Source organism: Euprymna scolopes, chromosome 45 (assembly GCF_053919585.1).
Source record: "Euprymna scolopes isolate OS-2025 chromosome 45, ASM5391958v1, whole genome shotgun sequence".
NCBI classification, from domain to species: domain Eukaryota; kingdom Metazoa; phylum Mollusca; class Cephalopoda; order Sepiida; family Sepiolidae; genus Euprymna; species Euprymna scolopes.
Genome location: NC_136526.1, coordinates 21,120,945 through 21,409,302, shown reverse-complemented (window position 1 = coordinate 21,409,302; position 288,358 = coordinate 21,120,945). Strand labels below are relative to the sequence as shown.

The following is a 288,358-nucleotide window of genomic DNA, read 5'->3' as shown; positions in this document are numbered from 1 at the left end:
CATCATCATCATCAATATTATAATCATCATCATCATCAATATTATAATCATCATCATCCTCAACATTATAATCATCATCATCAATATTATAATAATCATCATCATCAATATTATAATCATCATCATCATCAATATTATAATCATCATCATCAATATTATAATCATAATCATCAATATTATAATCATCATCATCAACATTATAATCATCATCATCAATATTATAATCATCATCATCAATATTATAATCATCATCATCAATATTATAATCATCTCCATCAATATTGTAATCATCATCATCATCAATATTATAATCATTATTATCAATATTATAATCATCATCATCATCAATATTATAATCATCATCACCAATATTATAATAATCATCATCAATATTATAATCATCATCATCATAAATATTATAATCATCATCATCATCATCAATATTATAATCATCATCACCAATATTATAATAATCATCATCAATATTATAATCATCATCATCAATATTATAATCATCATTATCATCAATATTATAATTATCATCATCATCAATATTATAATCATCATCATCATCATCAATATTATAATCATCATCATCAATATTATAATCATCATCATCATCAATATTATAATCATCATCATCAATATTATAATCATCATCATCAATATTATAATCATCATCATCATCATCAATATTATAATCATCATCACCAATATTATAATCATCATCATCATCAATATTATAATCATAATCATCAATATTATAATCATAATCATCAATATTATAATCATCATCATCAATATTATAATCATCATCATCAATATTATAATCATCATCATCATCATCATCATCAATATTATAATCAACATCATCAATATTATAAGCATCATCATCATCAATATTATAATCATCATCATCAATATTATAATCATCATCATCATCAATATTATAATTATCATCATCATCATCATCATCAATATTATAATCAACATCATCAATACTATAAGCATCATCATCATCAATATTATAATCATCATCATCAATATTATAATCATCATCAATATTATAATCATCATCATCATCATCATCATCATCATCAATATTATAATCATCATCATTTATACTATAATCATCATCACCATCAATATTATAATCATCATCATCAATATTATAATCATCATTATCATCAATATTATAATCATCATCATCATCATCATCAATAGTATAATCATTATCATCAATAATGTAATCATCATCATCATCAATATCATAATCATCATCATCAATATTATAATCATCATCATCAATATTATAATCATCATCATCATCATCATCAATATTATAATCATCATCATCAATATTATAATCATCATCATCATCAATATCATAATCATCATCATACAATATTATAATCATCATCATCAATATTATAATCATCATCATACAATATTATAATCATCATCATCAATATTATAATCATCACCATCAATATTATAATCATCATCATCAATATTATAATCATCATCATCAATATTATAATCATCATCATCATCATCATCAATATTATAATCATCATCATCAATATTATAATCATCATCATCATCAATATTATAATCATCATCATTAATATTATAATCATCATCATCATCATCATCAATATTATAATCATCATCATCAATATTATAATCATCATCATCATCAATATTATAATCATCATCATTAATATTATAATCATCATCATCATCATCATCAATATTATAATCATCATCATCAATATTATAATCATCATCATCAATATTATAATCATCATCATCATCATCATCATCAATATTATAATCATCATCATCAATATTATAATCATCATCATCATCATCAATATTATAATCATCATCATCATCATCATCAATATTATAATCATCATCATCAATATTATAATCATCATCATCATCATCAATATTATAATCATCATCATCATCATCATCAATATTATAATCATCATCATCAATATTATAATCATCATCATCATCATCAATATTATAATCATCATCATCATCATCATCAATATTATAATCATCATCATCAATATTATAATCATCATCATCATCATCAATATTATAATCATCATTATCATCAATATTATAATCATCATCATCAATATTATAATCATCATCATCATCATCAATATTATAATCATCATTATCATCAATATTATAATCATCATCATCAATATTATAATCATCATCATCAATATTATAATCATCATCATCATCAATATCATAATCATCATCATCAATATTATAATCATCATCAGCAATATTATAATCATCATTATCATCAATATTATAATCACCATCATCATCATCAATATTATAATCATCATCATCATCAATATTATAATCATCATCACCAATATTATAACCATCATCATCATCATCAATATTATAATCATTATCATCATCAATATTATAATCATCATCATCATCAATATTATAATCATCATCATCAATATTATAATCATCATCAACAATATTATAATCATCATCATCATCAATATTATAATCATCATCATCAATATTATAATCATCATCATCATCAATATTATAATCATCATCATCATCATCATCAATATTATAATCATCATCATCATCAATATACTAATCATCATCATCATCAATATTATAATCATCATCATCAATATTATAATCATCATCATCAGTATTATAATCATCATTATCATCAATATTATAATCACTATCATCATCATCAATATTATAATCATCATCATCATCAATATTATAATCATCATCATCATCAATATTATAATCATCATCACCAATATTATAAGCATCATCATCATCAATATTATAATCATCATCAATATTATAATCATCATCATCATCAATATTATAATCATCATCATCATGAATATTATAATCATCATCATCAATATTATAATCATCATCATCATCAATATTATAATCATAATCATCAATATTATAATCATCATCATCATCAATATTATAATCATCATCACCAATATTATAAGCATCATCATCAATATTATAATCATTATTATCAATATTATAATCATTATTATAAATATTATAATCATCATTATCAATATTATAATCATCATTATAAGTATTATAATTATAATGGTAAACGGATAACATCAAAATGCACTGTAAGGCCTCTTTCGCCTATAGTCCACACATCACACCCAATCTTATTGCTTTATAAGAATAAACCTCGTACAAATCATCGCACCTTACTTCATTGCTATTATTCTTCTGGAAGTTGAAGGTTCAATTCTCACTGCAGGAGAGACTCAAAATGCAATTGCAAATTCCTTAGAACTTCTACCCAGTTATGGTTGATGGAATGAGAGTATGTTAACCCCATGAATTAAATAAAAAGTTACGTTAAAATTTCAGTGCAAATTCCAGAGTTTGACAGAAAGATTTCAAAGTTCGACTAGAGACACGTGAAGGAGGTTGGAGATTACATTGACTGAAACGTAATTCAAATAATATGAATGCATTGATTTTATATTTTTTAGTTGTTTGATCTTGGTATAGAGTTTTATTTTCTACAGAGATAAAACAAATTATAATATAAACTAACAAGGACACAAGGTGTTGCTTGATAATGAATAAGAAAGTCTTGATGTAATAGATAAAGTAATTGGTAAAATTCAGTTGTAAAATTACACTCTTCTGGAGGTTGAAGGTTCAATCCTCAGTGCAGGCAACACTCCAAATACAAATAAGAATTGCTTAGGACATGAATGACAGAACAAGACCATGGTATCCCCGTGGATAAAATTAAGAGTTCCATTCGAAATTCTGTGCAGATTCCTGAGTTTGACACAAAGATTTCAGAAGCAACTAGATACAGTGATACCTCGGTTGTCGAACGTTTTGGTGTTTGAACCAAAAGTTGATTTTCTTGCTTTGGTTGTTGAACGAAATTTCAGAGGTTGAACGCCAGCTTCACTTCAAATGTAACCAAGCTGCAGTACTCCTCAATGGAACGTTGTAATTCATACTGATCATGATACTTTTAAAGTATAGTGTGACGACCCAACCCCACTCTGACGACGTTGTCATGTGAGTCTAACCTTTGCAACAAATTTTATATTGCAACCCCAGAGATAGTCTATGGTGTCTGAATGACTGCTTCAAATCTCTTAAGAACACGGTGTAAGGACCACAGAGTTATCTCCCTTGTAGATACATTATTATAAACATAATGTTATTTTTGAAAAGGGTTAAGGCCCCCTTTTGAAATAAATGGAATCCCCAAATCTTAGCTTGTGTGAAAACTATCAGGACTGGCGAAAATCACTATAAAGCAACATCTTTCCAATTCATATATTTTTTTAGAAATTAAAGAGTAGAAATAGATCTATGTCTGCAGGAAGTTGCGTCACAGGAATAATTATTTGGCAGAGAAGCGAGATTTATTCTCTCTTTCTTGGGTGTTTAATGTCAATGTGAACAGAATTTTCTTTTTCTTTTTCTTTTTTTTTTTTTTTAGACATTTCCATTCCTCTTAAGTAAAACGACCATCATCTACAATAACTTCGCAGACTCGGGACTTATTTCTTCAGCACAAAAATCAGCAGAGTCTAGGCCATTTCTAAAACGTTGATTGCAGTATAATGCTGGTCTTGTGCAGTTCTCGGAGGTCCACCCTCCTGGGCTTTGCTTTCTCTCTTTAAGAAGGTATTTATTGCGAATCATCTGAGGCGCCCCTATCAGAGAATGCCGACGGGCTGTCCAAGCATTTTTTGCAAGTCAGAGTGCTCCTCCTTAGAGGCGCTGACAATATGATTTCACTTTACGACCCTTGAGTCACATTTCTTACTATGAGAGATAAATATCTTGTAAAGAAAAGAAAATAAATCATCAGGAAAATAATGAACCAAAGGAAACTATTTTTTGCTACAAGGAAAAACGATTGTTAATTATTGAGCGAGTATAATTTTGTTGGTTGAGAATAACCAGAAATGGGGTTTCGGCGAGAAATCAGCTTAGTGAACTTTGATGTCAGCTCGATTTCCTGTGTGATAGAAAAGAAAGAGAGAGGGGGAGCGTTGGCTTGATCAGAAGCCTTGAAGTGTCTATCTGTCTCCTCCCTTTAGTCAGTGATTGCAAACAGACGATCTCAGACGAATAAACCTCTTCTTGTCTTCATTTTTGAGGCATAAACCAATTTGTTTGCAGGCAACAAAATCATAACACGGGACGAACGGTCAGCAAGTCAAGTTATGAATATTGATGTGTGCTACCTGTGAGACATTAGGCCCTCATTAAGTGGTGAGAAATATATACAACCGTTTCAGTGTTTCAAAAGTTTTCTCTAGTATGTAGAAGCTGAAGCCATTAAATTTCGTATTACCATGTTTACATATGAAACCATAGAAGATAAAACAATGTTGATGCCTTCGGGCCGGGATCAAAGTGTAGTATCTGTTCCGACAGATACTGCAAGCAAAGACTAGCTATGACTAGCAAACACCAGATGTGGGGGCAACCCCACATGCCTGACCATTAACCAGCTCCCATTTCCCACCTCTCGGGAGCTGGTCCCCTTTTTCCCTTCCCCCTCCCTTCACTCCTCACATTAAAAATCGGCCTTGTGCCTAATTTGCTCGGTGGGGGAGCAAATAAATACCATCTGTTCTGCAGATGCTGCACTTAAGATAATTTGTACCAGTCAATGGAGGGGAAACCCTCTATATTGGGACAATTATTATTTTTGGTAACCAGAGTGCCCCCTTTTTGCCTACTTTTAGGGAGCTGGTTTTTACCCCACATTAAAAACGGCCTTGTGCCTAATTTGCTTTGGTGGGGAAGCAAATAGATACAATAAAAAAATGTCGATCACTGTTAACATCAAAGGATATCTTTACTATAATGATGACTTGACAAAAAATAGAAAAAAGAATGGAAGAAAAAGATGCTAGTACTCATTGAGCCAACTACTTACAACATATCAATCATCATCATCATCATTGCTCTAACGTCTATTTCACATGGTTACATATGTAAAACAGCTTTTAGAAATTGATTTCCAACTAACCTATCTATTGTCAGGTTTTTATTTATTCCTCTTTCTGTCAAGTCTTTATCACTTCTTCCAATGTTTTATTGGCTTTTCATTATTAACTGACCCTGCTAGGTCAACAATTTTTACATTTACTAACCCAAGAAATCCAATCCATTTATTCAATGTGACCAAAATAACAAAGTCTCCTGTTATGCTTTATACTGTCCAGATTTTGTTCTCTTAGTTTATTCTATCTAATTACCCTCAGCATATCATTCTCATAGCGTTTTCTCCATAATACATATATTGTATTATTACAGGTCTGAATATTCTCTCTGTTTCAGTTTGTAATTCTCCTCACTCCACAACTCTTTTTTGCAACTTTCTCTTTGTCATACATGTCTGAATAATAAGAAAATCTGAATTTTTCTAACAAAAACTTTAAAATAACTTTTTTTGATTAATTTTTTGAAAACTTCTTTCAGAATAGAAAATCTTTACAATTTAATAAGGAACATATTTCATATAGGTTTCATCAAAAATATTCAGTAGATAACGAGAAAAATAGAGATGAAAATTTCAAAAGGAGTGTATAACTAGTTACGCTCAATAGTAGTCCTCGCTAGCGAAAGACTTTGTTATTATTGTTATTCTATTATTATTATTATTTAAAACATCTTGTGTCCTGCGCTTTCGCGCGAGGACTAATTATCAACTCTTACCATATTTCACTTCCATACAACATCACACTGTGAACACATACACGAGAGACTCTTTCATTGGTCGACAATGGTAACATTCTTGGTTAGTAATGGTAAAAATTTCCATCACTTACTCCATCCATCCTTACTCTTGCAATCGCACCAACACCAGCTCCTCCCCGTGTTTTAATGGTATCACCAAAGTAAAATAACTTGTGGACAGCTTCAGTGTTCTTGTCATTCACGTATACTTCTTATAGTCTTCACTCGTCAACATTGATTAGAACTTGGTCATCTTTACATCCAATGTCAACAACGTCACCATTGATGCATGCATGGAGTAGTGTTGCCACATCCAGGCTGATGCATCTGCTGCTAGTCTTTCGCTCTTAGACAAATAGTCTTAAATCTAACCCGATCCAACAATATCAGCCAAACTGCAACCTCTGTTGCATTACTATGCCTGTTTTACAAGTACTTTAATGGAATGTGCCCTGATGAACTCATAGCACTTGTGCTCCCACAACATTCCTGATTAACCCAACAAGCAGCAAAATCCTACCCCTTCACTAGAAGTCTCTAGATGCCAGAATGCCTTCTACTCTAATAGCTTATTCCCTTGGACTGCTAGACTTAGGAATTCCCTTCCTGTTTTCTGCATCGCTGACTGTACTAATAAGCAGTTTAGTTTAAATATAATGTGAAGAATCATAAGTTTAAATATAATGGGAAGAGTCATACCGCTACTCCCTACAATCCCCTGTACGAAATAATCCCAAAAAGTAGCCCTTTATGTTCACGTGACAATGTGCCTTGTTTGCGATGAAAAAAAAAAGAAAAGTAATAACAAATTCTTGTGCAAAACTTTCTTATACCTAATCAAATGCAGTTCATACCATTGATCAATATTAGTAAGTCCATAGTGTTCCTCATCTTTCGTCTGATAATCATTGTCTCATTAAACCTTATTTTCGAGTGGCTCTTGGCCTGATTGGTGGTGAACCAATTATAAAACGAGAAAACACTTTTCGCACACAAACTGGTCGTCGTCTTTCCATCTAATTCCACTGCATTTCTCGTGCACACGATGCCTTCAATAAGTCTCAACACTTTTCTTGTACAGGCATTTCAAATTGTCGTAGACTCTTGAAAATTCAGTATGTTATTGCTATACGTCTTATGAAATGACTGACCAGTTTTTATGATTTCAGATTCAAAGGAACAGTTACATCAGGAATTGGAATATATTCTACTAAAGCCTAGTTTTCACAGATGGTGAATTTCCAAAATGCAATTTGAACGTGAGGACACTTTAGAAGAACGATATGCAATAAAATTCTGTTTTAAACTTGTAAAAATGCCACAGAAACGTATGGAATGCTTCAAACTGCTTTTGGGCCATCTTGCATGAACTGAGCATCAGCTTTTGAGTGGCATAAGAGATTCAAGAGAGGCAGGGAGTCTGTGAGGAATAATGAGAGATGTGATAGGAGTAAGGAAGTCAGAACACTAGAGTTGATTGGCCAAATACAGAATTTCATGGATAAGACCGTCATATGTCTATAGACATTGCATCCAAAACCAAACTCCTATCCTTACATCATCAACGCTCTGATCCCCATCTGGCATCAATTGTGATGGATGGCTCTCGTCTGGGTGAGGCCCTGTGTTTTGACAAGCTTCTGGGTTTGACCTTTACTCCTGATCTGAAATGGAACACATACATCAAGTCTGTTGCCAAGGTCGCTGGAAAGATGGTGGGATCCTTCTACCGCTCCAGAAGATATCTCACTACTGATGCAATTCTCTATCTATATAAAAGCCAAGTACGGCCAAGGATGGAATACTGTTGCCATATCTGGGCAGGAGCTGCCAAAAACAGCCTATCATGCCTTGACAGAGTACAAAATAGACTTCGTGGTTTAGTGGGGGATGCCCTTTTCTCTACCCTGCAACTCCTCTCCCACAGAAGAGACGTTGCGAGCCTATCCTTGTTTTATCGTTACTCCCATGGCAGGTGCTCCTCTGAACTCCAGTCTCTGGTCCCCCCTCGCCAATCTTTCACAAAAAACACCCGTCTAGCTGAATCCACTGTGAAAAATTTCCCCACTCTATATCTGTGCCTAAATCAAAACGCGGATTCCATGAACAAAGCTTCTTTCTTAGAACTGCACGCCTGTGGAACTCTGTTCCGTCTGCCTGCTTCCCACCGGACTACAACTTGGATGTGTTCAAGTCCAATGTTAACAAATTCCTAATGAACCGCCCCCTTAAGTAAACACTTCATCAAATCTCCACACTAACGTAATGTACTTGCAATAACCCTTATCCCTGAGTGGCTTCCGGGCCTTGATAAGTGGTGATCACTGTGTAAAAAAAAAAAAAAAAAAAACACAATAAGTGCACAGTTTGATGTCAGTGTGGGAACTGCACCCACAATTATTCATGAGGAACTAAAAATACGGAAGATTTGCACAAAGTTTGTTCCAAGGTTGCTCCACCCTTGTCACAGACTATTTGACCAAGATGGGCATCATGAAACTTCCTCCTCCTCCCTATAGTCCAGACCTTGCTCCCTGTGACTTTTGGTTATTCCCTAAGCTCAAGGAAAACCTTAGAAGTCGTCATTATGAAACAATTGAGGACATGACAGAGGTTGTGATGAGGGTCAATGACACGCTTACACATGAAGACTTCTATGGGGCCTTCTTGAAGCCGGAGATTACTTCGAAGGGGATTAGAATTTCATGTGTGCATTATCCATAAAAGTACCCACAGAAAAAAATTCTGGAAACTTATTGAAGGCACCTTGTACAACAAAGAATTAAGTTGCATGCAATTGCTCTCTTTCCAAAACTAAACTGTTAATATTCTTAAATAAACCAATTCCTTCATACTTTTCACATTTGTGGAATGGGGGCATGATCTCATCATATTAAATCAGTACTTATTAAATCAAGCAAAGTTAGTGGGACGTTTATAAATCACCCCGTGGATCAAATTGTTTTAATATGCCGAATGTGTGTGTGTCTTGAAACTCTTTGTAATTCATTATCCTGTCACAATTTTAATATTCTCTGTTGAAATTGGGATTGCAACCGGAATGGAGAAAGGCGAAAATAAAGCAAGTAAATTTAAAACGGAAAAAAAGGGGGTGGGGGCATTTTTCTCAAACGAGAAATGCCAGATTTGCCAAAGGTCAACATCCACCCACGATTCAAGAATACAATAACAATGAAAGTAATGAACAATCTTGTTATTAACCGATCACAAACAATTTGTTGGGCATATTGCTGTTGCATAGTTTAATTAATTTAATTAATTAACCTGAAACAAAGCTTCTTTCTTAGAACTGCACGCCTGTGGAACTCTGTTCTGTCTGCCTGCTTCCCACCTGACTACAACTTGGATGTCTTCAAGTCCAACGTTAACAAATTCCTAATGAACCACCCCCTTAAGTAAACACTTCATCAAATCTCCACACTAACGTACTGTACTTGCAATAACCCTTATCCCTGAGTGGCTTCCGGGCCTTGATAAGTGGTGACCACCGTGTAAAAAAAAAAAGAAACAGAAAATACTTCAAAAACATAAATTACCTATAATAACTAAATGAAACCCAAGTACAAATATAACATTTATTAACACATTGACGAATGCAATACGAATGTTGTAAACGTTAGGGAGTTTCATAGTCGGTTGAATCACTGAAACTAGAAATGCTTACAAACATAAATACTTAACAAACGTAAATAGTTCGCAAGTACATAAATACACATTTTATTATAAATTGACAAACATAAAAGTCATGTAACATCACAAATACAATAATTTGGTTCTCACTTAAAAGTGGTTGAAGTCCTACTTTGTCTCATAGTGGGACAATGTTCTCATCCGGGTAAAACCTTACATTTCTTGTTAAGGTCAGAACATCTCTGTCTTTTTTTGTCCAAGGGGAAGTCACTTCCCCCGGTGTCTATACAAACTGGTGTTCTTTGCCTAAATTCCCCTACACGAACACGTAACCCAACATAACAGAACAATACAAATGTTCATAACTCACCCACTAGGTGGAGACTTCTATCATTGATAGGATGGATATGTTCCGCCGATCTAACATGAAGGATAATTGTGTTCTACCCTGCAACGTTGCATGCTTTCTCTCACATGGGTTCTGACCCACTGTATGGGAAAACATGCTTTCTCGAAACCCTCGTCAGCTATCTGCGTACTAACCCAGGGGAAAACAATCACTGGTGTATCTACAACCGGTGTTGTTTCCCTAATTCCCCTACAAACTGAAGAAAAAAAAGGTTAGGAATTTTTATGATTTCAGATTCAAATGAACAGTCACAGCAGCAGTTGAAATACACCCTACTAAAGCGTGATTATCACATTTCAAAAATGCAATTTGAACGTACGGATACTTTAGAAGAACGATATGCAATAAAATTCTGTTTTAAGCTTGAAAGAATTCTACAGAAACATGGAATGTTCAAACTGCTTTTGGACCACCGAGCATCAGTTTTTGAGTGGCATAAGAGATTCAAGAGAGGCAGGGAGTCTGTGAGGGATAATGAGATGTGTGGTAGGAGTAAGGAAGTCAGAACATTAGAGTTGATTGGACAAATAAAGAATTGCATGGATAAAACCGTCATATGTCGGTGTTGTTTCCCTAATTCCCCTACAAATTGAAGAAAAGATTTTCTTAGATGTTGCTTGATCGTTTTAATTATTCTTTTCTGGCTTGGTGCTTTCACAAAATTTCTACCAGTGTAACTTCTAACCTTTTTCTGGTTCATCTTTTTTAATTCGGATATCTTTATCATTAACCATGTCAAACCAGTTGAGCCAAGTGTCATCTCCTAAACAGACTGTTACTACTAAATACTTCCTGTTACTAACAATGTAGCACAGATAAAAAAAATTCTGAAGAAGGCGTATAACGTCGAAATTATAAATAATCTTAAACAAATAAATCCTTGTTGATTCTAGAAAATCTGTGCGTTGTAATTTGGCTTCAATCGCATAACAGATGTATTCATTTTAAGCTTTAGACAACTATTATATCACGGAGAACACAACCTTAACTATACTTAATTATTAGAGAAAAAACATTTATCCAGGGGCACTGTTGATAAAATCTTTGGTAAAATGTGATCTGAACTTCTTTAAAATACATATCTATAATAAATAAACCTGATAAAGATATCATCTTTATGCAAAGCAAAGTAAACGTATAAAAATAGTAAAAGCTTTGCTCGATTTAGAGGAGTAATTCATATAATAAATAAAAAGGTGAGAAGTAAAAGTTATATTTTCTTATTTATTAAACATATATGTAAAGAGAAATATATATATATATACATATATATATATATATATAAGACGACATGATTCCATTTCCGTTTGATAAAAACCGGTTTTGTTTTTTGTTGGCCAGTTGTGTATAAATCGCAAGAGCTATAGGAGCCTTCTATCATGACACAATGTTCCACGAGTGAGATCAGAGATGCACCGCTGTACAATTCATGCTTTCAACTGCTCCAAGTTATGACAACAGGACCATTGCCAGCACCCCCGAAATGCATTGCTGGATTGCCACTAATAACAGGTACTTGCCCAGAGTGATGAAAACAAAGTTTCCGGCTATGGTTATGGTTTTGGTATGATTTCAAGTGAGGGTACCTGGATGTGCTGAAAAGTGTTGTGATTTCCTGGTGCAATCAGGTGGCCGCTGGCAGACCCTGGTTGTTGCAGCAGGACTTGGCACAGGCTCACAAGTCCAAAGAGACCCAGGCTTGGCGTCAGAAGGAGTCCTACGACTTTGTACACTTCTCTCACTGGCCCCCTCTTCCCCAGACCTGAACCTGCTGAACTACTCTGTTTGGTCATATGTCGGGAACATCACCAACATGACCTCGCACAAAACCAAAGCCAGTCTGATTGCCACCCATGCACCAAGTATTTGCCGAGCTCCTGCTTGCTCTTGTGGAAAAGGCTTGCTACTAGTTCTGGACCTATATCGAGGCAGTGATTGAGGTTTAAGGAGACTACATGGAATAGATATCAGCTCTACTACATAATCAAGTTACTTGAATTGATTTTTCGATAAAAGTTGTAAAATAAAGCTGTAGTGTTGCTTTCTTTAGGGCGACAATTTTGTTGTTTCACCTTTATACACACACACACACACACACACACACATATATATATATATATATATATATATATATATATATATATATATATATATATATATACATACATACTAGCAAAGTACCCATAGTTGACTGGGTTCAAAAACAGCCTACAGAAAATGGGCTCTGATTTATGAAAGTATGATAGGTTATGAAAAGGAAGGGTTGTAAAGAGATAGCTTCGAATTTGGGGGTATCAAAACCAAAGCAAAATATGATGAAAGTAAAAATAAAATAGATAAACCCCATAATTTATTATACCATACTTGTTCACACTGAAACACTTATCACAATATTCTGTGGATCTATATTAAAAAAACCTTGTTAAACTTTGTGACATATTTCCATTCTATGGCGGTCAGATGCGAACGAACACCCCATAATTTTATTATACCATATTTCTTCAAACTGAAACATAATCATCAAAGTATACTTACGCAGATAGATATGAAAAGTCTTTATTAAAGTGTGTGCCTATTTCCATTCTATGTAGGCCAGGCGTGAACGCAGACCCCACAATTTTATTATACCATCCCTATTTAAGTTGAAACATACTTATCAAAGTATTATTATGTACATCTATATCAAAAACCCTTGTAAACGTTTTTTTTTTTTAATTTTTTAAATTTTTTATTTCCATACTTTGTGGACCAGGCGCGTACACAGACCCCACAATTTTAATGAATCATCATTATGCCAGATCAAACATACCCATTCCTGTGTCTCGATACATTTTCTATCATTATATGTGATCAGTTTCCTATAATCAACCATATAGGAGCCTATTCGTGACCAGATACACACACAGACGTTCAGCTTTATATTATAGATATATAATTTGAGGTTGCTATTTTTCAAAGGTAAGGTAACCAGTGAAATATAACGGGGTTGATATAAGAGTGCTCAATACGGAAGAAGAGCAAGTTACATTTTCAATTTGTCTTTATATAAGCAGTAATTTGTTGCTACACAGTCATGAGCATGTTTCGGTCTTCTAGTATTTACTAACTAGAGAAGCGTTGTTACCTGAAGTTACTAAATACTAGAAGACTGAAACATGCTCATGACTGTGTAGCAACAAATTACTGCTTATGTAAAGACAAATTTATATATATATATATATATATATATATATATATATATATATATATATATATATATATATATATATATACGTTTTATTTTTTATTGCCGTATCTTTCTGTTAAGTTACATTATTGTTTCAGCTACTTGGTCGTTTTTTTTTGCCGTCTGTAGCTTCCTCAAACTTTTACAGAAATGTTCGCTATTTTGGGATGAAAGAGTGAAAGAGTGAATGAGGTCAGGGGGTGCGAGGGGGACGGAAGAAAGAGAGGGAGGGAACAAGGGGGGAAGGTGGGAGGGGGCGTTTGGTATGTCGATAATGTTTTAGTTTTAGGGTTTAAAGAACTTGTGGGGGAGGGTCTGGGAAGTTCATTTCTGGTGTGGCTGAGGGCATAGGGATACATGGAGGAGAAGGGAAATATGTGGAGGTAGGAGGAGGGGGTTTACTTTAAAATTCGTGTCTTAATGTTAAAGTTTTTATGCGTCTCGTTGGTGAGATGATTTCTTGGTAAGTATGTCTTGACCTGTTGGGTGTTCGCTTATGTTTGGAGGCGGGGGGGGAGGTTTATTTATTTTTAGTTTTTTTTTGTTGTTAATTATTTTGAGAGGGTTAGCTAGGGTTTAATAAACCGAATCATAGCCCCCCTCCCGCCTCCAAACATAAGCAACACCCAACAGGTCAAGGCATACTTACCAAGAAATCATACAAACGAGACGCATAAAAACTTTAACATTAAGACTCGAATTTTAAAGTAACCCCCCTCCTCCCACCCCCACATATTTCCCTTCTCCTCCATGTACCCCTATGCCCGCAGCCACACCAGAAATTAACTTCCCAGACACTCCCCCACAGTTCCTTAAACCCCAAAACTAAAACATTATCGACATACCAAGCGCCCCCTCCCACCTTCCCCCTTGTTCCTTTCCTCTCTTTCTTCCGCCCTCCTCTCACCCCCTGGCCTCATTCACTCTTTCGCTCTTTCATCCCAAAATAGCGAACATTTCTGTAAAAGTCTGAGGAAGCTACAGACGGCCAAAAAAACGGCCGAGTAGCTGAAACAATAATGTAACTTAACAGAAAGATACGGTAATAAAAAATAAAACGCATATTTGCTCTACAACAGTATTGAGCACTTTCTTCAGTTTTTATAAATTACCATTTCCACTATATATATATATATATATATATATATATATATATATATATATATATATATATATATATATATATATATATATATATATTATAGAGGGAACTAGACCTGGAGCCTAAAATGCAGAGTTTATTTTAATGTATTAGTAAATGTATGAATACTTTTAAAAGAAAACAGTGCCCATTGTACTGTAGATATATAATAAGCTCAATAGGTATAGGTATCTTAGAGTTATATTAATATTGAGTAAAACGATTCAGAATTGTGAATGGAAAATTATTTTCAAAATAAAAAACAAACAAAATGAAATCGAGTGTACGATCGTTTTGGAAACGATGTTCATAAACTTTTAACATTATTTTGTTTTTGTTTTCTTTATTTTGTTTTTAAATATTTCCAGGTATATCTGCCTTACTCACGACTAAAATCCTAGTTTTATTTTGTTGTCTTTAACTTCTTCCCCACCCTATTTTTGCTGATGAGGAGAGTATGTTTAAAGGACAAAACCTTTGTCAAATTATTGTCAATACTTATTGTCAATTTCAATAAAATGACCATCGTTTCCGAAACGATCGTACACTCGAGTTGATTTTGTTTGTGTTTCTATTTGAAACTGATTTTTTAATTCACAATTATGAATCGTTTTACTCAATATATATATATATATATATATATATATATATATATATATATATATATATATATATATATGAGCAAACAGTTAATAAAATATGTTAAAAACACTTTGAAATGAGTTAAAATCATATTTAATCTGAAAAGGAAACACTAGATAAATGGATAGTCCTTAATCTGTGGAGTTTCGAAGAAATACTTTTCTTCTCATCAGAGGGTAGGAATTAGCAAAATGCGGGTTCGGGTTTTGCATGCAGAAGTGTTTGATGAAACGACAAAAAAGATCTTACTTAAAAAACAAAAAAGTGAAGCAGAGGGAATATGGTAAAGAAAAAGGTGATTACACATGAATGTATAGTCTGGTGGAAGATAAAAAATCCAATGACGGTAAAATCCAAATGTAAAACTTCAAGAAAGTTAAAAGAATTTCCATTTGTACGAGTAAAATCCAAGGAGATCCCGTAATTGGAAGAAGATAGTCCATAATAATCCATGGAATAATTCACAAAAATGTGTACAAGGAAAAAAGAAAATATTCCAATAATATTAATAAAAGAAAAATAAGATATGCTTTTCACTCTACTTCCGAGACATAAATATAAATAAGAAAGATCAGAGAAGAAAAAAAGTAGAGAAAAAAAAATGATGATAAAGTTAAATATAAAATATAAAATAAAGGGAAACAAAAATCAAAATGACCCAGACAGGAAATGTTAAAGGCGCGAAAAAATATACAGGGCAAAATAATATAGGTCAACTGAAATGCACAGGTCATCACTTAAAAAAATGTCAGCAAGAGTTGTTAGACGACACTAAATGGAAAATAAATAAATAAATAAATTAATAAATAAATAGAAAATAAAGAATAAATAAAGAATAAATAAATAAATAAAATAATAAAAAATAAAAAATAAAATATAAAATATAAAATATAAAATAAAATAAAATAAAAATAAAAAAAAATTTAAAAAAATAAAAATTATTTAAGGAGATATATATATATATATATATATATATATATATATATATATATATATATATATATATATATATATATGTCTGTGTGTGTGTGTGTGTGTGTGTGTCTGTGTGTGTACATTTCCCTACGCAATAACTCTGTCAATCTTTAGTCTACAGACTCGAAATTTGATATACAGGGAACTGAGATTTGGGAAAATCGATGTGATCGGTTTTCGCCAGAAATTTGGCGATTAAGGTGTCAGAGTTCAACGATTTGACCTTTAAGAACTCTATCAAACTCCTCCGATAATTACTGGTCTACAAACTTGAAATTTTAGATATAAGTTCGTTGGACATGGATCTAACTTAATAACTTGATTTGAGCCCAAAACAATAAATTTTAAGGGGTCATAAAAGGAGTCAAAGTTTTAAAAAATTGACGATATTTATTTATTTTTTTTTTTTGCTCAATATACATCTCCAAATACCCGGGCAACGCTGGGCACCCATGCTAGTATATATATATATATATATATATATATATATATATATATATATATATATATATAAGTGAACGTGTCTGTGTGTGTCTGTGTACATTTCCCTACGCAATAACTCTGTCAAATTTTAGTCTACAGACTCGAAATTAGATATACAGGGTACTGAGATTTGAGAAAATCTATGTGATCGGTTTTCGGCCAGAAATTTAGCTGTTAAGGTGTCAGAGTTCAACGATTGGACCTTTAAGAACTCTACCAAACTCCTCCGACAATTTGGGGTGTAAACACTTGAAATTTTAGATATAGGTGGCTTGGATATGGATCTAACTTAATAACTTGATTTGAGCCCAAAACAATAAATGTTAAGGGGTCATAATAGGTGTCAAAATTTAAAAAAATTGATCGTTTTGTTTTGTTTTGTTTTTTGATTTTTGCTCAGCATACACCTCCAAACACCCAGGCAACGCCGGGCACTCATGCTAGTATATATATATATATATATATATATATATATATATATATATATATATATATATATATAGTAGAAATGGTAGTTAATAAAAACCTGAAGAAAGTGCTCAATACTGTTGTGGAGCAAATATGCGTTTTATTTTTTATTACTGTTTTTTTTTTTCTGTTTAGTTACATTTTTGTTTAAGCTACGCGACCGTTTTTTGGCCGTTAGGAAGCTATATAATGGTCAAAAAACGGTCGGGTAGCTGAAACAAAAATGTAACTGAACAGAAAAAAAACGGTAATAAAAAATAAAACGTATATATTTTTTTTTTTTTTTTTTTTTTTTATTACATTTTCACCCCAAACAAGGCACATTGCCACTTTGGTGTAGGGGGCTACTATCAGGGGAAACATCTACTGGGGTACTATGTAGGGATTAGGGCAGCGAGATGTTGGTTCACGTTGCACTTGAACTTATGCATGTCAGTACAGTTGGGGAAGCAGTGACCCGGAATGGAATTCCAAAGTCTAGCAGTTCTGGGGAAGAAACTACTGGAGTAGAAGGATCTTTTACATCTAGGGATCTCTACAGTGTGGGGGTGGGATTTTGCAGCTTGTCGGGTCTGTCGAGGGTGTTCACGTCGTGGGGGCACAAGTGCTTGCAGTTCTTCAGAGCATTCACCATTATAATACTTGTAGAACAGGCAGAGGGATGCAACGTTTCGATGATGGGACAGAGGCTGAAGTTTTGATGCCAGTTTAGGGCCTATCAGATTTGCGACTCTCTTTTGAACCCTGTCAAGGAGCGAGAGACTAGTAGCCGATGCACCGGCCCAAATATGACAGCAATACTCCATACATGGGCGAATAGTGGCCTTATAGAGGTACAGGATACTTTCGGGTGTTAAAAGTTTTCTAGCATGGTAGAGAGAGCCCACCTTCCTTGCAGCGGCCCCGGCAATGCCCTCGATGTAACTGTTCCAACTCATGTTTCCAGTGAACGTTAGGCCAAGGAGCTTGAGAGACGTACTCTCAGATAAAGAGTCGTTGGCCATTGCTATAGGTGGTAGAGAAGGTTTCTTGTAATTATTGAATGAAACCAGTTTTGTCTTGGTGGCATTGAACGTGACCATCCATTTTTGTCCCCATTCCACTACTGATTGGAGGTCATCCTCTAGTGTTTCTGCCATTACTTTAGATATATGTTCGTTTGTTTTCCTGTCGTGCCTGCTATAGAGTGTGGTGTCATCAGCATATATCCCCATCTCAGAGGCAATCTTGTCGGGGAGGTCATTTATGAATATCAGGAACAGCAGAGGTCCCAGGATAGATCCTTGGGGCACTCCCGCATTTATATCATATTGTTTAGATGTACGACCGTCGAGGACAACCTGGATTTTTCTCTTATCTAAGAAGGATTTAATTACGTTAAGTATTCTACCAGTGATACCGTAAGATCTAATCTTCCTGAGGAGACCCTCATGCCATACCCTGTCAAAAGCCTTAGATATATCTAGAGCTACCGCTCTTCCCTCTCCCGCTTTGTCCAGTGAATGGTATATGCGTTCAGAGATTACAGTGAGGATGTCTGCCGTGGAACGGGCTTGTCTAAATCCATATTGACGGTCGGTCAGAAGTTTAGCATCTGTAAGGTGCTGGACTAGAGCATGGTTAATTAAGGTCTCAAATATTTTGGCAAAAAGTGGGAGGAGGCTAATAGGGCGATAATTTAATGGGTCAGTTCTTTCGCCAGAATTCTTGAATACTGGTACTACAGAAGCAGTTTTCCAACAGCTCGGAAAGCAAGATTCATTAAGGCATTTGTTGTAGAGTTTGGAGAGAACTGGAGCTACTTCGGCTGAGCACTTTTTTAATAGCACAGCTGGGATGTGGTCGGGTCCACATGCTTTGGAAGTGTCAAGGTTTTTTATGATGGCATGCACCTGAGCAGGGGTGATTTTCAGGTCGTCTAGCGTGGCGTCTGTCCGCATAGGAAATTGAGGTAGGGGGTGGTTTAGAGGGTCCAGTGTGGAGTTTGAGGCAAACCGACTGGCAAGCATGTTAGCCTTCTCGGTTGCTGAGCAAAGAACCTCGTGATTGTTGGTTAGTGGGGGAATTGTTGATTGCCCATTATTTACTACACTGTTGTAGATTTTCCAGAAGTCACGAGTTCCTAGTTTTTGTGCTTCGATGCGTTTTTTCGTGGTTTCCGTAAATTCCCTCTTAGCTGTCGCTATTTCTTTCTTAACGTTACTGCTAGCTTCTATGTACTTCTGTCTGTTTGAACTGGACTTATGTCGATTAAACCTGCGGAATGCATGCTGCCTTTGAGCAATGGCAGTTGCGCAAGTCGAAGTAAACCATTGGGGAGAGTGGGGCTTGCTATAGAATTTCCGCATGGGAACATGCGCTTCGATTGCAGTTTTGAACCATTCAGTGGTCTCGGTTGCACACTGTTCAGCAGGAAGAGAAAAAATATTTCCCCATGGGGCGTCTCTGATAAGATCTCTGATAGCTTCCCAGTCAGCCTTTTTATAATATCTCGTTGTTTTGAGCACTGGCTCTTCAGTTTTGGGTCTAGAGTTTAGGGCAATTTCAACCATTATCACCGCATGATCAGCGTTCCCAAGTGGGCTGTCGGCTTTCGTTACACAATCATCAGGAACTGTGGTCAAAAACAGATCTAATAGTGATGCATGTTGTTCTTCCTGATCAGGGAAGCGGGTTGGAAAAGTAACAATTTGCGCTAGGGAGTGAGATACAGAGAAGCTATGAGTTGTGCTGCCTGCTGCATCTGTGTAAGTAGAGAATCCAAGCCAGTTTTTGTGATGGACATTAAAGTCGCCAAATACATGTACTTGGGCGCTAGTGTCGAAGGAGAGTGCTGTGTCTATGCTGTCAGATACTTTGTTTATTATGGTGCAGTCCTGGGTCGAGGGAGAGCGGTAGAGAAAGTAAAAGTAGCTAATGTTGTGTTGCATGATTAGTCTAAAGCACATAAAGGCTTGATCATCCGTTTCTAGGTTTGTTTCTCTAGTCAAGGGAAGGGTATTACGAATGTAAACTCCAAGTCCGTGCATATGTCTGTCAGAGTCCTTACGGCAGAGTGGGAGATATCCAGGCATGTTAAAGTAGTTAGAGGGGATGGAGGAGTGTAGGTTAGTCTCACTTAGTGCTAAGATATCCGGGGTATTTGTTAGGAGAAATGCTTCAACATCAGCTAAATTAGTTCTAAGCCCACGGATATTTGTGAATGCAAGCCTCAAGGGAGGAGGCAAGTTGGATTTGTTTGACCCTAAGCCTGGTTTAAGCTTATTTTTAGATTGTACTGTCATCATGTTTTATTTAACGAGTTTCAGTTGGGTTAGGGGAAGCCGAACAGGAGGTTATGCAGAATATCACACATGCATCACAAGTAGACCATCAGCTGACCCTCCATCAACTAGGAATGTGGCCTCAGGAAAGCCCACCGGGGATGAGTGCAGGGTCCCTTTCCATGCGCGCCATGGCACTGCAAACATCCCGATATTATTCAACTGTTGATGGAGCAGCCGCTCTAAGCGCTACCAAAGAGTTAGGGCTCCTGTACTACCAGTCGGAAACAGCAGCCAGTAACTGTCAATCCGGTACCCTCAACCCATCGGAGGAAGGTCAACCCAATCTAATTGCTCAGGCATATGTGGTACTCAAGCATTCTCAAGTGCCCAGCTTTAGGGGTGGGGTGTGTCGGGAGTGGGGAAACGGCGTTCATTGCCCTAGACAAGAAACAAGATCTACCACTGGGTGTTTCTGTCGAATCACTGTGATAGTATCTCTGCGCCTGACTAATAGGCAAAGAAGGAGTATGGAAGCCGGGCGATAGGCAGGACCTATCTACTCCTTAAGCATTTTAGGTTTGCAAACCGGTAATTTGATTGAGTCACCAGCTCTAGGAAGGTTGTCATCCAAGACTGAAGAGGCCTCCCTCCTCTTTGGTTTGGTTTCAGAGTTTTCCTTCTCCTAGACGGATGATCTGGAAAGATCTACTGGGTCCGTCACCACTGAGAGGGTTTGCTCCGCGCCTGGGTTCTAATCCAGGTATTTCTGCGACCCCGCGTGGTTAGTTAATGTTATTGGGTTAGTTTGAAGAGGTTATATCTGCTAAAATAGTTACACTCCTCAAAGTGGATTAGGGACATTGTTATTTCATTGTTACTGGATAAAGAGGTTGAGTAGAGCTCATGCAGTGTAAGCAACTATGATTGTAAGGAGGCTTGTTAGGAGATAATGTGGTTTGAGGCTTTCTCTTTTGTATATATATATATTTTATTTTTTCCTTTTATTTTTATTTATTTATTTATTTATTTTTTATTCATGTGAGCTTGGGTCTAGTATAATATTAGAGTGTGAGTAGGTGTTAAGAATTGAACTACGAGTTGTGCCCAAGCTATATTTTAGATGATAGCAGGGCATGAGATGCGAGTGCAAATATAGTATGGGTAAAAACGGTAAGTTTTGAGTCATGTGTAATTTGGTAAATAGATATATGGGCTGGTTTTAGTAGGTAACCTGGTTAAAAAAGGCATTACTATGCTTCCATTTCCATTGTTACTGGGAGAGGGTATAGGTCAAAATTCGTGCTGTGAAAGCAGCTAAATTTGCTACAGTATTGGATTTGGGAGAGACGAGTTAATGTATGGTTAGATATAGTTTTGTAAGTTTAGGAATGGATGATTAGATATGGTTTAGTAGGTTTAGGATAAGGATAAAGTGTTAAGGTATGATTTACTTATTATTAGAAATTCTGATTTGGTGCCCAAACCGAATATTTAGTAAGACTGAAAGATAAGATATGCTCAGTATAGATACAAGAGAACATTTGATATGGAGTACAGTTATACCTGATAGATATAGGTTATTGCATATGTTGTAAATATAGTTAAATATAGATGGATGGATAAGTAGTAATGTATACGAATGCATGGAATTTTGGACACTTTGAGTAAGTTGCCTTTAGACTACAACGAAGGAGAATGACTTCGCCTTTCTCTTAATATCCAGAAGTTTTTATTTCAATGAGTACCGGTTTAGTTTGTGTAATGATTATTGCAATACTATCTCTTAATAAAGAGATATTAATGGTTGCTGTTCATTATAGATTACTTTAAGTCAATGTATAGGACTATGGCTAGTAAGTATTTACTTAGAAGCTTGGTTATGGGTTAGGAGTTTTAATCAGGGGCATACCTAGGAAATTTTGGTTGTTAATGGGTATCGATTTTCGAGTCTGTTAGGGTCAAAGGCGGAGAGCAAGGACCTCTCTAAGTTACGTGAAATGGATTAGGTTTAGTGGCAACTTGAGAAATAGAGCAGTTTGATTTGTTAGTGATCAGGAGAAAGAGAATTTAAGTAAAAATAAAAAGGTTTGTCATGCAAAACAGACGATGCAGTCATCTTGGAGGTAAAGTATCTATAGGGGGTACTTATATATATATATATATATATATATATATATATATATATTTATTTATGTATATATATATATGTATGTATATATATATGTATATATATATGTATATATGTATATATATGTATATATACACGTATATATATGTATATATATATGTATATATATACATATATGTATATATATATGTATATATATGTATATATATATATATATATATATAGAGAGAGAGAGAGAGAGAGAGAGAGAGAGAGAGAGAAAGAGAGAGAGATTGCGGACACAAATATATTATTTTTTTTCAATTTGATTGAACGTTTCTAATCATTGGCTATCATTGCTAATTGAACATTCTCGGACTAAAGAAAAACATAGACATATGTGTCATGGTGTCATCGTGTCATTGTGTCATGGTGTCATCGTGTCATTGTGTCATGGTGTCATGGTGTCAGCCTCGGCTCGCACCACATCAAATAGTTATGATGGATCAAGGAGGATAGAAAAACCGAAGACGGTTTCCACCAACTGGACCTCCACTGGAAAGGTGCTGAAATTGCACAATTTGCACAAAAAAACATCCAATTATTCCATATGAAGGCATGATCGCGTTAACACACTGATTCTCGTCAGATCATCGAAGTTAAGCAATGTTGAGCCTGGTTAGTATCAGATGGATGACCATTTGGGTATTCTAGGCTCTGTATGTGCTCTCCGCTTATCTCAGTATTTGTTTCCAGTCGCCCTGTACTTCACTTGCCACTGGTATTTAACAATGTCGTCTCAGGAGAGGTGTCGTTCGAGATTGCACACCTCCTGCCACAAAAATTCCACGCGCAAGCAACCCCTCATGGGCATCCACAGTCTGTCCAAGACTGAAGGAGCCTGCTATTCCATATGAAGGCAACCAAGTTGCATTGCTTGCATTATTTCCTTGTGGGCCTGTCAAAGATAGATGGCAGACCAGATTGCGGTATGTGTAATCACCAGATCTAACTTTCCAACCAAATTACATTATGTCTGAGGAGAAAATTGATTTACTATTTAAACAAATGCATAATTGAATGGCTTCCCTGAATAAATCAAATTTAAATATGGCTGTCTCACTGCAGTTGAGTTTACAGCGTATTATCATGAAAATGCTGAAGCAGGAAGAAAGTAACATGCTTGTAGTTTCGAAATTCAGATAAAAGCAAATTTGATTTGCTTGTTTTGCGTGATATATATATATATATATATATATATATATATATATATATATATATATATATATATATATATATATATATATATATATAAACATGTATATATATTACATTATTTAATGTTGAATCCAGTCGTTTTGGTAAAAAGGTTTATGTTTCACGTTGACACATTGGATGTCAATGAGTAAAAGTAATATTAAAAACGGTATTTTTCACAAAAAGTTAATGTAAGCAAAGTGGAAGGTTTTATAGAACTGAGCAATGTGTGTTGGGATGTAACGTCACGGATGGAAAGTGCAAAGTGATGTGTACAAATGAAGGCAGATTTACAAATTCTGCAATGGATTGAGTTAATGAGTATCTTCAATATTTTAATTGTCATTTTTTTTTTCTTCATAAGTAAAAGTTTTCTGTTTTGTAAAAGTTTACAAGGTGCCTTCAGTAAGTTTCCGAACTTTTTTCGTATGGACACTTTTATTGATAGTATAAGCATTAAACTCTAGTCTCCTTCGAAGTAATCTCCTCTGGCTGCAATGCACTTGTTGTTTTGTTCAAACAACTTCTGAAAATCCTCTTGTGTGAGCATGTCAATGACCTTCGTCACAGTATCTTTCATCTCTTCATAACGACAGCTGTGAAGAATAGTTACAGGGAGCAAGGTCTGGACAATAGGGAGGGTGAGCAACTGTCTTGATGTTTATCTTGGTCATGACTAGGGCTAGGACAACAGCATATTCTTTTCATTGTTTTGAACTCTCGAGTGTGTATCCATTGATATCTTATATGCTTTTATATAGAGTGATGTGGTTCCTGGTTGATTAACTGTGTCCAACTGTGTCGGATATATACTCGAGAGTCAAAACAATGAAAAGAATATGCTGTTGTCATAGTCATAGTCATGACAACGTCTTTCTTTCTGAACTTCTGTGAGCACCCTTATGACAAACTTGAGCAAATCGCCCGCATCTTCAATTCCTCGCAAATAACTGTGTGTAGTTCCCACACTGACATCAAACTGTGCACTTATTGTCTCTATAGACATATGACGGTCAAACAACTCTGGTGTTCTGACTTCTTTACTCCGCCTAAATCTCTCACCATCCCTCAAAGACTCCCTGCCATCTTTGAATCTCTTAAAAACTGATGCTCGGTTCATATAAGATGGTCCAAAGGCAGTCTGAAGCATTCCATACGTTGTTGTAGCATGTTTACAAGTCTAAAACAGAATTTTATTGCATATCGTTCTTCTAAAGTGTCCGCATGTTCAGATTGTACTTTTTAAATTCACCAGCTGTGACAATCAGGCTTTAGTAGGGTGTATTTCAATTGCTGCTATAGCTGTTCATTGGAACCTGAAATTTTACAAATTGGTCAGTTAATTGGTCATAAGATGGATAGCCATAACATACTGAATTTTCAAGAGTCTGTGTGTGTGTGTGTGTGTGTGTGTGTGTGTGTGTGTGTGTGTGTGTGTGTGTGTGTGTGTGTGTGTGTCTGTCTGTCTGTCTGTCTGTCTGTCTGTGTCTGTGTGTGTGTCTGTGTGAGTGTGTGTGTGTGTGTCTGTGTGTGTGTGTCCGTGTGTGTGGGTGTGGGTGTGGGTGTGGGTGTGTGTGTGTGGGTGTGTGTGTGTGTGCGTATATATATTTATGTATATGCAGAAGAAGAAGGAAGGAAGGAAGGAAGGAAGGAAGGAAGGAATGACTGGGAGAAGGAGGACAATCACAAGAACAAGAAGAGGAATAAATTATAACAAATAGAAGAAACGCAACAACAATAACAACAACAAGAAAAATAAACCAAAAAAAGTAGAAGTAGAGGAAGAACAACAACCGCAAGATGAAAAAGAAGAAGAAAACCAAAGTAAAAGAAAGCAAGAAGAAAGAAAAGATTAAAAAAAAGCATATCAAGAAGAAAAACAACAACGATAAGTCGAAGATGATCACGTGATCAAATGATTTACGAAAGATGTTAAAATGAATTCTGATTAGTTTTCCCACTTTCTAATAATAATGAACAATTCATTGAAGCAAATCGTTTTCATATGAAATCAGTTGAGCAAATAAATCAGTTTATTTTTTTAATTCTATGCAAACATTTGTGGAGGAGAATATTTCAGGTGGATAGATCTCTAGTCAACCATTTGTAGTTCATCAAACACAGAATCGGCATCGCTTTCAGTGGCAACTGAAGATGAAGTTATTTTAAAACATTATTACAAATAACAGTTTGTTAGATTGTTCTGTTAATTAAAACAAACAAAACTTATTTTTGCCAAGAAAACCAAACTTTGCTATTACAGTTTAACACTAGAATTGACAAACAGATACAACTTATACTTTTTGCCCCACCCCCACCCCTCGATAAATGGGGGGGTGTAAATTTACTCTTGTCTGTTCGTTCGTTCCTCTGTCCACACTTTTCTCAATAACTACGCCTTGGAATTTTTTGGAAATTTTGCACAAACATTAAACATGATATGAGTAAAAAAGTAACAAAACGGATTTTTCAAAAAAAAAAAACAAAAGAACCCTCCAGTTTACCCCCTAGGGGTGCCTTTTGGGGCTAAAATTGACACTTTTGCATTTATTAAAAAAAAATGATGCGTTGGATTTTTATAAAAAGTTTCTGAAAAGTTGTAACTAACTGATTTCTATATAATTTGTTTGTCTATACTTCGCGATAATTCCAGGGGCTCTTTTAGGGCTAATAAAAACACTCCATTTTTGGGAGTATTTTACCATATTTGTCCAAAATTTTATGTGTATGTCTATTTAGCAGTTTTGCATGGTGCTGAACTCAAATTTAAATATGTTAAGGCCTTGGAAACTTTTGAAGCTAAATGCGGGGAGGGGGGCAAATGATGGACTTAGTCATTTCTTTTCTTTTCTTTTTTTTTTGCATGGTGAAGACCTAAAATTACACCGTTTGTTCATTTTCACCAGGATTTGACTTCCCTGGGGACTGAGTCATTTTTTTATGGCTTGTTCACTGTGCACTCACAGAGGACCATGCTTGTTAACTGAAATCAAGGAATCGCTAGCGTTCCAAGGTATAAAATATAAGTTAGCTATTGAATAGAAATTAGTAAAATCCTTTGAAAGCATTATTTCATAAGGTTAAACTTGAAAATTTTAGAAAATCGAGTAATGCTGAATAATTATTTTATGTTAGAAATTTATCTAACTGTTTTTTTTCTCCTTGAACAGTGGCAAAATAAGACAAATCATAACAAAGACCTATCTTTAAATTCAATACAAATTTTATTGATCCTCGGTTGCAAAAAAAAAAAAACGAATGCTCACTGTTGCCTCTAAAACCAGAGCTGTGATAGTTCTTCAACTTCAACAGTAGCTGGTTCATTCTGTCTTTGAAGATAAGAGTTTGTACCCATTGAAGGAGTCGATACGATGCCTTGTGATGTAAAGAATCTAATATTGGCACTGAGCGTATAGTGCAGAAGTCCATGTTAAAAGATAATGTTAGTTCGGTAATTTATACCAAAATGAAATTCTCTAACGAACATAAATGAAGATGTGCCTATATTTAAGCATGAGATAAAATGTCTCAGAGGGATGAAAGTTGGATGCTCCATGCCTCCTGCTTGGGGTGAGTTTCAAAGGTCCCTCTTGTGGTTTGGCTCATCCACCCAGCACGAGTCCTTGATTGAAACTGAAAAGCAAGCACGCAAAATACAAAAAGTGCACGAAAGCGAAACGCTTTGCAGTGAGCACAATCGGCCAATCTGATTGGTCCAAAACAAATACAATCGAAGGCCAAGGAAAGGAGGAAAAAGTAATGGATATTCATTACTTTTTTATTAAAATATGCGGAAATTAAAAAAATACCATTAAGATAAGTAACAAAGGTTTTTAACTTAACTTTAATATAGTTATTTTTTTTATTGTTGAATTGAAATGAATGTATTTAAAAAAAATTGTCAATAAGAGACAGGTAACAAAGGTTTTCCCAAGGGACTTAACTTAAATAGCTCATTTCTTATTATTATTGAATTCAAATATTAAATATTTGTATCTGCTGCTGAATGATTTTATAGAAAAAAAAATAGATTATCTAGATCAGTTATTAACCACAAGAAAGAAAGTGATTACATCTTAAATCAATTCACTACAATTACTGATTCAATGAGATACTTTACTCGAACAATGATACCCTTACTATTATCAGTGAAAGAAAAGAGAAGATTTGAATTAGACCCAATCGCCATTGTGTAACTTAGCTACTTCACTTAGAAAGAAAAGAAATAAAGGAATGAAATATTGATACCCAAAGAGAAACCCAAATTGATTCTCCCACTAATTAGCAAGAAACTTTTGGTTGTGTAAAAGGGCAATTATTGCACAAAAAAATTGCAGTGAATAGTTTGAATGATAGACTTGTGAAAATGTTGCCAGGAACTGAGCATAATTATAAATCCATAGACTCTACCATAAAAGATTCTGAAATAGTCAGTCATCCAGTTATCAAGAATAGAGAGTAAGAACTACCTTTTCATGTTCACTCATAATGGCAAAACTAGAAATATTATCTATAAGGAAGTTTGTTTTCCGAGAAATTAACAAACTAATAAGTGAACACTGTTTGCAAGTCGTTTATGACCCAGCCCTTGAATCAAGGAAAAACGATTTTACAAATGGGATTCTCAAAAGTGTAACAGAATTTTGAAACTATCTTCTGTATCTTTGTAGAAAACTTCCCAAAATGATTTAATGAGCAAAGGTAACTTTTTTTTTTCTTTTTTTATTTTATTTAATTTTTTTTTTTTTTTACAATTTTTGAACAATACAAAAGCTGGGTGTGTTTCCCCCCTTTTTCTCGTCGTAACATAATAAATAAATATGTAAGTCCTATATATGTGAGTCATTGTTTATATTTCTGATGTATCTTATACATCCTTTTTGTTTTGCCGATTGCTTGACAATCTTTTATGGAATTTTATAGTTTATAGCTTGATAATTTCTAATTTAAAGCATTTACTTTTGAATTCTTAATTTTTCTTATTGAAATATGTCGCTAAAATTGGAGTTGCGCTAGGAATTCCTCATAAGTGGGAGCAATTCCCCACAGTGAAAAATACTCCCGTTTCACATAATTTCAATGCTTTTAAATTACTTCTGACATGTTTAACACTATATTGTTTTGCATGGTTTTACATTCTCTTTGCAATTGAGATATTGAATTCTGCACCTCATGTAATGATAGGACGATGGGGGAGCCAACAATATTTTCCAAAGTCTTCTCGGGATATATGTTCTGGTTCAATAATGTCCATTTTTTTTCATACTTCTGGATACATTTATATAGTCTTCATAAATTCCCTTCTCCTCTACAGAGTCCACAACGCTCTCCATAATTTTTAAGGAAGGGACATAGTTCAGTCCCACCTGAGATATCTTACTCTCATTTCAAGGAAGATCAACAAGGTACTTCCCTCATCTATATATATAAATATATATTCCCTCATCTATATATGTAAATATATAGTCCCTCATCTATATATATAAATATATAGTCCCTCATCTATATATGTAAATATATATTCCCACATCTATATATATAAATATGTATTCCCTCATCAATATCTATATAAATATATATTCCCTCATCTATATATATAAATATATAGTCCCTCATCTATATATGTAAATATATAGTCCCTCATCTATATCTATATAAATATATATTCCCTTATCTATATCTATAAAAATATATATTCCCTCATCTATATCTATATAAATATATATTCCCGCATCTATATCTATATAAATATATATTCCCTCATCTATATCTATATAAATATATATTCCCTCATCTATATCTATATAAATATATATTCCCTCATCTATATATATAACAGGCAAAACAGACGCACAAGTTTTTTGTATGTCCAACAAAGGCTTTTTTCGCCAGGCTTCTCGGGGAGGGGGGAGGCATAATAATAATAATAGAATTACGGTTTTTATTTTTGTTTTTTTTCTGTTTTTCTAAAAACATGATTTTGTTGGTCACTCTTAGCAACGAAGGCCAAAAAAAATGATATCGAAAAAATTGATATAAAAAAAGACTGAAAATTGACAGATTTGTTGCGTAGGGAAATGTACACAAACATGCAGACAGACACACACACACACACACAGAAACACGTTCACTTTAATTATATATATATATATTATATATATATAAAGGTATTCCTTTAATGTATATAACATTTTAAAGAGGTTTTTTCACTTTTCACTGTCTAATCAGATTACTATCGTTTTAAAACAATTGTCTTATTTTCAGAACGTTTAATACAAGATGGAAAAAAAGCAAATTCGCACATTTTTTTATTTCAATTCAAGCTAGGCCGAAAAGCTGCTGAAACAGCTCGTGATATCAATGAAACGTTTGGCCCAGAAACCACTACTGAACGCCCAGCACAATGGTGGTTTAAGAACTGCCGTGGTAGCGAGGAGAATCTTTGAGATGATGAGCATAGTTGTTAGCCATCGGATCCTGACAACGATCAATTAAGAGCTTTAGTCGAAGCCAATTCACGCACAACTCTTTGAGAACTTGTTTCTAAATTAGACGTACGATGATTTCCAACCACTTGAGAGAGATTGGAAAGACAAAACACTTGATAAATGGGTGCCTTATGAATGGAACGACAACCAAAAGATGAAGTCTATGCAACAAGAATGGTCTATGCAACAAGAACGGTCCATTTCTCGACCGGGTTGTGACTTGCGATGAAAAGTCGGTTCTTTACAACAACTGGCAATGCTCAGCTCAGTGGTTAGATGCCAAAACACTTCCCGAAGCCAGAGTTGCACCAAAAGGTCATGCTGACTCTTTGGTCATCTGCGACTGATCTCATCCATAAAATATTTTGAATACAAGCAAAACTATTACGGTGAAGAAGTATTGGATGAAATGCATCAGAAACTTCAACAACACTAAGCATTAGTCATCAGAAAAGGCCCAATTCTCCTCCACAACAACGCCCAACTACACATTGCTAAACCAACCCTGCAGAAGTTGAACAAATTGGGCTATGGAATTTTACCGCATCCACCATAATCTCTGACATCTCACCTACCAATTACCACTTTTTCAAGCATCTCGACAACTTTCTGCTTGAGAAATACTTCCAAAAGCTAATCAATATCAAAAACGCCTTCACTAACTCTATCGCCACCAGAATGCAAGATTTTACGTTACTGGCATAAATACACTTGTTTTTTATTGGCAAAAGTGTGTTGATTCTGATGGTGCTTATTCCGATCAATAATTTTTGTTTCAGCCGAGATATGTTCATTTGAATTTAAAAGTTAAAAACTGTAAGACTTTCTTGTCAACGTGATATATATAGTCTTGGAAGTTTTTAGCCACCTTCAGCCTCAATCACCGCCTAGATACATGTCTGGAACCAGGAGCACGCCTTTTCCACAGGCGCCGGCAGGAGTTCGGTGAATACTTGGCAGCCATCAGGCTGGCTTTGGTGTTGTAGGAGGTCATGTCAACATATGACCAAACAAAGTGGTCCAACAGGTTCAGGTTGGTGGAGGAGGAGGGGTCAGTGAAAGAAGGGTGCAAAGTCATAATACTCCTTCTGAAGCCAAGCCTGGATCTCTTTGGACTTGTGGGCTGGTGCCAAATGTTGTTGCTACACTCAGGGCCTGCTAGCAGCCATCTAATTGCACTAGGGGATCACCACCCTCTTCAGCATATCCAAGTACAATTTGGTGTTGATTTTCAAGATGTGGGGTGGCATGATGCATTTTGAGGGTGCTGGCTATGGTCTAGTTGTCATAACTTTGATCGATAGAGAGCAAGAATTGTACTGCCGCACATCTCAGTCAGTGAACATTATGTCACTTTAAAACATGATAGAAGGCTCCTGGAGTTTGTACACACCTTGCCAACTAGCAGATGGCCTGCAACAAGAAAATAAAATTGGTTTTCATCAAACGAAAATGAAAACATGTCGTCTTTTCTAGGGCGACAATTTTATCATTCCACCCCGTGGAGATTTTATTTATATATATATATATATATATATATATATATATATATATATATATATATATATATATATATATATATATAAAATGAAAATTACAATTGAATTTACCAAAATGATCCAAGATGGTAAAATTAAAGTAAATTATAAATATTAAAGAATTAATAGTTATAAAATTATCTCAGCCAGATATAAAAGCTCAATAATACCAAATAGGAAATAGAGCTTATAATATTTAATTAATATAATAGTTTAATATTATGTTTTCCTTGTACACACTTTTTTGTGAATTATTCCATGGATTTCTGCGTTTGGATTATTATGGACCATCTTCTTCCAATTACGGGATTTCTTTGGATTTTACTTGTACAAATGGAAATTCTTTTAACTTTCTTGAAGTTTTACATTTGGATTTTACCGTCACTGGATTTTTTATCTTCCACCAGACTATCTATTAATGTGTAATCACCTTTTTCTTTACCATATTCCCTCTGCTTAACTTATTTTGTTTTCAAGTAAGATCTTTGACTTATTTGTCGTTTCATCAAATACTTCTGCATGCAAAATCTTATCCTGCATTTTGCTAATTCCTACCCTCTGATGAGAAGGAGAGTATTTCTTCGAAACTCCGCGGATTAAGGACTATCCATTTATCTAGTGTTTCCTTTTCAGATTAAATATGTTTTTAACTCATTTCAAAGTGTTTTTTAACATATTTCATATGTTTGCTCATATATATATATATATATATATATATATATATATATATATATATATATATATATAATAAAGATTTTTTTTCTCCGTGATAAAAACGTTGTTTAAATATAAATTGGAAATTTAAGTTTACGAAGCCAATTCAACGCAAATATTGAAAAACTAAACAAACATTTTTTTCATAAATCAAACTTTTCAACTTCATAGTACCCTCATCAGTATAGAAATAGTTTATGCTGTTTTTGTTTTGTTTTTTTCGTTTCTTCCCTCATGGTATTGTGCCGGTAAGAAAATTAAGATTCATGTGGCCTTCTTTAACGCTGATTGAAATATCCAAGTCAAGAGATATGTTTGGCTGCGCGTGAATTGTGAGCACAGAAACTATATTTCTTAGTGCCAACGAGGGAAGAAAAAGAAAAACAAAGCACAAACAGCTTTTTATTTTTAAAAAATAAAAGCATGTTCACCTTCTTTTCAAGATTTTATACTTTGCACCCCTTTTCCCCAAATTGTGCAAAGGAGCATCATATATTTTTAGGATAGTAACTTACTAATCTGAAGCCAAATTATCAGATGCTCGTTATATAATGTTATATAACCTTAGCCTGGATCTGTTTTGTTTTTTTTTGTCAATGATAATATTTTATATTCTTTAGGGAGAACTCGCATTTTTGAGCATTTTTGCACTCATATTTTTCAATTTCAAATATATATTCTGTTCTGATTGGCGTTTTGTGTTAGTTTTATTTACACTTTTAATCAAAACATTATCTAAATATGCGATTGCATACCCCATACTAGCCAACATTTTGTTTATTGTTTGTTTCAATTCAAAAAAAATATATATAAAAATCCATTTATGTGTGTTTATTGTCAGGTACTTCGAACATTCCTCACTTATTTTAATCTGAAAGTAAGCCTCCGGCAAATCAAGCTTTGAAAACCCTCTACCTCTGTTTAATTTAATGAATATATTTTCCGAATGTGGTAAAGGATATGCATGGTCTTTCAAACAGTCATTCAATCACGTCGAAGAACCAGCACATACTTTTTTTGTATATACGATTAGAGATGATCTAAAACTATATCCGATGCAGGCATTGGGGAGTGTGGAGCCACCCTTTAATTGCCATTGCTCCCTTGAAGGATTAAATTAGCGTATTTGTTTCTGTTTCCAATCTGGTAACAACGGAGTGATCTTTCTTTCTCTCACCGTTGTTCGCATGTTTTCGTAAATATTGTTTCAACCCTAAAAACATGAGCTGGAAATGTTGAACCATTGGTAAGGTCGTATTTAAATTCCACTAGTAAATTTGAAATTCCTTCAGTAGAAAAAATCCTCAAAGTTGGTAATCTTGTGAACTTAGATAATACGCCCTGCGAAATTGATTTGTTTTTTGATTGTTGATCGAATGACTTTTAAAACCTGTTGTTGTTGTTGTTGTTGTTGTTGTTGTTGTTGTTGTTGTTGTTGATGATGATGATGATGATCGAATGACTTTTAAAACCTTTGTTTTTTTTTTGTACAAATTGTTGTAAAGTGACTTGAAATAATTTAGCTATATCCGAATTCTGTACCATTTTTTTTTTTTTACACAGTGATCACCACTTATCAAGGCCCGGAAGCCACTCAGGGATAAGGGTTATTGCAAGTACATTACGTTAGTGTGGAGATTTGATGAAGTGTTTACTTAAGGGGGCGGTTAATTAGGAATTTGTTAACGTTGAACTTGAAGACATCCAAGTTGTAGTCAGGTGTTTTGAACGCTACTAACTGAAGTTCTTTCAACACAGTTTGCAATTTGGAGACGGAATTGTTTTTGTTGAGATAAGTGATTTCAATCATGCTTTTTATTTTAGATTTAAAATATTAACAACTCCATTTTATTTCAGTATTTAATTTGTGTATTTCTGTTTAATTAAATGCTAGCTTTTTTTCTAGTCCAATACCGGCTTCCATCTTATCTCGAAATTACTTATAACGGCACCAACTTACTTTCGGAAGAACCCCCCCCCCATCAGCCTTTTCTTTTATATCGTAAGCTTCTTAAAACGTTACTAGCTTAAGTTCAGAATAAAATCACGATTTTCTATTAACGGCTAATTTCAAAAAAAAAATGTTTTGAACGCTACTAACTGAAGTTCTTTCAACACAGTTTGCAATTTGGAGACGGAATTGTTTTTGTTGAGATAAGTGATTTCAATCATGCTTTTTATTTTAGATTTAAAATATTAACAACTCCATTTTATTTCAGTATTTAATTTGTGTATTTCTGTTTTATTAAATGCTAGCTTTTTTTTCTAGTCCAATACCGGCTTCCATCTTATCTCGAAATTACTTATAACGGCACCAACTTACTTTCGGAAGAACCCCCCCCCCATCAGCCTTTTCTTTTATATCGTAAGCTTCTTAAAACGTTACTAGCTTAAGTTCAGAATAAAATCACGATTTTCTATTAACGGCTAATTTAAAAAAAAAAATGTTTTGAACGCTACTAACTGAAGTTCTTTCAACACAGTTTGCAATTTGGAGACGGAATTGTTTTTGTTGAGATAAGTGATTTCAATCATGCTTTTTATTTTAGATTTAAAATATTAACAACTCCATTTTATTTCAGTATTTAATTTGTGTATTTCTGTTTTATTAAATGCTAGCTTTTTTTTTCTAGTCCAATACCGGCTTCCATCTTATCTCGAAATTACTTATAACGGCACCAACTTACTTTCGGAAGAACCCCCCCCCCATCAGCCTTTTCTTTTATATCGTAAGCTTCTTAAAACGTTACTAGCTTAAGTTCAGAATAAAATCACGATTTTCTATTAACGGCTAATTTCAAAAAAAAAATGTTTTGAACGCTACTAACTGAAGTTCTTTCAACACAGTTTGCAATTTGGAGACGGAATTGTTTTTGTTGAGATAAGTGATTTCAATCATGCTTTTTATTTTAGATTTAAAATATTAACAACTCCATTTTATTTCAGTATTTAATTTGTGTATTTCTGTTTTATTAAATGCTAGCTTTTTTTCTAGTCCAATACCGGCTTCCATCTTATCTCGAAATTACTTATAACGGCACCAACTTACTTTCGGAAGAACCCCCCCCCTCCATCAGCCTTTTCTTTTATATCGTAAGCTTCTTAAAACGTTACTAGCTTAAGTTCAGAATAAAATCACGATTTTCTATTAACGGCTAATTTCAAAAAAAAAATGTTTTGAACGCTACTAACTGAAGTTCTTTCAACACAGTTTGCAATTTGGAGACGGAATTGTTTTTGTTGAGATAAGTGATTTCAATCATGCTTTTTATTTTAGATTTAAAATATTAACAACTCCATTTTATTTCAGTATTTAATTTGTGTATTTCTGTTTTATTAAATGCTAGCTTTTTTTTTCTAGTCCAATACCGGCTTCCATCTTATCTCGAAATTACTTATAACGGCACCAACTTACTTTCGGAAGAACCCCCCCCCCATCAGCCTTTTCTTTTATATCGTAAGCTTCTTAAAACGTTACTAGCTTAAGTTCAGAATAAAATCACGATTTTCTATTAACGGCTAATTTAAAAAAAAAAATGTTTTGAACGCTACTAACTGAAGTTCTTTCAACACAGTTTGCAATTTGGAGACGGAATTGTTTTTGTTGAGATAAGTGATTTCAATCATGCTTTTTATTTTAGATTTAAAATATTAACAACTCCATTTTATTTCAGTATTTAATTTGTGTATTTCTGTTTTATTAAATGCTAGCTTTTTTTCTAGTCCAATACCGGCTTCCATCTTATCTCGAAATTACTTATAACGGCACCAACTTACTTTCGGAAGAACCCCCCCCCCCCCATCAACCTTTTCTTTTATATCGTAAGCTTCTTAAAACGTTACTAGCTTAAGTTCAGAATAAAATCACGATTTTCTATTAACGGCTAATTTAAAAAAAAAAATGTTTTGAACGCTACTAACTGAAGTTCTTTCAACACAGTTTGCAATTTGGAGACGGAATTGTTTTTGTTGAGATAAGTGATTTCAATCATGCTTTTTATTTTAGATTTAAAATATTAACAACTCCATTTTATTTCAGTATTTAATTTGTGTATTTCTGTTTTATTAAATGCTAGCTTTTTTTTCTAGTCCAATACCGGCTTCCATCTTATCTCGAAATTACTTATAACGGCACCAACTTACTTTCGGAAGAACCCCCCCCCCCCCATCAGCCTTTTCTTTTATATCGTAAGCTTCTTAAAACGTTACTAGCTTAAGTTCAGAATAAAATCACGATTTTCTATTAACGGCTAATTTAAAAAAAAAAATGTTTTGAACGCTACTAACTGAAGTTCTTTCAACACAGTTTGCAATTTGGAGACGGAATTGGATTTGTTGAGATAAGTGATTTCAATCATGCTTTTTATTTTAGATTTAAAATATTAACAACTACATTTTATTTCAGTATTTAATTTGTGTATTTCAGTTTTATTAAATGCTAGCTTTTTTTCTAGTCCAATACCGGCTTCCATCTTATCTCGAAATTACTTATAACGGCACCAACTTACTTTCGGAAGAACCCCCACCCCCCACCCCATCAGCCTTTTCTTTTATATCGTAAGCTTCTTAAAACGTTACTAGCTTAAGTTCAGAATAAAATCACGATTTTCTATTAACGGCTAATTTTAAAAAAAAAATGTTTTGAACGCTACTAACTGAAGTTCTTTCAACACAGTTTGCAATTTGGAGACGGAATTGTTTTTGTTGAGATAAGTGATTTCAATCATGCTTTTTATTTTAGATTTAAAATATTAACAACTCCATTTTATTTCAGTATTTAATTTGTGTATTTCCGTTTTATTAAATGCTAGCTTTTTTTTCTAGTCCAATACCGGCTTCCATCTTATCTCGAAATTACTTATAACGGCACCAACTTACTTTCGGAAGAACCCCCCCCCCCCATCAACCTTTTCTTTTATATCGTAAGCTTCTTAAAACGTTACTAGCTTAAGTTCAGAATAAAATCACGATTTTCTATTAACGGCTAATTTCAAAAAAAAAATGTTTTGAACGCTACTAACTGAAGTTCTTTCAACACAGTTTGCAATTTGGAGACGGAATTGTTTTTGTTGAGATAAGTGATTTCAATCATGCTTTTTATTTTAGATTTAAAATATTAACAACTCCATTTTATTTCAGTATTTAATTTGTGTATTTCTGTTTTATTAAATGCTAGCTTTTTTTTCTAGTCCAATACCGGCTTCCATCTTATCTCGAAATTACTTATAACGGCACCAACTTACTTTCGGAAGAACCCCCCCCCCCATCAGCCTTTTCTTTTATATCGTAAGCTTCTTAAAACGTTACTAGCTTAAGTTCAGAATAAAATCACGATTTTCTATTAACGGCTAATTTAAAAAAAAAAATGTTTTGAACGCTACTAACTGAAGTTCTTTCAACACAGTTTGCAATTTGGAGACGGAATTGGATTTGTTGAGATAAGTGATTTCAATCATGCTTTTTATTTTAGATTTAAAATATTAACAACTACATTTTATTTCAGTATTTAATTTGTGTATTTCAGTTTTATTAAATGCTAGCTTTTTTTCTAGTCCAATACCGGCTTCCATCTTATCTCGAAATTACTTATAACGGCACCAACTTACTTTCGGAAGAACCCCCCCCCCCCATCAGCCTTTTCTTTTATATCGTAAGCTTCTTAAAACGTTACTAGCTTAAGTTCAGAATAAAATCACGATTTTCTATTAACGGCTAATTTCAAAAAAAAAATGTTTTGAACGCTACTAACTGAAGTTCTTTCAACACAGTTTGCAATTTGGAGACGGAATTGTTTTTGTTGAGATAAGTGATTTCAATCATGCTTTTTATTTTAGATTTAAAATATTAACAACTCCATTTTATTTCAGTATTTAATTTGTGTATTTCTGTTTTATTAAATGCTAGCTTTTTTTTTCTAGTCCAATACCGGCTTCCATCTTATCTCGAAATTACTTATAACGGCACCAACTTACTTTCGGAAGAACCCCATCCCCCCATCAGCCTTTTCTTTTATATCGTAAGCTTCTTAAAACGTTACTAGCTTAAGTTCAGAATAAAATCACGATTTTCTATTAACGGCTAATTTAAAAAAAAAAATGTTTTGAACGCTACTAACTGAAGTTCTTTCAACACAGTTTGCAATTTGGAGACGGAATTGTTTTTGTTGAGATAAGTGATTTCAATCATGCTTTTTATTTTAGATTTAAAATATTAACAACTCCATTTTATTTCAGTATTTAATTTGTGTATTTCTGTTTTATTAAATGCTAGCTTTTTTTCTAGTCCAATACCGGCTTCCATCTTATCTCGAAATTACTTATAACGGCACCAACTTACTTTCGGAAGAACCCCCCCACCCCATCAGCCTTTTCTTTTATATCGTAAGCTTCTTAAAACGTTACTAGCTTAAGTTCAGAATAAAATCACGATTTTCTATTAACGGCTAATTTAAAAAAAAAAATGTTTTGAACGCTACTAACTGAAGTTCTTTCAACACAGTTTGCAATTTGGAGACGGAATTGTTTTTGTTGAGATAAGTGATTTCAATCATGCTTTTTATTTTAGATTTAAAATATTAACAACTCCATTTTATTTCAGTATTTAATTTGTGTATTTCCGTTTTATTAAATGCTAGCTTTTTTTTCTAGTCCAATACCGGCTTCCATCTTATCTCGAAATTACTTATAACGGCACCAACTTACTTTCGGAAGAACCCCCCCCCATCAACCTTTTCTTTTATATCGTAAGCTTCTTAAAACGTTACTAGCTTAAGTTCAGAATAAAATCACGATTTTCTATTAACGGCTAATTTCAAAAAAAAAATGTTTTGAACGCTACTAACTGAAGTTCTTTCAACACAGTTTGCAATTTGGAGACGGAATTGTTTTTGTTGAGATAAGTGATTTCAATCATGCTTTTTATTTTAGATTTAAAATATTAACAACTCCATTTTATTTCAGTATTTAATTTGTGTATTTCTGTTTTATTAAATGCTAGCTTTTTTTTTCTAGTCCAATACCGGCTTCCATCTTATCTCGAAATTACTTATAACGGCACCAACTTACTTTCGGAAGAACCCCCCCCCCCATCAGCCTTTTCTTTTATATCGTAAGCTTCTTAAAACGTTACTAGCTTAAGTTCAGAATAAAATCACGATTTTCTATTAACGGCTAATTTCAAAAAAAAAATGTTTTGAACGCTACTAACTGAAGTTCTTTCAACACAGTTTGCAATTTGGAGACGGAATTGTTTTTGTTGAGATAAGTGATTTCAATCATGCTTTTTATTTTAGATTTAAAATATTAACAACTCCATTTTATTTCAGTATTTAATTTGTGTATTTCTGTTTTATTAAATGCTAGCTTTTTTTTCTAGTCCAATACCGGCTTCCATCTTATCTCGAAATTACTTATAACGGCACCAACTTACTTTCGGAAGAACCCCCCCCCCCATCAGCCTTTTCTTTTATATCGTAAGCTTCTTAAAACGTTACTAGCTTAAGTTCAGAATAAAATCACGATTTTCTATTAACGGCTAATTTAAAAAAAAAATGTTTTGAACGCTACTAACTGAAGTTCTTTCAACACAGTTTGCAATTTGGAGACGGAATTGTTTTTGTTGAGATAAGTGATTTCAATCATGCTTTTTATTTTAGATTTAAAATATTAACAACTCCATTTTATTTCAGTATTTAATTTGTGTATTTCTGTTTTATTAAATGCTAGCTTTTTTTTCTAGTCCAATACCGGCTTCCATCTTATCTCGAAATTACTTATAACGGCACCAACTTACTTTCGGAAGAACCCCCCCCCCATCAGCCTTTTCTTTTATATCGTAAGCTTCTTAAAACGTTACTAGCTTAAGTTCAGAATAAAATCACGATTTTCTATTAACGGCTAATTTCAAAAAAAAAAATGTTTTGAACGCTACTAACTGAAGTTCTTTCAACACAGTTTGCAATTTGGAGACGGAATTGTTTTTGTTGAGATAAGTGATTTCAATCATGCTTTTTATTTTAGATTTAAAATATTAACAACTCCATTTTATTTCAGTATTTAATTTGTGTATTTCTGTTTTATTAAATGCTAGCTTTTTTTTCTAGTCCAATACCGGCTTCCATCTTATCTCGAAATTACTTATAACGGCACCAACTTACTTTCGGAAGAACCCCCCCCCATCAGCCTTTTCTTTTATATCGTAAGCTTCTTAAAACGTTACTAGCTTAAGTTCAGAATAAAATCACGATTTTCTATTAACGGCTAATTTAAAAAAAAAATGTTTTGAACGCTACTAACTGAAGTTCTTTCAACACAGTTTGCAATTTGGAGACGGAATTGTTTTTGTTGAGATAAGTGATTTCAATCATGCTTTTTATTTTAGATTTAAAATATTAACAACTCCATTTTATTTCAGTATTTAATTTGTGTATTTCTGTTTTATTAAATGCTAGCTTTTTTTTCTAGTCCAATACCGGCTTCCATCTTATCTCGAAATTACTTATAACGGCACCAACTTACTTTCGGAAGAACCCCCCCCCCATCAGCCTTTTCTTTTATATCGTAAGCTTCTTAAAACGTTACTAGCTTAAGTTCAGAATAAAATCACGATTTTCTATTAACGGCTAATTTCAAAAAAAAAATGTTTTGAACGCTACTAACTGAAGTTCTTTCAACACAGTTTGCAATTTGGAGACGGAATTGTTTTTGTTGAGATAAGTGATTTCAATCATGCTTTTTATTTTAGATTTAAAATATTAACAACTCCATTTTATTTCAGTATTTAATTTGTGTATTTCTGTTTTATTAAATGCTAGCTTTTTTTCTAGTCCAATACCGGCTTCCATCTTATCTCGAAATTACTTATAACGGCACCAACTTACTTTCGGAAGAACCCCATCCCCCCATCAGCCTTTTCTTTTATATCGTAAGCTTCTTAAAACGTTACTAGCTTAAGTTCAGAATAAAATCACGATTTTCTATTAACGGCTAATTTCAAAAAAAAAATGTTTTGAACGCTACTAACTGAAGTTCTTTCAACACAGTTTGCAATTTGGAGACGGAATTGTTTTTGTTGAGATAAGTGATTTCAATCATGCTTTTTATTTTAGATTTAAAATATTAACAACTCCATTTTATTTCAGTATTTAATTTGTGTATTTCTGTTTTATTAAATGCTAGCTTTTTTTCTAGTCCAATACCGGCTTCCATCTTATCTCGAAATTACTTATAACGGCACCAACTTACTTTCGGAAGAACCCCCCCCCCCCATCAGCCTTTTCTTTTATATCGTAAGCTTCTTAAAACGTTACTAGCTTAAGTTCAGAATAAAATCACGATTTTCTATTAACGGCTAATTTAAAAAAAAAAAATGTTTTGAACGCTACTAACTGAAGTTCTTTCAACACAGTTTGCAATTTGGAGACGGAATTGTTTTTGTTGAGATAAGTGATTTCAATCATGCTTTTTATTTTAGATTTAAAATATTAACAACTCCATTTTATTTCAGTATTTAATTTGTGTATTTCTGTTTTATTAAATGCTAGCTTTTTTTTCTAGTCCAATACCGGCTTCCATCTTATCTCGAAATTACTTATAACGGCACCAACTTACTTTCGGAAGAACCCCCCCCCCCCCATCAGCCTTTTCTTTTATATCGTAAGCTTCTTAAAACGTTACTAGCTTAAGTTCAGAATAAAATCACGATTTTCTATTAACGGCTAATTTTAAAAAAAAAAATGTTTTGAACGCTACTAACTGAAGTTCTTTCAACACAGTTTGCAATTTGGAGACGGAATTGTTTTTGTTGAGATAAGTGATTTCAATCATGCTTTTTATTTTAGATTTAAAATATTAACAACTCCATTTTATTTCAGTATTTAATTTGTGTATTTCTGTTTTAATAAATGCTAGCTTTTTTTCTAGTTTAATACCGGCTTCCATCTTATCTCGAAATTACTTATAACGGCACCAACTTACTTTCGGAAGAACCCCCCCCATCAGCCTTTTCTTTTATATCGTAAGCTTCTTAAAACGTTACTAGCTTAAGTTCAGAATAAAATCACGATTTTCTATTAACGGCTAATTTCAAAAAAAAAATGTTTTGAACGCTACTAACTGAAGTTCTTTCAACACAGTTTGCAATTTGGAGACGGAATTGTTTTTGTTGAGATAAGTGATTTCAATCATGCTTTTTATTTTAGATTTAAAATATTAACAACTCCATTTTATTTCAGTATTTAATTTGTGTATTTCTGTTTTATTAAATGCTAGCTTTTTTTTTCTAGTCCAATACCGGCTTCCATCTTATCTCGAAATTACTTATAACGACACCAACTTACTTTCGGAAGAACCCCCCCCCCATCAGCCTTTTCTTTTATATCGTAAGCTTCTTAAAACGTTACTAGCTTAAGTTCAGAATAAAATCACGATTTTCTATTAACGGCTAATTTCAAAAAAAAAATGTTTTGAACGCTACTAACTGAAGTTCTTTCAACACAGTTTGCAATTTGGAGACGGCATTGTTTTTGTTGAGATAAGTGATTTCAATCATGCTTTTTATTTTAGATTTAAAATATTAACAACTCCATTTTATTTCAGTATTTAATTTGTGTATTTCTGTTTTATTAAATGCTAGCTTTTTTTTCTAGTCCAATACCGGCTTCCATCTTATCTCGAAATTACTTATAACGGCACCAACTTACTTTCGGAAGAACCCCCCCCCCATCAGCCTTTTCTTTTATATCGTAAGCTTCTTAAAACGTTACTAGCTTAAGTTCAGAATAAAATCACGATTTTCTATTAACGGCTAATTTAAAAAAAAAAATGTTTTGAACGCTACTAACTGAAGTTCTTTCAACACAGTTTGCAATTTGGAGACGGAATTGTTTTTGTTGAGATAAGTGATTTCAATCATGCTTTTTATTTTAGATTTAAAATATTAACAACTCCATTTTATTTCAGTATTTAATTTGTGTATTTCTGTTTTATTAAATGCTAGCTTTTTTTTCTAGTCCAATACCGGCTTCCATCTTATCTCGAAATTACTTATAACGGCACCAACTTACTTTCGGAAGAACCCCCCCCCATCAGCCTTTTCTTTTATATCGTAAGCTTCTTAAAACGTTACTAGCTTAAGTTCAGAATAAAATCACGATTTTCTATTAACGGCTAATTTCAAAAAAAAAAATGTTTTGAACGCTACTAACTGAAGTTCTTTCACTACAGTTTGCAATTTGGAGACGGAATTGTTTTTGTTGAGATAAGTGATTTCAATCATGCTTTTTATTTTAGATTTAAAATATTAACAACTCCATTTTATTTCAGTATTTAATTTGTGTATTTCTGTTTTATTAAATGCTAGCTTTTTTTTCTAGTCCAATACCGGCTTCCATCTTATCTCGAAATTACTTATAACGGCACCAACTTACTTTCGGAAGAACCCCCCCCCCCCATCAGCCTTTTCTTTTATATCGTAAGCTTCTTAAAACGTTACTAGCTTAAGTTCAGAATAAAATCACGATTTTCTATTAACGGCTAATTTCAAAAAAAAAATGTTTTGAACGCTACTAACTGAAGTTCTTTCAACACAGTTTGCAATTTGGAGACGGAATTGTTTTTGTTGAGATAAGTGATTTCAATCATGCTTTTTATTTTAGATTTAAAATATTAACAACTCCATTTTATTTCAGTATTTAATTTGTGTATTTCTGTTTTATTAAATGCTAGCTTTTTTTCTAGTCCAATACCGGCTTCCATCTTATCTCGAAATTACTTATAACGGCACCAACTTACTTTCGGAAGAACCCCCCCCCCATCAGCCTTTTCTTTTATATCGTAAGCTTCTTAAAACGTTACTAGCTTAAGTTCAGAATAAAATCACGATTTTCTATTAACGGCTAATTTAAAAAAAAATGTTTTGAACGCTACTAACTGAAGTTCTTTCAACACAGTTTGCAATTTGGAGACGGAATTGTTTTTGTTGAGATAAGTGATTTCAATCATGCTTTTTATTTTAGATTTAAAATATTAACAACTCCATTTTATTTCAGTATTTAATTTGTGTATTTCTGTTTTATTAAATGCTAGCTTTTTTTTTCTAGTCCAATACCGGCTTCCATCTTATCTCGAAATTACTTATAACGGCACCAACTTACTTTCGGAAGAACCCCCCCCCCCCATCAGCCTTTTCTTTTATATCGTAAGCTTCTTAAAACGTTACTAGCTTAAGTTCAGAATAAAATCACGATTTTCTATTAACGGCTAATTTAAAAAAAAAAAATGTTTTGAACGCTACTAACTGAAGTTCTTTCAACACAGTTTGCAATTTGGAGACGGAATTGTTTTTGTTGAGATAAGTGATTTCAATCATGCTTTTTATTTTAGATTTAAAATATTAACAACTCCATTTTATTTCAGTATTTAATTTGTGTATTTCTGTTTTATTACATGCTAGCTTTTTTTTTCTAGTCCAATACCGGCTTCCATCTTATCTCGAAATTACTTATAACGGCACCAACTTACTTTCGGAAGAACCCCCCCCCCATCAGCCTTTTCTTTTATATCGTAAGCTTCTTAAAACGTTACTAGCTTAAGTTCAGAATAAAATCACGATTTTCTATTAACGGCTAATTTAAAAAAAAAAAATGTTTTGAACGCTACTAACTGAAGTTCTTTCAACACAGTTTGCAATTTGGAGACGGAATTGTTTTTGTTGAGATAAGTGATTTCAATCATGCTTTTTATTTTAGATTTAAAATATTAACAACTCCATTTTATTTCAGTATTTAATTTGTGTATTTCTGTTTTATTAAATGCTAGCTTTTTTTTTCTAGTCCAATACCGGCTTCCATCTTATCTCGAAATTACTTATAACGGCACCAACTTACTTTCGGAAGAACCCCCCCCCCCCATCAGCCTTTTCTTGTATATCGTAAGCTTCTTAAAACGTTACTAGCTTAAGTTCAGAATAAAATCACGATTTTCTATTAACGGCTAATTTAAAAAAAAAATGTTTTGAACGCTACTAACTGAAGTTCTTTCAACACAGTTTGCAATTTGGAGACGGCATTGTTTTTGTTGAGATAAGTGATTTCAATCATGCTTTTTATTTTAGATTTAAAATATTAACAACTCCATTTTATTTCAGTATTTAATTTGTGTATTTCTGTTTTATTAAATGCTAGCCCTTTTTTTTTTTTTTTTTTTTTTTTTTTTTCCTCGTACATATGTTTATTTATCCACCGAGTTGATAGCAAAAATTACGAATTATACTCATTTTTAGTTCGTGTGAGGGGAATCTATCACCATACTTTCCCTTAAACACGTCCGTTGGACTTTTATTAAGTACAATACTTAATAGTTTTTTTTTTTTTTTTTTTTTAATGGAGAGTAGAAAACGCATTGTGGATGCGTTATCGGCAGCTCCTGTTACTCTCGCTTCTTCTTATTTGTCCCTCAGTCCTCATTTTTTTTAAATGAGTGATTTTTCGGACAAAGGGAGAAGAAAAAGCTGTTTTCTAGGTTGGCAGTATTTTTGCGAACAGTTGGCTGAGATGGCGGAAATTTTCTGTTTCTATGTCTATCCTTGTAGCCATGTCACTAGTAAGGGTGCTGGAGGTAAACGTTTTGTCTGGGCTGACGTTATCCGCCTGATAGTCAGGGACCCGAACCTTGGATTAACCACTAAGGAGGCTGTCCTATCAGCAGGTGCAAAGTACTGGGGCTGCTGTATTGCCATTTGGTGAATGGATTCTGGACCATGCAGTAGCTTCTGGTGGGGCCTCTCGATGCCATACTAGTGGGTAATTGTTACGGCTTTACCTTATCATTAACTACAAATAAAAAATAAAAAAAATTCTTCGTTTCTTTTTCTCTCTTAATTTCCCCTCTCTGTCCTGCTCTAAGTAAATCTGTCGACCTAGTCCACAAATTCCAAAATTTCATCATGACAAGTTTCAAGAAAAAATACACGATTAAACCCGGTTCCCCAACTTCCAACGTAGACCCCTACTACCATGTCTCCTTCTCCAACATCAGGGGTCTTCGTTCTAACCTTCCAGAGGTTGAAACCCAATTACAGGAGACTAAACCAGACCTTTTATTTTTAAGTGAAACTGGCATTGGACAGGCTATTTCCCTAGATGAGTTTGCAATTTCAGGATACTCTAACTTAACTTCTAAATCTGACCCCCAAGATCGCCATGGGCATGGAATATGTGCCTATATTAAGGATAGCTTTCCATGTGGGAGGGACATCTCCAGGGAAGATCCTAACTTACCCTATATGTGCTTCCGGGTTGCTTTAGCTCACACTACTGCATTTATATTTACTCTCTATCGCCCCCACAACAGTGGAGTTACTATCTTTCAAAGCATATCTGAGAAAATTGACCAAGTCCTTTCTACTTATCCTTCAGCTAACATTCACGTATGTGGAGACTTCAATGTTCACAACGTTGAATGGTTGACCCACTCAAACAAGACCGATGATGAGGGGAGGTTCTGTCATGATTTCTCCATTGCCTATGACCTCACTCAGATTGTTCAGGAACCTACCCGTGTGCCCGATAATGATGGCCAGTATGCGAGCCTACTAGACCTTTTTCTCACAACTTGCCCTGAACTATGTTCAGTTTCTGTTCTGTCGCCTCTTGGATCTTCCGACCACTCTGTTGTATCAATTAAGATAAAAATGAAATGTAATAAGTCCCCAGATGTACCTCTTCATCGTACAGTATATCGATACACTAAGGCTGACTGGGATAGCTTCCGTACATTTATATCTGATCTACCTCTGCATTCCATGTTTAAAAAGGATGTGTCCTCTATAGTATTAGACCTAACTGAATGGTTAATTGTAGGTATTGACCATTTCATACCCTCTAAAAAGTTTCAGAAAAAACCTAACAGCCAGCCATGGTTCTCTCCAGAATGTGCTGCTGCCATTGCGCACAGAAATCACTTTTTCCACTGCTTCAAACGTAATAGATGTATGGAAACTAAAGCCGTTTTCAGGACTGCCAGCAACCATTGTAAGAAAGTAATAAGGAACGCAAGAGAGTTGTATGCTCAATCTGTTAAGTCCAAAGTAGCTGAGCAGCGGCTTGGTTCCCACCAGTTTTGGCAAATAGCAAACAGAATCCTGAACAGAAGCGTGTGCTCCATCCCAACTATTATCAATGGACCTGAGGTAATCTCGTCAGCATCAGACAAAGCCAAACTCTTTGTCAAGAACTTTGCAGCAAATTCTACCCTTTGCGACCAAGACCGCCAACCCCCAATATTTCCTCCTGTATCAGAAAACACGCTATGTGATATACGTATATCTGTACGTGATGTTGCGAAGCTAAACAAAAACCTTGATTCGAATAAAGCAACTGGCCCTGATGGTATTCCAATTATAGTACTCAAAAAACTTCAACCTGAATTAGCGCCCATACTTACAAAACTGTTTAAACGTTGTCTTAAGGAGAATAGTTTCCCATCTCCCTGGAAAACCTCATCAGTATGCCCTGTATTTAAGAATTCAGGTGATCGCTCATCCCCCTCTCAGTACAGGCCAATAAGTCTCCTGTGCGTCATGAGTAAGTTGCTAGAATCTGTGTTAAATACAGAAGTAATCAAACATCTCAACAAAAATAACCTTCTTAGTGACACTCAATATGGTTTCCGTTCTGCTAGATCTACAGCAGATGTCATTACAGTTATATCGCATAGGATTAGCAAATCTCTCGACGGTGGCAATCTTTCTAGAGCAATTGCTCTTGACATATCTAAAGCCTTTGATAGGGTATGGCATAAAGGTTTACTTCATAAGATCGCTAGCTATGGTATAGCTGGAAAAGTCTTCTCAATTATTAAATCATTTCTTTCTGATAGGTTCATAAGAGTAGTAGTTGAGGGGCAAAAATCAGAAGCTCACAGTATTAATGCCGGTGTCCCTCAGGGATCCATCCTGGGCCCAACTCTTTTCCTGATCTACATTAATGATCTTCCAAATCATATCCTTACATCATTTGTAGACATTTATGCTGACGACACTACCATTTATGGTACCACATCTAAGACAGTAAACGAGCAAGTTCTCTCCAATTCTCTCTCCTCTGATCTTGAGCACGTAGTACAATGGGGAAAGGAGTGGCTGGTTACTTTTAATGCATCTAAAACCAAGCTTCTCTCTTTACATCATCAACATTCTAATCCACATTTGTCATCAATTGAAATGAATGGCTCTCGTCTTCAGGAGGCCTCAAGTTTTGACAAACTTCTGGGCTTGACCATTACTCCTGATCTTAAATGGAACACGTATATCAAATCTGTTGCCAAGGCCGCTGGAAAAATGGTGGGATCTTTCTATCGATCCAGTAGATATCTCACTGCTGATGCTATTCTCTACCTATATAAGAGCCAGGTACGTCCAAGGATGGAATACTGTTGCCACATCTGGGCAGGAGCTGCTAGAAAGGACTTGTCCTGCCTTGATAGAGTTCAAAATAGACTTCGTAGCCTCGTAGGAGATGTCCTTTTCTCCTCCTTGCAACCTCTATCTCACAGAAGAGATGTTGCGAGTTTGTCTCTGATGTATCGTTATTTTCATGGAAAGTGTTCAACTGAGCTTCAATCTTTGGTCCCCCCTCGCCAAACTTTCACAAGAAACACTCGTCTAGCTGTAAACACTATCAATAATTTCCCCCACTCTTTATCTGTGGCTAAACCTAAACGTAGATTCCATGAACAAAGCTTCTTTCTTAGAACTGCACGCCTGTGGAATTGTCTTCCGTTTTCCTGCTTTCCGGCTGACTACAATATGGTTGTGTTCAAGTCTAAAGTAAATAAGTTCTTGATGTGCCGTTCAATATAAGTTATTAAATTTACCAAATTTTCATTACTAATGATTACTATATTGACCAATTTCTACTGTACACTCTTTAACCCTTATCCTTGAGTGGCCTCTGGGCCTTGATAATGTGGTGATGCCTTTGTAAAAAAAAAAAAAAAAAAAAAAAAAAAAAAAAAAAAGGTGGGAAGCAGGCAGACGGAACAGAGTTCCACAGGCGTGCAGTTCTAAGAAAGAAGCTTTGTTCATGGAATCCGCGTTTTGATTTAGGCACAGATATCGAGTGGGGGAAATTTTTCACAGTGGATTCAGCTAGATGGGTGTTTTTCGTGAAAGATTGGCGAGGGGGGACCAGAGATTGGAGTTCAGACGAGCACCTGCCATGGAAATAACGATAAAACAAGGATAGGCTCGCAACGTCTCTTCTGTGGGAGAGAGGTTGCAGGGTAGAGAAAAGGGCATCCCCCACCAAGCCACAAAGTCTATTTTATACTCTGTCAAGGCAGAATAGGCTGTTTTTAGCAGCTCCTGCCCAGATATGGCAACAGTATTCCATCCTTGGACGTACTTGGCTTTTATATAGATAGAGAATTGCATCAGTAGTGAGATATCTTCTGAAGCGGTAGAAGGATCCCACCATCTTTCCAGCGACCTTGGCAACAGACGTGATGTACGTGTTCCATTTCAGATCAGGAGTAAAGGTCAAACCCAGAAGCTTGTCAAAACACGGGGCCTCACCCAGACGAGAGCCATCCATCACAATTGATGCCAGATGGGGATCAGAGCGTTGATGATGTAAGGATAGGAGTTTAGTTTTGGATGCATTAAAGGTAACCAACCACATCTTCCCCCACTGAACCACGCGCTCGAGATCAGAGGAGAGAGAATCAGAGAGAACTTTGTCATTTACCGTATCCGCACACGATTTTTTTTTCAATTTGTATGGACAATAAACTTTTCTAAATACAAACAACAGAGTACGACAATTCCTTATTTTCTATAAGCGTTGCAAAAAAAAAATTATATACGTTTCTTGTTAATAAACATTAAAAATAGAAAAATATACTCACTTTCTGTAAATGATGACAAATGTTTCTTAACTTCTTCGTTAGTTTTTTTTTTTTTTTTTTCTAACTTGTAAGGTTATTTTGAATCATCGTTGCCACTGATATTTTCAAGAAAATGAATATATTTATTCGAAGTTGCTGAGGAGGTTTGGTTACAATATTTTAGTGAGACAATCTGGTAAGTCGCCTTAATGAACGGGTGTTCATGGTCGTAGCTAGTAATATGCTTATGTGTGTAGGCTTTCAGTGTATCTTTCGAAGTCTCTTCTAGGCAGCTTTTCCCGTCCGTATTTATGGTTTACACCAGCCAATCATCTTCTTGTGAGGAGGAACCCGGATGTATTTATATTCATTATGTCACTATCAAAATGTAGTCAGCAAAAATTGTAGACAAAGGGGATGTAGAATATCTAGCATAAAATTACAAATTGCTAGAAAAAAAATGTCTTCCATGTGTATGTGGGTTGAAGTGATACTAAATTTGAAAACTCTGTGGATCTAAAAAGAAAATATCGATCAGGATAAATATAAAAATCGATTCATTCATACGAAACTAAATGTATAGTTTCTAAACATGCATCCCAATACGTAGCCTAAATAGCTGCTGGAGCAAGTGCTTATACTTGTATGTAGCTTTGATTTTGTGTAACAAATCGAGCTTAGGTAGTTTGGACGATGTCAAAACATCGTTAAACTCATGACTCATATAGCGGGGCCGATAGCGTAGTGGTTAGGAGCCTTGACTGTCGTACAGACGGTCGGGTTTCAATCCTCGCTGGAGCTAGTTGCCTGTCTAGCCGCACTGATGAGCTGTGAAACAATACTGTATGTGGATGACTATATATAAATGTATCATTTTGCTAATATATATATATATATATATATATATATATCGTCCCAACATTAATTGATATATATATATATATATATATATATATATATATATATATATATATATATATATATATTTATCAATTAACGTTGGGACGATTAATCAGAAGCGGGAATCAGAAAAATTGACAAATTTGGGGACATCGGAATCGGAAAAATTGATGCCTGTTTTCCGATGCCAAATCGATTCTTTTGATTGTCTTTTTTTTTATTTGATTTTTTTTTAAACCAAAATCTTCCATTGCTTGTAATAATGATGAAATAATAAATATTTATTGATTTTGAATTACCAGTAAAGCTAAAATCGATAGATCATCCTCCACAAGTGTAATTGTACGTTTATGAAAATATCTGCATATTTAACATGTGTTTTTTTACGAAGATCAGAGGAAATAACAATCTTATAGTAAAATATGTAGAGACTTATAAAGAATTGGAATTGAAATCAATAATTGTAGAAATTTAGTATGGAATCGGTAATTGTATCGGAATCGGGAAAAATATTGGAATCGTCGCATCACTAATACACACACACACACACACACACACACACACACACATATATATATAATATAAAGCTGAATGTGTGTGTATGTGTGTGTGTGGTCACGAATAGGCTCCTATATGGTTGACTATTTCAAAAAACTGATTACATATAATGATAGAAGATGTATCGAGACACAGGAATGGATATGTTTGATCTGGCAGAATGGTGGTTCATTAAAATTGTGGGGTCTGCGTTCGCGCCTGGTCCACAAAGTATGGAAATAAAAAATTAAAAAAAAAAAAACGTTTACAAGTGTTTTTGATATAGATGTACATAAGAATAATTTGATAAGTATGTTTTAACTTAAATAGGAGGGGTATAATAAAATTGTGGGGTCTCCGTTCGCGCCCGGCCTCCATAGAATGGAAATAGGCACAAACTTTAATAAATACTTTTCATATCTAAATGCGTAAGTATACTTTGATAATTATGTTTCAGTTTGAAGAAATATAGTATAATAAAATTATGGGGTGTTCGTTCGCACCTGATCTCCATAGAATGGAAATATGTCACAAAGTTTAACAAGGTTTTTTTAATATAGATCCACAGAATATTGTGATAAGTGTTTCAGTGTGAACAGGTATGGTATAATAAATTATGGGGTTTATCTATTTTATTTTTACTTTCATCATATTTTGCTTTGGTTTTGATACCCCCAAATTCAACACAAATTTACAACCCTTCCTTTTCATAACCTATCATACTTTCATAAATCAGTCCATTTTCCGTAGGCTGTTTTTGAACCCAGTCAACTAAGGGTACTTTGCTAGTATATATATAAATATATAAACATATATATAAAAACATATATATATAAACATATGTAGAAGAGCAAATAGTTAATGAAACATGTTAAACATATAATATATATAAACATGAGTTATTTTTCTTTTCCTTCATTCAAATATTGATTTGAACATAAGCTGCTACTGCTGCCAGAGAGGTTGAATAGTAAACCCCACAAAAAAAAAAAAAATAAATAAAATAATAATAAAATAAGACATTAATCTCAGTGACTTTCTCCTTTTTTCCAGCAACCCTTTTGAATTCAGACATATCCGTTGAAGAAACGGGGGTGCCTATAAAACACATCTATATAAATAAACATAACAATATATATATATATATATATATATATATATATATATATATATATATATATATATATATATATAAAACATAAGATAAAAAGAAGATTCAATCACAGCTTATAACAGGGAAGAGAACCTTAGCATTATAGCTTTCAAATGAAAAAATTAATTCTACCAAACAGAATGCTCACCATTTAAGGACACTAATAATCATAATTTAGTAATTAGATATTTATATCACCAGACAAACATTTTTTAAAGATTCGTCAATGTGGCTTTATACAATTAACAACAGAATTCTTAACCCTTTTAATGGAGATAAGAATCATTCTTTAATAATTAGATATTTATATTCACAGACAAACAGTTGTTCCATCTTATAAAGACTCATCAGTGTGGCTATATTGTAACGTGATCAGCCTGAGGGAGCAAATTGCCCTTCATTTGGGGAGCTTTAGAGCCCCCCAGGGGCCTGAGGAGGGCCGAATAACTAGGCTAAGATTACTTTAATAGATCCCGGGTAACGGCAGATATCCCGAAGTAAGATTATATATATATATATATATATATATATATATATATATATATGTGTGTGTGTGTGTGTGTGTGTGTGTGTGTGTGTGTGTGTGTGTGTATTCTAATTCATTGTCAAATTAGATATATTTGCTTATTGGTTAGAAAACCTAGATATTTTGTTATTTGAAAAAACTCAACAACAAGAAATGTAAGAATATTAGAATAATATATTGTACTGGTCGTCCTGGTGGATTGTTCAACCTTTGGCTGTCTGAATGATGGGTAGTGACCTTGAGGTCATGGGAATAGGTTTCATTTTTTTTGGGGGGCCCCAGATTTCAGAGCTAGTGAGATGGCTGAATCGCACATCCGCAGTCTGGTGTTTTTCCGGAAGTATGTAGCAGGATTTGATTGGCTGGGGATACTTTCCACCCCAACCACATTGGGTTGATATGCTCGAAAATTAGTCAGATTACTTTTTGATTCCAAGGGGTACAGTTTGTGTGTGAAAGCCCGCCATTCCTTGAAGACGTGACTCTCCTCCTCCAACCCATCTGACGCTGTCTGTGAAGAGAGATTTGAGACGTTGAAAACTTACTAAGAACTTAACGATATTTGTAAAAACATTTGTAAATAAGTACGAGAATTAATTCTCGTAGAATAGAATTTCACATGTCTGTTTTTCCTTCTGCCTGTGGCTTTGATATTCGCCTTCAGCATACAGGATTCAATGTAACGACCCTCTGAGAAGAATCAGGCGATCCGAGCTGAAGTTTCCAGACAACAGGGGTCCTAGCGAACTTCATAAGAAAGGTGTTACAGATTTGGTGCCGTGACCAGGATTCGAACCTGTGTTACCACGGCCACAAAAACAAAGACAAAAAGAAAAAAAACCTTCCGCAGTGAAGAAGAGAAAGACTTTAATAATATGAAGAGACAGACAGGCGGAGACATTTGAAAAAGAAAAGAAGGAAAGACAGAACTGAAAAATATAAAAACACGCATGTTTGAAAAAAAAAACTAAAAAGAAACACATGGTTAAAGAAAAAAAAGAAAGAAAAGCCAAAATCAAAGGCGAAAAACGAACGGAAAAGAAAAGAAAACTTTTAAAAAATAGCCCCAAGAGAGATAAAAGAACACTGTAGAACATAGAAAACGCACGTTTGAAAAAGACTCTAAGTCAGAAAAATAAATCGCACGCGTGAAAAACACATTTCGAAAAAAAAAAGACTTTGGAAAAGGGAAACAGAAAAGAAAGAGAAGAAGACAGAAGGAAGGAGGAAGACAAAGAAGACAATAGAATCGAGGTAAGCGAGCTTTCTTTCTTTCTATTGTTGTCTATGCAGTTTAGCCTTGCTAGAGAGAGAGAGAGAGAGAGAGAGAGAGAGAGAGAGAGTAAGAACGATTATATGTGTGTTCTAAAAAGTGGAGATGAATCGTCTTTTTTTTCGCTGTGAATTTAACGTAATATTAGTACGAATATTAATATCAGCGATCTAAGATAGAGAGGGGGAGAGAGGTGCGTGCTTCCAGGCCATAGTAGTAATATTAGCGAGTTAAAGGAGAGAGTTGGAGTGGTTTAAAAAAGAACTGAAGTAAACTGACCAATCGCTGTTGCTTGAACGTTTTGAGATTGAGTTATCTTATATATTTTTTAATTGAATTAAAAGGCTTGAGAGAGAAGAAAGAGAAAGGTTTTTATTATTTTTTTGTTAAAATACTGAAACGAAATCGCTTATAATCCAGCTGACGCTTAAATGAATCTTATATTTTTGTTTATATTGAGTTAAATTCTGAGGAGGAAGTTTTATTTTTTTGTTTAAACGAAATCGCTTATAAATTCTGAGGAAGAGGAAGAAAGGAAGGAGAAGAAGTGAACGTAACTTTCTTTCTGTGTACACATTATTACATGTTGCTTTTTATTGTTTTTTTTTTTGTTGATGTGATTTTTTTTTCTTTCTTCCCTTGTTGGAGTTGATTGATATTGTGTATATTTCACTGTTGAGTATCATTTGGGCGTGGAGAGATAATCGATGATATTGATGAAATAGATAACTGAATTGTGAGAATGTCGACTGGTGCCGTCAAGAGCGAATTGCTCGTGTGGCGAGGAGAAGTTGACACCAATCAGAATTTAGATAGCAAACGAAAGATTTCTACCGACATACGGAAGACAGAGGCCATAGTTGAGTTAGTCATAGGGCGTGTGGTCAATCAGAAGATGTTACTAGGGAATGGCCGGGGTCGGCAGAAGTTTCTCAAGCTCTGTTGGAAAGGTTGGAATTGCCCGAGTTTAGATGGTATCCGGGTGAACTGGATAATTGGATACAATCTCTTTTGAAGAAAAAAACAGTTTATGATCTTACAGACAGGGAGGTGATCTCGCTGGCATGTGAACACACGTCAGGGTCAGCCTCAAGGTTTATTTGCCAACAGATAACTGCTAACCCTCAGTTGAAATAGGAGCAATTACGAGCAACTTTAGAAGGGGAGTACTCCGGGGAGTGGAGTCCCCTTGATGCAATGAGGAAGATGATTCAAATCCGATAATAATCTGGAGAAAGCATAGCTGACCTCGGCGACCGGATATCTGGTTTGGCTGAAAGGGCTTTCCCGGATGAGAAGCTAAGAGAAAGTGGAGCAGTGTCAGTGTTATTGGCTGCTATATTGGAAGAGGCTTTAAGGGATAGAGATGTCCGAGCTGATGTCATTAAGGATGGTCCGGCCAGACTGCAGGGAGCAGTTGAATTGGCCCGGAGTAGGGAGCAGGTATGGGCACGAATTTGTTGCCCCCGGGACTGGTCAAGGACGTTGTAGAATGGATAAATAGATGCGTAACATGTAAGACTCACAGTAGATACCACCCGCTTGCTCCACTGGTGGAAACAGATGTCCTGCAGTATCCCTTCCAGAAAGTGAGTTTGGACATCTCTGGACTCTACCCCTTGACAGAGCGTGGTAATTAATATATCATGAGCATAGTGGCCAGTGTAATCCTGGGTGAGATTTATCCAAGGTATGGGCCCCCAGAGCAATTAGTTACCGACAATGGTGCAGAGAATGTGAATAGGATTATGAAGAAGGTACTCAATGAGCTTTGTTTCCAGCAAGTGTCGACCTCCCCTTATTACCCCCCTGGCGTAACTCCAAGGTTGAGTTATTCCACAAGATGCTGGTGGATATCCTGGGTAAGCTTGTGACTGATAATCCGGCGGAATCGGATCGGTTCCTCGCACAAGCTTTAGCAGCAGTGAGGTTCACAATGAATGAAACATCGCAATTCTCACCATTTGAATTAGTGTTTGGAAGGGATGTAGTTCTTCCGACAGATAATCTTTTAAGGTCTCATAGGAAGCATTTGGGGGAGGAGCATTACCAAATATTGTTGGAACAGCAACATCAGAAATTTGTACATAATTTCGTGAATTAATTCTCGAACTTATTTACAAATGGTTTTACAAATATCGTTCAGTTCTTAGTAAGTTTTCAACGTCTCAAATCTCTCTTCACAGACAGCGTCAGATGGGTTGGATGAAGGGGGGTCATATCTTCAGGGAATGACGGGCTTCCACGCACAAACTGTACTCGTTTGGAATCAAAAAGTAATCTGACTAATTTTCGAGCATATCGACCCGATGTGGTTGGGGTGGAAAGTTTGCTCAGTCAATCAAATCACACTACGTACTTATGGAAAAACCCCAGACTGCGAGTGTGCGATTCAGTCATCTCACTAGCTCTGAAATCTGGGGCCCCCAAAAAAATGAAACCTATTCCCATGACCTCAAGGTCACTACCCATCATCCAGACAGCCAAAGGTTAAAGGATCCACCAGGACGATCACTACAATATATTATTATAACATTCTCACATTTCCTGTTGTTGAGTTTTTTCAAATGACAAAATATCTCAGGTTTTCCAACCAATAAGCAAATATATCTATTTTGACAATGAATTAGAATACATATATATATATATATCTTACTTTTAGTCTTCGGGATATCTGCCGTTACCCGGGATCTATTAAAGTAATCTTAGCCTAGTTATTCGGCCCTCCTCAGGCCCCTGTGAGGGGGGGGACTGAAGCTCCCCAATGAGGGGCAATTTGCTCCCTCAGGTTGATCACGTTACAATATACAACTGACTTGGTGATCATATGATTTGAACATTAGACCTCAGTTTTGATAATCTGACATTTATATTCATTCGTTAATCGATTCAGTTGTTTAAATATGACGATATCGATCATTACAAAATCTCTTCAGAGCCTTTAGAACAAAAAATGAGCTAATGTTAAATATAAAACAAAACGAGGTGAGAATTTATTCTCATCTTTACTGAATAATTGATCTGCTGTGTTTGTGTGTGAATAAACAGGTGGTTTGTTGCACGTCACCTGAATCTGATTAAGAAAGAAAGCAAAGACTCTTAAATGCACTGTCTGTCTATTTGATGATAAGAAACAATTTATTCAAACGAAAAGTTTAACTAAAACCACCAGTTTAAATCAACCATTTTTTTAAATCAAAACATATTGGGGGGGGGGGTAGTTTAGATGGATTTTGAATAGACACAAATTGTGATTTGAACGTTTTCTCTTTATTTAGAACTCTTCATTAATGTTACTCCAGAAACAAAAACAAGACTTAATCCTCATTTTTCATTTTCTTTTTACTTGGGAGTCACCACTTATCAAGGCCTAAAGGCCACTCGAGGATAAGGGTTAATGAACGTAAGATGGTAGCTTAGTAGTCATTAATGGTGTAAATTGGGTAGAATTTGATTATTTATGAGAATATTGTTTACATTGGATTTGAAGGTTACCATGTTGTATTCAACTGGAAAGCAGGACAGCGGAACAGTGTTCCACAGGCAGTTCTGGGAAAGAAGCTTTGTTCATGGAATTTGCGTTTAGATTTAGACACAGATAGCACGTAGGGGGAACTGCTTATAGTTGTTCTAGGTAGTGGAGTATTTTTGGTGAAAGTTTTGCAAGGGGGACCATAGATTGGAACTCAGTCGAGCACTTGCTATGAAAATAAAGATAAAGCAGAGACATGGATAGCATTCAATTCACACATGTGAAAAGATAATAAAAGCAGGAAGTGAACACCACATGTTGGCTCTTAATTCCTGATTTTAGTTGTTTATACAATGGGATGTTCTTGGATGCCATTGTGCATTTTAATTCCAGATCCTTTTTAGATGTTCAGAAGGGCATGTCAACCACCCCAAACTGGCATGCGAGATGTGAACAATGCATCATTTCAACATCTTCAGACTGAATTAACCCTTTATCACCTGATGCTAAAATTTTGAATCATTAATCATTAACTCGAAAATGTTAACTTCTTTCTGACCAAGAGTATTAACACAATCCCACTCTATTGCATATTTAATATAACGGTCATTTCTGAATGTATATACCATATTCTAAATAAGGCAGGAGAAGCTAGGGAGCAACGTTTGATATATCCAAAATCATTGACAACGGCTAGCTTGAAAATTTTCTATTTAATACAATTAATTTCTTAGCTAAAAGAAAGATTCATGTCATTCTCGATTCATATATTCTCATATATTCAAGCAACATAATTATGCAGATGTGCTCTAGAGGGTCGATACTTAGATCTTTATTATTCCTGATCTTCATAACTCTTTCCTTGGTGCATCCATGACTAAGACGGCTATCTTTGCTGATAACATCATACTCTATTCTCAACATATGGGCAATACAAACATACGTAATGGTTAAATAGAAAATGATCTCCAGTTTCCAATGGAATGGACCAAAAATTGGATGGTTGCATTAAATGCTACCAAGACAAAACTTCTTTTCTTGAACATTTAGAAGGAAAGTTTTCCAAACACTGAATGTCATGGCTGACAACACCCTTCCTGCAAGTCAGACATTTAATCTCCTCAGTCTAACGCACAACATGAATTGGAACAAATACACAGAATATATTGCCAAGTCTTATGCAAAGAAAATAGGCTCCCTCTACCGAGCTAGAAAAATTCTCACACCTATATCTCTGCAAAGCCACCATTCCCTTCCGTGGGCACCAACCACTAGTCTTTCACTCTTAAACGACAGTTCAAAAAAGGGTGCAAAAAATTAATAGATCTTGCACTGTCTAACAAGCCCCAGCCCCTGTCCCATCACAGCAATGTGGCATCCCTGTGTTTGTTTTACAGGTACTTTCACTTAATGTACTCCAACAAATCTAATCTACTTGCACAGCAGAACGTAAATACCCTAACCAAAATCCCACATCTTCACAGTAGAGGTTCCAAGATGGCTCAAACTTTCTATTCAGATAGCTTTTTGGTTTTTTAATCGCTTGACTTTGAAATTCCCCCCCCTTGCTCTCCATTTACCCAACTGTATCAACAATCAGAAATTTAAATGTAATATGAACAAATATTTGGCTTCACAACTCCTAACTTAAGATGCTCACTATAAGTTTCTCCTCTGATCAATGTAGCCCCTTACAACTCAGAGGCAATGTGGCTTGTTTGCATTGGAAATAAAGTTTAAAAAATAATAACAACTGTCTGTCTTGCATGACAATGGCATTCTGCATCTAGTCTGGTGCACCGCAGCATCTCGTGTGGCTGTACGGTTCGAAGCTGAATTTGGTTCTCTGGATGCTGTCCTGGCCAGATGATACGGAAACCTAGGTTAGTCCTGTTACCAGGGTCCCTTTCTCGACATTGCATACAGAGTTTGACGGAAAAGCAAATAAATACGGTTGGAGACAGCATACCTGTAGGAGTTGCTGGAAAGACATTGCAGTGCTTCAATGTCCACTTATCAGGACTCCAAACCAAAAAATAAAATATTTAGAAAAATACTTAGAAATATAAAATTCTAAGTTGATTTCAAAACGCTGCTTCTTGAGTTGCCTTAAGTTAATCAAACAAAGAACAATCCAAAAAAATTATATTTATTTAATAATATAATCCCAAACTCTTGTTTCATATTGAAATGATGTGTATCATTAACTGATACAAACTAGAGGAAGACCTCCAATCTGTAGTGGAATGGGGACAAAAGTGGATGGTCACATTCAATGCTGCCAAGACTAAGATTGTTTCCTTTAATAATTACAAGAAACCTTCTCTACCACCAATAGCAATGGCCAAAACACATCACCTGAAAGTATTTTGTTTAAATTCCTCAGCCTAACGTCCACAGGGAATATGAGTTGGAACAGATACATTGAGAGCATTGCTAAGGCTGCTGCAAGGAAGGTGGGATCTCTCTACCATGCTAGAAAGTTACTTATGCCTGAAAGTATCCTGTACCTCTACAAGGCCACCATTTACCCATGTATGGAGTATTGTTGTCACATTTGGCCTGGTGCATCTGCTACTAGTCCTTCACTTCTGGACAGAGTTCAAAAGAGAGTCGCCAACATAATAAGTCCTGAATTGTCATATAAGCTTCAGCTTCTGTCCCATCATGGAGATGCTGCATCCCTCTGCCTGTTCTACAAGTATTTTAATTGTGAATGCTCTGACAAACTACAAGCACTTGTACCCCCTCAACGTAAATACCCTCAACAAACCTGACAAGCAGCTAAATCTCACCCCTTCACAGTAGAAATCCCTAGGGGTAAGAAAGCCTTCCACTCCAATAGTTTCTTCCTCAGAACTACTATACTTTGGAACTCCTGTCTGGGATTCTGCTTTCCCAATTGTACTGACATGCAGAAGTTCAAGTATAATGTCAATTGACATCTTGCTGCCCATCTCCCTTCATAATATCCCTGCAACTTATGTCCCCGATAGTAGACCCCCTACTTCAAAGTGATTCTGTACTTTGTTTGGGCTGAAAATTGAATTTAAAAACAAAATAGAATTTTAACAAATCTGCACATCTTCAATTGGTTACTTGATATTTAGTTGAATTTTTGAATTACCAAAATTTGCTTTTTTATTGTCCACAATGCTCTATAACATGCACAAGGGAAGAGTGGATGTACACAACTCTAAGACAATCGCAAAATCCTTAGAATATGACCTCCAGAACATAGTAGAATAGGGCCGTAAATGGATGGTCACATTTAATGCTAGTAAAACTAAGCTGCTCTCCTTTAACAATTACAAGAAGCTTCTCCAACCACCGATATCCATGACAAATAACACCCTATCCGAGAATTCTTTCTTCAAACTCCTTGGCTTAACATTCACAGGAAATATGAACTGCAACAAATACATTGAGGATATTGCAAAGGCTGCTGCAAAAAAGGTGAGCTCCTTCTGTTGTGCTACTCACACCTGAGGGTATTCTGTACCTCTACAAGGCCACCATTGGCTCATGCATGGAGTACTGTTGCCACATCTGGGCTGGTATCTTTACCATTAGTCTCTCCCTTTTGGATAGAGTCTAATCTAATAGGTTCAATTTGGTCAACTAAGCTCCAACTCCTGTCCCATCACCGAAATGTTATATCCCTGTGCCTGTTTTACAAGTATTTTAATGGAATGTGCTCTGATGAACCTATTACGCTTGTGTCCCCTCAATGTTCCGTCTGCCTGCTTCCCACCGGACTACAACTTGGATGTCTTCAAGTCCAACGTTAACAAATGAACCGCCCTCTTAAGTAAACACTTCATCAAATCTCCACACTAACATAATATACTTGCAATAACCCTTATCCCTGAGTGGCTTCCGGGCCTTGATAAGTGGTGATCACTGTGTAAAAACAAAAAAAAAAAAAAAATGTACATATCCCCCGACAAACTCACTTGGCAACAAAATCACACCCTTCACTGTTGAGGTCCCTCTACCAGTAAGCTATTTCTTCCCTTGAACAGGTAGACTTTCGAATTCCCTTCCTACTACCCGCTTCCCTGACTGTACTGAAATGCAGAAGTTTAAATGTAACATAAACCAACATCTTGTTAATTTTTCTGAGGCATGGTCCCAAATAGAAGCTCCTTATGCGATATGCCTTGTTTGAGGTAAACGTGAGTAAAACACAAGAAAAAGAAAAGAATAAAATTGCTACCCGAAGAGTAGCAGGAACTCACCATGAAACAAGTGGACAACAGAAGAGATTATGTTTTAAAAGAAACTGCTTACTTTTTTTTTTAATTTTTTTTTTTTACACAGTGATCACCACTTATCAAGACCCGGAAGCCACTCAGGGATAAGGATTATTGCAAGTACATTACGTTAGTGTGGAGATTTGATGAAGTGTTTACTTAAGGGGGCAGTTCATTAGGAATTTGTTAACATTGGACTTGAACACATCCAAGTTGTAATCTGGTGGGAAGCAGGCAGACGGAACAGAGTTCCACAGGCGTGCAGTTCTAAGAAAGAAGCTTTGTTCATGGAATCCGCATTTTGATTTAGGCACAGATATAGAGTGGGGGAAATTTTTCACAGTGGATTCAGCTAGATGGGTGTTTTTCGTGAAAGATTGGCGAGGGGGGACCAGAGATTGGAGTTCAGACGAGCACCTGCCATGGAAATAACGATAAAACAAGGATAGGCTCGCAACGTCTCTTCTGTGGGACAGAGGTTGCAGGGTAGAGAAAAGGGCATCCCCCACTAAGCCACGATAGGCTGTTTTTAGCAGCTCCTGCCCAGATATGGCAACAGTATTCCATCCTTGGACGTACTTGGCTTTTATATAGATAGAGAATTGTAGGATTGTATATAATCATATTTTTCCGCTGTTTTTACTTATGAAGTATTCCACTTCAGCTTCCAGTAAATGTCGAGTCATAAGGCGAGAATACAAGCAGTTTCAGGGTCTTCCTCTTCTTAGTTAATTCACATGTAAACTTCTATATAATCATGTTTATCATTTTTTTCACTCGTTGGGTATTTCGTTTCATCCTCCAGTTAATGTCGGGTCATCAGAGGAGAATACACATCGCACTGTTTTTTATTAATTTTTTTTATTAAATAGTGCATCTTCTCTTGCAGAATATGTTTTCTTATAACATAAAACCTGTTCTATACAAAACACATTTAAAGGTTTTGTGATAAATTATCAAATACTTAACATCCAACAAATATTTATGTTTTGAGCAATTATGGTATGCATCAATGTTGTATTATTCACCAAGTTAAGGAGTAATAGTATTTATTTATTTGAACATTTTGAACAGCTTTAAGACATGCACCATCAGAAATGTGTGTTCATTTTCCAAATCCATTCTGAGATGAATATCAATAGTTTAAAAATTAATGTAATTAAATGTGTAAATGTATATTTGCGCATACGTAGAAGATACATGTTTAGTCGACTTACACATACCAAATCCCTTTTTGTTTTCAATTTTGCACTTGTAAAGCTGAACGAATGGCCATATTCAGCATTGTAGAAAAAAGTACGTTTAAAGAGTTGCCGTTCTTTACGTCTCTTCTATGTTCACTGAGTGTCATTTCCGATTTACATTGTGTTTCTCCTATATACGTCTGGTTAAAGTCATTACAGGGGACAGAGTACATGCCGGCGTTGAATGTGGGTTTTCTGGAAGAGTGCCTAGTGGTTTTTAACGTTTGGTTTACAGTTTATGACGTTGTGTGTATGGTGTGTATACTAAATCTGTTGTAAAAATCGTCAAATTCATTCCAGGCAGAGCTAAATGAAGACTTTTAGAATCAGCACTCATTTCAAATACTAGCACCATCACGCAGAGAAAAGGATACTGCAATTTGGCCCCCATTATAGGAAATATAATCAAAGAGTAAAATATGAATTAAGATATATACATATTCTTAACCGTTTTTCATTGTATGATTTTGATAAAATTAATAAGATATTAACTAACAAATAAATATAAATAAAAATACATTAAACAAATATAAAAATAACATTTTAAAAAAATCATTTAACAGTTCAATAATTATATCTATATATATATATATATATATATATATATATATATATATATATATATATATATATATGTATGTATGTATGTGTGTATGTGTGTATATGGGTAACGTCTAAATGTATATATACATAGAATAATCCAATCCCCTTACACGCACATTTTGTAAATTCTTTTCCAGAGTAAGAAAGAATATAAAGTTCATTCCCTCTTTATTCGCATGTGGTTTATAACCTGTTTCCTTAGCATTTTTAAACTCAATTCTGATGATGTCCTCTGAAATTGGGACGAGACGTCGATAACCATTTATCTATTTTAGTCTTTTCATTCTCATAACGTGAACCAGCGTTTGTATTTTTTTTTTTTTATTCTTATTGATATATAGATTTTGGGCGCTTCTACACTATTAAGACTAAACTTTGTAATCGATAAATGGAGTTTCCAGATTAAAAAAAAAACAATGCTTTCTACTGATTTTTTTTTTTTTGTCAATTCTAATGAGTTACAATAATAGTTTCCAAATTATGCAGTCGAAATTACCTGAATATTACTGAACTATAAAAAAAAAACTTTAAACGTGTTAGCAAGTGAAAAATTGCGGCTATCTTGTTTAAATCGAAACCGAAAATTACCTCCCTTTTGGACTTTCCTGTGTCTTACGATCGTTTACATCAAATTTTATTTCTTATTTTCTTTAATAAATAATTTTCTACCTTATCGATTTTCGTTATTTTTTTTTTTTTTATAATCATCTTAAAAGTACAAGGAATGCATATATATCATTATTTTCATGTATGTTTTACGATTTCTGAAATTTCGTCCTAATAGTGTAGAAGCGCCAGATTTTGTTTTCGTATGGATTGCGACAAAAAAAATTGTGTTATAGTAAGCGACGTAACTCTTCCACACAAAGTTTTTTCTTTTTTCTTTTTTCTTTTTCCCTTTACATTGTAACAAGGGAAACGGGCGCTCAATCGTCGTTGTGCTGAGGAAGATACCTCGTGCGTTTTTTTTTTTTTTTTTTTTTCATACGAATTTCGGTACTTGTACAGTTTTATCAAGACATTAAAAAATGAAAATATCGAAAAAAGGTTATATGGAATGAAGTTCCCCGTTATGGAATGAAGTTCCCCGAAAAAAAATTCACTTAATTTCATCAAGTAGTTTTTGTTTTACAGCGAAAAAACAATTTGTTATAATACCGAGCAAAAGGTTCGATTTTTAGGAAAAAAAGCTAGTAATAAAGATGGGGAAGGAGTGTCGGCGCTTTAACTGCAGTTATCTCCCGTGTCGTTTCTAAAATTCAAACAAAAATTTACAACAAATCCAAGATGTCTGCCTTCAACGTGCTCTCATAAAAATGTGTTTTTCCTCTGTAAAAAAAAAAAAAAAAAAAAAAAAAAAACCTACTCGATCAAATTAAGTGAATTTTTTTTCGGAGATCTTCAGTTCAAAACGGATACGTACAATATAACCTTTTTTCGATATTTTCATTTTTTAATGTCTTGATTAAACTGTACAAGTACCCGAATTTCAACTACTTTATTCAATGTAACAAAGTTTTGGTGTTTATTTACAATAGTCTTCAGGGTTGTCAGAACATAAAAAAAAAAAAAAATTTGAAGCCAAATATTTGTGAAAAAAAATGGGTCAAATTGATAATTGTAGCCTAATTTTTACAAAAAACAAACAAACAAACAAATTGAACATTTAAATTCTAAATATATATACATTTATATTGTGCTTTGCTTGTGTAGATTGGTAATGTTTAAACCGATGCATTTGAGAGGGGCATTTTCTCTCTTAAAATATTTTGGTTTTCTAAATAATTTCTGTCATAATCTATATATCTATAAAAGTGAGAATGTGTGTGTGTGAGGACACTTCTCAACCTATATATTCAACGAATTTTTAATCTGCAGACTTGAAATTTGGTATATAGGGTATTCAGACATGTGGAAACCTTTTTAATCCATTTCCATCTGGGGGAAAAAAAAACGGCTGCTAAGGGGTCCAAATTGTAAAAATTGTACGTGGGGCTTATTGGCTTTTTATCTGTTTGTCAACTTTTTCACACATGTGCATGCGTGAATGGTTCACATAATCAACATATTCCTTATGGTAAGAATAAGTATGTTTGAAAACACTTTTTAAAGATCGTATCAAGCTGGCCTAATGGTTAGCATACTTGACTCAGGTGTTGAGGTTTTGGTTTCAATCTTAGCTCGAGTATTATTATTTTTTTACTTACAAGAAGTAAACTGTTTAGAAAAAACATAATACTCGCATGCACATGTTGCAGTTCCTTCCGTTTTTTTTTGTTTTTGTTTTTTTTACTTCATTTTTTTAAGGAATTTAACATTATACTTAATACCAGGCGGCGCCGGGTACATCTTCTAATTTTTAATAAATGGTAATTTATATTTGTATTTATTTGTAAATTATATAGTTTTCTGTGCAGGATTGACTTTTAACCAAGCTAACTGATCAATGTGCATTTTGGAATGCAGCTGCTAGGCCTAAGAGGTCCAAATGCAAGCTATATTTAGTTTAGTTTTATGAAAAGTGGATGAAAGGGGATAGAAAAAATACAATTGTTGCAGAAGCTTGAAAGGGAGAAGGTGCCAATCGACTATACAACTAAGAAAGTAGACACATAGCAAAGAGGTAACAAACACAGATAATCAGTCAAAGACGACAGATATTTTGTTTTATTTACCAATAGAAAATGGTAAACCGTATAACAATGAAGATTGTGAATCGGGATTGTTTGAGCGAGAATAAGTGTCTTGCAGAGTTGAAATTCATGCGTTCCTGAGGTAGTATGACATACCTCAAGTCGGTCTGGGTTATGTAGATGAGATCTGATCTAGAAAGAGTAGCAGATGTCTATGGAGTACTGGACGTCAACGGGCAATAGAACTGGTAGCCAGACATCAGTGTGCATTGAAGCAGGTAGCTGGATGTCAGTGGCCGCTGGAACGGGTAAATGGTCATTGTCAGGCACTAGAATTGGAGGCTGGACATCAAGGACTGCTAGAAGCACTGGAAGCTGCAGAAGTGAGCTGGAGGCTGTTAGTGGTGCTGGAGTTGCAGGAGTGAGTTGGGGCTGCAAGAAGCTACAGGAGTGAGCTGGAACTACTGGATACTGCAGGAGTCGCTGGCTGTAAGAATCATAGAGAGTTTTGCATGGCAGGGAGTATCGGCTTGGTTTAGTATTGTTTGTTGCAGAACCATCTAGGAAGAGGCAATTGCTATGTAATGAAGATCGCTTTGCATCCGAGTGCATACTTTGGCTAGTAAGTACCTAAATGGATAGGAATGAACTCTAATGTCTGTCAGGGGTAGAAATGTATAGATGTTTAGTGAAGACCGTCAGGCGGTTAGTATGTGAAAGTTAGGAACTTGAGGGTAAGGATTCCACTACTAAGGCGTATGTATAATGTAGGGTTTTAGTGGCAGCTAGAGGGAGGGGGCAGATTGTTAGCTTTCAAGGGTCAGGGTTATTTACGTACAGAATACAGTAAAGTTTCATTTGGATTTAGAGTTTACAGTATTGTTTTAGTTTGGGATAAAAGAATAAAATCTACCTTTCTTTTCCCCTATTTTGCATGCAGGTTAGACATACGCAGTGGTCTTGGAGGTAAAGAGAAACAATTATTTCGTCATGATTCGGAATTCATATTTTTAGGCAGTCATTAAGGTTGGGTTGGGGATAAGACAACGTATCTATTCAGAAATAAGTCCTAGTGCCGCAGCTAATATCACTGTAAATTTCAGTTACAATTATAGTAACAGTTAATTAAACGCTATATCCAGTGGTTTAGTAGAGATATCAACGAGGCCTCTTTATTAATACCAGCGAGCATAGGGTAATTGTAGATATTAAGTATATTACTTAAATAAAGTTCTCCTCACTTCTACGGTAGAAAAATAAATCCACGTTTATGCTAAATTCGGAACATTTATTCAGACTAATGCTATTTATTCTCTAGCCTTAGTAAAGAGCGTGGAAATTATTTTAGCTGGAAGTGAACATGATTGAGTTTTGCTGGGGGGGGGGGGGGTAATTTAAAAAGCTAACCAGAGTAAAGACAAATACATATATAAATTAAAATAAAATATAAACAGCTAACCAGAGAAAAGACAAAATGCATATATAAATTAAAATACACATAATTACAAAAACAAATAAGAAATTTTAAAGAGAAGAAATGTCCGAGTTAGTATTTTTTTAGGGCTAGGTTCATTTGGAAATAATATTTATCTTAAGCGCCGCGCCAACAGCACTTACAGTATCTTGGCTGACCAAATTTGAAAATAACGATACATCAGAGACAAGCTCGCAACATCTCTTCTGTGAGATAGAGGTGGCAGGGAAGAGAAAAGGACATCTCCTACGAGGCTACGAAGTCTATTTTGAACTCTATCAAGGCAGGACAAGTTCTTTCTAGCAGCTCCTGCCCAGATGTGGCAACAGTATTCCATCCTTGGACGTACCAATAGAACCGATCAATAGAAAGATTCCACCATTTCTCCAGCGGCCTTGGCAACAGATTTGATGTACGTGTTCCATTTAAGATCAGGAGTAATTGTCAAGCCCAGAAGCTTGTCAAAACTTGAGGCCTCCTGAAGACGAGAGCCATTTATTCCAACTGATGCCAGATATGGATCAGAATGTTGATGATGTAAAGAGAGAAGCTTGGTTTTAGATGCATTAAAAGTAACTAGCCACTCCTTTCCCCATTGTGCCACATGCTCAAGATCAGAGGAGAGAGAATCAGAGAGAACTTGGTCGTTTACTGTTTTAGATGTGCTACCATAAATAATTACGACAAAAAGTCTATATTCCAGACCTTTTGTCATATATATATATATATATATATATATATATATATATATATATATATATATATATATATATACTAGCTGGCCACCCAGCATTGCCCGGTCGTACAATATGCTTTAACATGATATTTTAATTTATGCAAATTGCATATGTATTACTATGGAAGCAGTCCTCTATGGATTTTTATATATCACAAGGAATAATTTGCCTGGCGGACTAATTCGTAAAAATAATAATAATAATAATAATAATAATAATAATAATGCTATTCATCAAATTACATCTGTGTTTGTTTACAATAACACATCAGCTGATATTTAGGCTTGATGATAAATGCCCTGGAAAAGTCACTTCTGATTAATGTTTAGTTTTAAAATATGCAAACAAAGAAATGATTTGTGGTGATTTTAAATGGTACCTCTTCTTTTATCGTAAATTGAACTCCTTAATAAGAAAAAAATTAAAATAAAATAGTGAAATACACTCGGGCTTGAACATGGGATCATTCGATCTGTAGTCGAATGCTATACCACTAAGCTGTATCACCAGATTATAATAAATCTGTTTTTTTAAGAAGAAATAATTTGCTAAAGATTTTATTCTCTCCCTCAGTTGGTGTAATGTAAAATATTCCCCTGTAAAAATTATTTTTTATCTAGAAGAAAGAAAGTCTGTTTTTAAGATCAGATTTTTCCGATTATCAGATGAATTTCTGCACAAAACATATCTAAGAACACTGCCAGACATATAAATTACCTTTGTGTGAAATTTGCAAAAGGTAAGCTTAATCGTTTCGGAACCCATGAAGAAAGAACTCACACACACACACAAAGTGACTTTATATATATATGTATATATAAAAGTGAACGTGTCTGTGTGTGTACATTTTCCTACGCAATAACTCCATCAATTTTAAGTCTACAGACTCGAAATTTGATATACAGGATACTGAGATTTGGGAAAATCTTTGTAATCCGTTTTCGGCCAGAAATTTGGCTGTTAACGGGTCAAAGTTCAACGATTTGACCTTTGAGAAGTCTACCAAACTGCTCTGACAATTTTGAGTCTAAACACTTGAAATTTTAGATATAGGTTCCTTGGACATGGATCTAACTTAATAACTTGATTTGAGCCCAAAACAATAAATGTTAAGGGTTCATAATAGGGGTCAAAGTTAAAAGATTTGACCTCTGCAGTCTCTACCAAATTACTCAGACAATTTCTGGTCTAAACATTTGAAATTTTACATAAAGAGTATTCAGAGATAGGGCAAGCTTTTTAATCGGTTTGGGTCGAAAATTTTTAGTTACCAATATATAAATGTATGTATGTATGTATGTATGTATGTATGTATGTTTGCATGTCTGCCTAAAACTTTCGACAGAGGCGACGGATTTTACCAAGATCAGTATCGTTTTGAAGTTTGATATTTCAGACGACAAATGTCGAAAAATTGGCTAAAAATATTAATATCTTCACCTTCAACTGGGCACTTTTCTACGGGGGGGGGCGCTTTTTTGACCGATATTTTTGAAAATTATCCTCTTCTTTCGATTGTCTTGCCTTAATATAAACCTACGTCACTTCTGGTTTGGCCGTGGTCGTTTTTTCCACGTTATTTTCCTCCTTCGCGGTACAGGTTCGAGCCTGCCTTCCTCCTACGGCTTTTTCTTTTTGTTTTTGCTCAACATATACATGCAAACACCCGGGAAACGCCGGGCTGAAATGCTAGTATCTACATATACACATGGAGAGTAAGAGAATTAAAAAAATAGAGGAGAAGTAGAAAAAGAAAGTAAAAGTTACAATCCTGCTGGTGGTCGGTGAAATCTGTAGATTAATTTGTTTCGTCGCATATTTTTGTAAAGGTCAAAAAACAATCAAAATGAGCCGAACAGAGTGGACGTGGGGTTAACAACAACTAAGATGTCATTCCTCCCTCCTCCGCTGCCACTGGATGTAATTTGAGATCACACATGCAAGACTGCTTATCAAAAAAGAAAACAGACGTTCATTACTTACCTTGACTTGAAAGGTGGAATGTAAATCTCCAAGCGTCCGCCAGAATTCAATATCATCGGTATTTTGCTTGACGACAAAAATTTCTGCTTTATTTTTGCGTTCATTCTTATTAATCTTTTCCGCGATCAATCTTGTCTTCGTCTTAGATGTATTTGTTTGTTGTTGATAAAACCATTGCTGTTTTTAGCACACATGGTTGTGACGTGTCTGTTACTGTCTACCAGTATATTCATGCTTCTGTTCTTAAAAAAAAAAGAGAGAGACCAAGAGAATCATGTAAGTCTAAAGACAGAGAGACATTAGGAAATATAGTTGCATGAAATAACATGAGTGTCGGTTGTCATCCCACTGGAAATCTTGCAGCTTACAGACATCAGTCAAGACCAACTGATGGAACAAGGTATGTTCCCTCTTTTTTAGCCTGAATAACTCCCCAGAAAATGCTACCTGTCCCCTTTGTTAAAAGAACTATCCCTTTGTTAAAAAGAACTGTCCTGTTTTGTGAAATGTTTATTATATGCATGTTAACATGCATACGTACAGCAAACATTATATAGACGATTGACGAATATTTACCGAACAATCTAGAATACATATGTACAGTGATACAAATATACATGAATGTAAATATACACAAATAAACACATTAAATTAACTTGTTATATACCCCCAGAATATATAAATTATATATGTTTTCGTGCGCATGGCCACAGAATCCTCAGAAAGGGGCGTAACTAACTTAGGGCTGAAATACAAAAAGAAAGAAAAACACACACAATCTAGATCAGGGTAAAAAAATATATAGAAGCACTACTTTATATGGTAAAAAAAAGAAAGAAACACATACGACAGAAAAGAAAGATGGATAATGGTGCATACAATGAGACCCTAAGTTTCAAAGATGGCGGTAAGGTCTGTCAATTGAGGTATGGAAGCACAAAATGGATACAATACTTTTGCTATTCTTCAAAACTGCTTACTTAGATATTTGGACAAAATATTAAGATTTTTTTTTGTCAATATATTTTTTCTAACATATTTACGTTTCCTTTTTTAAATGTGCTATATTAAAATATACTTTATTTACATATACTTTATTTGCATATACTTTATTTAAATATACTTTATTTAAATATACTTTATTTAAATATACTTTATTAAAATATACTTTATTTAAATATTGTTGTTTCGTATGTGGTTTGTGAGGTTCATTACAATAGAAGACATCTTATCTAATTACTAAGGAAAATAGGCGACGGAATTGCAGTGAAACATTGTACAAACATTTTAGTAAAATGTCATATATATTTGAAAATAAAGCAGTGAAGGAGTCTTATATTATGGACTGCTGGGGCATCACCAAATAACCTAGATTATTATTATTATTATTATCATTATTATTATTATTATTATTATTATTATTACTGTTGTTATTTGAAATTTAAATATTTGAAGTTTTATATATACGCATAGGAGTCAGAATAGACAAGTTACTCAGTTCGAGATAATTATTAGAGTTAAAAAGCAGGCGCATAGCAAGATGTTGAGACAAAGAGAATCGTGAAACTCCAGACAAACAGAACATCAAGAAATAAAGTTGCATAAAATAACACAAGAGTCAATCGTCGTTCCTTAGAAAATCTTCCTGAAGCTTACAGACTGTGAGTCAAAACCAACTGACAGAAGAAGGTATGTTCTCCCTCTTTTGATCTGCATAACCCCTGAGAAAGATGTTATCAGTTCTTTTCTTAAAAAGAACTGTCCTTGTGCATTATTGCCTGGTTTGGTGAACTGTTTATTATGTGTTAACATTAGACATACATCTGCAACGAACATTATACAGACAATCACACATATTGACAAGTATACACTCAACAATCTAGAATAGATATACATACATGTTGTAAATATACACAAGTAAACATTAAATTGACTCGTTAAATACTCTAAGTAGATGAGTAGACACACCTTCCTATGAGCAGACAGGGGAAAGGAACTAGTAGGCGAGTGAAGGTGCAGGCCTCTACTGAGCAGTAGGTCTAATAGTCTTGAGAGGAGGGACTCGACGATCTTCAGGTTACCAATTCCTTCCGGCTCCTAAGAATGCGCTGCTTTCTTTTCCACAACATGAGTAGCGACGACCAAATTTCTGATGTTAACTGATGACTAGATTCCACTTAAGCTTTAACAAAATGGTATGTCCCATTCCAATATATGTATTATTATGTAGAATATTTACAAGATGACCACAGCTTCATTTGGTCCAGCAGATATCCCGCTCCCCCCAAGTTCATATGAAATTTGTGAAAATGACGTGGAAAAGAATGCGCTGCTGGTTACACTCTGGAACAATAGAAAGGGGTGTGAGTAATTAATATGAGGGGTACAAGTACAATACTATCTATCTCCCTCACCCACGGCGAGTTTTTTGCGGGCATGACAAAAAATTCTGAAGGTGTCTGTCTTGTGCATAAGCTGGACCCTTGAGTGTAACCAGCAGCGCATAGATGAGTAGACACACCTTCCTATGAGCAGACAGGGGAAAGGAACTAGTAGGCGAGTGAAGGTGCAGGCCTCTACTGAGCAGTAGGTCTAATAGTCTTGAGAGGAGGGACTCGACGATCTTTGGGTTACCAATTCCTTCCGGCTCCTAAGAATGCGCTGCTGGTTACACTCTGGAACAATAGAAAGGGGTGTGAGTAATTAATATGAGGGATACAAGTACAATACTATCTACTAAGAACATATAAATCTCCATAATCTGTTGTTTTTTTAATTTAGTTAAGAAAGTTTAAGTTAGTTTAAATTTTGTAACCTTGAGAAAATCACAAAAAAACACACACAATCATTACAAATGCATATCATGTATACAACATTATACATTATAAACAAAGAAGAAACTATTTTACAGTTCTTTTGAGCAAAAAAAAAAAGATTTCCAACAATAAATTTACACATCCCAGCTGTTGTACATTTTCCTGCTTTCTTTCTTTCTTTCCTTCCTCAAAAAGCAAAAAAGTTCAACATACTCCAGATATATCTTCTGGCCAAAAACAAATACTCAAAAAAAGCATTTCGTTTTATGACAACAATCCTAATGCTTTCACAAAAGTAGCCTTGTCAACTTTGGAATGAGTTGTGTGACTTAACAGTTTCACAAAACGACTTTAAAGTAAATCTATTCAACACAATTTTTGATTGCAACATACATAAATCGTGAGTGTAAACCGGTTTTTTTTTTTTCTAAATTATCATTTAACAGTTTCATCTTTTCTCAATTGTCTCTACTTTAGACAATTTTCTTTTTTATATGCATACTATATTTTGGGGCCCTTTATTTTCTTTTTTAAATGCACACTATATTTTGGGGCCTTTATTTTCTTTTTTTATATTCATACTATATTTTTGGGCCCTTTATTTTCTTTTTTTATATGCATACTATATTTTTGGGCCTTTATTTTCTTTTTTTATATGCATACTATATTTTTGAGCCCTTTATTTTCTTTTTTATATGCATACTATATTTTGGGGCCTTTATTTTCTTTTTTATATGCATACTATATTTTTGGGCCCTTTATTTTCTTTTTTTATATGCATACTATATTTTTGGGCCCTTTATTTTCTTTTTTATATGCATACTATATTGTTGGGCCTTTATTTTCTTTTTTTATATGCATACTATATTTTTGGGCCTTTATTTTCTTTTTTTATATGTATACTATATTTTTATGCCCTTATTTTCTTTTTTTATATGTATACTATATTTTTGGTCCTTTATTTTCTTTTTTTATATGTATACTATATTTTTGGCCACTTTATTTTCTTTTTTTTAATGCATACTATATTTTTGGCCTATATTTCCTTTTTTTATATGCATACTATATTTTTGGTCGTTTATTTTCTTTTTTTAATATGTATACTATATTTTTGGGCCCTTTATTTTCTTTGTTATATGCATACTATATTTTTGGCCATTTATTTTCTTTTTTTATATGCATACTATGTTTTTGGGCCTTTATTTTCTTTTTTTATATGTACATTATATTTTTGGCCACTTTATTTTCTTTTTTTTAATGCATACTATATTTTTGGCCTATATTTCCATTTTTATATGCATACTATATTTTTGGTCGTTTATTTTCTTTTTTTAATATGTATACTATATTTTTGGGCCCTTTATTTTATTTGTTATATGCATACTATATTTTTGAGCCCTTTATTTTCTTTTATATATGCATACTATATTTTTGGGCCCTTATTTTCTTTTTTTATACGTATACTATATTTTTGGGCCTTTTATTTTCTTTTTTATATGCATACTATATTTTTTGGCCCTTTATTTTCTTTTTTTATATGCATACAAAATTTTTGGCCCTTTATTTTCTTTTTTTATATGCGTGCTATATTTTTGGCCCTTTATTTTCCTTTTTTATATGCATACTATATTTTTGGGCCTTTTATTTTCTTTTTTTATATGTATACTATATTTTTGGGACCTTTATTTTCTTTTTTTATATGTATACTATATTTTTGGACCCTTTATTTTATTTTTCTATGCATACAATATTTTTGGGCCCTTTATTTTCTTTTTTTATATGCATACTATATTTTGGGTCCTTTATTTTCTTTCTTTATATGCATACTATATTTTTGGCCTTTTATTTTCTTCTTTTATATGCATACTATATTTTTGGACCTTTATTTTCTTTTTTTATATGCATACTATATTTTGGGGCCCTTTATTTTCTTTTTTTATATGTATACTATATTTTTGGGCCTTTTATTTTCTTTTTTTATATGCATACAATATTTTTGGGCCCTTTATTTCTTTTTTTATATGGATACTATATTTTTGGGCCTTTTATTTTCTTTTTTATATGCATATTATATTTTTGGTCATTTATTTTCTTTTATTATATGCATACAAAATTTTTGGCCCTTTATTTTCTTTTTTTATATGCATACTATATTTTTGGCCCTTTATTTTCTTTTTTTATATGCATACTATATTTTTGGGCCTTTTATTTTCTTTTTTTATATGTATACTATATTTTTGGGACCTTTATTTTCTTTTTTTATATGTATACTATATTTTTGGGCCCTTTATTTAATTTTTTATATGCATACAATATTTTTGGGCCCTTTATTTTCTTTTTTTATATGCATACTATATTTTTGGGCCCTTTATTTTCTTTTTTTATATGCATACTATATTTTTGGCCTTTTATTTTCTTTTTTTATATGCATACTATATTTTTGGCCATTTATTTTCTTTTTTTTATGTATACTATATTTTTGGGACCTTTATTTTATTTTTTATATGCATACAATATTTTTGGGCCCTTTATTTTCTTTTTTTATATGCATACTATATTTTTGGGTCCTTTATTTTCTTTTTTTTTTGCATACTATATTTTTGGGCCCTTTATTTTCTTTTTTTATATGTATACCATATTTTTGGCCCTTTATTTTCTTTTTTATATGTATACTATATTTTTGGCACTTTATTTTCTTTTTTTATATGCATACTATAATTCTGGGCCCTTTATTTTCTTTTTTATATGTATACTATATTTTTGGGCACTTTATTTTCTTTTTTTATATGCATACTATATTTTTGGGCCCTTTATTTTATTTTTTATATGCATACAATATTTTTGGGCCCTTTATTTTATTTTTTTATATGTATACTATATTTTTGGGCCCTTTATTTTCTTTTTTTAGATGTATACTATATTTTTGGGCCCTTTATTTTCTTTTTTTATACGTATACTATATTTTTGGGTCCTTTATTTTCTTTTTTTAGATGTATACTATATTTTTGGGCCCTTTATTTTCTTTTTTTATACGTATACTATATTTTTGGGTCCTTTATTTTATTTTTTAATGCATACAATATTTTTGGGTCCTTTATTTTATTTTTTATATGCATACTATATTTTTGGCCCTTTATTTTCTTTTTTTATATGCATACTATATTTTTGGGCCCTTTATTTTCTTTTTTTATATGCATACTATATTTTTGGCCTTTTATTTTCTTTTTTTATATGTATACTATATTTTGGGGACCTTTATTTTCTTTTTTTATATGCATACTATATTTTTGGGCCCTTTATTTTCTTTTTTTATATGCATACTATATTTTTGGCCATTTATTTTATTTTTTTATATGCATACTATATTCTTGGACCCTTTTATTTTCTTTTTTTATATGTATAGTATCTTTTTGGGCCCTTTATTTTCTTTTTTTATATGTATACTATATTTTTGGGCCATTTATTTTATTTCTTATATGCATACAATATTTTTGGGCCCTTTATTTTATTTTCTTATATGCATACTATATTTTTGGCCCTTTATTTTCTTTTTTTATATGTATACTATATTTTTGGCCCTTTATTTTCTTTTTTATATGTATTCTATATTTTGGGGCCCTTTATTTTCTTTTTTTTATATGTATACTATATTTTTGGCCCTTTATTTTCTTTTTTTATATGCATACTATATTTTTGGCCATTTATTTTCTTTTTTTATATGCATACTATATTTTTGGCCATTTATTTTCTTTTTTTATATGTATACTATATTTTTGGACCTTTATTTTCTTTTGTTATATGCATACTATATTTTTGGGCCTTTATTTTCTTTTTTTATATGCATACTATATTTTTGGGCCCTTTATTTTCTTTTTTATATGCATACTATATTTTTGGCACTTTATTTTCTTTTTTTATATGCATACTATATTTTTGGCACTTTATTTTCTTTTTTTATATGTATACTATATTTTTGGCCCTTTATTTTCTTTTTTTATATGCATACTATATTTTTGGGTCCTTTATTTCCTTTTTTTATGCATACTATATTTTTGGGCACTTTATTTCCTTTTTTTTATATGTATACTATATTTTTCGGCCCTTTATTTTCTTTTTTATATGTATACTTTATTTTGGGCCCTTTATTTTCTTTTTTTATATGCATACTATATTTTTGGCCTTTTATTTTCTTTTTTATATGTATACTATATTTTAGGGCCCTTTATTTTCTTTTTTTATATGCATACTATATTTTTGGGCCCTTTATTTTATTTTTTATATGCATACAATATTTTTGGGCCCTTTATTTTCTTTTTTTATATGTATACTATATTTTTCGGCCCTTTATTTTCTTTTTTTAGATGTATACTATATTTTTGTGTCCTTTAATTTATTTTTTATATGCATACTATATTTTTGGGCCCTTTATTTTCTTTTTTTATATGCATACTATATTTTTGGCCTTTTATTTTCTTTTTTTATATGCATACTATATTTTTGGCCATTTATTTTCTTTTTTTTATGTATACTATATTTTTGGGCCCTTTATTTTATTTTTTATATGCATACTATATTTTTGGACCTTTATTTTCTTTTTTTATATGCATACTATATTTTTGGGTCCTTTATTTTCTTTTTTTTATGCATACTATATTTTTGGGCCCTTTATTTTCTTTTTTTATATGTATACTATATTTTTGGGCCCTTTATTTTCTTTTTTATATGCATACTATAATTCTGGGCCCTTTATTTTCTTTTTTATATGTATACTATATTTTTGGGCACTTTATTTTCTTTTTTTATATGCATATTATATTTTGGGTCCCTTTATTTTATTTTTTATATGCATACTATATTTTTGGGCCCTTTATTTTATTTTTTATATGCATACAATATTTTTGGGCCCTTTATTTTATTTTTTTATATGTATACTATATTTTTGGGCCCTTTATTTTCTTTTTTTAGATGTATACTATATTTTTGGGCCCTTTATTTTCTTTTTTTATACGTATACTATATTTTTGGGTCCTTTATTTTATTTTTTAATGCATACAATATTTTTGGGTCCTTTATTTTATTTTTTATATGCATACTATATTTTTGGGCCCTTTATTTTCTTTTTTTATATGCATACTATATTTTTGGGCCCTTTATTTTCTTTTTTTATATGCATACTATATTTTTGGCCTTTTATTTTCTTTTTTTATATGTATACTATATTTTTGGGACCTTTATTTTCTTTTTTTATATGCATACTATATTTTTGGGCCCTTTATTTTCTTTTTTTATATGCATACTATATTTTTGGCCATTTATTTTATTTTTTTATATGCATACTATATTTTTGGACCCTTTATTTTCTTTTTTTATATGTATAGTATCTTTTTGGGCCCTTTATTTTCTTTTTTTATATGTATACTATATTTTTGGGCCATTTATTTTATTTCTTATATGCATACAATATTTTTGGGCCCTTTATTTTATTTTCTTATATGCATACTATATTTTTGGTCCTTTATTTTCTTTTTTTATATGTATACTATATTTTTGGGCCCTTTATTTTCTTTTTTTTATATGTATACTATATTTTTGGCCCTTTATTTTCTTTTTTTATATGCATACTATATTTTTGGGCCCTTTATATTCTTTTTTTATATGCATACTATATTTTTGGGCCCTTTATTTTCTTTTTTTATATGCATATTATATTTTTGGGCCCTTTATTTTCTTTTTTTATATGTATACTATATTTTTGGGCCCTTTATTTTCTTTTTTTATATGCATACTATATTTTTGGCCATTTATTTTATTTTTTTATATGCATACTATATTTTTGGACCCTTTATTTTCTTTTTTTATATGTATAGTATCTTTTTGGGCCCTTTATTTTCTTTTTTTATATGTATACTATATTTTTGGGCCATTTATTTTATTTCTTATATGCATACAATATTTTTGGGCCCTTTATTTTATTTTCTTATATGCATACTATATTTTTGGGCCCTTTATTTTCTTTTTTTATATGCATACTATATTTTTGGGCCCTTTATTTTCTTTTTTTATATATATACTATATTTTTCGGCCCTTTATTTTCTTTTTCATATGTATACTATATTTTTGCCCTTTATTTTCTTTTTTTATATGCATACTATATTTTTGGCCTTTTATTTTCTTTTTTATATGTATACTAAATTTTAGGGCCCTTTATTTTCTTTTTTTATATGTATACTATATTTTTGGGCCCTTTATTTTATTTTTTATATGCATACAATATTTTTGGGCCCTTTATTTTCTTTGTTTATATGTATACTATATTTTTCGGCCCTTTATTTCCTTTTTTTAGATGTATACTATATTTTTGGGCCCTTTATTTTATTTTTTATATGCATACTATATTTTTGGGCCCTTTATTTTCTTTTTTTATATGCATACTATATTTTTAGGCCCTGTATTTTCTTTTTTTATATGTATACTATATTTTTGGGCCCTTTATTTTCTTTTTTTATACGTATACTATATTTTTGGGTCCTTTATTTTATTTTTTATATGCATACTATATTTTTGGCCTTTTATTGTCTTTTTTTATATGCATACTATATTTTGGGGCCCTTTATTTTCTTGTTTTATATGTATACTATATTTTTGGGCCCTTCATTTTATTTTTTTATATGTATACTATATTTTTGGGCCCTTCATTTTATTTTTTATATGCATACAATATTTTTGGGCCGTTTATTTTCTTTTCTTATATGCATACTATATTTTTGGTCCTTTACTTTCTTTTTTTATATGTATACTATATTTTTGGCCCTTTATTATCTTTTTTTATATGTATACTATATTTTGGGGCCCTTTATTTTCTTTTTTTATATGCATACAATATTTTTGGCCCTTTATTTTCTTTTTTTATATCTATACTATATTTTGGGCCCTTTATTTTCTTTTTTTATATGTATAATATATTTTTGGCCCTTTATTTTCTTTTTTTATATGCATACTATATTTTTGGCCTTTTATTTTCTTTTTTTATATGCATACTATATTTTTGGGCCCTTTATTTTATTTTTTTATATGTATACTATATTTTTGGGCCCTTTATTTTCTTTTTTATATGTATACTATATTTTTGGCCCTTTATTTTCTTTTTTTATATGCATAATATATTTATGGGCCCTTTATTTTCTTTTTTTATATGCATACAAAATTTTTGGGCCCTTTATTTGCTTTTTTATACGCATACAATGTTTTTAGGCCTTTTATTTACTTTTTTATATGCATACTATATTTTTGGGCCCTTTATTTTCTTTTTTATATGCATACTATTGTTTTGGGCCCTTTATTTTTTTTTTTTTATATGTATACTATATTTTTGACCCTTTATTTTCTTTTTTTATATGCATACTATATTTTTGGGCCCTTTATTTTCTTTTTTTAATGTATACTATATTTTTGGGCCCTTTATTTTCTTTTTTATATGCATACTATATTTTTAGGCCCTTTATTTTCTTTTTTTATATGCATACAATATTTTTGGGACCTTTATTTTCTTTTTTTATATGCATACTATATTTATGGGCCCTTTATTTTCTTTTTTTATATGCATACTATAGTTTTGGGCCCTTAGTTTTCTTTTTTATATGCATACTATATTTTTGGGCACTTTATTTTCTTTTTCATATGCATACTATATTTTTGGGCCCTTTATTTACTTTTTTTATATGCATACTATATTTTTGGGCACTTTATTTTCTTTTTCATATGCATACTATATTTTTGGGCACTTTATTTTCTTTTTTTATATGCATACTATATTTTTGGGCCCTTTTTATCGCTGTGTGTGTGTTTTATTCTTTCTTTTTTCTAAGGTACAGTAGAACCCTGGGATAGGTTGTCCCTAAGATATGTTTTTTAGGTTACAATGTGGAATACGTTTTTCCGGCCCCTGGTTATGGTATTTGCCCCTCCTTACAGTGTTATTTTATTATATACATGTGTATTATATGCTGTACTGTATTCTGTTACTAATTTTTAATGCCATATCCTGGGAGTTCTACTGCATAGTAAATAATTTTTAAAAATAATTTCCTTTTTCTTCTTTTATTTATCTTTTTTTTTTTCAAAATAACTTGTAGCTTTATTTTATTTTTTATTGATGTTGTGTGTGCAGTAGTCCAGGTTCGAACCTGCATCGTTGACACAAACTTATCAACAAACACCAAGAAACATGGTTCTCATTTTGCATAATTTTTGTTTTGGATAAGTGAACACATACATTATATGTTATATATAATTTTAAAAATCTTTTTTGGACTTCTATTTCATTTTTTTTGTTTTATTTCTCTTTACATTTATGTACTCTTTTTTCATTTTCTTTATTAAACTTTACTGGCAAGGGGGAGGGCAAAAATATGATATTTTAATTTGTCCATAATCGTGGTTACAAACGTAAAACAAAAAGTATATAGGTGCCATCAGCTAGAATCAAAACCAAAACTGTAGCATCCAAAGCTGATGTTGCCACTGTACCAACATAACACGCATATGAACTGATATAAAATTAAAAAATAAACTAAGATGAATGTACAAAATGTTTAATGATATTTTTCTATTTTTACCCATGTTTGACCCCTTAAAAACTATTTTAACTGGCTAAAGACTTATAAAAGAACAGCCCGTTAAAAATCCCACCATTTGAGGCCCCTAGCACCACTCTGCCATTTTTAATTTCAGAGGAGATAAAATTTGAAAATATAGAGACAGAGAGGCATATATAACTGTTTGTTAATTTAGTTGTTTCACGACATTTCAGCCAACTATTCTTCTGGCCTTCATCGTGAAACAACTAAGAAAAGATGAGGATAATAGTCCACAATAAAATAAAATTAATAATACTCATCTCAATGAATTCTAATTAAATAATATGTAACCGTTTATATATTAGATTAACATATCTCCAAAATATTTTTGTGTGAAAATAAAAGCAGCATGAAAATAAAAAACGTTTTTTCCCTCAGTTTCAACTGATTAAGTAGAAACAGGTGGAGGGGGGACAAAAGGTCTTGTTGAAGTTTTTGCCTTCAGAGCGAAATTGACAATTTTCAGAGAAACTGTTATAGAGAAAATTTATTTTTTCTTATTAAATAAAAAAGCAGGTTCCGGCCAAAAAGCTGACAGCTCATATGAGTCTCTAGAAATTTCAGCAGAAATCTACTTTTTATGGATTAAAATAAAAGTGGAGAAGTATAATCCTTAATGTTTGGTATTTGTATATGTAACACCGTGAAGATGCGTTTATGTTCAGTTAAACCGGCTTTTCTCTAAAGGAAGAAGTATTAAGGGAATATTAAATTTAGAATTGGTCCCTAATTGCATGTATATTCCCATCAAAAGAGATGACAATATTAGGTGTTTTCAATTCTTGCAGAGAAGTGTTAAAGTCCTCCTACTTACAGAACTTGGTATTCCTAAATAGTCACCAGTCTGGGTATTGGCTGAGCTCAACATTAATTTCAGTGATCTAACGAGAACCAGTGTGTCAATGTGATTATATCATCTATATATATATATAAAAGGCAAAATGTGTATGTCCGCAAAAGGCTTTTCGCCAAGATTCTTGGGGGGGGGGTACTATCGCTTAGAACATTTTATAAAACCCCTAGATCATATGTATGATTTGTGAACACGCATCGCGGCTAGGTTTATTTACAGTGACTTTTACAAAATTATTGCTATTTTGGCCTCTCACGTGTTCATTCAGCTTTTTCGTATAAAAGCGAAACTGATGTGAAACTAACGAGCTGTTCTTGCCTAACCCGGGAACATTCAGTAAGCAATGGAAACGTTTGGTCAATGTCAGTTTTTCACTGTCATATCAGACAATTGCTTTCATTTGAACGCTCCCCAAAGTTGGGTAAACAAAAAAAACAACTATCCCGCAGTAAAAGGATTTGACCTCATTAAACGCATACTTAAAAACTGCGGAATAGCGTGTGGTCTGATCTCAATTCACTTTTTATTCAGTCTTACATTGCTACTATTGCCATAGCACAGGTGTTCAGGCTCAGCTTATTGGCCTGAAGGCTCCAGGTTCAAGCCTATCTGCTAGCAACGTCCCCCCTTTTTTTCTTTTACACCTACAGATTTTTTTAATTTTTAAAAATCGCTGTTTAATATCGTTTTTTTTATTTAAACAAAGTTAAGTTTCCTTTTTGTTCTGCTTTACCCCTCCCAAACACACACACCTACAAACACCCGGGCAACGCCGGGTAACCCCGTTAGTCTAGAATATAAATCTCACCTGTCTGTTTAAATGTATGTATAAATGTCTGTATGTACTATAAATGGAAAATAACAACAGATAACAAAGAAAGTATTATCATATCAGAGTATCCAAACATAATTCTGTATAGTTCAAGTTAGCATTTCTTAATGCAAAAACTTTCGACAGAGGCAACAGATTATCAGTATTATTTTGAAACTTGACCCTTCAGATGACAAAAATTGAAAAATTAGCGAAAAACATTTATTCCTTCAACCTCTACTGGGTATTTTTCTACAGGGAGGGGTTGCTTTTTTGCCCATATTTTCAAAAGTTATTACCTCATTTCGATTGTCTAGCCTTAATTTAAACCTACGTCACTTCCAGTTTGGCGATGGGCACAACAGCTAATGCATCACTTTTTTTTCACTTTCTTTTCCTCCTTTGCGGTACAGGCTCCAGCCTGCCTGCCTGCCTATTACCACTCTTCTTTTTTTTTTTACTTAACCAACACCTTTACACACACCTCCACTTTCTTTTCTGCCTTCGTATCACAGGTTCGAGCCTGTCTGCCTACTACAACTTGTTTTCTTGCTCAAAACACACATATAAACACCCGGGCAACACCGGGTACCCAGGCTAGGATATTAGAATTCTTAAAATATAACAAAAAAGACAATATGAAAGTAATATTAGCAGCGACTATTAGAACTAAATCCCAACTTATAACAATGGATGTAGTGGAAAGTCATCAACACTTGGTATTATTACTCCCATTGATGACTCCCCCAAGTTTCTGATGAGTTGTATAGCATGTAACGAAGTAAGGGTGTGGGGAGGTTGATGCCCCCCTCCCGTTAAGAAGAAAGACAAAACCACTTGCTGTCAAGTTGTTTATTTAAGAATCACGAGAACTCTGTGTGTTAAAGGTTAAAAGAGAAACCGAACTTACTGTTTATTTGAGTTCGATCAGATCTTTGAAGCGAGCGATTGTTTTATTTTTAGAAATGATGATTCAGATTATGGACTGAGAACGGAATTTCTAAACAAAGAGAAATAATATCCGCGTGATGTTCAGAGGGCGAACATGAATGCTTATATATATATATCAACAAGTTAGAGAGATACGGTGGAATGTGCAGAAGACAGACTCTCAGATGGACAGATAGAGAGAACATAGAAAGTCAGAGCAGAGCGGACTTTTGACTTAAAACACATTTCTTCAGATACCCAGAGACCGACACTCCACATGGTTACAAGCTGACGCCTTCGACCATATTCTTAGAATAATAACACATCGCTTCCTTCAGGACTCTGAAAGAATTACAAGAACTGTACTTTTTTTTTAATATATATTTGTGTGCTTTTACTACACTAAAAATCCACGCCTCTCTTTCGACGACATTCATCGTTAAGAGAGTACACAACAAATTGTTCCAGGATATATATCTAGACGATCAACCAATAATTCAGTCACTTCCCCATACCAGTAACTTTAGACGGCCAAGAATTATCACCAGCAGTGGAAGGGTTCGGAGGTCGACGGTCGTCCTCAACCGACTGGTGAAGGAGTGGGCGTGACATAGCATATCAGGACACTATTTTGACCATTATATCAGGCAGAAAAATAATTTCAGTTAAAAGATTTATCCTTGTCTTTAGACAATGTCTCAGTAAATAAATAGAAATCCATAACAATCAGAGAGATAATAGTAATATATCAAAGATTAGCAACAGAAGAAATACATTCTTAGAATTTTAAGAAAAAAAAAACAAATCAAAATTAATTTATTTTTTCGATTTTTATTTGAAATGTTTATGAAACAAAACAGAATTGAAAAAAAATATATATTCTGGAAAAAAAAGTTGTAATAGTTTGCCTTGCAAGCATTTAGAAATAGAATTAAATGAAAAAAACTGTTATTGCTAAAGAATTGTTTAAAATTTGAGTTACATTTCTCATTAAACAAGGCAAATAAGGTGGTGTACAGTTTGACTGCGGATATAAATTTAATCACAATCCATTTACATTAAGGCAATACTGTGAGAAGAATAAGTGAAAATGCTGAATTATTTAAATCAGAAAACTTTTTCTGTACGACTTCCTAAAATTTGAGTAAATCACTGGGCTTAATTTTGATTGTACACTTGGTTTTGCTGGGTCCCAGAATCTGTTTAGTATCCAACTAAATTTTGTTATTTGTGATAACATAAGAGAATTCCATTGTTACTTTCCTCTTATAATTCAGTGTTTCATAGATGGAACCTTTTTATTCAGGGCAACATCCAGCTGGTTTTTATTAATTGGAAGCATTATCCTATAAATTATCTGAACATTAAATTTTAGTTATGAATTATAAAATATGAAATATGCAGTATCCAATTACGTGCTGTGACTTGTGATAGCATCACAACAAAACATTGTTATTTTCCTTTTATAATTTGGTTTTTCCTGATGGCATCTTCGTATATTCTGTTAGTTTTTATTAATAGTTTTGTCAGAATTTATTTCCTGAAAGTATTATCATATCAGAGTATCCAAACATAATTCTGTATAGTTCAAGTTAGCATTTCTTAATGCAAACTGTTGTAAACAAATATTTAATTTATTTTAGTTCATTTGCTCCTTAGAGATCAAAGGATCTTTAGATAGGGGCTAACATTTGATTGTTTTTTATGAGTTACATTTATACCCAAAGGATTTTTTAATGATTGAGGTTGTCCTTTTTACAGTTGTTTTCTAGACTTTGTAATAACTTGGTTTACTAGGGAGTGCTATTGATGAAAATCATATTACAGACATGCAGAGGTGGTGTCTAGTAATCTCTCAAACTACGTTATTGTTTTATTTTTATTTTAGTTTAGTTATGTCTTTGAAATCAAACATCTTTTTCTTTATCCCCAGTCTAACACTTGATCTTTTTCTTCGATACCTTAATATTGGAAGGCTGATTTTTATGTACTTTCATGTGAGCTTTCAAACGTGACTTCTTAGCAAATGAAGATCCACATATATCACAGGAAAACACATTCTCCTTCGTGTGTACACGCATGTGACTTCTCAAATGTGTTTGCCGAGAAAACGCAGACCCACAAATGTCACAGGAAAACGGTCTCTCCCCACTGTGTATACGCGCATGCCCATTCAAAGTCGATTGTTGCGTAAATGAAGATCCACATATTTCGCACGAATATGGTTTCTCGCCAGTGTGTACACGCATATGCTTTTGCAGTGTCGACTTCAAAGAAAATGAAGACTCACATATTTCACAGGAAAACGGTTTCTCTCCACTGTGTATGCGCATGTGAACTTTCAGTGTAAATTTCGCAGAAAACGAAGATCCACATACTTCACAAGAATATGGCTTTTCCCCACTATGAATACGCATGTGTATTTTTAGATTGGATTCGTTAGATAGCGAAGAGCCACATATGTCACAGCAAAATGGTTTTTGTCCTGTGTGTACAGCCATATGAACTTTCAGGGAAGATTTTGTAGGAAAAGAAGATTCACATGTTTCACAAGAATAAGGTTTTTCGTTGGTGTGCATACGCATGTGCCTTTTTAGATGTGATTCGTCAGAAAACAAAACGGCACAAATTTTACATTGATATGGTTTCTCACCAGTGTGTATACGAATGTGCCTTTTTAGACTTGACTGCAGAGAAAACGAATTGCCACAAAATTCACAGTAAAATGGTTTCTCTCCAGTGTGTATACGAATATGCCGTCGCAGATTCGACTCGTCAGCAAACGAATTGCCACAAAATTCACATGAAAAAGGTTTCTCTCCACTGTGTAGGCGCACATGTCCTTTCAAAGTTGATTTCAAAGGAAAAGAACTTCCACATATTTCACAAGAAAATGGTTTCTCTCCAGTGTGTGTTCGCATGTGACTGATGAGTTTGGATTCGCAAGAAAATTCATAGTTGCAAAGCGTACATGGATACGGTTGCTTTGCTTGCACCCCTGTATGCTTACACGTATGGGCCATCAATTTTGATTTCATTGAAAATGTAGATTTACAAAATGTACAGGAAAATCGTTTCCGTTTTGTAGGTAGACGGCTTACATCTGAAATAAGAAAAAAATATTAACATAAATGCAAGGAATATTATTCTTAAAACATTTATAAATGTAAGGAATATTATTCTCATAAAAATTGTTCAGTCAACTTAAATATATCGAACATTTATATTGTATGGAAAATATTTTTGTACTAATTTTCAACGATTCTTAATTAATCCTTAAATTATATTTTTAGGCTAAATTCCGAAGCTGTATATGTTTACTTGTCATGATATCATTTTCCCAGGTATTACCTCCTCTTAATTAGGGAGGGAGTAATATAGTATCTGTTTGTTCACCATATTATTCTCCCAGGCATTACCTTTTTCATTTGCGGGTGGAAGGGTTAATGTTGTATCTGTTTTGATGTCACAAAACAATTTTCCCATGCATTACCATCTTTTTTGTGAGTAATGTAGCACATGTTCATTATAGTACCATTCTTTTTGGCTGCAAGTGTAGCATCTGTTCTGTTGTCATAGATTATTATTCCAGGCATTACCTGTTGTTTACCAGGCATTACATGTTGTTTACCAGGCATTACCTGTTGTTTGATGACTGTGTCCTGATTCGTCATGATAAAATCCTTCCAAGTACAAAAAATATGCAAAAAAGAATATATTTGCTAGTTCTAATAAAAATCATGCATTTTTGTCCTTTTAATCAGAAATTTTTATTAGTAGAATATAACTTAAAATAAATTAAATATAACAAATAATTAGTAGAATAACTTAAAATAAATTGAATATAACTAATAATTAGTAGAATATAACTTAAAATAAATTAAATATAACTAATAATTAGTAGAATAACTAAAAATAAATTAAATATAACTAATAATTAGTAGAATATAACTTAAAATGGATTAAATATAACTAATAATTAGTAGAATAACTTTAAATAAATTAAATATAACTAATAATTAGTAGAATAACTAAAAATAAATTAAATATAACTAATAATTAGTAGAATATACCTTAAAATAAATTAAATATAACTAATAATTAGTAGAATAACTTTAAATAAATTAAATATAACTAATACTTAGTAGAATATAACTTTAAATAAATTAAATATAACTAATAATTAGTAGAATATAACTCTCATTTACTCTCAACTTAAACAAATTTATATGACTAAAATGGGGATTAATTCACAGAGAAAACTATGAACAATCTTTCAAGCTATCTCGCCAGTTATTATGGCAAAGATACGAATCAGCAGTAACATGGTGAAACCATTTACCGGTGAAGGAAATGTGGTTGTGTGGTTGAAGAAACTGAGATTAGTAGCGAGACTTCAGAAAGTTTATAATGTGGTGAACCTGCTCCTATGGTATCTAGAGGGGAGGGTGCACTGGCGCTTTACTTGGAGATGGACAAAAGTGACCAACTGGATGTCAAAAAAATAAAATCTAGGTTAAAGAAAACATTCATGGATGGTATTTTCACAGCATATAGGAAGTTAGCTATAAGAACGTGTGAAGACTGTCACTTAATAGATCCAGTGACAGTCTACAGGGAGAAAGGAAAATTAGAGGTGAATAGCGATTGGCAAAGGTTGGGAATGGACATTACACACTATGGTACTTACCATTTCCTAACTACTAGCAGTGGTACCCGGTGTTGCCCGAGTGTTTGGAGGTGGTGGGGGAAAGGATTGGGGGTAAATCAAAACAAAATGCAAAATAAAGAATAAGCAAACGATGTTAAAACTTCTTTAAAACATCGGAAAAAGAAAAAAAGCGAATGTGATGGAAAAATTTTTTAAAAACGTAAAAATAGCATAAATAACTCTGTTTCAATATCAAAACTTTAAAAATCGAAAAAAGTATACCTGACATTTTGGCTCAAACGTGCAATCTTAAGATAAGGACGCTGCTACTATATCAACTGGTCTATGACAGCATCAGCAAAATTGGGTCGTTTTTTTTATATTTAAACTAATTCAAGAAAGAACGTGTTTTGCACATGTATGGCTAAATTGTCATGAAGGAACGATTTTTCCTGTAGAAAAGTGCCCAGCTGAGGGTGAAGGAATAAATATTTTTAACCAACTTTTTGATATTTGCCGTCTGAAAGGACGAGCTTCAAAATGATACAAATCTCGTGAAAATCCGTCACCTCTGTCGAAGGTTTTTGCAAGACATACAAACATATATGCATACATTTAAACAGATTTTTGCTCTTCATCTTATAGATTAGTGGGGGGTACCCAGCGTTGCCCGGGTGTTTGGAGGTGTGTGTGTGTAAAAAAAAAAAAATGTTAAAAGAAAAAAAAAATTTTAGTAGGAAGGTAGGATTGAACCCCGAAGCCTTGATGCGAAGGTGGAAACGAAAGGGAAAAAAGCCAGTCTCCTAACCATCTTGGCCATGAGGGAGAGGAACTGATAAGGGTGTTATATGAAGGTTTATGAAGCGAAATAAACAGGTGCGAGGAAGTGGCGTGATGCCTGACTTAGTTTTGCGCTGCAAGCCAGATCATTCGCTTTCGCTTTTCGAACGAGCTGATAAAATTCACGCAAACCTCGTTGTTAAGTCGTAGTTATTATGATTTAGACACGATATAAAAAGTTTTAAGGATCAGTGAGCCTACCCAAAAGGCCTGGGAAAAAAGCATTTCGCGGACACAAAAAGCGAACATACACATCATTCTTCTTTCTTCTTGCTCGTCCGTCGAAGTCGACGATGACCAAGGTATCAATTAGTTCGGCGTCGGGGGTCGGTGGGTCCTGAGATGGCTGATGAGGCCAATCCGAGCTCATACATACACCATACATACATACACACACACATTTTTGCTTTTATATACATAGATTACAGATTATGGCCTGTCACTATTTTCAGTAAAGAGGCGGTTAGCATGGAAGGGTTGAACAAGCATTGTTTGTGAACTGGAAGTGATATTTTGGCCCACTGCAGGAACTACTAAAGGATAATGATACAGTTTTACGCAGCCAGGAATTCAAGACATTCGCAGACACATGGGCTGTGAAACTGAGATTTTGTTGAGCATATGTCCTAGCCAGGAATGGCATAGCTGAGCGATGCCACCATACTATGAAACAAATTGCAGCTAGGATGTGCTGTTCCATACTAGAGGCTATCTACAATGTGACCCCAAAAGACAGCAACTTCTAGTTGACCACACCAGCCAATGCCATCTTTTTACAGTTACGCAGTCAGAGTCAAAGGAGTTGATGTTATACTACTATAAGCTGGTCCTGAGCACAGTCCTAGCAAGTTGGAAACTGCGTTTGGGTGAAGGCACTGGAGAGTCACTGTACGGCAAAATTTGGTCAGGGTCAAGTAACCGAGATAATGTCCACAGTCTGTCCTGAAGGATGGGTTATCCAGACACATCTTGCACCTCCAGTTACAGTGTCTTCTCGTAAGAAGATTCTGACAGCATATCATCTTCGGAGCGGGTCAGAGGTTTTAGTATACAACGATGATGAAACAAAGTAAGACAATTTTTATGAGGCAGAAGTGGAAGCCCCACTTTTGCAAAGAAGTACTCAATAACATCAGCGGAAGGTCACCTATGTGATCATGAGATCAGGAAAGGGTGCAATAATGGTGTGAAGAACCACAGCAAATAAGCGCCACTGGTTGGCATGTGCCTTCCATAGAGAAACACTGGCATTCAAACCGAAACCCGTCCAATACAAAAAATAAGAAGATAAATGCAAATTTTGGCTCTATCATGGTTTGAGGTGGCAGTATAAAAAGATTTCTTTTTTTTTTTTCCATGCCAGTGACATCTTCATCTCATGCACGTATGGTTGCCGTCAGTTCGGAAGAGGATGAAAAAATTACAACTGCGGTAGTAAGGGAGAAGAAATAGAATGCTTAGTGTTAAGAATTCAGAATCCAACCCTTTTTTCTGCTTTCATTGATTTGAGAATAAGCCAACATTTTGTCGTGAAAGAAACACAAACACAATTTCAAAGTCATTTGCTCACAACACAAATGAATTTACGTGGCTAAAATAGGAATTCTCAGAGAAAAACTATAGACAATCTTTCAGTTTTTTCTTTTGAATAATTCAAAAAGTTATGCTGAAGTTAATATTAAAGTTACATTGTGTTGCATATGGAGGGGGTTCTTTAGAAAATACAGAAAAGTCTGCATGATGTACATACCAGTCACAGAATAAAGATGAGATATTCCAAAAATCACCTAACTTGATCAAGTAGTATTTTTCTTATATTCAATAAAATCAAAGTTTACTGTGTTGATGAGGGTAAAAAACAGTGGTGATTAAGGATTAAGTAGACAAGGGCAGACAACCGATTTCATTTCAATTTTTTTTTTTTTTTGATAATGGCGGAAAGATAACTGAAACATATGATTTAAAATCGAAGAATAATTTAACATAAAGGGTATTTTTTTTTTTCAGAAAATAAAATTTTCAAATTATGAAAGCATTTTTAAAAGGGTCACTGGGCATGTTTTACAATCCACAGCGATTTAAAAAACTGTTTTAAAAAAATACATATCAATATAACAAATAAATGTTACCAAAGGCAAGAAAAGTTACTCTTATACTTAGCTGGATAAGGTTTTAGTGTTTTTACTTAATGTAAAATGTTTATTCACCTCGAAAAAACAAGTAATGTTGAGTGGTAAATGAGCACAAGGAAAAATGGCTGCAATGTATTCGTTACGCAGTCATTTTTCCTTGTACCTGTGTACCGTTCAACATTAATTACTTACTGTTTTTCAAGCTGAATAAACATTTTACATTAAGTAAAAACACTAAAAACGGCTAATTTGATTTCCGGTATTTGTGCCACTGTGCTGAAATAATAACATTATTTTGAAAGCCATTCTGAACATGCGAGGGGAGGGTGTTTTGTAACTATTCTGTACTTCCACCTAATTTAATAAAAAAAGATACTGTGAAGCTTGAATTTAATCTGAAAAAAACTATTTGAAAATAGCGTGGTGGCAAAAGTGCACAAGCACCTGATTTTCTTAAATAAAAAAAGGTATTTATGCACTTATGTTACCGTGCTGAAATAATAATTTTATTATTTAGAAAGCCTTTCTTAACATGGGGAGGGTAGAGTGTTTCGTAACTATTCTGTACTTTCACCTAACAATTGAATAAAAAGGATATGGTAAGACTTGGATTTAACTTGAAAATATTATTTTTTTTTTAAAATAGCTTTTCTAAATTTTATCACCACAAGTGCCAAACTGAACAAGTACTTCTACACGATTGGGATGAGATTTTGTAGTTGATAAATGGAGTTTTCAGATTAAAAAGCAATTATTTCAACTGATTTTTTTTTTTATCAATTTTAAGTTACAATGGTAGCTTCCAAATTTTGCAGTCGGAATTACCTGAATATTATTGATTAAAAAAAAAAAAAAAAAACTTTAATCATGTTAGCAAGTGAAAAAAAATGCCGCCATCTTGTTTAAATCGAAACTGAAATATATTTTGATACATTTTTTTATACAATAAATGTTTCGATTTTATATATTTTTGTGTTATTTATTTTGTTATTATTTTTTTTTTTTTTTGCGTTATCGTAAACACTTATTTATATTTTAGGTACACATAATGGCCGCTAGATGTCAGTTTTCTTTCGAAGAGCAGGGGTCGATAACTCGTCTCTGCTGCTAATATGTCACTGACATCCAGAAGTGCCTTATTTTCGTAATTTTGGGATATAATCATCTTAAAAATATAAGATGCAGATACCATTGTTTTCATGTGAAATTCAGTTTTACGATTTCCGAAATTTCGTCCCAATCTTGTAGAAGGGCCCCCAAAAATCGGTGCTATTATTTTGAATATTGCTGACAATGTAGTGACCGGCGAATTTTTCTGACTTTTTTTTTTTTTTTCGGTTAAAACTATTTAATTATTTCAAGTTAAGTTTTAGTTTCACTTGAAAGATATTAGCAAAAATATCAGAAAAAAAATCAGCAAAATTAAAACTAAATTTTAAATGTTTTAACGTAAATTAATTTGTAATATAAAAAAAAAGTTTTGTGACAAAAAAAGCGAACTTAAGTTTCGTAAACAAACACAAAATAAAATGTTAAAAAAAGACAACTTTAATTTAAATTTTTTAAACCTTCGAGAATTTTGGGGGTTAAAAAAAGAAACTAGTAGTATTAACCGGGAATATACCTGAAAATATTTTGGATAAAGGGTGAAATATATCAGTGAAAATACCTTTTTGCTTTCCAGACGTTTCAAGGTTAGTTCGAACAGGAGCCGCCATCTTGGTACATTACATCCGGATGTAAATAGTTACGTGTTCATTTTTTCAACTACGGATGTACAGAAATGTAAAAAAATAACTAATTACTTTTTTAGTATAAAATGTCTACTTAGCTTTATTGGCTTTTGTCAAGAATCCCCTCAATATTAAAAAAAAAAAAAAAGGAAAAAACTAAAATATCATATTCCAAAAAGCATATAATCTGATTAGTTTGAATTTTAAAAAAGAAAATCTATTTTCATGAGTATCGGAGACAGACTGTCTTACGATCCATTATATATATATATATATATATATATATATATATATGTGTGTGTGTGTGTGTGTGTGTGTGTGTGTGTGTGTGTGTGTGTGTTATCACGATCTTCTTATTATTATTATTATTATTATTATTCTTTTATATACTTTTATATATTTTTTTTTATTTAATATATATTGTTTATATTGTTTATATTTATAAACAATATATATTTTGTATTCTTTATTATTTTATTAATTTTTTTTAATTTATTTTTTGGATCTTTAATTTTCATTACTGGAAATTTTAATTTGAAATTTGAAATTTCATTTTGGTAAATATGACTTATGATTAAGCTTAGAAATCACAGCCTAATTATACCTGCATAAGGTCTTCTCGGGTTTTATTAATTAAATTAGATACATTCTCATTTTTACGCGTGTGTGTGTGTGTGTGTGTGTGTGTGTGTGTGTGTGTGTGTGTGTGTGTGTGTGTGTGTTCGACTGGGTTGTTAATACGCATATAAGTGTGTGTATTTGCCTGACTGGAGACCCTAGTCCTTGCCAACCAATTGTCCGAAACATTAGCATGTTTAGTGTAGTAACTATGTAATATTTGTCTGTATAAATAAGAATAATATATTTTGCCCTTTTTTATTGAGCACTCTTAATGACCTCGTTTTAATTTGTGAGTGTTCCCTCTTGAATACTTTAACTTGGTTTGAAATTGTCCGAATGGTCGTGAAACAATTGTAACAAACAATGAAAATACACTACCGGTTGCTATCAATCCAATCTTTGTTGTCTTGATTTTGTGAAAACAATATATATATATATATATATATGTATATATATATATATATATATATATATATATATATATATATTTCCACACACACACACACACACATATATATATATATATATATATATATATATATATATATATATATATATATGTGAAAAAAAATTTTTTTCAATTATATTTCACCTTTTATTTATACCAATCCTTAATTTATGAAGCTCAAAGTAATTACAGAGCATATAATAAATAAATGACAAAAGTCTATATTCCAAGTTTCATGATGTTGACCATCTTACAATTTATTCCTTTAAGTACATTGACATTCACAATTCTTGCAGCACCTGTTTCATAGCACAAAATCATTCATTTAATTATTATATCAATCAATGAATCTATTTTGTTCTTTGTTATGTTAGTATCAGAATGAAGACGACACAGAACTAAGTGTAATCGCAGTTTTATTGGGCGGCCATCTTACAATGAGAAGTCCTCCTCTTTTTTTATAGGCAAGTTATGTAGAAAGGGAAGAGAGCTATGGAGGGCAGTGGTGGGGTTTGTTATACATAGCATCTCTCCCCATCAGGGAGGATGTTTGTTTATTTTGTTTTTTTCTTAGATGGAAGGGGTAGCGACAGGGTTTTGAATGGCAACATGGAGGAGGATGAATTGTGTCTTTGTGTTACATGATAAGGGCTGTCCCCTGTTCATGTAAGTATAAAAATAGAGAGATTAGTTAAAATGAAAATAAGAGAAAGCAGAAATCGAACCCTGGACATAAGTTTTAAAGAACAATAGGTTTAAATGGAATGTCCAGTAAATTGTTAATTCGGATGAAATAAATAATAAATAAACTATTCAATTGTTAAAAGAATGTGGATAATAAAATATGGGTTAAATAAATTAGATATGTAGGTTGAATTCCTTTGTGGAAACAACACAAGAAAAATAGGTTATTGGGAAATCAATGTCGGAAACGTGCAAAGTCGCGCATGTTGAAACACGTGAATTTTGCTCACGTGGCCGGGATGCATGGATTTCTCAATATAGGGAGTGAGAGTTAGTTGGTTGGAGAGACAGTCAGAGAGACAGTCAGGGGAGACAGTCAGGGGAGACGGTCAGTGAGAAAACTCAGAGACAGGCGGACGTCTGAAGCGAGACGTCACTTCAGAAACTAAAATGTGAAACTTTGAATTCTTAATAAGGAAATCACGACCGGTCGTAAGGAAATAAATTCATCATGTGTTTTGGATAAAGCTCATCTTTGTGTTTGTGATTTCTACAAAAAGGTAAATTGCATTGTTATTATATGTCTGTGTTATAAAATGTCATTACATACACATCTCTCTCTCTAAGATACAACATCATATGTAATAAGACAAGAACTCTCACTAAGACTCATATCTTTACTAATTAGAACTCACGTAACATACGTGCACAAGTGGTATCGTCTAATACTAATAATAATAACCATATCACCCAGTATATAACATTTGTTGTAGCGTGCACGTTTTCAAATAATGTGTCCTTAACATGTAATCAGTTGTTGGCTGTCATTACTTTGATAAATGCTTTCTTCAGCCGACTCATTTTCCCGTGCAATCATTTCTCTTTGTAGTATGAGTTTGTCAGGCTTTATATGGGACTGAGGGTCAGCATTAGCTCTGCGTGTCTGATGGCATCCTGGGAAAGAATGTTTTGACTCGGGCGTTTTGCGCAGGAATCACCTATCCCGATGGTATAGTTGTCCATCTCTTGCTTCTACTTCACAGGACCTACCACTCATTCATTTTCGGACTGTTGCTTTTCTCCACTCTCTTGTGTAGGAATTGGATGGCTAGACTCAAACATCATCACCAACATTGAAGTTTTTCAGTTCTTTCCCCGTGTCATGGTGCCTAAGCCTCCTCTCCTGTTTTCTCGTCCTTCTACCAAAGAGTGTTTGTGCTGGGCTGGTGCTGAGTCCTTCAGTTGGCACGTTACATAGGTTCAACAACTCTGAGAATGGATTTTCCCCTGATACTTTACATTTGCGGAAGCAGCTTTTGGTGATTTTTACTGCTGCTTTGGCAGCACCATTTGCTTGGCTGTTGCATGGTGATATTGTTTCGTGTATGAACAACCATTCCCTTGCAAATTTTCTGAACGAGTATGACAAAAATTGAAGACCATTGTCAGATGTCAGTACCTCATAAAATGCAAAATGCGCTATCATACATTCAATCATAGCTTTTAGCTTTGATAGGAGATCCGCTGCTACTTGTTGCCAAGGTCTTTACAACACTGGTGCTATGATTTGTGCTTCTGCTGGCTAGCAGTCTGCATAGGTCGTGCAGGTGCCACAGGCTTTAATGTATTGTCTAATCTCTTTAGACATTCCTGGCCATAATATGAGATCCCTCGCTTTTCGCGAACATGTATTTATGCCTAGGTGACCGGTATGTGCTTTTCGTTTCATTTCAGTCCACATAGCATACAGTATGATTATTCTCTGTTCTTGCAGTATTAGTCCATCTTGCACTGTGAATTCATCTCTGTAATCAAAGAATAGTTCGATCGAGTTTCCTTATCATCTGGCCACCCTTTAGCGATTACTTATGCCAGTGCTCTCGTGTTGGAGTCCTTAACTATCTTTTGGCAAATCTCTGCGAGCCTGTGCTTGTGTATCAGTTGCATTATCAGATTATTTACTGACGTTATTTCTTCCAACTCTGGCTTGCTTGTTGGTGCTCGTGACAGTGTATCTACTAATGGGATATCTTTCTTTGGCTTATATTGGAGTGTGTAGTTGTATGGCTGGGCCTGTAGAAGGAGGTAACTGTTTTAGTGCCTTTGATAAGGGCTTTTTGCTGATTGAGACAAAGGGCTTGTGGTCAGTCAAAACTACCACTTCTCTTCCGTGTGTATAGTGGTGAAATTTTTCTAGGCCATATACAACTGCCAGCATCTTTGTCTCAATTTGTGCATATCTTTGTTGATCTACCTGCAAATGCAACTGGTTTGTCAACCTGTGTAAGCACTGCTCCTTACCCATATTCACATGTATCATTTTCGAGAACCAGTTCCTTGTGGGGGTTGTAGTGCATAAGGATGGGTGAGTTTGTGATTGCTTTTTTACAGTGTTGAAAGCTGCTTGTTGGGAATCTGACCACGCCTACAGAACATCATTTTTGGTCAGGTTCTGAAGCGGTTTTGTCATTGTTGAAAAATTTGGAATAAATTTCCTTATGTAGTTTGTCATGCATAGGAATCTGCAGAGAGCTTCAATATTTCCTGGTGCTGGCATATCAGTGATAGCCCTCACTTCTTCTGGATCGATTCCAATGCCATCTTTGGTGATGCAATGCCACATGAAAGTAATCGTGTTTAGTCCAGTTTCTATTTTTTCTTGGTTAAGTTTTACTCCTATTGTTTGGCATTTCTGAAGTAGTTTGTGGAACTGCTTGTCATGTTCTTCTGGGTCTTTCCCATAAATGACCAGATCATTTACAATAATGACAACTTCCTGAATGTCTTGAAATTGTTCATTCAGTTTTCTTTGGAATATCTCTGCCGAGGAGTTCATCCCAAATGGTAACCAATGCCAACAGTATTGTCCAAAGCATGCCTGAAAGATGGTCTGGTTACTGGATGCCTCATTGAGCTCAACATGCCAATATCCTGATGAGAGGTCCACTTTTGTGAATATTTTTGCATCCCTCATGTCATAAAGAATATCCTCAAGAATTGGTATGGTGTAGTACTCTCGCATGAGTGCTTTGTTGAGTCCGTGAGGATCCAGTCATATTCTCGTTGTCCCATTTTTCTTTCTTGTGACAACAAGAGAAGTCGATTGTTTTTGCATCATTCTGTCTTTGTTGAGACACGGACTCAAAGTGTCCTTTCTCATTGCATGCATAGCACAGTGTGTTATGGGCTGGGCATCCACTGCATTTTGGCACATGTGTGTAGCCACAAAATAGGCATTCTCTTTTGGAGACTGGTTCATTCACTTGACTGGTTTGACATAACCTCATCACCTAGGCTGTATCTAGTCCAATTCTTTGTCTGTGGATTGAGGCCATTTTAGCTGCTCTGCAAATGTCTACACTCTTCTGTAGAGTAAGGTTCTGCATTTTTAACAGATCTTGCTTAGTTAACTGGTCACAGACACCTTCTACAATCTGGTCTCACAGAAGTGAGTTACTGCATCAAGCCTAGAAATTGCACATCTTCAACAGTACTCTTAGATCATTGTAGAACTTGTCAAAACTCCGCAGAAGAAATAGCACCTACCAACCCATTAAAATAAAATAAAATGCATATGGGCATATGGACGACAAAATCCGAAAATTGGAAGAGAAGTTGCAATTACATTTTATTTTTCCCTTTTATTATGCCATTCTTTTCATTGGTTGATATAATTATTAAATGAATGATTTTATGCTACTGTCAAGAATTGTGAATGTCAACATACTCAAAGGAATAAATTGTAAGATGGTCAACACCATGAAACTTCGAATATAGACTTTTTTCATTTATGTATGTATATATATATATATATATATATATATATATATATACCGTGAAAGCAAAATCAAGACATTCAAAAAAGGTGTTGATGGTAACAAAAAGTGTATTTTATTTTACGTTACAATTGTTTCCATGTCCAGTCAACAATTTCAAACATTATATCGTTTGAAAATTTTCAAAAACCAGCATTTCTTCAGACTTTATGAATAAAAACACTTTTGACAATAGAGCATTTTGAAGAGAAAGAAAAAGAAAGAAAAAAGGAAAAATTCCCTTAATCGAAAAAGCATGTGAGAAACATTTACCTTTGCGGCAACTACGGATAAGCTTTTGTGTTTTAGTTTTTGTGTTTAATAATTAAAATGGAAATAAGTGGTTAAAATGCTTTATGAATGCACAATAAAAATATTATCACGAATTGTAGTTATTCAGTTTTATTATTTTAATGCACCTCTATTATTCCTGATATTTATAAATGACCTCCCTGACAAAATTGCCTGTGAGATGGGTACATATGCTGATGACACCATGCTCTATAACAGACATGACAGGAAAATAAAAGAACACATATCTAAAGAAATGGCAGAAACACTACAGGATGACCTCCGATCTATAGTGGAATGGGGTCAAAAATGGATGGTCACATTCAATGCTGCCAAGACTAAGCTTGTTTCCTTCAATAATTACAAAAACTCCTTGGCCACAGGAAACATGAGTTGGAACAATTACATTAAGAGCATTGCCAGGACCGCTGCAAAGAAGGTAGGTTCTCTCTACTGTGCTAGAAAGCTACTAACGCCCGAAAGTATCCTGTACCTCTATAAAGCCACCATTCGCTCATGTATGGAGTATTATTGTCATATTTGGGTTGGTGCATCTGCTACTAGTCTCTCGCTCCTGGATAAGGTTCCAAAGAGAGTCGCCAACCTGATAGGTCCTGAACTGGCATCTAAGCTTCAGCCTCTGTCCCATCGACGAAATGTTGCAGCCCTCTGCCTGTTCTACAAGTACTTTAATGGTGAATGCTCTGACGAACTGCAAGCACTAGTACCCCCTCGATATAAATACCCCCGACAGTCCTGACAAGCAGCTAAATCCCACCCCTTCATAGTAGAGATCCCTGGATGTAAGAGAGCCTTCTACTCCAGTAGTTTCTTCCCCAGTACCGCTAGACTTTGGAATTCCCTTCCAGGACCCTGCTTCCCCAACTGTACTGGCATGCAGAAGTTCAAGTGTAATGTGAACCGACATCTTGCTGCCCAACTCCCTACATAGTACCCCCGTAGCTTATGTCGCTGATAGTAGCCCCCTACATCAAAGTGGCGATGTGCCTTGTTTGGGGTGAAAATGTTATAAAAAAAAAAAATTAAATAGGCAATTATATGTTGTAAAAACTTTTTAAAATATGTTGCTTCTTTGGTTTAGTTATGTCCGTAATGCTCCTATTTATTTGCCTCCCCACCAGGGCAGAGTTAAACACAAGGCCCGTTTGTAATGTGGGGAAAATCCAGCTCTCCAAAAAGGGGCACTCTGGATAAGAACAAAAATAAAAATTGTCTCAGTCATGAAGGATTTCTCCTCCACTGACCGAAGACAGAAAAAGTGAAGTGTAGAATCAGAACAGATACTACACTGTGATCTTGGTCTGAGAAGCAATAAAAGGGAGATAACTTCTTGTGTTACAAAAGTTACAGCCGCTGAAGACATCTGCAGTTTTGCTATCTCTGAAAATCTATAAAGAGAAATGTGTGTTCGTTTTTCTACCCCGTTTTAATCAAGACCTATCCTACTATCTCACCGTGATATTAATTGATGTTTAGGACATATTGATTACTTCATATTCCAAATATGACAATCTCCAACTGTTAGCAGCACCAATACCCATAATATTTTTTTTCAAGTAACAAAAACTGTCGCATGCAAAGAAATCAAAACGTATTTTATAACAAAAATGAAAGAGTTTATTCAATTACTTATGCCGTTTGGTAAAGTGAGGAAAGAAAAAGGTTGAAAATTCTTTTAGCTGTCAAAAGTCTATGAGCAGTTATCTTCAGGAGAAAATAGTGGGTGCTTAGGCATCCAGTCAATATGTCAATTTAGTTTACAGAATTTTTTATTTTGTGTTTTTGTTCTTTACAACTGCCACATTTACCAAAAGACTACTGTTTTCTCTGTTAGCTTTCAGTCTAACAGGGGTTGATCTAGCAGTCATAAACAATGATTTCTTTTCTCTCTTGGAGAACTCTCCGTTAACGCATTTATTTCATCAATTCAAGAAGAATTACAATAGCTCTTTGGGAATCATAGTCAGTTAAGACAAGAGACATCAGAAAGCAACAAGGAAAGATGCCCTCTTCCTCCTACCTGTCTCTGTCTAAATATGTAAAGATTTGATAATAACATTTTTTTATTTTTAAGTCATTATCAAACCTTTATATATTTAGGTGTCAGTTCGCTGCCATTTTTCTTGTTCGCACCTATCACTCGACACTATATATTTTTTGGACCGATTAAATGTTTTAAAGTGAGTAATGACACCAAAAACTTTTCCAGATAGATAAAAGAGTAACTTATCTTGCCTTTGCTAACATTTATTTGTTGTACATTTGAACTTTTTGACCACTTTGCATATCTCTGTGGATTATAAAACAAACCCAGATGAAATAATCTAAAAATCACGTAATTTGATCAAGTAGTGTTTTTTTTTGGGGGGGGGGGGTCAAGAAAATCAAATTTTACGCATTCTCAATGAGGGAGAAAAAAATCATTATACAATGAAAGTAAGGTCGACAAGGGTAGACAACCAATAAGGGGGACAACTCATTTCTTTCATTTTTTTTTTTTTTTTTTCAATAATATCGGAAAGACAACATAAACGTACGATTTAAAATAAAATAATAATTTTTTAAATAATTTTTTTTCAGAAAATAAAATATACAAATTAAGACAACATTTTTAGAAGAGTCGGTTTATATAAACTGAAACAAAATTTGAAGAAAATTAAAAAGGATATATTTCTGCAATGTGGCAAAAAAGTCAAATTAATCAATGATTATCTCCCCTATTAACCACTCCCGAAACAAATGGTTGTGACAATAAGTTTTTTTCTAAAATGACTGGATTCAGCATTAAATAACCCAAAAAGTGTTGATATATCTTCATAAAACAAAACAACCAATAACCAAACCAAATTATACGTTTTAGAGTCTAATCTTCTTAAATTTATGAGAAGCAGCACCAGTGAATGTTATCTTTACATCTCGACTTTTAATTGGACAAAATCTCCAATTGGCATTTTTTTTTATGCCAACTAGAGACACAAGGATCTTCTCTGCCAAAAAGCTGTGCATACTTTAAGGAGCAAAACATGCAGCTTTATATATCTTTTCTGGTAGTTTTTTTTTTTTTTTCAGAGACCACACATGACATGCTAATATATACACACACATGACATGCTAATATATACACACACATGACATGCTAATATATACACACACATGACATGCTAATATATACACACACACATGACATGCTAATATATACACACACATGACATGCTAATATATACACACACACATGACATGCTAATATATACACACACATGACATGCTAATATATACACATGCATCGACATGCCTATCCTAGTCACACACACTGAAGCATGCAGACTCGCATGGTGCCAACCAAAATGAACATCTACAGTCAATTTATTAACTAATTATTAGGATTTTTATCAAGTATATATTTGGTAGGAAATATATTGTTACGCTAGTGCATATATTTATACGGCACAATCATGTCGACACACCGGTTCTCACCAGATTACTGAAGTTAAGCAACATCAAGCCTGGCCAGTATCAGATGGGTGACCATTTGGGAAGGTAAGGCACTGTGTGTACTGCAAGGTAAAATACCAGGTTGGGAAACTGGCGCGGTCTGTTCTTCTGTCGAGGGTAGATGTCTAGTGATGACGTCATGATAAAAAATACCCTTGATAACCTTAGGGGAACATCAAGTATTCAAATACGGACAAGATTTAAATTGCACTATAAATTTGTGTAGTAAGTTCAATCTCAGCTGCGGCTACATGTTACGTTTGTTTGTTTTTTATGCCAGTGCGAAGAGAAGAACACAAAACAAATGAAAGTGAAATGAAAGCATGTATTTCAAAAAAAAAAAAAGAGAGAAAAAGAAAGAGCAGAAAATGTATTGCAAATAACTGGTATTTGTGGGAATTTATCTTTTTACAGCCTATAGTTTACTGTATGACACAATCGTTTTTGGGAGAGTTAATTGATTGAGAAACATCCTGGGAACGCAACCAGCTCCCCGGGGGAATAAACGATATCCAACGATATTCAAACGATAGACACATGTTGGACACATCAGCAAAAACGCGTCAAGATATCGTCGGCTATAACCAGCTGGCATCTTGTCTTCATTGCGTTATCACAGGCATCTTTCAATCATCGGCATTAATGGCATGCTGAAATTTAACGCTTATACAAAAATAGCGAACAAATGCATTTTTATAAAAATATAATTTATTTAAGATTTAACAATGAGGAGCATATTTTTATAAAGACCAGTTGAAACCAGACGCATGCTATGTCACGTCTGCCGACTCCAGAATGCAAGCGCCAACTGTTTAAAACCATGAAATTATATTTAATTCTCTCTTTCTTCATTAAAAGAGAGAAAAAGAGAGTGAAAGAGAGAAATAGAGAGATAAAGAGAGAGAGAGAGGAGGGGGACATTCATACATAACGTTTAAACATTGTTTTGTTTTTGTATCAATGAGTTCTTTTGGGTTTGACCTTTCAAATTCTAAGTTCTTATATCGTGTTGCCTTGGTTCAATATTATAAACAAACTGTCATTCTTGGCTTGAGTCATGGCAGAAGATTTTCAAAACCACAAGCACCTGCTTAACACATCTGCACCTTACAAGTGGAACTAACTCAGTTTCTCAATTTGGTGTCCCCCTTTTTATGAACCTGATTTTTGGCAGATGCGCTTTCTGGTTAGTTATCCAATCAGGACTGTCGACAAATGGTTTAAGGCCATGACCATGGAGGAGGGTAAGAAAAAACGCCCTCCTTCACACTCGTTGGTCATGCTAGAGCAGCCAATGGTTAGTGCCATAATTAATGATCTGGGCTTCAATTTCTTTGACCGCTTCCAAGGTCTTGTGTCAAACTTTGCACTCCATCTCCTGATCAGGTTGACCCCGCGCACTTGTCAATGTTCAACACTTTTGTGTTGTTTTCATTTTATTTTGTTTTGTTTCTGACAACCCCATGCACCTTCTTACAATTGTTTTGTTCTTGGCAAAAGGTTGACTGCATTTGGTGAGTTTTATCTTTTTTTTTTTTTTTTACTGATTTTAACAATCTGTTACTTACTCAAATTCAAATGATTCAGTAATTTGAAAATTAATTATTTTCACAATTAATTAACTTATCATTTTAACCTGTTTAATTAATTAAAGATATTTAGGGTTTTAAAAGCTTTTAGGGCACAACCTAATAAAATAAATAATTCCATACAAGCTTCTGAAATGACGAACGCAACAACTTCATAAAATGTAACACAGAAAAGGTTTATTAAGAAGAATGTGATATGTTCCTTGTCAAAAGCTGAACTCCGGCTACCTGGTGCTATCGCGGTAGTTATTCCCCGTGGAATCGTCAATACCGTTAGAAATCGCCGAGGTGAAGAGAGAGAAGAAAAGGGAGGTCCGTTCTGTTTGGTGGCTCTCTCAGTAAGGACGAGTTCATATTCCTCAAACCGGATGCTGGCCGAATTCCTTAGGGGATAGGAAGGATCAATGCGCCGTACCCCTGATTGGTCAGTATGTGGCCAAATAACACAGGGGAGGAGAAGCATTAATTCGAGGAAGAAAAAGGTTCCATTTGTTTCTGCTACGGATATTAATTTCACCAGTCAGCTCATTACACTGGAAATGGTAGTGTCATACCTGCTGTAGAAAAGCACTAGTGCATGAACCTGAAACATTTCCAATACAAGAATAATACAAGAATGCACATTTAGGCATTGTTGGGAGTCCGAGATGGCAGCATAAAAAGACAGATTTTTTTGTTTGAAATAAGTCTTATGTTTTTGGATGTTGCCTCATACGATTGTGATTTTACTGTCAGTTGGGAGAAAAAAAAGAAGAAAAAAGGGCTGCTGCTGATGCTTAGGTGAATACATGAATGTTTCATCATGCGAGAAAGAAAGACAAAAGAATCTGACTCAAATGTGTGTTTTGTTCTCCAATTGAAAGAATTTATGTGACTAAAATAGGAATTAATTCGCTAAAAATATTTTTCAGTCATGAAAAACTATAGACAATCTTTCAAGCTATTTCAGCCGTTATTATAGCGAAGATATGAATAAGTAATGATATGGTGAAGCCATTTACGGGCAATGAAGAAATGGAGGTTGGTAACAAAACATCAGAAGGTGGATGGTGTGGCGAGTCTACTCCAATTGTATCTGGAGAGGGATGCATTAGCTCTCTACTTGGAGATGAATGAGACCAACTGGATGTAGAAAAGATAGAGGCTGTCTATTGGTACAACATGACCACAAAAGACTATGACTTCTATTTGACCGCACCAACCAATGCAATTTATTTTTTATAAAGTCTGGGTGAAAGTGGATGAAGGGGGTGTCACCATCAGCACAGTTCCAACCAGGTTGGAGACTGCATGTGGATGAATTTTTAAAAAACATCTTCGAACGTTGAAGTGTACTTAGAGCTAGAACTATCTTTAATAGTTTGCATTGAAGACGGAAGCTTTTAGCAGATAAGTTGTTGCGATATTTATTATTTTTTTTTTATTAGATGCAAATGTTAATATTAACTATGATTATTTCAGTTTTTAATTTGTATTTTTTATTTGATTGTTTTATTTAATGATAGATTTTCTCGTCCATGAATGCACGCATTATATCTACCAATTGATTTTAAATGTAGCATAAATAGATTCTACCAATTGATTTTAAATGTAGAATAAATAGATTCTACCAACTGATTTTAAATGTAGCATAAATAGATTCTACCAATTGATTTTAAATGTAGCATAAATAGATTCTACCAATTGATTTTAAATGTAGCATAAATAGATTCTACCAATTGATTTTAAATGTAGCATAAATAGATTCTACCAATTGATTTTAAATGTAGCATAAATAGATACTACCAATTGATTTTAAATGTAGCATAAATATATATCTACCAATTGATTTTAAATGTAGCATAAATATATATCTACCAATTGATTTTAAATGTAGCATAAATAGATTCTACCAATTGATTTAAAATGTAGCATAAATATATATCTACCAATTGATTTTAAATGTAGCATAAATAGATTCTACCAATTGATTTTAAATGTAGCATAAATAGATTCTACCAATTGATTTTAAATGTAGCATAAATATATATCTACCAATTGATTTTAAATGTAGCATAAATATATATCTACCAATTGATTTTAAATGTAGCATAAATATATATCTACCAATTGATTTTAAATGTAGCATAAATAGATTCTACCAATTGATTTTAAATGTAGCATAAATATATATCTACCAATTGATTTTAAATGTAGCATAAATAGATTCTACCAATTGATTTTAAATGTAGCATAAATAGATTCTACCAATTGATTTTAAATGTAGCATAAATAGATTCTACCAATTGATTTTAAATGTAGCATAAATATATATCTACCAATTGATTTTAAATGTAGCATAAATAGATTCGACAGTTCTATTCTGTTTAGTCCCCCCCCCCATCTCTGGCACCAGAGAATCGTTTTTCCACAAAATTTAGCCAGGACTGGACAAGAGATAATCAGTCCACGGACCGGTCTGGTGGATAGAATGTCACAACATGTGAATGACCTGCTGCTTAGGGAAATAAACAAATGTTTCACTATGGGAGAAAGAAAAACAAAATAATCTGACTCGAGTGTATGCTTTGTTCTCAACTCGAAAGAATTTACATAACTAAAATAGGAATTAATTTCCTAAAAATATTGTTCAGTCACAAAAAACTATGGACAATTTTTCACTTAATTTTCTTCCTTCATTAAAGATTAATTTTTCTGGGTTGGGGAAGTGAGGAGATTTGTCTTACTCTGCAACAGATTCTGATAAATAAACATGTCTCACTGTGCTATCAGCAGAATAAACTAGCAGCTATGTTGATGTATAAAGGGTTTTACCACAAAATAATGTTTGATAAACCCGATCAAATAAAAAATCAAATCTATAAATATAAAAGCGAAAATGTAGAGAAGCGGTCGCTTGCCTAACAACTTTTAAAAACTTTTATATCACATATAAATCGTAATATCTCAGAGTTAACAATGAAGCTCGCCTGTCTATTTAATTTGCTCGATTTTGGGAAGATAAATATTCAACATTTGTCGCTCGCCGCATGTGGGTTAGTCTTTTCCTATAACATCTTGGGAAGCGTTCCCACCCCGCAGTCAAACTTGACCTCATTAACTCATTAAAACGGGCACCTGCCAAATCCAAGTAATTAAATAAATTCAAACGTGTTTCCGTTAGCATCTCGCCGTGGGGCAATGGTTAACGTCGCACATTTTTTTTTTCACACTTTAATTTACAACTTTGCCTCAAGTGTTCGGTTTCAATCCTCATACTTACTTTTTTTTTTAACCCCCACCCCACCCCCGGAGTTTCCACACACACCTCCAAACACCCGGGCAACGCCGGGTACCCCTCGCTAGTTTTAAATAAATCAATCATTTTTTATTTTTTAACAGCCACATAAAAATATAGGAACGTAAACTACAAGTTAGCTTGACAGGTATATATTAGAGTAAGAATGTCTTTAATTATCCAGGTCTTTTAATTTGATCCAAAGTTATGACAAGTGGCGAGTCACATCTGTTCCATTGTATTTGGTGCAAATCAAGCTTTAGGCAGAAATTAGGAAATTAGGAAAGACCGAGAGAGTGTATAACTATGTGTGTTTGGGTGTGAATGTCTTCACCAACCAAATCGAAACTTATTTCTATGTAAGAGATTGAATGTACTTACAAAAGAAAATAGATCTTTTGTCATGTAACTGTTACAATTCTATCAGAATTTTCAATCTTAATTGGTTGCTGACACTGAATTTCAACTAACTGCTGGGAGCCGAGCACCAATTAACATTGGTTATATAAGTGAAAACACAGAGTCATACCAACTTGTTACACTCTTGTCAGTCACAATACGATGTTATTAACTTCTACTCAAACTTATTACAGGAAAACTAAATCTAACTGTACCTGCTTAGCTACTGGCATCTTAGTAAAAAACATTAAAGCTCAACCTATTGCATTTTCTCATTTATTTTAAACCCTATATAAAAAAACAGCTGCAAAAGTGGTATCCTACATACTATTCTTGTACATATAAATTCTCACTATACCCATGTGCGTCTAACCTTAGGTGTTGAAACAGCACTGTGCAAGATATATAGGTGTTAGCTACATATACCACAAAAGTTCTATCGATAAAGGCAAGAGGATACTGGTGTAATGGTTAACAAACTATTTTATATATGCGGATCAATGCCCTTTGCCAACGTGATTCGGCAAGACTGACCAATCGGTTGGCAGAGCACATTGATTGTAGCTGTCCCCTAAAGGACTATTTTTAGCCCTTTGGAAACGCAGCTGATTTGGGCAGAGAGACACCAGCCAGCAACCAGGACAGATCTCTCTCACAACACTCCTAACACCGCTACTCACTGGCTACTGCCATCCATTGCTCACCTACCAAACCATCAGCAGACGACACCCAGCGAGGCAGATTCCTTTGGCCTTTCTTTCTTTTCAGTTCAAGAAACAATCTCGTCTTTCTTCTGCAATTAACCTTTTTGTTGTTATTTGTTTCAAGGTGTTTTGTTGTTTTTGTGATTATTAATTAAATAATTATTAGGAAAGTAACGCACCTACATTTCTTCTCCTAAACTGGTACCTGGGCTAGAAGAAACTGACACAGCCAGTGGTATTTTTTTGTTTACTCTAATTCACCCTAAACAAGGCATATTGCCATTTGAACATAAGGGCTTACTATTTGGGACCATATGTACGGGGACATGGAGCAGAGAGTGTAGGGAGTTGAACAGCGAGATGTCTGTTTATATTACATTTAAATTTCTGCATGTCAGTACAGTTAGGAGAATGAAAGGGAATTCCAAAGTCTAGCAATTTCAAGCAAGAAACTATTAGAGTAGAAGGCTTCCAAGTATCTAGGAACCTCTGCAGTGAAGCGGTGGGATTTTGCTGTTTGTTGGTTTAATCAGGGTTATTTACGCCAAGGTGCTAGGAGTTTGTCAGAATACATTCCATGAAAATACTTATAAAACAGGCACAAGGATCCAACATTGTGGTGATGGAACAGACGTTGGAGCTTGGTTAATAGTACAGAACCTATTAGGTTGAAGGTTCTTTTTTGGACTTTGTCAAAGAGAGAGAGAGACAAATGGTAGATGCACCAGTCCAGATGTGGCAGCAATACTTCATGCGTAGTGGCTTTGTAGAGATACAGGATACTCTCAGGTGTGAGTAATTTTCTAGCATGGTAGAGGGAATCCACTTTCTTTGCGGCAGCCTTGGCAATGTCTTCAATGTATTTGTTCCAATTCATGTTGTCTATGAATATTAAACCAAGGAGCTTGAATGAAGAGCTCTCATGTAGCGTATTATAAGACTATTGGGAAGCTTTCTGGATGCAGAAAGTGAAAGTCTCGCTAAATCTGCGTGTAGGTTTTCCAGGGCGTGGAGAGAGCTCTTGACAAATACAGATAGTGACTCCACTACCAACCCCGTTTTATATATTGCCGGAAATAAAATACCTTCACTCCTCTGGAAGGAACGAAGGAAGAATGCCTAGGAGGATGGCCTCCTACTACTAAACTGAACTACAGCTCATTCAAATAAAAGGGTCGCGTCCCGAGAATAAGAAGGTTCCAAGTTTTGCATTACATTCACACCCAACCCGTCAAAAAGCCGAGCAACCAGCTGTATTTGACTCTACGCTTGTCTGCATCGCGCAGAAGTTTTCTAAGTTTATTCCTAAACTGTTAATTGCAAAGGAAAAAAGTTTCAAGACGGGAGTGATTCTATAAAATATCGAATCTACATCAGTTATTTCCGACGATAAAAAAAAAAAGAAATCGAAATTTCAAAAATAGAGAAGGAAACCTAAAAGTTAAGTTTGAATTTAACAAGATACATGAATAAATAAGTAAATAAATAAGGGCGGGACGGAAAGAGATGAAATCTCGCGTGAATATAACATTAATTCTCGCTGACGTCACTTGACGCGCGAGGAGAAGTTCGTCAAAAAACGTGTTTGTTACTCCGATCTCAAAACAAAAACACTTGTATATAGAATTCGAAAAAAAAAAGTTTAGAAACTAATACACGTTCACATTTTTTTTTTGTTCACTGCAAATCAAAAATGTTTGTTTACTTGAGTAAAAAGGTAATTATAAAACTAAAACAACAACAAAAAACTTCTTTTCTTTTTTGACGACCACACTTGTTGGTAACTAAGGAAGCTGACATGAATTAGAAGTCGTTTCTAACGATCTGGAAAACGATCATTTTTCCTATATTTACAACATTTTTCAGTATTTAGCGAGGTGCTAATGCAGAGAGTAATCCGTGCTATTTTTCAAATCGTATTTCCAAGTTTAATTAAAGTTTTGATATGTTTTTTTTTATTCAATTGTAAAGTTAAAGTACATAATAGGTACAAAACATCCCCCACTCCTCATGTTAAGAATGGCTTTTTGAATAATAACGTTATTATTTCAGCACGGATCACTCTCTGCATGAGTACCATATATATTATTTATTTATATATAAGTATAAATTTATATATATATATATATATATATATATATATATATATATATATATAGTTTATAATTTTTGTTAGCCAGATTGATTTTTTGGTGTTAATACGCGTCTTTTTCTAAATCGTATTTCCAAGTTTAATTAAAGTTTTATGATATGTTTTTTTATTCGATTGTAAGATTAAAGTGCAGAATAGGTACAAAACACCCACCCTCCCCAAGTTAAGAATGGCTTTTTAAATAATAACGTTATTATTTCAGCACGGATCAATAAGTGCATGCATAAGTACCGATTTTTTTATAACTCTTGAAAATTTAAGTAAACGTTCAATGATTTTCGAAAATAGTCGCAATTAAAGAAAAAAGAAAACAAACAAAACCCAACAAATATTTAACCTGCTACTAAAGGCAAAATAAGTTACTCTTCTACCTACATGGATAAAGTTTTATAGGTTTTAACTTATTTTAAAGCGTTTATTTTATTTTATTTTTTACTTTAAAGGTAGTGTAAAGGCCTGTCGAGTTAGAACGAAAAACAAAATGATGGTATCATTAGAGCCATAGTCGAGCCTCGATAATCGCTCAAAAATCGAAAATTAAGCAAAATACTGCATTTCGCCCAAATTAGCGATGTTTCTAAAAAGGGGAGAGTTGCAGTTTTCTGATTTGAAATCTATCCAGCTAACACTTCTCGTTGGCTATTTTTTTTTTTTTGTTTTTTTTTATCTTAAAGTAATATTTTATTTTTAGCTTGATGTATCAAGTGGCTTCATGCTTTGCTTGAAGTGATTTCCATTAAAAAAAAAATATGGTGACGTTTATTGGATATATGCTTCTATCACTTTCGTTTAATTTTCGATTGTTAAATGATTATCGAAGCTCGACTATGGCTCTAACGAGACCACTATTTTGTTGTTCGTTGCATTTTTAAGATGACGTGGTTCTTGTCTAGAATCCCCTCTATATTAAAAAAACAAAAATAAAGAAAAATCTGTATGATATACAAAATGAAAATATCATATTCTAAAAATCACATAACTTGATCAAGTAGTTTTATTTTTATAAAGAAAATAATTTTAAGCGATAAATGGGATTACAAAATAAATCTAGTAAGTATGAATTATTATTTAGTTATCTCCCTTTATTTATTTTAGATTTTTTTCAAAATGGCGGTCATCAAAACCACTCTTCGAATATTCATAAAATTTGATTTTCTTATTTAAAAATCAAACTACTGTCATCTGTCTGATCAGTTACCATAGTAACAAGGAATTTAATTGGATGAAGTAAATATAGTTTCACTTTGTTGCAACTTCCTCTCCCCTGTCGGAATTTTATCTTGCTTCCAGATAAATTCGACACTAAAGTAACTAGCCTGAAAAAAAAATGAAAGCATGGTATAAAAGAGGGGGGGGGGTAAAGAATAAAATATAAAGGTCTTGCTTTGAAACGAAGAAGAGATTTTATTAACAATGAAATTAGTTGCAAATTTTTCCCTTTGCGAGCATTAAATAAAAAAAATGCCAAAGTAACATATAATGGAAAAAAATAACACTGGTTCTTATAATGAAGATGTCATATCCATGGACGAATACAATAATATGATGCAAAATAGTATCTCCTAATCACACTCTCATATGAAATAAATTTTAGGAGCGTACTCACAAATTGAAAGCCAGTCAAGCACGTGCCTTTTTCTTTTTTTTTTTTTTCTTGTTTAAAGGTTTTAGTCAGTCACCATGGTTTTCCACGGTCAAAATCGTGTCATCATTTCTTATTCTGAGAAAGAGAAGAAGGTCCTTATTTCGCTATAGTTTTAGTCGCCACTTATTTTTATCTCATCACCTCCACGAGATCTTTGCTGATCCATATTCTCCTCCAAAATTACATTCCACAAATCTGTGACGTAGCGATCCACATCACGTTACGTTAACAATTGCTCTGACTGTTTAACTCGTCCCTCTAATTTTGTTATGACACATTTTTAATAAACAAACAACCTGTCTGTGCTAATAACTTATAATCTAAAAAATAATCAGCTCCAATTTCTAATTTTAAATATTGCACTGTCCACAACTGCCAGTCCATCTAAGGTGGACCTATTCTACGTCACAGAGCCTATTCTCCATTGAACTGATTGTTGAAAGTCTCTCAATTGGTGCTAGAAAAGAGTTGGCTTTTTTTACCCCCATGTATATTTTAACTAATTGTTTTGTCTCAACAGACAAATGACTGCTTGGAGCACATGGGACAGACTTCGTTAGGATATAGTCCTTCAGCCCATGACTAGCAGAAAAGTTTTGGGCAACTGTTTTCAGGAATGTAGACGTTGTACATAACTTTCCTACAACTCACATTTTTTGCTAATAAGTTTTAATTTGACTTTTTTTTTTTCACTCCAAACAAGGCATATTGCCACCTGGAAGATAAGTAGCTACAATTTGGGATCATTTCTAGCAGGGGATTGTGGGAACTTCAGTAGCAAGATGTCTGTTCACATTACATTTAAACTTCTGCATGTCAGTACAGTCAGGAAATGGAGGGAATTCCAAAGTCTAATAATCTGAGGTAAGAAACCATTACAGGGCTCTACATTGCGAGTGAAAGTCGCATTTGCGAGTGATTTTTCAAAGTGGCAACTAGAAATAATGAAACGCTTATCTTTTGGCGATTGTATTTTTTTCACTGACAATCTTCCAAAGCTCACTACTGAGTGAAAAATATCTTTTCAACTTTTTTTTTAATAAAACGAACAAAGTTAAATTATTTAAACAATAAAAGTTTAATAGAACAATATACTCTTTTTTAACGAAGGCTTTTGAAGAAAACAGAATGTTTATACCTTCAAATATTAACATAAAATTTGTTGTATATATAGAATTACACTTATTCAAAAAAAATCTTTATGATGTACACGCTTCTCACAGAATGCAGATGTCATATTCTAAAAATCATGTGGGTTTGGCTGGTAACTTTTCTATTTGGCTAGTAAACGAAAATATTTAGTTGTCAAAGGTCAACTAAAGATAAGTTTGTCCATAGAACCCTGCATTAGAATAGGTTTTCTGGCATCTAGAGATTTCAACAGTGAAGAGGTGGGATTTTGCTGCTTGTCGAGTTAGTCGGGAGGGCACAAGTGCTATGAGTTCATCAGAGCACATTCTATTAAAGTAGTTGTAAAACAGGCACAGGGATGTAACATTGCGGTGATGGGACAGAGGTTAGAGCTTGGCTGATGGTGTGGGACCTATTAGATTTAAAATCCTTTTTTGGATCCTGTCTAAGAGGGAGAGACTAATGGTAGATATGCCAAGCCTGATGTGTCAACAATACTTCATGCATGGTATTCATACTTTGTAGAGGGATAGGATACTCTCAGGTGTGAGTAATTTTCTAGCATGGTAGAGGGAGTTTACCTTATTTGCAGCAACCTTGGCAGTGTCCTCAATGCATTTGTTCCAATTTATATTGCCTGTGTATGTTAAGCCAAGGAATTTAAACAATGGACTTTTCAGGTAGAGTGTTACTTGTCATGGCAATTGGTGGTTGAGAAGGATTCTTGTAATTGTTAAAAGAAAGAAGCTTGATCTTAGTAGCATTAAATGTTATATTTTAAATAAAAACTCTTTATCCAAAAATTTGATATGGACATTATTTAAATTTATGATTAAAATATGTTAATATTCTTGTGTATTTTTTTTTTTTTTTTTTTTCAGATTGCGATGCCGAATAATTCCAAGCTGCGGTGCGTAGCATGGAACAAAAGTGAAGGCTACATTGCATGTGGAGGGGAAAATGGTCTATTAAGAATTATGCAACTGGAATCTCCTTTAGGTAAATCTTTTTGACATATATTTTCTAGTGATAGGACGATTCCAATATTTTTCCCAATTCCAATACAATTATTGATTCTAAATTCCTGATTCCAATACAGTTACCGAATCCGATTCTCTAAAAACCTCTAAATATTTAGCTATACAGTTGTCATTTCTACTTTTTTTTTATTTTCAGATTACCATAAAAGCCCATGCAATATATATTCACTAATGTAGAAAAAATATACTTGTGGGTGGTTATCTATAGATTTTAGTTTTTCTGATGTTCTGTTATTGTCTTTTTGTATATCTAATTCTTTTGTAACTGTGTCTACATCGTTTCGCCTAGATATGGGTGGGTGTTCTAATGACCTCTTTTAAATCGTGCAGTTTATATTTTGATTGTTTCTTCAAACTCGCCTACACACATCTTCTCCCCCTCACTATATATAAGTCTTATACACACTTTACATATGTTTACACAGTTGGATGTGTATACACACGGTCAAGCTCCTTTAAGGACCTCAAAGTTGTGCATCTACTTACTGCAGTTCTTATATGTGTGTATGCGTTGTGCGTATATATGTGTTAAGAGCTCACCATACCTTTCTTTTGTTATCTCTTCTCCTCTGGGATGCCCCCCCCCTCGCCCCCGTCACTGATCGATAAGCTGCAAAGAGCATCCAAGAGAAAAACATGATGCCGACCCTCTGGCAAGGATCACCTTATCTATGAGTGAACCCGGGAACCACTAGCACTGCTGACTCAAGTCTTCTTGCGTTTCTGTCAACACATTTTTCCTCTGACCCTCCTGATCTCAAAACTAACTCGAGTTCGACTGTCTACCAACTTCAACTTCAACCGACTATCACACATTCTTTTCTCTACTGAAAAATCCCTTTTCTATTTATATCAGAATGTATATGTGGAGGGGTGGTAACCCCCATTAGCCGGCCTGCACTTAAAACACACCGACTCACTTTCTAACATGCAGGTATATGCTCTGTCAGTAGAAATCACTGAATCTGATGTGTGTCACTGGTAACTCCTTGACCTTTCTGCACCTGTCCGACACAAGTAAGTTGGGTTCAACTCAGTACTGTGTTAACTGCATTACTGACACACAACAAATAGTTTAAAACTAATAAATATTTATCATGTTATAATTTGTACTAGCAATGGAAAATTAAATTAGAAAAAACAAAAAAATATTAATTTATTTAAAGTTTCTAATTTTGGGCTTATAACAAAGCCCTAATTAGGAATTTATTTTTTTAAACAATACATTTTTTTTCTTTTTTTTTTTGTCTTACTTGGCATGGTGTAGTATGGCACAGTCTATTTGTCAAAGATGGATGTTGTGTATCGTCCAGTCAAGTGGAGAGATGCTCGAACATGTGCGCATTAATTTCTACACATGCGCACATGATCGAGCGCCTACTGACTTGACTGGACGATACACAACATCCATCTTTGACAAATAGACTGTGCCATACTACACCATGGCAAGTAAAAGAAAAAAATGTATTGTTTTAAAAAAAAAATTCCTGATGAGGGCTTTGTTAGTTTAGAAACTTTAAATAAATGTTTATTTAAAAAAAAATTGTATGTGTCCGATCTTCTAACGCGTTTTGAATTTCATTTTCTCTGTGTTTCTAAAAAGTGGATTACTATTAAAAACAAAAAAATCCATTACAAAAAATCGTTTCTGGCATCGGAAAATAAGCATACATTTTTCTGATTCCTGTATCAATTCCAATGCCCCCAAAAGTTCTGATTTTTATGATTCCAATCCCAACACTAATATTTTCCTTTCAGTATGTCTAAAGGATATGAGTTGTCCTTTTTTTTTAATACAGAAAAAAAACTGATTTCCACTTAAATTGCTTTGTTATCTCCCTTGAATTTGTGCTCTCTGCTATTTAGTTGAAATCCATTTTCTTTTGTTAATAAGAAAATACTGATTTCTGCCAAGTTGCTTACCTCCTTATTTTTTGTCACTTTTTAATTGGATTTATTTCTCTCTTTCTTCCTCTCTTTTCATCTTCTTTTCTATGGCTTACTTTGTCTCTAATGACAGTTCTCTCTGAAAGCTAAAAAATTTAATTTTGATATGACGGCTAAGACTTCAAGCCATTTGTGATTAAGGTAGAGAAATTAGATGACTTTTGTTTCATCAAAGAATGGCTCCCTTTCTCCTTCCCTTTCACATGCATACACAGCGTCTTTTTTTTAATCTTGACTTTCGTTGTTGAAAAGAAATGTCTTGCTTCTTGTCCAGAAATACCCCAAGTAAGAGAACTAAGAAAATAAAATTTTTGAATAACTGAAGAGCGCCTATTTTCTACACCATTTTGAAAACAATCTTTAAAAAAAAAAAAAAAAGCAACGGGAGATAACTCAATATAATTCAAACTTGTGAGAGTTATGATGTAAATGTAATGCCTACGAATTCCCATTAATTGTTTAAAAATTATTTTATTTATAAAAAATAAAACTACTTGATCAATTCAGATGATTTTTGGAATATGATATTTTTGTTTCATCACAGGTACGTGCACATAAATAATACAGTAGAACTCCAGGATACTGTAGCACTAGGATACGTTATTTTTTTTCTTTTCAAGTTACGATGTGGAATACAATGTTTTTCCAGCCCCTGGTTACAGTATTTACCCTGCCTTATGGTGTTATTTATGATGTTATTTGATTACATGCAGGTGTATCATATATATTGTACTGTATTTTGTTACTAATTTTTAATTTCATATCCCGGGGTTCTACTGTATAGATTTTTCTTTATTTTTGTTTTTTGATATGGGGAGAATTCTTGAAAAGGAGCAATGCTTTGTATCCTGTCCTCTATACACGCATATCCACGGGGGGGGGGGGGCATAATCTGCAGGTTGAGGAATTCAGGATTATACCTACTGTCCACTCACATTCCTAATGCTTTTTTTTAATCAAATGTAAACACACTAATTAAATACTTATACAAATAATAAATCACATCTTTCCAATAGCTATGTTTAACAAAACAACTAGTGCTTGTCCAGAATTCACCCTATATTTTATGAACAAAAATGAAAACTAATCTATGATGTACATAATTCTGACAGAAAGAAAATATCGTACACCAAAAATCACGTAAATTGATCCAGTAATTTTATTTTTAAATAAAAAAATCAAACTTTGTAATTAAGCAGTGATGACTGATGATAATACAAGGTTATCTTTAACACATGCTAAAAATAAGGGAGAGAACTCCAAATTACAACTTGTGAGATTTTAGAAAGCTATACTTAACAAGAAAGTTAAAATCTCAAACTTGCTTAAAACTACTTGATAAATTTACGTGATTTTTTAATACAATATTTTCTTCATATCATGGGTACATGCAAAGTACAATTTTTTATTTTTTTTTTTTAAATACCAAACAATCTTCCATTCAGACTTGTTTTCAATTTTCTTATACTCATGTTATTTTTCAAATAAAGAGCGATTACTCTAATATGAGCAGTTGTCTGCCTTGAATGTTCAAGCAGTTGTCTGCCTTGAATGTTCAACTTTTTAATAACGAATGTACAACATCGCTCAGTTTCGAATGGGCACCCAGTATATTTTTATAATTTTTTCCTAAAAATGTTTTTTTTTTTTTTATTTTATTTTGTCTTGTTTTTTTTTTTGTTTTTGTTTTTATTCTTGTTTTTTTTTTTTAATTTTTTTTTTTCTTGTTTTTTTTTTTTCGGAATCTGATAATTATATTAAAGCTAAATAGAATAAGCATTAAAAATTTTATTGGTAACGTGCAATAGAAATAAATAAAAATGTTGCAAAAATGAGGGGGGGGTAATGAAAAAGTGTCTACCCCTCTTAAGTGGAATATTTCCATGATTAGACTCATCTAACCACATTGTTTTCATATTTGATAAGAATTGTTAAAAATGGCCACTATAACAATGAAAATAAGAGAATTGATTGTTATGAAGAAGGCAAGAGGTCAGTCCCTTTATTCCATAGCTAAACAGTTTGAAATGCATGGATCAACAGTGAAAAAAATATGTAACCTATGGAACAATCAAAAATCTTCCAAAAGGCTATAAAAAGAGAAAGAAAGAGATGAGAGGAGACTTTGTTTAAATTCAAGGAAACACTCAAAATGGTGAGGGGGGGGGGAGCTCCTTGCAAATACAGATTTGTCTGTAAATATATCTCTATTGATATGATAAAAATTCTTTTAATCTCTTCACTTTTATCTAGCTGGGGATGGAGCATTCTACCGGATGCCAGACAATCACTCACTCTCATACATTTCAACTGAAAGATCTTTAAGATTCTAACTATTTCTTTAAGTGGAATTTTTTTTGTATCTCTCTTGCACTTGGTTCACCGGGTATATTTGCCATGTAATTTTTTAAATTCTTTTTCATGAGTTTGGTTGCTCCTATAATTACTGGAACAATAGAGATCTTCCTAAGATTCCAGTTTCTTTTCATATCGTACATATGCCATTTGTATTTCGTTATCTTTTCATCTCAACTCTGTTTAACTCACCGTCATTGAGAACACTAACTTCTACTAAGGTTGCTTCTTTCTCCTTCTTGTCTCATGTCACAATGTCAAGATTTATGGCTCCATTTTCTTGCTATGTAGTTGTAGGGATTCTGCAGTCATAATAGATGGTGTATGACTTATTTCCAACTGTTTTTTCCCGATATATAATAATATTAGTAATGGCAGAAAGTTTTTGTAATTATTCTATCCACTCCTAATTCTTGCAATCACATTGGCACCAGTTCTCTCACGTGTGCTAGTATTATCATCAAAATGACAAATTTTCTGGACAACCTCTCTAACCTTGCTATTCAAATATAATTTTTCAGTTATCTTTATTGTCTTATACTTCTTGTTAACAAACTGGGTATCATCTCTCAACCTACTCATATTATTCAGATTTTCAAACTACTGTTCTTATTTAAAGTTTCACAACGTTTTCGTCGATGTAACATCCGACTTTCTTCATGTTAATTTTGTCAAACTTGGGAATCTGCAGAAAATTTGGAATAGAACCCTTATTTAATCTACAGAGGTAGGAAGAGGTTACTTTTAATGCATCTAAAACCAAGCTATTATCTTTACATCATCACCGCTCTGATCCTCATCTGGCATCAATTGAAATGAATAGCTCTTATCTTAGGGAGACTGCATGTTTTAACAAGCTTCTGGGCTTGACCTTTACTTCTGATCTGAAATGGAACACACACATCAAATCCGTTGCTAAGGCTGCTGGAAAAATTGTAGGATCCTTCTACTGCCCCAGTAGATATCTCAATCCTGATGCAGTTCTTCACCTATATAAAAGCCAGGTACAGACAATGATGGAGTACTGTTGCCACATCTGGGCAGGAGCTGCTAGAAGCCGCTTATCCTTCCTCGACAGAGTTCAAAATAGACTTCGTAGCTTAGTGGGGGATGCCCTTTTCTCTTCCCTGCATTTTCCCACGGAAGAGATGTTGCGAACCTGTCTCTGCTTTATTGTTATTTTCATGGCAAGTGCTCATCTAAGCTTCAATCTATGGTCCTTCCTCGCCAAACTTTCACGAAAAACACTCGTCTAGCCAAAACCACTATCAATAATTTCCCACACTCTTTATCTGTGCCTAAACCTAAACGTAGATTCCATGAACAAAGCTTCTTTCTTAGAATTGTACACCTGTGGAACTCTCTTCCGTTTGCCTGCTTTCCAGCTGACTACAATTTGGTTGTCTTCAAGTCCAATATAAACAAGTTCTTGATGAACTATCCCCCTAAGTAATCTAATTTACAAAATTTTCACTACTTATGTATACCCATTAGCCCTTATCCTCGACTGGCCTCCGGGCCTGATAAGTGGTGACTCCTTTGTTAAAAAAAAAAGGTAGCGTGCGCTCATTCCGTCGGCCATGATTGAGTAGAAGTAGTTCACAATTGTATTTTGAGTTTCTCATGCTCTGAGGATTGAACCTTTAATCTCCAGAAGCGTGTAACTTACAACTGAATTTTACCAAGTAGTTTATCCACTATGCTACGGGTGTCTGCAGGGTTGACAAGATACACCTGAAACATGAAAATAATGCTCAAGATAAAAACAGTAGACTAAAGAATCGAACTAATACAAATAACTAATCTGCAGCTGATAATTTCAGAAACATCTCAAAACTTACTTGTAATTTCACAGCATTTCTAAGGTAATCAAAGCTTAGGAATACCACAAAGGATTGAGTTGCACTCAACTCCCTTTCCACAAACTGAGCAGAGAATAACTAAATTCGATGTGAATTTCTTTTTCATTTTTAAATGTTGATGGTACATTTTTTTTTTTTTTTTCAGGTTTTTACTGAGATTCTTGTGATTAAGTTCTCTTTTTTTAAATATATTTTACTTATTGTTTTTTTTTTTCCTCGAAAGATGTTAAAGGCAAAAGAGGACAAAGCAGCCTTTCCATGAATCAAGCTGTTGCAGGACACACAGGTAAAAAAAAAAGCCCTCCTTATCCTATATGATATTTGCAAAAGTTCATGAGTGCCACATAAAATATTCCTCATGTGCAAAAACATCCACCTGAAAATGACAACAAAGCTTAAAATTGTAATCCGAATAATATCAATAATGTCAAAAATCAGATAAGAATAAGAAAAGGTAAAAATAGGGACACAAAGTTAAGCTGCAAAGTAAGGGGGAAATGTCCTTTACAAAATTATTGCTTAGTAGGAAGCTTAATTTATCAAGTCAAAATATGTATCTATATATCAATAGGATAGCGTGCGTGTTATTTAATTTGTGTGTCATGTTTACGTTCAAGTGACTGTTGTTTAATAGTTACGGACTTCCATTTCTTGTAATCAATAATTTTACCAAGAATTCTTCATAAGTTTTGATTTCGGTTTCAGCTGATGGTACTCCAGTAATCTCTTTTTTTTTTATTAATAATTTAATCAAGAATTCTTCATAAGTTTGGCATTGGTTTCGATTATAGCTGAAGGAACTCTAGTTATATATATATATATATATATATATATATATATATATATATATATATATATATATACATATTTTTTTCATAAGTTTTGATTTCGATTTCGATTCAAGCTGATGCATCCAAGTCATATGGATATATTTTATATTTTTGAAACCGCAACTTTATAATATATAAAAATCGATAGAACATTAACTCTATAATAATATATACAAAATCTGCAAGAATTAAAATATCATATTTAAACATACTTTAAAACCGGGATGCACCAGGCATCCCTGCTAGCTTAGATAAATACTTTTGCAGTTTTAACAAAAGAGCTACAATAATATCAGAGCTGAACATCTACAGAATGCCAACTGTAAAATGTTTTTGACTCCTAATGGGGGTAGTTATTTATTTGCCGCCCACCTCTGCAAAATGTGGCACAAGGCCGGAAAGTGTGGATCCAGCAGGCTCCCCTAAAGGAAGGGCACTCCTGCAATTGTAAAAATTGCCTGAGTAAACCTCGTCGGCATTCCCCGGTAGGGGCGCCTCAGGCAGTAAGCAATGAACTTACTCCACCGGAAAGCCCAGTGGCAAGGCCTGGGAGGGTGGGCCTCCTAGGTATTACCCAGGCGGCGTACCTCAGTCCAACAGGTGCTGGGCCGATTCCCAGCCCCTCACCTGTTGGGCTGAGTGTCAAGTGACGAGTCCTTGACGAGTACTACTACCCTGTCTCCCTGCAGCCAAAGCCGCTAGGAGACCATTCTCATCAGACGAACTAATGGGGGTATGACACCAATGATTTCGACAATCGTTTTTATAACCACCGGTTGTGGTAATCAACCAATGAAAATGTTCCAAAGTTACTAAAAATTGATATTCATATATTACATATGACTGTGTCCCCTGTGGGGTTTCCACGGGTCCTGCTAGTTAAATAATGTTAAAAGTATATAGGGGATATCTCATTATATAAAAAATTATTATAATAAAAAAAACATATTTAATTACAAAAGAACAGTTATATGTCATTATCTAAGCATTTTAGAGAATTTATTGCAAGTTTGTAATTTTTATTGTTTTAGGTTTTGTGCAACTGGCTCGATGGAATGACCATTACAAAAAATTGACGACCAGTGACATTAATGGACTCATTATTGTATGGGGCCTCGCCAAAGGTAAGTAATCTCTTATGTACACAAAAAGCTTCTCAAATTATTTATGTACTTATTTGTAAAACCTGCTGAGTAATCTTCCAAAAATGGCATCTTTTTTCCAAATAATTTGGGTGTCACTAGTGGGGAAAGAAAATGAAACCCAGTAATGTGGAATTTTATAATGATGCCTGTTAATGTATTTATGCATTAATTTGAAAATCCTGCTGAGACATCTTCCAAAAAATTACACAATTTTTTCTTAAAATTATAGTGCCGATATAGTGAAGAAGGAAAGAAATCCAGTAATGTTGAAATTTATGGTGAAGCAAGGGTTGGCAAATCATTAACCAAGACAATGTATTTATGTATTAATTTGGAAATCCTAATGATCCATCTTCTAAAAATGACTTCATTTTTCTTAAAATTATGATGGCCTTGGTGGAAAGAGAAATTATTTCATGTATGTTGTACAATATTTTTTTTAATTATTTTAAATATGTGTTGTATATTAGCCGTCCTAGCGAAGTTAAAATTGTTTCATATACGTGCTGTAAATTATCTATCCTGAGGAAGGTATAATTATTCCATACATGTGTAATACCTGTCCTAGGGTAGGTAAAATATTCTTTTACTCAAGATAAATGATATAATCCAAAATTCCTCTATTCTAAGGATAACAGGTATGTTCAAAAGTAACTTAATTTTTCTCGTTTTATACGGTCCGAGCAATGCTGGGTAGCCTGGCTAGTCTCTTATACATACAAAAAATTCCTGCATATATATAGCTTTTTAATTCTTTGATTTGATCATCAAAATTTGTCCTATGGTCTTTTATAAACAACCAGCTCTACCTAACCAACGTTATCCAGGTGTCTTTTTATTTTCATGTTTATTTTGCTATTTTTTAAATTGTTTGGAACTATACCATTACTTGCTCAAGAGATTTTAATTTTTATTTTGCTTTTATTTTTTTAATTTTTGACAAAATTTTTTTGAGGGAATAAAATTTTGAAAGTTATATTTGATATAGCAATAGAGGCAAAAACAAACATCGGCTTCAAACTGTATTAGGTGCTTTGTATATAAAATAGCAGTGCTTGTCCAGAATTCAGCCTAGTTAAAAAAGCAAAAATAGAGAAAACTCTTTATAATTTACTTTCTATCACCAAATGAAAATGTCATATTCCAAATATCATATAAATTTGTCAAGTTGTTCATTTTAACTAAAAAAAATCAAATTAGCTAGAGTTTGTACTTGATCTGCCATGATCTCCGCAGTGTTTTCTATATAATTACTTTGTTTCCGCTCATGTGACATGTTGGTCTAATGGTTTCCATCAATTTGCTGTTTGATACCTCATTGTAATACACCTTATTATTCCAGTACCCTTTTTTCCAAGAATTTGCACTCCTTTTCTGTTGATCGTTTTCCCCCCTACCTGTAACTTTGGTCTTTTCAAAACTAAGTTCAATAGGCATCTCATAAGTTTGCAAGTTTTCTATAAAGGGAAGCAACTCAGTTCGAACTACCAACATCAAAATCAGCCTTGTAATAGATACAATATAGTATTAATATTGCTAAAAAGCACACAAAAATTATTTTCTATATATAAAAACTACTTGACCAATTTATATGATTTTTGGAATATGACATTTTCGTTTCATGACAGATAGATACATAATAAAGATTTATCTGTATTTAAAAACATTTTTTTAAATTAGGTTGAATTCTGTACAACAACCAAAACAACAAAAAAAGAATTGGCGCTTCTACACTATCAGAACAAAATTTTTTAGTCGATCAATGGAGTTTTCAGATTAAAAACAATGGTTTCTACTGATATCTTTTGTCAATTATAATAAATTATAATGTTAGCTTCCAAATTATGCAATCAAAATTACCTGAATATTATTGAATTATTAAAAAAAACAACTTTAATCGTGTTAGCAGGTGAAAAATTGCAGCCATTGTTTTTATAAAATAAATTGAAATGAAAGCACGAACAAGGGAAGTAACTCTAAATATTTAATGTGACTAATTCAAAACAAATAACAAAATAAACATAACATATAGACAGTGTTTCTGAGCCTGTTTTTCATTTAAGATTTTTTCATAATTGTTTAATATAAAAATGTTCGCCTAAAAATGTAATAACGTAAAAATAACATATATACAAGCTTTTTGCAATTGTTGAAACTTTTCCTGAGTTTTCCAAAATTTATTGAGAGGAAATTACCTCCCTTTCGAACTCTTCTGTGTCTTACATAAGCAAATATGATCATTTTCTTCAATTCTATTGTCTTTAATGAATAATTTTCTACCTCATCGATTTTCGTAATTTTTGGATATAATCATCTTAAAAATACAAGGAATACGTAGATACCATTGTTTTCATGTGAAATTCAGTTTTACGATTTCTGAAATTTCGTTCTAATAGTGTAGAAGCGCTAGAGAAGTTCTTATAATGGCAAATTTTTTATATTTCAAACTAATTTAGATGCGTGAACGATTAAGTTACCTGCATAGTTTTAAATTAATATGGTGTCTAATGTTGGACAGTTGAATGAAAGTGTTGGTGTTTAAAATTTGTCCATTTTTATTTATGTTGCTTGAAGAGGAGTTCTTTCTGAAATGTGATACATCATTGTGACCTTATTTGGATACAACATTATTTTCTTAAATTTAAATATCCTGAAATTGTTCTGTCATTAAATTATTAATCATACCAAATTGTTATAAAACTATAACTAATTGCTAATGTTGTTTTTAATCTCAATTTATAAAAATATTGGATGTCAATAGCTTCTAAAATTGGCGATCCTTGAATACATGAGGATTTGCTAAGAATTTTTAAAACAAAAATTACTGTCTATTTGACAGTTTGAATGCTTTCAACTCACTAGATTTAACTGATATATGGAAAACAAAATTGCATTAAATTTAAAGTTTAAAAATATGAATTAGAAAACTTGGAGCTTAATTTTAAAAGAGCCTCATTAGCTGACAGTGTTTCTTGGATTATTTAGCTATAAATTAGTCATCCATTATCATCTTCATCATCGTTGCAACAATAAAAACAGTTGTAGGAGCTCAACTATAAAACAAGCCAAAAAAATAGACAAAACTAAGTAAAAGTATCAATTTTTCAAATTTGACCCCTTAACAAGCCTTTTAATAGATGAAAACCAATTAAAAAAATTCCCACGTGTCTGAATACCCTATATACCAGATTTCAAATCTGTAGATCAAAAATTTGTAGAATATAGGTTTAGAGTTGTCCACACACGTACACATTTTCATTTATAAATATACTAGCAGGCCGCCCAGCATTGCCCAGTCATAAAATACGCATAAATATTATATTTTAATACAGAAACTGACACATGTGCATGCGAATATTATGTTTTGTTTCTAAACAGTTCACTTCTTGCAAGCAAAAAAAAAAATACTTGAATTGATATCGAAACCAAAACCTAAAAACAGTGAGTCAAATACGATAACCATTCAGCCAGCATGACATACTCTTTAAAAAGTGTTTTTAGACTGACTTATCTTTAACGTAAGGAATCTGTAATGTAAACCATTCACACATGCACAATCACGAAACAGCAAACGGAGAAAAATTCAACGACTCCCACATACTAATTTTTCAATTTTTACCCCTTTGTAGCCCATTTTTACAGATGAAAACCCTCTTAAAAGGTTTTCCACATGTCTGAATAACTGATATACCAAATTTCAAGTTTTTAGGACAAAAAATTGCTGAATATATAGGTGGACAAGTGTCCTCACACACACATTCTCACTTTTATATACAGGGTGTCCATAAAGTCCGTGTGCACTTTAAAAAAATTATAACTTTATTTATATTTGCAATAGAAATAATCTGTAAAATGGATATGAAAGAAGTAAATCTATATTTTTTAAGCTTTTATTGAAATTTTTCTTAACTCTCCACATGCTCTCGATCATAAGCAATACAAAGGGTAATACGATTTTGCAGTTCACAGAAAACATTTGCCAGACCGTGGTTTATCATGGACAGAGCCTGTCTCTTTAAATTTTTTCATCCATTTAACAATGGTGTTCCTATGAGGCGCTTTTTTATTGTATCCAATTCTAAACTTTCTTTGTACAGCAATAGATTTCAATTCAGCAAACCAAAGGACACAGTTTACTTTTTCCTCAATTGAAGCCATGGGATCAAATTGATTCTGAAAAACAAAAGAAAATATTTTTTACTTATCTAAAAATTGTTACGAATTTTGTGGTGAAAAATTATTCAATAACTATACTTAAAACTAGATACATGAAACTTTATCACATTTTTTACAGATTATTTCTATCATAAATATAAATAAAATAAAGTTATAAATTTTTTTAAGTGCACACGAACTTTATGGACACCCTATATATATATATATATATATATATATATATATATATATATATATATACTTATTTATTGTTAAATAAACATGTTTACATCCCGCTACTACAAACAGCCATTTGTTTCAATCAAACAACAGATATCATCAGGCAGCGACTTGACTATTCAAAAGTTCAATGAATAATCTTTATTCATTGAACATTTGAATAGTCAAGTCGCTGCCTGATGATATCTGTTGTTTGATTGAAACAAATGGCTGTTTGTAGTAGCGGGATGTAAACATGTTTATTTAACAATAAATAAGTATTATTAGCTCTTTTTATTGAGCACTATCTAACAACCTAGTTGAATTCATTAGTTTATTACTTTTGAATAACAATAACCCGAGTATATATATATATATATATATATATATATATATATATATATTTTATACATAGATTTTCATTTGATAAACCTCAGTTATTCTGCTGTCATCTTTGATATTCTAATTTTGCTTTTTTTCTTGTTTGGCTTGTGTTAAAAAATCTGATGAATGGAATACCTGAAAAAAGAAAATGGTAAAAATTATTAAAGCAGGAATGTGAGTTGTCCACTTTTTTTTTTTTTTTTTTTTCAGAATTATTTTTTTTTAAATCTGCCCTTGAGAAATCGACTCTAAAACTTCTTAGTCTTTCTTTCTCATCAAATCTTTCTTGGACTTCATATATTAAATCCATTGCTCTTTCTGATTCTCTTAAAGTAGATTCTCTATATCATCATAAACACTTGCGTATACCTGAGGCTATGCTCTATCTCCATAAATTTACTACCACGTCATATATTCAGCATTGTTGTCATATTTGGGCTGGTGAATTTCTTGATAAGGTGCAGAAATGCATCTGTAATTTGATTGCCTCACCATTTCTGCAACTTCTTTTATATCACAGATGTGATGTTGCTAGTCTCAGTCTTTTCTATAAATAATATTATGGCATGTGTTCTGCTTCCTTTTGTTCCAGCTTATTTGACTCAGTGATGTCATAAGAGAGCATATCTCTTATAAAAATTATGACATTTTATTTTTCTTAATAAAAATGATTGGTTGGTTGTTTTTGTTTTACAGCATATCAACCCTTTTCGGGTTATTTAATGCCGAATCCAAAGATTTTGATAGAATATATTTGCTGTTTTCACGTCGGTTTCTATTTAACCCATAGTTAGAACCTTAACAGGTACTACCACTTTGGGTCAGAGTGGACCTGGGAGCAATGGTAATTAAAGGGTGGCTCCACACTCCCCAAAGCCCACAAGCTCGGGCCTCACCACTGGATATAGTTTAAGGTCATATCCAGGACCCTCATTGAGGGACGTTTACCCTCTGCAGGGGGGTAGTCGGCGTATTCTAATGCCCCACCGACAGGGCCACTTAATAAAAATGAATAAAATATTAAAATATTTACTTTATAATAATAACATACACAATAAAATAATAATTAATAATGTAATACATATAATAATTAATAAATAATGAATTTTATGATAATAAAATAAATAATATAATAATTAATATAGTATGTGTTATAATAATTAATAACAATAAATAAGTAATAATAATAAAATTAAATAAAAAATATGTAATTTTTTTTATTTTTATTTCGGACTATTAGTCTCATCTTTATTAGTTGTTGTTTTTTTTTTTAATCTTTTTTTTTTTTTTTTTATTGGTTCACAACGTTTCGGCCAACTTCCTCTGGCCTTCGTCAGGTGGTAAAAAAAAAAAACAAAAAAAAAAAAACAACAACTAATAAAGATGAGACTAATAGTCCGAAATAAAAATAAAAAAAATTAACATATAATGCTCATCTCAAAATAAATTTCCAATTAAGGAATAATATATAAAAAATATGTAAATGTTCTTTTAATTAGTTTTGTCTGAATAACTGATATACCACATTTCAAATCTGTAGATCAAAAATTCATTGAGTATATAGGTTGAGAAGTGTCCTCACACACTCACACACACACATTCTCACTTTTATAGATGTATAGATAGATGAAAAAAATTCTAATTTGATAAACCTCAGCTATTCTGCTGTTATCTTTGATATTCTGAAGTTATTAATCTCCAATGTTGCTCTTGTTTGTATTGTCTTAACAAATCTGACGAACATGATACCTAAAAAAAGAAAATGGTAAGCAGAAATGTGAGTTGTTTGTTTTTTTTGTAAAATTACGATTTTTTTGAAAATTTGCTCTTGAGGAGAAATCAACTCTAAAACTTCTTAGTCTTTCTTTCTCATCAAATCTTTCTTGGGGTTCACATATTAAGTCTATTGCTGTTTCTGCTTCTCTTAAAGTAGGTCTTCTATATCACTTACTTATACCTGAGGCTATTCTGCCTCCATAAATTTACTGTCAGGTATAGAACATTGTTGTCATATTTGGGCTGGTGAATTTCTTGATAAGATGCAGAAATGTATCTGTAATTTGATTGCCTCACCATTTCTTTTTCTCTGCAACTTCTTTTATATCATAGACGTGATGTTGCTAGTCTCAGTCTTTTCTATAAATACTATTATGGTATGTGTTCTGATCTATTCCCTGCTTCTTTTTGTTCCAGCTCATTTGACTCCGTGATATCATGAGAGAGCATATCTCTTATAAAAATTATAACATTTTATTTTTCTTTATAAAAATGTGGGCCAGGATCAAAGTGTAGTATGTGTTCTTCGGATGCTGCACTACATTTTTTTGTTCTCGGTTAATGGAGGAGAAATCCTTCATGACTGATACATTTTTTTTATTTTGTTACTGACCAGAATGCCTCTTTTTGAGGAGCTGGTTTCCCCCCACATTCAAAACCGACCTCGTATCTTACTCTGGTCTCGTGGGGAGGCAAAAAGAAAGTTAAAAAAATGAATAAAATAATAAAATATTTACTTTATAATAATAACATACACAATAAAATAATAATTAATAATATAATATGCATATAATAATTAATAAATAATTATTAATTTTATAATAATAAAATAAATAACATAATAATTAATATAGTATATGTTATAATAATTAATAACAAGAAATTAATAAATAATTAATAATAATATAATTAAATAAAAAATATATAAATGTTCTTTTTAATTAATTTTAAAAACAGTCTTGAAAGACTTTTGAGAGAACAAGAAATTGTTCTTTTTCCACCTAATAAGAACAATCTAGAATAAATCAGAAAATTCTGCATAAAATCAAGTCAGTTTTCATAAATAGTTGTCAACCTATAAGCTAACAATTCGTTTGAACTCCGGCAATGTTTTTAGGATGTTGTTCCAGCCGTAAGAAAGTTCAAACGATCATTCCCAGCATCAACTAAGGAACTGAATTTTCGGTAAATACAAAGACTTCTCTATAATTTCTCATTGACCAAAGTCTTATATTTTCAAACTCATCTGACTCATTTATAAGCGTTTGATTTCGAAGTAAATAAGAGTTATTTCCCTTGCACCTTTAGATGTTATAAACTTAGTATTAGCGTTCAAGCAAGACCGTCTTAAAAGACAAGATGGCCGGTGGGCAAAAATAATTTAATCTGCTGACGTCATCACGGATAGTCCATACCGGTGACACCAGTAGTCACCGGTAGGCACTCGTAACATCTTGAAGTCAGTGTAATATTTCTTTTTTTATTAAAATGCCTTCACGGTGCATCGTTCCAACTTGCCGAGGAAATTATCATAAAGAACCAAAAAGTGACAGTATTTTAATTTCCGAAAGATAAAGAATTATAATGCAGTAAAAAAAAAAAAAAAGATTTTACACCATCTCCATTCAGCAAAGTAAGTTTTAACGTGCTCCCCCCCCCCCTGTATTTAACACGATGTAACTATAATTTAATTCAATATTATCATCCTAAATGTTTTACCATTCAAAAGAAGAAGCTTCAAATAAATTGCTAATATTAAAAAAAATTTTTTACAGCATACAAAACTAATGAAAATGCGAGACAACATCGATTCTTTAAAACACGTGTTTAAAAATCTAGCAAAAATTAATTTTCCTGAAATTTTTCAATATTTAAAAATAAATTATGCCGGCTGATAAAATTTTTAAACTTTTTTTTAAAGCTAGAAAGATAAAATTTAAAAATACTTGTATATATATATATATATATATATATATATATATATGAAACTAAACTAAAAAAAAAACAAAAAACGCGCGTTCACTCGTGGTCTTAAACAGTCTTGGCCTTCGGGACCAGATCAAAGTGTAGTATCTGTTCTCCAGATGCTGCATTCTGTTTCTTGCTCTTTCAGTGGAGGAGAAATCCTTCACGACTGAGACAATTTTTATTTTTGTACCTTTTCTCCACGTTAAAAAACGACCCTGGTGTCTAACTCTGTCCCGTGGGGAGGCATAGTAAATAGGTACAATTCATTTCATTAACGTAATTGGGTTTGTATTACTGTACACATAGATTCGAAAAAATTGTCAAAAACAAATATATAACAAATAAATGTTATCAAAGGCAATATAAGTTACTTTTCTACCAAATATTTTTCGTGTTTTTATTCAATGTAACATGTTTATTCAGCTCGAAAAACATAGTGTTTACCGATGTATTCGAAAATTCAAGATGGCGTCTGATTCTCTCTTTAACACGGTAAGTTTGGAATAAGGTGTTATAAATAAAAAAAACTATACAACATACTATTAAAAACCCGCCGAATATATATCAACCTATGTCACGGTAACATATATTGAGTGAGTTTTTAACAGTATTTTATTCGGTTTTGTATTTATAACACCTTTTCCCAAACTTACCGTGTTAAAGAGAGAATCAGACGCCATCTGGAATTTTCGAATACATCGGTAAACACTATGTTTTTCGAGCTGAATAAACATGTTACATTGAATAAAAACACGAAAAATATATCCAGTTTGGCAGAAAAGTAACTTATCTTGCCTTTGATAACATTTATTTGTTATATATTTGTTTTTTGACAACTTTTTCGAATCTATGTGTACAGTAATACAAACCCACGTATTTTAACAAACTGAAAATATGGATATAAAAAAATGATTTTGCATGTTATTTTTGTTATGTGGTGAAATAATCTTAAATAAGAAACATGATTTTTTTCTTTAGGTTAATTTTTTTACTGTGCAATATTTCATGAATTTATTAAAAATATTGTTTTTGATTTTGAAAAAATATTGTGGTTCATTTTGATTAAAAAATATTCGTTTTGATTTAAAAATATTCATTTTGATTAAAAAATATTCATTTTGATTTAAAAAAAAAGTTTAATTTTAATATTTGTTTATTGTCTTAACTCATATCAAATGTTTTGCTTGTGTTCTGCTTCAAATATTCATAATCTTACATGCATAATTTTCATTTAATTATATTAAATAAACTTCAAGTTTATTTCAAATCAAATCGTGTTCATTCACTTTTTTAAAATGTAATTTATAAGTAATTAAAGAACGCATTCTAATCTTTAAAATCTATAATACAACGAAATATTCAATTGCTTATAATATACTTAAACAAATAACTTGTGTTTTTTTTTAAAATTATTTTTTTATTATTAATATTAGATGAGTTTCAGTATAAATCATCGTGTTCTTTCTTTATTTCAATCCAATTTTTAAGTTTTGTAACACTGTCTGTAAAAATTACTGTTCATTATTGACAGTCTAAGAGTTCCACATATCTTGCTTGTTGGGACCTCGGCGATGACGTCATTTTTTCAGCTGGCCGGCCATCTTTATAACGAAGGCCACGGTTCAAGTCTTCTTCCTATTTACTTGCCTCCCCACGAGGGCAGAGTTAGACACAAGGTCGGTTTTTAATGTGGGAAAAATCCAGCTCCCCAAAAAGGGGCACTCTGGATAGAAACAAAAATGAAAATTATCTCCGTTATGAAGGATTTCTCCTTCACTAACTAAGGAAAGAAAAGATGAAGTGTAGCATCAGAACAGATACTACACTGTGATCTTGACCATGGAAGCTTCAACTCTTGTTATATCAGTACGAATAAAATTTGTTTATCTGTAAATGTTTAAATGTTTTCGTTTTTGTAAAAATAAATATTTCATTTTTTATAATACGGAGTTGATTGGTTTTATATACTCTTTTAGTTTGTTGCTTGTTCATAATCCGAGACAACATGTAACAGCGATCTAGTGGTTCTATCGGTTTGCTGTTTTGATACCTCATTCTAATAAAGCTTCCTATCTCAGTAGTTTCTTCCAAGAACTACAGACTTGTGAAACTCTTTTCTTGTTGTTTTCCTCCTAACTACAACCTTGGTCTTTTCAAGAGATCCACCAATTTATCCATCCATCCATCATGGCCATAGCCAAGATTGAACTCACTACACAAGTTTTTGTAGTGCAATTCAAATCTTGTCGGTAGATGAATACTTGATGCTTCGCCAGGGCTATCGAGAGTATTTTTTATTGTGACACCATCACTAGATGGAGTGCCTACAACAGCTTAAGAAAGGCCCATCTACCTTCGAGAGAAGAATAGACTGCGCTAGTTTCTTAACCTGGTATTTTACCTCGTGGTACATACAGTGCCTCGCTTTCCCAAATGGTCACCCATCTGGTACTGGCTAGGCTCGGTGTTGTTTAACTTTGGTGAATTGGCGAGAATTGGTGTGTCAACGTGATTGTGGAGTATTCAAGTGATATCAATAGACATCTCCTAAGTTTGCGATTATCATCTTTCGTTTGTGATAGCTCCTTACATCAAGTAGCTTCATGCGGTGTCTGAAGCGATTACCATTAAAAAACAAATCCTAAAAAAGCGAATTTTCACTTAAATTGCTAGAGCCTCTCATTTCTGCAGATTCTCAACTTTTTGTTCAAAATTTATTTTTATTTATTTATTTATTTATTTATTTTTTTCTGATTTTCCCTTTTATGACAGTTCTCTGCGAAAATGTTAATTTTGCTGTGAAGAAGGTAGAGGAGTTAGATGATTTTTGATTTAATAAAGAATTATTTCCTGTTTCTTTCCCCCACAATTCGTACCTTTCTCTTAATTTTAGCTTTCTTAGTTGAAACTAATAGAAAATAGTAAGTGATATGACCCGTGATACGTATATGTTCGTTTGAAGTAGTTGAGTGGTCTTGGCTACAGTATTTGAATAATAATTGCAGCTTTTGCATTCCTTTTTACTAGTGGTATGCCTCAGTCCAATCGGGATGATCTAGTTTCCTCTCAAGCATACACCACATCTGAAACCATTGCTGTAATATTATACCCATTAAGGGCCCTGCATCAGTAGCTATTAAGTTAGCTAGTGTGAATTTTGACAAAGGTCATGCTTAGTGCATGTCAGGATAACCCATATCTGTAAAACAGAATTGTTCCAAGGGTTGAATAAAAGGAGGCAGAGGTCAAACGCCGTTGACAAAACAGAGAAACAATGACGAATGATATCATGTTTTTAAGTGAAGAGAAAAATAAGGTTTTCAGATGAGTTTCTCTTTGGAAGCCATGCAAATGAGATGCGACTAATAATGTAGAATAATCTAAGTTGAATGTTACTTCAATGTCTGCATCATTTCTTATGTTAGAAAGTTAATTTTAAGAAGTAAATAAGTAGATAAGATAACATAAATTCTCTTTAAATAAAACCATATATGAAAACTCTCAACAAACATGTTGTGTGATCTTTCTTCATGTAAAAAAGTGGAAAGTAGATAAAAAACAGTGCATTTAAACAGCTGCATGTAAAATATATAAAGAACTTTATTTTACTATTGAATTATGTATTTGCGATGCAAAAAATTCTTTTGTGATTTGTTAGGAGAAAGGAGGAAAATTCATATCCTGAATTACTATTTAACCCGTAGATGGCAACCTCGCAGGTTCTTCAACTCTGAATTAGTGGACCTGGGATCATTGGTAATTAAAAGGTGATTTCACAGTCTCCAAACCTAACCATATTGGGTACAAAATCACTAGGGCTATAACAACAGAATATTCTTATATTTAACACTTGTATAACAACAGAATATTCTTATCATTGTTTTGACTCTCGAGTATATATCCGACACAGTTAATCAACCAAGAACCACATCACTCAATATAAAAGCATATAAGATATCAACGGATACACACTCGAGAATCAAAACAATGAAAAGAATATGCTGTTGTCATAGCCCTAGTAATCAGTTTTGTGTTGCAGCTAGGACAGTTGGTGGAGTAGGATAGCTTGAGTAGTTTATAGGGTTGGTAAATAGGGTATGCATAAATAAGAGATAGAACGGAATTGGAAAGTTTGATGTTGGTGTCGTGAGGTTGGGTAGAAGTGAAGTGCTCAAACACACTTAGGTTCTTGTTTTATGTAAAAAAAGAATCTGATTTAAAAAATATATTAAAAAAAATATTTGGTTTAACATTCATGACTGATAACTTGGCGGACAAATCAGATATAGACTTAAGTTTGTTAGAACGAAATATGGTTGAATTGAGAATTATATTGACGATTACATGGGTGGGTTTTTTTTCACCTATTTCACTATTTTTAAATTTTCACAGATTTGGCATCTTTAAACCTCAGGTATGAGCATGATTATCAAGTGTACTTAATTGTTTTTTGTGTTTTTCAGACAAATGGATTGAAGAAATGGTTAACAACAGACACACAGTGATTCAAGACATGAAATGGAATGCGGATGGTAAAATGATTTGCATCGTCTTTCAAGATGGTAAGTTTCATAATCATCATCATCATCATCATCATCATAATGTCTGCTTTGCATGTAGACATGTGTTGAATCAACCAATACTAAGGAGAATGAGCCATTACTTTCTTACTTGGTTTGGAATCCCTTCTTTTTTTTTCTTTAAGACAAAAAAGTCAAGCAGCATATTTACCAACGAACATTTGTCTATCTATTCATTAACATCTTCACATAAAAAAACTTGTACAATATATATGTTTTATATTCGTATCTTTTTCACATTTTTTATCAAAGGAAAATTTATTTTTTAATATTCATGATTAAAAGTAATACAAGAAAAAAAATGTCTGCTAACCGGTTTCACCTTCACTCATCAAGGACTGTATTGAGAGAATTTTGTTAATTGTTACAAAAAAAAAAAAAGATGGAAGGATTATATATATTTAATAATAAAATTAACGTTATGAAATATATATACAATGGGACAATATCCTAAGAGACTAATCACATTTAAACCTAAGAGACACTCCCCTATTTACAAAGGGAGGGTCATTTTAAATGAACGAGAATAGTCTTCAAGATCTTCAAATGGTGTTTAGAATGGGCATGACTCAATACAGAGAATGAATTAATGCTAAAATTTATTGTGCATGACTAGTTTTTAAGAAAATGATCTGTTATAGAGGATCTGGATGTTGGTCAGTAGGTTCCATTCCTAAATTTGTTAAGTATGTGTTGTTGGATTCTACTATCCAATCTCAACATTGTCTTACCCATGTAGTCGGCACTGCAACCACATTTGTATCTTTATGTTTTTAGCAATGTGCATGTCTCTTTAACATGGGTGCTGGTTAGCGATGAAATTTAACCTGCAAATATGGATTGAAGCGTACAGCCATCTAAATTAATAAAAGTAAATAAAACATTTTGAGCCAATCTGCTTAAATTTGTTGATTCATCTTGAGCACATGTATAAGGCTAGATTTTTACTTCAATAAACAATTTAGCCAAAATTCAAGACATAACTAACATCTATATTACTGTCAGCTTCCTTCGCTCCAAATTTCAGAAAAGCTACATTCATTTCTTAACTCACACATATACATTTATATGCATATGGACTATGACATTAACTCAACACACACACACACACACACACACATAATGTCTTAACTTGTTCATATTGTTGTTTGCTGATTTATCCAAATTAAAACCAAATAGATAAACACATTTGGGTTCTTGTTCAAAATTCACCTGATATTAAAAAATATAAAAAAACTTGTACATATCCAAGACAAAACAAAAATTTCATATTCCATCAATTACTTAAATTGATCAGGTAGTTATATTTTTATGAAGAAATTCATTTCAAATGATTAATGGGAATTTGCAGGCATTATGCAAGTTTTAATTATTGAGCTATCTCTGTTTTTTTTAGAGATTGTTTTTAAAATGGCGGAAAAACAGCTGCTCTTTTGTTTCTCATAAAATTTGATTTTATTTAAAAAATAAAACTATTGATCAATGTATATGATTTTTGGAATATGATATTTTTGTTTCATCATTGTTACATACATCTACAGATTTTTCATTATTTTTTTTTAATATAGAGTGAATTCTGAACAAGAACCCAATTTATTCAAGACTTCTTTCAATTTTGTTATTATCTGGTGTAAAAATAAATGATATCAAAAACGCTTTCAGTGACTTTGTCACCACCAGAATGCAAGATTTTTACGTTGTTGGCATAAATACACTTGTTTTGTGTTGGCAAAAGTGTGTTGGCATTCCGATCGTGCTAATTCTGTTTAAGTTAAGATCTGTTCATCTAAATTTAAAAGTTAAAAACCACAAGAATTTTCTTGTCAACCTAATAGAAAGTAAAGAATGAAAATGGGTTAAACCATGTTGCTGCAATGACAAGCTTTTTTATTCTTAACCCGTTTCACCATGCATGCCATTATTTTCGTTCAATCTTTAGTATACTTAAGCTATTTCTAATAAAGAATCACCCAACACTGATTCAAAGGATGTAACTCCATCTACATGAACAGTCTTTAATTGAAATAAAATTTTCTTTGAAGTTATTTTGTACTTGAAATAAAAATAATACAGAAATATATTGTCACTTTAAATACATCATGTAAAGAGTGATATCTATAAATATAAAAGCAAAAATGTATGTATGTATGTGTGTTCGCTTTTTCTGTATGTCTACAAAAGGCTTTTTTCAGAGAAGCGGTCGCTCGCTTCACAACTTTTAAAAACTTTTTATATCACATATAAATCGTAATATCTCACAGTTAACAATGAAGCTCGCCTGTCTATTTAATTTGCTCTATTTCGGGATGATAAATATTCAACATTTGTCGCTCGCCGCATGTGGGTTAGTCTTTTTCCTATAACATCTTGGGGGGGGGGAGCGTTCAGCAGTAAATACTATCCCGCAGTCAAACTTGACCTTATTAACTCATTAAAACGGGCACCTGCTAAATCCAAGTAATTAAATAAATTCAAACGTGTTTCCGTTAGCATGTCGCAGTGGGGCAATGGTTACCGTCGCACATATTTTTTTTCACACTTTAATTTGCAAATTTGCCTCAACGGTTCGGGTTTGATCCTCATACTTACTTTTTTTTTTTAACCCCCTCCCCACCCCGGAGTTTCCACACACACCTACAAACACCCGGGCAACGCCGGGTACCCCTCGCTAGTCTATATATATAAAAGCAAAAATATCTAGGATTTGCGAACGCACGTCGCGTCTAGATTTATTTACATCAACTTTTACAAAATTCTTGCTATTTCATCTCCCCTCGTGTGTATTCGGCTTTTTCATATAAAAGCGAAACTAATCTGAAGTGAAGGTGTGGTTGCCGGTTTTCGTGCCGAGAATGTCCAGAAAGCAATGAGGTGGGGACAATTGCTATTCATTTAGACACTGGTCCCCCCCCAACATCTTAGGGAAACAAAACCAGAAAAACTACCTTGCAGCCAAAGTTGGGTAAACAAACCCAAAAAAACTGCCTCGCAGTAAAAGTTAAGTGCGGGATTTCATTCCCTGTGTGGTGTGATATTTGACCTCATTAAATTCACTCACCTGTCAATTGATTTTTTTCCAAACACCCAGGCAATGCCGGGCACCATCTAGCCTATTATATAAAAAGTAAAATGTGTGTGTGCGTGTTTGTATGTCTGCCAAAAACTTTCGACAGACGTGTTAGACATGTGACAAAACTGGTATCGTTTTAAACCTCGGTTCCTCAGCTGACAAATATCGAAAAATATGCCAAAAACATGGCGCTGCTTTACAATTTGTCACTGTGCAGAAAAACTTGATGTTGGTGTTATTAATATTATAATTAAATTTACTTTTGAAATAATGAAAAAAAAAAGTTGTCGAACTTCTTTTCTAAATGTTTTCATTTAATGAAAATAACGTGGGTTGGTTTTCTCGTAAAAGTCGTGCAAAAACTACATTTCGTATTATTAATGTTATTAACTTTGTTACATAAAAAAATTTGTCACAATTTTTTTTTAATGTTTTGATGTAAAAAAATATATCATGTCCTAAATTATGCGATGAAAAAATGAATTTCTTAGTAAACGAAAGTTGTCTCTCTTTGCACAGTGACAAATTGTAAAACAGCGCCAAAAACATTCATTCCTTCCCCTTCAACTCAGCCGTTTTTCACAAGGAGGGGTCGCTTTTTTGTCGACATTTTCACTTAATTCCAACGCTCGCGACTTTCAGTTCTGTGATGGATACATTGGCTAAGACGTTAGGTTTCTTCACCTTCTTTTTCTCCTTCACGTTACAGGTTCGAGCCTGTCTGCCTACTACCACTTTTTTTCTAACACCTCTCTCCACCCTAACTACCTACTGTTCTTTTGATTCCCTCTCTCCACTACTACCACTTTTAACCCTCCCCCCCTCACCACCAAGGTTCCTTACTACATCACCTTGACACACCCGGGCAATGCTGGGTACCCTTGCTAGTTTGAAAAGAAATTGAAAACTTAAAAACATATTTATGGATTTAAACATACAGATTGGATGAACTTAAGATGCATCTGTTAGTTTGAAAAGTATTTGTGTCTGTCATTATTAAGTTTGAAATAATATTTTTGTTGATCTAGCATGCTAATATTTGAAATAACATTTTTCTTTGGTCTGTCAGACTTAACTATAAGTAACATTTCTCATCGGTTTGTCAGACTTAACTTCAAAATTATATTTTTCTTTGATCTGTCAGACTTAAGTTAAAAATATTATTTTATAAAAACACTAGCAGATTAAATGAACCTATCTTAAGAGTGAATTTTTTCTTATTATTATGGTCTCATAATTTTTAGGTGTAGTTCTTGTCGGCACTGTAGATGGTGAGAGAATTTGGAGCAAGGATTTGGGTGGAAGAAACTTTTTAAAAGTTGAGGTCAGTTCAACTTTTTTATTTGCTTTTTCTCTTCATTTCATTGTTTTTTCTTCATTTCATTGTTTTTTATGGTTTTTTATTTCATTTTTTTAATTTCATTTTTTTTTTATTTCATTGTTTTTTTCTTGCTTTCATTTTTTATTTCATTTTTTTTCCTTGCTTTCATTTTTTTCTTGCTTTCATTTTTTTATTTCATTTTTTTTCTTGCATTCATTTTTTTTCTTGCTTTCATTTTTTTTCTTGATTTCTTTTTTTTTTTCTTGATTTCATTTTTTTTAATTTCATTTTTTTTCTTGATTTCATTTTTTTATTTCATTTTTTTAATTTCATTTTTTTTTTATTTCATTGTTTTTTTCTTGCTTTCATTTTTAATTTCATTTTTTTTCCTTGCTTTCATTTTTTTCTTGCTTTCATTTTTTTATTTCATTTTTTTTCTTGCATTCATTTTTTTTCTTGCTTTCATTTTTTTTCTTGATTTCTTTTTTTTTTTCTTAATTTCATTTTTTTTCTTGATTTCATTTTTTTAATTTCATTTTTTTTCTTGATTTCATTTTTTATTTCATTTTTTTTCTTGATTTCATTTTTTTTAATTTCATTTTTTTATTTCATTTTTTTTCTTGATTTCATTTTTTTATTTCATTTTTTTTCTTGATTTCATTTTTTTATTTCATTTTTTTTCTTGCTTTCATTTTTTTTCTTGATTTCATATTTTTTTCTTGATTTCATTTTTTAATTTAATTTTTTTTCTTGATTTCATTTTTTTATTTCATTTTTTTTTTTGATTTCATTTTTTTTAATTTCATTTTTTTTCTTGATTTCATTTTTTTTAATTTCATTTTTTTTAATTTCATTTTTTTTAAATTTCATTTTTTTCTTGATTTCTATTTTTTTATTTCATTTTTTTTCTTGATTTCATTTTTTTTAATTTCATTTTATTTCTTGATTTCATTTTTTTATTTCATTTTTTTTCTTGATTTCATTTTTTTATTTCATTTTTTTTCTTGCTTTCATTTTTTTTCTTGATTTCATTTTTTAATTTCATTTTTTTTCTTGCTTTCATTTTTTTTCTTGATTTCATTTTTTTTTCTTGATTTCATTTTTTAATTTCATTTTTTTTCTTGATTTCATTTTTTTATTTCATTTTTTTTTCTTGATTTCATTTTTTTTAATTTCATTTTTTTTCTTGATTTCATTTTTTTTTAATTTCATTTTTTTCTTGATTTCTATTTTTTTATTTCATTTTTTTTCTTGATTTCATTTTTTTATTTCATTTTTTTTCTTGATTTCATTTTTTAATTTAATTTTTTTTCTTGATTTCATTTTTTTATTTTATTATTTTTTCTTTATTTCATTGTTTTTTTCTTCATTTTATTGTTTTTTTTCTTCATTTCATTGTTCTTTTTTTAATTTTTGTTACACATGCAGAATCACAGAATAATTGATTCTTACACTAATCTCTTTTTCTTTTGTATTAATTATTCAACATTTTGTATTAATCATTCTACATGTGAGAACAGTTGTCACTGTATGTGAGTCTTTTTATGTTCTCTCACCAAGGATATTTTTTTTTTCTTCATTGCTTGTTTTGGAGCTGAAACAAAAACCCTGGCATGTCTTTTTACAAAAATTATTCAATCAATTATAGAAACCACTTTTATAAAGGATTTATTCCGCCAAATGAGTGTCTCGTAGCTGACAGATGCAAGGGGAAAATAGAGGAAATGAGTTTTTATTGTTTTATTATACCATCATTTTATTAAAGCATGTTTAATGTGTTGTTTCGTTAACGTTTCCATCAAAAATGACCATGATCTTCACTCACTAGTCATGTTCAATGCTATATCTGCTATCTTGAATGCCTGCTAGACATTGTCTTTAAGCGTCTTAGATCTCTCTGTACAGGGGTTTATCAGGACAACCTGACATGAGGATACTTTCCCTGAAAGTAAACCTTAACTAAATATTCAAAATCACATTTCGGATTCACAGCACAAATAAGATCTCATCGCTATGGCCAACATACACTGGCTTTTACACCTTCTCTAAGTGATGTTACCTCAAGTAAGCTGGATACTCTACCAGACTAGATGAATTCTTGTCCTGGAATCCAGTAAGATCACAAGAAGGATATACTATATCATATTTAAATAGTCAATTTGAAAGAGTAAAATTATGTTCTCAACTTTTTCACTAACTCAGTATTCGAGAGGTAAAGGAGAACTTTAATGGAACACGTGAATATCTATGTATTTCATATACAGATTAAGTGGTAGCCACTAGGAAGGTGTTCCTTGATTTTTGAAAACTTTGACTGTGTAGAAATTTTATTTTCCACCTTCTGTCTTTCCTTCTCTCTCCCTCCCCTTCTTTACCCCCCCCCTTTCTTGGTGTATCTTGTGCTGCTACTGCTGGTTGTATCATGTGTTGAATGCGTGCCTTTCGATTGATAAAAGGAGATGTGTGCGCCATTTTGTTGGAAAGTTTTGAACATGTGAAAGAAGTCGGCTTGCTATCCCACGTCAAGAGAAAAGACGTTAAAAATCACAAGTTTAAACAAGAGAAACCAGTGGTTTGGTTTCTTTTTTCTTCAATCGGGATTCGTAAAGAAAGACGACACAGAATTAGTCAGAAAAGATTGTTTAAGAAATCAGTTGTAAACGAAATTACAACGATCTCTTCACCAAGGGAGAAAGAACTATTTTAAGGCCTAGAATTGGTCTTGTAAAAAAAGAATACTAACTCCAGTGAGGCGTTAGAATTCACGTCAAAAGGAACCAAGAAATCTTCTATAGAAATACATTACATCACAGAAGATTTGGATTATTTTCTTGGATTACAGAACCAAGAGGATTGAAATTTTCTCGAATGAGAACGTTTAAGTTAATGGCGCAAGGGAGGTAATTTACATACACCCTCTTTTAAAAAGATTAAGTGTTGACGTGTTTTAATTAAGTTCTTTGACACGCAGTAAGCCCTGACTACACCTATATTCTTACCCCTACTATCCCTTACAATATTGTTAATGGAGTTCTTTGAGAACCGCCAGAGGGAATAATTTGGCAGACATTGTTATTTGGTGAACATAAAACTGACTATATCTTTCTTTCCCTATTTACCTTTCCATTTATTAAAAAAAAAATTGTTTATCGTCGTATTCTTTCGTTTTTTTTCCTTCTTGCTGTGCAATGGGATAACCTTCATTGGACGTCATGATAAAATTTCCGTTAACTGAAGTAAAATAAAATACCCAACTAAATATCATTGACTTCCTTTTCCCACAAGCAGAGTCACTCATTGAACTTTGCTAATCTTTCAATTTACAGCACATCCTGCCTAATTGCTAATACGTACTAACCAACATATCTACTAACCAACATTCAAATTGCCATACAAATCAATCCAACGATGTCTAACTGAAGTATGGTTTAGTTCAGTTTTATGAGGTTCACCTTTCCAAGCTTTAATTTCCCTGAGAAAAAGTTTAATCCTAATCACTTGAGTTGTTTCTACTGAGAAATGGTGATGGGATTGCACAGGCACTTTCTTAGGCCAAGATGTGCTTATCCTAGTGCACTAACTTCTCAAAACCACTTTTGACATTATTTCATACCTGTTGGCATGAGATAAATAATATGACCAAACAATGCAGTAATAATAAAATTTAATATTCAAAATCCTATTAAAAATATTAATTTTGAACAAAAATCCAGCATCTTAAAAAAAAAAAAACTAAAATGTAAATGAATATAAAACTCCCAAGCAACACCAGGTTGTTACAGCTTGTAATTTATTAAAATATTTTAAAATAAAGGTACTTATGTAGAATAAGGACCGTCATATATTTGGAATTTTCTAGGACGTTTACATAAAATGCTGAAAAGTGCCAAAATGCTGAGTCAATGAGATCACAGTAGGCAACATCATTTAAGAAAACATTTGTTATCATCGAACTAAATTTTTAAAACTTAATATTTATCTTGATTTGAAAAAAAAAAAAAAGTCATACAATAATATAAAAAAATTTTTGTACTTGCTATCAATTGTTTTGTTATTGAAAAAAAATAGATATTCATTCATGAAACTTACCTTACAATGAGTTTTTTCTTGATTCGCTTTTTATTTCCTTAAAATTCTATGAAAATTGTTCAATAATTATCCATTGCATTTTCTAACAACAAAAAAATTTTGCTTCCATTTTTCAATTCATTTTTCATTGAATTATCGTTATAATAACAGAAATAACATATTTTTCATTGAAAAAAATTGGCCAGCGTTTGCGTAAAAAAGAAGTCAAAACTTTTGTTCACACCTTCTGGCATTTTATGTAAACTGCCCAAAATATTCCAATGATAACACGGTCCTTATTCTGTATAAGTACTAAAATACACTTAATGGTTGGAATGTACATTGGCCTCAAAAGTACTGGAAGACTTTATTTGAACTCTGCTACATAAAACAGGACATTGTTAAATTCTTATTCTCTTCATTAGATAATCACATCAAAGACTTTTTCTGTGAAATGAGTATATAGTTTTGATACTTTATATTTCTAACATTTTTTTTTTCACTTTTTTCTCCTTAGCAAAATACAGACATCTATATGAAGCGAACATTCAATTTTTCGTTTTTCTAAACTTATATATTCGCTATGACTTATCATGCTTTGAAACTGACGGTTAAAACACATGCATGAAGAAAAATATGGTGCTTCTGCAGAATAATGTGATTTGAAACAAACGCATTTCAGATGAAAAAATACAATTATATATTTGTGTCATGTCGAAATTAGTATAAATTCCAAAAATTATGAAAAATAATCCAGTAGAAAATGTGCTAGATTTAGTAAAAACGGTTATAAGTTGATATTCATTCAAAACAGACCCGAATACCCTAAAAATCACCTTTTTAATTGTAAGTCTTCAATTGGTTTACCAGGCCACAAATACCTAATATGATTCATTTTTTATTATTATTATTGTTTGTTTGTTTTGTTTTTTTTAAATATCAGTCCAAATTTTGGTTCAAATAGTTTTATTAAAAAATTTTGTAAATATAAACAATCTTGGTCATAAATAAATAATATGACTCAATATTATTATTATTATTATTATTTTTAATTTTTTTTATTACTTTTATTATTATTATTATTTTTATTTTCTGTCATTTATTTTTTTAATCAAAATATCTATCCAAAGATTAATTAAAGTTGTGTAAATTTATAAAAAAAACACTGTTGATCGTGAAAATCCACTCGAACATGCCAAGGTGAAGGTTAACCTGGTGTTGACCAAAATCTATCCTTTTCTTAGTGAAGTCGGCTGGGATTCTTTATCCATATTTTGTCCGAAAAAATTTTATTTGTAATTATTTTTTCTACTGGATCGTTTTTGTAGTTTTAAAAATTTATACTAATTTCAACATGACGTTTAACAACAAAATCTCACCCCTTCATTGTTGAGGTCCCTAAATGCTAGAAAGCTTTCTACTCTAATAGTTTCTTCCCTCAAACAGACTTTGGAATTTTCTTCCTGCTACCTGCTTTTCTGACTACACTGATATGCAGAAATTGAAATGTAATGTAAACCAACATCTTGTTTATCTTACCTAGGCGTGTTCCCAAATAGTAGCCCCTTACATTCAAGTGGCGATATGCTTTGTTAAGTAAAAAAAATAAATAAATAAAAATAATGTTTTTAGTTGAAATGCATTTGTTTTAAATCCCATTATTCTGCAGGAGCACCAAAAATACAATTGGAAAAATTAATATTAGTTTTTTGAAATCTCTGTCTACTATCAGAAAGTAGATATTTCCTTCTGACTTCCTCATCTTAAAGGCTACTATGTTAACTAATAACTATTATATTGTTGTTGGTCTGTGAAGATACATTGAATCAGCATGTGATTTTATTGTCATTAACTTTCTCAGCTAATCTTTCCCAGTTGTCCTGGCTGTGGAAGTGGGGCAGTCTATAAAATTCTGAAATCCAAATAATACAAACTAGGAAAGTTTATAAAACACTGCGTTTATTGTATTTCCTATAAAAAATCTGTTATTTCCATGTTTATTTCCAGTGGTTATTTCCTATAAAGAATCTGTTATTTCCATGTTTATTTCCAGTGGTTATTTCCTATAAAGAATCTGTTATTTCCATGTTTATTTCCAGTGGTTATTTCCTATAAAGAATCTGTTATTTCCATGTTTATTTCCAGTGGTTATTTCCTATAAAGAATCTGTTATTTCCATGTTTATTTCCTATAAAAAATCTGTTATTTCCATGTTTATTTCCAGTGGTTATTTCCTATAAAAAATCTGTTATTTCCATGTTTATTTCCAGTGGTTATTTCCTATAAAGAATCTGTTATTTCCATGTTTATTTCCTATAAAGAATCTGTTATTTCTATGTTTATTTCCAGTGGTTATTTCCTATAAAAAATCTGTTATTTCCATGTTTATTTCCAGTGGTCCCCTGATAACAAGATGCTACTCTTTGGTATGATAAATGGAGAAGTGCATGTTTATGATAACATGGGCAACTATATTGTAAGACTTTTTAACATTTTCATTATGTTATTTGTTGATTTTGTTTTATGGCATATCAACCCTTCTTGCTTGCTGGATTCAATCAGTTTGGTGAAAGAATATTATACCACAGCTTGTTAATATCTTCAAAATATTTACACAGAGTTCAAGACAAATCAGACATTTTGAAAGGAAAGAAAGAAACATGTTGATCAATAGTTGGTATATCCTCAAAATTCAAACCATATTTTTTAAAGAGCCTTATACTAAATAGAGTTTGCTTGTGTTATATACAGATAAATGAGTTTGTGTTTATCAAAATTGTGCGTCGGTTGCATTATCAATTTTTAGCTGTATCAAACGAAAAGCTATTTTCATTTTGAATGAAAATAAATGACACTATTTACAAATCGTCTAATTGCTTTGTTTATTTTTCATTCATTGACATTCAAGTGACAACCAACACATCAGCACATGGTGAGGGTCAGAGTGGAGGAGAGTGGCTTGCAGAAGTGTCTTACTTGCCAAAAAGTCTGTTTCCTTTACGTCGCTTGTCCTTTTATATTGGCAAATGACCTCATAACCTTTCTTTTGTCCAGCCTTTGTTTATTGTTTTCTAGAAAAGAGTTCAACTTTTCCATAATGTCGGTCAGAGTTATTCCTGGGCATTGACATCATTATGACATATTTCTTCGGTGGTTGTAGGTGCAGGCTAACCCAGACATTATGATCAACCTTTCCATAATGTCAGTCAGAGCTTTTCCTGGGGTTTATGATATCATTGTGGCACATTTCTTCGGTGGTCCCAGGTCCACCTTGCTCTCTCTAACATTTGCAGCTGTGCTGTGCTTTCATCACAGCTTCCAAGTTGATGTCTTTCTCAAGCACATAGAGCTATAATCAGGTAATTCAGAGAATCAGATGTTGAAACTTGCGAAGTCATGGAACTTCTCAGACAACTATTTCTGGGTATTTTGGAGGTGCGACATGGAGCGAAGTCATACTGTCTTCCTACAGCTACCCTTTCCACTTAATGTTTTACATCAATATAACGAGATAAAATTTGCCAGAGTCCCTTTTCGAAGATGTGGAATGACATGATGTGGCCTATGCTAGAAGTAGACTTAAAACTGTCAAATTTTTCAAGAACTTGGTTTTTATGCGTGGAACTTTGTGCAGACCGTGTGTTAGTTACTTGTTATTTTATTTACCTCCTCTTCAGGACGTTAGACGCAAGATCAAGTGTGGGTTTTGCTGAAAGTGTTTCTGTGAAATTTGCTGGATTCAAACTTGGTGCAACCAGGTTTTCAGTCTGTTTTTAATCACTATCAAGTAACTTGTTAAATTACCTCCCCTGAAAATTAATCTATACTCCTATAAATTTGAGGATTTTTGTGTATTGATATTTATATTAAAAAGAAAATACAACTTTGTTATATATGGGTTGTGGAATTGCATTTATCTGCAAAAGATCTAGCTAATTTGCATATTCTTTTAAACATTCATTTTAATTAATTCCCTATTAGTTTTTTCAGTTTTCTTATGGAGTGATCATCCTTAGTTAATTATTACGTGTAATTATATTCATGCAGACTTGTGTAATATTTGCATAAAAAGGTTATAGTAAACACGAAACTCTTTATATATATTTTTATATATATGTATATATTTTTGTTTAAAAAATGTTGCTTACCAAACTCCTCTGCCAGTTTTTGGTCTACAAACATGAAACTTCATACATAGGGTATTCAAACTCATGCAAAACTTTATATTTGGGTTTTAGCTGGGGAAAAAATGGTGCAAAAGTGTGAAAATAAAAAAAATGAAATTTGCCAGGTGAAGGTCGAATGACAGTAATACAAATATGCATGCATGATGTAATAGCTATTGGTTCATGTTTTAATTTTTATATTTGCAGTAAACATGTCTTCATAGTAGAGTCATTAATGTCAAAAGAAAAAGTAAATCGTAAGCTAAACATTTCGGTTTCAATTTTTGGTGGTGTCGCACAAGTCATTTTTTTTTCACTGTTAAAATCCTTACTATATATTGGGTCCAATAGATTATAATAATAAATACGAAATCTGCATTAATCAAAACATCATATTTAAGCATAATTTATACTCGGGCAATGCCAGGCCACCTGCTCGTTAGCAAATATTAAAAAAAAAAAGATTAATAATTTATCCTTTTGTTTCATTAAATAACTTTAATTAATTATGCTTAATATTGACAAAACTATTGTATATATATGGAAAAAATAGGGCAATAAAATTACCAATGACTAAAATTAAGCATTAATTTATTATGAACTGTTCAAAAAATATTTCTGCAAATTAAATACTCAAAATAGTGTTTTGAGCTGTTTGTGTCACTTTGCTATATACAGTATTTCTAAATACCTTGTTATATTATTGATAAATGATAGTAACCGGTTTGGATTATAATATAGAAATGATAAATGAAAAAAAAAAATTATTTGTATTTATTTATTTAGACATTTCTGAAATTTAAAAAAGGGTATGTTTCATTGTATCTTTAAAAATCAGTTTAAAACATGATACGATAAATAGATATTAAAATGTAACAATTAATTTTTCTTTCTTTTCAGAATCGTGTTGTTCTCCATTGCTTAAATGATGTGCCAGCACCATTTAAATTAGTGTCCATTAATTGGTATAATGGTAGCCATGGTTACATTGAAACCAATTGTCCAAGTCTTTTAATCTGTTACACAAATGGAAGAGTTCAAATCATGCGATCAGAAATTGATAATGGTAAGTTGGACACTGTGTTTTAGGTACTCACACAGACACACACACACACTGTTACAAGTCTGTGTGTGTGTGTGTGTGTGTGTGTGTGTGTATATATATGCATATATATATATATATATATATATATATATATATATATATATATATATATATATATAGGTGCATAGGTTTAATAAAATATGTTGAGAAACACTTTAATAAAAGTTAAAACATATTTATTACTTGGAAAGGAAACACAAATAAAAGTGAAAGTCCTTAATCCATGGAGTTTCAAAGAAATACTTTCCTTTTCATCAGAGGAAAGGAGTCAGCAAAATGCATAAAGAAATTTTGCTTGCAAAGAATTTAAAGAAACTAAATATGAAAAGGATCATTTATTTATATATATATATATATATATATATATATATATATATATATATATATATATATATATATATAAAATGGGTTAAGAAATTCCAACAAAAGAAAGAAGTATATTTAAATAAGGGGGTAGTCACCAACAATGTGTATTTTTTAACATTATTTTATTATTCCGTGTCTTGGTTTTTCATTGAGAATTATGTTTAGATCATTGTAATAATGTTTTTAAATCATTGAAATCGTTTTTAACGCGTTTCAGACGTTCTGTGAAGCGTCCTCTTCAGAAATTATTTTCAAAATGTGTTGGAGATGTAAAAATAGCATTTTCGTAGTTCATTTGGAGTGTTTCCGAGGGGTGAAAACGTGTAAGCGTCTACTATTCATTGGAATGTTCAATTTTTATTACTCTTTTATTGGACTGTGGCAAGGCCGCCGAGATATATTACAAAATGCAACAAACCAGAAGACATATCCACAGGTGTGCAGTTGTAAGAAAGAAGCTTTGTTCATGAAATCTACATTTAGGTTTAGGCACAGATAAAGAGTGGGGAAAATATTAATAGTGTTTTTAGCTAGACAAGTGTTTTTTGTGAAAGTTTGGCAACGGGGGAACCACAAATTGGAGCTCAGACGAGCACTTGCCACAAAAATAACAATAAAGTAGAGACAAGCTCGCAACATCTCTTCTGTGAGAAAGAGATTTCACAGGGTAGCATGCTCTTGTTCTATCAGCCATGACTGTGGAGAAGTCCTACGTAATTAGCAGATCTTGCAGACTGGTGCAGTTGATAAAATGCTTTATAAAATTCAGTTTTGAAAGTTACACTCTTCTGGAGGTTGAAGGTTCACTCCTCAATGCGATCAACACTCAAAAATACAATTGCAAATTACTTAGGACTTCTACTCAGTTATGGCTGACAGAACAAGGGTGTGTTACCTCCATGGATTAAATAAAGGTTTATGTTTGAAATTTCATGCTTATTTCCGAGTTTGATAGAAAAATTCTCAAATTGGACAAGTTTTACATTTTGTGAATTAGCTTGTTTGCTTTTATTATGGATACATGAACAAACTGTTAAATTTTTCGTTTCACTCACACGTTGTTGCTGGGTGCAAGTCATTCACATTTAAAGCATTGTGTGATATATTCTTCTTTCCTGTTACGTTCAGCCTAGATGACATTCTTTCATTGTTGTATTGTTCAAATTTACATAAAATTCCTTTCTTTCCAGATATAAATATGACTTTCAAAAAGAACACTTCTCTTTCCAAAGAGTCATCTTACTTTGCAGAGACTATATATATATATATATATATATATATATATATATATTTTGTATTTTGTTTACAGAGAGTTGTTAGATGAGATAAGTCATTGGTACCGTCGGTTTCAAGCCCGATAATTAGGACCGTTTTAGATATCCATATCAAGCTCTCTTCAGCCAATACTCATCTAATTTTATAACCGGAAGTGGGAAATATATATACATCATGAGTTCCCGTTTAACTCTCATTTTGCTAATCATAATTAAATATATATATATATATTTGTGTGTGTTTATATTAGTGTTGGGTTGATTAATCAGAATCAGGAATCAAAAAAATCAGAAATTTTTAGGGTAACAGAATCAGAAAATTTGTGCCTATTTTCCGATGCCAACAACGATTCTTTTAATTGGCTTTTTTATTTGATTTTCTTTAAAGAAAATATTCTTACGCTGATAGTAATACTAATGTAGTGAATATCTGTTGATTTTAAACAATTAGTAAAATTAAAATCGATAGATCATCCCTCAAAAGTGTATCCTTACGTTTAAGAAAATATCTGCACATTTAACATATTTTTATCGTAATCGTAAAAAATAACAACTTTATAGTTAAATATGTAGAGATTTAGAAAGAATCGGAATCACTGATTTAATACAAAATTAGTAATTGTTTCAGAATTGGTAAAAATAGTGGAATTGTCCCATCCCTAGTTTATATATATAACAAATAAATGACAAAAGTCTATAGTCCAAATTTCACAATGTTAACCATCGTACAATTTATTTCTTTAATTCCGTTGACATTTCCAATTCTTGACAGTAACTGTTTCGTAGTACAAAATCATTCATTTATTAATAATTATTATATCAATCAATGAATCTATTTTGCCCTTAATTCATCAGAAGTAGTAGCAACTATCAATCCACCAAAATAAAATAAAATGTGTTTAGGCATAAATACAAAATCCGAAAATTGGAAGAAAAGTTGAAATTACCTTATTTTTTTAGTTTACATTATGCCATTTGAGCTTCTTAAATTAAGGATTTGTATCTATAAAAAGTGAAATATAATTGAAAAAATCATATTTCCACAGAAATACATATATACACACACTGTATATAATGATTGTATTATTGTAGTTTCCTAGGTGTAAATCGACTGAAACTCCGGTGGCTAATGTTTGTATAAACAGGCTATATAGGCACACTATTTAAACAAAATGTGATCTTTTTTTTTTTTTTTCAGTTTTCTGTGATTCTGAAAATGATTATATTTTATTTGATCATTTCTTCATATTTAATTTTCATATTTTGCGTTTAGCACCAGTTGTCTTTGATGCCCAAATACGGATAGAGGATGTGGCTTGGAACCACTCTGGTTCTACTATAGCGATAGCAGGTTCAGTCTCAATTCAAGGCAGTGACAAAGAAATAAATTTCATCCATTTTTATTCAGCCACAGGAGATGTGAGTTATATCATTTTATAATTTTTCAGTCTTTTAATTTTCTTTTTTCTACACTTCTGACGATCCATTAAATAGATCACACTTTTATTTTCTAAAACTCTGAAAGGATACCAAGCCATTTATTTTTGCAGTTTGCAATATGTTGGTATTATTAGAAAGTAAAGTCCAAAGAAAGAATTCCCAATCATTATGTTCTCCTTCTTGCAATTCTCAGTATCAAACCTCAGCACATATCTCTCAGAACTTACTTCTGCCAAAAAGACATGCCCCCCTCTCTCTCTCTGACACACAGGCTTTTTATTTGAAAAAAACGACTGCATCTCATTTGCATATTTCCCCCAACTCTTGTTACCTCACGTGACCACCAGTTCATGAATAGTAGGAGTGGCCATTTTTTTTCCTTTATCCCTTTCCTGAAACGGACAACACGTAGTACAAGGTCAGGGTTGTACTACTTTTTTAATCACATTTTTTGTTTTTTCTGAAAAGTTAATGTTATATAATTTAGAAAATATTCCAAATTTGTTTCAAAAACATTTAATTTAAACAATTGTTTTTACCCATTTCAAAATATAGCTTGATTCGCAAAATTTAAAGTATTTTCAAAAGCTTTCATTAGTGAATTTTTTACCAACATAATTAAACCCAAAAAAACAAACAAACAGAAGACATAAAATTCACTAATGAAGCCTTTTTGAAAATAATTTGAATTTTTTTATTAAGAGAATATATGGTTTTAAATGAGCAGAAATGGGTTGAAATATTTTTTGAACAAATTTGGAACATATCTTAAATTATTATATTATATTATATTTGGGGCACTGTTGGTATATGCACTATTAAGCTATCATTTCAACTTTAAAGGATTTAAAGGAATTTATATAAATTATGTTTGCATTGCTTGTGACTGGCTGTACTTTTATTTTGATTTGCTTTTTTTAAAACAATGCCTTTTTTGCTTCAAAAATAATTCTTTTAAATTTTAAGTGTAATTTCGAAAGTTAAATTTGATTATTGCAGTATCATTTGGTTAATTGAACCAGATTGTTATAATTATGTGTTCTTACAGTAATGTTTTAATCTGTATTTATAAAATGATTGAATGCAAATAGCTCCCAAAATTTTCAGTCTTTTAATATACATAAATTGCTGAGAATTTTAAAACTAATTAAAATTACTTTTTATTCAACAGTTTAAATACTTTCAAACTATTATAAATTTTTTATCACAAATTATGTCTTTGTTTTTATCTGATAACACAATAATAAAAATAATAATAACACAATAATAAAAATAATAATAACACAATAATAAAAATAATAATAACACAATAATAAAAATAATAATAACACAATAATAAAAATTCTTTTAGTATTTACACTATTGGTTTCCATAAAAATAAAAAAACGAAAATAAAAATAAAATACGAAAATAAAAAATAAAAATAAAAAACAAATACCAATGGTTGAAATCTTGAATATTTAGGCGTTCAGCCTATTGCTCTCTTAATTAAATTGTTTGGACTGCTATATTTCTTGCAATGCTAAGCATTTATATTTGTACTGGCTCAAAGACAGAAAGCTGCTACTATCTAGTTAAGATTGCGTCTATTTGAAAAATATTCTGAACTGGATAAATTATGTTTTGGAAGAAATTAAATCGAAATGCACTTTGTTGTTGTTATGAACATGTACTAATAAAAAAATAACTGACAATCTAAAATCAAACATTGATTTTGTAGGAAAAAGCTATTAATCACGAAGATTCAATAATCAGACTGGCTTTATTTTATATTTTAGATACATTAAAAACACATTTTATAAAAGAATATTAATAGCTTCCTCCTATTGACAATTTTGATATTTCATATATCTCTTTAAATTAGTTTGTTGCTTGGTTGTGTTTAATGGCCTATCAACCTCTAAAAGATGATTTAAGGTGAGAAAGTTCTTTTAACCATATTTGATCTTAAAAATAGTTTGTAGGAATCCTTTTTAGAATAGTATTTTCTCTTCGTCCTTTTGTTACTGTTTACCAAAGTAGTCAGGGTTTTTTTTTTTAACTTTTTTTTCCTAAAAAGATGTTACTTTTTTTAAAAGTTTGTTTTCCAAAGTAAAACATTTCAATTTCTTGAAAAATTTGTTTTCCAAAGTAAAATATTTTAAATCAGGAAGTCGGTATTTTCAGACAGAAATAGGTGAGAAAGGAAAACAGAGATGGGAGGGGAATTGGTTTTGCAGAACATAATTAAATTTTGCAAAGAAAGATTTTTAAAAAAGCTTTAATATACGGTGCATTTGAGCTAGGAAGCCGATATCTTCAGGCAGTAGCACCAGCCCTCTTTAAATTAGGTTTAATGTTTTTATAACAAAATAACTAAGAACTCTTTAAATTAAGGTTAATGTTTTTTTTAACAAAATAACTCAAGAACTCTTTAAATTAAGGTTAATGTTTTTTTTTAACAAAATAACTCAAGAACTCTTTAAATAAAGGTTAATGTTTTTTTAACAAAATAACTCAAGAACTCTTTAAATTAAGGTTAATGTTTTTTTAACAAAATAACTCAAGAACTCTTTAAATTAAGGTTAATGTTTTTTTTAACAAAATAACTCAAGAACTCTTTAAATTAAGGTCAATGTTTTTTTAACAAAATAACTCAAGAACTCTTTAAATTAAGGTTAATGTTTTTTTAACAAAATAACTCAAAAACTCTTTTAATTAGGGTTAATATTTTTTTAACAAAATAACCCAAGAACTCTTTTAATTAGGGTTAATATTTTCTTAACAAAATAACTCAAGAACTCTTTAAATTAAGGTTAATGTTTTTTTAACAAAATAGCTCAAGAACTCTTTAAATTAACGTTAATATTTTTTTAACAAAATAACTCAATAACTCTTTAAATTAACGTTAATATTTTTTAAACAAAATAACTCAAGAACTCTTTAAGAACTAAGTACTTTCAATTCCTCTAGAATCATCTTCAACTATTTTCAATGAAGAAAAATGTCATTTGATAAAATTTAAAATGAAGTAGTTTTTTTTTTTTCTTTTAGCATTTAAGAAGTTTAAAAATTCCTGGCAAGGAACTAAAGAGCTGTGCTTGGGAAGGATTTGGTCTGAGATTGGCTGTCACAGTCGATCACTTGGTGTATTTTGCTAACATCAAACCAGATTATAAGGTAAATTCTTTTGCTTTGTCTTTTCATGTTACAATCGGTGCTTGTGCAGTTTAATATGATTTCAAACAAATGCATTTTCCTCAAACAAGTTTTCCCATAAGAAATAACTGAAAACCAATTTATCCATTCCTGGATCCCAAAACCATCCACATTAACCCTAATTAACAATAAAGCACATTTTCCTGATTACTAAAAACACATTTAAATATTAGTTAAACTTAAGAATACAGTAATAAGATAAATAAGATGATATTAAGGAAATAAAATGTGAGTTTATTATGAGCATTTACTATGGCGGAAAACGGTGGTGGCTAACAGAGGAGAATGCGTGGTGGAGGAGCGAGGAAACGCGAGAGACTGTTGATGATATGTATGCACTTACACTTAAAATTAAAGTTAACTTTAAATGAACGTAAACTAAATTTTTTTACTACACTAATTTTTTTGTTTTGTTTTATTTTGGTATTTTTTTTTGTTTTGTTTTATTTTGGTATTTTTTTGTTTATTTTTATTTTTGTATTTTTTTGTTTTGTTTTATTTTGGTATTTTTTTTGTTTTGTTTTATTTTGGTATTTTTTTGTTTTGTTTTATTTTGGTATATTTTTTTTGTTTGTTTAATATTATCAGTTTTTTCTTCACTTCCTTTTGTCCTTTTAGCTGGACTCTCAACGCTTTCACTCTGTACAGGTCTTTTAAGCAAAATCCTATCCAAGGAAGTTTGTCTAAGCCTCCTTTTCCAAATATTACAGAAATGCATAAGACAAGTGTCAATAAAATGGATGAGCAGTAGCCACTTTTTCTGGGTGTTTCTTTTCTACAAAAGCAGCAATTTCCACCCGCTTAGCCAACGCCTCTCTAATCTCCTTTGTAGATGTCACCTTCTTTGGCTCATCTTCCTCCTTATTGCTGATCTCTTGCAGCACCTCTGCCTATTGCATCGCCTGTACTTCCTTCAAGTCCTCTGATGTCAGTTCCTTCTTGTACTCCTGCACAAACTCGTTAATATCCCCCTGATCTACTTCAAGCCCCATGAACTTTCCAAGGGAAACAATCTCTAACAACACTTTGGTCTCAGGTTGGAGATCAAACCTTTCAAAGTCTCTTTCAGCGATGCAATTAGGCTACAATATTTTCCTGGCAGAATTCAATGTGCATTTCATAATGCCCTGTCATGCAGCATCAATGTTTTTCAGATTTATGGCAATGTTGAAATGTTCCTTTGAAAACTCACAAAGGGTCATTTGAGTGTTGTTCATGATTTGATCGCCAGAACAAATACTTAATGTACAGTTTTTTAAAGTTTGAGATCACCTGCTGACCGTGGGTTGGAGAATTGGGGTGGTATTTGGAAAGAGGAAGAGCACCCGGATGATTTTGAAATTTTCCATTATGTCGTCTTCTAGGCCATGGAGGTGCATAGGAGCATGGTTTAGAATAAACAAACATTTCAATGGAAGGCCATTCTCTTGGAGATATTGCTTCACTGAAGGGCCAAACACTAAATTCACCCATTCAGTAAAAACACTGACAGATCACCATGCCTTTGCATTGGCCCTCCACATCATCTCTATTTTAAGACTTTATAAATCTTAAATGCACGTGGGTTTTCTGCATGAAAGACCAGCAGTCACCGCTAGCATTCGCACACAGTGCTAAGGTTAGGCAGTCTTTCATGGGTAGCCCAGCAGCTTTTTCTCCTTAGTAGTGATGAATGTTCTGCATGGCATTTTTTCCAAAAAAGGCCTGTCTCATCGCAAGTAAACACTTGCTGTGGTATATAACCTTCTTCCAAAATTAGTGAAGCAAAGCATTGCATAAACTCACCCGCAGCTTTGGTATCTGTACTCGCTGTTTCACCATGCCTTACCGCAGAGTAAGTGCCAGTCCTCTTGTTGAATTCATTAAACCAGCCATGGCTGGCCTTACAATCCACTCTACGTGTACCCAATGATGTTTCCCCCTCTGTTGACGCTGCCTCACATTGTAGGTCCTTGTAGATGGAGAGCGCCTTCTCAGAGATGATGCTGTCCGTGACAGTATCTCCTGCCAGCTCCTTGTTGCATATCCACAACAACAGAAGTCTCTCTATCTCGTCATGGGTGTTAGTCCTCAATTTGGAAATAATAGTTTTTACACCGTTGGTCAGTTTTATAACTTTTATGGCATCTTTCTGTTTCAGTATCGTACAGATCGCCGATGATGGCCGATCGTACTGTTGTTTCACTAGATCACTCACACGAACACCACGCTCATGTTTGCCTATGACCTCTTGCTTCATTTCGATCAACATCATCCTCTTTTTCTTTTTCTCAAAGGACACCTTCCATTTCCTTTTTTACGAACTCCTGGTAAGGATCACTAAAAAGTCACAAAAAAGAGACGCAATGCAATAAAAACAACGCAAGAGTGCAAGATCAGGTCTGTATGGCAGAAAACACGTGCTGACTGGGATGAGCTGATGCTCGGCGATCTCAAACACTCAGCCACCTAGGTAGCATCTAAAAACTATCGTAACTTGGATTTTCTCTCATATGTAGGTCAAGATTTTTGCTCAGAAGACATTGCATGTCTCGAATTTCTCAGGAATAGAGACGCTTGTATGTAAAGAGACCACTATATGCATTTTTTTTTTTTTTTTGTAAAAAATATTTCTAGTAGATCTTCTACTTGATCATTTTTTAAATAATTTTTGAAATTTTTACTAATTTCAACATGACACATAAGTATGTAATAGTGTTTTTACCAAAATTGCATTTTTTTAAAAATTCCATTATATTGCACAAGCACCTCTTAATCTCTATTGTCAACACTATTGTCTAGTGTTGTTGTTAAATTAGGCCATGGACCAGATCCTTAAAAAAAGATATAGTTTTTGAGTACTATGCACATTATTTATAAAGTAAAATAAAAAGTTAATTTTTGTATCAATTTCAAATCTGCTTGTATTATCACTGTGTGTGCACTTTTGCAAAAAAAGGCAGACAATTCAGGATATAAAATGCAAATTAAATTATTGTTTGGTTTGAAAAAAAAAAATTAAGTTTAAACTTGCTGCTGTCTAATACATTTAAGTGTATTACCAGTCGGCTAATATGTCTGTATTCATGAATATTGTGTGGATTACCCAAGCAAGTATTCCTACTGCATATAAAACCAAAAGTGTTATACTTCACATGCGTGCCAAATACTCAAAATTGCAAATACATCTCTAAAAAGTGCTATGCAATTTAAATTCATTGATAAAAACAGATGAAAAATGTTTACACAGCTTTCCAAACATTATGCCTTCCAAAATTACCACATGAAAGAACTGCTTCCAAATATTTATTAGGATTAAAGGCACACTTAAACTAATCGGAAGTATATTTTTGTTTTTATTTTTGGGGGAGAAAAGAAGCGACAATCCATAATTTAATGATTTTTGGACTTTTAAGACTTGTATTTTATTAAACAATCTTATATATATATATATATATATATATATATATATATATAAAAACTCATAATTTAACTTTTTTCAAATAAAGTTATTGAAAATAAAACAATTGTAAAAATTTCAAAATATTCTAATTTGACTGTTGCATTTTAAATCTAAATAATTATATTTTCTTTAAAAAAAATTTATATAAAAATACATTCCATCGATTTCATAATATTCTAAGCTTAGTATTATATTTTATTTGTGCATTTAAAAAATTATTTATCTGAAAATTTAAAAATATAGAAAGTTACATTTTATGAGGAAATTAAAAAAATAATAATTTTAAATATTGTTGCTCATATAGTAAATGTTTTAAAATTTAAATTCAATTAAATTCAACAGGTTTCAAATGAATGTTTCTGTTGTGTTCGTTTTTACTGAACTTGTTTCGAATTATGATAAAATTTTGGATTCTCCCCTTTTCCCTTCCAAAGATGTAAACAATAACTATTTCTGATTAGCTAAAGTGTGCTTGTGCTGGATTAAATTGCTTTAATAGTTAATAAAATTCACAATCCTTTCTGCAATTCAACCATATTTGATAAGAATAAACTTCAGTCTATGCCTGACCTGTCGATCAAGTTTTAATCATGGATGTGCAATAGTTTTTGCTTCAATGAATTTATCAGCAAGAAGACAGATTCCCTCTGTGTCTCTTTCTCAATTTATAATAAAATAAGACAAACTGATTAATAAAAGGATAAGAAAAAGAAGACAAAACAAATCAATAAGAATATAAACTTAATCTCTCATCATTCTGTTTTAATAATAATAATAATAATAATAATAATAGATCAAAGAAGGGACAGAGAATGAAATTAGCAAGGAAACCCTCAAGAAAACCCACGAAAATGGCAAACCGGAGAGCATCAGGTTACGATGCAATACACATAAACTGGTTCAAGAAATTCACAACGCTACATGAAAGGCTAATTCAAAACCTGAAAAGCAGACGTGCAAAAACGGATGACCACAGGTAGAACGACACTGATACAAAAAGACACAGAAAAAAGAGCTTACCTACCAAATTGGCAGCAGTACCTGAAAATGAAAATCATAAAATTTTATGGGACATGGATGTACAAACAGATAAAACTATCCAAGCAAGAAGACCAGATGTCATAATAATTAACAAGGAGAGAAACTCCTGCCAAATCATAGATTTTGCTGTTCCAGCAGACCACAGGGTGGATATCAAGAAGACTGGGAAGCGGGGTAAATATGCAGAGCTAGCCAGAGAGCTGAAAGGGATATGGAATATAAAGAAGGTCAGGATTACACCAATAATACAAGTTTAGGAATAATTTTGAAAAACTTTGAAAAAAGAATGGAAGAAATTGGAAGCTTAAGAACGGCTGAGAATATACAATGGATAGCAATAATGAAAACAGATGAAATATTAAAAAGAACCCTTGAAAGAAACGCTACTTGAAATTAAGAAAATTGAAACTGTATAATTGTAAGTTACCCGCACACACACACACATAAAAGTAACGACATCAACTGATACCACACAAATACTCAAGAAGGGTTAAGGTGGATGGAAAGATCAAGGAGAGAAAGCACTAACCAGACCTCCACTGAATGAGTGCAAAGTGGATTTGGACATTGGAGAGGCTTATTGCCACCCAAATTTCAGTGAATACCAATGGTCACTACCAACGAGAAATCAATAGTTAGCAGCTGTTGTGATAATGCAAATTAATTTGCAAACATTATCAAAAGAGGTGGAGAGAACTGGAAATCTGAGGAAACTTGTTGTCACTCAGACTCCAGAGAAAACCACAGGTTGTTCTCAAAATGAAATCTTTGTTGATCTGTGTGCAAACTCCTAGTAAGCGAATAATAATAATAATAATTATGATAATAAAAATAATAATAATAATTATGATAATAATTATAATAATAAAAATGATAATAATAATAATAATTATGATAATAATTATAATAATGATGATAATTATGATAATAATTATAATAATAATTATGATAATAATTATAATAATAAAAATAATAATAATAATAATTATGATAATAAAAATAATAATAATAATTATAATAATAAAAATGATAATAATAATAATAATTATGATAATAATTATAATAATAATGATAATAATAATTATGATAATGATGATAATAATTATAATAATAATTATAATAATTATAATAATAATTATGATAATAATTATAATAATAAAAATAATAATAATAATAATTATGATGATAATAATAATAATTATGATAATTATTCTACCAAAATATGAACGGAGTTAAGACAAAAACAGAACAACCAAACAGGACAGAAAAGAGACTCTACTGGAGTAAAATATGAGAAGAGCGGCGAGACCACAATAGCTGAAAAACATGAAAGAAGAGTTACAACAACTAGAAGAAGGAACAGTGAATGAAATCAGCAAGGAAACCCTAAACAAAACCATAGAAAAAATGGCAAACTGGAGAGCACCAAGGCACGACGGGATACATGCGTACTGGTTCGAAAAATTCACAACCTTACACGAAAGGCTAGCCCAAAATCTGAGAAGATGTATGCAGGAAGCAAGCATGCCAGACTGGATAACAAAAGGTAGAACTACACTGCTACAGAAGGATATAGAGAAAGGAACCGTCCCCAGCAACTATAGGCTGATCACGTGCTTACCCACTATGTAAAAATACTAACAGCACAACTGAGGGAACAAATCTACCACTGCCTGAATAATCGTGGACTCCTCCCTGAGGAACAGAAAGGATGCCAAAAAGGAAAAATAGGAACACATCATCTGCTATATATAGATCAAAAGATCCTAAAGGAGGTAAAAAGGAGAAAGAATTTAGCCATGGCATGGATCGACTACAAAAAAGCGTACAACAGGATCCCCTAACCTTGGATAATAGAATGCTTAAAAATGTATAAAATACTAAGCGGGATCATCAACGTAATAGAAAATGTAATGAGAATGTGTTATCCATCAGCTGTCAATTCCAGTCTCCATAGACTGGAATTGACAGCTGATGGGCAACACATAACAGAAATTAACATACAAAGAGGCATTTTCCGAGGAGATTCATTATCACCATTACTGTTCATCATAGCCATGATGCCCCTGAACAGTATTCTGAGAAAGTGCCAAGCCGGATACAAGTTTTTTAATACAGAGGAAAAAATGAACCACCTGATATACATGGACGATTGTAAACTTTTTGCAAGGACCGAAAAGGAGCTAGAGATACTAATTAACACTACCAGGATCTTCAGCAGGATATCCAAATGGAATTTGGAATGGAAAAGTGCGCTCTACTAGTTATAAGAAAGGGAAAACTGGAAACGATAGAAGGCATGGAACTACCCAACCAATCAGAGATGGAGGCACTAGGGGAACAAGATGACTATAAATATTTGGGAATTCTGGAAGCGGACACCATCAAAGCAACAAAAATGAAAGAGAGAATTGGAAAGGAATACATCAGGAGAACAAGAAAACTCCTGGAAACGAAATTATATAGCAGAAACCTAATAAAAGGTATAAATACATGGGTAGTATCACTAGTAAGATTCTCTGGACCATTCATAGGGTGGACAAAAGAAGAACTGAGACAGCTCGATCAGAAGACCAGGAAACTCATGACCATGCACAATGCACTACACCCAAAGGATGATGTTGACTGACTCTATGTGAAAAGGAAAGACAGCGGGAGAGGACTGGTCTTCATAGAAGACTGTGTGAATGACATAAAAAAGAACTAGATAATATAAAATACTGAAAGGATAATTAGGGCAGCAAGAGACACTGAAAAAATTTAAAAAAAACAGAAAACAGAGAGACAAATGACAAAACAAGAAAAGAAAAATGGGAAAAGAAACGACTACACAGAAGATTCATAAGAATGACAAAAGATGAGAATAACGAAAACACTTTGACATGGATGCGAAAAGGACATGTAAACCGAGAAACTGAATCCCTAATAACTGCAGCACAAGATAACAAGAACCAACCATATCAAAGCAAAAATCGATAAAATGCAAGAAAACAGCAAATGCAGACTCTGTGGACAAAGAGATGAAATGATAAACCATTTAGTAAGTGCATGCAACAAACTGGCCCAAAAGGAATACAAGAATAGGCACGACCAAGTGGGAAGGGCAGTACACTGAGAATTATGCAAACAACTGCATTTTGAACGTACAGACAAATGGTACAAACATAAGCCCGCAACAGTACTTGCAAACAAGAACCACAAAATCCTATGGAACATGGACATACAGACAGACAAACCCATCCAAGAAAGAAGACCAGATGTCATAATGATTAACAAGAAAGAAAAATCCTGTCAAATCATAGATTTTGCTGTCCCAGCTGACCACAAGGTGAGTATAAAAGAATAACAATAATGAAAACAGCTGAATTATTAAGGAAAACCTTTGAATGCGGAGAATAATACACATGAACCACATGCGTGAGCCAAACTGCTGCAGAGGCAAAACATGGAGAAGCGTTACAGGGAATGAAGAACAATGAAGCTGCATATCAACAAGTTTTACATCCCCATCACACATCCCGTTCCATCACCCCCACCCCAAAAGTGTGATACCAAATAGCCAAGAAGGGTCAAGGAGGATGGAAAAACCGAGGAGAGAACGCTGACCAGACCTCCGCTGGACAAGCACAAAGAGAACTGGGACCTCGGGGAGGCTTAGTGCCACTTAAATTCCAGTATAGACCAATGGCCGCTGCCAGTGAGAAATCAATGGTGAGAGGCTGTTGCGATAATGCAAATTTATTTGCAAATGCTATCAAAGGAGGTGGAGAGTGCTGGACGTCTGGGGAGACTTGTTGTCACTCAGCTTCCAGCGAACACCGCAGGTTTTTCAATCAGATTTTTGATGACTTGTGTGAAAGCTCCATGTGAGCCAATAATAATAATAATAATGATAATAATAATAATAATAATGATAATAATAAAAATAATAATAATAATAATAATAATAATAATAACAATAATAATAAAAAATAATAATAATGATAATTACAAATATCATTTTGACTATTTCCAGTGGTGCTACTGCAGCACAAGTGTTGTGTACACTTTTACGAAACCTGATCGAGTTGAAACTTGTGTTGTATTCTGGGAAACCACAAAGGATGAGGTAAGCCATCTTTTTAAAGCACACATTGTCGGCAGATATTTTAAATATTGAATATAGATAAGAATTGTCAAATGCATTAGGTTATTTGGCATGATTGATGGGGGATGACTTTTAGTTAACCTTAATCTCCATTTGAGAATTTGATCATGTTACATGCGATAAATTTTAAATTAAGTTGCTATATGAATTTTAATTAAGGTATGATACATTAGGTTCTAATAGATTAGGGTACTTAAGACCCCACCTTACTCTTTCGTGGGGATAGTCCAGCTAGAAGCAATGTTTAGTTAAAGGAATGGAGATCATTCAGTTCTTTTTTTTTTTTTTTTACAAAGGAGTGACCACTTATCAAGGCCCAGAAGCCACTCGAGGATAAGGTTTAATGAGTGTACAGTGGTCAAGGGGAACACTTCGTAGTAATCGTTAGTAGTGGAAATTTGGTAAATCGGATTACTTAAGGGGAACGGCTCATCAAGAACTTGTTCATGTTGGACTTGAAGACAACCATCTTGTAGTCGGTTGGAAAGCAGGAAAAAGGAACAGAGTTCCACATGCGTGCAGTTCTAAGAAAGAAACTTTGTTCATGGAATCTACGTTTAGGCACAGATAAAGAGTGGAGGAAATTATTGATTGTGGTTTTAACTAGACGAGTGTTTTTCATGAAAGTCAGGACAGGGGGGAACCAGAGATTGGAGCTCAGACAAGCACTTGTCATGAGTTCTATTTTTTGTTCTCTCCTCTTATATAGCAACATTAATTGTGAATATGTGAAAATAATAATTAAAATGGTATTATTCACATAAGGTTAAAGTAAAGAAAAAAAGTGGAAAATTCCATTAGAAATCGGAAAGTAAAGGTTACATGTCAGGATTAATAGCACAAAATCGGCAGTGACACTTACAATTGATTCTGATAAATATTATTCTGTTTCATTGATTTCTGCTTTCATGGTTTTATTTTCATACTGTTGTATTGTCCCCACTAAATCATTTTTATATATCTTCTTAACTAACAGGCCATATATATGTATCTATTTATATATATATGCATTGTGTACGTATATAACGGACTGTTGTCTTTGTGTCCTGAATGTCTATCTTAATGACCCATGACTCATTTAGTGTTGTAGGTGCATGTGTGTGAAACGTATAATACACATACACATGATAACATACCTGTTTATTGCTGCTGGCCACTTCTGGGAGAATTGCCAACCGTCCTTGGAGGAGTCAGAACCTGCTGTAACAAAAATGCTTAAAGACATGGGCCCAAGATGAATGTGTGTTTTTATATGGTTTATTCATTCCCAGGCATCACGTCAGCAGAAATGGAGTGACCGACGATCTTTGGCTTGTGGGCTATCTATTTGAGATCGTCATCTCCCTTATAGGGAGACCTTCTTAACCCATCTTGCTTGTTCGTCGTCTTGGATCCAACTCACCTAAGTTTACTCAGCTTACTCAAACTGGAACACCTGACACATCACTTCTGGTTCCCGCTCACATACTTCCGGTGCAACTCACCAGTCAACAGAGTTTGATCGATGTCAAAACATGTCATGATTCAAATTCTCTGTTGTTTACTCTGCTAAATAGATAAATAGACAGACACAGCCAGACAGATAAATAGATAGATGGATAGATAGATAGATAGATAGATAGACAGAATGGATAGATAGATAGATAGATAGACAGACAGATAGATAGATAACTGTTTCTATCCTGCTATTACCTAACAATACATATGATAGTAACTTTGCATCTAGGTTTTATAAGGTAATCCTTTATGATTAAATACACAAAATATGCTAGAATGTTTTATAAGGTAATCCTTTATGATTAAATACACAAAATATGCTAGAATGGTACAAGAAAAAATGTAAACATCAAACAATGCAAATCTATTCAGAAATTTATTCAAATTATTCAGCTTGAATGCAAAATTTTTTTAACTAACGGGTGTACCTGGCGTTGCCCTGGTGTGTGGATGTGTAGTAAGGAACTCCAGAGGGGCCGGGGGGCAGTGGGGGTCAAAACAGCAGTAGACAGCTTGGGTATAGAGAGGTGTTAAAATAAAAGTGGTAGTAGGCAGGCAAGCTTGAACCCGTAACGTAAAGCAGAAAAAAAAAAATTTTTTTAAAAATAACATCTTGGCCGATGGCTCTATCACATAACCAGAAGTGGCGAGCGTTGAACTTAAGTATAGTCAGTAGAAAGGAGATGATGACTTGCTAATATGTCGGCGAAAAAAGTGACCCCTCCTTGTACAAAACGGCTGAGTTGAGGGTGAAAGAATTAATGTTTTGGGACAATTTTTTTATATTTGTTGTCCAAAACATAGAGCGTCAAAACAATACTGATCTTGTGAGGATCCGTCACATGTGTCGAAAGTTTTTACGAGACATACAAACACACGCACATTTTTCCTTTTATATATTAGACTAGCCTGGGTGCCCGGCATTGCCCGGGTGTTTGGAGTTGTGTGTTGAGCAAAAAAAAAATGGTAGTAGGTAGGCAGGCTCGAACCCATACCGTGAAGGAGGAAAAGAACGTGAAAAAAAAAGAGGAGAGTGAATTCGATGAGTTAGTAATTACCTTTTGCCCGGGTGGAGAATATTGGCACAAGAACAAAATAAAAAAATAAAAGACAAGATAGAGAGGTGGGATTGAACTCGGAAATGTAGGGAAATTAGTCTTCCTTGCTAACCATTAGACCAAAGAGAAAAGTGAATTCAATGAGTTGGTGATTAACTTTAGAATCATAGGAGTTGCCATGCACGCGCAGAAATGAACATTGCTTTTAAACCTGGCCAGGAGCTAGTTAAGCTTCTTGCTTTTTGTCGTTTTATCTATTTGTTTCCTCATGAAAGCAAATTAGATACAAGGTCGTTTTTAATGTGGGGGAAACAGCTCCCCCAGAAAAGGAGGCACTCTCGCAGTAGCCAAATAAATAGTAATTGTCTCAGTATGAAAGGTATCCCCTACATTGACCAAGGACCAATTACAGAACAGATACTACCTGGCTATTTAAGTGAAACAAGCTGGGGGCCAGGCAGTTGTTTGTGTTCAAATAGTTTCGCTTTATTATACGAAAAAGCCAAACAAACATCCGAGAGGATGCCACGGTAGGAATTTTGTTTTTAACTCAATCCACAAAAAGATAGAGACAGTGTCCATTTGCGAATGCGAGACATTATGATCTGGTAAGTATGCGAAAACTTCTTGTGAAATCTAACCAACGCGAGAACCTCCAGCCAAAAAGCTTTTCATGGACAAACATAAACGCACGTGTCCATTTTGCCTTTTATATAATTGAAGATTGAGCATTTCTTTGCAAGTATGTTCTTTATTTTTTTGTCTTATTTCTTTTTAATGCAGAAATATATAAAACATATAAAAAACCTGACCAATCTGATTGGTCATGGAGAATATTGTTGTCTGGTTACGAAAAATGAAGAGATAGATGGTCAGGTAAGATTAGGATTTCATCCATTTTTACTTATTTATTTATATTATACATTTTTTATAAGTTTTTTATAAGTTTTTTATAAGTTTTTTATATTTTTTATATTGTTTTTTGTGTTGTTTAGTTGTTTATTGTTGCAGCACTCGATTATGTACTAGAAAGATTGGGGTCTAATCCTTATGTTTTATAATGCATGGACCAAAGAGAGCACTTGAACTGACAGCCTTGTACCAGACTGATACAGGGACAAAAGAAAACCATGTTTTTTTCAAATGCTAGATGAAGATTGATAATTTAGATTATTCAGACTACTGTTCTCATCTTGGTTTAACCATTAAACCATTCTGATGAAAGCTTCGGTTCTAAGTGACAGACTTCTGGGGATCAAAGTTTCAATCCTTACTGTAGGTGATAATGACTAAGAATAACATAAAAATTTACACTTCTAACCGATCATGGCTGACAGAATAAGAACAGTCTACATCCCTTGATTAAATAAAATATAAAAATAAATTATGTTCCCAGGTTTAATATAAAGATTCCAAGTTCAAAAATATGCACCTGCAGAAGTTCAAAGGTCACATTAACAGAAATGTTTAAAAGATAATACGTAAGATGAGAAAAGTAACCTGAAAAAGCTAAAGTTTTTGCCGGTTTTTAAAAAGGACATTTTTAACCACTGTAATTTATTTCATGCATATGTTGTATAGTCACCATACCAAAAAGGCGACATGTTATATATACTAGCGAGGTTACCTGGGCTGTTTGGAGGTATAAAAGAAAAAAAAAGTATTAGTAGGCAGGCAGGTTTGAACCCATGACGCAAAGGCAGAAAACCTGAGATCTTACCACTGCACTACGACAACAAAGGAAGTGAAAAGTGTTTAAATTTAGCGATTTCAATCAAAAGCTGTTGACTTACTGATAATTAGGTCAAGAGTCGGTGAAGAAATGAGAGTGCCTGGGGCCAGTTTCTCGTGGTATTTATTTTCTTCACCACGAGGTTGTTCCCAGCTCCCAAGTGTCCAAATGAATAGCAATTGTCTGATCAAAGTTAATTGCTTTCTGGCACGAAGTCGGAAAACTGCCTTTGCTTTCGTTAGTTTCGCTTTTATATACAAAAGCCATGAACAAACACACAAGAAGGCAGAATAGCAGGAATTTTATAAAATAAAAGTCGCTCAAATAAAAGATAGAGACAACCTCCTTTTGTAAATCAGAGCTATTTTAATCTGGGAATTATATAAAAAGTTCTAAGAATTAGTGATCCTGATCGCCCCACCCCCACCCCGAAAAATGCCTTTGCCAGACATACAAAAAAAGCGCGCACACTAACACACACACATTTTTGCTTTTATATAATATATATAAATGTGTGTATGTGTGTGTGTTTTTAAGGACCCAAATCTCTTGTGTGTGTGTGTGGGTGTTTATAAAATGTTCTTCTAATGAATGTGTGTATACAGAGTGTGATCAGTCTAAGTGTTGATGCGTGTATGTGTGTCAGACATGTATTTACGACATACTTTTTCGACTGTGTTGTTGGCCCTCTGTCTTGTGGTCTTCCTGAGAATTTCATCTGTTCTTGGAAGATCTGAAACCTTTTGTATGAAGACGTTTCAAACCATCCGATGATTGATTATTACTTAAACATATCACCATTATTAATTTATAATTTTTTCTTTCAAATCACTAAAGCATTATTCATAATTTTTTACAATATTCACTCTTATGTTGATCTGAAAACGATATTCTTAAGTTTAGTGAACCAAAGTCATTTTCCATTTTGATAATGCTCATCCTCACATAGCACTTCTGACCAAAGATCTCCCATGTGAATTTGATTGGGAAATCTTGCCCATCCTGCATATCTTTCTGATTCAGCTCCCTTGGATTATCACTGATTTCAGTGATTACAAAACCATTTAGAGAGGCTTAGTTCAACATCGCAAGAGAAGATTGAACATGAGTTAGATTGATATTCACGTAAAAATCTAAATAATTTTACAAGCAAGGCATTTATAAACTCGTTGACAGATGGAATAAGGTTGTAGAGTCATTTATAAGATTTTTATAATTTTATTTCCACTGAGCTAATAACATAAAATAAAATTCATAGAATTATGATACAAATCAGCCTGACAACAGGTTCTGTTCAAAATTCTCTGCGGATTCTCGAATTTGACAGAAAGATTTCCTAGTTTGGCAAAATACACCTAAGGAAGTTTGCATCAATGGAAACATGAAAAAAATTGTCAAGATGAGAACAATGGTTCAAATAATCCAAGAAAATATTTTAGGTTTTGTTAAGAGAAACCTGGGTGCCCGGCGTTGCCCGGGTGTTTGGAGGTGTGTATTAAGCAAAAAAAAAAAATAGTAGGCAGGCAGGCTCGAACCCGTGACATGAAGGTTGAAAAGAAAGTGAAAGAAAATCTGACATTGGAAGTCTAATGCATTCAAATTTAACATAATTAATCAAAAACAAAAGATGACTTGCAGAAATGGCATTGCTTTTAAACCTCCTATGAAAGCAAAATAGACACAAGGTCATTTTTAATGTGGGGAAAACCATCTCTCCCAAAAAGGGGCCACTCTGGCAGTATCCAAATAAATAGTAATTGTCTCAGTATGAAGGGTTTCCCCTACATTGACCAAGGACCAATTACAGAGCAGATACTATCCAGCCTGAAAGGCAGACGTTTGCGTCCGAATAGTTGCGCTTTATTTGTACGAAAAAGACAAACAAATACTGGAGACGATGGCACTATGGAAATTTTGTAAAACTTGATCAAAAAAAAAGAAAGAAAGGATGTCTGTTTGCGAATGTGAGATATTACGATCTGGGAAGTATGTGAAAACTTCTTGCGGAATCTAACCAACGTGGGAAGCCTGATGCAAAAAGTCTTTTTTGAGCATACACAAACGCTCGCGCCCATTTTGCCCTTTATATAATAGACTAACGGGAGTGCCCGGGTGTTTGTTTGGGGGCGGGGGGTTAGTAGGCAGGCAGGCTTGAACCCATGATGCGAAGGTGGAAAAAAAGTGAAAGAAAAGCTGAGACCTTACTGCTATGCTACGAGGCGAGAGGAAGTGAAAATTGTTCAAATTTAGCGATTAAAAAATTGACTTGCAGAAATGAGTTCATGCAGGTGCAGAAATGATCGTTGGCTGAAGGCTAGTTTCTGCCGTATTTTGCTTCCCCATAATGTTAGGGAAAACAAGCTCTCCCCAAAAAGGGGGAGCTCTCCAAATGAATAGCAATTGTTTGATATGAAGGGTTTTCCCCACATTGATCAAAGCTGATTGCTTTCAAGACGTCCCTGGCAGGAAATCCAGGTGGCCTACTTCACTCCAATGGATTCCGCTTTATTTATATGAAAAAGATAAACAAACACACGATGGAATAGAGGGAATTTTATACAAATTGGACCAAATAAATGTAGAGACGACGTCTATTCGCAAATCGTAGATATTATAATTTAGGGAGTATATAAAAAGTTCTCCAAAATAGTAACCCTCCTGAGAACCTTCCCGAAAAAAGCCTTTTGCGAATATACAAAAATGCGCGCAGCTGTTTTGCCTTTTATTTGTATAGATAAGAAAATTGAATTGTACTCCTGAGACTCTAAAGTTGTCCACCATATGATTTTATTTGGTTTTTAGGTTGTTTTACGGCATATCAACCTTTTTCAGGTTATTTAATGCTGAATCCAGTGATTTTGAATTAACTCCTTTGCATTATTTATGTTGCATTCAGTTATCTTGTGGGTTTTTCTTCTTCAAACTCTATTTTCAATCACTAGTTTGTAGTATTTGGTTTGGTTGTTTTGTAGTGGATTTGTTTTGTTTTTGTTCTTTGCCTTGTAGAACATGAATGAGTTTTGCAATGAGAGAGGTAAAAAGGGTTACAATATTAATGTTTGGTTCATTTTAAGTTAAGAAACCAGTTGGAAAGTGGGGGAGGGAGAAAGAGGAAAAGGGAAAGGAAAAGGTGGGGAGGTGGAGCTGTTGTCTTTGATTTTGCAGAACATAATTAAGTTTTGCAAAAGGGAATAGAAAAACAAAAAAACATCAATGTCAGATGCATTTTATCTCAGGAAGACAATATCTCCAGACAGCCCGATCTGGTAGCAACCGCCATATGATTTCAAACGTAGCTAAGGAGAAGAGTTGAATTTGTACTTTTCCTAACAGATATTAATGAAATTGACACAAAAACTCAACTAGAAATTCAAATGCACTGAGTTAAGTCTGCAATCCAATGAACTAATTTTACTTTTGTCTACCTTATTCATCTTTGATGTAATTATAACATATTTTTACATTTATATTAGAAAGCATTTTTAAACCTGCACAAAACCTGTTTTGATTGGATAAATAATGATTATAAACGTGAAATAAAATTTGGACATTGATTAAAAGAAAATGTCTGGGGTTTTTTTTTTCAGTATTCACTTGTTTTATATAATTCTCTTGGCCAACCATTGGAAGAGAAAGACATTGAAATGGAACCAGTCTTTTTGGAAATGACCAAATCTCATGTAATTGTTGCTTCAAAGGATGTCTTCTACTTGTGGCAGTTCCAGAATCCAAAGAAAATCACCCCTGTACAATTATCAAGTCGAAGATCAAGGCGTGAAAAGTAAGATATTTATCTCTTATACAGTCGAAGATTATTTTTCTAGAAAATTAAGGCAGGTAAAACTAATTCCCCAAACAAAACAGTTTGGCACCAGTTTTATACCCAATTCAAGAGGATTAATAATTGATCAAGTAATTTTATTTTTATATAAGAAAATCAAATTTTATGAGTATCCAAAGAGTGACAGTCTGCCTGCCATTTTGAAAAAAATGTCAAGAAATAAAGGGAGATAATTCAACAATAATTCATATTTATTAGATTTATGTTGTAATGCCGACGAATTCCTATTAATTACTTAAAAATGGGTTTCTTTTTAAAAATAAAACTATCCTCGTTTCCAAAATATATAAACATCATATCAAAAAACTGGAATTGACCCGGATTTATTAGAAAAAAACGATGGACTTGTGCTATTTACGTTTTGAATTTCTAATGGCTATGTTTGTTGGGAAAGCAAAAAAAAAACGTTTTTCGCTATTCACGAATAACATCCAAAGTGAATGCACCTAAAGATGGTCGGAGGTTACATCGGCTGAAACGTTGCGAAAAAACAACCACGATGAGAATGATAGTTCAAACAATCGAAATAATACAAAAAATAAAATTGCGGCGCTTCTACACTATCAGAACGAAATTTTGGAAATTGCAAAAGTGAACTTCACATGAAAACAATGGTATCTACGTATTCCTCATATTTTTAAGATGATTATATCCAAGAATTATGAAAATCGATAAGGTAGAAAATTATTTATTAAAGAAAATAAAAAATAGAATTTGATGAAAACGATTGTAAGACACAGGAGAGTTCAACATGACAGGGGCACGTTTGAAATGAATGTTTCTGTTTAAGCACAATTTCACAATGATACTTGACTTTTTCATTTTAAACTTAAATTCAAGCCATTATCACCACACAAGCAGTAATGGCAGACATATAAAATCAACAGTAGGTTTTAATATGACAGGGGCACATTCAAAATGAATGTTTCTGTTTAGAGCACAATTGAAACATGATACTTGACTTTTGCATTTTAAACTTTAATGCAAGCCATTCTGTATGAAAATAATTTTTTAAAATCACCAGTAAGTTCTCTGCAGTGCAATGCTGGCTACAATAATTTGGGAACTTACTGCGAGAGGCATGTGAAGCTTCCTCCCAGTGCACTGTGATGGGTCCCCAATTAGAGCAGGCAATTAATCAATTTAATTGAAAAATGGGATATTTCATCAATTTCAATGACAATAAAAATATGGGAATGTGAAACATTCGTTGATCAGCATTCAATCCCGGGCAACGTCGGGTCTCCTTGCTAGTTCTTAATAATTTAAATAACTAATAACTAGTACACAATATATGTTATTTTTTTGTATTGCATTAACTTTGCAGTTTTGAGACTTGTGTTTATAATTTTTTCCAGATTATTTCACATTGATAAAGTCCCTGCATCTATGTCACACAATGAACAGATTGACTTTAACTTGGCGCAAACGGTAAGTCATATAAAGTTTTCACTAATGCAACATAAACGAGTGTACACATTCTGTCAAAAATGATGGAGGTAAAAAAACTTCTGCTTCTCCAGTGTTTGCACTAATACATATATATATTCATATAAAATAATCCTTGAATTGGTAAAAAAAAAAAAAAAAAAAAAAAAAAAGAAGAAAGCAAATGTTTCAAACAGAAAAGTTGAAAAAAAAAGTATAAAAATGTAAAAAAAAAAAAAAAATTTCCTTATCATTTTTTTCTAGCTGGAGATGAGGCATTCTACAGAATGTAAGATATTTACCTGCTGTCTCATACATTCCAACCGAGAGATCTTTATAAGATTCTGCCCTCTACCTTAAGTGCAATTGTTTGTATCACTCTAGCACTTGGTTCACCAGGTATATTTGCCAGGTAGTTTTTTAGGTTCATTTCCATGAGTCCGGTTGCTCTTATAATTACTGGAATGATGGAAATATTCCCATCATAGAAATAGATGTGCTTTTTTTGTGTGTGTTTTTTTACATAGGAGTCCCCACTTATCAAGGCCCAAGGATAAGGGTTATTGAGTGTACAGTGGTAACTGAGATAATATTGTTATAATCGTTAGTAGTGGAAATTTGGTAAATTGGATTACTTAAGGGGATGGTTCATCAAGAATTTGTTTACATTAGACTTGAAATCTACCAAATTGTAGTCAGCTGGAAAACAGACAAACGGAAGAGAGTTCCACAGGCATGCAGAAGCTTTGTTCATAGAATCTACGTTTAGGTTTAAGCACGGATAAAGAGTGTTGTCTCAGTTCCCCTAAATACTTGTAATGAATTCGTCTGGCAGTTTTTTTATTTGTTATCTGTCTTGTCACAAGAAAAAAAAAATATATATATATATTCTTTATCTTGTATTCTTTATTTATTTTTTTACTTTGAATTTTTTACTGTGATACAAATTTAAAAGTTTTTTATTGAAGTAATCTTAAAATCTTATGGTTCTGTGAATTTTTCGAGTTTTATTTTCTTTTTACTATCAGTAATATATTTTTCTCTATGTATATCTTTATTATTAATTTATCTTTATTTATCTTTATTATCTTTCTATATGTATATCTTTATTATATATCTATATGTATATCTTTATTTATTAATTTATCTATGTATATCTTTATTATCTTTATTATATATCTATATGTATATCTTTATTATATATATATATATATATATATATATATATATATATATATATATATCTTTATTATCTTTATTATTAATTTATCTTTATTTATTAATTTATCTATGTATATCTTTATTAATTGATATTACTATTTGTACACTTTTCATTTTCTTTCTCTTTTTCTTTCTCTTCCTATCTTTTCCTTCCTTTTTTTTTTCTCTATGTTTTTTTCTTTTCTCTATTTCAATACAAACCTTACTCTCCCCTCTTTTTTCAGTCTTCTTCATAGATATTAAAGGTCATTATGTTTTTTATTCTGAATGACAAGAGCTGTGACCACCTGATAACTTTTTTAGCGCTTGTAAATCCCGGAATAATTTTCATTACAAACTAAACATTTGTATAAGCAATATACCCTGAAGAGGTCTCTAGTTACTTGTATGTGGCTGACCGAAACCTGCTCATGAATGTGTAGCAACACATAAATGCTTTTATAAAACAAATAAAAAGTATATTTTGCTCTCCTTTAGTATTGTTTACTTTTGTATTAACCGCGTTAAAACTTTATAAATATTAACTTGAATTATGTTTTATGTTGACAAAAAATTTCTTGCAGAATATTAATTTTTATTTCAAATGATAGATTTAAAAATTTTTTTTTTTTTTTAATTCAATTTTCATCCCAAACAAGGCACAGTTTGAAATGGGGGGCTACTATCGGGCGCATAAGTTGCAGGGGTAATATGAAGGGAGATGAGCAACAAGATGTCTGTTCACATTACACTTGAACTTCTGCATGTCAGTACAGTTATGAAAGCAGGGACCTTGAATCGAATTCCAAAGTCTAGCATTTTTTGCCATCTTTTATTCAACATTTACTCTACTATTTATTCTACTGGAGTAGAAAGCTCTTTTACATCAAGGGATCTCTACTGTGTAGGGGTGGGATTTAGCTGCCTGCCGGGTTTGTCGAGGGTGTTTACGTTGTGTGGGGCACAAGTGCTTGCAGTTCGTCACAGCATTCACCATTAAAATACTTGTAGAACAGGCAGAGGGATGCAACATTTCGTCGATGGGACAGAGGCTGAAGCTTAGATGACAGTTCAGGACCTATCAGGTTGGCTACTCTCTTTTGAACCCTGTCAAGGAGTGAGAGACAAGTAGCAGATGCAGCAGCCCAAATGTGACAACAATACTCCATACATGGGTGAATGATGGCCTTTTAGAGGTACAGGATACTTTCAGGCGTAATTAGCTTTCTAGCATGGTAGAGAGAGTCCACCTACTTCGCAGCAGCCTTGACAATGCTCTCAATGTATCCTTTTTATCTTTTTTTTTTCATATAGGCATAACCACTTATCAAGGCCAGAGACCACTCGAGGATGGATAAGGGTTAAGAGTGTACAGTTGTCAATTGGACAATATAGTAATCGTTAGTAATGGAAATTTGGTAAATTTGTTAACCTAAGTGGAACGGCTCATCAAGAACTTGTTTACGTTGGACTTGAAGACAACCATATTGTAGTCAGCTGGAAAGCAGGAAAATGGAAGACAATTCCACAGGTGTGCAGTTCTAAGAAAGAAGCTTTGTTCATGGAATCTACGTTTAGGTTGAGGCACAGATAAAGAGTGAAGGGAATTATTGATAGTGGTTTCAGCTAGACGAGTGTTTCTTGTGAAAGTTTGGCGAGGGGGGGGACCATAGATTGAAGCTCAGTCGAGCACTACCTATCTATCTTTCTATAAGTTTTTGTTATAATATCTTTACCTGATATATCATTTTCGTTATAATATCCTTACCTTAGATATCATTTTAAAGAACGTTTTTCGTTCTAATTGTTTAAATTACAATTGTTTTAAAATAATTTTGTCTTCTTTTCTAAATGTTGAATAAAAGATGGCAAAAAATGCAAATTCATACAATTTTCTTATTTCAATTCAAGCTAGGCTGAAAAACTGCTGAAACATCTTGTGATATCAACAAAGCATTTGGCCAAGGAACCACTGCACAATAGTGGTTTAATAAAATTTTGTGGCAGCAACAAGAGTCTTGAAGATGATGAATGTAGTGGTCGGCCATTGGATGTTGAGAATGATCAATTAAGAACCCTAGTTGAAGCCAATCCATGCACAACTTTTCAAGAACTTCTGAATTAGACGTAACGTATACAATGATTTCAAACCACTTGAGAGAGATTGGAAAGAAAAAAAAAACTTGATAAATGAGTCCCTCACAAATTGAATGACGACCGAAAGAAATGCTGTTATGAAGTGTCATCTTCCTTTCTTTTATGCAACAAGAACGACCCGTTTCTCGACCGGATTGTGACTTGTGATGAAAAGTGGGTATTTTACAACAACCGGCAATGCTCATCTCAGTGGTTAGATGCTAACGAAGCTTCACAACACTTCCCAAAGCCAGAGTCGCTTCAAAAGAAGGTTGTGCTGAATGTTTAGTGGTCTGCGGCCAGTCTCATCCACTGCAGTTTTTTTAATGCAGGCAAATCCATTATAGCGGTGAAGTACTGTCATCAACAAATGGATGAAATGCATCAGAAACTTCAACAACACCCAGCATTAGTCAACAAAAAAGGCCCAGTTCTCCTCCACAACAATGCCAGACCACACGTTGCTAAACTGACTCTGTAGAATGTGAACAAATCAGGTCATGAAACTCTGCCTCATCCGCCATACTCTCCAAACCTCTCACTAACCGACTACCATTTTTTCAAGCATCCCGAAAACTTTCTGTGTGAGAAATGCTCCAAAAACCTAAGCAATATCCAAAACGCCTTCAAGGACTTCATCACCACCAGAACACAAGATTTTTATGTTACTCGCATAAATACGCTTGTTTTGTGTTGGCAAAAGTTTGATTCTGATGGTGCTCAATAAATTTTTGTTTGAGCTGAGATATATTCATCTGAATTTTAAAATTGAAAGCTGCAAGAACTCTCTTGTCAACCTGATATATATATATATATATATATATATATATATATATATATATTAGCAGTTCAGCCTGGTTTTGCTCGGGCCCTATGTACTTTTTATAACTTGCCCTACGTGTGAATACACTTTATGTAAGATTTCAAATGTTTAGACCAAAATTTGTCTGAGTAATTTCGTAGAGACTGCAGAAGTCAATTTTTTTAAACTTTGACCCCAATTTTGACCTCTTAACATTTATCATTTTAGTCTCAAATCAAAATAAAAAGTTTTACCCATGTCCAAGTTACCTACATCTAAAATTTCAAGTGTTTAGACCCAAAATTGGGGGAGGAATTTGGTAGAATCTGCAAAGGTCAACTCTTTCAACTTTGACCTTTTGGCAGCAAAATTTTCGCCCCAAAATTGATTTAGATTTTTGCCGCTTGTCTGGATACCCGTTATGTGTAAATTCCAAATGTTTCGACTCAAAATTGGCTGAGAAGTTTGCTAGACACCACAAAGGTGAAATCTTTTGAACTTTGACCCCTTGGCAGCTCAAATTTTCAACCCAAACCAATTAAAAAGCTTGCCCTATCTCTGAATACCCATTATGTAAAATTTCAAATGTTTAGACCAGAATTTGGCTGAGTAATTTGATAGAGACCGCAGAGGTCAATTTTTTTTAAAACTTTGACCCCAATTTTGACACCTTAACATTTATTGTTTGGGGCTCAAATCAAATTAAAATGTTTGATCCATGTCCAAGGACCTTACATCTAAAATTTCAAGTGTTTAGACCCAAAACTGGCGGAGGAGTTTGGTAGGGTTTTCAAAGGTCAAATCGTTGAACTTTGACCCCTTGACAGCCAAATTTCTGTCCGAAAACTGATTAAAAACATTTTCACAAATCTCAATACTCCTTGTGTTAAATCTTGAGCCTGTAGACTGAAAATTGTCAAAGTTATTTAGTAGGGAAATGTACACACACACACACACATTTTCATTTATTTATATATATATATATATATATATATATATATATATATATATATATATATATATATATATATATATATATAAAATAACTTAGTTTTCTTTATTTTCACTGTGATAAGTCTTGAATACCTGACTGCAGTCAAAGTTGATATTGTAACTGGATTTGAATTATATCAATTGGAAGTAATTATACACATGGTTGTCAAGGAAGATAACTTTAGAATACAAGAGTTATTTTTCTTTAACTAAAAATATTCATTTTTTTTAATATAAAATATTTAAAAGTATTATTGTGTTATCCACTAACAGATCGAAAATAAAGAATGGAGACTAAATTTAAAAAAAAAAAAAGAAGCATAAAATGTTTTTCCTGTGTAAAATGTGAGTCATTTTATTACAGAATTCACTTTCATTTCTTTAGTCTGTCTCATTTTTATATTTTTACGTGTTCTATAATAGTATAAATTATATTTTTAATTTCAGGCGACCAGTAATCCAATTTGTGCAATTTGTGCTTCTGATAAGGCTATCTTGATTGTAAGTATATTATTGATTCTGTCTAAAACAAAATTGTAGTAGTATTTAATATGAGATGAGTAGGTTATGCAAAAATAGGTTAGTGAATGGGAGTTGTGTAGCAAATAGAAAGTTGCTTTGGAAGTGACATGGTATAGTAGGACATAGTATAGTAAGTATTAGACTCTCGTTTTTTTTTTTATTATTCTGAGTGCAAGACAAAGCAGACATATTTTGAAGGACTTTTTCTCTTCCCTTCACATGAAGAGAGTGGGGGCATTTTGGTGCAAAACTCATAATGTGTAACTCTCTAAGACAAGATTAGAAGCAAAATAAAGTTAAGAAAAATATCAAAACCAAAAAGAATAACGTATCCCTATTTACTTGTATTCCCACGAGGGTAAAGTTAGACACAAAGTCGTTTTTTAATAAGGGGGAATCCAGCTACTCAATAAAGAGAAATCTGAATTCGGACAAAAGTTTTTTTATATTATTTGTATTGATTGAACTATAGATGTCATCTTGAGTGTTATTTGTGTAATGTCAACCGAAACGTTGCACGCATAACGCTCAAGATAAAAATCAATACAAGTAATATAAATCAATCAATACAAACAATATAAACAATCAACCCTCATCTCAAAAATTCAGAATTGTAAAAAAAAAAATTTTTAATTGGCTCGGTCTAGAAGGATTTCATTTTCACTAACTGATGAAAGAACAGATGTTGTGTAATACCAGAACAGATACTACACTTCAATTTATATATTTTATTTTGTAAAAAAGAAGTTTAACAAGAAATTAGGCACAAAGCCAATCAAAAAAGTGCGGAGGGAGGGGTCTGTGGTTGTCGTTGTCACTGTACCTTGATTTGTCTAAGCTATTCTAGTTAGAGTTCTTAGTCACCGTAATACTACATTCACACCAGGGGTCGTCCTACTTAACATTTTCAAATCAAGTCGTTTTTTTTTTTTTTAATATATATCTATATAAAATTATTTTTTTATAAAAATCGTTTTTATTCAATAGAAAATTTAATTAGTGATGGGTGGTGGGGGGGTAAGAATTAAAAAAAAAAAAAAAGTGTTAGTAAGACTCCCCCAGCCCTTTCTAGATGGCAAACCACCCATTGTTTCTTGGCTTGATGGAGTCTGAAAACAAACAAATTGATCTCTAAATAGGGCTGAAAAAAATATGTGATGCCATTCTAAGATGGAAGCAATTAGTGGAGGGCCAGGGGCAAAAAGAAAAGCTGGAGCGTGGGCATCTTGGAAGTTTCGTATCGGGAGAAGCAGGAGACATTCACACATTGATCTTAGCTAAAAGGATAAAATGTTGTCGTTATCTACTCATTGTTAACATGTATGTACACAGACACCATCTTATGTAGACTACTACACATCTGTGGAGAAACAGACGATATGCTAAAGCTGCTACTACAAATAATGCCAACAGTCAAATACATGACACACATTGGCCATATTTGCTATGTAGTGAAAATCTGTCCAATGTACTCCGATGACTTCTTGAAGCCATTATCCCCATAAAGGCGTTATATTACAAGTTACATTATCTCAAAATAGATCATTATTAAAGTAAGAATTTTGTTTTCCATGATAGAAGCGTTCTTTGAATTTTAAAATAAAATACGTATGAAATATGTTTATGAGCCAAATTACAACACAATTTTATGAAAATAATTATTTATTTGTTTAAATTTATATTTTGGTGCTATACGCCATCTTCAGAATTTTATACATGTTTTCTATTTTTGTTTTCATTGCCATGATGTTAAATTGAAGGAAAAAAACAGTAAAGAGTCCGCGTGTTGTTTGTGTGCGGTGTTATTTTGAAATGATGGAAGAATACGCTTGGCGTATGTGATATGAAAGTTAGACGTGTGTTTTTCGTGATAGAAGCATTGTTTGATTTTTAAAATATAATACGTACAAAATACATTGATAAACTAAATTAAAACTCAATTTTATGAAACAATTATTTATTTTTTTTTAAAATGAAAGACTATTCTGTTGCATAAACATAAAAAAATATTTTTTAAGTAAAACTACTTTTATCATGTAGAGTTTTAAAATTAAACTGGAATTACGTAATTATTAATCGAAAGTTTTCCTTGATAGAAGCGTTGATTGAATTTTAAAATAAAATAAGTATAAAATACATTTATAAGCCAAATTACAACAGAATATCATGAAGATAAACAAATATTTATTTGTTTAAAATTAATATTTTGATGATAACCGTCATCCGCAGAGTGTCAACATATTAATTTTAAACAAATATTTATTAATTTTATTTATTGTGGACTATTATTTTCATCTTTTCTTAGTTGTTTCATGACGTTTTGGCCAACTATTCCTCTGGCTTTTGTTAGGTGGTAACCGCGATGGATAGGAACTCTGAATCTCCTGACTGCAATTACTGCCTTCCGCAGTTGTTGTCGTCTCATCACGTTTTAGTCAAGTAAGCCTCTGGTCGGCTTTGGGTAGGATTGAAACCGCTATCTTTAGACAATTCTCACCTGGAAACGTAGAGATTCAACGTCTCTATCAACTGTGCTACGGGCCTCAAAGGACGAGCAAGGCTGGATTTTTTTGATCTTATAAATCAACGTTTATTTATTATCTGATCTTCCATGGTCGGGTCCGTACCGAATTGTATATATATTATAGGTAATTGGAATTCATTATTGAGATGAATATTATTTATTGATTTTATTTATTGCGGACTATTATCCTCATCTTTTCTTTGAAGGCCAGAGGAATAGTTGGTCGAAACGTTGTGAAACAACAACTAAAAAAGATGAAGATAATAGTTTGCAATAAATAAGTCAATAATACTCGTCTCAATCATGAATTCCAATTAAAATAATATAAATAAATATTTGTTTATTTTCATAATATTGCACTGTAATTTGGTTTATAAACATATTTTATACATATTTTAGATTATTATTATTTTAATATTAATTTTTCACTCATTCCGAGATTAGACATTTCATGAATGACTTCCAAATTTTCTTGTCTGTTGCCATTTTATTTGTGCTGCTCATCAAATTATCGTCAACTGATCTTGCTCATGTCTTTGAGCTATCGACATCATTGTGGGATTCACCTAAGAGCATTTTAAATGACTGAGAGTGGGTGACGTTGCCATACCAATTAAAATGTTATCATGCAACAGACTTTCTCATGAAGGTCTGTAAAGTGAAACCAACAATTTTCTCCATCTCAAATGCTGCAACCAGGATCGTGCTGTTTTGACGTTTCTTCATCGACCATGTCTTGCAGCCATTTATGAGTACAGTTTAGACATGTGGTGTAAGCTGACACTCTGATATTCGATGAGATCCCTCTCATTTGTAAAATTGTGGACAGCAGCCTGAAGACTTTTTATGCGGCAGATGTTTTTTTTATAGTCATAGAAGCATACATTATCTATACTATATTTCTCATAGTCTGTCTGTTCCACTTTTTCTCAGAAAACTACTGGGCTGATCTGGTTGAAATTTTGTATAGTTCTTTGTTATGATAAGGTGCAACAAACTAAGAATTATAGTATTTATTCGATGTACAGTTAGAGATTAGTATTTAAAATAAAAATGGGCACAAATTTAACCATATTCAACCATCAATTTGGTATAAAGCGCTCATTCTAAACCAATGGAATATAACTTTTTCCCATTTTTATGACGACAGAATATTCTTTTCATTGTTTTGACTCTCAAGTATATATCTGACACAGACAACCAAGAACCACATCACTCTATATAAAAGCATATAAAATATCAACGGATACACACTCGAGAGTCAAAACAATGAAAAGAATATGCTGTTGTCCTAGCCCTATTAATGAGTTACAAAGTCTAGAAGTTTTATAATATTGAAATTCTAGTTCTTGTCCAATTACAAAAGTTTACTGGAATTACATAAATATTAATCAGAAGGCACGCTTTCTCATTATACACCAACAAAACTTGACAAGACGTCTGCTGAAAAAAAAGGGGAAGTTGAAAAGAACACTGTTTTATTTAGAATAACCACACATTCTTATATCTTGTGTGATTTTATAATTAAAATATATTTAAATCTAAATTCTTATATCTTGTGTGATTTTATAATTAAAATATATTTAAATCTAAATTCTTATATCTTGTGTGATTTTATAATTAAAATATATTTAAATCTAAATTCTTATATCTTGTGTCATTTTATAATTAAAATATATTTAAATCTAAATTCTTATATCTTGTGTCATTTTATAATTAAAATATATTTAAATCTAAATTCTTATATCTTGTGTGATTTTATAATTAAAATATATTTAAATCTAAATTCTTATATCTTGTGTGATTTTATAATTAAAATATATTTAAATCTAAATTCTTATATCTTGTGTCATTTTATAATTAAAATATATTTAAATCTAAATTCTTATATCTTGTGTCATTTTATAATTAAAATATATTTAAATCTAAATTCTTATATCTTGTGTGATTTTATAATTAAAATATATTTAAATCTAAATTCTTATATCTTGTGTCATTTTATAATTAAAATATATTTAAATCTAAATTCTTATATCTTGTGTCATTTTATAATTAAAATATATTTAAATCTAAATTCTTATATCTTGTGTGATTTTATAATTAAAATATATTTAAATCTAAATTCTTATATCTTGTGTCATTTTATAATTAAAATATATTTAAATCTAAATTCTTATATCTTGTGTCATTTTATAATTAAAATATATTTAAATCTAAATTCCTGTATCTTTTTTTCTTTGCTAATATATGTTAGTATAACATAATTTGTGATTTCTGGTTTCTTTGTAGCATAGTTTTCTAACTAATCGCAATTTCCCTTTGTAGGCACGAGAAAATGGAGCGATACACTCCTACAGTCTTCCGCATATAATGTTGGAACGCACATACAACTTTAATGTACTACCAAGTCAGATGTCTCTTAATTGTAACTCTGCGTAAGTTGATAATATGAAATTTGAATAAACTATGAAAGTATGCAATAATTTTGTTGATGCTGTAGTAAGCAAGTATGACCAAAATTTTAGACAAAAACTGATACACGTTTGTTAAGTTAAAAACTTGGAGGAATGTTATGGAAAGTAAATATTAATGAGATTAATTGAAATGAATGGCTCTCATCTTGGAAAGGCTTCATGTTTTGACAAGCTTCTGGGTTTGACCTTCATCCTGATCTGAAATGGAACATGTACATCAAATCTTTTGCCAAGGTCGCTGGAAAAATGGTGTGATCTTTCTACCGCTCCAGTAGATATCTCACTGCTGATACAGTTTTCTACCTATATAAGAGCCAGGTACGTCCAAGGATGGAGTACTGTTGCCACATCTGGGCAGGAGCTGTTAGAAAGGACTTATCCTGCCTTGACAGAGTTCAAAATAGACTTTGTGGCTTAGTGGGGGATGCCCTTTTCTCTTCCCTGCAACCTCTTTCCCACAGAAGAGACGTTGTGAGCCTGTCTCTGCGTTACCATTATTTTCATGGCAAATGCTCCTCTGACCTCCAATCTATAGTACCCCCCTTACCAAACTTTCACAAAAAACACTCGTCTAGTTGAAACCACTGTCAATAATTTCCCTCCACTCTTTATCTGTGCCTAAACCTAAACGCAGATTCCATGAACAAAGTTTCTTTCTTAGAAGTGCACGCCTGTGGAACTCTGTTCCGTTTGCCTGTTTTCCAGCTGACTACAATTTGGTAGTCTTCAAGTCCAACGTAAACAAGTTCTTAATGACCCGTCCCCTTAAGTAATATAATGCAAACTCAGATAAGGAGAAAATATATTTGGAAGTTATTGAAGTGGTTCAGAAATTTTATTACTTTTGTGATACCATTGGAGCACAGGGTGGAGCAGGTGCTGGTGTGATAGCAAGAATTAGGAAAACATAAGTTAAGAGGAACTTTGTCAGCAGAGCGTTATCACTGTTGATAAAGAGAAAAGTTGATTAGTTGTTTTTATGTAGTGTGATGATGTATGGAAGTGAAATCTGGCCATTGAGGGTTGAGGCCATGTGTTGCATGGAGAGAAATGATATAAGAATACTACATTGGATATATAAGACTTAAAGACTGATTCAGATATCATGATCTCATAGAGAAGATTAAATTTGAATAGTATAGAGGTGTGGCACTATATCATAGTGCCACGGTTAGTGGTTGCTTATGCACCCTCCCCCCTGCAGGGCCAGGTGATAATTTGGCTGTAGGCGGAGGGATACATAGAAATGCAGCCCAAAATTCCCTTTCCCGTTTTCGGTCTCTTTTCGTCTGGACGGCATGAGGTGAGCACGTATTTTCTGTCCCTCTGTAGATGAGAGGAAAAGGAGCCCCCCCTCCTCTCATCATTAGTTAGGTTAGTTAGTTTTAAGGAGTTTATTGTATGAAATAGTTTACTGTATGAAAACATTTGGAGAATAAAATAGTCAAGATTATATATATACAATTGTGTTGTGCGTTGTTTGTGCCTATATTGAATGTCTGCCTAAGCTCCAAGGAAACAGGTAAAGACGAAGAAGATCCCATACAGAATGACACCCGAGGGGGACACAGCCCTGAGTGAGGGAGACAGCCACACCAAACATTTCAGGTATGCCTTTGATTTTACCTCTGACAAAAGACGTCTAATCGACAGATCTTCATACGCAGACTGTTTCGAGGATATTTAGTGTAACACATGGGTCGGTCACACACACCAGCGACCGGGCAGAAAGTGTTATAGAGGGATTCATGCAGAACAGGAAACTCTGATAATATAGCCACATTGAAAAAATGGATTAGAGTTCCTGAGGTGATAGGTGTAGAACATTTGAGGCAGCAAGGTCACCCGTCCAAGGAAAGGTAAAAAAAAATGGAAGTGATAAGGATGAATTTTAAGAGAAAGTGGGATAAATAAAAACCTGTCCAGAGATAGATGAGTTTGGAAGTCAATTTCTAAAAGTCATCCAACACATTTCAGCATGTAAAATGGGCATTAAACTGATTATTATTATTATTTTATCAAAGAGTAAATCTTTAACAAAGCAAAGCTTATCAAGAAGATAAGAAAAGCTCAACACTATTAAGAGGAGCAAACAAATATATCAAATGAGGAGTAAAAGTTATATATAACCTACATATATAGTACCCTTCCGAGTTACCCTTATATGTTGTACCTACTTCTAATTAGTTTTTTTTACCATATTATTTCATTTTCATTCATAAATGTTATTAAGTCAGTTTTTCTAGATTTGCATTTTGTATAATTCTGACCCTTCTCGTCTTCTGATGAGAAGCATTTAGTTCTGAAATGCCATGACCTAAAAAGGTTTTTTTTTTCTTAAATTTTCCCTTCACTTTTCCTTATTGTCCTAATGATATGATAAAATTATCCCTCCATCCAGTGCGGCCATAGCCGAGATTGAACTCACTACACAAGTTTGTAGTGTAATTCAGATTTTGTCAGTAGCTGAATACTTGATGCTTCGCCACGGTTATCAAGGATATTTTTTTATCATGATGCCATCACTAGATGGGTTGCCTACCACGGCTTAAGAGAGTCCAATCTACCCTCGAGAGAAGGATAGACCATGGCAGTTTCTCAATCTGGTATTTTATCTTGCGGTACATACAGTGCCTTGCCTTCCCAAATGGTTATTCCTCATCTTTCATTTAATATATTATTATGATGATGATGATGATGATGATGATGATCTTTTTTGAGAAGATGTAAAAAAAATAAGACCCTTTTAATTAGCATTTTTTGTAAGAGTTGAAATTTTTTCTTAGATAATTTATTTTATTGCATATTGATGCAATGTAAGAAAAACTTTAATGATTTGACGTTTCTGAATTTTTGAGATGAGGATTGGTTATTTGTATCATTATCCATCGGACTACTGTTCTCATCTTGAGTGTGATTTTCACAACTTTTCGGTCGATATAACCTCAGACCTTCTTCAGGTGTATCTTGTCAAACTCGGCAATTTCCGTCAGTCATGACTGGATAGAGGTCCTAAGTAATTTGCAAATGTATTTTTTTGTCGCCCACACTGAGGATTGAACTTTCAACCTTCAGGAGAATATCACTTTTACAATTGATTTTTCCCAGTATTCTAACCACTGCGCCACGGGGTTGAAGGTTCAATCCTCAGTGTGGGCGACCAAAATATACATTTGCAAATTACTTAGGACCTCTATCCAGTCATGGTTGACAGAACAAGAGCATGCTACCCCCGTGAAGTAAATAAAGGGTTCTGCTCGAAATTCCATCCAAATTCCCGAGTTCGACAAGATACACCTGAAGAAGGTCGGAGGTTATATCGACCGAAACGTTGTGAAAATCACACTCAAGATGAGAACAGTAGTTCAATGACTAATAATACAAATTTAATGAGCATATTTTTTTTTTCAATCCTTTTAGAATTCTCGCCTTAGTTGATAACTTTGGTGTGTTGACATTCTACCAGTTGGAGAACCGGAATACAGGTGGAACAATGTCAGACAAAGACTTTGTTGGTGAACGACTCAAGTTTGAACGCAAAGATGTCTGGAACATTAAATGGGCCAGTGTGAGTAGAAATGTTGTTATTGTTGCTCCGTTATTAAGTTAGTATTATGATATTATACTATGATAAAACACTCATTTTCTTTTATATTTTTTTATAACATTTGCATATTTTAATAATTATTATTTATTGCCATAGTTCATTTTATTTTCACTTTCATGTATATGAGAATTTTATAGTTTTATAACCTTAATAAAGACAGGATTTTATAATACCAATAAAGACATGGTTTTAGAACATCCATGTAGATATGGTTCTATAACACCAATAAAGACATGGTTCTATAACATCCATATAGGTATGGTTCTATAACATCAATAAAGACATGGTTCTATAACACCAATAAAGGCATGGTTCTATAACACCCATACAGATATGGTTCTATAATATCAATGAAGACATGGTTCTACAATATCAATAAAGACATGGTTCTATAATATCAATAAAGACATGGTTCTATAACACCAATAAAGACATGGTTCTATAACACCAATAAAGACATGGTTCTATAACACCAATAAAGACATGGTTCTATAATATCAATAAAGACATGGTTCTATAATATCAATAAAGACATGGTTCTATAACACCAATAAAGACATGGTTCTATAACACCAATAAAGACATGGTTCTATAATATCAATAAAGACATGGTTCTATAATATCAATGAAGACATGGTTCTATAATATCAATAAGGACATGGTTCTATAACACCAATAAAGACATGGTTCTATAACACCAATAAAGACATGGTTCTATAACATCAATAAAGACATGGTTCTATAACATCAATAAAGACATGGTTCTATAACATCAATAAAGACATGGTTCTATAATATCAATAAGGACATGGTTCTATAACACCAATAAAGACATGGTTCTATAACACCAATAAAGACATGCCTATATTTTCGTTTTACATCTCATCTATGAATACGGAGGTGTCTTTGCAGCCCCAACCAGACAAATTGGTAATGATTCGCAAAACTGACCTGTGCGTGAAGATTTTATAGTGAGAAGACCAGTGCACAAGGGTAATCCCACTCTCTCGGCCTGGCAAGTCTTGATATAGTGGCACGGAGAACCATTACGACAGGAGACTGCCAGGCTACAGTGGATGACCAGGACTTCTTTGGGTGCCACATCTTGCTCAAAGCGCTCCAATGACACTTGCTACCTTCACAATGGTTGGATCTTCAGGTGAACTCTTCTGCTTGTTTTGCCGAGGTCAGGCTTCACATATAATAGGGCTAACGCAGCTTGATTCTAACTCACTGAGGGTTTGAGGCCCATTGGCTACCCTCACCTGGTTTAGCAAGCTTGCCAAAGCTAGTACCCAGGGTGTGGCCACTGTTGCATGCAACAGTTACGGGGAGCCACAGGTGAGAGCTGAGTGTTAGATGAGCTGTCCTGAAAAAGAACATGGCAAGCTCTCTTACCAAAGGTACTAACTACTTCCTGAGCACCCCAAACATCCCTGTGTGATAGAGAGAACATCTTGCCTAAGGGTGCTCAGGAGTAGTGGTGGGACATTTAATCAGAATCAGGAATTGAAAAAAAAAAAATTGTTTATGCTCAGATTCTCAAAAATGATTCGTTTAATTTTGTCTTTTTAAATTTTTATTACTGCTTCTAATTATAAAATGATATTTGACTTTAAATTATCATAAAACTTAAATCTCTAGATCACAATAACACATTTGGAAAAAATTGTCCAGTAAAAATGGTACAGATAAAAATATTGTGTGTGGATAAATAAAAATCATACAATGATTTTATCAAAACTTTGGATATAATACATAGAGAGGAAAACATTTCAGAAGCTTTTCAAATTAAAAAGAAAATTATATTTAGATTGCAAAATAGATCAGAATGTTTTCCCCAAATAATAAAATTCTATTTTTTAAAGTGACGTTGAATCAGAGTCAGAAATTGTTTCAGAATCAGCATTTTAGAAGAGAATCAGTAATGAAATCTGGAGAACATATTGGAATCATCTGATGCAGGACAAATATTATTTATATATAGGCAAGCACTGTTTCAGTATAGTTTGGATTTTAGACAGATACCATATCTTTATTCATAATACATAGATAATGGGAGACAGAAATATTTTTGTAATGATTTTGTTAATATGAAAACAAAGAACTTATTAATTTTGTTTTAAGGTGAACTGTTTTTTAATATATACTTTTCAATTATTTTCATTTCAGGATAATCCTGATCTATTTGCAATGATGGAGAAGGATAGAATGTATATAATTCGAGGACTTGATCCTGAGGTAAATAATCTTTTTTGTTTATTATTATCATCAAATAGAAACTCAGATAGTGATTGTGTTTCTACCATTTAATCTGTTATTTCATTTTAAATATTTTTTTTAATCACAACTGAGAATTTTTAATTCTCAATCACCCAAGGGGACGCACTATAGTGTCATAAGAATGGCCCTAAAATCAGTTACCAATATTTATTTTATTTTATTTATATTGTAAGGCTAATGAATATTATATATCCTAGCTTTTACTGACTATGTGTTTGGGTATATCTTTCCTATAAACGATACTGTAATTTTGTTTCTTTTGTTATAGTATTGAATATATATATATTTTATATAGTCGTTGTGTTAGGTGCATGGTGCTATATAGGGTTAAGTGCTAGGACTCCACTCAGTCCTGACTTGTCTGTCTTCAGCATAATAACAGAGAAGTAGATAAATAAGATGTACAGGTTATCCAAAAAGTCACTGAAGGGTTTTGAACTGAAATAGATTCTTTATTTTTGATGATATTTTTTCTGTAATTTTAACACAATCTGACTAAGACATAGGAAAATTTAAAAAATGCAAAATTGTCCTGCCTTGATAGAGTTCAAAATAGACTTTGTAGCCTCGTAGGAGATGTCCTTTTCTCTTCCTTGCAACCTCTATCTCACAGAAGAGATGTTGCGAGTTTGTCTCTGATGTATCGTTATTTTCATGGAAAGTGTTCGACTGAGCTTCAATCTATGGTCCCCCCTCGCAAAACTTTCACAAGAAACACTCGTCTAGCTGTAAACACTATCAATAATTCCCCCCACTCTTTATCTGTGCCTAAACCTAAACGTAGATTCCATGAACAAAGCTTTTTTATTAGAACTGCACGCCTGTGGAATTGTCTTCGTTTTTCTGCTTTCCGGCTGACTACAATATGGTTGTGTTCAAGTCTAACGTAAATAAGTTCTTGATGAGCCGTTCCATATAAGTTATCAAATTTAACAAATTTTCATTACTAATGATTATTATATTGTCCAATTTCTACTGTACACTCTTTAACCCTTATCCTTGAGTGGCCTCTTGGCCTTGATAATGTGTTGATACCTATAAAAAAAAAAGAAAAGAAAAAGTCCAATGTGAACAAGTTCTAATTGAATCGTCCCCCTAAGTAATCCAAGTTACAAAATTCCCACTGTTTACTATGCTAAAATCACAATGACTAATGTATACCTATTAACCCTTATCCTCGAGTGGCCTCTGAGCCTTGATAAGTGGTGACACCCATGTAAAAAAAAAAAAAAAAAAAAAAAAATTCAAACAATTTTTATTTATGAAAAAAAATGTCTTTTAAATGTTGCTCGTTTTTAGCTTCACATATTTGTGCTCTTTCCAAAACATGATAGATGGCATCACAAATTGCGGAATCTCTGGATTGCGATTTAACTCCCATATTTCATTCCTGATGTTTTCCTTCAATTTTTGCAGAGTTTGAGATTTGTTAACATACTCTTTTTTAAGATATCCCCACAAGAAAAAATCGGCTATCTCTTATATGAAAATGCCGTCGATAAGCTCTTCGAGTCAAAATAATTGATCCCTGATTTTGGTAAAACAATTTCACAACTTGCATACGTTGTTCAATGCTATATTTATCCATAATTAATTTCCAAAATATTATTTGTAAAATATCTGAACTAGAGCAAAAAAATAATTATTAATGGTAAAATGACAAAGATTTTCAACCCTTCAGTGACTTTTTGGACAGCCTGTATAATGTCATGTCAGATGGGACCTGGTATATCAATTCTGATATTCTGTTGGCTGGACTGAATATAGATTTTAATGAACTCCTGGTGATCAATTAGTTTCATGTGAAAGAAGAGACTCTTGAAAAAACAAAAGCAGAACTCTTGAGATGGAGGAAAGTTGAATGGCCAAAGGAGATTGGGATGCAAATCAGCTTCTATAATATAAATCTCGCCTGTCTGTTTAAATGTAGGCTATGTATGTGTGTCTTGCTAAAACTTTTGACAGATTTTCACTAGATTGGTATCGCTTTGAAGCTCGTCCCTTCGGACGACAAATATCAAAAAATTAGTTAAAAACATTAATTCCTTCACCCTCAACTGGGCACTTTTCTACAAGGAGGGGTCGCTTTTTTTTCTGATTATTTCGAAAGTCATCTCCTCTTTTCAATTGACTAGCCTTAATTTAAACCTTCGCCACTTCCAGTTTGGTGATGGATGCAATGGCAAAGATTTCACCTTTTTTTTCACATTCTTTTTCTCCTTCGCAGTACAGGTTCCTGTTTGCCTACTACCACTTTTTTTTTTTTTTGCTCAACACACACCTCCAAACACCCGGGCAACGCTGGACACCCAGGCTAGTTGATAATAGAAGTTGAACATAATCAATCTTCAAGACTTCTTTAGCTTGGAGATTGCAGGCTGTCAGAAAACATGAATAAGACAAATGGATGATGATAATGAATTCAAACGTCTTTATTGATTGCACCCCGACTTTAATGCATTCTCCATGGTAATATCAGAAGATATGAAAAAATGAGAAAAGGACAAGAATGTAAAAATAGTTGGATTTTCATAGATTCACAAGCGTTTTGTTCAAAATGGATATAAAAATGCAAAAAACTACTTAATCTATACATAAAAATGGAACGTCTGGTTTATTCAAAATCGATAAACTGGAAATTTACAATCCCGTTTTCTGTGAAATTTTATAACAGTGAATCTTTATCATCTAACTGTGTTTTTAAATATTAAAAAGTAAATATTACCTTATTAAAAAAAAAACTTTTATACGTCGGGGAAAATTTCAGATTTCATCCGAGCCGATTAGCGAATATACTTCCAGTTTATCATTTTGAAATGACAAAACATAACGATTCTGACTATAATACACTTTTTTTTTAAATCGTTAAAACACAGAAATTATTATTAAATAAAATAAAAATATTGTTAGTAAATGCGGAACTATTTTTATCCATGAGTTGATGACTTCCGATTTACAATATTTCAATATCTGTTTAATCGTTAAGTACAAAAAACATTTCCTATTTTTTACTTTTAGATTCATTTGTCCATCTTAACTTTTATAACGTTTTGATTGTTTAGTTTTTTCTGAAAAAAATAGCATCCATTTTTTTTCTATCAACTTAATTTTCAGTTTTACATGCAAACTTTTCTCCCCCCAAGTTCGTATATAACAAAACATTTTTTTTTAGATTTCAGTGTGCTGAAAACAAAACTGTAAACTATTTCCGTCGCAAAAAATACTTTACATGATATGAGGAGTTTACTTTTCCGAAAACTTAGTGATCACTTTTCCATGTAAATTTAACTTAACATGAGCACCCAATTCCTGACCACCACTACCATTTAATCTGTTATGTCATTTTAAATATTTTTTTTTAATCACAACTGAGAATTTTTAATTCTCAATCACCCAAGGGGACGCACTATAGTGTCATAAGAATGGCCCTAAAATCAGTTACCAGTTATTTTTTTTCGTGTTTATTGCATATAAGGTTTTTTTGACAAGGCAGTTTGGTACACGAGTGCATATTTACCAGCCTTCGTTTATGCTCGTGCAAACGATGGCTAGGGATGTGAAATGGAAAATAGTCCGTGTCCAGGGGTTATTACCATGCAAAGGAAATCAAACAAAAATAAACACACAAACAATGCCGCTCTCTCACGTGGCCACAAATTGGGTGCTCATTCCAAGTTACATTTACATCACAAAGTGACCACCAACTTTTCGAAAAAGTAATTTTTTCATATCATGAAAACCTTTTTTTGCAATGGAAACGGTCTGCAGATTCGTTTTCAGCACACCAAAATAAATCTACAAAGCATTATTTTCTTATATACGATCGTGAGACAAGCATTAAAGTAAAATAATACCGGAATTTTTGGGGGCAGATTGGCCGTTTAGTTGTACATATATCCTCACACCAGGTAATCACTAAAAGGTACTCTTAAAAGTCGTCACCCGTATCGAGCAAAAGTTTGTTTACATGTTTTACAACCTTTAAATGGGTAAAATATAATAACATACTTATTGAAAATGTGATCATGTGCTTAACAAATTAAAAAGAATAAACTGCAAGATGAAGTTTTGAAATGATTACATGTCTTTCATTTTATTTAGAATGACAAACATTGACCAATAAAAACGAAAATTTCGTTTTTATTTAGTTTTGGTGCCGTGCTGAAATATATCGTTATTATTTGGAAAACCATTCTTACAGAGTAGGTGAGGGTGTTTTCTAACTATTTTGGGTGCAAGTCTATAAATGGTCCACTAGTAATCTTTTTTATTATAAAAATCTGAAAAAAATCTTCATAATGTCACTGCATGAAAATGTCATATTCCAAAAATCACATAAATCGATCAAGTAGTTTTTTTTTTATTTAAGAAAATCAAATATTATTGGACGATTCATCGAAGAAAAAGCGACGCGCCATCTTGTTTGAAAGATAACGCCACTAACGACACCTGGCGGAAATATGGGGCAACAAGGGCAGTACATGCAGACCATCGAATATTTTATCAATCAAGTACTTTTAAAAAATTTTTTTTTTTAAGAAAATTAAATTTTACGATTTTTAGGGATAATAAATAAATAAATTGACTTCTTTTAATAAAAAGAATGTGGAAAACACTAGTTCTTTTTTTGTTCGTCTAAAAACATACTTTAATAAGCTAAGTACTTGTTTTTTTTTTAAGAAAAAACAAATTTTACGATTTTTAGGGATAATAAATAAATAAATTGACTTCTTTTAATAAAGAGAATGTGTCTTTTAATAAAGATAATGCAGTGAGCAGACCATCAACTATTTTTATTTTTTTTATTTTTAATGTCGAAAACCCTTTTTGGGTTTGTATTACTGTTCACATAGATTGGAAAAAGTTGTCAAAAAACAAATATATAACAAATAAATGTTATCAAAGGCAAGATAAGTTACTTTTCTACCTAACTGGATAATTTTACATTTATTAGATATTAAAAAAAATATATGTAAACATAGTACGGTTACCATCTGCCATCGTATGCATCCGGGAACAATATCTCCTGTAAACCACGTTTTGGTGCTTATGCATTTGATAGGTTTTTTTGGGGGGTTTTTTTTTTTGGTTAGATTAAACTTTCACAATATCTCTTTTTTTTTTATTTTTACTATCCTTCCCATGTTACGAATGCCTTTCAAAATATTAACATTATTATTTCAGTACAGTAACAAAAAATATATAAGTACCCAAAATTTTATTTTTATTACTAAAACTACAAATTGTTAGGTGAAAGTACAGTTTATTATGCATTTTTCATATCATGCTGAAATAATAACTTTTTTATTTTTTACATTGGCGAGGGGAGGGTGTTTTGTAACTATACCATGCTTTCAGCTAACAATTTATTATTAAACAATAAGATAGCATGAAATTATATAAAAAACGGCAGATTTGCCATTTAGTTCTACAAATAGCTTACAACCCTGTTATCAAAAAAAAAAGGGACACCTTGAGTCGACACCGGTGTACATATATCGTAAACAGAAAGTTTGTTTATATTTACGTGATTATTGAAAATATAATCCTGTGATTAAATTTTTTTAAAATTAACAACGTTGTTTAACAAATAAAACAGAGAAATAATGAAAGATAAAGTTTTAAAATGATTAAATGTGTTTTATTTTTATAATTTATAAATAAAAACATTAAACAATATAAATAAAATGTTGGCTTTGTTCTCAAAAAGTAATAATGAAAGATGAAGTTAAATATTGAATTATTGTGGAGACGCATCATCATATGCATCCGAGTACAATATAAAATGTAAAATCAAAATTTTCAATGTTTTACATTTTACATTATAAAATAAAAATTTTACATTATAAAATAAAACACATTTAATCATTTTAAAACTTTATTTTTCATTTCTTTTTTATTTGTTAAACAACGTATTATTTGTATTGTTTAATGTTTTAAATGTTTAATTATGAAACAATAATAAATTATAAAATTAAACACATTTAATCCTTTTATTTGTTAAACATTGCGGTTAATCTAAAATAAATTATACGTAAACAAACTTATTGATATATTCCCGTGACGACCCAACGAGTCCCTTTTTTTGATAACATGGTTGTAGGCTATTTGTACAACTAAACAGCAAATCTGCAATAAAAAATATTGTGACATTATACGTCAATCGATTGTTGGAGTTTTGCTTCTTTTTTTTTACCATAAATTGTTAGGTTAAAGCTTTCTTTTTTTTTCCCAGAAAACTTTTATCAGTGAAAATACACTTTTTTTTTTACAAGAAGTTGATTTTTATAAAAAAAATATGAATGCTTTTCCTTCATTAAAGAAATTTTAGGTGGCATACAGATATGTTTCTACAAAGAAAACCGTTATTTTCTTTAGCCATTCTTACCATGGGAATGGTGTTTGGTAACTATTCTGTGCCTTTCAACTAACAATTTATTACAAAAAAAAAGCAAAAAGTCTTAACGTGGGGAGAACTGTGGTATTCATTCCAAAAACCATTTTTAATGTGGCGTTCTTAATATGGGGATTTTGCAATTACATCAAATTGATCCACAGCAACGCGTGGCAGGGTACAGCTAGTATGACATAAAACAGCAAAAAAGTTTAGCTATTCAAGGGAAGAAACTATTAGAGTAGAAAACTTTCTGGCATTTAGAGACCTCAACAGTGAGGGGTGAGATTTTGTTGCTAAGCAGTTTTGTCGGGTATATGTACGTAGAGGGCACAAGATTCCCTCTCTAACATGAAGTATTGTGAGAGAACCAATTTCTTCTTCCTCTGCAAACGTTGAAGCTGATTCACCTTCTTTGATTCTTCTTTCTAGGAACCAATCGTAAGCAGAGGCTACATCTGCCAGTTCACAGATTTACAGATCAAAACGGTCCTTTTAGATGACATCCTGTTGTATCCAGAAAATCCCAACAAAGGACTCATAGTTGATGTTGAAATCAAGGTATAGTTGCAGATGTTAAAGACATTTTTACTTACATTATCTCTCATAAAAGACTTACTATCTATCCACATATTATAAGAAAATTGGTTGATTATGTTTCATTTTGCCTTGTCATCTTTTAAGTTTGAAACCGCATGGTAGAGAAACGTTATCTGTAGACAAGAGTTATCTACCTTATGAGAAATTATTTTATAGGCTAGAGTTATTCCCCTTGGGCTAAGAATTCCTTAGAAACAAAATCCTTGGCCTAAAAACGATTTAGTAATCTATAACTAAAAAAACATCGATTTGAGAATCTTAAGTAGGGCGTTCCCTGGAGTGAATGTGGTATTATGGAGAGTGAAAACTCTAGCTAGGAATAGCTTAGACAATTATAAAGTACAGTGACAAGAATGACTATAGATTACTCTCTCCTCATACTTTTAAATGGCCTTGTGCCGAATTTGTTTTAGAAATTATTTGTAAAATTTTTGAAAATGAATACATTTTTCAAAATGTAGTATCTCTTTTAAAACTAGACTTCAACTGTTCTGTCCTTGGTCATTTGACGAGAAATTCTAAACTGAGACAATTTTTATTTTTCATCCCCAACCAGAGTGTCCCTTTTTACAGAGCCTAGTTTTCCCCACATTAATAACTGACATATTGGGGAAGAAAGTAAATAGAAATACACAATTGTGTTGCATAAACAATTATCCTTCCATCAATATTAGAATTTCTTCATTCGACTTTGCCAGTTATCTGTCCACGAAATAAAAAAGCATATTCCTAAGATCAATAAGATGAAGGGGAAGAGGGACAAATAAGTAGGGAAACAAGATTTTGTAGCAAATGTGCAAAAATAATGTCGTTCTTTGATGTTCAACTTCAAAAGATCATAACTTGCTTCATAATAAATTTCATTAATCAAAATAAGAACCATTAGTATTGACACATTTTTAGCCAACGAGAAACAAGTTTATTTATATGCAGTCACTGAATGCCGATTCAGCATCATCTTGGCTTTTGAAGCATTTTTGCGCAGGAAGTTGTCGATATGCTTGAAAAAGTGATAATCAGTGGGCAAGAGGTCCGTTAAATATGGCAGATGAGGCAGAATCTCGTAGCCCAATTCGTTCAGTTTCTGCAGGGTCAGTTGAGCAACATGCAGGCGAGCGTTGTCACGGAGGAGAATTAGTCCCTTCATATTGACTAATCTTGGGCACATACGTTGAAGATTCTGGTGCATTTCATCAATTTGTCGGCAATACTTCTCCACCATAATAGTTTCACCCAGATTCAAGAAGATGTGATAGATGAGACTGGTCGCAAACCACCAAACAGTCACCATAGCTTTCTTTTTGGTGTAATTTTGTGCTTCGGAAAGTTTTGTGGAGCTTCTCCGGCATCCAACCACTGTGCCAAACATCGCCGGTTCTCGTAGAGGATCCACTTTCATCATACACCACAATCCGCTCGAGAAATGAGTTGGGCAGACAGAGCGTAGAAGACACCTCAAAACGACAATTTTTCTATCATTTAATTCATGCGGCACCCATTTAACCAACTTTTTTTTTACTTCCCTATTTGCTTTAAATGGCGAACAACTGTTGAGTGGTCAACCTTGAGTTCAACAGCAACTTCTCGTGTGGTTTTGCAAGGATTGGCTTCGATTAAGGCTTTCAAATATTCGTTATCCACCACGGTCAGCCGGCTACGACCGTCTTCATCTTTGAGGCTCTCACCACCATTGCGAAATTTCTTAAACCACCGTTGTGCCACACGTTTGTTAGTGGTTCCCAGGCCAAATGCGTCATTGATATTATGAGCTATTTTGTCAGCTTTTTGGCCAAGTTTGAATTGGAACAAAAAATCATGCAAATTTGAATTTTGTCCATGCTGTTGAAAAGCCTACAAAAAATAAATTAAGAGATTGAGAACGGTAACGAAAAACACGCTTCAAAATGATATATAACATGGCTATATATATCAATGAATTAATTCAGAAATTTATATATCTATAAAAGTGAACGTGTCTGTGTGTCTGTCTGTGTGTCTGTGTATATTTCCCTACGCAATAACTCTCAATTTTTAGTCTACAGACTCGAAATTTCATATACAGGTTACTGAGATTTGGGAAAATTTTTGTGATCAGTTTTCGGCCAAAAATTTGGCTGTTAAGAGGTAAAATTTCAACACTTTGACCTTTGAGAACTCTACCAAACTCCTCTGACAATTTTGGGTTTAAACACCTGAAATTTTAGATATAGCTTTCTTGGACATGGATCTAACTTAATAACTTGATTTGAGCCCAAAACAATAAATGTTAAGGGGTCATAATAGGGGTCAAAGTTTTAAAAAAATTGACCTCTGCAGTCTCTACCAAATTACTCAGACAATTTCTGGTCTAAACATTTGAAATTTTACAGAAAGGGTATTCAGATATAGGGCAAGCTTTTTCATCAGTTTCGATCGAACATCTTTAGTTACCAATATATAAATGTATGTGTGTATGTTTGCATGTCTGCTTAAAACTCTCGACAGAGGCGACGGATTTTACCAAGATCAGTATTGTTTTAAAGTCCAACCTTTCAGACGACAAATATCGAAAAATTGACTAAAAACATTAATATTTTCACCTTCAACTGGGAACTTTTCTACAGAGGGGGCGCTTTTTTCGCCGATATTTTTTAAAGTTATCTTCTCTTTTCGATTGTCTAGCCTTAATTTTTAAAAATGTATCTTCCGGTTTGGCAGTGGTCGTAACAGCGTAGACGTCAGATTTTTCCCCCGATCTTTTCCTCCTTCGCAGTACGGGTTCGAGCCTGCCTTCCTACTACCACATTTTTTTTGCTCAATATACACATCCAAACACCCGGGCAACGCCGGGCTGAAATGCTAGTCATATACATAAGTAGCATATGTGAGAAAATGATATTGTTTTTGCACCTAATATTATAAATAAAACAAATGTAAGTAAATACTTTTGTGTTTTGCACATATTTTGTTGATTTCATTTGTTGCGTCCACGCAGCGATGTTCATCTGTCAGTTATAATTAAGCTTAAATAAACAATGTAAGACTAAGACAAAAGTGTAGTATCTGTTCTGATACTACATTTTTTTTTCTTTTTTGTCCTCAGTCAAATTTTATTTTCGTCCCAATTCAGAGGGTTCGTTTTCGGGAGCTAAATTTTCCCACATTAAAACTTGACCTTGTGTCTAAGTTTGTTCCCATATTGAGGCAAGTAAATTTAAGACAAATTTTTCAACATGTATTTTTTTTATTTAATTATATATGATCACTTATCAAGGCTAAAAGCCACTTGAAGATAAGGATGATTGAGATCAATTGATTGTCAGTTGAATAATTATGATTAATTATTGAAAATAATGGATAATGAATAAAATAATTTGATGATTAATGAAGACGGTTTATAACAAATGTTTATTGACATTAGATTTAAAGATGACCGTGTTGTAGTTATCAGGGAAGCAATCTTGTAGCAACACAGTCCACTGCTTATTTGATTTTTTTTTTTTACTCGCCTTCATCCCCAAACAAGACAGATTGCCACGTGAACATAAAGGACAACTAATTGGGACCATTCACTTGTCTCATTGGCACATTGTTCAGCAGGAAGAGAGAAGATGTTGGTCCATGGTGCATCTCTGATATGTTCTATTATGGCTTCAAGTCAGCCCTTTTGTAGTACCTTCTTGTTTTGAGCAATGGATCCTCATCTTTTCTGATGTTTACTGATATGCGTACCACTAGGTGATCTGCATTTCCAAGTGAACTGTGGGCATTAGTCACACAATCCTCGGGTATTGTGGTGAGGAATAAGTCTAGAAGTGAAGCTTGCTGGTGGTCACTATCTGGGAGGTAGGTTGGGAAGATGACTGTGTGAGGGAATGGACTATAAAAAAGCTATAAGTACAGCGTCCAGCTGTATCTGTGCAACCTGAGAAACCAAGTCATTTTTTTTTATGGTGAACATTAAAGTTACCAACCACATGTATTTGGGCATTACTAAGAAGAGTGCTGCATCTATACTATCAGAGACATGATCACTTGTCCTGACTTGAGAGATAATGGTAGAGAAAATATAAGTAACTAACACAGTGACAAAAAGCTAGTCGAAAACGGTCTGGACATCCAATTCCAGACGTTGCTCTCTAGTTAAGGGGAGTGTGCTTAAAATATACTCCAAGTTCATGCATATATTATCCGAGTCTTTAAGGCAGAGAGGGAGATATCCTGTCATGTTAAGATAGAGGGAACTGAGCAGGGTAGGCTTGTTTCACTTAATGCTAAGATATCCAGGGAATTTACTGAGAGGTAAGACTTTACATTATCTAAGTTACTTCTAAACTCAAGAAAGGAGGTGAATTGGTTTTGTTTGGGTAGTTGTCTGGTTTGATCGTGACATTTGATGGAGTTGTCATTTCATTACATTTTTGTTTAATTTCAGGTTAAGGAGAGAATGTTGGGCAAAGTAAGGCAGTTTGGACACCAAGTATACACACATGATTAGTAGCTTAATTTATCAGCATAGATTTGTAGATTTTGTGGTTATTCTAATAAATATTTTTATTTTTCTTCAATTTAAGTTATTAGCATAGATTTGTAGATTTTGTGGTTATTCTAATAAATATTTTTATTTTTCTTCAATTTAATTTATCAGCATAGATTTGTAGATTTTGTGATTATTCTAATAAATATTTTTATTTTTCTTCAATTTAAGTTATTAGCATAGATTTATAGATTTTGTGGTTATTCTAATATTTGTCTTATTTTTCTTTAATTTGCAGGCGTTAAGAGACACAAGAGATTTACTTGAAAGATTTGGGGTTGAAGAAGCTCAAAAATTTATTGAGGATAACCCTCATCCTCGGTTATGGTATGTTGCTTCCTGGCATTATTTGCATCAAAGCTTTTAATATTTACATCATGTGAAAAACTGATTTTATGTTCCTAATTTTTGAGATATGGATTGATAATTCATATTATTTGGATTATTTTTCTACTGTTCTCATTTTGAGTGTTGTTTTCACAATGTTTTGGTCAATGTAACCTCCGATATTTTTCAGGTATATCTTATCGAATTTGGGATCTTTCTGTTGAATTTGGAGATCTGCATGAAATTTTAAACAGAATCCTTTATTTAATCCATTTCTTATTTGTTTGTTATGTAAATGATAAAAAAATATACAAATATGAGACATGTTTGTCACTAAAACCAAGGTTATAAGAACACTAGAAAGTCATAATATGTGGAGATATTGAAGAGTCGGGTGTAGCTGACCACATATGGAGGGAAAAGAAAAATCATCAATTCTTATGGGATTAAGTAAACATTATAGACAGAAAAAACTGGTGGAGAGCAAGATGCAAGAAACCGTGCACATGCTGAGCGATGATGAGCAGATTGAGTATGAAAACCATTAATTATAAATCATAGATAAGGTCACCATTAACAAAAAGGAAATATATATATATATATATATATATATATATATATTTACAATTATATAAATGCAACTGTATGTGTGTGTGTGAGTTCGTTCCTTATACACTCTGAAATGGCTGAACAGATTTTCTTCAAAATCTACAGAACTTTAGTGTATAAGTTTGGGAGTGATCTTAGTTTTGTTTTGTCTCGAATACCCCCGATAATTACTGATAATCGATAATCGAAACCATTATTTTAATTTATCTATCATATTTTTCCATGTTATCACTTAGCAACAATGATAGCACAATATGCCGTCAAAATTCTACTTTGGGTAAATTGATAGCATGTTTTTGTTTTTTTTGGGGGGGGGGCATGATGTGGTCTGTAGACTCAAACTCCGCACATAAATTTCTTTATTTTTTTTTCATTAACTGCAAAGAATTCTATAAGACTTGAAAATTTACGTGTTTTTATTCATTATTATTTTTTTTTTTTTTTTGCATTACGTGGTCTGTTAGTTCAAACTCTGCACGTAAATTTCTTAATGTCTTTTTTTTTTTTTGTTAACTGGAAAGAAATTTATATAAAATAATTTCATAAAAGAAACAGTAGGTTCTCTAGAGTGCAATGTAGAATAACATATATTTTGGACTAAGTTACTGCATGGAGGCATGTGAAGCTTCCCCCCCGGGCCATCTTATGGATTTCAATGACAATAAAAATATAAGAGTGTGAAATATTTGTTGATCATCATTTAATCCCGGGCAACGTTGGGTCTCCCTGCTAGTATATATATATATATATATATATATATATATATATATATATAAAGAGAGAGAGAGAGAGAGAGAGAGTAATAAGTACAGATCTATGATGATAAATAGTAAGATTGTGCATCTATAAACAAGAATAGGTTCAAGGCTCCCAAAGTTCATGCTAGTATTGTCTGCAAGGACCGACGGTGTAACATCTAAAGTACTTGGTAAAATTTAGTTGTAAGTGACACTCTTTTGAAGGTTGAAGGTTCAATCATCTATGCAGGTGATACAAAGTATACAATTATGAATTACTTAAGACTTCTATATGATCGTGGTTGATGGAACATAAGCATGCTATCACCATGGATCGAACAAAGGGTTTTATTTGAAATTCTCAAATTCAGCAAGACGTTGCAGCTTACATTGGTTGAAACTTTGTATGAATGACACTCAAGATGAGAACAGTAGTCTGAATAATCCAAATAATCTCTAAGATTTTATTATAATTCTATACTTTAATATAATAACCATTTCTTTATTTGAAAAAAATTTTGAGATGAGGGTTGATAATTTGAATTATTTAAACTTCTGTTATTAGCTATGAAAGCCAAGCCAATTGCACTGAACAAGTGCACCACCACTGGCCAGACAACTAAGCATTATGCCTCCATGTCAAAACAAATCACATTTCTCACTAAATTATAGATTAATAGTTTAGCTAGTGTTTAACAAATGCAAGCATATCGTAAGAATATTGAAATAGTAGTTTGTATTGTCTTTATATTAATAGGATAATGAGTGACTGTTGTTTAATTGTTATAGACTTCCTTTTATTGTAATAAATAATTTTACCAAGAATTCTTCATACGTTTTGGTTTTGGTTTCCATTATAGCTGATGGCACTCTAATGATCTATTTTTTTTTTATTAGCATTTCAGCCCGGCGTTGTCTGGGTGTTTGAATGTGTCTGTTGAGCAAAAAAAAAAGTGGTAGTAGGAAGGCAAGCTCCAACCCATACCGCGAAGGAGAAAAAGAACAGGAAAAAAACCTGACGTCTTTGCTGTTACGACCACCGCCAAACCGGAAGTGACGTAGGTTTAAATTAAGGCTAGATAATCGAAAGGAGAGGATGACTTTAAAAAATATTGGCGGAAAAAAACCCTCCCTGTTGAAAAGTTCCCAATTGAAGGTGAAGATATTAATGTTTTAGCCAATTTTTCGATATTTGTCATCTGAAAGGTCGAACTTTAAAACGAGACCTATCTTGGTAAAATCCGTCGCCTCTGTCGAAAGTTTTAGGCAGACATGTAAACATACATATATACATACGTTTATATATTGGTAACTAAAAATTTTCAACCCAAACCGATTAAAAAGCTTGCCCTATCTCTGAATACCCTTTATGTCAAATTTCAAATGTTTAGACCAGAAATTTTCTGAGTAATCTGGTAATTTGGTTAAATTTTTTTTTAACTTTGATTCCTATTATGACCCCTTAACATTTATTGTTTTGGACTCAAATCAAGTTATTAAGTTAGATCCATGTCCAAGGAACCTATATCTAAAATTTCAAGTGTTTAAACCCAAAATTGGCATAGGAGTTTGGTAGAGTTCTCAAAGGTTAAATCGTTGAACTTTGATCCTTTAACAGCCAAATTTCTGGTTGAAAACCGATCACAAAGATTTTCCCAAATCTCAGTACCCTGAATATCAAATTTCGAGTCTGTAGACTTAAAATTGAAAGAGTTATTGCGTAGGGAAATGTACACAGACACACATCAAGAATTCCTCATAAGTTTTGGTTTCAATTTCGATTATAGCTGAAGTTATACATTTTTTTTCATAAGTTTTGGTTTCGGTTTCGATTCAAGCTAATGCACCCAAGTCATATGTATATATTTTTTATATTTGAAATTGCAACTTTATAATATATAAAAATCGATAGAACATTAACTCTATAATAACATATATGAAATCTGCAAGAATTAAAATATCATATTTAAGCGTACTTTACAACCGGGCTTTGCCGGGCGTTCGTGCTACTTGGATAAATATTTTTGCAGTTTTAATAAAAGAATTACATTAATATCAGAGTGTCTCTTTTTACCCTGAACATCCACAAAATGCCAACATCAATATCAATTACATATGAATGAGTTTGCTCTGGAATTTCCACAGGTCCCACTAGTTTGGATTATTCAGATTATTGTTCTCATTGTGTATGTTATTCTCACAGTGGATCAGCCGCTGTAACCACCAACCTTCTTCAGGTGCGTTATGTGTTGAACTTGGATGAAGACAGTAGTCTGAATTATTTTTTTTTTTTTTTTCTTTTACATAGACATCACCACTTATCAAGGCCAGAGGCCACTCGAGGATAAGGGTTAAAGAGTGTACAGTAGAAATTGGACAATATAGTAACCGTTAGTAATGGAGATTCGGTAAATTTGTTAACTTATATGGAACGGCTCATCAGAAACTTGTTTACATTAGACTTGAAGACAACCATATCATAGTAAGCTGGAAAGCAGAAAAACGGAAGACAATTCCACAGGCGTGCAGTTCTAAAAAAGAAGCTTTGTTCATGGAATCTACGTTTAGGTTTAAGCACAGATAAAGAGTGGGGGGAATTAGTGATAGTGTTTTGTGCTAGACGAGCGTTTCTTGTGAAAGTTTGGCGTGGGGGGACCATAGAATAGAGCTCAGCTGAGCACTTGCCATGAAAATAACGATAAACAGAAACAAGCTCGCAACATCTCTTCTGTGAGAAAGAGGTTGCAGGGAAGAGAAAAGGACATCCCCCACAAGGCTACGGTCTATTTTGAACACTGTCAAGGCAGGATAGGTCTTTTCTAGCAGCTCCTGCCCAGATGTGGCAACAGTATTCCATCCTTTGACTTACCTGGCTCTTATATAGATAGAGAATTGCATCAGCAGTGAGATATCTACTGGATCGATAGAAGGATCCCACCATTTTTTTCAGCGGCCTTGGCAACGGATTTAATGTATGTGTTCCATTTAAGATCAGGAGTAAAGGTCAAGCCCAGAAGCTTATCAACACATGAGGCCTCCCCAAGACGAGAGCCATTCATTTCAATTGATGTCAGATGGGGATCAGAACGTTGATGATGTAAAGATAAAAGCTTGGTGGTTTAGATGCATTAAAAGTAACAAGCCTTTGACTTACCTGGCTCTTTCCCCATTATACCACTTGCTCAAGATCAGAGGAGAGAGAATCAGAGAGAACTTGGTCGTTTACGGTCTTAGATGTGCTACCATAGATAATAGTGTCATCAGCATAGATGTCTACGAATGATGTAACAATGTGATTTGGAAGATCATTAATGTAGATCAGGAAGAGAGTTGGGCCCAGGATGCACCCCTGAGGGACTCCAGCATTAATACTAAGAGCTTTTGATTTCTGCCCATCAACCACTACTTTTATGAGCCTATCAGAGAGAAATGATTTAATAATTGATAAGACATTTCCAGCTATACCGTAGCTGGAGATCTTGTGAAGTAAAGCTTTATGCCATACTCTATCAAAGGCCTTTGATATGTCAAGAGCAATTGCCCTAGAAAGGTATCCTCCGTCGAGAGATTCGCTGATCCTATGAGATATAACTGTAAACTCATCTGCTGTAGATCTAGCAGAACGGAAACCATATTGCGTGTCACTAAGAAGGTTATTTTTGCTAAGATGGTTGATTACTTCTCTATTTAACACAGATTCCAGCAACTTACTCATGATGCACAGGAGACTTATTGGCCTGTACTGTGAGGGAAATGAGTGATTACCTAAATTCTTAAATACGGGGCATACTGATGAGATTTTCCAGGGTGACAAATACGTACAAAATATTTCAATATTTTTGCAATATACTGGACTGCTTATTGATGTTGACTTATTTTAGACACTAGTTACACTATTTGTTTGTGGTGGGATGAAAATTTATGATTTGCTTTAACGTGGAGGCATGGTGCTTTGTTGGCTGGTTGGTGTTGATCTGCTTGTATTGGAATAGTTTTTTTTCGCACTTAACATGATTAGTTAATTATTGCATGATTTGAGCTAATAGGTGCCGTACTATTGGCCAAGCTCCATCTGTCCCATTGCAGCAATGTTGAAACCTTGGGCCTGTTTTAGAAATACTTTAATGGAATATGCTCTGATAAACTCAAAGCACTTGCGTCCCCCCCCACAACATACATACTCCCAACCAACCCAACAAGCAGCAAAATCTCACCCCTTTACTGTAGTGGTCCCTAGATGCTGGAAAGCTTTCGATTTTAATAGTTTCTCTCCTCAGACTGCTAAACTTTGAAATTCCCTCCCTGTCTCCCGCTATTCATATTGTACTAACATGCAGAAATTTAAATGTACTATGAACAAACATCTCGCTACTTATCTACCTTCATGGTGTTACTGTTAGACATGGTCCCAAATAGCTCTTTATGTCCAAGTGGCAATATGCATTTTTTGGATGAAAAAGAGTATAAAAATCATTTTATTTGTCATTTAGTCGAAATTATCACATTTCAAAGTTACACCTGACCAATCCATCCACAAACATGTGCGGAAAATTAAAGATCGGAGGGCTAATATGCAACTTCTCCATTTTTAATTGGTCATGTGACTTGTTTTTGCTGTTATCATTGTGAACAAATTCATGTGACCTACTCTGCTGAATGATTTGATTTCTGTTTTTGTTTTAGGTATCTTCTCGCTGAAGCAGCTCTGGAGAATATGAATTTAACTGTTGCTGAACTAGCATTTGTACATTGCAAAGACTATAATGGAATACAGTTTGTTAAGAAACTCAACAATCAACCAGTAGGTTTTTTCTTTTTTTTTTTTCTTTTTTTTTAAAATGAAAGTTTTTGGATCAAAACAATTTGAGGCACCATAAAATAAGTGTTAAGTGTTGAGCCATTATGTTGAACAAAAATAGCGGCAGTAAATCAAATCGGCAAAGATTCAAAGCAGTCACGATTTCAAGTGTTGAGTAATTCTTAGTAACAAAGATGGCGGCAAAGAATCAATGCAGTCATGAATCAGTTATTTTGAGACAGAGGTTGGCAGCGAATTGAATGCAATCCAAATTCGATATTTTTTTATAATAACATTTGAAGCTTCTGATTGGTTGATGCTCATAACCGTGGTTATACAAACGACCGTCGAAATCATTGGAGTTATACACTCATTAGTAATCAAAAAAATTTTAACAATAAGAAAAAAACCAAAAGGTCACATTTTTCCTTAACTTTACATTTTTTTTACTTTTGGTTGAATTATAAACAAAACATTTGTAATTTTGCCTTTACAGGATTTTTTTGTATTGAAATAAAAGTTTTATTTAAAAAAAGGTTTTATTAAATAAAAGTTTTACTTAAAAAAGGTTTTATTAAATAAAAGTTTTACTTAAAAAAAGGTTTTATTAAATAAAAGTTTTACTTAAAAAAAGGTTTTATTAAATAAAAGTTTTACTTAAAAAAAGGTTTTATTAAATAAAAGTTTTATTTAAAAAAAGGTTTTATTAAATAAAAGTTTTACTTAAAAAAGGTTTTATTAAATAAAAGTTTTACTTAAAAAAGGTTTTATTAAATAAAAGTTTTACTTAAAAAAAGGTTTTATTAAATAAAAGTTTTACTTAAAAAAAGGTTTTATTAAATAAAAGTTTTACTTAAAAAAGGTTTTATTAAATAAAAGTTTTACTTAAAAAAAGGTTTTATTAAATAAAAGTTTTACTTAAAAAAAGGTTTTATTAAATAAAAGTTTTACTTAAAAAAAGGTTTTATTAAATAAAAGTTTTATTTAAAAAAAGGTTTTATTAAATAAAAGTTTTACTTAAAAAAGGTTTTATTAAATAAAAGTTTTACTTAAAAAAAGGTTTTATTAAATAAAAGTTTTACTTAAAAAAAGGTTTTATTAAATAAAAGTTTTACTTAAAAAAAGGTTTTATTAAATAAAAGTTTTACTTAAAAAAAGGTTTTATTGAATAAAAGTTTTACTTAAAAAAAGGTTTTATTAAATAAAAGTTTTACTTAAAAAAAGGTTTTATTAAATAAAAGTTTTACTTAAAAAAAGGTTTTATTAAATAAAAGTTTTACTTAAAAAAAGGTTTTATTAAATAAAAGTTTTACTTAAAAAAAGGTTTTATTAAATAAAAGTTTTACTTAAAAAAAGGTTTTATTAAATAAAAGTTTTACTTAAAAAAAGGTTTTATTAAATAAAAGTTTTACTTAAAATGTTTTATTAAATAAAAGTTTTACTTAAAAAAAGGTTTTATTAAATAAAAGTTTTACTTAAAAAAGGTTTTATTAAAAACCAAAAGAAATGTACAGTTTTATTTTCCGAGCGCATTTTGTTATGGCCGAATATTTTTATTTAGAAAACAATTTTATTTATTAAAAAATTTTACTAATAGATGAAAAAATACAATTTTATTTACAAGCACGTTTTGTTGTGGGCAATTTTTTTTATTTTTATCTATTAATAAAACTTTTTAATAAATAAAAAAAATTTTTTATCTATTGGTAAAACTTTTTAATAAATAAAATTGTATTTTTTTATCTATTAGTAAAACTTTTTGCCCCATAACGTTTGCTCCATCCATTAGATTTTCCTGAAACTTGGCCAAAATGTGGAGGCCATTGTTCTTAATATAAATTCAGTATGGGTGATCCTGGCAAAATTCTGGTTCGCATCCCTCTGGGACCTTTAGGGCTGAAAAACATGCCTTTTTGGAGCTTTTTTTCATATTACACAAAAACTTGATATGTACGTCTACGAGAGGAGTGCAATAAGTAATGCCCCTGACTCACTTCCAGTTGTCTGATCTAGCTGAAATTTTGCATGTGCAATGATTTATATCTCTACAGGTTATGTGGCAAATTACAGCTCTGAACTAATTGTGGTTTCTGTTTTACAGATGTTTGAACTGAGTCAGGTGTGAAATGGAGCCTGTTGAATGTCGAGCAGTAATCCTGTTTTTGTATTTGAAAGGATGCACACCACAGGAGACTTTTGATGAAATGAAAGAAACATGGTGATAATGCTCCATCATATGACCTTGTAAAACGCTGTCATCGTGAATTCAAACATGGCCGGAAGTCTGTAGAAACAGCTCCCAGACCTGGTCACCCCCCCCCTTCTGCCATTGATGAGGCATCTGTCCGTCAAGTTGAGGCTGCCATTTTGGAAGATCGACACATTACTATTCACAAGATATCAAGATTAGTACAGGGTCTGTGGAAACTATCATTCCTGACCATTTGCATATATATAAGGTGTCTGCCAGATGGATTCCCATGTTGCTCACACCATTCCAGAAGCGAAAACGTGTTGAATGCTCGAGGATGAATTTGGAGATGTGCTAAGAAGATGAGCCAAAGTTTTTCAAAAGACTGATTACACAGGATGAAACCTGGATCCATCACTATGATCCAGAGACCAAAGCTCAGTCAATGCAGTGGAAGCACTTGAACTCACCACCTCCAAAGAAGGCAAGGGTGCAGCCCTCCACTGGCAAGGTCATGCTCACAGTCTTCTGGACCAGGACGGAGTAGTGATGACAGATTTCCTGGCAAAGGGTACCACAATTACAGGAGCCTATTATGCTTCACTTTTGAGGAAATTAAGGAAAGCTATCAAAATCAAGAGGCAGGGCAAGATCAGCAAAGGTACCCTCCTCCTGCAGGACAATGCTCCGGTTCACAACTCGCATGTCGCCAGATCAGAAGCATGGGCGTGTGGTTATGAAAACCATTCCCCATCCTCCCTACTCTCCTGTCCTTGCATCCTCTGACTTTTACCTCTTCCCAGCCAAGAAGTTGTTTTTGAAAGGAAAACGTTTCCCAGATGATGCAGCCTTGATTTCTGAAGTCATGTCGTGGTTGGAGGACCAACCTGGGGTGTTCTACAAAAACAGTCTCCAGAGCTGCATCAGACGATGGGAGAAATGCATAACTCTGGGTGGTTCCTATGTAGAGAAAGACTAATAACTGTGCCAAGTTTCATTATTCTACTGCTATGGGAAGTGGGTCAGGGGCATTACTTATTGCACGCCCCTCATATATAGTGGTTTTCCATGGTGCTGAATTCAAATATACATGTCTTAATGTGTGAAACTGCACCGTTTGTCCATTTTCACTGGGATTCAGCATTCCCAGGAGCTCAAAAGGGGTCACAAATGGCCTAAAATTGCAAAAAATGACACTTTTTACCCCATAACTTTTGCCGTATCCATTAAATTTTTGTGAAACTTGGCAAAAATGTGGAGGCAACGTTGGCCTTTCACACTTCTCACATTCATCATTTCTTCACTATTTTTTGTGGCGTCATCTCACATGCAGCACCAGAGGGGGACCACGTACATATGACTTGTTTTTATTTAAAAATATAACTACTTGACAGATTTACATGATTTTTGGAATATGATATTTTTGTTTTGTCATGGGTGTATACATCATACATATTTTTGTTTATTTTTGTTTATTAATATTGGGGAAATTTTGGACAAGCCATCCACTTTTCTGCCATGACGCCATATCCTGCAACATAGTCATAACTTTAGTCAGTTAACTTCTAATGGAATTTTCCATTGTGCTTACTCTAGCCTTATGTGGAAAACCATGGTTTTCAACATGAGACACCTGTCTCTGATCTTGCTATGCAATTGGAACTTGAGAATGGAATCTTAGTGGCTTAATAGCTGGTCACTACGGAACCAAAAAGCCATTCACTGAAACACTTCATTTTTGCCGCTACTTGAATTCGACAAATGATCGGGAGGCTCAGTTTGATCAATCAGCTGATCCCACCAATCAAACAAGATGATTCATAAAAAAAGTATGCTTGAGTAGCAGTTTTCACTCAATGTATAGGCTGAATGTTAACAGCATTTGATCGGACCACCCACTGATGAAGTCTGCTGATCAGGTCCGAAACTTCCACTAATGTTGTTTTCAGCACATATGACATACCTGGAGGTTGGCACCAGTAGGCGTATAAGATGATTTTAACAAACTTGGAGTTTGTATTGATGTTGTTTCTTTATTTTTTTTTTTTTTACACGGTGGTCACCACTTATCAAGGCCCGGAAGCCACTCAGGAATAAGGGTTATTGCAAGTACAGTACTTTAGTGTGGAGATTTAATGAAGTGTTTACTTAAGGGGGCCGTTCATTAGGAAATTGTTTACGTTGGACTTGAAGACATCCAGGTTGTAGTCAGGTGGGAAGCGGCAGACGAAACAGAGTTCCACAGGTGTGCAGTTCTAAGAAAGAAGCTTTGTTCATGGAATCTACGTTTTGATTTAGGCACAGATAAAGAGTGAGGAAAATTTTTGACAGTGGATTCAGCTAGACAGGTGTTTTTCGTAAAAGATTGGCGAGGGGGAACCAGAGATTGGAGTTCAGACGAGCACCTGCCATGGAAATAACAATAAAACAAAGATAGGCTCGCAACGTCTCTTCTGTGGGAGAGAGGTTGCAGGGAAGAGAAAAGGGCATCCCCCACTAAGCCACAAAGTCTATTTTGTACTCTGTCAAGGCAGGATAGGCTGTTTTTAGCAGCTCCTGCCCAGATATAGCAGCAGTATTCCACCTTGGACGTGCTTGGCTTTTATATAGATAGATTATGAACAATAAGTTTGTGCTTTTGTGGCTCGCTTTTCTTTTGAACCTTTTTTTCAATTTTTTTCTTCAGAATGAATCAATACGAAAAGCGGAAATCCTTTGTTATTACAAGAAATTCGATGAAGCTGAAGATCTTTACATCAATATGGATCGAAGGTCAGTACAATTCAAATGAATATGCTTACTTAATCAACCCATGTGATATAATAGTTAGTGTCAGTTAATGGTCTTGAAATGGTCATTAATTTAAAGTTGGCATTAATGAGCGTATAAGGAAATTTAGAATTCACCTTGCTGCGGGTCAGTGTATGAATACTTGGTTCTTGTTCAGAATCTAACCTAATTTTAAAAAAACAAAAATACAGAAAAATCGTTATGACGTATGTAATTATCATGGAACGAAAAAATGTCATAGTTTTTTTTTATACAGGAAATCGTATTTTACGATTTTTAGTAAATTTAACAGTAAATCGTAACTATTGCAAAGCTGATTTTGATCTTAGTAGTTTGATTTATCTTCCTTTAGTTATTAAAGATGGTGGAGCAAGATACACCATCCTCTCTTCCTCACAAAATTTTATTTCTTAGTAAATAAGAAAAGTACTTCATCAATTTATGTGATTTTTGGAATATGACATTTTCATTCCGTGATAAGTCAATACATCATAAAGATATTTTCTATATTTTTTTTCTTTTTAATTAGGTTGAATTCTGGACAAGAACCAAATATTTAATCTGTCTATGCTTCAACAATAGTTTTGCTTGAAGATGATATTTTTCTACCATGTATTTAGAGTTATTGTCACTGTTTAGCAGATGGTGAGGGTTTTAATATGCTGGTTGGCATGTTCATGTGATTTTAATATGCTGGTTGGCATGTTCATGTGATTTTAGTATGCTGGTCGGCATGTTCATGTGATTTTAGTATGCTGGTCGGCATGTTCATGTGATTTTAATATGCTGGTTGGCATGTTCATGTGATTTTAGTATGCTGGTCGGCATGTTCATGTGATTTTAGTATGCTGGTCGGCATGTTCATGTGATTTTAATATGCTGGTTGGCATGTTCATGTGATTTTAGTATGCTGGTCGGCATGTTCATGTGATTTTAGTATGCTGGTCGGCATGTTCATGTGATTTTAGTATGCTGGTCGGCATGTTCATGTGACATTGGTGGAGTCAGTGCAAATAGTCTGCTGCTACTTCAGCTCTTTCGTGAATTAGATGGCAGACGGTATCAGATGTATTTGACAGGTGAGAAAATAAAATCTTCTGTTGATGTAACCCTCACGTCTAAAATGTGATTTTAGTCAAATGTGTGTTGTCATCCTTACTCTATGCCTCGTAAATATGGAGGCTGTATCAAACGCAATTCGAAAGATTTGATCAGAACTGTCGGAGACACATTCTTTTTCTGTGGTAGGACAGTTTTGTTCATGCCACAAGTGTCTTAGTATTTTTTTTTCTTTATTACATAGGATTCACCACTTACCAAGGCCTGGAGACCACTCGAGGATAAGGGTTATTGTGTGAGTCAATGGGATAATATCGTAGTAAGTGTTAGTAGTGGAAATTTGGTAAATTTGATTACTTAAGGGGAACGGCTCATCAAGAATTTGTTTACGTTGGACTTGAAGATTTCCAAACTGTAGTCAGCTGGGAAGCAGGAAAACAGAGTTCCCCAGGTGTGCAGTTCTAAGAAAGAAGTTCATGGAATCTACATTTAAGTTTAGGCACAGATAAAGCATGCGGGAAATTATTGATAGTGGTTCCAGGAAGACGAGTGTTTTTCTTGCTCTTTTTATTTCTCTTTCTTTTCTCTCTATCTCTTTCTCTTGCTGCCAATTAATAGTATTATTTCTTGTAATGATATTTCCTTTTGTTTAAATCAATTATTCTAATATTTTTATAGTTATTTTTATTTTTTATTTTTTTTTACATGGGTGTCACCACTTATCAAGGCCCGGAGGCCACTCGGGCATAAGGGTTATTGCATGTACAGTAATCAATAGGATAATATCGTAGTAATCGTTAGTAATGGAGATTTGATAAATTGGATTACTTAAGGGAGCGGTTTATCAGGAATTTGTTTATGTTGGACTTGAAGACATCTAAATTGTAGTCAGGTGGGAAACAGGCAAATGGAAGAGAGTTCCACAGGCGTGCACTTCTAAGAAAGAAGCTTTGTTCATGGAATTTTGATTTAGGCACAGATAAAGAGTGGGGAAAATTAGTTTCAGCTAGACGGGTGTTTTTGAATAGTTTCAGCTAGACGGGTGTTTTTTGTGAAAGATTGGCGAGGGGGGACCAGAGATTGGAGCTCAGACAAGCACTTGCCATGGAAATAACGATAAAACAAAGACAGGGTCGCAACATCTTTTCTGTGGGAGAGAGGTTGCAGGGAAGAGAAAAGGGCATCCCCACCTAAGCTACGAAGTCTATTTTGTACTCTGTCAAGGCAGGATAAGCTGTTTTTAGCAGCTCCTACCCAGATGTGGCAGCAGTACTCCATCTTTGGACGTACTTGGCTTTTATATAGATAGAGAATTGCATAAGCAGTGAGATATCTACTGGAGCGACCTTGGCAACAGATTTGATGTACGCGTTTCATTTCAGATCAGGAGTAAAGATCAATCCCAGAAGCTTGTCAAAACATGGAGAGACAAGAGCTATCCATTTCAGTTGATGCCAGATGGGGATCAGAGCGTTGATGATGTCAAGATAGAAGCTTGGTTTTAGATGCATTAAAAATAACTAGCCACCTCTTCCCCCATTGTACCACATGCTCAAGATCAGAGGGGAGAGAATCAGAGAGAACTTTGTCATTTACGGCTTTTAATGTGTCACCATAGATGATAGTGTCATCAGCATATATGTCAACAAATGATTTAAGTATGTGTTTTGGGAGATCATTGATGTAGATTACCATTTTATTACCATTAACTGTTAATAAACAAGGAGAGAGATACAGAAGCGAGAGTACACTGTATACCATAAAATTTGTGCATCAAAAACATACAGTGAGAGTAATAGATGGGAACTTATTAAAAGATGGTGAGTTAATTGCAAATTACGGCTAACATGAAAAATTAAAAGGAAATTTTTCCAACCATAACTCAATCCCAAATTTAAGGAGTAATTCAACATATGTTCTGTGTGATTAAAAGAATATTGGAAAAAATTACTACTACTAAAATATATACTTAAAACCTCAAAGTGCATTAAACAGAAGTGCCTAGGTGTGACATAGGGCAACAAAATACTGTTAATTATAAACACTTATGAGCCCTAAAACTATTGTCTTACGAACACCAGGTACCTTCATACCTGGGGGTTAACTACATCCAATCGATGCAAAGTATATGGGGAAAATACCAATCTCAAACATATTCTAACTGGATGCAAGCATTCCCTAAGAAGCTACACTTGGAGATACAATAAAGTATTGCAGATCGTTGCAGAAGATGTGAAAATATGTTGCGTGATTGCCAATAAAGCTCAAAATATCACCAGTAGAGCGATTCATTTCATTGAAGAAGGAAATAATTCCAAATCTTTATGCAGAAATAGGCAGAGAACGCCATTGTTTGATGGCTGCATCGACTGATGCATTGCATTCGACTTAAAATGCCAGTTTGCATTTCCAACTGAAATAACGTTAATGGATCAGCATCCGGATATCATCATTTGGTCTGTTAATTTGAAAAAAGTTTTTCTCGTTGAATTAACGGTTCCGTTTGAGGAAAATTTTGACTGGGCACATCAGCGTAAGTTGGAAAAATATGAAGATCTGTGAGAAGAATGAATCAGAAATGTCTGGAAAATCATTGTATTTCCTATCGAAGTCAGATGCCAAGGTTTTATTATTACCTCAACTTTCACGTTCTTTAATAATCTTGCTCCGTCAGACAATAACAAATACATAAAGAAAATCCAAGACAAAGCTCTATTTGCATCATCGTGGATATGGCAATCCCACAGATGGACAACAAACCAACAAAGTCTGGTGATATCATGAGATACTGCTGAGGTGCTCTGGGCTAGTGATAATGATGTTTCGGCCTTGAAACCAAGCTTGAACCCAGAGTCATCATCTCATGAAGGCTTTGTTGGAAGAAGTGCTGCTGTAAAAGCAACACTTATTGTATAAACATTATTTTTTTCTATTAGTTAAAATGGCACCAAATTTGGCATAGAAAACAGTTGAGGTTAAATAAAGTTAAGTGTTGCCATTCAAACAGCTTTTTGATCAATATATAAACAAGGTTTCCGGGTCAAGAACTATTTGGTTGAACTCCAACTGTAACTTCTTATTTTAAAGTTTTCAAATATTCAGAGTGTCTGTTGATTCTCCCATTCTTACTCCTTCCATAATCTTCAACTTTAACTTTGCAATTCTGCCTTCATTAATATTTTTTGCTGCTCTTGTCATTATTTTTAAATTAAAATTTCTGATTATATTTTAGTCCTTAACCTTTATTGCTCAACCATTTTTCTTTTCAAATCTCTTTTTTATTGTTTCACAGAGATTTGGCTATTAGCTTACGGAAGATGCTTGGAGACTGGTTTCGTGTGGAAGCTTTGTTGAAATCTGGTGGAGGCAGTGGTGGCGGGGATGATGCCCAACTTGAAGAAGCCTGGAATGCCATTGGAGATCACTATGCAGATCGTCAAAAATGGTGAGATTTTCTTTAAACGATTTGGTACTTATCACTGACATCGTCTCAGTGGTTTATTGAATATAACGGAATGTGCCAAAACGCTGAATACTTTAATCCTAATGCAAAAAAATTATAAAAAAAAACATTGGTTTATTTTTTAAAAATTCAAATATATATCTGGATTTTAACAAAAAAAAAATCATAAAAAGTCATCTTAAAAAAAAAAAATTTATAAACAATATCTTCAAAATTTTGCCGCTAGTTATTTATTATTCAAAAATAAATATTTATTCTTACCTTACAATGAATGCTTTTTTTTTTTCTTGGTTTGAATTTTAATTTTCTAAAATAAAAATTGTTCAATAATTATTCAAGAATATTGTTTTCAGTTTTTAATTAATTAGCATTTCAGCCCGGTGTTTCCCGGGTGTTTGGATGTGTATGTTGAGCAAAAAAAAAAGAAAAGTGGTAGTAGGAAGGCAGGCTTGAACCTGTACCGCAGAGGTGGAAAAGAACGGGGTAAAACCTAACATTTATGCTGTTACGACCACCGCCAAACCGGAAGCAACATTTTTTTAAAATTAAGGCTACACAATCTAAAGGAGAGGATAACTTTCAAAAATATCGGCGAAAAAAGTGACCTCCTCCCCTGTAGAAAAGTGCCCAGTTGAAGCGGAAGATGTTAATGTTTTTAGCCAATTTGTCGTATGAAAGGTTGAACTTTAAAAGGATACTGATCTTGGTAAAATCCGTCACCTCTATTGAAAGTTTAAGGCAGACATGCAAACAGACATACATACATACATTTATATATTAGTAACTAAAGATTTTCGACCCAAACTGATGAAAAAGCTTGCCCTAACTCTGAATACCCTTTATGTAAAATTTCAAATATTTAGACCAGAAATTGTCTGAGTAATTTGGAAGAGACCGCAGAGGTCAATTTTGTTTTAACTTTGACCCCTATTATGACTCCTTAAAATTTATTGTTTTGAGCTCAAATCAAGTTATTAAGTTAGATCCATGTCCAAGGAACCTATATGTAAAATATCAAGTGCGTAGACCCAAAATTGTCGGAGGAGTTTGGTAGAGTTCTCAAGGGTCAAATCGTTGAACTTTGACCCCTTAATCGCCAAATTTCTGGCTAAAAACCGATCACATCGATTTTCCCAAATCTCAGTATCCTGAATATCAAATTTCAAGTCTGTAGACTAAAAATTGACAGAGTTATTGCGTAGGGAAATGTACACACACACACACACAGACACATTCACTTTTATAGATATATAGATTTGAATTTGAATTTTTTAAGTTTCATAAAAATTGTTTAAATATTATTCAAGAACTAACAGGAGGCACTGGCTTTACCCAGTCATAAAATATACTAAAATATGTTTTAATTCATGCAGAGTTCATATTTATTATTACAGAGCCAATTCTCCGCTGCATATTATTTTGTATCTTAATATATAGAACTGATATATACACCTTCACCCCTCACACACATTTCTTTCCTTTATTGTGTTCTTTTATATGTTCAATTTCATGGCTTTGTATACTACTAGTGGTGCATTGTAATTATAATATCACACTTTCCCTCATCGTCTCAAAACGTTGTATAACTGAGTGAACTATGCTCTAGTCTTGATGTTTTAATTTAGAACATTTTATACCCTGTGCTGATGAAGAAACTTGATATCAATAAAAATTTATAGCAAAAATGATCATCTGCTAAACTGCTTTTTATATTCTTGGAACATATGTAAATGAATATGTTGTAAATTTGTTTAGCACAGATTTATCTATAACATATATATATATATATATATATATATATATATATATAGAGAGAGAGAGAGAGAGAAAGAGAGAGAGAGAGAGTCATATGAAGCTTTGAGTAAAAAAAATGCAAAAATGAAAATAAAGAATGCAGTTTAAATTTTTGGGAAAAAAAAACTAAATTTAATCTATCGCAGACTTAGCACCTACATAATCCGATGTCTAAAAACTTACTAATTTTGTTAAATAGAAATAGATTTAGCACTATATATACACACACACACACACATATATATCTGTGTATGTTTTTTAATGTTTGAATACATTTTGTTATTTATTCACTTTAATATTTTCATTATACATATTTTTTCTTCTTTTATGTTTGCAAAATGCTAGGGAACATGCTGTCGGATACTATGAACAAGGAAGGAATCAAACGCAACGCTTAGCTGACTGCTATTACCACCTTGAAGATTTCAAAGGCTTGGAGAAAATGGCCAGCGCTTTACCTGAAAACCATGAGCTTCTGCCAGTAAGTAACTTTTTGTTTTGTAGTAGTGATGGTCCATAATCAAACGCCCATGTAAAGAACAGGTGCTTGTTGCACTGTTAATGCTCAATATGTTATGCGATTGGGCAGGAAGAAGTGGATCATAACAAAATAATTCTGTGAAAAATGTATTAATGAACATTGAAATAAAGAAAGCAATAATTTGTTTTTATCGTACATCACAAATATTGATTGAAATAGTATTGCACCATAACTCTGTTCTAATTTATTTCTTAATAATATCTGATGTCAACAAATTCTGTATCTAAAATTCACTTGAACTTCCAAAATTGGAATTCCGGCGCAGTTTTACAATTTGTCACTGTGCAGAGGAAGACAACTCTCATTTACTAAGAAATTCATTTTTTTCATCTCATAATTTTTTTTTTTTTTTTAATCAAAAACATTAAAAGAAGAAAGCTGCAACAAAGGTGATAACATCTATAATGTAAAATGTAGTTTTTGCACGACTTTTACGAGAAACCCAACAAACCCACGTTATTTTCATTAGATGAAATATTTAAAAAAGAAGTTCTGAAACTTTTTTTCTTAATTAAAAAGTAAATGTTATGATAAGGTTATTAAGAACGTAGTCTTTAACCTTGAAACTACCAAGAATGAAATTTTCTAATAAAACTTAAAATATTAATAACACCAACATCTAGTTTTTAATATTAAAAAAAATGTAAATACAACGATAGCTGTAGAGGAATTGTAATTTTTATTAAACGAAAACTGTGATTTATTATTTATGTTAAAAACTGTGATTTATTATTTATGTTAAAAACTGTGATTTATTATTTATGTTAAAAACTGTGATTTATTATTTATGTTAAAAACTGTGATTTATTATTTATGTTAAAAACTGTGATTTATTATTTATGTTAAAAACTGTGATTTATTATTTATGTTAAAAACTGCGATTTATTATTTATGTTAAAAATTATGATTTATTATTTATGTTAAAAACTGTGATTTATTATTTATGTTAAAAACTGATTTATTATTTATGTTAAAAACTGCAATTTATTATTTATGTTAAAAACTGCAATTTATTATTTATGTTAAAAACTGTGATTTATTATTTATGTTAAAAACTGTGATTTATTATTTATGTTAAAAATTGTGATTTATTATTTATGTTAAAAACTGTGATTTATTATTTATGTTAAAAACTGCAATTTATTATTTATGTTAAAAACTGCAATTTATTATTTATGTTAAAAACTGTGATTTATTATTTATGTTAAAAACTGTGATTTATTATTCATGTTAAAAATTGTGATTTATTATTTATGTTAAAAACTGTGATTTATTATTTATGTTAAAAACTGCGAAATTGTGATTTATTATTTATGTTAAAAACTGTGATTTTTATTTATGTTAAAAATTATGATTTATTATTTATGTTAAAAACTGATTTATTATTTATGTTAAAAACTGTGATTTATTATTTATGTTAAAAACTGTGATTTATTATTTATGTTAAAAACTGTGATTTATTATTTATGTTAAAAACTGCAATTTATTATTTATGTTAAAAACTGTGATTTATTATTTATGTTAAAAACTGTGATTTATTATTTATGTTAAAAACTGCAATTTATTATTTATGTTAAAAATTGTGATTTATTATTTATGTTAAAAACTGTGATTTATTATTTATGTTAAAAACTGCAATTTATTATTTATGTTAAAAATTGTGATTTATTATTTATGTTAAAAACTGTGATTTATTATTTATGTTAAAAACTGTGATTTATTATTTATGTTAAAAATTGTGATTTATTATTTATGTTAAAAACTGCGATTTATTATTTATGTTAAAAATTGTGATTTATTATTTATGTTAAAAACTGCGATTTATTATTTATGTTAAAAATTGTGATTTATTATTTATGTTAAAAACTGCGATTTATTATTTATGTTAAAAACTGTGATTTATTATTTATGTTAAAAACTAGATGTTGGTGATTTTAATATTATAAGATTTGTTCAGTAAAAAAAAAAAAAAAAGCCACAGCCTTTTTTTTTTCATATTTTCATCCTTTTGTTTAAAAAAATATAATTTCCTATCATTTAATCTCTTATTAAGTCGTAAAAAATGTATAAAAAAGTTGCCACAGCTTACAACTATCATCGCATTTTCATTTTTTGTAATATTAAACACTAGATGTTGGTTTTATTAATATTATAAGCTGTGGTGGTCATTGTGGTTTAAAGGTAGGTATTGCCACTTCATGGCATGGGCAGTGTGTTCTAATTAAGTGTAACTGTATACGTTATAATAATAAAAATAATACTCTTACGGATAAGTCATAGAAATCGTAGTCCATTTTCCACATGAGCACATTTTTTAATAAAATCTGTTTTGTTATTTTTCTATTACTTAAACGTAAACTATTGTAAATTGTTAGTTGAAAGAACAGGCGAAGCAGAAACATACAGCAGCAATGTCAGTCGTAAACCTGGGTATGATTTAAAAATAGTCTGGTTACCGAACCGGACTTTGGCATAAGAGTAAATATATGAAACTTTAACATGACCAGCAGTGATTATAAGCAATTAAATCTGGTGGTGTCTGCTTCTTATTTGGTGAAAAAGTAAATAGCAGATGTAGTATCATCCACAGTAACACAAATATACTACGACTGGTGCTACTAGATTAGGCTGTCTTAAGATATTGGTTTCCTGAGACAAAATTCACCTAACATTGATTCTTTTTTTTTTTTACTACTTCTTTTTGCAAAACTTATGTTCTGCAAAACCAAAAACAGAAACAACAACCCACCTTCCCATTTCCCCTTTCTCTTTCTATCTCCCCAACTTTCTGACTGGCTTCCTAACTTAAAATGTACCAAACATTAATACTGTAATCCTTTTCCCTCTCCCATTGCAAAACTCATTCATGTTCTGCAGGGCAGGGAACAAAAACGATAAAATCCACAATAAAACAACCAAACCGAAAACCACAAACTAACGATTGAAGATACAAAAAACTTGAAGAATAAAAACCTTCAACAAAATAACTCGATGCAACATGAATACTGTTTCCAAAATAACTGCATTTGGCATTAAATAACCTGAAAAGGGTTGATATGCCATAAAACAACCAAACCAAACTAAACCACAGCTATACTACAAATAATAATAATAACAATATTTTTTATTGTACGTGGCTATTAAAAATATGTAACAGCAACAAAAGTTTTTAAAATGTAAAATTAAAAATGAAAAAGAAGAAAAGTAACCCTAAAAAATTATATGTATGCATCTAAGTAAGCCTACTTAAAGAAATGCAACTGTTGTTTTATTAGTGTCCATTTTTTCTGTATGAAGATAGAATAAGAATGTAGATAAGAAACCATAGTAGTATTAATAGTCTAATATATAAACGGTTATATGTTAGTCTGTCTGTCTCCATATTTTCAAAGTCTATTTCCTCTGAAACTAAAAGTCACAGAGCGGCGCTAGGGGCCTCAAATGATATTTTTTTTTTACTTTTGAAATCACGACTCTATAATAATGTATACAAAATTTGGGCAAATCAAAATATCGTATTTAAGCGTATTTTATGCCCAGGCAACTCTGACTTTAAGAAGTGTCATAGGACTTTGTCGGTGTCTAACCACTGAGCTGAGCATCATCGGTTGTCATAATGAACACACTTTTCATCGCAAAGAAAGAAAGTGGTCGCTCTTGTTGCATAAAAGAAAAGAAGATGACACTTCATAATGGCAATTCGTGAAGTATACATTTATCAAGTTTTTTGTCTTTCCAATCTCTCTCAAGTGAAAATCGTCGTATGCGTTACGTCTAATTCAGAAGCAAGTTCTCAAACAGTTGTGCATAGATTGGCTTCAACTAAGGCTCTTAATTGATTGCTATCAACATTCGATGGTCGACCACTACGTTCATCATCTTAAAAACTCTTGTCACCGCCAGAAAAATTTCTTAAACCATCATTGTGGTGTGCATTCAGTTGTGGTTCCTGGGCCAAATGCTTCATTGATATTGCAAGCTGTTTCAGCAGCTTTTCAGCCTAGCTTGAATTGAAATAAGAAAATGGTGTGAATTTGCTTCTTTTTTTTTTTTCCATCTTGTATTCAGCATTCTGAAAAGAAGACAAAATTGTTTTAAAACGATTGTAATTTAAATGATTAGATAGAACGAAAACTGCTTTTTAAAATTATATATAAAGTAATAATAAAAACTTATTTGAAAAAATACCATTTGAAATCAAAATTAAAAATCCCACAAGAACTAATATATGAGATGTGGTATATGAATGTTACTGTTGTGTGGTATCGGGAAGTTTTGTCATATCTTAACATAAGCTCATCAATTTGACTGAGCCAATTAGAATATGATTCTATCTGAAAACATGGAAACAATTCTTGTTATCTAAATAATCAAATTCTCACTAGCAATGTGTAATATTCTAATGCGTAATATTTTAATGTGTAATATTACTCATATCTTTTGTTTTCATGTGTAATATTACTCTTGTTTTATGTTTTCAGAAAATATCGTCCATGTTTGTCACAGTTGGAATGTGTGATGAAGCTGTGAAAGCTTTTGTTAAGGTCGGTGAAAAATATTTCACATAAAAACGTTTCATTTCTTTCTTTAGTTTTCTTTGCCTGTCATCAATAAGATTTGGGGGAAAAGGTTGTTTTTTAGTACTTGTGCAGTTTAATCAAGACATAAAAAAATGAAAATATCGAAAAAAGGATATATTGTACGTATCCATTTTTGACTGAAGATCTCAAAAAAAAAATTCACTAAATTTTATCGAGTAGTTTCTTTTTTTACAGTGGAAAAACATGTTTTTATGACAGCGCATTGAAAGTAGACATCTTTGAATTTTTTGAACACGCTACGGGGATATAACTCAATTTAAAGTGCCTACACTCCCTCTCCATCTTTAATATTAGCTTTTCTTCCTAAAAATCGAATCTTTTGCTCGGTATCCTAACAAATTGTTTTTTCGCTGTAAAAAAAAAAACTACTTGATGAAATCAAGTGAAATGTATTTTGGAGAACTTCATTCCATAACAGATACGTACAATATAAACTTTTTTCATTTTTTAATGTCTTCATTAAACTGTACAAGTACCGTTTTTTTTAGGGGGGGGGGAGAAAAATTGTCTAGAAAAATCGTTCCTTCACTGACTGATAATAAAAAGACCAAATAAAAACAAATACTACACTTTGATCCTAGAGCTGATTTTTTTTTATGGAAATCGCTTCAGACAAGGAATGAAGCCATTTGATTTAAGGATAAAAAAAATACCATTTCATGGTCAAAAATGATGAATTTCATATGGATAACCCAGAAAATAGCAATTCTTCCCTTTTTGTCAGAAACATTGCTCATGTAATGTGAGGACAAAACAAGGAAAGTGAGAGTTATAAAAGGGTGTCTTTCAGGGTAAAATGGCTAAAATTGGCACTTTTGTGCTTATTAAAAGAAGTGATGCCTTGGATTTTTATAAAACTTTTTAAAATTTAACTCATGTCTAGGTAACCTACATCTAAAATTTAAAGTGTTTAGACCCAAAATTGACAGAGGAGTTTGGTAGAGTCTGCAAAGGTCAACTTTTTCAACTCTGACCTCTTGGCAGCCAAATTTTCATCCAAAAACTGATTAAAAAGCTTGCTCCATGTCTGAATACCTTTTATGTAAAATTTCAGATGTTTAGACCCAAAATTTGCTAGAGACCGCAAAGATCAAATCTTTTGAACTTTGACCCCTTGGTAGCAAAATTTTCGGCCAAAACCAATTAAAAAGCTTGCCCTATGTCTGAATACACTTTATGTAAAATTTCAAATGTTTAGACCAAAAATTGGCTGAGAGGTCAAATTTTTGTTAACTTTGACCCCAATTTTTACCCGTTACAATTTATTGTTTTGGGCTCAAATCAAGTTAAAAAGTTTGATACATGTCCATGGAACCTACTATTTCAAGTGTTTAGACCCAAAATTCACGGAGGAGTTTGGTAGAATTTTCAAAGGTCAAATTGTTAAACTTTGACTCCTTGACAGCCAAATTTCTAGCCGAAAACTGATTAAAAAGATTTTCCCAAATCTCAGTACCCCTTATGTCAAATCTCAAATCTGTAGACTGAAAATTGACAGAGTAATTTGGTAGAGAAATGTACACACACAAACAGACACACACACACAATGTCACTTTTATAGATATATAGATTTTACTTCACTTACAATTTTCATTTCTCCAATCTCATCATTTCATGCTTATAAATTATTGCACCATTTTCAGTAAGAAAAACAAATTGAAGAGCACCATATTTGCTTGTGACGTTTATGCATTCTTATTTCCTTTTTCAGTGCAATCGCATCCGTGATGCCATCGATTCCTGTATTCATCTGAACCAATGGAACCTGGCCATCGATTTGGCCAGGCAGCACAAAGTGAAGGATATAGATGCTCGTTTAACCAAATATGTTGGTCAACTGTTGGAGAAAGGACGCAACATGAATGCTATTGAACTTTATCGTAAGGCTGGTCATTACCTGGAAGCGGCCAAACTACTTTTAAAGGTTAGCTTCACAAAATAAAATCCAATATGGGATTTTTATACATTTAACACACACACACACACACACATATATATATATATATATATATATTGTTTTTAAAATATAATTATCCACTAACACATGTTTTGTCTACGACTCCTCAGAGTGGCTGAATCTTGCGAGATTCGAAATCGAGACCCCATGGTAAGAAGCCTAACCTTTTACCACTCGTCCACCTCACTGACTGTTCAGATATATCACGATTTACGTAGATGTTATTTGTTTTTGTGATGAATTCAATTTACGAAAGTGCATTTTTACCTATATAGATACATAGATATAGATACATAGATATAGATATATAAATGTGGAAATTAAAGGAAGAGAATAAAGTTAATTCTTTAAGGAGAGACTTGTCAGGACAATACAAAGCTCAACAAAATTGTATTGGAGCTTATTTAGAAGTAAACAAGAAATGAAAATGAAGGTATAAAAACTATATATTAATATATATAAATTTAGGGGTGGGTAAATGGAAACTTTTTATGCCATGGCATTTTAAAGCCTAATGCTTCTCATCAGAAGAGTGGAAAAGGGGCTAGGTAACATTAATTTTCATAATTAAATTCCTCTTGATGATGTGATTTTCCCTAGCAGGGTGGTCACTGAAACATATTTGCATATTTGTTACCACTAGTTTTCATATTAAACATATTCATATTGCTCTGTCTAAACATTGAGCACTATATATATATATATTCATTTATTCAATCAGGATACACATTTATTTAGGGGTGTTGGGTTAATGGGGACTCTTTTTGTCATAGCATTCAAAGCCTAATGCATGCTTCTCATCAGAACAGTGGAGAAGGTGCTAGGTAACATTAATTTGCATAATTAAATTCCCCTTGTGTATATATATATATATATATATATATATATATATATATATATATTTAATAATTTTTTACTATAATAATTTAATACCTACAGACACTAGTGTTTCATCCTTTCAGGAATCTTCAGTGCAGGGTGTCACGATTAATATATATATATATATATATATATATATATATATATATATGAGGGTGAATTAAATTATGCAAATTAATATTTAAAAAATTCATTGTTCAGAAACAATGAATACGAGATAGAATTAATTATTTCCTTATTCCAAACAGTTTTAAAAATTTGTTTCTTTTTCTTAAGAAATTTTTTTATAGCCATTATTTTATATTTATTTGCTGGTTAGTGCAAAAAATTTAAAACTGCAAAGTTTGGAAAAGTATAAAAAGTTCAAAAATGATATTTAAAGTGATGCTTATGAATGAAGATATAGTCAAATAATAACAAGATCCGAAAAATGAAGTTGGTTGAAAATTGGTAAAATCTATCTATCTATCTATATATATTTATATATTACTATATATATATATACAGGGTGATCCCCCCCCCAAAAAAAAACTGAAGCTAAATGGAGGTCATCTAGAACATATGCTGTAGAACGGAGAAAAAAAGGCCAAAGACCGTAGTGTTTTGATGTGATGTTTTGAATATAATAAACTAGTTATGACCAAAGTTTAATTTCATTCGGACAATACACTAAGAAACGGGGCCTAATTAGAGTTGGGGCCAGTTTTTTGGGGTCATCCTGTATATTTATATATTACTATACATATATATATATATATATATATATATATATATATATATATATATATATATATATATTTATATATTACTATACATATATATATATATATATATATATTTATATATTACTATACATATATATATATATATATATATATATATATATATATATATTTATATATTACTATACATATATATATATATATATATATATATATATATTACTATACATATATATATATATATATATTTATATATTACTATACATATATATATATATATATATATATATATATATATATATTTATATATTACTATACATATATATATTTATATATTACTATACATATATATATATATATATTTATATATTACTATACATATATATATATATATATATATTTATATATTACTATACATATATATATATATATATATATATATATATATATTTATATATTACTATACATATATATATATATATATTTATATATTACTATACATATATATATATATATATATATATATATATTTATACATTACTATGTCAGCCCCCTTTAGAAAACTTGTTTCTTATCGTTGAGCACTTTACAGTTTAAATAAATTTGGTCACTTTAGCTCACATGCGCAGATCATGATATTATAATCATTTGATCAGTACACAAGCGTTAAAACATTTAAAAGTAAATGTTTAAATTTCAACATGTGTGTGTGTGTGTATGTTAGGAGAATTAAATCATGCAAATTAACATTTACAGAATTTATTGTTCAAAAACAAGAATACAAGATAAAATTAAATATTTCCTTATTTCATGGAGTTTCAAAAATTTGACTATTTTCTTCAGAGGAAAATGATTAGCAAAAACATGTTTTTTAATAGACTTTCTATAACATTGTTGGTTAATGAAGAAAATTGAAAACTGTAAAATTAATGTTTGAAAAAGTATAAAAAGTTCAAGAAATGATATTTAAAGTAATGTTCATGAATGAAGATATAGTCAAATAATAAAAAAGCGAAAAATGAAGTTGGTTGAAAATTGTAAATCAATTTCAAATAACAATTTAGAAACATTTTAAAAGACAAACAACATGTTTTTTTATTTAAATGAATTATTTTAAAAACATGAAAAATGTCATTTTTCAATTGAGACATAATGTTGTTGTCCTTGAGTTTCTTTATTGTTTCATAACACAGTACAATGTGACATACTTGACATTCAAACTGCAATCATCAATGCCATCAAAACAGACAAAGAACAGATACTGCACTTTCAATTTTTTAATATCCAAATATATTTAAACAAATAAGGTACAAGGCCATAAAAATGTGAGGAATGGATGTCATTGGTCATCCTCTGTCTTATACTTTGATTCTAATTTGAAGACCAAGCAAGTGTAGTTTAGTTTGATTATTTTACGCAGATCAAATAAAAATTTTTTAATTCATTTTTGTTTTATTGCGATCAGATAATCCAGTCTTTTAAAAATTGTATGAGCATGAAATTTTTTGAGATTTTATGGAAATATGCTGGAAATTTAATTAAAATTCAATAATTATGTAATTTTTTTAGGATTAACAAAAGTTAATGCATTGGTTTCTTCATAAAAAGTCATCTCCTAGTTAGTAAGGCCCCCTCCTCAGTATAGATTGAGGGTAAATGCAATTGACTCCACGTGTTGACACTAATAGTTTGATATGTTTAAAAATGAAACACGTACATCAAATCCGTTGTCAAGGTCACTGTAAAAATGATGGGATCCTCCTATCGATCCAGTAGATATCTACCTGCTGATGCAATTCTCTACCTATATAAGATCCAGATATTAGAGCCAGGTATGTCCAAAGATGTAGTATTGTTGCCACATCTGGGCAACTGCTAGAAAGACCTATCCTGCCTTGACAGAGTTCAAAATAGACTTTGTAGCCTAGTGGGTGAGGCCCTTTTCTCTGTCCTGCAACCTCTTTCTCACAGAAGAGATGTTACGAGCCTGTCTCTGCTTTATCGTTATTTTCATGACAAGTGCTCGACTGAGCTCCAATCTATGGTCGCCCATCACCAAACATTCACGAGAAACACTCGTCCAGCTGAAAACATTATCAATAGTTCCCCCCCACCCACACACCCTTTAACTGTGCCTAGACTAAAACATGGATTCCATGAACAGAGCTTCTTTCTTAGAACTGCACACCTGTTGAACTGTCTTCCGTTTGCCTGCTTTTCAGCTGACTACAATGTGGTCATCTTCAAGTCCAATATAAACAAATTCTTGATGAGCCGTTCCCCTTAAGTAATCCAATTTACCTAATTTACACTACTAACAATTACTTTGATAGTGTCCCTTTAACTACTGTACACACTTCAATCTTTATCCTCGAATGGCCTTTGGGTCTTGATAAGTGGTGATCCTTTTGTAAAAAAAAAAACACCCTTTTCTTTTGGTTTTGTTTTCTTCAGAAAGCCAATCGAATTGCTAAAAAAGCCAAACCACTTTTGATGAAGAAGATGTATGTTTTGACAGGTCTTTTGATTGAGAAATATCACGAACAAATGAAATTCAGTGTTAAATCACAAAAAGGAAAAATCGGTGATGTGAGTATTTGCGCTTTTCTTTTTTTTGTTTTGTATGTCTTTTAAAAAAAAATACATTTTCGTTGCATAAAACAAATTTGTTTCTCTTTTTAATGGATTACTTACTTGAAAATGTTTTTAATGGATTGGTTACTTTAAAATGTTTAAAACAGGCTTGCTCACTATTGCTTTGCAATTTAATTTCTAGTCACTACTTGAAATCAATGAAACGAAACTAATCAATATGAAAAAGAAGAGAAAACCACTGCTTTTGCTGCCTCCACATCAGGAGTCACTAATTTGTGATGTGGTAGAAGCTATCTTTGGATGACAATAGTGTCTTTAAGGATAGCCAAGAACCACACCAACAATTAAATATAAATTGGGTATAAAAATTACTTTTTTAACAAAGGAAGAAAATAAAGGATATATAAAGACATACATGCATATAAAAAGGAAAATAAAGCATAAGAGAATAGAAGGGTCACCAATTAGTAAGTGCGAACTAAAGTATAAACAGAGTTTTTTGTAAATGCAAAAATTAGGAAAAACGAAATTTTATAACAAAACACTTTTATAAAAGTTACTTTCAATAATAAAAATGTTCATTTATGCAAATTTCTATTTGGTAAAGAAAGTTCCATAGTCATAAGTGTGTGGGTCAATATGTTCATAGTGTGATTATGCACGTATAAGTAATATACCTGCATGCGTATTTGGCAGTGTGGCATTGTGTATGTGGGTGTGCATTAGTTTACCTTATTGTTGCTAGTGCAGTAGCAATTCATTTCTGTTTGCTTGACTGCTGTTTGTGTGTAAGGATATATGCATTAGATGGAGAAAGCATGTATGCGAGTCATTGAATATTTTCCACCTTCTCCTACCAAAGGAGAATGTTGTCGTTTTGAAGTCCTGTTCAAGTTGTGGTAAGCAAAGTCTTGAGATTTTGTTGATCAGTTCTTAGGACTTTCTAAATTTGCACTGACTTAAACTTGTTACAACATCAACTTGTGATGTTTTTTGGGATTTAAAACGATTTTTATAGGTAGGAAAATATTTTGAGTTCACACCTTTCTGTGAAACTTCCTTTTGGAAGTGATGAAGAATACAAATCCTTATGAAGCAGAGAAAGAAAGTGGGTAAACAATCTTTCCCTCCAATAATGTGCTCCGATGAACTCCTAGCACTTGTGCCCCCTTAATGTAAATATTCCCAACTAACCAACCAAGCAAATATCCCCCCCCCCTTCTCTGTTCATGTTCGTAGATGTCAGAAAAATTTCTACTCTAATAGTTTCTTCCTTCAAACTGCTACACTTTGGAATTCTCTCCTTCTTTCCTGCTTCCCTGATTGTACTAACCTGCAGAAATTTAAATGTAATGTGAAAAAACATCTTGCTGCTCAACTTCCACAAATGTTTATTGAGATAATCCTGACTAGCAGCTGCTCATGTCCAAGTGGCAATGTGGCATTGCTTGGGATAATAAAAAGATAACAACTTAACTCTCAAAAGATAAACTCACACGCACACACTATGGAACTTTCAGTAAAATGCAGCATCCAATGAATGTGATAATATTCCATTTAAAATCATTTTTAGACATTTCATCAACTTTGATTAAATTATTGCAAGCATCTTCTAAAATATAAATCTCACCTGTCTGTTTAAATGTATGTATGTTTGTATGCCTGCCTAAAACTTTCAACAAAGACAATGGACTTTCACAAGATTAGTATCGATTTGAAGCTCGACCTTTCGGACACCAAATATCGAAAAATTGGCTAAAAACATTGATTGCTTCACCCTCAAATGGATACTTTTCTATAAGGAGGGGCTGCTTTTTTTGCCAATATTTCTAAAGTCATCCTCTCTTCTTGATTGACTAGCCTTAATTTAAACCTTCGCAACACTACTGGTTTGGTGATAGGCACAACAGCAAAGACGTTGCTTTTTTTTTCACATTCTTTTCCGTTTTTCACGGTAGGGGTTTGAGACTGCCTGCTACCACTTTTTTTTTTTGCTCAACACACACCCACAAACACCCGGGCAATGTCGGCCACCCAGGCTAGTTTAAAACAAAGTCTATTTCTTCTTTTGGCCTCTTAGGTGGGTTCCTCTCTTGATGGATTTCTGGAAGAAGACACAGCATCAATGCATGATAGCCAACTGGTTGATAACCCCTGGCACCATGCAGAGGCTTATCATTTTTATCTACTAGCCCATACGCAACTCCAGGCGGGTAAGTTTCATATTCTATTGATCTTATAACAACTGATACCTACAATAACGTATGATATCTATCATATTTATGATATCATATGATATCTATCATATTTACGATATCATATGATATCTATCATATCTACGATATCATATGATAACTATCATATCTACGATATCATATGATATCTATCATATCTACGATATCATATGATATCTATCATATTTACGATATCATATGATATCATATCTACGATATCATATGATATCTACAATATCATATGGTATCTATCATAGCTACGATATAATATATCATATTTACGATATCATATGATATCTATCATATCTACGATATCATATGATCATATTTATCATATCATGATATCTATCAAATCTATGATATCATATGATATCTATCATATATATGATATCATATGATGTCTATCATATCTACGATATATGATATATATGATATCTATCATATCTATGAATATCATGTGATATCTATCATATCTATGATATCATATTATATCTATCATATCTACGATATCATATGATATCTATCATATTTACAATATTATATGATATCTATCATATCTACGATATCATGATATCTATCATATCTCATGATGGAAGAGGAATATCAGAACATGACAATAATTCATTTTTAATTATTAAGAAATACTCAAATCAACAGAACTTTTCTTTTCTACAATTTTAACTTTTGACTCCATTTTCTGCTTTAGGTCATGCGGATGCTGCCATGAAAACTGCTTTGATCTTACGTGATTATGAAGATGTTCTTGAGCCTGTCAGCATTTATTCTCTTCTCGGTAAGATTTGCTTTTCTTGTTAAGTTTATCGGCTTAGTCGATTATTCAACCTGCAAAATGAACTGGTGTAACATAGGCTTTGCATTCAGTGCTTTGGCCTAATAGCGGGTCAAACTAGATTCAATAAGGCAGGAGAAGAAAATACCAAAAGAACACCAGTCTTCTTGACAAGCTTTTGGGATTGACTTTCACTCCTGATCTTAAATGGAACACATACATCAAATCTGTTGTCAATATTGCTGGAAAAATGGTTGGATCATTCTACTGCTCCAGTAGGTATCTCACTGCAAATGCAATCCTCTATGTGTATAAGAGCCAAGTATGTCCTAAAATGGAGTACTATTGCCACATCTGGGCATGAGTTGCTCGGTGCCCCCTATCTTACCTTGATAGAGTTCAAATCCAGCTTCGAAACCTAGATGATGCCCTTTTCTCTGCCCTGCAACATCTTTTCCACATAAGAGACATTGTGAGCCTGTCTCTGCTCTATCATTATTATAATGGTAAGAGCTCGTCTGAGCTCCAATCTATGGTTCTCCCTTGCCAAACTTTCACAAGAAACACTCGCCTAGCTACAACCACTATCAACAATTTCTCCCACTCTATTTGTGCCTAAATTTAAATGCAGATTCCATGTACAAAGCTTCTTTCCTAGAACTGCGCACCTGTGGAACACTGTTCCACTGGCCTGCTTCCTGGCCAATATAGCAGCCTTCAAGTCCAATGTAAACAAGTTCACGTTGAACTATTCCCTTAAATAATCCAAATTCTATCCAATTTACACCATTAACGATTACTAAACTACCACCTTATATTCATTAAACCTTATCCTCGAGTGGGCATGGATAAATGGTGGCTCCCCTGGGAAAAAAAAGAAGTTTTACTCTGCTTATTCTGCAGTTTTCTTTTAGGTATTTATTTGCTTCCCCACGAAAGCAAATGTGACACAAGGTCGTTTTTAATGGGGAGGGGGGGACCAGCTCCCCTAAAACAAGGGCAAGAAGAGGGCACTTTGGCAGTATAAAAAAAATAGTAATTGTCTCAGTATGAAGGGTTTCCCCTACATTGACCAAGGACCAATTAACTTTAGTGACGCATCAGAACAGATACTACACTTTGCTCCTGGCACGAGTTTTCTTTTAATTATCTTTCATTTTTTTTCTTACCACCAAACTGAAGCTCCCTATCACAGGCACTCTTTCAGAGAGTATCCATTGACCCTTGTTTGAATTTGAAGTGGTCAATACTTCACAAGTAGGTGCAAAAAAATTGGAGGAGAGGTGAACTCATAATTTCACACTTATGCCTTTTTTACAATAAACCTGCAATCTCGTAATTCGCAATGGCATCCATTTGATCAGTCATGCACCCAGCATTGATGTGTACAGTAAAGGGTTGCAGTGGTTAGTGGTAAGGAAGGTTGCCTCTACATCCCAGCACTGTTGCATCACTTCTTTCATTACCTCCTCCTAAATGAAATAATAGTATAAAGAAGTGGTTCCAACTATCGTGCTATGGCACACTAATATGCTACAAAATGTTTATCAGTGTGAGATAATAGCTAGAAGTCATTTAATTTTGTTTTGTTTAATAAAGACATTTAATTTCTTAATCATGATAACACCATTCAATTCAAAATCGCTGAATTTCTGGAATTTAAATGATTCGCACATACTAATTGGTAAGCATTTTTGTGGTCGATATTAATGATGGGACGATCAATTGGAATATCAGAAGTTTTTCAAAATATTGGGAATTGGCATCAGAGCTGAATAATTCAGACCTGATTTCAATAACTGGAAATGTTTTCTCAATCATTAAATCATTTATCTCCGATAGGCTCATAAGAGTAGTGGTAGATGGACAAAAATCAGAGGCCTGCAATATAAATGCTGGAGTCCCTCAGGGGTCAATCCTAGGCCCAACTCTCTTCCTGATCTACATCAATGACCTCCCTAAACACATACTTAAATCATTCGTTGACATCTATGCTGATGATACAACCATCTACGGCAACACATCAAAGGCTGTAAATGACAAAGTTCTCTCTGATTCTCTCTCCTCTGATCTCGAGCGCGTGGTTCAGTGGGGGAAGATGTAGCTAGTTACCTTTAATGCATCCAAAACCAAACTCCTATCCTTACATCATCAACGCTCTGATCCCCATCTGGCATCAATTGTGATGGATGGCTCTCGTCTGGGTGAGGCCCCGTGTTTTGACAAGCTTCTGGGTTTAACCTTTACTCCTGATCTGAAATGGAACACGTACATCAAGTCTGTTGCCAAGGTCGCTGGAAAGATGGTGGGATCCTTCTACCGTTCAAGAAGATATCTCACTACTGATGCAATTCTCTATCTATATAAAAGCCAAGTACATCCAAGGATGGAATACTGTTGCCATATCTGGGCAGGAACTGGTAAAAGCAGCCTATCCTGCCTTGACAGAGTACAAAATAGACTTTGTGGCTTAGTGGGGGATGCCCTTTTCTCTACCCTGCAACCTCTCTCCCACAGAAGAGATGTTGCGAGCCTATCCGTGTTTTATCGTTATTTCCATGGCAGGTGCTCATCTGAACTCCAATCTCTGGTCTCCCCTCGCCAATCTTTCATGAAAAACACCCGTCTAGCTGAATCCACTGTGAAAAATTTCCCCCACTCTATATCTGTGCCTAAATCAAAACACAGATTCCATGAACAAAGCTTCTTTCTTAGAATTGCACGCCTGTGGAACTCTGTTCCGTCTGCCTGCTTCCCACCGGACTACAACTTGGATGTCTTCAAGTCCTATGTTAACAAATTCCTAATGAACCGCCCCCTTTAGTAAACACTTCATCAAATCTCCACACTAACGTAATGTACTTGCAATAACCCTTATCCCTGAGTGGCTTCCGGGCCTTGATAAGTGGTGATCACTCTGTAAAAAAAAAAAAATTTTTAAATACAGGATATGTTTTTCATGTGAATAAAAATTCTTCTTATATAATCTTTGTTTTTTATTTTATTGCAAAAAAGCTTTATGAGCAGAAAATATTTATTTTTTTATGATAGCTGTGAAAATTTTTTAAACTCAATTGTGTCACTTTGTAAAAAAGGTTGAGAAGCATTAGTAAGGCATTCTGTCTAAAAGAAATCAAAATAAATCTGTGATCAGCATTGTTGTAGATTCAGAGTCAGAGGGAGTCAGAAATTTTAGAAGGAGTTGAAGTTGGATATTTTTAGTTTCCGAAGCATCTGGACATTGGATTGTTGGTGGATTGTTTTTGTTTTACGGCATATCAACCCTTTTCAGGTAATGCCGAATCCAGTTATTTTGAAGAAATTTTTTTTAATAGAATAAATTTTCTTTTTAAGTTGGTTTCTATTTAACCCATAGTTGGGACCCTAACAGGTACTACCACTCCGGGTCAGAGTGGACCTGTGAGCAATAGCAATTAAAGGGTGGCTCCACACTCCCCAAAGCCCGCAAGCTGGAGCCTCACCATTGGATATAGTTTAAGGTCAGATCCAGGACCATGAACATTGGAAGACATAAGGCATTGGAGTTGGATATTTTCAGAATTTTATGAGCCAGAATTTTCAGAATTTTATGAGCCAGAATTTTCAGAATTTTATGAGCCAGAATTTTCAGAATTTTATGAATTTTAGATGTTAAAATCGGATCTTATATCTTGTAACTCTGCGAATGTGGTGACTAGATAAGTTTCTGTCATCTCTACTTGATAAAGAGACTATGTTCTGTTCTCCACAATGCATGATCAACTTTGAACAAATTTATTTGTGAAGTTTATCTGATTGTCATCGTCATGCTTGATTGGTGACTGACGTAATAAAATATATTAAGTTATTATAATTAAAACCATATTATATAAAAACTAAAGTTGGTTTTTGTTGGGTCCAAATATCCTTAAGAAAGATACATCTTTCAAAATGTTTATATAAGTCAAATATTAGTTTGTTTTTAAAAAAAAAAATTTCATATCCAAACAATTTCATTAAATTTCATATTTATTCCAATTAACAGTTTTTGTTTCAATTACTATCATAGAGAGACTTGGAGGAGCTATTCCTCATACAGTTGCAAGTCTTCTACCTGCAACCAATGACACCATGAAGTAATCTGGAAAAAAATTTAGTTTGAGCTAATTATGTCTTTTTGTTTTCAGCTTTAGCGGCATGTGCGAATCGGGCTTTTGGGACATGTTCAAAAGCATTTATCACATTAGAATCGCATGAAAAGTTGGATCCGGCACAGAAGCAAACATTTGAGGATTTGGCCTTTGAGATTTTTACCAGGTAATTTCTTTTATATATACTAGAAGAATATCCATCAGGTTAGGATCAAAATTCTCTGAACAGAACAGTTTTGCCTCAATCTTACTTTCCTTTATGAATATTGAAGTCAAAATATAATTTTATAATAAATTAAGCTTTATGTCTAGAATTTTTATTCCAATTTTAATCAAAATCCATTACATGATTTTGATTAAACTCAATCTCAGGACTAAGGAATATTTCTGCTTGTATTTTATGTAATCAAAGTATATAGGAAAAAAACTTGGGGAAAAAACATTAACTCAATCGAAATAATTGTGAAAGCTTTTTTTTAATTTATCGCAACTCTATTATCATCAAAATGGTTCAGCATTATTGAAATCAGTAGTATGACATATTATTCAGCTTCTTGCCAGGAGGTTATACACAAGGTCAGCTAGCACACTAGGATAAGCATGCTCTAACCTACAAAAATGCCTAAGCAGCCCTGTTCACATTTACCGGCAGAGGTGCATCAGGTTATTGGCAATAAAACAACTCCTTCTCAGAGAAAAGGTAAAGACTGAGTGGATGGACCTCCTAGGACTGAACAGAACATCAAACTGATTTGTATAATGTCTCATCATTTTATGGTCCAACATAGTCTAATATGCAAACACTGCTTCAATAGTGTATTTATATTAGAGAGCAAAGATCTAAACAATTATTTGTATGACTTATTTGCATAATTATATTTTAAATTATGTTTGGTGTTATTCCTTTGTAATTTTTTTTGTCTTATTTTCCTATATAGATGTTATGTACCATAAGTTATATATTAAAATATTATATGGAACTAGATTAATAACAGCCAAATTACAAATATCTTCTTGCTTGTAGTGTATATATATATAATTTTATTCAATTTAGGTAAACAAAATTACCATAAGATGTGACAATACATCTATTGTTTCAGTCTTAAAAGACATTGTCATATACCTCTGTTTTTACTCAAGGGTAGTGTTAATTGAGCATTATCAACAACCCCTTTAAAATTCAATGGTTTTTATTTTTGGATATTTCTAACTTGCAATATATATATATATAAGGTCAAACATTAAAATAAATCTTTAAAACATATTTACATTTTATGAATATTAGGACAACAGATTTTTCTTTGAATAAAATAAAATACGCATCAAGTGCGCTTGAAAGCCAAATCACAATGTAATATTAGGAAAATAAACAAATATTTTACTTGTTTAAAATTTATAACAAATATATTTCAGAGGTATACTCCATCTTCAGTGTGTTGTTTTGTTTCTTTTTTTTTCTTTTCTTTTCTTCTTTCTCTCTATATTGTAAAGTTGGAGAAAGAAAAGTAAAGAGCCGGACGTTGTATCTCAGTGGTTGTATTTTGAAATGTTAGAACAGTGTGTAGGCAACTCAAGAATAACGTCAAGGGTGTGAATTCCCTATACAAACATTGATTTAATTTGAATAAATAAAAAAAAGCATCAAGTCCTAATATTACATTATGATTTGGCTTTCAAACACACTTGATGCGTATTTTATTTTATTCAAATTAAATCAATGTTTTTATATGGAATTCACACCCTTGATAAGGTTTTTCTTCATTTATGATTTCTTGTTCTTTAAAATTTTCTTTGCTTTTTCAATGATTTTAGATACAGTCCAAAAGATTCCAAGTCAAACCAAGTGGAATGTCCAACTTGTGCCTCACGTATGCCCGATTCGTAAGTGTCATCCTTTCATTCAAATCACGATTCATGATCGGAAGTTAGATGACATTTGTTGCATCAACAAGTAACATCCTATTTTTTCCTGAACTTGCGTAATTAAATTTCACAGGTACATTGGGTACGCAGGTGGAATTAATGGTCGGTTGAGAGATGATGACTAGTTAGTATGCAAGAAGTGTGGGATAATGAGAAAATAGCTGTGAATGGCTATTGAAGTTGTCAAAAAGTTTTATTATCGTGTTGATATCATTGGAGCAAAGGATGGAACAAGTGCTGATGTGGTTGCAAGAGTTAGGAATGGATGGAGTAAGTTTAGGGAAGCTTCTGCCACTATCAACCAAAGAGTCTATCAGACATGTTTATGCAGTGTGATGATGTATGGATGGAAAAAGGGTTGAGGACATGTGTTGCATGGAGAGAAATGATATGAGAATAATATTATGAACGTGTAATATAATACTAAGATGTTTAAATCTGATGACTTCAGAGGGAGATTAAATCTGGAAAATATAGAGAGATGTGAATGGAAAAGTAAACTTTGATGTTCTGGCTGACCATGTCCATAGAATGGATGAGAATTCTTGGATTAGTAGGTGTCGGAGAGTTAAGATAGCAGGTTAAGTTTACAGAGAAAATCAAAGGAAAACCACAGGAGAAAGTGATACTAGGGATTGTGAAAAAGAGGGATAAATAAAGACATGGCCAGAAACAATAAAATGTAAATCTTTGCAGCAGCACCTCCACATGCTGATAGAGGAAACAAACATTTTTAAAAGTAGTGATATTGAGATGATTTTTTTTTTTACAGTGCGGTCACCACTTATTAAGACCCGGAAGCTACTCGGGGATAAGGGTTATTGCGTGTACAGTAATCAATGAGATAGTATCGTAGTAATCATTAGTATTGGATATTTGATAGGGTGTCTTACTTAAGAGAACAGTTTGTCAGGAATTTGTTTATGTTGAACTTGAAGACATTCAAGTTGTAGTCAAGTGGGAAACAAGCAAACGGAAGAGAGTTCCACAGTCGTGCACTTCTAAGAAAGAAGCTCTGCTCATGTTTGGATTTAGGCACAGATAAAGTGTGCGGAAAATTAATGACAGTAGTTTCAGCTAGACGGGTGTTTTTTGTGAAAGATTGGTGAGGGGGGACCAGAGATTGGAGTTCAGACGAGCACTTGCCATGGAAATAACGATAAAACAAAGACAGGCTCACAATGTCTCTTCTGTGGAAGAGAGGCTGCAGGGAAGAGAAAAGGGCATCCCCCACTAAGCCACAAAGTCTATTTTGTAATCTGTCTAGGCAGGATAGGCTGTTTTTAGCAGCTCCTGTCGAGATGTGGCAGCAGTACTCCATCCTTGAACATACTTGGCTTTTATACAGATAGAGAATTGCAGTATAATGATCCCACCATTTTCCCAGCATCCTTGGCAACAGACCTGATGTACGTGTTCCATTTCAGATCAGGAGTAAAGGTCAAACCCAGAAGCTTGTCAAAGCATGGAGCCTCCCCAAGACGAGAGCCATCTATTACAATTGATGCTAGATGGCAATCAGAGTGTTGATGATATAAAGATAGAAGCTTGGTTTTGCATGCATTAAAAGTAACCAGCCACCTCTTCCCCCACTGTACCATGCGCTCAAGATCAAAGGAGAGAGAATCAGAGAGAACTTTGTCATTTACGGCCTTTGATGTGTTGCCATAGATGGTCGTGTCATTAGCATAGATGTCAACGAATGATTTAAGTATATGGTTTGGAGATCATTGATGTAGATCAGGAAGAGAGTTGGGCCCAGGATGGACCCCCGAGGGACTCCAGCATTAATACTGTTGGCCTTTGATTTCTGCCCATCAACCACTACTGCCCATCAGCCTATCGGAGAGAAATGATTTAATAATTGAGAAAATATTTCCAGTGATACCGTAGCTGGAAATCTTGTGAAGTAGGCACTTATGCCATACCTTATCGAAGGCCTTCAATATGTCAAGAGCAATTGCCCTGGAAAGGAAGCCTTTGTCAAGAGATTTACTAATCCTATGAGATATAACCGTTAGCACATCTGCTGTAGATCTTGCGGAGCGGAAACCATATTGCATGTCACTAAGAAGGTTGTTTCTGCTGAGGTGGTTGACTACTTTTTTATTTAATATGGATTCCAACAACTTACTCATGACACACAGGAGACTTATTAGTCTGTACTGAGAGGGAGAATTCTTAAATACAGAGCATACTGATGAGGTTTTCTAGGGTGTTGGAAAGCACTTTTCCTTAAGGCAACGCTTAAACAGTTTGTAAGTATGGGGGCAAGTTCTGGTTGAAGCTTTTTTAACACTATAACTGTAATGCCGTCAGGGCCAGTTGCTTTACTGGAATCAAGGTTCTTGATTAGCTTGGCGACCTCACGCACAGATATATGTATGTTGCATAGCGTGTTGTCTGTTATAGGAGGAAATACGGGGAGTTGATGACCTTTGTCGCTTAGGGTAGAATTAGCTGCAAAGTTCTTGGCAAATAGTCTGGCCTTGTCTGATGCTGACAAGATGACCTCAAGTCTATTGATGATGGTTGGGATAGAACGCACGCTTCTGTTCAAGATCCTGTTTGGTATTTGCCAAAACTGGTGGGAGCCAAGCCGCTGCTCAGCTACTTTGGATTTAACGGACTGAGCATATAGCTCTCTTGCATTTTTTATTACTCTTTTACAGTGATTGCTGGCAGTCATGAAAACAGCTTTAGTCTCAGTACATCTATTACATTGGTAGATATAGAAAAAGTGATTTCTGTGCACGATGGCAGCAGCACATTCTGGGGAGAACCATGGCTGGCTGTTAGGTTTTTGTTGAAATTCTTTGGATGGTATGAATCGGTCTACGCCTACAATTAACCATTCGGTCAGGTCTGATACTATAGAGGACACATCCTTTTTAAACATGGAATGCAGAGGTAGATCAGATATGAATGTACGGAAGCTATCCCAGTCAGCCATAGAGTATCGATATACAGTACGGTGGAGAGGTTCTTCTGAAGATGTATTACATTTCATTTTTATCTTAACTGATACAACAGAGTGGTCGGAGAATCCCAGAGGAGATAGAACGGAACATGAACATAGCTCAGGGGAAGTTCTGAGAAAAAGGTCTAGAAGGCTTGCATACTGACCGGTAGTATTGGGCACACGGGTGGGTTCGTGAACAATCTGTGTGAGGTCATAGGCAATGGCAAAATCATGACTGAACCTCCCCTTGTCATCGGTCTTATTTAAGTGAGTCAGCCATTCCACATTATGGACATAAAAGTCACCGCAAATGTGAATGTTAGCCGAAGGATGAGCAGACAGTATGTGGTCAATTTTCTCAGATATACTCTTAAAGATAGTAACCCCACTGTTGTGGGGGCGATAGAGGGCAAATATAAATGCAGTCGTGTAAGCTAGTGGAACCCGGAAGCACATACAAGGTAAATTAGGATCTTCTCTGGAGATATCCCTACCACATGGAAAGCCATCTTTAATGTAGGCACATACTCCATGCCCATGGCATCCTGGGAGTCAGATTTAGATGTTATGGAAACTTTAACAAATCTACTTTTATAGGAACTTTGTCTGTGTGTGGTGTGTGTGTTCTCTATAGATTCTTTTGTCTGAAGTTGAGGAAAACAGAAGTCTTACCAGGTGTGTGTGTCGAGTGAGGTCAGGCGATAAAGAGAGAGAGATTAAAGATTGTGTTTGTGGTTTTATAAGCTGTGGTCTCGTGAAATCTCAGCACACACATGCAAACAGGGAAGATAGGCTGTATAAAAACAGCCCGAGTTTAGAAGTAGGATTGTGACCTTTGACAATTGTTGGATTTGGGGGACCGTTGTCACAACTTCTCATGAGTTGATCAACAAAAGAACAGACTCAAAAACGGCTGGGCCACTTTTTATGAAATTTCACATAAAGGTACTTTATGTGCCTGGCAGTGTTCTGAGATAGGTTTTGTATCAGAATGTCTTTGATAAATATCAATAATCGAAATAACTCGATGAAATAAAGAACAGGCGATTTTGACCAAAGTTAACACCTTACACAGCCTAACATTATAAGTGCAGTTGAGAAGTTTTATTATTACATAGTTCGAAAGGCCCGACATATAAAATCAATGGTAGGTTCTTTGATATAACAGGGGCACATTCAAAATAAATGTTTTTGCCTTTATGCAGAATTGCACCATGATATTTGACTTTTTGCTTCCCCCGATTTATTGGAGATGGACCTATGGTTTCAGTGGCGTCCGTGCTTCCATGCGTCCATTAGTCCGGACTATTGCCAGATAACCATCCATTAGTTTTTCCTGAAAATTTTTCTAAAAATTGTATTTCATTAAATAGATGTGCACAATGAAAAAAATTTTTTTACAAAGATTCCCATTGCGCCCCCAGGGGCTCAAAAGAGGTAAAAAATGCTCCAAAATGGCCCAAAATTACACATTACTTTTGATCCATCCATTAGATTTTCTTTTTTTTTTTAAACTTACCCAAAATGTGGAGGCCATTGTTCTTAATATAAATCCAGTATGAGTGACCCTGGCAAAATTCTGGTTCAAGTCCCCGGGGACTTTCAGTGCTAAAAGCACCTCTTTTTTTCATATTTCTTAACAAAAACTTCATATATCTGACTATATAGTGGATTTTCACGGTGGTCTCTTCAAATATACATGTGTTAAGGCCTGAAACTGCACCATTATACATTTACACTGGGATTCGGCGTCCCCAGGGGTTCAAAAGAGGTCAAAAATGCCTCAAAATGACAAAAAATGACACTTTTTGCCCCATAGCGTTTGATCCATCCATTAGATTTTCCTGAAATTTGGCCAAAATGTGGAGGCCATTGTTCTTAATATAAATTCAGTATGGGTGATCGTGGCAAAATTCTGGTTCGCATTCCTCTGGAACTTTTAAGGCTAAAAAAACACATTCCTTTTTGGAGCTCTTTTTTCATATTACTCAAGAACTTGATATGTATGTCTATATAGTAGTTTTCCATGGTTCTGAATTCAAATATAATGTGTGAAACTGCATCATTTGTCCATTTTCACTGGGATTCAGCATTCCAGGAGCTCAAAAGGGGTCAAAAATGCCCCAAAATTGCAAAAACTGACACTTTTTACTCCATAACTTTTTCTCCATCCATTAGATTTTTCTGAAACTTGGCGAAAATATGAAGGCAACGTTGGCTCTTCACACTTCTCACATTCATCATTTCTTCACTATTTTTTGTGGCGTCATCTCGCATGCAGCACAAGAGGAGGACCACACAAGCATGGCTTGTTCTCATTTTAAACCTAAATTCAAGCCATTATTACCACATAAGCAGTAAGGTCAGGCATATAAAATTAACAGTAGTTTTTTTTACATGATAGGAGTGCATCTGAAATGAATGTTTCTGTTTAGAGCACACCTGAACAATGATGCTTGACTTTTCATTTTAAACTTAAATTTAACCCATTATATAAAAATAATGCCTGTTTGAACTGGACTCGTGTCGGTTAAATCTGCGGTACGCATGCTGCCTTTGCGCAATGGCAGCTGCACAAGTAGAAGTAAACCATTGGGGAAAGTGGGGCTTGCTATAAAATTTCCGCGCGGGAACATGTGGACCAGATCTCATCCCAGCTGTGCTATTAAAAAAATGCTCCGCCGAAGTAGCTCCAGTTCTCTCCAAACTTTACAACAAATGCCTTAATGAATCTTGCTTTCCTACCTGCTGGAAAACTGCTTCTGTGGTACCAGTTTTCAATTACCGCCCCATTAGCCTCCTCCCACTTTTTGTGAAAATATTTGTCCATAATTAACCAGGCTTTGGTCCATCACCTTACAGATACTAAACTTCTGACCGACCAACAATATGGATTTAGGCAGGCCCGTTCCACAGCAGACATCCTAACTGTAATCTCTGAACGTATATACCATTCACTGGACAAAGCAGTGGAGGGTAGAGCTCTAGATATATCTAAGGCTTTTGACAGAGTATGGCATGAAGGTCTTCTCAGGAAAATCAGATCATACGGTATCACTGGAAAAATACTTAACATAATTAAATCCTTTTTAGATAAGAGAAAAATCCAGATTGTCCTCGATGGTCGTACATCTAAACAATATGATATAAATACGGGAGTTCCTCAGGGGTCTATCCTTGGACCTCTATTATTCCTAATATTCATAAATGACCTCTCTGACAAAATTGTCTCTGAGATGGGTATATATGCTGATGATACCATGCTCTATAACAGACACGACAGGAAAACAAATGAACACATATCTAAAGAAATGGCAGAAACACTAGAGGATGACCTTCGATCTGTAGTGGAATGGGGACATAAATGGATAGTCACATTCAATGCTGCCAAGACAAAACTTGTTTCCTTCAATAATTACAAACCTTCTCTATCACCAATAGCAATGGCCAAAAATGAATGGTCACATTTAATGCTGCTAAGACTAAACTTGTTTGTTTCCTTCAATAATTACAAGAAACCTTCTCTACCATCAATAGCAATGACCAAAGACTCTTTATCTGAAAGTACATCTTGTAAACTCCTCAGCCTAACGTTTACAGAAACATGAGTTGGAACAATTACATCGAGAGTATTGCCAGGACCGCTGCGAAGAAGGTAGGCTCTCTCTACCGTTCTAGAAAGCTACTAACGCCCAAAAGTATCCTGTACCTCTATAAGGCCACCATTCGCCCATGTATGGAGTATTGTTGTCATATTTGGGCTGGTGCATCTGCTACTAGTCTCTCGCTCCTTGACAAGGTCCAAAAGAGAATTGTCAACCTGATAGGTTCCGAACTGTGATCTAAGCTTCAGCCCCTGTCCCATCGACGAAATATTCCATCGGTGAATGCTCTGACGAACTGCAAGCACTTGTACCCCCTCGACGCAAATACCCCCGACAGACCCGACAAGCAACTAAATCCCATCCTTTCACGGTAGAGATCCCTAGATGTAAGATAGCCTTCTCCTCCAGTAGTTTCTTCTCCAGAACCGCTAGACTTTAGAACTCCCTTCTGGGACCCTGCTTCCCCAACTGTACTGACATGCAGAAGTTCAAGTGTAACGTGAACCGACATCTTGTTGCCCAACTCCCTACATAGTACCCCTGTAGCTTATGTTCCTGATAGTAACCCCCTACATCAAAGTGGCAATGTGTCTTGTTTGGAGTGAAAATGTTACAAAAAAAAAAAAATTATAAAATCAAAAGTAGGTTCTCTACAGTGCAATTTAGATTACAATGTATTCTGGATTAAGTCACTACGAAGACGCATGTGAAGATTCCTTCCAGTGCACCGCAATGGGTTCCCAACTAGAGCAGGTAATCAATCGATTTGATTAAAAAATGGGCAATTTTACCGATTTCGATGGCAATAAAAATATAGGAGTGTGAAACATTTATTGATCATCATTCAATCCCAGGCAACGTCGGGTCTCCCTGCTATATATATATAGGAAAAAAAATTACGCCTAAAGCATAAAAATAACAAACTTAAGAGATATAAGCATATTTAAAAGATAATTAAAATAATATTTTTGCAGCTGAAGTCTTATTATCCTTTATCAAATATAAACATATTGCTGGTTATATTGAACGTATGCTCAACTTTGCCAATTAAAAGGTATTTAAGACATGTCTATAACAGAAATCTAAAAATGAGTTGGTATGCTTATATTTGAATTTAATATAAGAAACATGAAAACAAAAATAAGCAAGAAATAAAAAAAAAATACAAAGCCATTAAGTTCAACTAAGAAATTGTTAAATCTCATCAATAATCAGTACTCATTTATATAATGTTCAATAAAAATTATGTAAAACTCATACATTTGATTATAAAAATCTAATATATAACAGCTATGTCTGTCTGTTTGTCTATCAGTCTGTCTGTTTCCATATTTTCAAACTCTATCGCTTCTGAAACTAAAAGTCGCAGAGCCGCGATAGGAGCCTCAAATGATTGGATTTTTTACGGACTGTTCTTTTAGTCGGTTAAAATAGTTTTCAATGGGCCAATTCGTTACACATTTTGTACATTCATTTTAGTTTATTTTTTAATTTTTAATCAGTCGTTGGAACAGTACCAGCTTTGAATGTTACAGTTTTGATTTCTGTTTCGATTCCAGCTGATGACACCTAAATACTTTTTTTACTTTTGAAATCACAACTCTATAATCATCATATATACAAAATCTGGACAAATTAACATATCATATTTAAGTGTATTTTATGACCGGGCACAGCCGCCCCCCCCCCATCTAGCTAGTTATTAATAAATTATTAATTGATCAATATTAATATAATATAATTAAATTATTAATTGATCAATATTAATGGGAAAAGTAAAGTAAATAAAATGCTTGACCATAGTCACAGGCGACTCAAAGATTGTTTTTTAATTGCTACTAAATCAAGGTGTAGGGGAGGACACCACTATTTTTCCCAAGATTACTCCACTTATCCTTGATCTTTACTATATAATGCTGAGTATTTTAACAAGGGGTATAAAATATAATTTTTTGAGTCTTTGGAATCATTCAATCGAGTATTTTCACTCAAGTAAGTTCTCAAAAGTTAGGGCTCCTTTTAGGGACTAACAATTGAACTCCCCCCAAAAAAGATTATATATATATATATATATATATATATATATATATATATATATTATTCTATATGTAAATACAGTCATATCTTGCTATGATGTGCAGACCCTTTTGATCATAATAGATCTCATCAGGCAAGAAAAATAAATAATTAAAAATGGTTCAAAGTGTATCTCCTCTAAAATTGTAAATGGTTTTGAACCATTTTAATCTGTGAATTTTTTTTTTTTTTTTTTTTTAATTTTTCTTGCCTGACGAGATCTATTATAATCAAAACGGTCTGCACATCGTAGCAAGATATGAATGTATTTACATAAAGAATAATAAAAAAAATATGATTTGCTCTCCTTGATTGAGCACTATCAATGACCTTTGTTAAATTTAATTATTCTTCATTTTTGGATATCTCTCTACCTGGAATAAATATATATCTTCTTTTTTTTTCACTTAAGTAAGTTCTCAGGAGTTAAAGACTCCTTTTAGGGGATAATACTTGAACTCTATGTGAGATACACGGATATTAGAGAGTTCAATAAAAATTCGCTTCTACTCAAATATTCCGTTAATAAAAAAGTGAAAAACATTAATTTTTCTCTCTCCACTTGACCACTTAACTGTGTTCAAGTATATTTTTATTTTGGTCTCTTAGTCTTACAGGATTTCAGGAAAAGAATTCAACTGATCTGATGATGTGTTTTGTTGTTTCTTCAGATTCCTAGTATTTGTTCGTGTATAGTCGTGTTGAGGGCATCATATTTTGTCTTTTAATATTATGTTATTTTAATTATTTGGTCAGGGTTTACTTGTATGGTGAAGTAACCTCATGCCAGGTTGTCATGACAACCCCTTTTATAGAGAGACTGGAGACGCAGGGTGTCTAATAAATAATTTAAACTCTCCCTCCTATATATAAATATATGTATGTATATGTATATATATAACGGAAATGGAAAAAAAGGTTAAATAATATATATTTATATATATATATATATATATTATTTAACCTTTTTTTCCATTTCCGTTATATATATATATATATATATATATATATATATATATATATATACGTATAAAACGGTTAAGTTTAAAATAATATATGCATAGTTGCCTGTCTAGCCGCACTGATGAGCTGTGAAACAGCAAAAGAGTATTGTATGTGGATGACTATATATATATAACGCGGAAATGGAATGGTTAAGGTTAAAATAATCTATAATATAAAGCTGAACATCTGTGTGTGTGTGTGTGTGTGTGTGTGTGTGTGTGTGTGTGTGTGTGTGTGTGTGTGTGTGTGTCTGGTCACGAATAGGCTGCTATATGGTTGACTATTATAGAAAACTGATCACATATGATGATAGAAGATGTATCGAGACACAGGAATGGGTATGTTTGATCTGGCAGAACAGTGGTTCATTAAAATTGTGCAGTCTGCGTTCGCGCCTGGTCCACAAAGTATGGAAATAAAAAAATTTTTAAATAAAAAAAACACGTTTACACGCACCCAATTCAACCCTGTTCTCCGCAGAAGCTGAATCTTCACCCTCGTGACCCGTTTTTAAAAAAAAAAAGAAGTCTTCTTTTGCTGAAAGTTAATTTTCGCTCTTCATTTAGAATTCCGTTTTCGAAAATAAGGATTGTTGCCTGATGAGGTCTCTAGTTATTAAATATTAGTAGACCGAAACATACTCATGACTGTGTAGCAACGAACTACTGCTTATGTAAAGACAAATTTAAAATATATATATATATATATATATATATATATAACGGAAATGGAAAAAAAGGTTAAAATAATTAACCAATGAAGAGCAAAAAAAAAAAAAAATAAATTGTTCAGATTAATTTATCCCTGACGATGAATCTGGAAGGACTGGAAAGTACTCAGACAGGATAAATATGGTTATTATATCAGCCAGTTCCCGCCAGAAGTGAAGACTGTTATTCAGAAGTTGAAAAGGATCGAAAATAGAATTAATAGACAAAAAACGTTTATTTTATTTAATGAAATATAGCATAGAGAAAAAAATGCTGCCTAAATATACATATATATATATATATATATATATATATATATATATATATATATATATATATACTAGCAAAAGTACCCGTCGTTGACTGGGTTCAAAAACAGCCTACAGAAAATGGACTCTGATTTATTAAAGTATGATAGGTTATGAAAAGGAAGGGTTGTAAATTTGAGTTGAATTTGGGGGTATCAAAACCAAAGTAAAATATGATGAAAGTAAAAATAAAATAGATAAACCCCATAATTTATTATACCATACCTATTCACACTGAAACACTTATCACAATATTCTGTGGATCTATATTAAAAAACCTTGTTAAACTTTGTGACATATTTCCATTCTATGGAGGTCAGGCGCGAACGAACACCCCATAATTTTATTATACCATATTTCTTCAAACTGAAACATAATTATCAAAGTATACTTACGCAGATAGATATGAAAAGTCTTTATTAAAATTTGTGCCTATTTCCATTCTATGGAGGCCAGGCGCGAACGCAGACCCCACAATTTTATTATACCATCCTTATTTAAGTTAAAACATACTTATCAAAATATTCTTATGTACATCTATATCAAAAACACTTGTAAACATTTTTTTTTTTAATTTTTTATTTCCATACTTTGTGGACCAGGCGTGAACGCAGACCCCCCAATTTTAATGAACCACCGTTCTGCCAGATCAAACATACCCATTCCTGTGTCTCGATACATCTTCTATCATTATATGTAATCACTTTTTTAAAATAGTCAACCATATAGGAGCCTATTCGTGACCAGACACACACACACACACACACACACACACGCACATGCACACAGACATATTATAGATATCAGGGTTCTACGGACAAAGTTTTCTTTAGTTGACCTTTGACAACTAAATATTTTCATTTACCAGCCAAATAGAAAAGTTACTAGCCAAACCTACATGATTTTTAGAATATGACATCTTAGTTCTGTGACGAGTATGTACATCATAAAGATTTTTTTTTAATAAATCTAACTCTAAATATATAACAAATTTTATGTTGATATTTGTAGGTATAAAAATTCTAATTTCTTCAGATGTTTTTTAAACAGCCTTCGTTAAAAAAAAGAAAGAGTACATTGTTCTATAAAACTTTCATTGTTTAAATAATTTAATTTTGTTTTATTTAAAAAAAAAAAAAAAGTTGAAAAGATGTTTACACTCAGTAATGAGCTTTGGAAGGTTATCAGTGAAAGAAATACAATCGCCAAAAGATAAGCGTTTCATTATTTCTAATCACCATTTTGAAAAATCACTTGTAAATATGACTGTTTCACTCGCAATGTAGAGCCGTGTGTGTGTATATATATATATATATATATATATATATATATATATATATATATATGAGCAAATAGTTAATAAAACGTTTTATATATATATATATATATAGAGAGAGAGAGAGAAGAAAGGAAGGAAAGAATATCGATAAGATATATACGCGTGTTTGTGATAATGATTGTTAAAACTATTTTTGAATATTTCTTTGTAGGTCCAGCATGTGTCCAAGTTGTTTTACCAAATATCCTCCATGTATTGTGAGTGGCCGTACAATTCTTGACTACCACTATTGGATCTGCAACCATTGCAAGCATGGCGCTTATGAGTCAGAGATTTTGCAGCGGCAGACGTGTCCCCTCTGTCACTCACCATTTTGAATCTTGGAATTTCACAGCAGCTGCATAAAGTGACCTTTGCCCCCACTCTTCCCTAAAAAAAAAACTCTGAAATCCTACATTCCGTCCATTACACCTCACAAATATCAAACCTGAGTGTCTTATCTGTCCCACTCCAACAGTCATTCATTCGATAACAACTATTTATTCATTTTTCAGAATTTGGAGATGATAGTTTAATCTCACAATGTTTCAGCCAATGTAATCTCCGACCGTCTTATGGTGTGTCTTGTTAAGTTGTTGAACTCAGGAGTCTTTATGTTAAACTCTGGAATCTATGTAATTTTGAATGGAGTCTTTTATTTAATCTACAGAGGTAGCTTGTTCACATTCTGTCAGCCATGAATTGTAATTGTACTATTAGGATTGTCTACACTCAATATCGAACCTTCAACCTCCAGAAGACTGTCATTTAAAACTGATTATTACTTAGCACTCTATCCATTATGCCATGGGTCCTAGTAGAATCTTTATTTAAGACTTCATCTCAATCATGGAACAAGAGCAAGCTAAACTCAGGTTTCTGTTCGAAAATCTGTTCAGCATTCGGTGTTAAACAGAAAGACTTCCAAGTTTGATAAGCTGCATCTAAAGAAGGTCAGAGGTTACATTGGTGAAAACATTGTGCGAACAACATCCAAGATGATCCAAATAATACAAACTATTTATTCTTTAAAAGCAAATGTATAAAAAAATTCAAGCATAAATAAATCTTATCACAGCATAAATACTGTTCGTTTGTTGCTCTTCTTTTGGTCTTGAAAGACAATGGATACCCTCTGCAAGTGTATTTGCATGGGGATTCTATCATGAAGAAAGGTTGCATGGTCTCCAACTTCTCCTTGCGTAAACTAGTATTGCGTAAGTCCATTTTTCATTTATTTCTTTCAGAGACAATACACATCCCTGCTAGATGCTAGAGAGATGCACAAACTACTAAACATAGCATCAGCATATACACTTTGCTAAATGATTACATGTTCATGATTCATGCATGCATTTTCTCACTAACAAAACAGGTACGCTAATATACACATTTAACATGCTTATCTCATTTCTACACACACTCACATGACAACAGTTCAAATGAAGATTTCTTCTTATATACAAAACAATATTGTTCACCTAGAACACTTTCAACCCTACCAGATCTGAGCTACTGAACCTAATTTGCCCCTGTGCCTTGCCTCCTGGGCAAAATTGTGAAAAAAATTTAAACGGGTTAGTAATTTTTTGCCTTCCATCTACCGCCAGTATTCAGCCTTTGTGTACCAGTCCGCCTAACAGGTGGAGCCCTCGTTGGTGCACAGGCCCACTTGCTTCTTCATTGATATATTCATCATCACTAGCGTTACTTGATTGAGAAACATACTCCTGATCAAATTCGCCTTCGTCTAAATCAGAATTTAACACTTTAATAAAACACTTGTTGCACCGCGAAACTCCTTGATCTCACTCCTTTACCTGTCAAAGTGCTTGGTTCGTAGCTCGCTTCATGGCTACTTTAGTCAACAAAACAACTCACAACTCCGCCAAAACAAAGGAAGCCATTTGCAGAACGTTAGACTTGCGATAAATCTAAATTGAAGCTAAGCAACGATTGGGTAGCTATTTTTAGCTCCCTGACAACACAAAAACACGTGGTTGGAAAAATACAGGCGTAGCAGTAACTCGGTATATAGCATTTTCGGAAATTACCAGTATATCAGTAACTAGGTCTGGTAGGATTAAGACACTGAGCTTTCAATTTTGACCAATCCTTCATTTTTTATTGTTTTCACAACTTTTCAATAAACAATGATTATTGTTTAATGGATAGACACTTTTTATTTTTATATTATAAACGGCAATCAAGCGGATGGCACCACTCACGCTTCCCGACAAAGAAGTTCAAGATGCAGACAGACATCTGCAGGCAAAGTGATGTCTTCTGGAAGAGGTAGGGCATCATCCTCCTGGATTTCTTGTTGAAAGGTTCACAAAACTGAAGATCCAAATTGCCCGTGTAAGGCGCAAGAGAAGAGTAACATTCCATTTGCCACACTACAATGCTACATCACACACAAGTTTGAAGATCACGGAATGTGTGACAAAGTTTGGCTAAACAGAACTGTCTCATCCACCATATAGTCCAAACCTGGCACCGTCAAACTTCCACTTGTTCAGACCTCTAAAGGACGCATTATATGGGCAGCATTTCCCTGACAATAACATTGTAATTGCAGCCATGAAAAAATGCTGACTTTTATGACTGATGCATCAAGGCTCTTACAAAAGTTCATTGAGAATGATGGTGACTATGTAGAAAAATAAATTTTGGAGGACAAAAAATCACTTGCTTTAATCGTACGACTTTCCTCTTTGTAAGTCTTCAGCTTTTTTAGTCAAAAAATAGGAGGCATTACTTTTGGAGCGACCCTCATATAATCAAAATATATTTTTTCTGGATGGTTTAAAAAATGTTTTAAAAGTTTACCAAAAAAAATAGTCTTTACTTTGAAATGTTTATTTTTAAGATTGTACCCATTTACTATGCCTCCCCACGGGACAGAGTTAGACACCAGGGTCGTTTTTTAACGTGGAGAAAAGGTACAAAAATAAAAAATTGTCTTAGTCGTGAAGGACTGATCCTCCACCGAAAGAGAATAAGAAATGGAAATGCAGCATCTGAAGAACAGATACTACACTTTGATCTTGACTGCTCCATTTTTTATTGATATTGCTAATCATATGCCTTTTTCAACAACATCACACTCCCAAAATCTTGACCCCCCCCCACTGCTGTTGTTTTTTCCTTAATAAAAAATGCATATGTATATGCAAATTATCTTTCTATATCCCTTTCTCACAACTAGTTAAATACCAGCATCTGAATTTTAACCGAAAACTATGTAAATTCTATCAATCAACATCCCGACATTGTTTAATTATGTTTGTTATTAGCATCTCTGCAGTAATAGGTCTGTTGCTAAATAAATACAGCAAGCTTTGACCAGAAAAGTGGATCCAGCCGGAGAGTCTCCTGACTCCACCCACCCTCAACAGCATGGCTAGTCATCAAGCCGGAAACAGAACACTATCACAGAAGCATAGATGCATGTGCAGCAGCAGTGGCATCTCATATATGCAAATGACCAAGCCGTGGTGGGAGGTAATGTCACGGGAGAGGAAGAAGAGAAGAAAAAGAAAATCAGAGAAAAAAGGCACCATGTGGCGAACAATTGGCAAGTGCATGCCAGCGTAAGATGGACGCATGACATGTGGGTGACCAGAGGATTTGGGAGCATAAGTCAGTGTGAGAGGACCTTTTAAGACAAGATCCAATCCGAACTTTGAAGAAAAAGTGGTTAGATAACTGTGTGTTGTATAGCGAGCTGCAGACGTAACAGCGGAAAGAAAGAGAGATTTGGAACTATGTGGGTGGAAACAGCAAGGAAAAACATGGCAGCGAGAGAGATTTGAAAACCTTATGTGGCTGCGAAGTGAAGATACTTGTAAAACCAAGATATGGGTGTATTTTGGAAAGTACTGTGAATAAATGTTCAGACAAGAACTTCCACAGGAAGTAACGATAAAACAATGACAGGCTTGCAATGTCCCTTCTGTGGGAGGTTACAAGGAAGAGAAAAGGGCATCCCTCACTAGGCTACAAAGTCTATTTTGTACTCTGTCAAGGCAGGATAGGCTGTTTTTAGCAGCTCCTGCCCACATATGCCATCCTTGAACGTACTTGGCTTTTATATAGAGAATTGCATCAGCAGTGTGATATCTACTGGAGTGGTAGAAGGATCCCACCGTTTTTCCAGCGACCTTGGCAACAGATTTGATGTATGTGTTCCATTTCAGATCAGGAGTAAAGGTCAATCCCAGAAGCTTATCAAAACATGGAGCCTGGTTCCATTTTCCGTGGATGGGTTTGTTTTTTTTTATTTTTTTTACACGGTGGTCACCACTTATCAAGGCCCGAAAGCTACTCAGGGATAAGGGATAAGCGTATACAAATAGTGTAGATTTTCCTTAGACTTGGTAGTTCGTTAAACTTTTTATCTGTTTTACACTTTTTCATTATTTTGTTGTGCAAAATTTTAGGAAGATTTGTCCTAAGAGATCTTTTCATTAACTATTCGGCCGGTGATGGTGATTTATCTTTTAATGGAGTGGTTCTTGCTGCTAACATTGCTAAAAATGTAATGTACTTTCAATAACCCTTATCTCTGAGTGGCTTCCGGGCCTTGATAAGTGGTGATCACTGTGTAAAAAAAAAAAAAAAAAAAATGGATCCTGGTTGCTTTTGAAATACTTGTCTAGTATCCTTTTTATTGTTTCTGTGTTTCTTTCTACCTGTCCATTTGCTTGTGGGAAATTTGGACTAGTTGTAATATGCTTGAATTTCCATTCCATAGCAAATTGTTTGAATTCCAATGATCTGTATTCTGGTCCACTATTTGTGGAATACTAAACTTGGTGAAAATGTTTTTTTTTTAATTTTATTAATCGCAGTTAACTATCACAGTTGTCTAGTTTATGGATATTGAGATATCTTGTTGTATAGTGTATGATTACCACATATGCCTTATCATATAGATAAAAAATATCTGTCACAACTTTTGTCCATAGCATTACAAGTATTTCGTAGTGTATTAACGATTCTGATAGTTGCTGGTTTCTATGGTTTAAATAATATGTGCATGTGCTTACCATATCTTTTATTCAATTGTTTATATTATATAACTTCCTTTGCCCTTGCAATGCACTTTTCTATCCTTAGATGTCCAGTATGGATCTTTTGCAGGCCCTCTTTTCTTAAAGAGTTTGGGACCACTATTCATGAGCTTTTTAATACTCGTCCCTTCACAATCAGTAGCTCATCTTTGTTTTCTGGCCAGGTTGATTTTGTATATTTCATCAGCATTTGTAGCGTTGGATCTTTTCCAGTGTTGCATGTCTACGGATGTCGATATTAGCCCCACAAACTCAAAAAAAAATAAAAATATGTGTGTAAAATGGAGCTGAACAATCAAACAAAGATGACTGAGGCGGATGAAATAAATTTAATACAAAATTTATTTTTTCAAAATCGTAAATAAGTGAAAAGAGAAGAAAGTTTCTTCTTAATAGAGTCTTTTTTTTTTCTTTTTTTTTTTTTAATTTCATTTTCACCTGAAACAAGGCACATTGCCACTTTGGTGTAGGGAGCTATTATCAGGGGCAGCACTACTGCGGTACTATGTTGGGATTTGGGCAGCAAGATGTCGGTTCACATTAGTCTTGAACTTCTGCATGTCAGTACAGTTAGGGAAGCAGGGACCTGGAATGAAATTCCAGAGTCTAGCGGTTCTGGGGAAGAAACTACTGGAGTAGAAAGATCTTTTACATCTAGGGATCTCTACTGAGTGAGGGTGGGATTTAGCTGCCTGTCGGGTTTGTCGAGGGTGTCTACGTCGTGGGGGCACAAGTATCTGCAGTTCGTCAGAGCATTCACCATTAAAATACTTGTAGAACAGGCAGAGGGATGCAACGTTTCGTTGATGGGACAGAGGCTGAAGCTTAGATGCCAGTTCAGGGCCTATCAGATTGGCAACTCTCTTTTGAACCTTGTCTAGGAGCGAGAGACTAGCAGCAGATGCACCAGCCCAAATGTGACAACAATACTCCATACATGGGCGAATGGTGGCCTTATAGAGATAAAGGATACTTTCAGGTGTCAGTAGTTTTCTAGCACGGTAAAGAGAGCCTACCTTTTTCGCAGTGGCCCTGGCAATGTTTTCAATATAATTGTTCCAACTCATGTTTCCTGTGAACGTTAGGCCAAGCAGTTTGAAAGATGTACTCTCAGACAGGGAGTCACTGGCCATTGCTATAGGTGGCAGAGAAGGTTTCTTGTAATTATTGAAGGAAACCAGTTTAGTCTTGGCAGCATTGAATGTGACCATTCATTTTTGTCCCCATTCCACTACACATTGGAGGTCATCCTCTAGTGTTTTTGCCATTTCTTTAGTTATGTGTTCATTTGTTTTCCTGTCATGCCTGTTATAGAGTGTGGTGTCATCAGCATATATACCCATCTCAGAGGCAGTTTTGTCGGGGAGCTCATTAATAAATATTAGGAACAATAGAGATCCAAGGATAGACCCCTGAGGAACTCCCGCATTTATATCACACTGTTTTGATATATGACCGTTGAGGACAACCTGGATTTTTCTCTTATCTAAGAAGGATTTGATTATGTTAAGTATTCTACCAGTGATACCGTATGATTTAATTTTCCTGGGGAGACCCTCATGCCATACCCTGTCAAAAGCCTTAGATATATCTAGAGCTACTGCTCTATCCTCCCCCGCTTTGTCCAGTGAATGGTATATACGTTCAGAGATTACAGTTAGGATGTCTGCTGTGGAACGGGCTTGTCTAAATCCATATTGCTTGTCAGTCAGAAGTTTAGCATCTGTAATGTGCCGGACTAGAGCATGGTTAATTATGGTCTCAAATATTTTGGCGAAAAGTGTAAGGAGGCTAATGGGGCGATAATTTGATGGGTCAGTTCATTCGCCAGAATTCTTGAAAACTGGTATCACAGAAGCAGTTTTCCAACAGCCCGGAAAGCATGATTCATTAAGGCATTTGTTGTAGAGTTTGGAGAGAACTGGAGCTACTTTGGCTGAGCACTTTTTTAATAGCACAGCTGGGATGAGATCAGGTCCACATGCTTTTGAAGTGTCAAGGTTTTTTATGATAGCGTGTACCTGAGCAGGGGTGATTTTTAGATCGTCTAGCATGGCGTCTGTCCGCAAAGGAAAGTCAGGCAGGGGGTGGTTGGAAGGGTCCAGTGTGGAGTTTGAGGCAAACTGGCTGACAAGCATATTAGCCTTGTCGGTTGCTGAGCAAACAACCTCGTGATTGTTGGTTTGTGGGGGAATTGTTGATTGCCCATTATTTACTACACTGTTGTAGATTTTCCAGAAGTCACAATTTCCTAATTTTTGTGCTTCGATGCATTTTTTAGTGCTTTCAGTAAATTCTCTCTGAGCTGTCGCTATTTCTTTCTAAACGTTACTTCTAGCTTCTATATACTTCTGTTTGTTTGAACTGGACTTATGTCTGTTAAATCTGTGGTATGCATGCTGTCTTTGAGCAATGGCAGTTGCACAAGTCGAAGTAAACCATTGGGGAGAGTGGGGCTTGCTATAAAATTTCCGCATTGGAACATGTGCTTCAATTGCTGTTTTGAACCATTCAGTGGTCTCATTTGCGCACTGTTCAGCAGGAAGAGAAAAAATATTTCCCCATGGGGCATCTCTGATAAGATCTCTGATGTCTTCCCAGTCAGCCTTTTTATAATATCTCATTGTTTTGAGCACTGGCTCTTCAGTTTTGGGTCTAGAATTTAGGGCGATTTCTACCATTATCACTGCATATTCAGTGTTCCTGCGACTGAGATAATGAAATGAAATGAAGCAGAAAAGTAAAAGTTCTTTTTTTAGGAATAATTAACCAACATAAAAGTCCATCGCTTACTTTAGCAGAAAGATAGAAAAGGGTAAAAAGTCCATTTCCATGGAAAATTAATTATCGGTTGCTCATGCATTTAACATCCTGTGGACAGAGTCGATGATGATGTCTACGGCATGCTGGCTGGGGGTTCACTGACTGGTTTTGGCACAAAATGCCATTTTTATACATTTTCAACCGACTTCACAAACAAGAAAAATTGTTGGAAAAAAAATACTTTTGAAATTTGTTTTCTTCGTAATCCGATTGGATGAAAAAAAAAACATCTTTGTGACGTAGAATGCTCTGCAAGATATTCGTGTGAAAAGGCAGGATTTCGTTTATGTACACAGAATTTGTGTGGATGCAGAAAGGCGTTGTGTGCGCAGCTGAAATAAACTTTAAATAGTCGCATGCACACAACTGGGCCTTACAGTTGGGGCAGCGCGCCATTATTCTATTTCAGTAGTCTTGCCGTGCCGGTGGCGAGGCTACGATACCAGTTTCTTTTCGGTATATGTTGAGTTTTTGATTGTTCATTGGATACTGTTTTAAAATTATATGAATATATCTATACATCTTTGTGTCTGTATCTCTTGTGTAGCATCCTTTAGATATGCATGCGATAATGCATCTGCAACCCGACTGATTTACTTCAAATTAATTTTTCTTTCAGTTATATTGAATTCATTAATTCGGACTTCAGGGTCTTTTTTGTAATTTTCCTGAAGAAATTAATTTTTCCTTTCTATTGTTACAGTTTATGATGCTTTATTTTCATAAAAAAAAAGCAAAAATAAATACTACTGAAACCTTAACTTTTGTAAAAGTGTTTTTTGTTTAAACAAAATAATATATTTTCACTAAGATTCAAATAAAAATAATAGGGTTCATTATAGGCACCGCCAAAACTGGGGAGGGGGGGCAGGTAAGTACTTTTTGACGGACCGTCTTTTTAAAAATCTACCAAAAATCAGATAATTATCCGATCAATACGAAATTTTCAGCGATTATTAAGAGAAAAATGAACTTTATAACAGTGTACTTATTTTTCATAAACGATATTTATATATATATTTTTCTTTGCTTACAACCCCCCCTTGTTTTGAGGGGGTACAAATATGCTTAAAATAATCATCTGAAACTGAACACAACATATTGTGTTGTTGTAAGGGACAGAATTATTATAGATTAAAAAAAAGAAAAAAAAATTGTTTGCATACCTTATTTTGACGTCTGAATATCAGAACTTCGATTGTGTTTAATTATCCCGCTTTTGAGTTTTGAAAGGTGAAATTCGGTGAATATGTTAAGTAAAATAATTAATTATTTAAGTTAAGCAAAAAAAAAAAAAATTTTAATATTTATACGAAAAAAGCCATTTTAAAATCTTTGATAAATAAATTAACAATTTTTTTTTAGCGAGCCAAATAATGCATGACCATTATTAAACAGGGCATGCTTTGAAGAATCGATACAAAAAAAACAAAAAAAATTGATAAATATTGTGCCCTTTGTGTTAAAAATAGCATCATTTTTTCGATCCCGTTTGGAAACGTTTGCCGCCTTTCGACTACGGTGGACCCAAACGCGCTGAAATAATTTTTTTTTATTCTGCTTTAAATTGCCCCCCCCTCCCGATTTTGGAGAGCCTGGCCCCCACACACATACACATTAAAAACCAAACTCATACAAATGGTCACCCATCTGGTACTGGCCAGCCTCAGCGTTAATAATACATTGAAATTTTCGTCACTGAAAAATAAGTTTTTTTTAGCCTGTTTGGTCTTCCATAGTTTGCTTTTTATCAACTACAAGCGTAAACATTGTCGATCTAGACTCTAGATCGATGCGAAGTAACTGGTTGCCTATATGAATGTGGAATTATTTGAAATCCAGGTACTTATAATATTTTTGCAATTCTCATGGAAAATCATCCTAAATCTTAGTTAGACAACAAATAAATAAATTAATTATTTCAAAAACCTTTTTTTTTAAATATTTATATCAATTGTTAACTTTTTGGGAAATTTTAACATGTAAAATTTAATTAAAAATAGTAGAAAAAGTTTTACATTATTCTGTTTTCTATATGATAAAATTCAGGGTTTTATCTTTCTGGAAAAAAAAAGTTACTCAGAAATAATGGATTTTAATAAATGTAATTTCGTTTTAAAAAACAACAACTTGATTTTTCGTCCATGTTTGGCGGTGCCTAGTTCATTATATTCCGTGATCATTATTTGATAAAAACTGAAAATTTTATTAAAATTGGTTAATTTCCTGATTTTTGGTGAATTTTTAAGTAAAGGGAGGGGTCAAAATGTTTATACATTTTGAGCATCGGCATTCATTTTGCACGTACCTAACAATTACGTACGTAATATTGATTTTGCTTAAAAGACACATTAAAAAATCGATCTGTCGACTCTTTCATAGAGTTATATCTTAACAAGCATCGTACTGTTGTTTTTGCTAAAAAACAACATATGGCACTTCTGCATGTCAATGACATGAGGCGCCCGAGATGAGTTATGAGTTCTTTGAGCGTTCTCTATTGGCTGTTCTGTGAGCCTCAAATATCAACGTTTCGAAGAATGCAAAAATATATAATAATGAACAAGAAAATACATGAAAATCAAAACATTTATTGTATAAAAAATGTATCAAAATATAATTTTAAAGTTTGAATAGTATTTCTTTTCATAACTGAAAATAAAAAATAAATATGCAAAAAACATGAAAAATTTATATTGTTTTTAGAATTATTTGTTTTTTAGTATAAAAATGTATCAAAATATAATTTTAGTTTGTCAATGTAGCAAGATATAATTTTAAAAACTTTAAACATTTATAGCGGTTTAAGACTATATTTTTTGTACAGAAAGATTGTTTGTTTTTGTTTTTTGTTTTTTCACAGTACAAAATAAAAATATGTTCTCGTCTGACAAACGTCCTCTATCGACCGTTCTTGAAACTAAAATGCATACATTCGCCTCATGACACTGACATGCAGAAGTGCCGGTGCCGGTGCCGGACTGCCGGACATATATATATTTTTTTTAATCGATGTTGACTCGATCTTAACAAGCACCCATTTTGGCGCTTCTACAGAATTGGGACGAGATTTTCGTGTTGGGGCGCGCGCTGTCGTTTATGTTATCGTGCGCTCGCGCGTAGCGTAAATGAAAGCTGTAAAATGGCGGGAAGTAGTTCGTGGGTTCAGGGGGTTAATACCATGCAAACGGTAAATTTGCACCGGGTTTGATTATCAGATTCGTTATCAGCGACCTCAATTAACCCTAAAAAAATAAAAAAAATTAGAGAGGTCGGTGTTCTGTTGTAACGTATCCCTATATTTACCCTTTTTTTTTTTTTATCGACGTTAATTTAGGATATTGCCATATATAAGCATTTCCTTGTTTTGTAGTCCGCAAATTGTCCATGCACCATTATTGCACCAACATTGACGAATAACGATGTACACCGGCGGAAGTAGCCACAGCAGCGTACTGCATTGTGGATAATAAGATTATTTTTGTATCCGGTATGAAAACATATCAACAATACCTGAATAAATTGGGCCGAGGCCAATCTGTTAAGATACACAAATGCAACAAAAAACAAAACAAAAGAATTAACCAAAACATTTTTTGAAATATTTAATTATAAAATCACATTTATTTCATATGTAAATATTTCAACAGCAAAAAGTATGTAAAAATGTAAGTATAATCATCCAACCTTTGGTTTTTGCCGTTAATTGCTAATTTTTTACACTTTAATCAATTAAATCCAATCCGTTTTGGGTACTTCTACAGTTTATCGCCGAAATTTTTTTCGCGCACCTGTCATTAAAATCCGAGGGAAAAATCAGTATTTTAAACTATGGCCGAACATAAAAAGTAAATAACAAATAAATAAAAGTAGATATTAATTACTTTCGGGAAGAACTATGAAAAGAAGTAAATAAAGTGAAAGTGAACATATATCCGTAATTGTTTAATTGGAAATGTTTCGATTTAATGAATGGAAACGGGAAAGTTTTTCATGAAACGTATATACTTTTTTTTTTTTTTTATTAAAAACAGACAATGAAAATGACATATTCATAATTGTTTAAACTGGGCGAGCCGCGAGCGCCATTTGAAAACCAAAATGTTTACTGTATTTTGGTTGAAAAGCAAACACAATGTTTTATTGTCATAAAAAAAAAAATAAAAACTATTTTTGTTATCTTATGGGTTGGAAAACAAATAATGTTTTATTGTCATAAAAAAAGTAGAAAATATTTTTATCTCGAACTTTTCAGCTTTAAAGCAAATTAGTTCTGATTTTATAGGTACGGGCAAAATGAATGCCGATGCTCAAAATGTATAAACATTTTGACCCATCCCTTTACTTAAAAATTCACCAAAAATCAGGAAATTAACCAATTTTTATGAAATTTTCAGTATTTATCAAATAATGATCACAGAATATAATGAACTAATTATTTTTATTTAAATCTTAGTGGAAATATATTATTTTGTTTAAACAAAAATACCTTTACTAAAGTTATGGTTTCAGTAGTAAATAAAAAAAACGCAAGAATTTATTTTTGCTTTTTTTTTATATAAATAAAGCATCGTAATTTGTAACAATAAAATAAAATAAGATAATTTTTACAGGAACATTATGAAAAAAAAAACAAATAAACTACATCCGTATTAATGAATTCGATATAGGGAGAAATCAGTATTTTAAACTATGACCGAAGCATGAAATAAATAACAAAAAAATTAAACTAGATAATGATTTTTCAAAGTTGCCTTAATTTAAAAAATGTTTCATTAAAATTATTTATTTGTTCAAAAAAAATAATAATTTTATAAAAATCCAATGTTGCTTTCATTACAAAATTGTTTTATTAAAATGATATTTTCTTATGCAGACTTTTCAATAAATGGTTTTTACAATTATATTTTGATAAATATCACTTTTACAATTGATTTTTTTTCAAACACTCTAATCAATGCACCTTGTAGACAGTTCTAGTACACATGTTGGGAGCCTTAAACCTATTTTATTTCTAGTGTAAATATACCTATTTTGTACTAATTATTACTATTTATATTACTGTATTTATATGTGCATTATTGGCACTGTTTACTTATTGTATATATTATCTATTTATAATCAATGGTTCTCATATCACGTTAAATTTTATACTAGGTCTACTTAGTAATTGATTGTGGCCCATCATATGCTGCTTCTTTCAGTCGTCTTACTCTCTACTGTTCTTCTCTGTAAATAATTTTTACTTCGTCTCATAATGGTAGATGGTTTCCTTTTTTTTCCAGAAAGAGAAATAATTGATTTCTTAGTTAATTATTTTAATCTTTTATTAGTTAACTTTCTAACTGAAGTGAGTGAGATGCAGACAGAGACTTGATAGTAACATTTTGTACTTTAATTATCAAAGTTTTTTTTTACATTATTGGCAATATCTCCTTTGCATGGCTTTCATGTAGAGACTGATTTTAAAACCTTTGTTTCTGTCCGCGTGAAAAAAAAATGTAACGTCATTTGTTATCTCCCTCTGTGTGGTTTATATTGTTTAGTATCCAGTTAGTTTAGTATGTTTACATGTAAGCCATCTTTGATTCAGTCCTATAAATAATTTTGTTTTGCAGATCTGAGTTATTATCATGCACTCGGTTTGACCCTTGTCAAAATTCATACTAGCTAACTTAATTGCCAGGGTCACTAATAAGTAATAATCAGCAAATATATCTATTTTGATTTCCTCAACAAATTTTTAATAAATTTTGAACTCGGTGAAAACAGTAAATACATTTAACGATAAACTTAGAAAATAATTTACTTTTTACTTCATCTACATTTTTTACTTATGTTAACAATAATCCATGCCTCAGGCCAGTTATTCCCTCTAAAATATACAAGATTTATAGACACTCTCCACTTTGATTTATTATAATTTTTCCTATATATAGATAGTCATCTTCATGCTATTTATTATATTAATATTTGCCTTTATGTAAGCAATCACCTTAGATAAGGTATAATCACGTTCTCACTGAAGTTAAGCAACATTGAATCTCGTCAGTACTAAATGAGTGACCATTTGGGACTTCCAGGTGCTGTATGTACTCTCTGCTTATCTAAGCACTGCTTCCAGTCATCCTGGACTTCTCCTTGCTACTAGACTCAAACAGTGCCAATTAAGGAGAGGTGTGGTACAGATTGCGCAACTCTTGCTTCACAATTACTCGTGCAGCTGTTATGTATTTATAATTTTTTCTATATATTTATTATTATTTAATTTATTCACCGTTATGCATAAGGAGACAACATTCAGTTGAATGGCATTTTAAATATTGTCAAATATATATATTGTTTATTGGTTTGATGTTATCAAATAGCTCATGACTTTTAAAGACACTGCATATATATTATTACATAAGTAGTTTTTTTTATTGTAAAGTACAAATTGTAATCTAAGATTTGATATTGCTTTATTTACAGGTAACACAGATATCCTTGTGGAATGGATCAACATTTTCATTGATTTTTCATTTGCAAATATACATGCTGAAAGGATGTATTGTGATTCTGATGTTATTTAATTATCATTTTTAACTAAAGAAAAATAATTCTACTAAAGTGTGACAACAAGCATTTACTATGCAAACATACTGATGAAAAACGTTTGTATTTTTGGATGCAAATCATGAAAACGTACGTTGGAGAGAAACCTTATTCTTGTGAAGTATGTGGCAAGACATTTTCTACTAAAGCTCATCTAAAAGTCCATATGCGAACACATACTGGTGAGAAACCATATTCTTGTGAAATCTGTGGCAAAGCATTTGCACTAAAAGCTCATGTGAAGCTACATATGCGAACACACACTGGAGAGAAACCATATATTTGTAAAGAGTGTAGCTCAGCATTTTCAAGTAGTACCCAGCTGAAAATACACAGAGCAGCACACACTGGAGAAACACCTTATTCATGTAAAGTGTGTGGCGCATCATTTGTACATAAATATACTTTTAGAAGACACATGCAAAAGCACACAGGCGAGAAACCTTATTCTTGTGGAATGTGTTCGTTGGCATTTTCAAATAGTACACAATTAAAAAGACATATGCCAAGTCATACTGGAGAGAAGGCATTTTCTTGTAGAGTGTGTGACTCAGCATTTTTAAGATCTAATCAGTTAAAAAGACACATGGCAACACATACTGGATATAAACCATATTCATGTGAAGTGTGTGGCATAGCTTTTGCAGAGAACTCGAATTTAACTAAACATATTCGAACACATACTGGAGAGAAACCATTTTCTTGTAAAGTTTGTCTTTTAGCGTTTTCAAGTAATGGCGGTCTGAAAGCACATATACGAACACATACTGGAGAGAAACCATATTCCTGTGGAACATGTGAATCGTCATTTGCAAACGTTCGCAATCTAAAACGACATCTTCGAGCTCACAGTGGAGAGAAACCTTTCACATGTGAAGTATGCAGCCGATCTTTTGCCGAAAGTTCGTACTTAAAACGACATATGCACACACACACTGGCCATAAACCTTTTTCTTGTGTTGTGTGCGGTTGGGCGTTTATAAGCAATGAGAATTTAAAAACGCACATACAAACCCATACTGGAGAGAAACCTTACTCTTGTGATGAATGTCATTTGTCATTTTCAAGAAATTATTATTTAAAAAGACATAAGCGAGCTCACATGCGAAAGAAAGATCTTTTTTGTCACGTATGTGATTTGGCATTTTCAATTAAGCGTGATTTAAGCAAACACTTGAAAACACATGTTGGGGTCAAACTGTTTACTTGTGAAGAGTGCGGTTCAACGTTTTTACATAAACCTAATTTAAAAAGGCATATGAGAATACACACTGGAGAAAAACCCTATTCATGTGAAATATGTGGCGCAGCATTTGGTCAACAGCATAACCTTAAAATGCATATGCTAACACACACTGATGAAAAACCTTATTCATGCAAAGTCTGTAGTTCAAAATTTTCATGTAGTGCTTATTTAAAGCGACATATGCAAACACACACGTTAGAAAAAACAGTACGATAAAATAACTGGAAATGTCCTCTCAATTATTAAATCCTTTCTCTCTGATAGGATTATAATAGTAGTTGTTGATTAGCAGAAATCAGTAACTCAGTATTAACACTGGTGTCCCTCAAGGTTTTATTCTTGGCCCAACTCTTTCCCAAATTGTATTCTTTGGTCATTTGTTGACATTTATGATTATGACACCACACTGTTCTGCTGGCCTGCTTCTTGGTTGAATACAACATGGTAGCTATCAACTCCAGTGTAAACAAGTTCTTGTTGAGCCATCCACATAATCAAATTCTACCCCATGTACACCATTAATGATTACTACACTGCTAGCTTACATTTATTAACCCTTATCCTTGAGTGGCCTTTAGGGCCTGATAAGTGGTGACTCCCGAATAAAATAACTTTAGTAGAGGTTAATGTTCCCAATGATGCTTGCTCAAACAGAGTTGAGAGGGAAAAGATAACAAAATACTAAAGCTTTATGTATGATGAGCGGGGGTACCCGGAATTGCCCAGGTGTTTGGAGGTGTGTGTGTGTAAGTGGAGGGGGTAAAGTAAAGAATAAGCGAAGATATAACTCTGTTTAAGTATTCCTTAGAAAGATTTACATTATTTCCATTAACTGGACTTATGAAAAAGAATTTCAAAAACTATCTGATGAATATACTCAGTGAACCAAGTACAAGAGATACAAATAATTGCATTTAAAGATGATTGTTCTCATAACATTATGGACTAGTGCATCAACCACTAGTGTGTTTTTACTGAACAGAATCCAATAAAGTGTTTCTAATCTAATAGGTGTTGCACTGTCAAACAAGCTCCAACCTCTGTTCCATCACTGCATGTTCCATCTTGGTAATGTGGCATAACTGTGCTTGTTTAACACATACTTTAATGGAATGTGTTTTGATGATCTCATAACATTGTTACCCTCTTGATGTAAATATTTCCTGAGTAATTCTACAAACAGCATTTTAGAGGTTCTTCTACTTTAATAGCTTTTTTCTATTAGGTGCTAGCTTTTGTAATTTCTTCCTTTTTCCTATTTCCTAATTGCAGAAATTAAATATAATGTGAATAGTTAGAATAAGGTTAAAAAAAATGTTTTCCAAAGAAAATTGAAAAATAGAAAAGGAAAAAACATGAATCCATTGCACTTGATTATCAGCTTAAAGCGTTTCATGAAGTGAGGAACAAACTTTACTATCACATCCCATTTTGGTGGCTTAACAGGGCTTTACATTGCGGATGAAGCAGTCGCATTTGCAAGTGATTTTTCAAAGTCGCTACTAGAAATAATGAAACACTTATCGTTTAGAGATTGTATTTCTTTCACTGACAATCTTCTAAAGCTCACTACTAAGCAAAAAATATCTTTTCAACTTTTTTTAATAAAACGAATAAAGTTAAATTATTTAAACAATAAAAGTTTAATAGAGCAATACTCTTTTTATCATTTTAAAAAAGCTGTTTAAAAAACATCTGAAGAATTTAGAATATTTATACCTTCAAGCATCAACATAAAATTTGTTGTATATTTAGAATTACACTTATTTTTTTTAAAATATGAACAAAGCTTTATCATAATCATCAGAGAACAAAGATGTCATATTCCAAAAATCATATTGGTTTGACTAGTAATTCTTCTATTATAAACGAAATTCTTCTATATATAAACGAAAATAATTAGTTGTCAAAGGTCAACTAAAGATAAATTTGCCCTGCTTAATTTTCTATGATGGATGCATCTGGATCTGCAGTTGGGTTTATTTTTTGTCACAGCAACAGATGCAAATATTGTCATATTTTTGTCACAGCTTGACACCCACCAAAAGTCAGGAATTTGTCATTCATACAAATGCCTTATTCTCTAAGCTGGACTTCCTAGTTCTCTAGCGATGTGTGACATACCTTCGATTCTGAAGACACTACTGCACACTATCTCGTCTTCCCATCAGCATATTTTTTACTGGAGCATATTAACCTCTGTCAAGTAGCTTTGGACCAGTGATCTTTGGAGGATTTGTCAAATCTACAATTTGTTAATTGCAATTTCTAAGACATCCTCATCTATGGTAGATGAAGAATCTAATGTAAAACATCTCTAAATTCACAGGGAAGAGTTTTTCTTTCTGGTTTACAACGGACTTTCTGCTTTGGTGAAGCTCATTTTAGCAAGATTTTTTCTGGACAAAGAAGATGTGAAATCAGCACAGACATGCTCCACAAAAATGTGATGCAAATTCAACCACATACACATTGATTTGGTTAGACTTACTGATCTGTATTCATCATTTTAGAAGCCATCCTACTGAATGAAATTTCTGCTGAAAGGTAGTGCATGCCCTAATACTGGGTTGGATTTCACATTATGGCGTTTTCATAGAAGTAACATTGAATGGAATATGTTGTTCTTCGAACTGCTATATGGTACCCCACTTGCATTACCAGGTCATATATTCACTCCTTCAGATTCACTAGTAGTTGATTTAACATATTTAGATATTAGTTCAACAGTTTTCCACCCATGAACACTCGGCATAAATACATCAATCTAGGTTTATATATTTATAAGAAATATCTCCACTTTATTCCAGTCCATAATTTGTATTCAATAATCAATTAAGTTTTTTAATCTGGATGTTAGAGGAATAAAATAGACTTCCTCAGAAACTATTTTTAGACAGTAACATACAACAACCCCATGTTCTACATATATTTTCTGAACAAAGTGATACAGGGCATGTGCACAACTTTGTATATCTTAGCAGGTACAATTTTTGAAAATAACTTTTTTTAGGATAACCGTACATATGTTAGTTTTGAAATAACATTGTTATTCTTTAGCAAAAGAACATTTTTCACTTCTAAACAAAAGAACATTTTACAACATAATAAATAATATCTTATCAGGTAGAATTTCTGAAATAACTCTTTCTATAGTATAACCCTACATGTGTTAGTTCGATAGTGAAATTGATGCTATCGAACCAACAAAGTTTGAATACAAATGTTTGTATGAACTGACACCATGATCTTGTTTCCAGGAAACTCTCTGGTTGCTGTCTGTAATTCGCAAATGGCTGAAGTATTTCTGTAAGCTGATTGCTCCTTGTGAAGCCAAATTATATCACAGATTAAATCTGAAGATAAAACAAATGTCAGTATTTATGACTACTATGACAGAAAGTGGTTTGATAGTCAACAGAAACAGAGTAATGTTTTTGTGTGTACTCATCAATTAAAAGAAAAAAAGATTTAATTGAAAACGAGAATCATTGTAAAAAAACTAGAAACATCCAAGATTTCAATCATTCCAATATTTGTAGGAGCTACTGGCCTATATAACCTGGCATGTACATAAGCTCACACACTAGACGATACAATCTGCTATGGAGAGACGCTATTTATATGAACACTTATATACACATATGTATTGCAGACAATATGTATATCCAAACGGCTATACAACATACACATATAAATCTATAGAAAAATTCGAGCATATCGTTAAGCTTAAACATGGAAAAGTAAAAGGACTAGTTGTTAAAACTGGAAAAGGAAAAGACAAAATATTCTAGTAAAAACTATAAATTTATAACTTAAAATATTATAGCATTAAGAATTTTTTAAAAATTCAATTTAAAATTATATGATTAATTCTTAATACTGCAATATTTTAAATTATAAGTTTATTATATTTTTTACTAGAATATGTTGTCTTTTTCTTTTCCAGTTTTAACAACTAGTCCTTTTACTTTTCCGTGTTTAAATCTTAACCATATTACTTTTCATGCTCGCATTTTCTATGTAATCCATAATTTTTCCAGGCTTTGCTTTGAAATTAAATTTTCTCTCTGTTTCACTTGTTACCTGTGAATTATTAGTGATAGTATCAAGACAGCGGCAAATTATTTGCTACAGTTTTTTATATTTTGTTACGTCACCATCTCCGCCGTTCCCAGCTGATTTGAGGTAGCATAACAGATTTGGTTGGTATGGTAACCAACAGCCAATCAAAAAAAAGAACGTTCCTTACAGGTTCTGAGAATTTTTGAACACAGTAATTTTATTATAACTTTAGTTTTACTGAACCAAAATTAAAATTGTTTTTTTTTTATATAAAATATAGAAATAGAAAGTGACCTACGAACTGTAAAAATTGTTTGAAATTTAGTGGCAAAATGAGTGGCGGATAATTTAAAATTAGAAGAAAAAGTTGTCTAAAACAAAAGTTTAAAAAATGCATTATAGCACATTTTTTTTTTCTTGTGTAGATTTTAATGCATTTTAATTGATCTGAAACAAAGTTTTGACCGGTTTACAAAAACATAAGCACCAAACATTTTTATGTTTTCGTTCTTTCTGGAGGGGGCGTTCAATTATTGAACTTGTATGGCTTAACAGGTGCTTCTGCAGTTTAATTAACCATCTTTCTGTAAGTAACATGCTGACATTTATCGATTAGAATACCATTTAACATTTGGTGGCAGGGAGGGGGGTTTCTTCAGCAATATACGGAATATCGTTATTTGCACAGATCATCATCTACTTATGTGCGCATTATACGTGCTAAGCTGTAAAGATGTTCATATTGGGAAACTAGGCATTTAGGCTTCATTTCCTAGTTCTTCAGCAATATATGGCATATCTCCATTTCATAATACACTACCGTAGGCAAGCTTTCTCATCTTCTCATCAGCAATATTTCTTCACCAGAGGATATTAACCTCTGACAAAACTGACAAATGAGTTTCGTTCAGCCATCTTTGAAGGATTTGAGTCTATCAACTTTACAAGTTCGAATACATCCCATATCTCTATGATGGATAAATAAATCTTATGTGAAACATCTATTAATTCATGCCACTCTCAAATTCCTGAGAATCATTGAAGGATTTGTTCTTCCTCGCACAAACGGTCACAAAGGAGTTTCCACCTTATTTAAATTCTCCCAACTGAATATGAGATGTGAAATCACTGCTTGGACTCTGTTTGATGGTCAAAGAGAGATAATTCATAAATCAATAAATGCAGAGTTATCTCCCTTCCATCGAAAGTAATTAGTTGTGCCTGGCAGCCAGACAGGCAAAGGAGAGAGGCTAGACAATATGGCCGCTGCTAAATATCGTTTACTTTTTCGTCCTTTATAAACATTTCCATTTATTCTATTCATGTTCAAATAAATAATGTATTTCAAATGCATTCAGTGTTTAAGGGTTATTCATACCATTTCCAGTATGCAAATACAACATAACCCTACACACATCAGACTCATTCCTGACAACTCTGTCAAAAAGTAAAAGTGAACAAATATGTCTGAGCTCCATGAAGAATTTTCAGCATCATTGTGTGCAGCCCTTGACCCTTCATGTCTGAGGGTGCACCCATTATTCTCTATTGGTTGTCGCTCTTCTGTTAAAGACGATTTGGATTACTCCCCAGCTGAACTGCTATATTGTACCCCGCTTGTATTACCAGGTTATATTTTCACTCCTTCAGATTCATCTGTAGTCGATATAGATCTAGGTCATTAGTCTTAAGTGTCTTAGCTCTTTAGTCTACCTTTTCATTTGTGTACTGGTAATGTTTGTTTTATTGAGGTTTTGACCCCCACCTTAGGACAGAACAGTGGCACCCCAGCCTGAAATAAAAAGTTCATACTGTAGCAACCACTACATACAGCAAGAACAAAGAACTATGTTATGTTTCCGCACCTAATGATACAACAAACAGGCTGGAACATTCGAGAACATCATTATATAAAGATTTGCCATGGAAATCAAATCAGTTTATTCCAGTTTTTCTCTAGTCTTCTCCAAGAATGGATGTCAGATTAACTCTACCATTGGGAGGCATAAATATCTCATGTCTTGAATTTGCGTGCCACGCACATGAACCTTAATTCTCATCATGGAAAATTACCACATTAAATGAAAATTAATTTTTCTTTTAAACAATGTTATTTCAAACTATTGTTTTTTTTATGTAATGAACACTACACACGCATTTTGCTTACATAGTTTAATGACTGTTTTTCTCTAAGAAACTAATCACATTCATTTCAAGCCATGTGTGATACTTTGTTGACAAAAATCAGTAATTTTAAATTCCATGCAATTCTGACGAAATCCTCATTTAGCTAATCCTGCATAATGAACATGCGTTACAAGAAAACACTTACGTTGTAACGATTTGAATTGATATTCCTAACACTTAAATAAATGTTATTTCATATTAATACAGTGATTTCAACTTCTTTGCCAAGTGTTATTTTCCAGAATTATTTCTATAGTTTTATTTTATGTACATGAAGATGTGATCTGGTGACATTTTTCTATAAATTAGCGATCTTGTTAGATTTACCTTTAAGTCTCGCAGATACCTCTACTACTTTCGACTTCAAGAGATTACTGCACCTTTCTCCATTAAGCAAAATAGCAGAAACTGACTCCGAGCTGAATCGAACATAAACAATTTACACATGGAACTCTTTTGATTGTATTCGATTCGGCAGAGAATTAATTCTATTCATTTGTTTGGTTTTGACTGAGAGCATGCTTGTTGTAACAATACCTTCTCATAAATACAGTGCATTAGCGGCCAGCCCGGTAACTAGGCTAGGAGGCAGGGAGTCTTCTGAGATGCTATTTTTGATGTTCCCAGTCAAGTCGAGCCCAGCAGTCGAAGGGTCTCCAGCAGCAGTAGTTCAAACAGCTCTTGTCAGGGCTACCTTTTTTCCACATTAATTAGTAGATTCACAAACTACTCTTATGTGATCACAAACTACTACCATGCAACTACTACTACCTATCCGCTGCCTGAGACTACCCTTCTTCAACCAGCAGCTTCCAGCGGCTCCTGCAGCCTCCCACTGCTAGCCGCAGTTTCCTGCAGCCCTTCCTCCAGCGCCTCCTGCAGCCACCCAGTGCTAGCTGTAGCTTCCAGCACCTGCTGCACCTTCCAGCACCTGCTACACCCTTCTAGCACCTGTCGCACTTCCAGCGCCAGCTGCACCCTCCTAAAGCCTTCCAGTACCAGCCGCACCCTCCGAAAGCCTTCCCCATCTTCCTGCAGCCTTCCAGTGCCTGCTGCATCCTTCTGCTACCTTACAGCACTAACAGCTCCCTCCTGCAGCCTTCCAGCGCCAGCCCAGCCTCCCACCTCACCTTCCTACAATACCACCTGCAGCTTCCCAATGCTGGTCGATGGACCGCAAATCTCCAGGTTTCTCAGATTTTACCATTTTTACTTATTTCCTTCTTGTAAATAAAACGTGATTCGTCGTCTTTAAACTGACTTTAGCTTTTTGTCATTCTTTTTTTCTTTTTATTTTTTTTGCTGTTTTCTTTTTGCCTCTGTGTCTAATATTTTAGTTGTACGATCAACTGGTTTAATCACCGGTTGCTCCCCTCTGCAACACATCCTTACAAATTAGTTACTCCCGGTCAGAGTTCCTATAAGTGGTTACCCCTTTACCGTGGGGGTTATAATACCAACCACCACTGTTTTGCTAAGGGTAAAAAATATCAGAGGAAACTTAGTTCCGTTTATTACAACTAAAATTTACAATACATGTTATCGTTGTAAAAAAATACATTTTAAAACGATTCCATACCCAGCTGCCAACCACATGGACGCTTATCAACGTTCTGAAAAAGGAAGATACTCTTTTTGTGACAAAGATGCTACAGTAGGAAGATGGACACACTTTGCAAACACGGAAAAAGTATAAGGGCATAAACAAGAGATTAAAAAGATATAGCTCCAAAAGCAAGTTTTTTTTTTTGCCATGCATTGTTTGTAATTTGAAATATTATGCAATCTTACATGTAACTCTAGCTGGTACTTTTTTCATTTTAATGTTAATATAATTTATATTTAATATAACTTTTTTATTTTGATGAAGATTTACATTTTATTGGTTTGGAATCATTTTAAATTGTGCTTGCATGTACTCTTTTGGACGGCGATATAACATGTATTTTAAATTTTAATTGTAATAAATTAGACTAAGTTTCCTTTTATATTTTTTACCTTTAACAAAACATTGGTGGTTGGTATAAACTCTTTATGTCATTGTTCTGTCATAAGGTGGGGGTAAAAACCTCAACAAAACAAACATCATCAGTACACAAATAAAAAGGTACACTTAAGACCTGGGACACTAATAACCAGAACAACACTAATGATTGGTCACCAGTTGAATCAATAATTTTCCACCCACAAACACTCGACATCAAAGCATCAACCCAGTTGTTTACAAGAAAATTACAAAAAGAAAGGACTTATCCTGCCTTGATAGAGTTCAAAATAGACTTCGTAGCCTTGTGGGGGGGGTGTCCTTTTCTCTTCTCTGCAATCTCTTTCTCACAGAAGAGATGTTGCGAGTTTGTCTCTGCTTTACCGTTATTTTCATGGCAAGTGCTCGGCTGAGCTCCATTCTATGGTCCCCCCCTCGCCAAATTTTCACAAGAAACACCCGTCTAGCAGAAAACACTATCACTAATTTCCCCCACTCTTTATCTGTGCCTAAACCTAAACGTAGATTCTATGAGCAAAGCTTCTTTCTTAGAACTGTACACCTATGGAATTGTCTTCCGTTTTCCTGCTTTCCAGCTGACTTCAAGTCTAACGTAAACAAGTTTTTGATGAGCCGTTCCATATAAGTTAACAAATTTACCAAATCTCCATTACTAACGGTTACTATATTGTCCAATTTCTACTGTACACTCTTTAACCCTTATCCTCGAGTGGCCTCTTGGCCTTGATAGGTGGTGATGCCTATGTAAAAAAAAAAGAAAGAAAAAAAACATAAGGAATTACTCTGTTAATCTCCGCCACATACATACCCACACCATCTTATTCCGGTTCATGTTTTGTATTCAACGTAATGATAAATTTTTAAATCTTATTGGAGGAACGAAATAGACTGTATCAGTTGACACATTAAAGCAAGTAATTTTAGACAGCAACCCCATGTTCTACACAGAATATTTCCTGAACAAAGTGATACAGAACCTCCAAATCATGTGTTTTAGCTAACATTACCACTGCACAACTTTGTATATCTGAACAGTTACAATTTCTGAAAATAACTCTTTATAGTTCAACTCTTACATGTGTAAGTTTTGAAAGAACATTGTTAGCAAAAGAACATTTTCACTCTAAAACTAAATTGTTGCATCATTTAATGTCTTATGACAAAAAGAGAATAGTTTTACTCACTTAAATGAAGCTATTATAGAAGACAAAACTCCCTTTTTTATATATAAACTCCAACATTATTTGCGGGCTTTAAATATTTATGCAAAAATATTGACTTGTTAATATTTTTTTTCAATTTAGAAAAATTATAGTGAATATTGCGATGGAGTGGAAGAAAATGGGGGGTAATTTGTCAACGAGATTTATGCATTGCTGTTTCCAGAGATATGGAATAAATTTATGAACTGTAAAAAATGTTGTTTCTGTTTTTAAGGACAGGAAGGAGTATTTTTGACCTATCTGATTCAATTGTTGAAATTGGTTTCCTTTCTTAATCAGATAATCACATAAGTGGTTTGACGAAGATTACAATATCAATAATAAAATGGAACTACAACATATGAATATGGATTTAATATGACATGACACTATGATCTGTTGGTGACGAGAGTTTAGTCTTCAAGTATTGTAACTAACTTTCGAGCAAGCCTCTACTATTTTTGTGACAGCACAGACGTCAAAGGATAGGAAAACAAAATCATTTTGGTAAAACTTGCGGAGCATGTGCTGTTTTACGGCGGTTGTAAAAATTAGGTACGTGCAAAATGAATGCCTATGTTCAAAATGTATAAACATTTTGAACCCTCCCTTTACTTAACGATTCAAATATCAGTAAATTAACCAATTGTAATGAAATTTTCAGTATTTCTCAAATAATGATCACGGAATATAATGAATGTATTATTTTTATTTAAATTTTAGTGGAAATGTATTATTTTTTTTAAACAAAAATACCTTCATTAAAATTATGGTTTTCAGTAGTAAAAATGAAAAAAAAACGAATGAATTTATTTTTGCTTTTTTTTTTAAATGAAAATAAGACATCGTAAATTATAACAATTAAAAAAAAGTTATTTAATTTTTACAGGAACATTACGAAAAAAGCCCCCAAAGTTCGTATTAATGAATTCGATATAACTCGAAGAAAAATTAATTTCTCAAACTACCGATATTATCATTGAATTAAGCATTGTTTATTTAATATTTTCACACATAAAAAATTATAATTGCAAAAATATTTCCACTTTTTTTAACATAATTTTTATATAATCTGAAACAATAATTTAAAAAAAAAAATCATTTAAAAACAGCAACATTGAAAAATAATTAAATTAAAAATGGTAAAATGATACAAACGTTCAGGATATGAATGTATGGATGCACGTAGGTGTATCCGAATTTTCGTAGGAATTTTTGACACCCCTAACACGAAACTGCGAATAAAATATAAAAAACTCATAATTTCTCTTTTAAAAGTGGGTTGTTTATTTTTTTATGGATTATACTTCCAAAATAAACTATTAAAGTTATTTTAAAAATAATAGAAATATATTTTTTTATTTAAAAAAAAAAAAAACATTAATGAATTTTACGAACTCAATATTTTTCGATTTTTAAACTTTAAAAATATATCAAAATTTTTCTATCGATTCTATTTTTACGATATTTTCAGGGTCAATGTGAAATTTTATGCTCTTTCCAATAAACCGAATATAATATTTTAGACAAACGTTTTTTTTAATTCACGCCCCCCATTTTCAAGTGTCTATTAAAAAGTAAATAATTAATTTACTCACCAAATTGTTATATATCACAAATCGAAGATAAAAGATCAATCAATAATATATTCAAATTTAAAACAAAAAGTAGTGTTTTTTAGAAATTTACCTGTAAAGTCCGAAGTTTAAAACCTTTTTTTTTTAAACACGTTTTTTTGTTTTTGTTTTTTTTAATGAAACCTTGGTCCTTGCTCCTTTAATTGAAAAAAAAATTAGGGCTTGAATTACATTTTTGAAGGAGTTATAAGCTTAGAAAGACGGGGTGGAATTATTCAATATTTTTCACGAAATTTCTGACACGCCTAGGATGCACGTCTTGGGAAAAAGAAAGAAAACTAGCACCCCCTTCCTCCTTTGAATTATATGGCATCATTTTCAGAGATGCTTTCGACTGGCTGAAATTTTGGGCCTCTATATATCCGTGTTTACGAATCTCCTGTTTGTTGCGATTTTGCAAAAGGCAGAATCCCTCGGTTTTTAAATCTAATTAAGCTATTTTTTGTGTAAACAAGGTATTTTTTTTGTAGAAACAAGGTATTTTTTGTGTAAACAAGGTATTTTTTGTGTAAACAAGGTGTTTTTTGTGTAAACAAGGTATTTTTTTGTAGAAACAAGGTATTTTTTGTGTAAACAAGGTATTTTTTGTGTAAACAAGGTGTTTTTTATTTTATTTAATTCAATATCTAAGGACTTTGCTTTACTAATTATCTTTGAAATAGAAACAGAAAACTAGTATTTATCTTTTAAACGATTTTTACAATAAATTATTTCACTTCAAAATTTAGCTGAATTAGTTAGCTCGTTGAGAAACTTTTTTTTTTTCAAGTGTTGTGCGAGCCTTTTCAAGTCTCACAGAAAAACACGCGTTCACATTTTAAGCTATTGTAGGGGAATAAATAAGAGCACCGGATTACCGGTGTAGGGTAAGGAGTGAGGTCCCTTGCGAAAAGAAGAGGAGAGTCCGTACACATGAGGCACGGACGCAAAAAGTTCTTCTCCTAAAAGACAATGTTGGACAGGCAGAGTACAACTCTAGAATACAGTCCTCACTCCTCCCGTAAACCCCACCATTGAAGTGAGTAATCTTTTTACCTTAATGTTCTGAATTGCAGTGTTATCATGTTTTCATGTTTGTTAATAAATTCTTGTCGTTTATACTTGTTGTACGTTTAGTAATTATTAAAGCTGGTTGGTAGTTTTGGGACTTGGAAGAACCTAAAGCCGTATCAACACTATATTAGTTGTCATATACATACGCACACACAAACATACACGCCCACGTCTACACACGTACATATATTCACATTTGCGTACATACACTCACATTCACGTGTATATACACACACGCTAACGTACACACATGTACTCACATACACGCACGCATGGACAACGTCACTTCCCCTTTCAATGGAAATCCACACATGCGCAAAAGACACACCGGAAACACCTATAAAAGGAAGAGACAGGCTGTTTCCAACCCTTTTCGGCCCAGCTTTCGAGCTGATCGGTCTACGGACCGACCGCGTACCTCACACCACTTGCTACTATGTGGGACAAAAAGCTAACAGACCGTACGTACACCTTTACACGCTTTCTCTCTCTATGTATACAACTGGTACACCTTCGCGTAGCTGACTGCTAACTGATGTCAACCCTCTATCCTTTTCTTTGTCTACACGATTTCTCGTTCCATTATATTACTCACTTCTTTTCCCACGCGTGAACAAACGATAGTGACCCGAACGTGAGATGAAAACGCATTTCCTTTTTCCTTCTATAATACCAATCCCGTAACAAACGATGGTTACACCCGCACGGACATGGACACGTGTTATATCTAAAACATTCATTCTTTCAACAGTAAATAAACAACACGTTTATCTTATCCATCAATTGAGTTTTTGTTTCCTTCAATTCCATTCGTTTTATTATTTTCTTGTAACGAGTTAGGGTATTATTATATCCTGGTTCGCAACAGTGTACAAATATTTTTTTTCCTTTTGGAAATTAACTTTAATCTCTAATCTTTCAAATACAATAAAAAAAGTAGTCAGAAACCAACAAAAAAATTATGATAAATCGGCTTTCAAAACTATGCCCCACCCCATCTTTATTTCACCATTTTTGGCCGTACCAAGTAAAAATGGAACAATATTCAAATTTCGTCCCGTTTTAAATTCTGTACATTTTTACATTACGTCCAACTCATCATTCACATTCGACATGTCAACTTTTATCGGTTTTCGTGTATGCTGACAAGGTTAGGCGTGTCTATTCCAAAAGTCGTTCTTAACATGGAAGGTTGGGGTGTTTATTCGTTGTAAACGTACCCAAAAACCTTTAAAAGTCGACATTCTAATGTGAAATGGTGAGTTGAACTTATGCAAAAAAAAAAAAAAAAATACCAAATAGACTTTTTTTTTTTCATAAACTAAAATCAAATTATTTCATTTTTGTTGATAAAATTTTATTTTTATATATAAAAAAAATCTTCCGTTTTTATTTTTTATATATATAAAAAAAATACGATTTTTTAATGTTATTCTTTTGATTACTTTCGTTTTCGGGGGGCACAATAAAAAAAAAAGATTTAAACGGAATGACATTTAAGTTTCCATTCCATATTTACAACAACCGTAAAACAGCGCATACTCCGCAAGTTTTACCAACAGCAATATGCATTTATTTCAGTTCGCCAACCTACACCAAACAGTGTAACAAAATTTAGGACAATGTCCAAGTAAAGAAAGGAATGACAAAAATTCGTTGACTGCCATTTTTTTTTTTTTTTTTTTTTACTGTATTTCATCAGTGAAGATAGTTTGACGTTGGTGATGGATGCATGTGTGTGAATTCTCTACTTGATGCCTGCAATTCACAAAAGGGCTGAAGTATTTCTTCAAGAAACAGTTGAAATAATTCTTTAAGCTGATTTCTCCTTGTAGAGCCAAATTATATCACAGCGGTTGCTCTGTGAGAGAGAAAATAAATGTCAGTATTTGTGACCACTACTTTCTTTTGACCAATCACAGTGCAAGAGATATTCGCTCTGTGTTCCTGTGCGTACTATAAAGACCCAAACAAATTATCATGTGTGTACTCATCAAGTAAAAAAAGGAAAGATTTAATTTCGCCGAAAATAGAATCATTTTAAAAAAGGAAGATGTAATTTGTATGTAAAGACGTCAGCAGTGAAAGGAGATTCTGCAGGAAATGAATCACATGATGGTTCACAATGCCAATTTTGGAACAAAACAGTTGGGTGCATTGGAACTGTTCAATGCCTTGGCAGAGCACAGACTAGAAAGTATATTTCCCAACATTTGTGCCAGTTTGAGGACGTTCCTTACAGCACCAGCCACAGTAGCATCAGCAGAAAGAAGCTTCAGAAAGATTAAGCTCGTTAAAAATTATCTCAGATCCACTATGAGTCAGGATCGCCTGACTCGTAGGCTAGGCTCAGTATTGAGTCTGGCATTGCAAAACAAATAGACTTTGACACGGTGATGCATAGTTTTTGTCAACAAAAAGGCACGTAAAGCATTATTTTAATAAAAATTAAACAATTTACTAAATTTTCTATCATTTAATTCATTTCATATAACCTGTAGTCTTTAATTTTCTATCATTTAATTCATTTCATATAACCTGTAGCCTTCAATTTTCTATCATTTAATTCATTTCATATAACATGTAGCCTTCAATTTTCTATCATTTAATTCATTTCATATAACCTGTAGCCTTCAATTTTCTATCATTTTAATCATTTCATATAACCTGTAGCCTTCAATTTTCTATCATTTTAATCATTTCATATAACCTGTAGCCTTCAATTTTCTATCATTTCATATAACCTGTAGCCTTCAATTTTCTATCATTTAATTCATTTCATATAACCTGTAGCCTTCAATTTTCTATCATTTAATTCATTTCATATAACCTGTAGCCTTCAATTTTCTATCATTTTAATCATTTCATATAACCTGTAGCCTTCAATTTTCTATCATTTTAATCATTTCATATAACCTGTAGCCTTCAATTTTCTATCATTTAATTCATTTCATATAACCTGTAGCCTTCAATTTTCTATCATTTTAATCATTTCATATAACCTGTAGCCTTCAATTTTCTATCATTTCATATAACCTGTAGCCTTCAATTTTCTATCATTTTAATCATTTCATATAACCTGTAGCCTTCAATTTTCTATCATTTAATTCATTTCATATAACCTGTAGCCTTCAATTTTCTATCATTTAATTCATTTCATATAACCTGTAGCCTTCAATTTTCTATCATTTAATTCATTTCATATAACCTGTAGCCTTCAATTTTCTATCATTTAATTCATTTCATATAACCTGTAGCCTTCAATTTTCTATCATTTTAATCATTTCATATAACCTGTAGCCTTCAATTTTCTATCATTTTAATCATTTCATATAACCTGTAGCCTTCAATTTTCTATCATTTTAATCATTTCATATAACCTGTAGCCTTCAATTTTCTATCATTTAATTCATTTCATATAACCTGTAGCCTTCAATTTTCTATCATTTTAATCATTTCATATAACCTGTAGCCTTCAATTTTCTATCATTTCATATAACCTGTAGCCTTCAATTTTCTATCATTTTAATCATTTCATATAACCTGTAGCCTTCAATTTTCTATCATTTAATTCATTTCATATAACCTGTAGCCTTCAATTTTCTATCATTTAATTCATTTCATATAACCTGTAGCCTTCAATTTTCTATCATTTAATTCATTTCATATAACCTGTAGCCTTCAATTTTCTATCATTTAATTCATTTCATATAACCTGTAGCCTTCAATTTTCTATCATTTTAATCATTTCATATAACCTGTAGCCTTCAATTTTCTATCATTTTAATCATTTCATATAACCTGTAGCCTTCAGAAAACAGTGAGCAATGGAATAAATAATTAATGAAATGGACATGCATAAAGTTTGATTAAGATGAACATTTATGCATATGAAGCATGAATGTTTTATGACTTTTATGTTTATTAATTATTAAATGCAAGAAAATACAGGGAGTTTTTTCTAGAATCTTGTCCTTCTATTACTGGTATTAGGGTTATAGATTTATTGCATTTGTTTTGCTAGTAAGAATTGTTATACTGATGTAAAACTATAATCAACAAAACTTTTTTCTAGATATAGTTTTGAAAATCATTTATGATTTATAATATTGATAAAATTGAAACCATCTTGGTGTATTTTTATTTGATTTTATACAATCTGCAGTTAGTTTATTACATAGTTCCAATTGTCATAGATACATGCATAGTGAAAATGAATCATCTACATGCAGGACTAGTGTTGGAAAAGGGGGGGCAGCAAAAAGTCTCGCACCAGCACATTTTTTCCTCTCGAGGGCCCTGTGTGTATATAAACACTACCCATCATTCCGATTAATGTGAGTTAAGTATTATCTCCTCTTAACTTTCTTAAATCACAGAAGCTGACAGTAGAACTCTCTTGTGTTTAGTCAACACTTTTACTATAGTTTAATACAATCGACTGCATGTTATACACGTTTTCCGTCCCTCTCTCTCACTCTATTCAATCTCTCTAATCTAACCAAAAGTGCCAATATAACATCCATCACCAGTTTTGATTAAAAAGAAAAAAAAAAAAGAATCTCAGAGAAAATGTTGAAGATTATATTCTAGAACAAATCATTACCTTGTGAAAATTCAGCCGAAAATATAATATTTTGGCTGACTAGTGCAATGTGAGTTTGTTTGTGTATGTGATACTATTATTTATTATTGCCAGGAGGGTCACTCAGTATTCTGGGTTACTTGCCACTAAACATAACCCAAGGTCATGAGCACCACTTGAATCCTTACTAGCTCCATAATAAAGAGTGGGGGGAATTATTGATAGTGTTTTCAGCTAGACGAGTGTTTCTTGTGAAATTTGGCGAGGGGGACCATAGATTGAAACTCAGTCGAGCACTTGCCATGAAAATAACGATAAAGCAGAGACAAGCTTGCAACATCTCTTCTGTGAAATAAAGGTGCAGGGAAGATAAAAGGACATCTACGAGGCTACAAAGTCTATTTTGAACTCTATCAAGGCAGGACAAGTCCTTTCTGCCCAGATGTGGCAACAGTACTCCATCCTTGGACGTACCTGGCTCTTATATAGATAGAGAATTGCATCAGCACAAGATTTCTTAGTAAGAGATAGAATATATCGTCTGTTTTGCAGGTTTTTTTTTTTTTGTAAGCAGTCCAGATGGTGATAATTTCAAGCAGCCGTTATTCAGTCTGCGAAAAGCTGGCTGAAGATCAGTGTGGTTTTTAAGGTTCTTTGGATGGAGTTAGACATGAGCAGCATGATGACAGGCAGCGACAATGGTGAATTGTGGAAACACTGTCTAAACTGTTTTAATTGTGGCAAACTAAGCCTTTTATATCCTGTTTTGAGAATATTTCAACCTGTTTACTGTCTTCATACCATGAAGAGATAAAAATATAGTCCCATTGGTTTGTGTGTCAAAACGACGCATTATAGCTGCATCTCTTACATGATACAGATTTGCGTGGGTGACTAGTGACAAAATCAAATTGTTTCTGAAATTAATAGATTCCAGTTGTGTAAATTCCCCTGCTTAGATAACGGACGACTTGATTTAGCTGATCATTACAAACACAAGATATTTTACAAATACTACAAACACAAGATACTTTAGAAATACTACAAACACAAATACTTTACAAATACTACAAACACAAGATACTTTACAAATACTACAAAAATACTTTACAAATACTACAACACAAATACTTTACAAATACTACAAACACAAATACTTTACAAATGCTACAAACACAGGATACTTTATAAATACTACAAACACGACAAACACAAGATACTTTACAAATACGACAAACACAATATACTTTACAAATACTACAAACGTAAGATACTTTACAAATACTACAAACGCAATTTTTTTTTCTCTTTTGACCCCTGCCTTCATTTCATGAATTTATAGCCTGGTCGATCCCTCTTCACTCCACATATTCTATTTCTAAAGGGTATTCAGCTCAAATTACTGGATCAAAATATAACGAAATCGCATATATTTGTCTTTAAAAGAAAAAGAATGAAAATGAGAAAGACATTATGTTTGGGTCTTTATAGTATGAACAGGAACCTGGAGTTAATATCTCTTGCACTGTGATTCATCAAAAGAAGCTGTTGACAATATATAATAGCAAAATTTACTGTCACTGCCTCTTTGGGTACATTTCTATTTCATAGAAAAAAGACTCTCTGATGCCCTAGCCACTCTCTCTAGGTACTACAAAAAGTGGTACTTAAATGCAAACCCAAACAAGACCCAGGTTTGCGCCTTTCATCTTAATAATCACCAAGCAAATTGGAGACTAAGAGTC

General features: G+C 33.1%; 3 protein-coding genes across 3 annotated transcripts; 2 read left to right on the top strand and 1 right to left on the bottom strand.

The window, feature by feature from the left end:
• Window positions 1-86,694: 86,694 nt before the first annotated feature.
• LOC145269282 (uncharacterized) lies at window positions 86,695-95,250 on the bottom strand. The gene is made up of 2 exons (XM_080124965.1): window positions 95,176-95,250; window positions 86,695-88,986 (listed from the first exon to the last, which is right to left on the bottom strand). The coding sequence occupies exons 1-2, from the start codon at window positions 95,222-95,224 to the stop codon at window positions 87,818-87,820; spliced, it is 1,218 nt and encodes a 405-aa protein (XP_079981091.1). The 5' UTR covers window positions 95,225-95,250; the 3' UTR covers window positions 86,695-87,817.
• Window positions 95,251-112,128: 16,878 nt separating this feature from the next.
• LOC145269281 (WD repeat-containing protein 35-like) lies at window positions 112,129-255,222 on the top strand. Its single transcript, XM_080124963.1, has 32 exons — window positions 112,129-112,297; window positions 116,390-116,507; window positions 122,936-122,998; window positions 124,574-124,666; window positions 137,653-137,751; window positions 142,084-142,163; window positions 148,624-148,704; window positions 151,295-151,460; window positions 154,413-154,558; window positions 157,613-157,738; window positions 166,276-166,368; window positions 169,746-169,838; window positions 174,282-174,475; window positions 175,894-175,966; window positions 181,542-181,595; window positions 186,466-186,575; window positions 190,035-190,182; window positions 192,394-192,462; window positions 199,331-199,459; window positions 204,253-204,341; window positions 210,371-210,488; window positions 215,363-215,448; window positions 219,818-219,970; window positions 222,128-222,263; window positions 226,805-226,867; window positions 228,636-228,848; window positions 232,937-233,071; window positions 235,158-235,290; window positions 236,018-236,104; window positions 240,268-240,397; window positions 242,044-242,112; window positions 254,311-255,222. Exons 1-32 carry the CDS (start codon window positions 112,274-112,276, stop codon window positions 254,474-254,476), a joined length of 3,537 nt encoding a protein of 1,178 aa, XP_079981089.1. The 5' UTR covers window positions 112,129-112,273; the 3' UTR covers window positions 254,477-255,222.
• A 10,311-nt stretch (window positions 255,223-265,533) lies between these two features.
• Window positions 265,534-270,682, top strand: LOC145269280 (uncharacterized). Its single transcript, XM_080124962.1, has 2 exons — window positions 265,534-265,707; window positions 268,511-270,682. Exon 2 carries the CDS (start codon window positions 268,707-268,709, stop codon window positions 270,093-270,095), a length of 1,389 nt encoding a protein of 462 aa, XP_079981088.1. The 5' UTR covers window positions 265,534-265,707; window positions 268,511-268,706; the 3' UTR covers window positions 270,096-270,682.
• Window positions 270,683-288,358: the final 17,676 nt, after the last annotated feature.

Bases quoted from the DNA above. Each gene is read 5' to 3' on its own strand.
- LOC145269281 (XM_080124963.1), top strand. From the start codon at position 112,274: ATGTTTGTTTACTTGAGTAAAAAG. The intron at 236,105-240,267 runs GTAAGATTTGCT...TTTTGTTTTCAG, and splicing joins CAGCATTTATTCTCTTCTCG to CTTTAGCGGCATGTGCGAAT. The intron at 240,398-242,043 runs GTAATTTCTTTT...CAATGATTTTAG, and splicing joins GCCTTTGAGATTTTTACCAG to ATACAGTCCAAAAGATTCCA.
- LOC145269282 (XM_080124965.1), bottom strand. From the start codon at position 95,224: ATGGCGGCTCCTGTTCGAACTAACCTTGAAACGTCTGGAAAGCAAAAA. The intron at 88,987-95,175 runs GTATTTTCACTG...TTCTTATTTCAG, and splicing joins AACGTCTGGAAAGCAAAAAG to ATGTAAGCCGTCTACCTACA.
- LOC145269280 (XM_080124962.1), top strand. From the start codon at position 268,707: ATGCAAATCATGAAAACGTACGTTGGAGAGAAACCTTATTCTTGTGAA.